Source organism: Falco peregrinus, chromosome 3 (assembly GCF_023634155.1).
Source record: "Falco peregrinus isolate bFalPer1 chromosome 3, bFalPer1.pri, whole genome shotgun sequence".
Lineage (NCBI taxonomy): Eukaryota > Metazoa > Chordata > Aves > Falconiformes > Falconidae > Falco > Falco peregrinus.
In genome coordinates this window covers 1,995,506-2,283,863 of record NC_073723.1, presented here as the reverse complement: position 1 = coordinate 2,283,863, position 288,358 = coordinate 1,995,506, and the positions used below count along the sequence as shown (strand labels likewise).

The following is a 288,358-nucleotide window of genomic DNA, read 5'->3' as shown; positions in this document are numbered from 1 at the left end:
TAAATCCATCCTGGACTGCAAAATGCTCAGATTCTGTCTAAGCACTTTTGATAAGTAATTACTCTGGTTGCGCGTGTGTGTGTGTGTGCGTGCGTGTCTTTCTGTGTCTCTGTGTGTGTGTGTGTCTGTGTGATTGTAGCGCATATGAAGGGAATAGGTTCTCACAAAGTTTTAAGTATAGGTGAGTAAACATGATACTGAAACACACAATGGTAACTTGTTAAAGATAAATTTCATCAAAAGAGATGCTATTCAACTTTAAATTATTTCCTTCCTCCTGGCACACCCATTCAGCCTCATCCCCTAGACAGCTAGAAATAAGTAAATGAATACAAGATAAACAGAAAGTTGATTAATTTGGATGAATTAAAACAAAAAAACTACGTACACACCCTCCATCCTGTTTCAGCCGGAATAGAGTTAATTTTCTTCTCAGTAGCTGGTGCAGTGCTGTGTTTCGGATTTAGTATGGGAACAGTGTTGATAACACACTGATGTTTTGGTTGTTGCTGAGCAATGTTTACACCAAGTCAGGAGCTTTTCAGCTTTTCACACTGCCCTGCCAGTGAGCAGGCTGGGGGTGCACAAGAAGCTGGGAGGGGACACAGCCCGGACAGCTGACCCCAGCTGACCACAGGGACATTCCAGACCATATGCTGCCACACTGAACAATGAAACTGTGGGGAGCTGGCTGGGGGGTGGCAGCCTGCTGCTCAGGGACTGGCTGGGCATTGGTCAGTGGGTGGTGAGCAATTGCACTGTATGTTACAATTTGTATATTCTGTCGTCATTATTATTATTTTCCCCTCCTTTTCTGTCCTATTACACTGTCTTTGTCTCAACCCTCGAGTTCTACCTTTTTTCCAATTCTCTCTGCCATCCCACTGCAGAGGAGTGAGTGGATGGCTGTGTGGTGTTCAGGTGCTTGCCAGGTTAAACCACAACACCCTTAAACTCACAAAAAACCAATACCCCCCCTAAAAAAAAAGACACAAAATCCCTGGTAAGCAAGTCTGGTGTTCCAGGTCTGCCTTAGAAATAGCTGGCTTCTGTTTACTGATGTTCACCTCTGGGGAGGAGGAGAACCAATCCTAGAGAAGAAGGAATGAGGGGAATGAGGAACATTAAGTTGATATAGACTTTCATGCTCTGGCTGGTCCCAGCAACACAAATGAGTGATAAGAAATTCTGCTGAGAACGTCTAAAGTAGCTCCTGGCTTTCATTAATTCTCTCCATTGATTCCTAGCTTAGAAAACCCAGCATCTACCAAACTTCACTGTATTCCCAAGAGGACACTTGTTTCTGAATGACCTGCGTTGCTAGAAAGTCAGCTGCCATGAAATAAGATGGGCATACTTCCATGTAATCCAGCTCCTGTTGTGAGAGAAGCCAGGGTCTTTCGAGTACCGAGCCATAGCAGCAGTAAAAGTCAGCCTAGTTCAACACATGATTTTCTAATAAGCAGCACAGCACTTGATAGGCAAAAAGAGGGATTTCTTCAGAGATGTCTCTCCCCCAGTAGTTTATAGGTGCATGAGGATTCAGTGTGTTGTGGTTTAACCCCAGCTGGCGATTGAACCTCACACAGCCACTCACTCACCCCCCTGGCATCGGGATGGGAGGGAGAATTGGAAAAGTAAAAATGATAAAACTCATGGGTTGAGATGAAGACAGTTTAATAGGTAAAGCAAAAGCTGTGCACACAAGCAAAGCAAAGCAAGGAATTATTTCACTACTTCCCACGGGCAGGCAGGTGTTCAGCCACCCCCAGGAAAGCAGGGCTCCGTCATGCATAATGGTTACTTGGGAAGACAAATGCCACCACTCCAAATGTTCCCCACCTTCCTTCTTCTCCCCCCAGCTTTATATGCTGAGCATGATGCCATATGGTATGGGATACTCCTTGGGTCAGTTGGGGTCAGCTGTCCCAGCTGTGTCCCCTCCCAGCTCCTTGTGCCCCCCCAGCCTGCTCGCTGGTGGGGTGGGGTGAGGAGCAGAAAAACCTTGGCTCTGTGCCAGCGCTGCTCAGCAATAGCTAAAACACCCCTGCGTTATCAACACTATTGTCAGCACAAACCCAAAGCACAGCCCCATACAATCTACTATGAAGAAATTTAACTCCATCCCAGCCAAAACCAGAACATTCTCCACCACAGCCACAGTCCCTTCACCTTTAATTTGCAGTAAGGCAAACAAGTCCCACGGCAAGCACATGGCAAGCACAGGAGCCTGTCCAGTACAGCAGTACAACCAACAGCTAAAGCAAAAAGCAGCCACTAACAAGCACAATGAGCTTTCAGAAAAGCTATGATAAAGTGATTCTCTTTTAGACCTTAGAGAGAGGAAGAGGGAGAACTGGAAAAACAAACAAACCAACCAACCACAAACCAAATTAGGAAATAAACCCCATTTGCCCATTTTATTTCTACTTGGTGTTTGGGTAGTCTTACCCCAGGAGACTTCCCTCAGAGTATCTGGGGCTTTCCTATAGATAATTGTAATGCTAGTTTTAGGTTGACCTGTTTTTGCCATTTTTAGGAGCCTTAGGCATTTTTTTTTTCCTTTTGGGAAGACAAGTAAAGTAGAGAAATCTATCTTTTTGTTGGTGTAACTTGATTGCTCGTTAAAACATCTTTAAAATCTTGTTTCTCTGAAAATGATAGAAACAGACCTGATGCAATTTCCTCCCTGAAAAATGCTGTGGACAGACAGAGCAGTGAGGCAGGCAAGGAGTCTGCACCCTGCATGATCACAGGGAGAGATGCTGTCATTGTGCCTGCACTGAGGATAGGGGGAAAGAAAACTGGCAAACTTAAGAAGGATGGAAAGAAAAGACCCAGAAATTATTCAAAAGTAGAGAAGACATATGCATATTCTGGTTTTGTGGGTAGCACCTGGGTGAGAGTCCCAGTCCCAAATGGTGCAAGCTAGCTCATGTGCACGCTGCATAGCACTCAGTCAGCATCTTCTCTAGGTCCTGTGTGACTGCTTCTCTCCTGAGGCATAGTTATGATTCATCTTTGTGCTTTTTTCCACTTTGAAGTTCATGGAATAATGAATTGATGCCTTACATGAGTTCACAGGCTGCACTGAGGCCATATGTTAGAGCCAATAATCCTGCTATTTGGAGCATCCTCCAGAAAAAAATGTCCTGTCAGCCATGCCTGGTTAAATGGAGCCAACTGGATCACTCCTGCTAGGAGCCTGGAGCTGGAGCAGCCTTCGTGGAGTTTGGATGGTCTAGGGGGTGATGGCCTGCAGTTAAATGGGGAGCAAACTAAGCTGATGTGCTATCAGAGACTTAAACAGGAGAAGCTGTTTAATCTGATGACAGAGCACATAAACGTGCTGTAGGGAAGTCTGAAAGGGAGTGATACGCAAGAGTTGCTGATATGGGATAACATATATCTAAGATGGCAAATATACGTGGCTCTTTTCAATATGCAATAGCTCACCTTGGAGCTAAGTGCAGGGCTAATTGTGGTTGTGACTCTAAATGTGGTATGCCAGTGGAAACATGAGCACTTAGGATGTCCTGTTTCAGGCTTCACTGGGGGCTTTAAAAAAGTTGTGCCTGAGATTCACCAGAGCAACACCATTATGTGTGTGTAAGCTGGACTTCACTTTTGGAAGCATTGTGCAAATTTTATAGGGAACATTTCCTAGATTTCATTAACAGCCCAGAGACCAAGCTGAACTTGGGAAAATCAAATTAATGAAGGCTATTCTGTCATTGTTAAATACAGCTAATTTACAACAGACTCTAAGAGGGTGATGTGTTAAATAACCTGTCAAAGGAGAAAGACTTAAAACATCTTTCCTCCATGCTCTTCTTCCCTATATGAAAAAAACTCTTCAGGTATATGGAGATCAAACTCATTCTCCTTCAGAACTTTTGTACTGCTTTGTTTCCTTGATGGCTGTGTAAACCATGATGTGCTTAGACTCCTGGGAGTGCAGATATGGTTACAACAATTGCTCATAATTTTGATGAGCCATTAAAGGTAATGTAATGTTTTGTAATCTGTAAGTGGGAAATTAATGATACCCAAAAGCTGGTGCAACAACAGATGTTCAGATGCAGTAATAATGGCCTTTGTGTATTCACATGCCTTGAGTTACATTTACTATTAGTTAAGAGAACCATTAAAGAGTGGTACTGTTGTTCAGAGATAACATTATTTATTTAAACATTTAAAGAAGGCAGTGTTTTTTTAAATTCTAAATTTTACAAATTAATACTTGTATATGTAGATACACAATTCATAAATTTACATCTACAAACAAACATATTTTTATATTTATCTGTCTACAACTCTCTCTCCTTCTGATTTTCCACACTGAAATTCCATAGATGCAGGGTTGGATGCAGCGATGAGCTATAGCATCGATGGGGTTAGGTTTGAGCTTGTGAATATCATAAATTATTAATAATAAATCATTACACTAACGATTAGAGGAAAATGTTCTAAAGAGAAGGAAGGATGTATGTTTCAGTTGTCTTGCTACGATGTTAACTAACTACAACTAGTCTGTTCTCAGATGTTCCAGAGGTGCAATACAGGCCTCCGAGATTAATTATCATGAAGTGGTTGAGGAGAGATCTCTGCAGCTTCATGGCCATTCTTGTTTAAATGGTATTGTGAGTTGATTGCATTGAGTGATGTTAAAGCAAGGGAAGAACTTTGCTTACTCCAGTAAACCCAACCCTGAGGTACGCTATGAAGGGGCATAAGGAAAGATCACCTAACCAATTAAAATTTTATAGTAAAAAAAAGGTTTTAGCATTTGAAGTTACATTTTGATTGAAATAAATTAGTGGTTCAAGGGAATTACAGAAGTCTGTCGAATTCCTGCATAGTACAATTGAGGCAAAATGGATGCTAGTGACCACCCAGACATGTACTGAAGAAGTGTGTTCCCTCTGGTAATAAACATTTTACCCTTTTTGCATAGAGTTCTTACTGAAAAAAACCAAACCTGTCTTTATTGCATGGTGTCATCTTTGGTGAGGAAACAGGTGAAGACATAACTCACTAGGACAAGATTAAAAAAATGTGCCCAGCTAAGCATTGCTTTAGTGATATTTTGAAATAGATTTTTCTTTCATAAAAAGTATATGAATTTATATGACTGCTGTGAAGATCATAAATTTTGCTCCAGGAAAAATTCACTAAGGAATTGCTCCACTGAAAGTTGTACTTGTTTACCAACCCTTAGTTAACCTGTACTTGCTGGTGGGTGGGAGAGTTGGGAAACTTCTTAGACAGTATTTTTAAGTGGGTTCTACGTGGAGGCATCATCAATCACCAAGATTAGATGTCAGGTCAAAATTAGTTCTCTAAATTACCTTCCTAGTCAATGAGTATCAAAAGGCACCTTCGTGTTGTGAGTCAACAGCCTGTGAGAAAGTCTAAACCTTTACTTTACTAAAATGAACTGGGTCTAGGCTTCAGCTGGAAGAAGCTCAAGTCCTGATTTACAGGATAATTCAATGTTTTCTGATGTTTTTTGCATCAATTTGAACAAAACCAAATTAAAGAAAAGGAATATGCATTTTAGAAATATCCTTCTTGCATACGCTGATAAGAACTAGGCTTTCTCCAAGACCCCCAGCACAATGTGAAAATGACCAGCTGATAGTTTTAATTATCAGAAGCTTTTGTCAGCATGCGGACATGGTCCTATGGTGTGGGCTTCCCTAGTGTAGGATATGAAGGGCTATAGAGTTACTGCCCACGGCTTTATTCCCCAAGGACAATACCCTTGAAAACTGTTCTCTCTCTATATATATATTAAAGATTTTCTGAAATTTTGTTTACAATTTGAGTAAAAGTTATTTTCTTTATACTTAGGGTATGTTTGTAATAATATAAAAGTCCAACATATTCTTAATGGGTAATCCTTTGGGAAAAAAAAATCAGTGGGGTTTTTTGTTTGTTTGTTTTTCTCCCCTGAGACATGTTGTTTTAATTGATATTTAAGTGATTTTTTTTTTTTTCCCCAATTACTATATTCAAATACACTATTTAAGATTAAGGGAAGTCACTTTATCCTTCTGTGGAAGAAAGCTGGCATACATTTGCATCTTTGTGGTAGAAAAAACATCATAGTCCTTACTTGTTTTCTTGGCAAATAGTGTAAAACATAATAATTTTTTATTATTCTATAAAATAAAAACAATACGTAATTTAATTATCTGTATTTGTCTGTTTATTTCAATCAGCACAAATATGATGGCATGTAATTCTCATCCTCAACAAAGACATCTTCATGAGGTCCTTTGTCAACTTGGTAATAAACTCTAAATAGATGGTCATTTTCTATAACCAGCCTTTTTGTAGCTTTTTTTTTTTTTTTTTTTTTTTAAAGTATAAGCCTAATTGCATTTTTCAGGGTTGACAAATATGATACATGGTATTCAGTTGAATTTGTTGTTTTCCTCATAGATGAAGCACCTCAGTACATACAACAAACAGCAGAACAGGGTAGCAAGAATAGCAAAAAACATACTATTTTGCTTAGCTAAAAGCATCATTTTTGGACAAGTTTTTGATGCTTTCTTAAATAGTTGTGCCCAACAGTATAAACTAAATAGTCCTCTCCCACTTGCAGGCAATGCAAAATATTTCCTAACATTTAGTGGTTTTATTACAGTTACAAAATTCTGGGCTCCCCAAGGGAACCTGGGTTTAAGCGCTGGGGTTAAAACACACACCCTTGCTGGCGGTGCTCTAGACTCAGCCAGGTATTCCTGCAAAAAATGTCTCCCTTCCTTCTGAAACACGACAGAGCCTCTCTACCTTTTCAGAAACGTATCCTACTGACATTATATAGACAATTACTTCTAAAGCTAAGCCCACCTTTCCTGGACAAGTTTATGGGGATGTTTACCAAAGGCCATCTACAAGTGCAGCTAACTGAAGTCAGTTCTAGATTCAGTGGGGTCTGGCTTCAGACCAGGGCATGTTACTGGGCGATAAAATTGCCCTCTGGGTGGGTACAGATAAATATTGATCCTAGATTTCTTTGTTCATTCTTAACCACAAATTGCTGCTCCTTCTTTCAGAAAAGTATGTCAGTATATGCAGAATAATGCATCCAAATGGTTACAACTTTAAGGAATGCACATGCCTTACCCTTTCTCTCCCGTTTTTCTGTATTTCAGGGATCCTTGAAGGCCCCTTTCGTTCCTTAAGTCCCTTCCAACATTTCTTTTCAGCCAGTCATGGAGAAATGACTCACATACTAGGCAAAGAAGTGCATATTAGTACTACACAGGTGATAGATAATCCTCCCCTCATTATCATCACAAAATAACCCAGTGCTTGGAAGAGATTAGCTCCTAGGTGAAGAATGCCTGATTTAAACCACACCTAGACTAGAGCATCAGTTTTGAAAAAAGGTGTTAAATATTTTTAGGTCAGCATGCAAAGGTGCTGGGTAAGGAATACTGATTAGGGACACCCCATGACAGCATGAAAATCTTTGATGCACAACAGAACTATCAACTGGCAGACATTCACTTCCCAATATATTTGTTTGCAAATGTAATTAAAATAATTCAGCAATACTACACTGCAAGGAGTACTTGTACTCCGTTCTACTGATGCATATTTATTAGTCACAGTGCATGCATAAGGCTTCCAAGTGGTAATCAGGATATTCCTCAAGTAGGCATGACTTTTTAACAGACCTGTGAGACTGGGTTCATCTCATCTAATGTTGGTACATGAATGGTCTCAATAGCGGTCTAGGCTCCTCTGCTAGGACTGATCTGACAGAAATTAACATGCAGGTAAGGATTCCAGCTGCAGTCACCTTGAAGCTAGCCCAAAGGTAATTATTTCTGTTTTGATCCCTATTCTGTAATATTTCCAGAGCAAGAATCTATCACAACAGGCGGAATTAATTTCCTTCTGCTTTAGCCTTCTGAAAGCTAGAGAGCACCAAGTGATGGGACTCAGCTCTGAATTAAGATATTTAAATCTAAAGGGCAGATTAATTTGTTTAAATGTAACCATCTACTGCCATACAGGTACATGTGGAACCCACTCAGACCTGAGCTGGTTATTTTAGATGCCTAAGTAGGTCTCCAGGTACAGACTCATAAGGCAGGCCAATGGGACATAGGAGCGGTGGGAGAGCTATGCCTTTCTGTAGTGACAGGTGAATAGGAAAAGCATTCCCGTCTCCTAAGACATGACAAGAAAGCAACAATTAACCAGCTGAATCCTATCACTTGTGATCCAGACACAGCCCCTCTTGCAATCAGTGCAGTAATTTTCTTAAAGGTAAAAGTCAGGGACCGTTTTAGGATATTTAGGGCATTCCACCTAACCTGCACCTAACCATTTCAAATGCTTTGAGATCTCTGAGAGGTATTCATGGGGTTGACAGTATATGTGATCTGCTTGAATTGGTAGGACATGTGTGCCAGAAGGAGATGCCTCTGTCCCAGCAGATTCGAAGTGAGACCTCTATTAGCTATAATAGGAACTCAGGAATCTGTTTCTCAAGTAGCTGTTTGTGTGCGAACAACTATGTTTAGAAATTCTATCATCTCAGACAGACATTGACCCCAGTCTAATCAGAAGTCTGGGCAGGGGGGGGGGAGATCTAAACCCTTCACATTCTGTGGAAAAGATCAAAATCTCCAAAAAGAAGATTCATCCCACATTCTAGTTCTAGAGAAAGTTCTCTAGAGTTACCAGTTGTAATAAGGTTACCTGTTTTTTAAAATTTCTTTTTTGGCATCCAGTGCAATGGACAATTTGTAAGATCTTAAAATAAGGTATTTATCCTCTGAATGTGCCATAGCTAAGTGAAAAAGAACAGCAAGAAGAGATGCTGATGAATGCATTTTATCACAGTTGATAAAATACTTATGTATCACATCAATACAATACATACCATCATTTCTGATTGTCAGTTTCATATAAGTCTTAGAAAAAAATGCAAAGTACCATCTTCATTATTTTTTTGCTCAGTCTCTTCAGATAGATGAGCTTTCAAGAATATTTTAAGGACTTAATTCAATCGCTGCTGAACTTTCCAACAACATAGTGGGTTCTGGATCATACCCCAAAGGGAGGAGTAAGGATAGCAGCCTTCCAAAGGGCATTTAAAAAAAAAAAGAAAAAGAAAAAGAATTAAAATGTATTTGGAAGCAATTTTTAAAGGCACAGTAAAGGACCGTGTTAGAAAATTGGTCGGTTAGAAAAGACAGGATACTAATTTGTAAGCTTATTTTCTGTAAAAATGTTTAAGTATTTGGCTATGTTAATATCTGAAGTAGATACCTCAGTCAGAGCAGGAGGTAAGTGATGTCTGAGATACTCTGGTTGTAGAAGGAGGCTCACTAGAGATACAAGGAAAGCAAATTAAATGGAATTTAGTATGACTGATTCAGTGCTTTACAGTCTGGCCTTTTCTGGGGAAGTCTTTGTGGATGAGATTTCTCCTTTTCAGGGATTGAACACTATCAAATTTGAAATCAGTAAAGTGAGAGACAACTCTGCATATTGAATTGATGGCCCAGGAAGGCTGGTAGTGCTGGGTCATACAAAGCAGACCTAGAAAATACATCTCGTGAATGCACGACTGCAAAATGCAGAACTGAACTCCCAGATACTGGAGCACAGGCTGTCACCAAAGGATTTCTTCAGGGTTCAAGGTGTTTCTTTCAAAACTGAGTTGTAAAAACAGGGTTGCTATCTTTAGGACACTGGCTGCATTGATTTCACCTGGCCATCCTGCATGCTTAGCCACAGAAATAGCGCCCAGCCTGCCTGACCCGTTCCTCACACAACAGAAAGCACTGTGTGTCGTCACTGCAGAACTGACATAGGTAGGACTGGGGGAATCTCAGACAGGACAAAAGTCTCCTTTGTGAGAGTACAAATACAAGCACTTTCTGCATCTGCAATAGGAGGAATGCGGATTGGGTCCTATTTCAGTAGCTTTTCATCACCTCTCCTCTAATCCCTCCCATTACTTTCCTTTTTCCTCTTTAATACAGAATCAACAGCGAGAGGCAGGTACCAGCCTCAAGAGCATTTCAAGAGAATCAGTTTTCTTGCAAAGGGGTCAGCCCTGATGTGGCACATAAGGGTCCTTGTGCTCATTGCTTACGTACCTGTAATTTTGTCTGCGCAGACAGGGTGTTCAGTGAGCGATCTGCTCCACAGGGAGGGAAAGGACGGAGCTGGCACGAAGCAGAGTGCAGATCCTGCCCTGTGAGTACCTTATGCTGCCTGCTAGTGCGCGACAATGGACTTCCATAATGAACTGGATGAGGTGATTCACAAGTGCTGCTTCCAATTAAAAATAACACTTTTGCAAGGGCAAATGAGTGAGGTAACGACTGTAATTCTAATCAAGCTGGAGCAGCTGCCTCATTAGTACACACTCCTGGAAGAAAGCGCCTTTATGACCTGTGCTAATACACCTTAACTACTTCCTTCTGGACCAAATCAAACCTCATCCCCACAAGAAGCACTGCTGGTTCTTCAGGGATAAAAGTTTAACTCATAGTGAGACTAAGTAGATGTTTTCCCTGTGAGACACATAGTAGTACAACAAAATGGAGTGCCATCATTTTAAAGGAAGATTTGATAAAGTGCATTAAGTCCAACATTTTTAGAAAATTCACTTTTTCTGTCAGATTTTCTGATTTGGGATGAAAGATGTTAATCCATTTTTTTCTTGTGTTCCAGAAAGCAAGGAAGTTTCTTTCTTAAAAGAAAAGATCGGAAATTTCTAATCAGTTCCAAACTTTCTGCATAGAATGGTGTTTTAATAATAAGCAATCCTTCAGGGGCTGCATCTGTAACAATGCTAATGTTTCTTTCTTTCTCAATGCCAGATAAAACCCAGTGGTTGAACTTACATTCAGGTGTGACTTTCATGACAGAATCAGAGAAGTTCAATCATGGTTTCGTTCACATTTCTTCCTGGGCTTGCAGTTGAGAGGGACTCTCACCTCCAAGTGACAAGTGAAGGTCTGCTCCACTGAAAGCAGGGTAAGGGTTTGTCTTGGCTTGGTAGAAGGTCAGGTTCTTCCAGTCCTTATGAGAGTATTTCAATGGTCAGAAATCATGGCAAATCAGGGGTGGCATTAACGAGGGGGAAAAAAAGGTAACTTGGCAAGTGAGGAATGGACTGGCATTTCTTTAACAGATGTTTAAAATGACAGGCATTTTCTTAAGCCACAAAGCTCCTTAAACGTTACGTAGCAAATGAAACACAAACTGGTGGTATCTGAACATTTAGCAAACCCCTAAGGTCCTGGTTTGGGCTCAAGCTGAAAAAATGACTGTTTGTTTTCTTTTAAAAAAAAGCTCTGATGGATATATTTGCATTAAACCCCAAATTTCCTTCCCTCCGTCCCCCATACCATCAGCAGCTGGTTTCCTATATACCTAAATGCCCATGGGATCAATGTGGCACATGCTGTCAATCAGACTTGCCTTTGCTTTTTTGTAACAATAACATTGAAGTCAAAATGAAAGTTGATCCTCTTGGTGAACTTTGAGCCCTTTATTTCTGTGAATTAGTTTTCTAACAAAAGATTCCTTCAAACTGGCAGGTCTACTCATCTTGAACTCTTTTATCTAAATTATCTGAGAACTGAGTTTTGTGAATTTTTAAAAATAACTTTAAAAACCCACAACTTTCAAATCTTTTTTAAAACTCTTAAACAGCACTTTATGCACATTTGCAAGCAGAAACTCATGGCTTCAGTTCAAATGATTTTTAGAGCCGAGCTGGTGAAGGTGGACAGAAGCAGTGTCAATGATTACAACTACAGCTGGAGTCCTAATCCCATGCTATCTGCATCCTTGGCTGTGACTGCCGGGGAAACACCACCTTGAACCCGAGTGGGGACTGAGCCAAAACCACAAGTTTTTCTTTATCCAACATCAAACACTCAGGTGCCAGCTTCTTCAGTGATCTGGCTATGCCGTGCAACCAGCAGGCTACCCGCCAGACCACTTCTTCCATCAAGCTTCCCAATTTCGCTCACTTTTCTTCAGCAGCTCTTCCCTGCCACAGTACGTGTGTATAACTCAGTGGAAGCCAACTTATCATATCCAGTTTTGAAACAAACAGCGAGTCAGAATGAGCTACTTCCTCTTGTGCTTCCATCCGCCACAGATTCAGCTCTTCTGTGTCACATGCGAGATACTGCGCCGTGTCACCCCACAGACCCAGCCAAGCGATGTCACATTTCATGAGAAAGCCCACTGCCTGTAGTTCCAGAGCGGCAGCTTGCGCACTGCAAAATCTCAGACTGCCTCGAGGTAGCTTCCCTGAGTGCCCATGTATTTTGTGGGTGATACACTTTTGCCATGACTCCTTAACATTTAAACAGCTGAACACAAGCGTCACACCAAGCAAAGAACGACTGCTTGTCCATGATGGACAAACAACCATAAAGAGCCAGATTAGACTAATGATCTCCCAGTTCTTAGCAGAACACTAACTGTACCTAGCATCTTTTAGCGTACTGGTCAAGAGATTAAAAATTTTAGCTTAACCTTCTCTGAAGGTTTACAATTTTTTTTTTTTTTTTATTAACTGCTGGTTGTTAGTTTTCTATCAAGACATGAATCTCTGGGCAGATCAGTGAATCAGTATGTGTAAAGGGATTTTAAACAATTGTGGGTTTTATTTCAAAAGGGATGGGCTGAATATCAGTTACCTCAGCCCTGCTGATACACAGGGACTTGTCAGGTTGTGATGGGATTACTTGCTCGTATCATTTATACCACTCTACCTTCTGCCACTGCCATAAAGGAGGAGGTTTTTCAGGCATTTGAACACTGTGACATTGATTCATTAAGGCTTCTCCATTCCATCCATGAATCTTATTTCCCAGTGAAAATGGAGCAACATTAATTACAAAAAGTGAGATTTCTACACTGAGATATATAATTGCCAGCACTGAAGTGCACATTATATTTTAAGATCATGCACGACACAGTCTGCTGACATAATATGTAAAATGGATTCTTGATCTCTTTTGTTATTATCATTTCATCCCTGGGAAATTTGAGCTACATCTATTCTAAGAAATTAAATATGTCTGGATTGTTCTCTGGCACTGGAGCATGGAAAAACAGACATTCGTGTTATTAAACTCTGTTAACATTCAACTCAGGGTAGTGACATCCAAAGTGCCTGTTGTGAACGGGCCTGAGCTACCTCCTGGGCTGTGTCTCCAACCCCAACTGCAGCCACGCTGGGCTCCATTCTAGCAATTCAGCAGTAGAGACAATGACTTTGACTACCCACAAATGCTCCCTGCCACTGTTGAATTTAATAGTAGAGACATACCTCAGGTTTCAAACAAAGGCAGGAAGAAAAGAGACTTGACTTTCCGGTGGTTATAGATGTTCTCCATAGGTGGAGTCTATATTGGAAGCATGTAGCTATTGATACTGTTAACCACCTGCGGCCCTAGACCTCAGAGTAGTCACTCCTGCAACTCAATTAACATTTCATTTGCCTATTTTCATCCAAGAGGGAGTACACAGAGATTTCAGATGGATTGTGCTGCCTAGGAAAGATTTTGATGAGTACCAGTGAGAAGTTTCTGGGGCTCAGTATAGGTCTCAACACAATTTTTGGCGGTGTTAGTTGTACACCCACATGCAGAAACAGGAATGATACCACAGTGGTATCCACATTGGTGTGGATGAGCACTCTTCCTCCATTGCAGGTTCATTTCCAGAGCTGCCAGCCTAGAAACTCTCATAAAGTTTCATCGTATGGAGACAGCCTGCCACCCTCACAGAGCTACCAGCAACTGGGCACATCCCTGCATATCAGAGCCCTGTGGGGCCACAGGCACAACTGGAATCTTTGCTCCACTTGGGACCTCTGATCTGCTGTAATTTTCAGTGGTTTGTCACCTTCATTGAATATAACTGCAGCAAAGTGCTTTTTAATAGTAAAACTGGCTGCAGGGAGAGAGATGGTAGAAGTCAGCACTTCATATCAGTTCCCGAGGGCTCATTTTACTAAAAGCAAGAGCAGGGAAATGCGACTGTATGCTTTGCTCCCAATCCTGGCTCTGTCAACATGCTACACCCTATTTATGTTGTTGTTTCGAACTGCTGGCTGTCTCCAGGTATTCTTCAGAAGGGCCAGAGGAGCTCAGTCTGTTGAATGACTCTCCCAGCTCCAGGCAATTGCTTCCTTCCTTTGACGAGGGGAGGGGGAATGCTGGCGGCGACCAGTCTCTAATGGGGGAGGGTTTGAATCCTTTTGTCTGATGCCTGTGAACGGCTGCTTGATCTCTCTCCTATCAACAGAGAGCAACTGGTCAAACTGATGTCCAGGATATTAAAATTTCTAATTTTTTACAGAGTAGTGACACTTTAAAGCTGAGAGATTCTAGAAGTTCCTGAACTTGAGGAGATGTATTCAAGAAAGAGAGAAAAAAAGAAAAAGAGCAAAAAGAAAGAAAGAAAGAAATTAAAGCTAAATGTAGACAGTTTTCATATGGTGCTTTCAACTTATCCATACCTGAAGTGAGCCAACCAGCAGGACGTTTGAAATAGACATGTCCGATAGAGGTGACACAGGCATTTCTTTTTCTTCTGTCATAGCTTTCAGGAAAAATATGTTGAAAAAAAATAAAGAGAATAAATGAAAGACCACTTTGGCTAATGACTTGTAGCACAAATTCTTGACAGAAGGATGTAAATGGAGGTGCTCTAGAGTTTATGACCATGGGCAAAAATTATCTGGGATCTTGCCTTTTCAACATGATGCATCATTGTCTTCCATTGTTTAATTTTTTTTTTTAATCTATGCTTCTAGCATCACCGTCTTCTACTACAGTGTCTCAGAGTTTGTCTTCAATGCAAAAAGAGGTACTTACTAATCAAGATCATTAAATCTGAGCTAATAAGTGACAAAACACTTGTAATTTCAGATTCATTTATCTAATTGCAATAAACCTCATCTATGGGGACCTACACTGAAGTAGCACTACAAATCTTTTGTCTTCACTAAGATTTTGCAACTAGGCAACTCAGGACACATTTCTTACAAAAAGCAAAGATTTAAGGTGGTGTTTTTAAGACAGGAGATGTTTGAGAGATTGGCTCTGGATGTGAGTAAACCCAACAGTGCAGTTCTCCAGCATGTAAAGAACAGAGTCACAGGCTGTGGCCTTTTTGCAGAAGTTTCAGTGATCTTGTCCCATGTTGGCCTCTGAAAAAAAAACCCTGAGGAGAGTATTTGGCAAAGCTCTGTATGCATACGTATGTATGTACCAGCTTTTCACTGACTCAGGAATTTGCTGATAATACTTTTCTCTGTGAAACTGTACATAAAAATAAAGCTTCATTTATGACAGGAGTTGGAGCCAAGAGACATAATTACTCTTATAAGCCTGAAAATTTGTAGCTGATGCAGATATATAGGTCTATATCAGTGCAAGGGAAAATTTCCCCTATATTCTTGTATGTACATAAATTTCTTTGTTTTGTCCTCTTACATTCATTTTCAGAAAGACGTGGAAATAATTAATAGGCAATTGCATTACCTAGGAAAGATATTCTACTGTTGGATACATTTATGGAAATGAGGGACAATTAATTTATCATCAGCTTTATGCTAGCAATAAAAAATATTTATTTGTCTGGAAAGATTTGCATAAACTTTGATAGCTGATTAATAATAAGAGCTGTTTGCATAAGCTTTGATATCTGATTAATAAGTTGTTAATACAAAAAAAGAGAGCAAATGTTCTGATTAGTTTTTACCACTGCAAACCTACCAGAGTTCTGCTGTTATGAATGTATGCATACTGGAATTATGCCAGAAAAAGAGATACCAGAGTGTGGCCCAAAAGATGACTTTAGGAAAGGAAAGGTCACTGTCAACTCTAATTTTATGCCCAGTGTGATGAATTACTGGCATGAACAACAACCATTTAACCTTCTAGCTTTCATTTCAAGGCACAAACATTAATGGATTTCTCTTAACCCCTGTGTGAGGAAGGTCAGCATTATCCCAGTTTTAAAGATGAGGAATTATGCAGAGAAAAGCAAATGCAAGGATTTTTATGCCTCTGAACCTTACTCTGGCTGCTAAATTAGAGTGAATTTGGTTCCCATGCCTCAGACCTGTGTTATATGGTTGTGATCTACAACTTACCCCCCTTTGCAGGAGGTCACAGAGAACTGGGGCATGGGCTCTATGGAGATCACAGAATCATAGGACAGTTTGGGTTGGAAGGGACCTTAAAAACCATCTAGTTCCAACCCCCTGCCATGGGCAGGGACACCTCCCACCAGACCAGGTTGCTCCCAGCCCCGTCCAGCCTGGCCTTGAGCACTGCCAGGGATGGGGCACCCACAGCTGCTCTGGGCAACTAAGCTGGAGATGCTGGCTCCATTGTGTTGTGAAGTTGAAGCTAATTTCCTACAGGGGTGAGGATACTGAGAGGCCTTAATCCTTCCTCAGCTTCCTCATTGCTGCCATCCCAGCTGGGTGCCATCCCATTTGTTTGTGGGAACTGCTGTCTCTGTCCTGCAGCCTGTGCTCACTTGTCCCTCTGAATCAGCAGCACTGTTGCGTGGGTCGGAGAGCAGCAACAGGTCTGAGTCACAGAAACCTGGGGAAGGATGGATGGCCTTGTACACGAGATCCGTGTTCGGTTCTGCTTATCCAGATGTTGGGCAAGTTGCTTAATTATCTTTGATCACCTGTGTAAAATGAAGTAGTAAATCTTTCTATTGCCCTTGGTCTTGTACGCATAATTAGGAGTTTCTCTGACAACAGGGCTTTATCTAACACTTCTCAACAACATCTTAATAATAGTAGAGCTTTGAGACTGCTTTTCATTCCAGTTTTCCATTCAGCCCGTAAGAAATGTACATAGACATGAGATATTTAAATCCTGGTTTGCAGTCTGAAGGCACCCCTTTGCCTTTGGATGCTGGAGTGCTTTAAGCTCTGCCTTTGTTTGGGGATCAGCTCACCTGCAATAGAGCAGCCACATCACATTTCTTTAGGTATAGAAACTGCATAAGAAGGAAGTAGAAAAGCAGCCTGGAAGAAAAGATCTTGTGTGCACTAGACAATTTCTTACCTCTAAAAGTTTTATAGTTATGAAATCAACACTCTTAAGTCTATGAAAGACTGACCATGTGTCATCACAGAAGTTTTCTTGTATCTTGATTATTCTTATTTGAGGGTTACCATTATATGGTGGAGAACCTCTGTCTCTGTCCTGAAGACTGTGACAAGACAATTACTGTATTGATATCATCAACAAAGGCAGACCATCCAGGTTGCATGAAGGAAAATGCAGCTTTGACGTTTCCTAGACAGAAAAGGCCTTTCCAGATTAACAGGATCTCACAAAATCCCCATTACAGATCTAGACAACTGGCTCTGGCATTCACAGTCTTGCAGTCAGTAAAGATCACCTTTGAGCTCTTCTGGATTGAAAATCTGCTTGTCTTTGGTGAAGGATTTGGGCATTTCTGCCTGCCTTCTTTCTTACCCGTAGTCCGTGTGAGCATGAAGGTTACAAATCCTGTTTTGGTGACTGGCTCACTGTTCTGCAGCTGAGTGAGCCCACCCCCAAAGCGGGACCTTTAGTCCTACTCCTGGTACCAGGGTCTGGACATCGACTTGAACATTTTATCACACATTACCTTTATTTACTTAAGTTAACTCGGAGGAAGGTGATCCTGAACTAGTTTATCAGGAAAATTTCCTTTGTAGGAGGATGTCAGTGCCAACTCCTAGTGTAGGTCACCCTCTGGATAGCTCCATGGATAGCCAGGATCTCTCACAGAGGTAGGAGCTCACTCAGCTATGCCCATAATCCAAGACCTTCCAGACTTGGTTTCCTTGCAACTGCAACTGCACTTCCCACCCCCAAGCAGAGCAGCCAGCACAGAAATAATCATGCTTCAGTGTCAGTGAATTTGAACATAGTTACCTAGCTCAGGCAGAACGTCTCTTAAAAAGGCCAGAAGAATTGAGCCAGAGAATTAAAGACCAGTCAGGCTAGCTTGAATTTCTACAAAAAATATTGAAACAGATAATCAAGCTACTGGCAAGTACTTGGAATTTAAAGCAATGCTGTGACTATACAGAAAAGGTTTGCATTTAGAGTAGTATTTTAAATAAACTGCAGTCACACACAGGTCAGCGTTAGCACTAAATATCTCTGGAGACTGCTTTGCCATCCAAAACTAAACCCAGACTAAAGCCCCAAATTCTCAGAGCAATTACCTTCATTTTAGCTTTTTCCAAGTATAAAACTCCTAACACATTGAATTCATTCTAGAAATACTTAGATGAAACATGTAAAGCTCAGAGGAAAACAGCTCTTTCAAATACTGAAGTAGAAATCAAGTGGAAGTTGCCAACTCGTTTCAAGAGAGCAAATATCTACTTAATGAATCCCAACAACAGAGCTGTACCTCTTGCTCCCACCCGTAACACATATGGTTTTGTTGTTTATGAGATCGTACAGTATGTAGAATTACTGGTAGTACACAGTTTAAGCTTCAGTGTCTGAATGCACATTTCAGTGTAACCCAGGACCTGCTTATCATCTGCTCCTGCCATTTTATCAGTGTTGAAACACATTTGTTTGAAGACTTCAGAATGTGCGTGGAAGTGGGCTAGTAAAAACGTCAGTCTGACTTCACCCAAATAAGGCAACACATGGCGTTTCGTCTAGGAAGAAAATACTGTATTGTTTCTGGTAAGAAAGTTTTTAGGTTTAAAGTTACTTACGTGGCTTGGCAGAAAGACCCATCTGACAGGTAATGCTGTGATGAAGGTCTGACATGTCCTAAATCCTGCTGTCTGCTGCATCAGCGAAATGGGGGAATGTGTATTAAACCACAGCTTTGCAATTTATGTGATGACAAAGAAAGCCAATGATTCATTGTCCTATGATTGTCTATCAGAATTAAGAGTATTGAAAGCCTTGGAAATGAAAAGAATGTCTCCAGACTTGTCAGAAGGCAAGGGCAGCTCCCTGAATACTCAAAGACATTTATACAACAGTAAATAAACAGGACCAGGTCTCAGGTTCAAGAACTAATCCATGATTATTTGTGCTTTTTACTTGCTAACATGCTCTCTAGGCTATATTTGCTCTGGGTCAACCAACAATGACTGGAATGGTATGAAAAACAGTATGTACCACGGACCATTCCCAGCAGGCAGACTGGTTACAGCCACCCTGTTTTTGTGGGGAAGGTTATTCATAGCAGAAGGTTCTAGCTTGTTTTATTTAGTAGTACAAGTGCCTCAACAGCCAAGAGATTGGGTAAAACCTGGGACTGCCTTGCAAACACTTTTCAGCATCACAGCGCATCTCTATATAGCAGGGAAAGTGTGGTTTTTTGCCATATTATTTTATCTGTCTCCCATTTCATAATGAAGATGCTTTCAGGATGGCTTGAATCAGTAATTTAGATTACTTCATTCATTTGCAACAGCTAAGGTTTCATAACGAAAAATAATTACATGAGTTCAATTCCTTTGTTAGTTGATTCATCTGAGCCTAGTTCTGCAGATAACAGGGAAAGATACTGACCCTTTGTACCAGTTCTTTCTTCGTTTCACAGTTCACCGATTTTCATAAATATCAGAAAGAACAAAAATATTAAGGAGTGCTCAGTAATTTCTGAAGTATCCATGCTGAAAATCCATAGGTGATTATTACCATCAGCAACGTCTCCTATAGAAGCTGACATGGATAGTCTTTAAAATGCCTTGATGGAAGAAACCTTTTCAACAGAAGCCTGAAACTCACTGATACTTATTCAGACCTATTTGTCAGTGGAAAATGTCTGTTTTTTTCCAATCTATCGCTGTACTGTTTTATTACCCTGAAAATATGAACATTATTAACTAAGATCATGCCTGTTCCATAAATGAAAATAAAGTCTATCTTACAGTGAGACTGAATGTAAATAATATTGAAAGACCAAGTACACAACAATAAGAGGTAGAGGAGGTGGAGCCAGACCCTTTCGTAGAGGTGCTAAGGGAAAGATGAGGCAGTGGTTGCAGTTTGCCCCTAGAGAAATTCTGAGTTGACATGAGGAAAAAAAAAATTCCAAATGAGCATGGTTGAACACCGGAATGTTACCCTGAGAAACACTGGTTACAGCATATGTCTCCTTGGAGATATTTAAAACTTGACTGGGGAAGGTCCAGTGAAACCTAATGTACTTTTGGAGTTAGCACCAGTCTGCATAGAGTAGTAGGTCAGATGAGCTCCCAAAATTCTCTCCAACAAAATTTTTTCAATGATTTTCGATCCAGATATCCAACAATGCATTCATTTCAAGCTGTGATTAGAACAAACTATATAAAAAGTCAGTGTGGCAATTCTCCATAAAGGAAACCAGTACATATTACAGCAGTCTGAGAGCTCTACTTGTATCGCTGATGTGCTAGGGACTGTCCAGGTGTACCAAAGGATAGCCTGTGCTCCAAACAGCTTGTAAGGTTTTGCTCATTCTGTTTTGCTAATATAGTCACTTAAACACTGATTTTTAATTGGATGTGGGGACATACCATGTAAATGTCTTCATCTCAGTGAGTAACTATAGACTTTACTTACAGTGTGGGCAGAGCTGATGGCTGGAGCTAAAAAAGTTGAATGGGGACTGATCTCATTCTGTGGTGGAAACATTATTTCCAGGTGAATCACATTCTAAACTTCACTAGCTGCAGTGACTAGAGTGCTGCTGACTATACTGGGAGGGTTCATGTGGACAAATACATTCTAAACACATAATGTTGAGATGTATCTTGTCCAAAGCACTTGATAAAGGAGTTTAACATCACTGTGACCAACTTGTACCCTACAAGTAGGGAACACAGAGCTCAAGATGGTGGTGCGGCTCTCTCAGATCACACACAAACCATGTGAGAGCAGAACTGGGGACTTTCAACATTCAGTCACACCCTCCCATAGATTGCACAGCTGAGTAATACCAGAACTACAAGAGAAACAAGCCAAGTTGTTTAGTCTGGAGAGGAGGATGTTCAGGGGGGACGTTATTGCTTTCCCCACCTACCTGAAAAGAGGTTGCAGGCAGGTGGGGTCTGACTCTTCTCCCGCATAACAAGGGATAGGACAAGAGGAAACAGCCTCAGGTTGCACCAGGGGAGGTTTAGGTTGGATATTAGGAAAAATTTCTTTGCTGAAGGGGTGGTCATGAATTGGAACAGGCTGCCCAGAGAGGTATTTAAAAACCACATAGATGTGATGCCTAGAGACACGATTTAGTGGTGGACTTGGCAGTTAACAGTTGGGCTTGATGATTTAAAGGTCTTTTACAACCTAAATAATTCTATGATATATTACTTGCCAGAGTAACTTAGAGACACTACCATTTCTATTTTAAAATGAGTTATATAAACCCAAAAATTTCTGTTTAGTGTTAAAATTGTATTTTAGTATTACAATTGTAGAAGTAAGGAAAAAACTCAGTAAAACTCAAAGTGCAAGAAAAACCCATTCCTGAGATCTTTGATACCCAGCATCTCTACTTACTCTATTGAAAAGTCCATTTTAAAATTTTATGCTAATGAGGTTCATACTGGCCATCGCAACATTTGTGTGCAATGTATATGTCAAAACACCATGGACTAGAATAGGCTGGAAATACGCAGAATAGCCCACTGCCACACTGCCAGCTTTGACAAAAAACATCTTTCAAGTCATAGCTGCTTCTAGATTCAACAACATTGACCTGAGCGTTACCCAAACCCTGGCCTGTCAGGCCCAGCTATAATGAGGTTAGCATCCACTTTGTTCCCAAGCTCCTCAGTAAATGATGTTAAAAATGGATGGCTTGTTCTGCTTTCCTTTGCTGCTCTGTAGGTGTCAAAGTCTTTGATCAGCTCCACTGGCATGAGTAGGATTTACTTGTATCATAAAACTAATGAGCTTTTATTTACACGGAGGCAACACAGCAGCAATACTAAAAAATTCATAGTTTCAACATATGTTAACTCAGTATTGAGATTGCAAGGCTTCTTGGAGAGCAGATCTAACCCTCAGGACCCAAGCTTCCACAACCTGCTTAAATCAAACTCTAACTTTGGCAAAAAGCTTCCTTTTTGGTCTACTCTGCAGAGGAGAGTAGTTATTTTTTCATCTGAATAACACAAGCTGGGTTTGGGTCTTAAATCAATGCAAATTCCTTGGCAGGTTGTATCTGGGTCTACATTTCTCATCAAAACTTCTGTCTAGAAATACAAGGAAGGAAAATGAAAGCTACATGAATCCAGGCAAAACCAAATGAAACTGGAAGGAAACTACTGCCTATTAAGCTTCAGGTCCATCTGATCATCACTGCAAGCACTTTTTTCTGCTTGTCTCTGTGGTGGGCTAATTTTGGCTGGATGCCAGATGCCCACCAAGCCGCTTTATCACTCCCCCTCCTGAACTGGTCAGGGGAGAGAAAATATAATGAAAGGCTCATGGGTCAAGATAAGGACAAGGAAATCACTCAGCAATTACAATCATGGGCAAAACAGATTCCACTTGGGGAAACTGGAGACCTGAGAGACCATCTTTCTCTGGGGACAGAAGAAACATTAAACATTTGTTCTACAGATTGGTACCTAAGACCACAGAAGGTTATTTTACTTCCTTCAAGTTATTAACAACACAAATCACTTCTCTCTATCATGGGTTCCTTTGCATGTAGAGGCATTAATTGACTTGAGATCTGCCTACAGACCAGAGCAAGAGTTACGATAGTGACAAGTTGAAGACGTAAGTAAGAGAAATATGAGCACCAGAGTATATCAAATCCTTGTGTCCCGCAGGGCATGAAGCACTGACTTTGTTATGAAAAGAAACTCTTACAACCCTGGGTAGTGTTATGAGACTCCAAGGTGGCAGGGCCTGAATATCCAGGTCTTAAAGATGTCCACCAAAACCGGGGTTAAGTGTGTATTTATTTGCTTTGTTGAATAATTCTGTAAGGCAGTGATGCTGTTATTAATGATCAAGGAAATGATGTATCTAGGGATATAACCACAGAACTCTAAATCCTGCTTGGGTATATAACAGAGGTAATGGAGAGATAATTCACAAAGATTAGAAACAGATGAAAATGAAGCTTAGAACTGATTGGAGAATGTTGTCTCCCCCTCATGTCTGCTAATCCCTCTACCTAAAACAATTAAAATTTTCACTTTTTAAATTTTATTTATATATATCCCCAAAATCTTTAGGATTTGGATGCTTGCCCAAAAGTGAATATTCTACAAAACCCAGATGTTTTCCATGCACGTTAATCATTAATATTTAGTTTTATTTTTTTTCAATGTTGGTAAAATAGTCAAAAGCATGAAATGCTCTATTTTTCTGTAAGCGAAGAGTAATACTTGGAATGGCAAAACAAATGCAAAGGTCAGTCGGCAACTAAGGGTATATTACTTGAATTGATGTGCCTGTTCTGCTCTTTGCTGAAAGAAAGCTGTACAGGGTTCCATTGCACTGTCCAAACTTTCCCAAACTACCAAAACAGAGGTAAACAAGAGTATTTAGCTTGATGATTTTTGTCCATAAACTGCAGCACAGGTACTGAAGTTCCCATTGAACAAAACAAAACAAAACAACAACTAAAAAATCAGTGAGAACTACAAATGGATGGGAAAGCCCATTTAGAAGGAATTAGGAGCTCAATTTTGTGTGTGATCCTGGAGGGAATGAATAATGAGGAACATGACTAGCAATAAGTATGTGATTGTAGTGAGGAAAGAGGAATTATACACAGTGAGGCAAGAAAGGCATACATAGGATCAATGGGAATCCATTAGAAAAGTTTATGCTGGTTTCAAGGGAATCTTCCTGACAGCCAGACCTATTAATCTATTATGGAGCTCCCAAATAAAGCTCTGGTTCTCAAGTCTTTCCCAACTCTGATAGATGTTTCCTGGGAATGCTCTTCTCTTGTATGGGAGTGAAGGACACCTTAAATTTCTTTCCCTGGTTAGTTGCTGCACACTGGCCAAAATTGTCATGATATTTAAGCCTAAGTCATGAGGGCAGCATTTTACACCCCTTTTATCATTCCAGAAGGGCTACTTAACCAGAAATTATTTCAACTCAAGATCTCATAACCAACTTCAGATGTAAAATAGGTGCTTTCTGTATTATATGGGACAGTTACATTTAGCTTGAGTTAAGACTGTACTCTTGTTGGGGAACTCTAATTTAAAAAGAACCACAATTTAAAAGAGAGAAAGAGGGAAAAAAAATCTTTGCAGTGCTTTGATTTCACTTGCTGTCTGCCCCATGACAGTAACAAATTAAGCAGTTAAAACCCTACAGCTAATGTATTTAAATCAACTGAAATGGCAAAGAATAATCTCAGAGGCTTCAGCTCAGCCCTGCAAGAGTCCCGTTGTCTCACAAGAGGTCCCAGCCCACGCTCAGCTTGAAGGTTGCCTTCGGTGCTCCTCCTGCCCCAGAACTGTCTCGGGCAGCTCTGTTCCTTTTGTGACCAAATGCCTAATGGTTCTTTTCCCTATACGTGAAATGAGGATAATTTATCATTATCTCACTAAAGGCTTTCAAAGACTTTATGCCCAATATTGGCTTTGACTGAAAGCTTATGAGTTCGTAAGATTCGTATTGGCACAATCATGTATCTTCCCTCTTAAAGTCAAATATTTTCCCATAAATATTTTGAAGCCTGTCAAGTCTAACTAGATTTTAGAAATTAAACTAAAGGGTGAAGCATTTAGAAAATGTCTATTTTAACAATTTTGATTGCCATATTTTAATTCTGACATTTTAAAGTTTCTGAAATGAAACTTGTTAAATTTTGCTCTATACTTTTGGTTTAAGATTAAAAAGGAATATTGAATAGCTTGCAAAGAAGTGTTCCATAATTAGGGGTGGGGGAGGCTCAGGCAGTAAAACCAAAAAACCAACAACTGAACTTCTATTTCAGGTAAAAAGACACATAGGAATCATTGGAGATCCCAGCTTCTTCCCAGCTCTTGGGTTTAAGACATGATATTTTCACAGAAAGGCTTCAGTATGTAAACTCTAGGAAAGACACAAAAGAGGCTATGTCTGAGACTCGTCCGTTTGACATATTTGCCTGCTCCAGTTTACTTTGTGTTAATTACTGTCAGAGGATGTCACACTGATTTTCGCAGGTGCAAGTAGTTACCCGTTTTGTACAAAATCCCAAAGTATCATTATTGCTTTTCCAACTTTTCAGATAATGGCTTTTACCTTGGTAGAAGCAGAAGCTAGATATGAATAATCAAGCATTGCTTGCCTTTCCCAACTCCAACCCACTGCCACGCAGCCTTGCTCACAGTGCTTGGATTTGCTTGGTTTTCTGGGACTAGGGAAGGTAGAAAGTAAATGAAGAAGGATTACATATTGGTAGTGATCAAATCACTAGTGCACCTTGAGAAGTACAGCCCATGAGTCTGGAGAATTCTGGGAGAAATCTGGCCAAAAGTTCTTCAGAAATAAGCAGAGGGAGGAAAAAGTGCTTCAAAGTCCAGAACCTAGCCTGCTGGACCACACAGCTCTTCCTCAACCTCGTTCCCTTCCCACCATGCACCATCCTGAAATGGTTTTGAGCAAAGAGTGCATAAAATAAACTGGGTTCTTTTTAGGGGCACCTATGGAGACAGAGGAGCTACCACTGCCTTATTCTCCTGTGTTGGTACTACATGCTGACCATGACCAATTGCAGCACAGGACTTCATAAACCCTTAAACAAGTTGCAACTGTCTGCACCTCTCCAGTCCTGAGATCGGAACCTGTTGTGGACAGGAACCACCTAATCCTTGTCCACCCTTGTTTTTGGCAAGAACAGAGAAATCCCCAGGGAACAGTAACAGTTAGATAACACCATGGGCTACACAAGCCACCATCACATCTCCACCTCTTACAGAGGGCATTGCTGCAGAAGGGATGGTAAGTGGATCTGAGACATGTCTGCCCCTAACATATTGGAAGATTGAGATGAGTTGGCAGAGATACAGGGTGTCCTTTAGTCAGAACATGCAGTGCATTTTCTTTCTCGTCAGCAAAATCTCATTATCTTCACCCAAGAAAAACTCCCAATGAACTGCTTAAGGAAGGACTGCATGAAAAGTTAGTTAAGGATTGCACAATAAGTCCCTGAATAATGTTCTGCACAAAGAGAAAATGGAGATTACTCTTTTCCCCTGGTGAGCAGAGGAGGAAGACTTCTTAGCTAGGTGAGGATTTTCTAGTTTTTTCATTTAAAGAAATAGCTTAAGTTAAAGATGGGGTTATTGCACTGCCAATTACATTAAATTTAGAAGCGGTCTGTAAATTGCTTTTGTGGTGTTTTCAGACCAGTCGGTGGCTGTGTTGGCTGACTAAGTTGTTAGTGAATGATCTGGCACACTGTTAATCACCATGCACTTGCATTGCCAGCTTTGGCAAGATATTTTGCTTCCTTAAGGAATTTCCCATTCTGCAAACCAGAGTTTAATACCAACCAAACACCATCCATCAAGACTAAAGTCTGCCTTACACAGCATGAATTACATTATTACATTCATTTCCAGTGATAAGTCTCCTGCATGTCTTGGCTGTTTTTACCATACACTCGGTTTAGGAAAGCAAAGCCAATTCTTCAGAATGAGTTTTCAATTTATATGCTCAAATAGTTTAGATTCCATTCCAGCAATACATAACCCATTGGTACCATGCTCTGTATCTTGCTTGGGCTGCTTGGATGTTAAGACAATAACCACTTGTGTATTGTCATCAGTACTTAGCAGATTGAGGACAATTTTAGAATTAAAATGACTCTCCAGAGGTTTTGCATTTGGTGAAGTTGAGGATGGCATCAAGACAAACCCTGGAGCAACAGAAAATAAAATACTGTACACTTTTTCTTAGTATGTTCTAGAGAAAATGAAAGCTTTTGTAGTCTTTTCAGTCTGACCCGAGTCAATGCAGCACACTGCTTATTAGAAATGCCAACTGTAGTGCAGTTACTACCATCACCTAAGGTCTCATTAGAGCCTAACTCAGAATTTGAAGGAACAGCTGAATTTATGTGCAACTCGAATATATTTTAGCAATGATGACTCCTGATACAAAATTGAATGACAGGCTTCCAGCACTACAGCGTGCAGCACAGCGGCAATGTAAAAATATTTCGAACACAATAGTGCCCTGCAGAGCGGGGACTGAAGAGGTCTGTAACATGCACACATTCACGACCCAGAGTCATGGGTCTACTAAAAGTATCATCTTTCAGAGATCTGAAAATGAGATTTTTTGCCACTTGCAGTCATTTCAAAGTTGTCAACAGACAAGTTATTGATCCTTGTACTGAGAAAAAACTCAATACAAGTTGCTCTGATACTTAAATTCATATTGATGTATCAATTCTATGCACCGTTCATACTCACTTTTTGTCATAATATACCTATACAGCTGGTAAAATAGAGTCTAGGGATAGCTCCTTGAGACAAAGGAAACCTGGACGTTCTTTCAAATGCAAAACGCAGTGTTCTGAAATGGATTTAATTTAAATTGGAATGAAAATAAAGGCAAGCAAAAAAGTCAGATTTCCTATGCGGCAAAGAAAAAAAGTACATGCCGACAATTTCTTCTGGAATCCAGTACTCTAGTTAACAGTGAACTATGTGTTCAATTTCAAACTAACAGTCTGAACGTTTTCAGTACAAGTCAGATATCCTTCTGGGTTTTTTGTTTCAAACCCAAAAATCACCCCCACCACCCCCGCATTATCACACTCATTGTTACGGTCATTCAATCTGGATGTATTTCAGAACACAGAAATGGCAAAGCCATTCCCTCTTTGGGTTGTAAAAGGTGGAAGCAGCAAACAATTCTTCCTTCTCCTTGGAGATCTTTGGTTTTGATACCAACATTTTACAGTGACGGCAGGACACAGCTCTGGACCTCCCTATGACACCCCCAGCTCTTAGACCCTTCTGTTCAAAGCCTGTTACTCAGGGAGCAGCGGAGGTAGATGTAGTGGAGTAGTGGATATAGGCCCCTTTTTAGTGGAACCCCCTACTAGTGGGGTAGTAGTGGAAGCAGATGGTTAGTCCTCTTTCCTGGTAATTTTTGGAGAGTACCTCTATATGCATGTGCAAGGTTTTTTTAAAACCTGTCTTCAGAGATAAATATATGGCCTTTGGTACTCAGATCAGAATTTGAGACCTTTCAGGGATGCCAGGCAAATGTTTAAGCTTTTAAATTGTTATTAAATAGTGATGTATCATAGGGTACAGTGAAAGAAGAACAGTGTTTAAGAAATAGATCTGGGTATCCAGATACTACTGTTTTGCTTCTGCCAGAGACCTCACACATGAACTTTACCCAACATTACTCTTCCTGTCCCTCTGAAAGTCTGACAAAGATCTGGGGAGACTTCATCAGGAGATACTTGTACAATTCAAGATAGCTGTAGAAATTTCTGACGGGTCAGTTTCATACTGGGAACAGTTTGATTTGAAAGCCCCACTGTATACTTTGGCATTGTGTTGACTTTTCGTGTTGCCCATTTTTCTGCCAGCTGGCTGATCGGGAACTCCAGTGTCCTCTCACCTGCCATTCCAGCAGTGAGCTGCCAAGCTCCCCAGAACACCCTACAGATCAAGGCCAAGAAGTCAGGAATGGAGGGAGAGGAGCACTATCTTCCAGTTGCCCATAAATGGGGTGATTACAGAAGTTCCATGCTGCAGACAAATTCTCTAATTTTTCCTGCCCATTCTGAAGCAATTTAATGCCTTTCAAACCAGCTAATACAGAGAGAACACACAAACAAACAAAAATCAAACACCAAAACCAGACCTGTTGAAGGGCATGCATGTTGGCTAATAAAAGCTACTCCCTCTCCTACTAAACTTTTCTCATTCACATTCATAAACCTTCCCAACTGGAGACTCACCACTCCTATTTCCATGTTCTGACAAGTGGAAACACAGCTAAATAAGAATGTACAGTAGTGCATGGTACAAAATCAGGTTCATAAGCAGCACCCATCAGCAGCATGGGTTTGATTTTTCTGGAGGGGAAAAAAAAGAAGTCTTCTTCTTCCTCCTCTAAAAATAAATGGTTTCCTAATGCTAACAAAGAATCTTGCAAACCGACAACTCCAGCAACACAGAAGTGTCACCAGGTGACTGAGAACTCAGCTCAATAATCTGCAAAAGCAGTAATTTTTTATATGTACCAACTATTGCTACTTGCAAACTGAAGTTTCAAGCTGAAATGGAATTTCTTTTGTGATGTAGCCACAAATTTCATTTTCAAAAACCAGCTAAGATAACTACACAGGGCCTTGCTAGTATACTACATCACAGTGATAATTATTAGCTATTACTTGGAGATAGTTTTAGTGGAAAATAAATTAAATCAAGTATACACCAAATTTCTTCAAGGAATGTATATTCAAGTGTCTTTTTACCACCATTAAACTTGACTCCTCTGTTTGTTCATCTTCAACCTTGTCTTTTAATGAAGACTATAAAACAGAAATATAATTGAGCCGATGGCAGGAGGAAAACTGCCCTTTAACAATTTTAATAGCTTCTAAGCAAAACCACATAGTGATAACCAGCCACCTGGACACCCCAGGGCTTAATGTATAGCTGTGGTAATGGTATTCCATCAGCAGCACATTGTGACACACTCCTGAATCCCATGATAACTGCTGCGTAGACATGAGCTTTTAAAGCTCCAGCTTAGCAGAGTGCTTAAATTCCTTATTCTTAAGCACTATATTTAATAAAACTGCTTAGATGCTTAAAATTGCACAGATAATTCCCATGCGAAGTCATGAACTTATGTACTGTAGTTAAACGTGGCTCTGAGCCCTAGGCCTTCAGGAAACATGCTCAGAACACAAGATGGGTTGTTTCTTTTCATCCATCTGTATACCAGGCGACTCCTGAAACCAGAGTGCCCAGGCTGTCCTTAGGAAAGTCACCTTCTGGTGGACTGAGCTTAGCTTCATCCAGCAAAACCAGGCATGAAGGCTTGACCTGTCCCTGGGCTGCTGAATGCCCTTGGAGTGTGGTTACTCTTTTCTGGCTCATATAGAAAACACAAATGAGGTGGTGGAGGTTAGGACTGGCTGTGGTTGAAAGCAAGCTTGAGCTTCCTATGACCAGTATTTCCTCACTCTTTAATTGACCTAATATTTGAAGTGCCCTACCAGCACTCACATTTGAAAAAGTTAACCTGCATTTCTTTGGTATATTTAGACAACATAAAGCATCCAGACCTTGTTTCTAATGAGTGCAATCACAGGAAAGTTCAGAATGGCAGGGATATCTAGAGGCCATCTGTTCTAGTCCCCTGCTCAAAACAGGTCCGGTTACATGGGATGCTCAGGGCTCCATCTATCTGTGCCTTGCTTGTCTCCAAGGCTGAAGATACTACAGCCTCTCCAGATCTCCGCTTCAATATTTGACCAGCCTTACGATGAAAAACTTTTTCCTTATATCTAATCAAAGTTTTCCATATACCAACTTGTATCTTTTGCCTCTTGACTTATTTCCACGAACCTTCAAGAAAAGTCTTGATTTGTCTTTTCTATAAACCCTATCAAGTAATGGAGGACAGAAGTTCCTCTACACATCCTTAGGTTTCATGCCAACCTAAATAAGTTAATTACCATCTTCTTGTACATCATATGCTCTGGCTCCTCAGCTAGACTTTTTAGAGTTTGTTGATATATGTATGTATAAACTGGAAGTCTAAAACCAAACATAGTTTTCCAGAAGTGTCCCAGAAACCAAATAATCACTTCCCTGGACATCTTTGTTCTTGCTAAAACAGCCCAGCATGTTATTTGCCCTCCATTGTCACAGCACTTCCAAAACCAGCCGGCTGCAACAAGACTTTTACCATCACACCACTGGTTAACTTCAGTAAGCAGTTTCCACGCCTTGCCCCAGCACAGGTTTCTAAGGCTCATCTGCTGTTGGTGGTGTTTCCTTCAGCCTCTTCAGGCCAGTCCCTCTGCTTCTTGCCTCTGCTGCATCCTTCTCCTGGTCTCTCCTACCTGTGGGAGGCGCGCGCGCACGCACTCACTCACTCACTCACTCACTCACTCACTCACTCACTCCTCCCTCTGCTTCCTCCAGGTCTCTCTTCAACAGCTGCTCCTCTTCCATCCCCCTTAGAGCTATTTAACTACTTAGCAGGAGCCAGCCACAGCTGCACCTTGTCCACATCAGCCAACCCCCAAACCCTGAAGCCAGCCCACAGCTGGATATTGTTAATTAACCCAGCTTCATTCCTCTACAATTTCCCTACACCCCATGACCCAAGGACACATTATTCACTTCTGTTCAACTTATCATCTGCTAGGACATCAAGGTCCTTTTCTGTTGCTTAGTCATTTGTCCCTTAGCCTGTACTTGTTCACAGGGTTATTCTATCCCCTGTGCAGGACCTTGTATTTGACTTTGTTACATTTCTTGGGTTCCTGTCAGCCATTTCTTCAGCTTGTCAAGATCCACATGAGTGACAGCCCTACCCTCCACCATGTCAAACATTCTCCTTAGTTTGGTTTCATCTACACACATGTGAAGGGTATATTCTGTCCTGTCATCCAGCTCACTGATGAAAATGCTAATTGTTATTGGTTCCAGCACTGAACCCTGATCATATGCCAGTGCTAAAGTTCTCAATTGGGAGAATATCTGGAATGTTTAAAAATGTGTATTACAGTGAAAATGTTAAAATAGAGTAGACCAGGCCAGACTAGACTAGACTACAATACAATAGAATATTTCAGTTGGAAGGGACCTACGATGATCATCTAGTCCAACTGTCTGACCACTTCAGGGCTGACCAAAACACAAAGCATGTTATTAAGGGCTTTGTCCAAATGCCTTTTCAACACTGACAGGCTTGTTAGTTCTCCTTTGAGAGAACAGAGATATGTAACTGTTAGCACCAGGCAATTTACAACATTATTTTATTCTGTACTGGCAAATCCAGCCTTAAAAAGACTCTAAATACCATATTCCTGCTCTAAAACTCTGCTCCTTGTTATTTCAACATCAGATTTACTTATTTAAATTAGAAAGATACATTTTTTCTAGTTAGTCAAGCATAGCCACTACAGCTAAAACTGAAGCTGTGTTTGAGCCTTGTTTGTATCGCGCCACCAAAAAATTTACAAAGCCTAAAAAACTTGAGTTTGAACTCTCCCTAGGCCTGAAGACTAAGCTCTTTTCCAGCCATGAGGAAGTCAGTTATGGCTGTCAAAGTCTGAGAGAAAGAGAATCTGGATGAGTTGACAAGATGGTTTGCTCATAAACAGCATGTGGCCTGACCTCTAGAAGCCCTGATTTCATTTCCCACTATTCCAGAGGAAAATTTGAAGAATATGTCATCAAGCATAAAATAATTGATTATACTGAAGGGCACTTCACTGACATAGTGTTGTGTTCATGTAGCTACACAGATTTTAAAGACCTAGACCTTTATGGGCCACGGGCCTTACTGGATGCACCACAGGTTTGTGCTCTCTGTTCCTTTGTACAGCAGCATCTCTGCCCTACAGCGGGTGGATGTAGTGAGGCTTTGTTCAGTGGAGCTTGAAGGGTTCTCACGTACTACATCCTGGGAGCTGTGTGCCTATCGAAGACAAATACATCAACTCATCTGCTATACTAAGATACATGCCCAGACGTGTAACTTCACATGGTTAAAAGCAGAGTTGTAATTGCCATCATACCTAAATTCAGCAGCAGAGGCTTATGCTGGAGAAGCCTGAATTAGCAGTCTAGAACCCCACTGGTGTCGAAGGGAGCTAGTCTATATAGCTGGTGGAGCTCAGGCTGCTAGTCATGAGATTGGATGTATCCAAAGATAAACTGAATGCCTGGATAAAGCCTGGAAAAATGCAAGGATAAAATAAATAAATAAACAACTCTGTTCACTGGGCCTTCTCCATTGCTGAAGAGAAGACCACGACAGCACGCCTGGGTGCTACCATCAAGCCATAAGCAGCCAGACCACCTCCAGCCCCAGAAGCTAGCCCAGAGTGGCTATGAACACTCCCTCTATACTCATTCAAGAGACACAGGCACCTCTACAGGACAGTGCAGCTCAGCTGCTCTAAGTGCCCGTGTTACATATGCCTGTATATCATCCCCTCCCTGCGCTGACTATACTCTTATCCTTTCGGATGTTTAGTTACAAGAGATGAATCCTGCCCAGACTTTGCCAGTGTGATAAATGGGCAAAGACAGTCCTGCTTCTCTGTCAGGTCTTTGCCACAGTAACAGAGGGGATTTATTTCTGGAAACAGGTGCCTAGCGTTAATTTTCACATATATGTCTGCATTTCTGAGGTGCTAATAACTTGCTGGCATCATAACTTAGCAAAGCTTGGCACATGAAGATGTCTCACTCTGTTTATTCAGGGCTCTTTACCTGTAATGATATTCTGTGCTGATTATTTAAAAGGTGCTGGTTAATAAACAGAGCCACGTTTATGCTTAGGAGACTGAAGAAGAAGCTTTCTCTTTCACAATGTTAAGCATAATTTGCCCAATTTTACCTCCTTGATAAGGAAGCCCATCAATTTCAGCTAGAAAAGACCTAAGAGTGAAATCTATTTTGTGCTAGAGATAACAGCATTACAAACAACTATAGTGTTTCAGAATTCTCCATTCCCTGTTGTTTTTGCACTCCTTTGCAATCCTTACGATATCTGCAAGGGTTGCTCTGATATTTTATTTATTTATTTATTTTTGGTAACTAGGCATTATACAAACATCGTCTGTTAAGTAGAGAGAAACTGCACACAGGAACAGTTGGCCATTTCTTACTATCTGCATGAGCTAGGTGAAAATACACATAAGCAGACTCCCTCACAATGTGTCAGGCACCGGGTTTTGTTTGAGTGTAATTGCTCCCCTGATTGCCATGCACACAGCCTCGGCAGCAATTGCAGGTTTGCAAAACCATCATCTTCTCCTGCCGTTCACAGAAGTTAAATAAGGATGTGAAACTACCTCTGTCGCTCCAGTTCCCAGACCTTTTTCTGTCCCTCTAGCCAACAATAATCCAACCTTACCTCGATCTCAGGTGAGTGATACTTTATTATCCCTCTTAAAAGCAAGACGACTCAATTGGTTAATTTTTATTGTCTATTACACCTTGCCTTTCAGTTCTGCCACCATTTTATTCAGAAAATGAACATAGATTTAATATATTTCTAGAAAGATAAAGATGGAATGTAAATTATTTAACATTGATCTGTGATGCAGCAAATATGCATATTTTAAAGATCTTGTCACAAGTTACATTTCCAGTTAGTTTGGTCAAATTTACCTAAGCTCAATTCCACAAATTTATTTTACCTTCAAAATTAATTGAATACGTTGCTAAGTATCTATCCTGGACTACTCATATCTTTTCTACCCATTAAGCTGCCAACAGAAAAGTAATTGCAAACCCCAAACAACGCTTTATATCTCCCATCTCACCCTACTTTTACTCTGAGTCAGCAAAAAGAATTTGAAAATAAATCAAAGGCTTCCCACTTCCTTGTGGCAAGACACATCACATTACATTAGAGCCATCTTTCAAACTCTCCTACTAACTGGGACAAGAACATTAAAATAAACCCAATTCAAAATTCCAGTCTTGGCAAGGCAATAAAAGGGCATACCTTGGTATTTTAACTTTATATTTTGTCATGGCTTTCAAATGCACTTTAGTGGATAACTTATTTGTGACAAAAAACCAGTTTCTTAGGTATGGAAAAATGTTTCCACATCATATTAAATTATCTGGACAACAACTAGTAGTTTGACCTTTGTAAAATACCATCACTGCAGAACTGAAACAATACCTCCTCAACTGCTGCCATTTTTTGATGCTCCACCATTTTTTGTTGCTCCACAATTCCTGCGCTGTCATGGCTGAGTGAACATATAACAGAACACCAGGGAGGGAGAAAAAAGCTTTAGACCTTGTCTCCAAATTATGTGATGAAGAGATGCTCTGCTAATACACAGCCCTCCTCTTTATCTTCCCCCTGAAATGGGGAGTTGCAATCTAATGTCATACTTGCTTTTTCTTTCCTCCAAGGCAGGGGTATCAAAATCTCATTGACAGAAGTCACCTGTATGAACTGACATGAAAAAGCAATGAAAATGTCATATATTTTTGCATTGAAATGTGTCCACAATTTTTGCCCAGCTCTGATACGAAACCAGTACTCGAATGTACGTTGCTTTGCATCCTAACTACAAAGCTGCAACCTGCACAAGTCTGATAACAGCTCATAGCTAATGCTGAAACGTTTTTCCAGGTTGCAAGCAATTCCCTTAAAGAAGGAAATTGAAGAGCAGCCATTAGCACCAATAACATTGCCTTCCATCCAGTCCATGGCTTGGCACACACTGGGGCTGCTTGAAGAGGGATCCCACGTTTCTGTGTGGAAAGTAAGACTGATTGTGTGAAATCAACAGCATTCCACTGGGATACAAGTCAAACCCTTTGCAACAGCAGTAATCAGCCACGTTGATTGTTTTTCTCTTAAACCAAAGTTCACCCTCTTTTATTCATTCCCTTTACTCTTACAGAAAAAGGCTTTAAGCTCACGAGAGCCAAGGCCTTCCCTTCTGGAACACTCTTTCTTGTCCAAATAGTAAGCTGTCAGACTGAGCCTCTATGAGCTTTCCTCCCACTTCTGTCTCTCCAGAGACTTGCTAAGACTTTCTTTGCAGCTGAAATTAAACTAGCTACCCTGTAATTTTATATGTATCTTGTCACCAGCAGCCTAAGTAATGAAGACACCTGCTGGTTGCTCACCACCCAGGTATCAGAGAGATCTCTCCTGGCATCGATTTTAATTAGCTCGTTGCAATGCCTTTTGCCTTCTCATCCTCCTTTCATCAGGAAACCTTCACCCATATTCCTTTCAGAATCACACTTTGCAGATCTGGAATTGTGCTGAGCTGCAGCTGACTCAAAATTGGACCTCTTGTGTTCAGAAACTCCACTACTGAAGGCAGAGCAATAGAGCAATTGCCCTCTCTAATGCCCTACTTATTTTCATGGAGTATAAGTGGTTCACATACTTTGTGAATCATCTAAACTCTGTAGAATCTACATTAAAAATATCTGACCTCATTAAACATAAAATATTTCAGCCTCTGACACTGAACAGTCAAAATGCATTACTGGATGAGCAGAAGCGTGAACTGCAGCTATCCATCAAAACCATTTTCATCATGCACCGTGTATTTATAACAGCCTTTTTCCTAACAGTAGACAAGATGTGGTGCATTTGATCACATGTAGGCCAGTTCCATTCTTTCTGGAAGGAAAGAACATTAGTGGGAAAAGAAACTTTAAGAATATACAAAAAAGCTATTATCACCATGAGCCGACAGGTACAGCAAAAGGAACACGTGCACCGCAGTGAGAGAGTACCTGCAAGAGGGTACGTGATGTGCAGCACCACCACCAGTAGCCAAATGCCTGTGAAGCCTTCATGGCTTGTTAACAACAGGGATTTGAACTGTGTGGGGCTGTGCTTTAGAAAGGATTGGGAAGAGGGAAGACCCATCTGCTGCCTCTTACTTTGGTGCTCAAGGCTCATATTCTGAGGCACTAGACAGAGCAGGGACGCCTGTACTGCCAATCAAAAAAGGGGACAAGGAAAGATTTCAAGCACTGAGCCCTGGCTACCCACACTTAACATAATGGTTTGGGACTATTACAGCTAGCTCTGCTATGATAAATATATTTTTTTTTTTTTCCAAAGGATGCTATTTCTAGCTTGCAGCAGCCTGTGCTGTTTAGCAATTGCTCACCTCCAGGATTAGGCTCATACCCTCTTCAGAGACCTGCCCTGAATGTGCTCCCCCAAAGGTCTCTTGGCCCTGCTTGGAACAAGCAAGGAATACGTCCTGAAAGAGCAGCTCCAGGAAGGCTCTCTGGAGGTGGTTATTTCTTGGCTTTAATTGAATAACACAGGCTGTCAAATAAAAAATACGTTATCAAGAAGAATAAGGTAGTTAAAATCTATTCCAGAGGCTGAGGACTGGGGATGCAAAAAACATGAACAGGGAAAATTTGAACACTTCACTGTGTATCTGCAAGCAACGGGTGCCGAAGCAAGGAAAGAAAAGCACTTAGAAGCTGCTTTATGTAGCTGCTCTGGGCATTTAATAGTTTCCAGTTACCTCAGTTAGAGATGGAGAAATATGAACATGCATTACATTTTTGAGGAGTACAGCACTCCCTATAAAAATGAGATTTATGAGTACAGTGTTTTCTGCAGAGTGGGAAAAGGGGAGGGAGCAGAGCAGGCTCTGTGAGTGATCCCACGCTGAGGAGCCAGTCCCGGTGTTTCTGTTGGCTAACTGAGAGGAGAGCAGGTCTTTCTCTGGCTCTGGTGCAAAATCTTCAGGCCACAGCTGCACATTACGGGGATCTCTTGGCCACACTGGTAATAAGATTTATTTCCTGTCAGCAGAAACAATTGCATTGGCTCAGTGGCTGGGGCAAAACCTGTGGTAAGTTCAGCTGGAGACAGGGATGTGGGGAGCTCCTTACCTGGCTTGTGGCTGTAGTTCCACCCTGAGAAAGGGAGAGAGCTGGAGAGACGGGCTGCATCAGTCCCTGGGGGAGCTGATGAAAAGCATTTCGGATTTGCCGCATGAAGGAACTCGCTCATTCCCATCTTCCATTTCTGAAGCTGTAATAGAGATGGGAATTGGAGCCTGTTTTCCTCCAGCCTCGTGCCAGTGACCTGCTTAGAAGAGGAACAGCTTTGTCACTGAGGGGACGAGCAGAGAAGCCTGCTTCAACTGCAGCCAGTGAAGTAGAAAAGTCAGCCTCCCCTCAACCTTCAGCCTTGTAGAATTTGATGCATACTCTTTTCCAATTTTTTTTTTTTCCCAGAGGGTCTAAAAAGCAAAAATAAGTACTTAAACTAAAAAGGAGAAACCAGAATAAAATAACAAACAGAAATCACTATTTTTGTCTCTTAAAAGTAAAACAAAAAACCCTCTCTGTTTAGGAAAAACTCTAGAAGAGAAAAGGTTTTGCAAATTATACCAGTGAAGGATTTTTGCTAGGAAGCTGTTTCAGTGAAAGATGGGCTTCAGCAATTCTCTCAGAGAACTGAGAGGTGGATTGAGACCTCCCAGAACAAATGCAATTGATTGAATGGGTAGAAGCACATGAAACAAAGCTGTTAAGCAGAAATGCCATCCATTTGCTTACAGAAATTCAGACATGTCCAGGTATGATGGTCTGGCAGCTGTCAATTTAGAACTGAGGTCACCTTTTTCCAGATACTCACCTCCTCCACCCTTGCACTGGAGATGGATGTCTCCTCATGGGGTATGACTGTACCTGTAGCCACTCCATTGCCCATTTCTGTCAGAAATCATCAGGGTTAACAAAAATCTGAACAAACCCAATCCAAACCAAACAAGATACATTAGTTTTAGATGTTTGCTAAGCCTCTTCCTTTTGGCAGGATTGTCCGAGGAAAGGTGAGGTGTTCATTCACACCTGTGATGAGATTGCGACTTATATGGTGGGTCAAGAAGGAGCAGCAGAAGGTGGCAACACTTCAGCTTGACCAACCTCCAGTAGCAAGTGGTCCTTCTTCAAGATGGTGCTGAGCCTAAGGGGAAGTTTCTTTTTTTTTTTTTTTTTTAACCTGGATATTAATATAACATGTAGCAGACAGCTTGCTCCCTCCTTTGGTCTGTGCTAGAAACAATTCACCCCCCTGTGCTCAATCTGATCCTTTCAGCAGACTTACACATTAACCCACCTCCCTCCCCTAAGGACAGTTTAATCCTATAAAGCATCATGGTATATCACCACAACAATAACTCCATCCTCCTTGTCACCTGTGAGCAAGTGAATCTTTACCCATCCTTTACCACCCAGTTATCTCCAGCTCCTCTAAGGCCTTTTAATTTGGGAAAAGAACTTCTAGGACAGCAGTAACAATTCAACTCTTACTCTAGGCCATTAAACCCTCTCAATAGCTATGCTGCTTTTTGAGGAGTATCGTGTTATCTACCTTGATCGAATAGCTAGGAGGCCAAGCCATGCATTAGGTGCTGTACAGAGATAGAAGCAAATTCCACTCTGCATCAGCTAACCCAGTGTAAAACAAGAGGTATTGGATGGATGCAGATGGACCACAGGGGATGCAGAAATAACAAGATGGTACTGGTCAGCACGACAGTGAGTGGCAGGCCTCTAGTAACCAAAATACCAGATTCATTGGAAGAAGAGAGTGTATTTCTGCCCTTCAGTCTGTCAGCCATACAAGTCATTCATCATATTCCAGATCATGATCTTAACTTACGAGACTTATTAATTCCAAGCTGCAATGTGCTGTTCCATATTAGTAACTGCTCCCAGAATTTCTTACCTTACTAATTAAGCCCTGAGATTCTTAAATTCTGTAAGCCATGCACTGCGTTTATATTACAGGACATAGGATTTTAATTGAGCAGCCAGTTCATTATTGCTCATGCTCAGACTGTGGGATAATGAGTTATTACTGCTTGTCTCAGGTGATTTCTGAGCTAGGAGGCAGCAGGAAGAGAGCTGTCGTGCATAGCTGATGGCATTGCCTCACCATGGCAGCATTTAGGAGAGGTTGTCATAAGGAGAATCCCAAGCCTTTAGGATAGAAAGCAAAAGGAAAATCCAAGGAGAGAGCACAAGCAGCCTGAAGTTATTATTTTGTCTTAGTAGTAGAAATAATTAAGTTCACACTTTTGTTGGCAGAGCACTAGACAATAGATCAGTCATCATTTCTCCCAAGCAATTGTATTTTACCCATGAAACAGAAGAAACATCATCATCTCATGGACAAAAATCAGATACATCTTTTCAGTTTTGGATGTACTTGCTGAGCTGTTACATTCTTCTATTTTCCTCTACAGCCTAGAAATGGGCAAATCCCATTGACCAACAACTGATTCTACCCCTTCTGGTGTTTTTTTGTGCTTCAGAAATTCAGTCTGAGGTCATAGGACAGATACCCCTAAGACATATCTTGTTCTTAAGTATGTTTGCAATTCAGTCCTTTTCTGTAATCATTGCTAGGAAATGCTAATTCCAATCCCCCATGAACTGTTTTGTGACTTACGTGAATATGAGTCATTAGACAAAAACGTATGTAGGTATTGACCATTATAGTATCAGAACGCCTTGTGGATACTTCTCACACTTTATTCTGCTTCTCAGAAGGTTTTGAAGTGTTATACCTTATTTTAAAGGGAGACAGGGATAGGGGTTGGGATGGGACTCTGTGTTATAGGCTACACAACATTAGGAAATGAGCTCTTACTTCCTTGTCTCCTGGAGCAGGGCCTTCCTCTCTAAAGTATTATTTTCTCAACTTTGAACCCCTTATTCAGGTTTAAAAGACAACCAACTGCAGCTCTCCCCCCCATCACATTCCATATCTTTTAATACAATGTTATATATCGATAGTAACAAAGATAACGATGCAGTATCTGTGTGTGTTCTGACTGACATTACTTGAAGGAGGGCTGGAGGATGGGAGAAAAACAATTTCGTTGCTCTAGACTATAGTAGGATTTTCAGTGCCCTGCCACAGTCCCTTCACGCTGTCTTTCACAAAACCCACCGGAGACAGTGCAACGTCATCTATCAAAACGTATCTGAGACCATCCCTCTCTACCTTAAAATGTTGATTCTTCTAGGGTGTCCTTTCCTAAAGTCAGCTACCCCAAGGCTGGTCCCTTCACCCCAAGGCTGGTCCCTTCACCCCGAGGCTGGTCCCTTCACCCGCTCATAGTCCGTATCCACACTGCCAGGATTTAACTTTAGCCAGTGTTCACTGAGCCTCATGCGGGGGTGTTTAGGTTATAAGGGTGTTTTGTGGCTTTTCAGTTCAAAGGGCCCAAAGTAACATGAGAGTCGTGGCACTGAGGGTCAGAAGTGCTGTATTGTCCCAGAGCAAGGCTGAGAGGATATGAGAGGCCTCAGGGCATGATGAAACACAAGTGCAGAGGGAGGAAAACTGTGCACACTTGTCAAGAGTAGTCATCCTGGGAGTGAACTACCCCATACCTGCCTTTCTCCTCAGGCAAAGCTAGTCGGTTCTCTGCAGAGGACAGTCTATAAGCCAGCTAGGAAAGTCCATAAAACAGCTAACACATTGTCATGGTCAAGAAACTGAGGCATGAGAAAAAACATATAACTAACACATTTGGCACTACTGATGTCCTTAGATCCTTAGATGCTTTGCTCCACTCGAGCTGTACAAAAATAAATTCCACCACAAAGCTAAGACATGGTACCCTGGGGATTAACGCAGAACAAAGCCACGGGTTTACTCATGCCTGATCTTGATATAATAAGCTTGAATTGTGGTCTGTAATCCTGGCTTCTAAACTAGTTCCCACTTTAAAAACCAAGGTAAAATATATTCACTTTTAAACAATATTTTAATCTCTGTTGCTAAGGAGAGCATTGCTTTTCATGTAGTAAGAAGTAGCATTAAATACACTTGTGAAACTCTAAAAGAAGAGTCTGTGAGGAGCTTCTGTATTTATTTTGAAATAGTTTGTGTTCAGTAGGTCATAGGGCTGATAGCCCTGCCTGACCTATCTTCTATTTGATTAAATAAGACAGCACCTTCCACTGAAGGTAATAGAACACATCTAGCCCTTCTTTTTTAGCTAAATCATAATCTCTTGTGAGGTGTGAAGCCCTCCAATATTGCCACCACACAGAGACAGTTTGGGAATAAAGCTATTATAAGATTTCAACAACTCCAGTACTTGTTGAGAGACCCTTCTCAGAGCTACAAGTAGTATCTCTAAGAGATTCTTAATTACTCTCAGATCTTGGATCAACAAAAAGTGTCCAGTGTGCACGAGGTAAAACTGACCTAAGAAAATTAGTATAAAAGCTGAACTTCCATTTAACCTAGCGACTATAATTTATCACTTCTAGCAAAATTAGACCTACTATACCCAAACAAACAAAGGCTGTAGATTATAGTCTAAAATAAACAGCTAATTTTATAAAATAGCACAGGCTGTAAACAGTGGGCAAAGTAGATGGACAGTGGAAAATAAGACAGAGAGTAAGGAAATGATCATAAAAATGTCGATATCCCAGATATAGGCACTGCTCAAAGCCAATCAGCAGCAGTAATCATGGCTGACAGAAAATAATTACTCTGGAATCACTGAAATAGAGAGGGGTGATTGACTGCTGTTATGGGCTTTGTCCCTGATTGCTCTGCCTACTACTAGCAAGGAAACAATTATTAAAAAATAACCATTTCTACAAGTGATAGACAATTGGCAACACTAAAACCCCTCACCAAATTCCCATATCCTCAATCCTTTCAAAATTCTGACAAAACAGATGTTATCTACAGCATTACCCAAAAAGCCAGCAATTTCTGCCTATTTCAAACAAATACGTGTTATACAATTTACTGAAATTAATCTGCATGTGCAGATTAATTTGGGGCTGTAGATCTGTGAGTATGACTTTTTCCTCAGTAAGAAAAAAAAAAAAAAAAGAAATCATGTCAGGAAGATAGACCCACTGTAAGAAAAGAACTAGTGATAGCTGCATAAAGGGCCCTGCAGGGTTATCACGTTTACCAAATTTAAAAGGCTGGCACTCACAAAAATGCGAAATCTCCTTTTATGAAAACCCAATCTAGATATGTCTATGGAGTTCGAAAACAGAAGATAGCATTTGTTAAGCCTGATTTCTTACTTCTTTGGAAAACATCCTGAGGCTTCCTAGGCTGGTGTTTGAAATGGCAGCTTTCAAAATACTAAACATTTATAACATAGCAACAAACAAGGAATTTGACATCAACTAACCACACAGCTCCCTGAATTTTGGTCTGCCATTTCACTCACTTTTTATAAAATCAGCACAGTAGACCATTTTCCTGCTTTTCTAGGGTAAGTTAATTTCCTTTACCAAAGGCTCCTTGTTCTCTGCTACCACACACAAAGACGTACATCCTGGTGACTCTCCTTGCTCCCCTGTTCTGGGAATACCTTTCTTTGCCTCCGTTCTCTGCCTGCCAGCAGTGCTGTGTGTTTCCTTCATTCTTTCCATACTGGAGGCTCTGTGGAGAATGATCTATCCCGTTAAAGTGTCTTTAAGCAGGCTGAATGTAATTACCTGAACTGGAATGTATCCAGGACTCTGGATTTAACAGCCATTAAAAATCTTGTTAAACATTTGTCATACCTTCTTAAATTGCCACACGCAGTGACAGCTTGGCACCTGAAAGATGGTAGTGCAGAACAGCACGGCCTTTACACTGCTGTATTTGCTCCTCGCAGTGAAGAAGTAAATGTCCCAGTCATGGGGACAATGTGATGGATGGTCCATCGAGAGGCTTTGCAATTCTCATATACTTTGCACCCAAACAACTAAAGAATGGCTAAATTAAGCCTTGGCAAGCCTTTAAGTTTGGTAACTAGTTGTTAATTTCAGCACAGGAAGACCAGGAATGTGACTTGTCAAAAGTCATAGAGCACATTTAAAGCAGAGCAGGGAATGGAAATGTCCTGAAGAGAAATGTCTCCTGCACAGGGATCTCTCATCACCAGGGTTCCCATGCCCAAGGCTCTACAAACACTTTAAACACAGAAATAAGCTGGTAAGGGGTCCCATGGCCCGGACATACACTACGGTGTGAATGCAAAATTTGTGCTTGCATGACACCACTCCTGAATCAATTAATTATGGTAAAGACACTCACAGCAAGGAAAACTCATTGTCAAAATCTCCTACTTCTCACACCCTCTTCTCACCTCCTGCCATATTTGGGGGTTCTTTTTGAAAAATCTCTGGTATTTCCAGGGCGCTTTTCATGAGTGAGGAATGCAGAATGGCTGCTCACGGATAAATGGCCCATGTATGGCCGGGCATTGCGGGCCGATCGCTACGGCGTGAGCTCTGACTCCTTGATAGATTGTGGCAGTGGAGAGAGTTCAAGCTGACCTTTCAATGCAGTGTTGTGTGGGGATATCTGAAGAAGAGGAACTGTTGGGGAAAAAGCTGTTCGTTGTGGAAATGTTGATATATGACTGGTTTTGTTTGCAAATTAACTTGCAGATGACCCCACCATCTCTTCCTGCACAGCTGGTGCAACACATGCTGCAAAGGGAATCGACCTGCTATTCTTAGAGTGTAAGCTATTCAATTAAAGTACTTACAAATGGTTTCATGACTGTAGCTTATTACCAGCAGACAGTTTCTGCTTTATAGACTCATTTTTAATATGCATTTATATTAAAATGAGGTGTTGTAGCATGATCCAGTTTTCATTACAAGTTCAGATCTTAAAAAGAAGTGGATAATAAATTCCATGTTAAACCTCATAGCTACTTATGCCATGCACCAAGTGCTAATGGGGAAAACAATGCACTGTGACAAATAAAAGAAAGTGACTTCATTCTAAGAAAGCAACTTACCTCTAGACTTGCATTCTTTATGTTCTGAGCCTATGATAAGCATTAGTGAACGTAGCATTCATACTGATTCTTCAAATACTTGATGCCAGTGGTATTTGCTTGCACAGCTGTATTTGTTAATCCACTGAAGTCCTGTGTAATGGAATTCTTGATTACTCTTAGCCACAAGAAGCTTCTCATGTGACCTTCTTCAAGACTGGCTGCCTTTACCATCTGGCTGAAAGAAATTAGGTTGAGAGTCATACTCCCTTCCTAGTTAGTCTGCTACAAACTTAACCTTGAAAAAGCCCATCTTTCCTCCAGGAATGAAAGAAACACAAACCGAGCTTTGTCGCTTAAAGCATGTTGGACCCTTGATTTACTTCTGAGCCTATTAAAGGTCAAGTGCATGTGCTCATCCTGGTCCATATTCTCTAAAAGGAGCTTTTGTAAGAAAGGTACAACAATCTTTACCTTCTCAAAAAAAAACAACCAAACCCAAACACCTAAAAAACACCAAAACCGAACTTGACAGCTTTTCAAACAAAAACAATCAATCAAACAAGCAAACCCAAATCCCTTCACCTGAAGAATGGAGTATGGCATAGAGGTGAAAGAGAAAGATCTGTTTTAGGAAAGTACTAGGAAGACGTGTCCAGCTTAGATAAACAGAAGAATGAGATCTGCAACATGTGGAAGAAGTATGAAGAGACCACCCTAGGATGATATAAAGCAGCCTCAAATACCATCTTCTCTCTATATAAGCTATAAGGAAAGCTTTAAAAGTCAGTATTTTCTGTACTTTTTTCATTCACTTCACTTCATCATCCCAAACTAGTTTAAGCTAATTGTACTCCCCTTATAGTCAGTTGAAAGGCAGGATCATTTATCCCAAGCTAAAAGAGGAAAGTAAAATATATCACCTTCTGTAAATCAGTCTCCGTTACCTACTGAGGGACCCCTGACAAGTATGTCAGATAGAGCGTCTGCACTGGAGACCACCAAAGTGAGCCAAAACCTGCTCCACCTTAATTAACAGAATGGCCTGATAGCTAGTGGGTACCTTTCAAAAAAGGTGCTATTACCAAGGGACCAACCTCATCCTGATGCTCTGGGAGAGCAAGAACTAATGTAGAGACTGGACTGTCCAAGACCTGGGTTCAACTAGTTGGTTCTCAGTGATCCCACAGAAAAGCTCCACATTAACCATGACTTGTAGTTAGATATATGAAATGCAGTTATTTATAGTCTATCACAGTCATTTTGCATCAGAGAGAATTAGCCTGGTGAACTCTTAAGCCATGACGGGTGCAATTTCTGGTTTCACCTTGTTTCAGTTCCATCAGAGTCTGTATTAAACATATTTTGATAAACTACCTGATTACAGTGGGAACAGATGAACACAAACTATTTCTGGATATCTTGCATACCCCTATAGGATTGTTTGCAAAAGTCGTGGATAATTTTAAAATCAGATGTCCATCTCTACTTCCTCACCCCACCCCTGCATTTAGTCACAATAAAAATGATTGGGTTCAAACCTGATGAAGTGTTGCACTTCACCTCTGTAAAACTTTTGCTCCAAATTCATTACTGTTGTAAGAAAGGTGTATATATAAGCAAAATTGGTGAGGATGGTAGTGAAAGCAAAGCCTGGAGGCATGACATTTCCTACCATGAAGCCTCCAACCACCTACAGTTTCAATAATAATTTTGTTCATGCAGTGATTGAATCAAGATATCCCATTAACTTAATCATCTAAGCCCAAGATAAATTAGTGCAGATAGAATTAGAATAATAGATACAGTAGAAACAAACAAACAAACAAAAAAAAACCAAATTAAAAGAACTGAAATATTCTAGTTTAATGCTGCCACCTAGTAATGCCCAGAGCTCATCCCAAATGGGCTCAAGTGATACAATGGAGTGGGAAACATGACATGATGGACTGCAGACCTAGGGTCAGTCTGGCATCTGGTTTAATACAGATAGCTGTATTTAAGGCCATCTTGGTATATCCACGCTGCACAGGTGAAGGGGTTTCACTCGGACTCAAAAAGTGAAAAAGAAATATGGCAATGGGTTTGGTTTAGTATTGTATGTATTGACATATATGTGTGTGACAGGGGAAAACCAAAAGAGGATGACTGAGAGGAACAGTGAAACTGCTGTTAGAGACGTCCTTGTAGGACTACAGCAAGAAAAAAAATGAGATAGAAATTTTAGTTAAAGGGCTCACTAGCAAGTGGTATGTGAGTGTTAAGACAGCTATGGTGGGATTGGTCTGAAGTTAGGGAGAGGGCTTTGGTGTGAGACCTTTGTAAATAATTAAGAGTTCATTAGCACTAATTTCCATTATCAGTTGTTCTTCCAGTAGGATATAACTTACTGTCTTCTACATTTTGACTAATTTCCTGTCTTGAAAAAGATAACTGTTCACCAGCTCTGTAAACCAATTGAGATCAGGTGGGTACCAAGACAGGAGAAAACAACACTTGTGATGCTTTTCTATTCACTGTAAATCAGCAAGATAGTTTCTTCTTATCTGGCCTGTTTCTGTCTCCTCAAAAACGTAGACTTACTTTGATTTTCTTTTCCATTGTGCTCATTGATCAATTTTCTCCACTGCCCATTTCATACATTAATCACCTTGAGAGCTGGAACATTGTTCTCCTTTAGACCCCCAACAGCTCCAATGCCTTTCTTTCCCATTCCCCTGTACTAACTAATCCCAGGTTTACTTTCACCTGACTGCTAAGATGCAGCTGATATGTTTCAGACCAAATCTCTTGCAAGCTCTGCAAGGCCCCCTCATAATTTTTTTTTTTTTTTTCCTAAAGATGTTACATACCTTTTTGCTTTGGTAAGCAAGTCAGAGAAGGATTTACTTCTTTGGCTTGCCTTGCATTTCTCTATCATCTAGGAAACATAATTTCCCTTTTTGTTCTTTTTCACAGCTGTAGTGAATTTATTGGTGGTCAGCACCTCGGGACAAGCTCTGCCACAGAGTAGAGCACCTCAGTGTTGATGGCCACTGTTGTTGTTATGACACAATCAACTAACTGAGATCCCTGACGTGCCTTCACATCAATAAGAACAGGATCCAGACTGTTCCTGTGACTGGCTCATGCGATGTCTCACTTATTTCAAAGCTGGTGCAAGCTGTCAGCTGGAGGAACTTTCTCTGTCTACACTATCAGTAGGTCCTTGTACGCCTAGTCTTGGAAGACCCATCTTAGCCGACCTGAGTCAGCTGAAGGGTAAAATACCCATACGGAATCTATCACAGCTCTGTACTTAACACAGGGCATGCACAGACTGGCTTTGAAATGCATTGCTTGCCTTTGCAGATTTGTGGGTGCTGGTGTAAAATGTTAAACAAGATTAGCTGGCATATATTGAATTTCCTAAAGAAACCCAGACAGCTTTCTCTTATGTGATGTTTCTCCTAACTGGAGTAATCACTGGCATTGGGCTCGAGCAGGCAAGCACTGAGTTGGGATGGGCTGCTCAGACCTGTGTGTTTTTATAACCCACCTCTGTATTTTTGAGACTAATTCCACCCCAGTTAGGATGGTGGAAGAATGTCCTTCTGTCCTCACCTTCACTGCGAGTTCTCCTGCTGCAGATGTGGGTGAGCCTCCTGTTGCTTTCCAGGAATTCTTATCCAAGAGTCTGTTCTTTTAAATACTCAGATACAAATTGCTCCAAGCTGTTGATTTATAAAAGTGTCTGCCTTTAGTACCTCATCTTTTTTCTCCTCCACAACTACTGCTGGAACAGAAGTAAACACTAGTTAAAAACATCAATTGATTTTCATGTCAAGGTGTAAGTCTCTTGGCAGCAGTAGTCTGAGAGAGAAAAGAAATAACAAGATTCATACATTTGTGCTACGTGAAAAACCACAAACTGTTTCTCTCCATAAAATGATGGCTTGAATTTGTTAATGTATTTTCTGCCAAAAAAATAAATGTATGGTTAATAAGGTGTGAGTCTTACACCCCTGGCTACCAGACTGGGTGAAGATGCTGCATGCTCAAATATATTGCTGTGTGTCAAAGTATTATCTTAAAAGATCTAGCAGAAATGGGTGCTCTGTAGTGCTACAAGCACAACAAAAATATAGTAAAAAAACATGGGTCATAGGAGTGTAACAAGAGAAGGGTTAGAAAGAGATAAAACATACAGAAACATGAAGTGTCTTGCTTCGTGTGAACCTGGGATCCTACATCTCTCCATGTCCCTTGGAAGACCCTACTTACCAGAGAACACAGCCCTCTGCAACAGCAGTCAAGTATAAAGGTCTCATTCTAAACTTCTGAGCCTGTCATTTCCTCCCCAAAATTCCCAAGCTGAAAGCATTTCTAATGATATAAAGTTCCTAACAGAGAGCTCTGTTCCAGACTGTCTGCCTGATGAGCCATTGCAAAGCCCTTTGTCTGCTGTTCGTAAGAAGTCTGAAACCTTCATTTCTGTTCACACCAATTAGCACTTGTTTCCTGGAGTCACAGAGCTGAGACCAAGTCCCAAGTGAATAATGACAGCCCGTGTCACGAAAGCAGGCACTGAGCATGTCAGCTGAGCCTCAGACAGTCTGAAGAAGAAACACACCTCAGCAGCCAAGTGTGTTAGTTTGGGGTTCATCTTTTTTACACTCTGCTCTTACATATGGCATGTGTCTTCACAAATGAGTGAAGCTGATGGAGTTCCTGGGTGCTGACATACATTACTTCTAAGCCTACTTGAAAGAAATTAAGGGCCCTTCACTTCCAGCATGGTTGTCACATTCGGCTCACGCTACACACTGAAGCACAAGGAGAACCCAACCTTGGGAGATTTGTACCCCAGGCCTTGTACTGGTCTGTGTTTTAGCATCCTTACAGCCCATTTCAATTTTACCTGTGCCAGATGCAGACCAGTGCTATCTGAGACAGTTCTGGGAGTTGTCTTTTGGACTCCACAGGACAGAAGCAAGCAGTGGCTGCTTTGGAGAGGGCTTGAACTCTGTCTTTGTTGGCGTCCTCTGTCTTATTAAGCAGCTCCATGTGGAGAACAAGGCTAGGTGTTCTTGTTTTGCTGTGCCCTCCAACAATGCAAACTTTCTTCACCATAAGCCTGGTGGATCCAAAGAGTCATCGCAGAATCTAGGATGGGAATTAGTCTCTATTGCCACCATATGAACTTCAGGCTGAGCTGAAGAAATTTCCATTGGCTTCAGTTGCTCTTGCACTGCTGAAGCCATGGCTGTGTTCAAGTGCCGATGCCTTTGCTTCTGACTACAGTGTTTTGACTGTGGTTCCTACTTACATTTGCTGCCCATGGCTGTATTATTTTAAATTGGAGTGAGTCCATCATTCCCCACCACTCTTGCTGCGGCTTTTTAAAGAAGAAGCAGAGGCAGGAAGAAGGCTCACATGCTGTTGAGCCGAACTCAGCTGAACTGGCCTGAAATCAATTTGCTTGCAACACAGTTTGACATTTCCACAAAACAGTGGCAAATAACTATAATTTCTTTTTTATTGTGCTAAGAATGGGAATACAGAGACCAGAAAATGGCATCTTCATTGCACCTGGAGAGCTGGGACAGTGGGAAGGAGGGAATTCATAAGTTGATTTTGATTTCACATTTAAATGCCACTTTTTTTCCCACTAGGGTTGCTGAATGTCTTTAATTAAAGAACTGTGTTTTTAATTTACATCTTGGCTTTCTGAAAAATAACTAGTTTGACAAGTGAAAGAAGCATGGTCTAGTCACGGGTCTCAGCAGGCTGTGTGTCAGTAACTATCTCCAGGATAACATTTTTGTTTCTGTAAGATAGACCTCTTCTTTTGTTACACAACTTTCTTCTTAGTTATACATAATGACTGCAGTTTTATGTAATGACAACACTTATACATAATGACTGCATGGGCCATGAGAGCTTAACTTCTACTGTATTGGTCTTTTAGCTTTCAATTGTGTAATATTTAAGGAAAGAGAAGACAATATATGCACCAGCAAAGACCTAGCATTAAGGTATGACTTTACTCTTAAATAAAAAATATAGTGTGAATCTGTTGGAAGAATGGGAATGAAATTGTCTCCAGATTACTTTACAACGCCAGACTTCAAGCAGTGGGAGACGCTTGCCAAGCACATAAATTGTCCTTGCTGTGTGAGAGACGCTAGATCCTGGGTACAGAGTGGAGACCCCCAGCTCCAGGGGTTGCCCAGCTTGCATCCACTTGCGTGAGTCAGCTCTCTTAGGAAAAACACCTTTAGCTTTATAGTTGAAGCAGAGTGGACAGCTTAGAAAAACAAGTGTTGTGCTAAAAGCTGTAAGGGTGAAATTCTTGCCTGTCAGGAAAGCTGATGGTCCAGACACATGCAGGTCAGGAAGTCTCTTCTGCCCAGGAGCTGCTGACACGTGCTCCTAGACTGAATGGACATTCATTTTTATGTGAATGTCTTTTTTTTTTTCATGAACAAAATTTCTTTTTTGTTCATGAAAAAAATTTTCATGAACAAAAATGTTCAATTTTAGAGGTCAGTGGGTGACATTCCTCTCCTTAGATGGGGTTAACAGCTCTTCAAGGGCCAAGGGGACATAAAGGAAGTAGTTAGGTAGCTCACTGCTTCTGCAGTACTGTGTCTGTGGTCCTTTTTATGTGTGTTGCCCATAGATTTTTATTTTATTGGAATGATTTTGCAGTTCCCCAGAAAGTTCAGAGAAGACAGTGCACATTCAGGGAAGCAGGAGAGGATGAGAAAATGGATGGCACTACTAGCATCAAGGAAAGTGGATCCCAGCTTTTGAAGTTCCGAAAAGCCCTGCAAGAGGTGGGAAGGGTTGTCTATCAAGCCCTTAAAAATTACAGGAAAATATAGTGTGTTGCCAAGGATAGACCAATTTCTCAAGTATGTTCTTTCTGGAGGTGTATACAGCCATTGGTTAATGAGAGAAGACACAACATGCTACCTGTCTGGCCTCATTAGAGGGGCGTGTCTGGCTTAGATCCCAACAAAAGCTATTATGACCATCTGTGAGGAATGTGTCTTACAGCTCTGAAGAGCAGATAACTCTGAAAATGTGATAGTTCAGTTCCATGGTTTCTCACCCTTTGGGCAGCTGAGGCCCTGGAGCAGGAAGATAAGCTTATAAACCAGGGTCCCAGAAGCATGAGGATATGTGGGGAAGGAAAATGTGCCTTTTATTCTACATGGTGTTCCCCTCAAAAACACTTCCTTATTTCTTGAGTACAGCTAAGTCTGTTCTGCTTATTTTGATCTGCTTTGACCAGTACTTCCACTGAGACATACAGTCTGAGCAGCTTTCTGGAGAGGCCTTACCCACCCCAGCAACAAGCTGGATGAACAAATGCTTGGCTGATTTTTTCCTCAGTCCCACTGTGAGGACATACTGCATTTATTTAATAAGAAGATGTACTTTTTCTCCCTCCGTTTTGCCTTCCGATTTACCAGCACGGCCATTTCCTGACCCTGGCACCAAATGGTAATCTCTCCTTTGGAATGCAGTGCACCTGGTGTTCGAAGGTCCAGGACGTGGGTCAGGATTCCCCCAAGGACCGTCTGACTCCATCAGGCAGGTCTGTGCTCTCTCTGTGGGTACAGCTGCTTTGGATCAGGGCTGGTGAAGATCCTGCTGGTACAGAACAGTGTGAAGAAAGCTCCTCACGACTTCTTTTGAGCCTTCACGGTGTTATCTAAAGACCTTCAGGAACTCCACTAAGGTGATGTAAATTGAGTTAATTATGCATATTAATCACGCTTATTAATGTACTGACTAATGAGGGTATACAATCCTCCTTTTTACCAAGCATTAGCCAAAACACACAAGAGCTTGCTGACTAAATAGACGGAGTATGTGGGAGGGAGGGCACAAAAGTTTGGGGTACTGAAAAGATCTACCTGCAAAAATTGTTTATTTGTTGGCACAGATTTCCACCACTCTTCATTCACATCTGATTCCTACCAGCAAAATCCAGACTTCTGTTGTCGAAACAAAACTGCCTCTGAGGACAGAGAAGTCCTTTGCCATTAGCTTATCACCTGTGCGCCAGTGTGCGTGTTGCACGATTCGTACTGCAATTACTGTACCGTTTCAGTGCTCCTCTTCCCGTGGCTAGGGCTATTCCAAGCAGGCACACAGAGATCTCTCCCGTACAGGCACTGACGGGAAGCCAGACTCTCCTTCCCGGCTGCCCGCTGCCCACTATCCTTAAAACTGACAACAAGGTTTGAAATTCCTCATTCTACTGTGCTCCTTTGCAAAAAAAGGCAGCAGCCTACAAGAAATACAGTGAAAATTCTCCCTAGATCAGCAGTGTAAACTCATTCTCTGACCAGTTCCTTCTGAAACCAACTTCAGTGTAGTTCTGGAACTAATTGACTCCAGATCCCTTGTGAGTCCAGATCACATTTGGGTCCCTGTGCTCTACATCCAACATTATTTCAACAAGTTTTGCTTTTTTTAGACAACCCCATGTGTTCTTATACCACACCTTAGGGCTCACGACACCTGTCATGACTTTTTCATCACAAAAATAGTATCCTGATGGGCTTCATAACAGAAGTTTGAACTCCAGAAGTCTTCAAATTGAGTCTCAGTAATGCCAGAGGGTCAGAGGAGCACCATACAGGGCTCAAAGGCGAGGCAGGGCCAACTGTTGTGTGGTGCCACCATAGCCAAACCACCTCAGCACTCCTAGCCCTGGCCAGTGCGGACTATTAAGCACCATTTGGGGCCAAGCTTTGGGACCAAGGATAAGACTAGGAGAGACTAAGAGATATGAAACTCGGATATAGTCACAACCTTTGAAGAGAGGCCCATTAAACTGAATGGAGGTTTTTCAGCGACTGAGACCTCTTCAATATTTAGAAGAACCAGATGAAGAGCAAAACAATGAAGAAAGGGACTTCATTAAGGAGAAGCTTAGGTACATATGTTAATGCTTGACATTTTCCTTTATGAGGTTTAGAGCCTTTATGTTTGTCCTTATCACCATTTTCTAAGGCAAGTGTTTGCATATGGTTAAAGCACAGAGAAAAAACCCAAGCCAAACAAAACAAAAAACTACCCAAGAAGTTTCCAACAACCTTTCAGAAGGAATTTTAATTTGAAAATATTTCCTGCTTAAACGAGAAAAAACAGGAATTAATCTAGGAGCCATCTTCTTTTGGCAGCAGGCTAAATCATTGGCTCCCAGAATGCTAATATCCTCAAAAAAAAATTTTATATATATATATATAAAAAAATAAATATATAAAAAGGAAGAGTTCATTGCTACAGTTAAAAAGAATATAAGGAAGTGGATACTTAAGTATGAAAATTAAGGGAACAGGAAATGTTAAATAACCTTTGTGAGTAGTCTACTGACTGGCTGATTTTGCAGTGAAAAGTTGGAAACCAGGAGTGTAGCGAGCACATGGCGAAGTGCAGGCAACAGAGGTTTGTTTCTCAGTCGTGCCCTTCCATGTGATTGACGGGAGACCCATTGGGACTGACAATTTTGTGCTTTGGTTGAGATTCACCATATGGAGGGAAAGGCTCTTTCCCCTTTACTAATATCAGCTAGTAGGATATGAACTCCTGTACCATATGAATCAGTCCTCATTTCCATCACTTTCAGACTGGAAATATGTCTGCCACTGAGTGAGAACAATGGGAAAAAGCAAGTGCTGTAGGATGAAAAAGGAGGAGGCTGGAGGAGGGAAGGAGAAATGGTGCTTTGCTTTGGCCTGTGAAGTCCCAGGGACATTCCTGTTAGGTCTGCCAGAATCTTTTGTTGCTCCATCGATGAACGTCCTTTGCTCCTCTGAGAGGGTCTGGTTAGCATTAGCTACAGTACACTTCTGGATGCCTTCCCAGATATTTCTATGAAGACAAGGCTTTTTTCTGTCTTGCACTTCCCTTCTGCTCTGATAAACCTTTCCATGCCACTCCAGGATTAACTCTGCTGGCTCACTGCTGTGAACAGTCAGATGACATACAGGCTGGGGTGATCCCAGACTTTTTTGGGAGTATGCTTTGTTTGTTGCCCTCAGCAGTGATGCAGAATCAACACCACCTGGTTCAAGTGTAGCAATATTTGCGCTATTCTGGCTGTCAAACCCCAGGTTACCAAGTATTTCGCTCTCATTATGCAGTATGTGGTATGCAGAGCTATTACCTCTTGATCTCTGTCAGCTTATACAGCACCAGTGCTCCACCATATCTTCATTACGCCATTCTGCCACCAATCCACCCGCTTTTTGAGTAGTGCTGTAGTCCCCCTGGTTCAGGTTCATAACTGGCATGCAAAACCACATCGGCAGAAACTTTTCCTCTGCATCAAAGATGAGACTAATTTCACTGGTAAGGTTACAAAATAGTTAAGTGACAGTAGACTATGATAAATTGGAAATGGCAGAAGGTGGAATGGGGAATTTTTCTTCCCAGGTCTTTCTTTCTCAATGGACTGTGCTGTCCAGTGGGCACTATCAACATCCCAGGAAAAGGCATCTTTCCAGGTGTCTCAGAGACCCTGGACATCTTTTGACTCCTCTCTCCCAGCTCTTCCAGGTGCAGTTACCCACACAATGGTTTCAGGAGGGTCCCACCTCCTCTACAGTCAGACTGTCTCTACCTTGCCCACCCACAAAGCTCCATTTGATACAGAATTGACCATTGGATTAACGTCAGTTGCGGCAGACAGCCCAGCACATCTCAGGAAGCTCCTGAGGCCTGAACCAAAAGGTTATAATCCCCCACTCCTCACTACCTGCGCTAAGCAGTACTTAGTCCCTTGTACCGTGTGCATCACACCATCTTCTTGCCGATACCGTTTTCTACTGTGTGCCTGTCAAGAGCTTTCCAACTGATCAGTTACTACGTAGGGACATTAAGTGTGGTGGAAAATTCAGATAGTTATCAGGAACATGTGTTTGGTTCATGCTATGTAATCCAAAAGACTATGTTGAAATATTTCCTGTTCTCCTCTTTGTATTGCAACAGGAGTTACGTACAGCTCTTATTTAGTCCTTTGATGGCACAGAGAAACCCTGCTGGCTAGTCTAGTATTTACCTGCATTTCTGTCATTGCAGGATGCCTATCTTCTTCTCTTCCATGATAATTTGTTCAGATACAGAAAATTCCTTGCTTTGGTTTCCTGCAAAAGCCCCTGCTGGTCACCTGCTTCACACCCACCAGCATGTTGAAGGATCCTCCTTCCTGCCTCTGACCTCACGCCACTTGTTTCACTGTGTGCCACTGTTTCCATCATGGAGCCTGCTATGAGTGTACATTGCCGATACATCTGAGCTTGGATACCCCACACTGTACTGGATTTATCAGCACTTGTTTCAAGCCTATACCTCTTGGGCAGTCCCAGAATCAGCAGGCCATGAGATGCCAACATTTGTGCATCAACCTAACAAATCGTTATATCCAAACTTCATGTGATACAGAGCCAACAGTGGTCTATCACACTAGGTTATGTGGATTTTATTCTTGCTAACTGACACTTATACTTGACTAATGGTGGGGGATTCTGATCAGAATTGAGAAACTGACTTGAAGTCTACAGGGAAGGAGACAGAGCATCCTCCCAGTCGCTTGCAGCACCCTAGCAGAAGCTGCCCCGTAGATTCACTGTGCAGTGGTTAATCATGTGAGTAACTGTGAGCAGGAGCAGGGATCTGACCTGACCACATTTTTTTTCTGGTTGATTCCAGTGTAAGAGTCTGGCTGTGCAAAATTCAGTATAGAATTAAGACTAATAACCCACCTCCATTGACTCCTGATGATTTTGTACTGAACTTCCTTTTTTCTTTCTCCTATTCCCTGTTCCATGTATGCCACCTTCTTACTCTTCAGATGAATGTATATGCAAAAGAAAGAAGTCCTGACACAGACCTGAAAAGACCAGCCGTGACCATGCCAAGCAATCCACAGACAAAAATTTAGATTTGGAGAGTTTTCTACATCCAGTTGGAAGAGAAAACTTTGGGTCTCTGTTGGGACGATGCGGAGGACTTTACTGCTTGGAATGCAAATTGGCACACAAAACACAGAGACCTGGTTCCTATGTTTTGTTTAGCTTCAGTTGTCTGAAACCTTTGCTTTACCAGTTTGGTCTTCACCCATCACAGGATATTCCTACAATGGGAAAGAGCATGTCTGAGGCCTTTTCCATCTGCGAGAAGGCTCTGAAGTAACTGGTTACAGCAGTTGCACTTTAACTGTATAAAACAGCTAACTTTTATGACATTTACAATAATGTGAGTTTATTCATCTCCATGTTTCAGGCTGCCTAGACTATGATTTTATTTCCTAAAGGATTCTGTTAAATAACTTGCGAAACATTTCCCAGAGGCAACAGAGAAAGGAATAAAATAGCAACAGCTAGCCTTCAAATAGCCCAGCAAACCGCCAATAGTACAGCATCTGGTCTACAGACGATAATCAGCAATGACACGGAAAACTTTTATGTGTAGCCACCTTTTTATTTAAGTTATAGCTGAGTTTCTACAGTTTACCTCAACTTATACAATGATTTAATCATTCTTTTGATCTCTGGGAACTCTGGTAAAAGTTTCTTACATTTAATTTCTAGTTCTAACTTTTGAATTTTTAAATCAATAATGCTTTGTTCAATGAGAAACTTCTAAATGCAGGCATAACTGTAAACTTGGGAATAGCCTAATTGACTTCAAAGGAACTAAAAGGTGCTTAAGCACCTTGCTGAATTAATAACTAATTGCATTTTAACTTCAGGAATAAACTTAGTTTCATTTGCAAGTTCAGTATAATTTATTCAAACTTCCAATTATAGATGGAATGTTCAGAGCTGTATGAATAAACACAGTGGCATATCTGAAACTCCAAATTAAAGCTTGCATGAGGAAAAGAAAACTAGCTTCAGATATACAGGAAGAAGCTAGTCTAATACAATTTCAAAAGCTCATCTACAAAATTGATGTTCCTGCCTTTATTCTTGCAAGCTGAAAGATTATAAGGATTGACAGTATAAAATTACAAAGACAGGAGGAATGAATGAACTACTGGAAAGGAATGAAGGGTCTATTCAAAAGACAGATCCTTTTGCTTTTCCTGCTGACAAGGTTTCTGTTACTTCTCATATACAGAAAATGCTGTAAAAAAATTTCTTATGCAATATTATGTACAGAAGAAACAACAAAAAAGTTTTGATGGTACTTGAACAGGTTTAAAGAAGTCTTGCAGTGTGCTATGAACAGAAAATACATTTGTTAACTGAGGGAGAGAACAAGACTTTTTTTCTTTACCAGACCCAGATAAAATGTAACCGGTTTGCTGGACTGGTTAGATGATATCCTCTCCTCCCTCCTTGCTCCCAAGGACAATGGAAACTTTCTTCCAGTGCAAAAGTTTTTTGCCTGATATCTTTGTGAAATGTTTGTTATCTTGAAAATACATTGGAAAAGGAAAGTTTAATAGAAAAATTTAAAGTACGATGTTGTAATAGGATTGTGCTGTTAATTCAGACATGTGAATGCTTAAGGAATTGACCTGGAATTGTCTCTTTAAATAAGCATTTGCTGAACCACGTCTTTTGTTTGCAAAAGAAATCCTCATCACAAATCATCCTTGCGTACTTATTTTGCAAAAGAAGCATTAAAACATGGAAGATAATTCAGCTAATTTCAACTGGTGCATGATCACAGGGCAGTAAGGGCTGGGCTAATTCAATCATTTTAATGAGTTTATATCCAAGATCAGTATGGTTTATAAGAAAGCGTAAAGCTGAGTTTCTAACCACTAAAATCCAACACATTATTTATCGTTGTTGCAAATATACCACATCCTTCCTGTGCTGTTGCAGTCACCTGCTGTCTGAATGCAGTTATCTAAATCATGTGTTATTATGATATATGGTGCACTAAACTGGAAGAAGATTTTCCACATAAATCAAAATAGCTGGAGGTTTGCAAGTTAGCCTAATTTACATCAGGGTCCTGACCTGCAAGAAATAAAATGATAAAACCGTCTCTTCAGCTTTTTCAATTATTTCAAATGTTGCTGTAAGCAACTGGAGAAAATTACTTTTCCATTACTGAAGACAAAGCATGCGGGCTGCTGAGTGGGGGTGGCAGGAGGCATTTGGAGAAGGGGCAAAAGTCATTTACAGCATCACTGTGTCCTATCTTGGTATCCTGCAAAGGGCAGATAAGAAAGGCCTATGGGGCATCTCCTGTCTCTGAGGGATCTCCTTGCGAAGTCTCTTCTCTTGTGCAGTAACTAACTCACCTTCTGCAGACAACATCATTACAGATGTTACTTTTCTGCAGAATAGGAACCCAGCATTTGTTTTTGTCAGATAAGATAGGCTGCTGCCAGCTGAATAAAAGGAAGGTCTGTTATCGGGTTGCATTGACAGAGCTGACGTTCTGTGTGCTGTAGCAACTTCTCTTTCCTGCTCAGGGGCCGGTGCATTACAGTATGAGACTTAACAAACAAGTGATCTAGTTATAGTATTTATAGGGCTGCCAATAATTCAGGTTTCTAATGCAGGAACTTGAATCACTGATTTGTAAGGAAGGAAAATCCCTAAGGTGCTGTGGACGGGACACTGAGGCTCAGAGAATGAATCAGCCTGCATGTCTGCAGCACTGCCTTCAGCTCTCTGAGTCACACTGAAGCATCTACATGTTAGGAGGCACGGAGCATGCTGGGCTGCGGGAAAGTTTCATGTTTTAACATGCCCTGCCATGTCTTGCATTCCTGCTGTCCTGGCTGGACCTGGCTGGAGGGCTCCATGGCTCCTGTCTGCCCTGTTTCCTTCTTGGTACAAGCAGGACATGAATTTAAACAAATCCCGGGTTCACCCCAAGATGGAGCAACAGGGCTGCAGGGACATGTCCCAGAATGACTAAACTGGGTTCCTGGGCGGGAAGCAGATAGTGATGGAAGTCTGAATCAGCAGCAAGTGCTTAACACATAGCAATCCGGGAGCCCAGATATTGCCTGAGGACCTGGGCCTGACTGGTGGGCACACAGGAAAAGTCTCAGGAAAGCAAGGACTGGCAGACCAGCCTTCTGAATTGGACACCAGCACCCGTCCTGAGCAAACACCCTTTTCCCTTTCCAACAGGGCTCCCAGCTCTCCCATGTAATTCCTGTGAGATCCCAGCGGACCTGGGCAAATGGCGAAAGAGCTACATTAAGGATGAAACCCCATGCATGATAATAAAGGATTTGCAAAAAGTGGCATGGGGATAAACCCAGGCAGTGTTACCCGAGTCCTTCTGTCTGAGGATGTACTTTTGCAAGGCTTCTTAGGAGCTCTGGGCTTGAACGCTACCCTGTTTCCCCTAATCATCTTTAATCTCTTAAATATTAGCCTGCACTACCCAGACTGGGTCCTTCCTGAGCCCCTAGAAATGGTATGTCAAACGGCTACATTTCAGGCTTGTTGCATGAACAGCATTGGTGATTTTTCTATCATAAAATGAGCTGTTAAAACCTGATACTGAGGCCTGAACATAGAAGTTACAGGCTGCTTTGAGGTATTGGGGACTTTGGCCTCTCTTAAAAGCTCCAGAGAGAACCGAATAAGCACCAGACATCTTCAGTACACTGAAGAATAGAAAGATGCTCAGCAATGAGACCAAATGTCAAATAACCCACGCAACTCCACAACTCATCAATTTGGGAGCCCACTGGAAAACAGTATCTCCTTGGGGGAGTTAATTTAAAAAAAAAAAAAAAAAAACAACCAACAAAACAAAACAATTTTGCTTTTTTGTTTTTATCCACAACTAGCTTTCATTAAATATCTAAAAAATAGGTTTGGGACAAGTTTTATTTTCTGAAAATGTCTTTCCATGAATCAACAGAGATATTTAGAGGGGAACAAAAGTGTTCTGCAAACATCCTTTGGAAACAAAGCTGTGCAGTGTGTTTTATCTGTTTCTTTTAAAAGAATGGAATGAAAAGTGTGGACAGATTTTTAACCCAGTTCAGGACTGTGACACCCTGATGAAGCAGTATTCAATAGCGTGTTACGGATAAGTGGAAGAATTCAGTTTCTGAGGCTTCTTATTCTTAACACTAAATTCCATTTCACAAGGCATATGCACATGCATCTCTAAAGTATTACCCGAAAAATCCTCTTAACACTTAAAACAGCTTTCATCTCTGCTTTCTGCAAGGGCTAATCCATACCTACAGAAACAAGGGACCTTTTGTTCAGCTCCAGTCTAGCACATTTTTTATTAAATTTTTCCTCTGTAGAAGCATAACAGAGTAAGGGATAATGTGGACCCAGAGAAGCAAATACAAAGGCAGGCTTAACCTGAATGTGTGAATCTCAATTCTAAGGAGGAATGGATTGGCATGAGGATATTTTCCACCTGTAGTTGATATAGATCTTTATATGATAATTTGTTTGTGGCTCTTAATTACTTTCTTTGGCTGGCCCTAGAACAACAATGACAGAATAAATTGAATCCAGAGTAATAGTGCTAAGTCACATCTGTATTAGTAAATTGAATATTTCCAGGCCCGGTCTCTGGTGCCAAGGTGAGCTAGCATTGATTGGCGCCACCCTGGGCTCTTGGTCTCCTCACACCTTTAGAGCAAGGTGTCTGCACTCACAGCATCTCCTGGGAGCAGTTTCCAGCCCCACTAACCACCACCTGCACCACAATTTGTGTCAATGTCACTTAACACCTGTGCCTGAGAAAGGTGCTGAGAACAAAGTCCTCTTTGTGCGTGCATGACACAGGCTTATTGTGCAAAGTGGGGCACATCGCTTGTGGACTGCTTCTTTCCTTCCCACTGCTGTTTCTTGGTGGAATGTGTCTTTGAATGATTCCTTGCAGGAATCATGGCTCCTGTACTGTTAGGGATAAAGACAGTCACGTAAGCTTGAGGAAAGAGTGTGGGGGCCATTGGTATTCAGATTGAAATACTTCAAGGCCATATGCCCACCAAGGATTTTTGGTGCATGTTTCCTCTTCATTTCAATGCCCTTCCAGGCAAAAGGGGATTTTCAACAGCTCATTTAACAGTATGTATAATCACTGGTGAGTTGCACACTGCCCCATCTGTGCCAGCCCACAGAGCATAAGGGCTGGGATAGCCCCGAGCTACAGAGCCCAGCTCACAGTACCACCTCATTCATCTCATTCCTAAGCTTCTGGTTCATACACCTGTCCTGCCAGCCAACTCAGTGGCTTGCACACATGTGCCTACTAAAACCAGAATAAACTGGTCACCTCAAGCTCATTATAACATTGCTTCATATATTTGGCTTTTTCTTATTATGGCTGATTTCTGGTTTAGATCCAGAATTTGCTTGGTGTGGGGTCAGCGGTCAATGTTGACAGACCAGATAGCATCTTCCCCAGAAGAGGTATGTGTGGAAGTTGGTGACTGCTGCTTTTTTATTCAGCTTCAAAAACTTCATGGAATACTTCATCCACCTCATTCCTGGGTGTCCTTTTCCTTCTCTGAAATAACAGCTTGAATGTTACCTGCTTGGGCATTGCTCTTCATTCCTTTTATACATGCTACCTCGCATAGTGATGTCTTGAGTCCAATCGTGTTTCTTGCTGCAGCTGCAAGATAAATAATACTTATATTTTACTCTTTCAAGCTTTATCTTTTGGTATTTGTGACAGACTTTATATTCAGCCCTGGTTTTAACATGTCAACATTTTAAAATTAATAAAACTTTGGCGATGGAATGGCTTTGTGTGTATCCTGTGTGTCACAGTCACCCAGATAAAAATAAATAATTTGTATTAAAACTTAACTGTGACTTAAATATGTCTGGGACAAAGGCTGCCTCAGGAGTAAAGTATGTATTCATTCCATACAGTGACAGCAGGAGAGAGAAGGTGCTAGTTATTTTACCAGAAACAAGTCAAATAATGCTCTAAGACTCTGCCCCCTTCCACAGGGGCACTGGTCATTCTTTCCATTCAAGCCATTCCCTGATGGCTTTGACCTTCTGAAGTGTCTCCTTTTACAGCTCTTTTTCCCTTTTGCCTGCTGGAGAAATATTGGAGTAAAGTCTGACCTCAGTGATTCATCAAAAGGCCACAAAATGATTAGGTCTCTTTATGAAGAACTGAAGATGAGGACACTGACTCATGTCTCTGTCCCAGTCAGTTGGTTGTGGTTCTTCTCCTGCTTGCTCTGTGGCTAAGTTCAGCGGCAAACTTTGGTCCAGCACTTACTCACATGCATGTCTCCAAAATCCCACATGCATGTGAGTGTGCTCACGTACATATACACAATTATTCCCCTGCTTGCTGGTTCACTGTTCCCTTCTTCAGGCTAATGTTGCTGTAAAAGTAAAAATTGCAAACTAGAGCATCAGAAAACTTTCCTATTGTTTAGACCCTGGCAAATGGTGGATGAGCTCATATTGCAGTTGCAAAGGTGAGGGGCAAGGTAAGGCTTGCTAAACTTGTTGAATGCAGTTTCAACAGCCACTCTTACCTCCTTTGTTGTAAGATGAATGAATCAAGAAGAAGGAAAGCCAGGCCGTTAGTCTCCTCTTTCTTACAGAGTTATTTTCCAAATTTCTGACTGTTTAAACCATCTTTAGTTTTAGTGCTATATACATTATATTTGTCCAAATATGAAAAGAGGAATGAGCTGAATTATCAGAAATACAGTGGAGTGCTAACACAGAGAATATAGGAATGGAGGACACAGATTAAAAAAACCACACAACTTCAGCAAAGGCTGATACCCATGCCAGACTGCAGCCCACTTCAAGGTTCTGCCCAAGTTAATATTGCAGAAATTACAGTGCCCCGAGGCCTTAAGCAATAAGCACATCCTGGCTTCAAAAGGAGACTTGAAACACTCCAAAAAGAGAGTGGTTCACTTAAAAAATGTGGTTTGAAAAACCTAATTCTCCATACGTTAGGGACAACACTTAGAAGGCCCTAAGCTTTTGGCCAGACATCTAATAAGCTACAGGTCTGGAGGAAGGGGGAGGGTAAAGTGTGGGTGCAGCACCATAGAGGGTGGCTGGTTATGTCTGTGAATTTACAGCCCTTGCGTTTTGGATGTCTTTCCCTTCAACCACCGTAGTATAATGTGATTCATCACTGGGAAGCTGCATGACAGTTCAGTGATAGAAATTTTGAAAAGGGAGATCTGAAAAGCTTCATTAAAGAAATGACAGGGATGGGGGGTAGGGAGGTTCCTAAGAAAACTTTGCAAGAGATTTTGCTTTCTAATGTAAGTCTCTATTAAATTAAATGAGCATGAACTTTGCACAGAAATGAGGCATTATGTCCCATGAGATTTCATCTACCTGTCATTACAGTCAATGAAAAACTTCCATTAATCAAAAAAGAGAAATATTTTCACCTAATCACTGAAGGAACTGAGAACCCATCATCCTTTTCAAGTTTGGCTTAATTCATATGCTTTTCTTTTCATCAGTCTTTCCATTACCTGTATGCCTCATCGATGCAAGGGAAACTGTTTCTGTAGAAGCACTGGCAAAAATTAAAGGTTTCCAGCTTGCTGGAAATATTAGGTTTCAAGATTAAATTTCAATGCAATTCTCACTATTGTGTTTTTCCCATTCTCTGCATAACTAACTCAGGCACTGAGGATCTACTTTGCAGAAATGCCCAGTATGTCTGGTCGTACTTTAAGTCAATAGCAAGCTGTGCTTCAAGCACGGGAGTTATATGACTGGTGGTGTTCAGAAAAGCAAGGATGCAGTACTTCATAAGGGATGTCCAGAATGAATGTATATGCCAGATTTTAATCTGAGTTCTCTACCTTTGAATAGAGGTGTTGAGAAAACAGATACTTTTTTGTTTGTATGTGTGGGTGTGTGGGTGAGCAAGTGTAGTGGTGAATGCCACAGAAGAGCAAAAAGTATATTTGGACATATGATCACTAACCAAAAATGTGGGGGGAAGAATTTTTTGTTAATTCATTCAATGCTTTACAAAGACACTGAAGACCTTTGCTCCAAATTACAAATAGTATGGTAATTTGTCATTGAGGACTGTGTTCACATGTGTACAAATGAGGAGGATGAATGAAAAGTGAAGAGGAAAATTAAACCTGAACAGTCCCTAAATTGAGTGCTGTACTTGCAGTCTTAATGTTTATTTAGTGTGCATTTTGGCATGTAGAAGTTCTTGAGTGCTAAACCAATGGCATCAAAATGTAGCTTTGTATCTAGACTACAAGGCATTTGTCAGTATTTCCCTCCCTCCCAAAACTTAATAGAAAAGGTGAGTCACACGAAATTGCATAAGAAAAGCTGTATAGAAAATATATTGCTCATGTAAAATTTCATTTTCTCCGATATTGGGCAAGTCACTGAGTTCTGCATCTATCTTTGTGTTGGTCTGTATTGAGCTGTGTATATGTGTCATGAACAACATGCTGGCACTGCTCAGGAAACCTCCAGAAGGCAAAAGCTGTTACAAAATGAATTAAAACATTTTAGACAGTGTAGGAACAGACCGCCATCTCAAATACTGCTATAACATGCAAAATTACAGTACTGTTTGTATGGCAGCTTGAACAATGAAGCCTCAGTCTTGCAATCATAATAGAAAGGATGAATGGTTCGTTTCCAACAGGAAAGCTTTGCAATTGCACTCACTTTCTGAGGAAAAGGTGGGGGAGCAGACAGACATGTTCCTACAAGGCACTCATAAGCCTCACAATCCACAATCCATTGCTGAAGGTGCTTGGACTCTCCCAGAACCAGGCCTGGGTTCACAGCTCCCCCAAGGGAAATTGCATCACTCCTTGGCTGTCACTCTTGTATCTACAGGCTTTTCAATGTGAATATTGTAAAGTTTGGTGCTTTTTTCCCCCCTCCTTTTCTGAGGCTATTCCAAACCTGTCCTGTGCAGTTATTCTGTGCTATTCTGAATCAGAAATACTCAGCTCAGCAGTTGGGAGCATGTTTGGCACTTGTATAGAATTATGTCATGTATTCCTTTCAAGTAAAACCACAGGAATGTAGGCGTGAAGATGATAGCAGAAAAAAAGCTGACCAGGAGCTGTTATTAGGCTATAACTTGCCAGGCTGCCGTAGAAGAAACACATCACATTGACTCTTTGGGGGTATCACCTTTCAACCTCCCACCCTCTCCTGAAGCACTTGTACTAATAGACATTAGCTTGTGGAGATGAGTGAAACAGCTAACGTCCCCCTGTGCCTTGCCCGAGCTTCCCAACGCACTCCAAAGTCAAGGTCTGTAGCTATTGGCAAAAATATTTTAAATTTCCTTCCTGCACTAGGTTTTAAAATGGAATTTAAATTTGAGGAGATGTAAAGGCACCTACTGCTAAAGGGTATGATGAATACAGAGATTTTTCTGTGACTGATAATGGTCTTTTTCTAGCTCTCACACTCTTGTCTTCGGAGGATGAGGAATTTGCAGCTGAAGCCCTAGCCAGCATATATTTGGGATGACCAATGGAGTAAAAGCTGGTTCAGAACTACTTTGCACTAGTGAAATGTGGGCAGGAAGGTCCTTTGAAAGGCTGCAAGGAGTGACTTCGCTCAAGGAAAGCCAAACAACATATTTTTTTAAGTTATTTACTTCATTAATACTAATGCTATGGTAATGTATTAGAAAGATCTCAAAACAAGAAGATGCTTATGTCTTTGAGTCCTCTCTCCTATTCCAGCAGGAATTTCCAGGTGAAGGTCCAGGCAGGAAACCAAACTGGAAGACCTTAGTTTTGTCTCCAAAATTATAGGTTGTCAAAAATTGGTCTTTAAATATTTCCAGTTAGACTAGCTTGCAGTCATACTTATAGCACCGTGGAGTAACAGCTATCCTCGTAAGAGCATATGCATAGTCATTCCTCCGAAGGGTCAGCCTAATCCCATACCTACTGACACCTGTGGCAAACAGTGCAAAAACAGATGCCCAGGGAAAAAAGAAAACAGAGCAAGCATGTATAAGTTCTCCCAAATGCTCTCCCAGCCTTTGACTATTTCAGGGAGTCTAAGCCTGATGTGCTTTGTCTACTCATAGTCTTGAAAGGATCTCATCCTTGTCCTGCCTCCCCTTAAACCTATCTAAACTCTTTGAATTTGCACAGTACTTTAACTATGAATTGCACAGGTCTATCACCCATTGTCAATAAAATGTACCTGCTTGTTTTGAACAGCTCTAAATGTCATTTAATGATCCTTAATTCTTCAAATGGAAATCTATATGAACTTGCCTTATCAACAAGGTGCATTTTCATCAGATTCCCAACTGTCACCATAAGCTGAAACTACTTATTAGCGCCGTAATGTGACTGTGTCCTGATGTCATGCTCTGTCAGTCTATGTTATGAGCCATTTTCCTCACTGTGCTGATTTATCACACTTACCTTAGAGCAGGAGAAGGAGGAGAGAAATCGTGTCCTCTTGTCACAGGATCACGTGTTTCACTGAGTAATGTGTGTGGAGGACAGGGAGAATTGATCTCCCCCTCTTTTTTTACTGTTCTGTTTAAAAGCAGCCTACTTTAGTCAGTAGGGGAAATCTGAGAGTTTCTTACCATGAAAGTGACTCCAAAGCAGTCTGGGTTGTGGTTGAACAGCCTCCCACACACTAATAAGCAGCAAATCAAAGCCAACAAGCAAAACTTTTCCCTAAAAATGTAGTATCACAACAAAGAAGCTATGATGCTTCCAGACACAGGGCTCTGGAGCTGGACCAGACCAGAGGTGCCCTTAGCCCAGCATATGGAGAGTCTAACGTTACTGGGAGAAAACTAGCAGATAGATGTGAGATTATCTGTTCTCCTCCACTAGTTGCAGTTTTGATTCCAATCTCAGTTTGTTAAAGAGTTAACTCCATCCCTGCCACATGCACTGTGATATCCCATTGGAAAACATTATTTGCCTGAACTGCTCTGCCTTTGAATGTCCTGGGTATCTGTAAAAGTCTAATCCCCTTTTACTCCTTGCTGAGTTACCACTCCGGGAACCTACTTCTGCCACTCTGAATAAAAAACTACAAGTTTTGGGGGTTTGGTATGTGTATGCTTTGTTCAATGTTCCCCTGCTCTTGTGCTTTACAACAGGCAAACCCCAGAAGCTATTCATTTACTTTGTCCAGGCCTTCTGCTGGCTTCGATTCCCACCCAGCACACTACGCATGCATCAACAGGAGCATCCCCAGCTGTGTGGCTGCCTCAGCTCCCTCACTGCCCTGCCCTGCCCAAGCACAAGAAAACCAGAAAGCAGGGGACCACTAGGAAGGGAAATGCGAAGAAATCTCTTTTCCTTGCTCTGAAATGCTCCATGCCATTGGGTGGGGGAGCTGAAAAGAAGAGAGACCTTTCTGCTTGCCACCTTCCTCCTGAGTGCCACCTCAGCCACCAGGAGACAGACCAGCAATGTGGCCGTTAGGCAGCTGGAGCGACTTGACAGGCTGGAGAGGAGCAGTTCCAAATCTGACTGCTTCTGAAGGTGCAACGTGTTGAAGGAAATGAAGCAGGGTGGGAAGGAGATGAAAGGCCATCCCAGGCTCTCCAAGCTGTCTGACAGCACCATGCCCCTCCCATCAGCGGGGCTGGCTGCAGTCTCCATCACTGTTTGGCTTTATTGCAGGAGAAATGGCGGCTTCCAGCTCACCTGGAAGCATGTGTTTGGTGTGGGCATGCCCAGAAGCACTCTTACACTGGCAACCTACAGAAGGTCCAATCAGACCCCTAAGAGCTGCAATCTTCAGTGGCTGTGTTTGTACACGGTCCTGCAGCGAGCCTGTGCCCAGGCAGCGGGGCTGGGGGCGGCCTCTGCGGGGGTCCCAGCCGGCCCCAGCGCCCCCCCGCAGGGCACAGCTGAGCCCCTCAGCCAAGCCGGGGGCGCCGGGGAGGGGGGCAACAGGTTTCCGCAAGGGCCACAGGCGGCCCAGGCAGAGGAGGAGGCAGCCGAGGGGGGAGCAGCAGCAGAGGCAGCCCCAGGCCGCAGCAGGAGGAGGGCAGGAGGTGCCGCAGGCCCGGAGCAGGGCTCCCCTGCAGCCCTGGCGAGCCCCCGCCGGGGCAGAGCCCCAGCCCGCAGCCCGGGGAGGGCCCCAGGCCGCAGCTGGGGGCTCTTTCCTGCAGGAGCTGCGGCCCTGGAGAGCCCCGGCGGGAGCAGGGGGTCCCTGAAGGGCTGCAGCCCGGGGCAGGGCCCGCGCTGGAGCAGGGAGACGGGGCAGGAGGCAGGAGCGGGGCTGAGGGGCTCACACGGGCCGGCACACGGCCCAGACCCGCCCCAGCCCCGGCCCGGGGGACAGGGGCCGGGAGCCCGGGGGGCAGCTGCGAGCAGGGAACAAGGTGTGGGAGAAGGTGTGGCTTGTTGGTGTGTTTTTTCCCTCTCACTGTCAGGATCTATTTTAATTGGCAATTAATTTAATCTCCCCAAGTCAAATCTGGTTTCTGTGTCATGGTAATTGGTGAGTGATCTCCCCATCTTTATCTTGACCCATGTAATTTCTCATCCTATTTTCTCCCCCTGTCCTATGTAGGCAGAGTTAATAAGCAGCTGAGTGGGAGTCTGGCCCTTCCCCAGCACAAGTCTGTAGGTTTTAGTGTGCTTTTCCAAAGGCTGTGGAAGATAATGCCACACAAAAGGACCCCTCCATCGGAGGGCTTTGCACAGTTTAGGAAAGTCATAGTTGTGCTGCTGATGCCTGTAGAGTTACATTTGATTGACACCAATATGAACTGAAAACCATTCCTCTCATTTTGTCTTGTGTCAGGCAGCACACAAATACAAAATGAAAATAAAATGACCCGATTGCTAACAGACTGAGGCTGTGGCAGCAACGGCTTAGAACAGATTTACTGAAGAGTGTTTTCAGTCTGAAGATAATTGGGTGATGGGCCAGATCAGTAATTTCTAAAGAACTGGCAAATGACAGGCTGTGAAAAAGGAGTATTTTGGGGTATAATTGCTAAAAGTAAACAAGGAGAAGCTAGTTTTCCCTAGGTAGGTATTTCCTTCTAATTTGTTTCTCTTTTCTTTACGTATCCATGTGGTGTGATCAAATATTTTCAGCACAGGCATCCTGCAATGCCGGATCATTTCCTGTCACCCTTTTTGATACAGTTAGCTAAAACAGTATGGTGTCCCATGTTTTTTCGGTTAGGAAAAACTGCTGACAGAGACAAATACCTTTTTAATGGAACCTCTTTTATTTACAGAAACATGGCACAATTTCAGTGACTGATGTTTTTCCCGAAGTTCTCCCCAACGCTCCCCACCTTCCCAACGTTGTCTCTGAGTCCCATAGTTTATTCTTTCTAAACCTGATATTTTTCTTCTGGCTGTTCCCCCCACTTGTATCATCTTTTGGCTTCTCAAAGACCCCAAAACTGTGCTGCAAAATAGAGAATTGATCCTCATTGTTCATGCATGCTTTACAAGTATCTTTGCTTGGGCCAAGGCTTTATGCCTGTGCTTGAAGTAAAACTGCTGTCACTGCTGCTAACTAGCTCCATAAAGAAGCCTTATGAAATCTTAAAAGTCCTTGAAAGAGCAGCAGTGGTTATACCTAATCTGCAGCATTATTCTTTTTTGCCCTTTTTTTTTTTTAACATAGTCTTAAGGTGCACACATGATGCATCAGAACATAATTAACTTACTATTCCTCTTAGCACTTAGAATATGTTGCAAGTGGCTGGCCTAGATCCAAGTGCTTCAGTGATACTATTTGTCTACCCAGGAGCATCTTGAAAGTTTGATTGCAATCAATGGTTTCATAGAAATGGTTCTTACCTTGTTAATGGTTGTCTTGTTCAGCATTCACACAGGTCCCAGGGGCCTGCCCATGGTCCTCGTCACTCAGTACCTGACTGCTGTCTGCTGTGTTCAGGACAGATAGGTTTTCTTAACTACCGCCCTACAGAAAAGAAAAAAAAAAGAAAAAAAATAACAATTTATCAACAGTAACAAGAAGTGTCAAATGCATTCAAAGTCAGTAGCTTAGTAATTGTACAAGTTCATGGATAGACTGTGCATCCTGTGGATGCTGAAGCTGACTGAGGTTCTAAAGGAAATTAGACAAAGGCTATAGGACACAAAGACATGCCTCCAGAAGTCTCTTCCCTGCAGTTCACTAGAAGATTGGAGAATACCTCATATATTTGCTCTTTTCTTTACTCTGCACTTAGCATCTACTACCAGCCATTGCCATGGGAGACTATTGGGATAGATGGACCTTTATTTGGAAGTAGTATGGTGATTTTTGATATTTAGGTAATGTGAACTAACATGCCTGACCCTATAGCTACAGCAGTCACTAAAAAGGGCTGCTGCAAAACTCAAGAATTGTTGTGCAGTCAACTGTTTGATGGACAGTAAAATGTCATCCTGAAAGCAACAGACAGGTAAAGAAAGACGCGCACACACAGAGTGTGACTTGCCATGGAGCCATCACTGGAATGAAAAAGCTAAGGATGCTGGCATTAGAGAGTGTCTGTAATCCAAACTTCTCCCAGGATTGCAGTTTGCAAATGACACATCTGTAGCTGGGGGAAAAAACCTCAAACATCCCCCAAACTATGGCTGTATTTGTAAGGAGTTGTTTTCCAGCCTGCTTTTGGTAATGGCAAAAAAAATTTGGTTTCTGGTCAGTTTTAACCAAAGCTTCTATCTTGGAAATAAATGAAACTTTTTTTCATCCTTCTTCATTCCAGCTGTATTGACATTCATTTTGTTGGCACTCCCAGCACATGACTGAGATGTTGTAAGGACACCCTACCCTGCCAATACCTCCTGAGAGGCGTCCCTGGATGAGTTTAGCTTTGTGCCGACTGTCTAGGGATCTCCAAATGAGAGCCTCAGATTAACTTTATCATGTTCTCACATCCCAGAAGGATTTGTACTCAATGTTTTTCAGAAACCTCTGCAGAGTAGCACTTTCATACTAGTAGTTCACCTCCTAACGTTCCTATGAAATTTTATCTCTTTAAAACTTCCCTTTAATCTCTGTGCCCATCCTTCCTCAGGGGAGCTAGTGTATTAGTCAGGGTTTCATGTTTGCTGTGATTGACCTGTAACTTTGTCATGCTAATTACAATCCCAGGTGAGTCACATCTGACATGAAGAACTTGCAGTAGCCACCATTGTTCTGGGGTTCTCCTCATCTCCTCAGAGGCTTTGCTGTCTACTGTTTTTCCACAGCTCGAAATTTCCCTCAGAAAATCTCAGAACCTGTTTTAAGTGCCATGAACATGTTATATTTTCCTGTGAAACACATTAGGTGCATAGCACAGTCCAACTCAAAATGTCTCCCAAAAGGTCTACATAGTGTTCACAAATGTATGCTCTGTTTTTCTTATGGAACCTGCCAGAACTCTCTGCTGCATCAAATGTAGAAAAATATTTTCCAGCCTTGTGCCCTGGAATTTCTCCCCGCTTAGCAGGCAGAAAGTGATTCCTTGTTATAAATGTGTATAGTTCTTCGGGGTCTGTACTGATGGGATGTTTTGCACTTGTTTGCCTGGAGAGGCTTTCAAATGACCACTGAGCTACCAGCCTTGCTGATTTTATTTTTTTCAGCTGTTGTGAGCTCTGCAGCAATAAACCAACTAAGCTCCTTTGCCAGTCCCTGCTTTAGGACAAGAACTGTGACAGTTTAACAGGTGGAATGGTTGTGATCTTTCAGTTCAGTCCTGTACTCTGTCAACAGCTTTCTTATCCCAAGGATGTTTCTTCTGTGCCGTTGGTTCCTTGCCCTTCCAGAGGATGTAACAAAGAACTTCAAATGTTTCTTGCCTATGTGATTTCTATAGACTCCCTTAATGGGAAATGAGTTTTCTATTGTATAACCTAAGCTTAACCCATTTACTTGCTACAGGGGTTTTTTGTCCTGTTTGTCCTAATAACATTACTGTTGCCTGACCTCACTTTAGGTTGTGTATTCAAGTTATAATTACTGTCACTTACTTTCTGATGTGAAACACCTCCACTTTCCCCACTCCTCTATAGTTTCATGCTGAGTTACATCCAAGTTCAACTATCAAAATCGGCAGTCTGCTCCAATTGTCGACTGTGAGAAACAAGCCTAACCTTGTAAACTCTATAGAGAAGGGAAATCACAGAAGGTTCATGCATATGAGGACAGAGAAGGGAAATCCCAGCAGATTTGTCGCCTCTTTTCCTGTATCTTTATCAAAGCAATAAATAAATAGATTATATTCATGTCAGTTATGTGTCAGCTTTTGGTGCCATACTGAATGGATGATGGGACCATATCAGAAGTACCTAGGGAGAGGTGAATCTGACCTCAGCAACAGTAGTAACTAACGGGGTAAGAAAAGTGGATACGACAAAGGAAACAAAAGACTCTATCATGACTGTGCTCCTGTACAGAGACTGTTGATACCCTGTGTACCATAAGTCCTCCTTCAAACAATAATACCAAGAAATGGCTTTGAAGGGACAAGCACATGGCAAGTAGAGCTAAGAGGGAGCAAAGATAACATCCAAGTGATGAGAAAAGTTGAGATGTTGTGCAGAGATGGTTTTAAGGCATCAACCCATGGAGTCAGATTTGAAGCAGCAAGCAAAGCTGAAACACGTGTAGATTGTTTTGAAGTAGTGTGCAGAGGTGAGAAAGTGAACAGGCAAGTTTAGGTGTTGAGCAGAGCCGGAAAAGCTTAGGCTGGCGGTACGGAAAGCAGTAGTTTTGTTGAATGGTTCCTGTGAAGGCATATCGCTATCCAACATCAGAGCAGTGTCCATTCCTCTGGGATAGCCAGAGGGTACCAGGGAATCCTGGGATCAGTATATTCTCTATACCAGAAGATGGACCTCCTGCAGAATTTGAGCTCATATGACCGTGGGTAAACAAGTATGAGTGAAGGATAACAAGGAAAACACCAGCATCTATTTAAATATTACACTTAAATATTGCACCTCTATTTAATTTTTTATTAATTTATTTATTTATTATTATATATATATATTTAAATATGCACTTCCTCCTGAGCCCTGGCAGTCTGAGGGAAGGGCTGGGATCAGACCCTTGCCGAGACATCCTGCAGGTGGCTTCTTACATATGCTGCACATGCTGACATAGCCTTCCCAAGCTTATTTTATTCTGTCCCCTAAAACAAAGTTGTTTCAAGTGTCTGGGCTCCCTATTTCTCCCTCCAGGTCCTGAAGACATGCATGTGTTACTGTTTACTTTTCCTCTTTTTCCTCTGAAGGAACTCAACAGTTTTGTGATCAAGAGCACCTGACAGCTGGGTCACATTCAGATCATGTCCTGTTTGACAGGACCATACTGCTCGTGCAGGCAGAACGACTATCTGCTCACATTTTCTCCAGTTGTACTCTACATTTTCAGTGAGTTTTATGTTTCAGGAGGCATTTGATTGCCCCATTCTTTCCACTCTAGATATTTTCCTACTTGTACCAACCATGTGTTCTCTCTTAAATCACTCAGAGCCAAATAGGTCTGCTGTTCCCAAGGTCTGCTTCATGCCTTCTCTAACTGATCATCTGTCTCGGTGCAATAACTGATCTCAGCTAACTGATCCCAGAGTACCTATGATACCAGTTGCCCAGCATGTGGGCAGCTTAATGTATTTTAGGCTGAAGAATCTTCCTAACAAATACTTCTTGGAGTCTCATTCTGTGGGACTGCACAGCTTTTCCAGCTGGTGCCCAATTTCCTCTGCAGTCAGGCCAAGAGGAAGGTAGTTTTCAGATGCATTAAGAGCTTTCAGTTGTACCTGCATCTGTCTTCCTGCAGAATGTCCTGCTAATGCTTCTTTTTATTCCTACGCCTGCTTGGGTTTCTTCAAAGGAAGTGAAGTCAGTTAATAAGCCTGAGTGTTTATTTGGTCTGTTTTCAATCATGATGAAATTTACAGATGCACACAGGAATGCTGAAGGCTAGCAGAAGTGCACAAAGAAAATTCACTGCTAAGTTTATGTGGTAACATAGCAGGGTAAGCTGCACCCATCCTGTTCCATCATTTTTCCCCTCTGTATTATTTTAGGAAACTAAGTAATGCAGCTGCTATGAAAAGGCTTTGGGATTGGAACTGGAAAACAGGACAGCAGTCATTGATAATTTGTTTATTCTGGGATGTGAAACAACCTGAAAGGCACTGCCTGATAGTTACCTACTGCCTTTTTATCTGTGGTTAATGCCTGTGTGAGACAAGGATCAAGTTTTTCTCACAGAACTTTCTTCTGCCTCTAATTTATGAAAAGCAGTGGCTTTTAATGCTATTCGTGTTAATGGGCTGAACACCTCCATTGCAAGGACGAATGAAAGTACTGTACCCCAAAGCTGAGCCAAACACTGTAAACTTTTGAGTCATATCTGGTTATGCATGGCTAAAAGAACATCGGAGACAATGTCACCTCCCAAAGAAGAGGAAGACATGAGAACTGTGTGAAAATGCCTGTAGGACATAACTTTGCAGTCCAACTGCAGGAAGACTTATTTGATAGACAGAGGGTAGTGTCAGTGTCAAAATGTCCAGAGTTGCTGACTTCACTTATTAACGGGGGAATAGGGTGTCAAAGTATCTACTGATTACCAAGTAGCCAGTACCAACTGAATAAAGGCATCCAAAGAGAAAAAGATTGTTAGGAAGATTGCCTGCTAGCAAAATATTAGCACAAAGGTGGCAAAGGTTGAACTACACAACTTTTCCAGTAAGGTATTGAAACTGGTTTGCTTGGGTTCAAAAGGCTAAGGACTAAACAATCACTAAATGGTAAGCATTTGCTAAAGGTGTCTCTTAACCATTTGCAAAGGCCAGATAGGTGGTGTTTGAAACTAGTGAATGCAAAGTGTCACCTTGTGTTGAGTACCATGCGATGCAACAAACAGCTCTGCAGGCGTTGCCTCAATGTTTTTCAAGCGTCTCAAAAAACACTTGTTAAATTCCAGACATGTTACCCCATTTTAGAGCTAAGTAGAAGAACTCATGTTTCTGGCCAGCCATGGGTGTGACTTTTGTTGCTCACCAGTCCCATACTGATTCTTGTTTCTTCTCCTTACACAAACTTCCTTCCCTTACTTTCTCTCCTGACCGGTCTGCCCATCCATACTTCAACTTACGTAGTGGGATCAGCCCTCCTCAAGAACCAGTGAGCCTCTGTGCAATGGCTGCTGGTGTTTGAGCCTCCCTGAGTCTTTCTGTCTGGAGGTGAGGAGGCAGAGCAGACCTTTTGTCCAAATGCCACTCTGCTGGCCGGGAGTGAGGTCATCACATGGGTGGAAATGTGTCTGGGATGTGGGCAGCTGAAAATCTGTTATTTAAGGTGTTCTGCACATGAGCAATGGGAGAGTTAGGCAGAGGTCGAACAAACATTTACAAGATCTTTAACTTTCCAGTGATTCCAGTGTGCAGTTAGGAACGTAGAGAGGTCCCATAGCCAGGCTGCTGAGCCAGGTCACAACTTTAACTAGTCACCATCACACAATAAATATTCACAGTCCCTGCATAACTCCTTGTGCTTCTTATGGAGGGAAGTGTCTCCAGTGCCATGTGGGACAAAAATCTTCTTTTCAAGTTGTTGAAATTATAAAATACATAATGTAATTCTAGTTTTCACATTTGAAGGCAGAATAACAGCCACATCTAGGTACCTGTGGAAACTTCAGCCATACTTATACTATTAAACTACATAGGATGCACCGCTGAAAATCTGGTTTGGGCTAGGTAATTGCTAGGTTGCTCTCTGGCACAGCTTCCACTCCTCTCCTAGGCAAAGCCTGGACACAGCTTGGGAGACAGCAGGAGCTGGGACTGTTCCCAAAAAGCAGGTTGAATGCAGCCATCCTCTTCTGGAAAGTAAGAGCTACTGTTCTGACAGGAGATTTACCATGTCTCTTGCTTCAATCTCTTTTGCACTGTTTACTAGCAAAAAATGAAATCTCAGGGGGGCATTGAGAAGCTGGAGAGAAGACCAAACTTCTAACACATGCAATTTGATTTTGCTTTCAGTGCTTCTGCTCATGAGAGGAAGAATCCTGGAAAACAGATGTTTCCATCTGCTTGAGATCAGTCTCAGAAAGCTGTTATAAGTAGGTCATTATTATTACTACTCTTTCGGGAAGGTCTCTGTTTATTCAGGGTGACTTCCTCCTTCATTGTGGTATTTATGTTACTGGATATTTAGGGTATTTATGTTATGCCTTGCTTTTAAACCAAAGTGAGAAGGAAGAATAAGCTTTTTCAGTATCTGTGTAAATGTCCTGAACAAAGTGCTTAAACATGAAAATGCACTTTGTCAATGAATGTGATGTGAAAACACTGCTTGAATTAAGTCCAGAAATCCTCTCACAGCTGTGTAACCTTTTTTCTTTAATGGGAATAAAGGAAGTAAAAGGGGTACATAGGGGAGAGAAGATAGTACTAGGGAAATAGTAAATAATACACGAGGAATTTTTCTTTAGCCTTAAAGAAGAGGAAATATTGCTGAAAAACTGAGTCATCTGTGAGAATAAGGGTGGGGCTGTACTGCAGAAGGGAAAGAAAAAACGGTTAGTGTATTCTTGAAAGCTTTTGAGACCAAATGGTGCTGCCTGACACAATTGTTTTCCCTGAGACCTGCAGTAGTTGCCACGGCTGGAAAAAGACCCAGATTCCTAGAGTTCCACATTCTTGGCATCAGCAGTATCATTTATGAGCGCTTTTGTCAAAACCATGTCTACATCATATCTTCTCTTTTTCTGCTGTATTGCTGTTGCCACTCTAGTTCAAAGAGTATTGGCATGTGCTGTTGCAGGACTTTTCAGTGAATGTATGAGAGCAACTAATTTTATCCTCTCAAAGACAACGGCACCTTTCCTGATACTAGGACAGAAACTATAAATACCTGCTGAATAAGCTGTCTGATATCTTAGTGCTCCAAAATCTGCTTTGTTCATTGCCAAGATTATCTGAGGTCCTGTAAGAAGCAGGTCATCATAAAATTGGTCCTAATAACAATGCAGAGACCTTGATCCAAGTTAGTGTCTGGAGTTCTGACTCCTCAGTATCCTGCAAAGTAAATTTCTGAGATGTTCTGAAATCAGGTTACTTCAACTTCACATCCCTCGCCCTAGGTAATTAGATTCTGATAACTGTAAGAAGAGTTGCAGTCCATATGCTGCCTCTACAATATTCTTGGGTGCGGTTTTATTATTCCTTATTAAACAAGAAACATTTTACTTTAAAACAGTACTGTAGTTAGACTACAAAATTACTGAAACTACAACAAGGAAAGTTCATCGAGTCATGGCATTCAGATACAGATCTAGCAAACAATGCCTACAGCTATGTGCACAAGGTATTGGCAGTAACAGCTAATGTTTTTTGCAGTTGCACCAATAGCAAGGACTATTATTTTCCTCTTGCAGATCAGGTAAAGAGGGTTTTGATGTTTTACTCAAAACCATAGTCATGGGAGGGACAAGATGAAGCATTGAGCCTAACTTTGCTGGTCAAGGCGGTCAAGGTAAACCCGATCTCAAGAAAGGTATTCTCAGATTTTCTGTTTTATAGCAAGATGAAAATGCAGATCTAGCTAAACGGCACCTCCTCTTCCACTGTGTTGGTGAATATGTCTCCTTTTCTCAAGTACATGGAAAAAAGATTCCAAGTAACAGTTTTGTAAGTCCCTGTTCTGTTGTTTCAGATCCATAACTGTGTCTGGAAATTGGCATGACTGGGAACTTTTTTCCCTCCTTGTTTGTGCTCATTTAAGCAATTTTTAAAAATACCATCTTGAAAGATAAGTTGCAAATTTTAGTTACGCTTGCCTGTTTGATTAGCCCTCTTAAATGCAGAAATGTCTTATTTAAATAGAATGTAATTCTGCCTTCTGCCCATTTACTGAGTTCACTGTTCTCAGTTCTTCCTAAAGAATTCTTTGTACTCTTCTGAGAAGAGGTTTTTGCCAGCTCGCTTCTAAATCTTTAATAAAGTTGTACTAAATATATTCAAATGGCCTTTCCACCTAAACCCATTAGCTTGTCTACTGTAACACATTTTTGAATACAGAAATGAGGATAGGACTGAAGCTGATCAGTCAGTGCTTAGAAAATAGACATTACAGCCTGCTGGCTTTTTCATCATTTTACAGTCTAAAGGTGAAGACCTACTAAAAAGCAACAAGAGGCAAAAACAGCAACATTTTTTTTTATTTGTAGCCATCTGCCTATCTCCCTGATTGTACCTTCATATAACATTCCTTATCTAAACATGGAAGGAAGGCAAAGCTCCCCTCTGGGGAGAAGGGAAAATGATGGGCAGAGACCAAGGACTGTCTTTGAAAAATGCCTCCAGGCATTTCATTCTAAATAGTCTTTTCCTGCCTAATGGCTTGTAGTGAGCCGTGTTTGTTGGTGCAGTTCACCTTGAACACCTAGTGGTGATTCAGGCATAGTAAAGATGAAATCTTCCCTGCTGTGCGACAGCATGGCTCTCTGCTGGCTTCAGACGTGGCAGAACAGCCTATGCAGACGAGATCTTATTGCAAGACCTCCTGTTGCTACTTGACACAGAAGAGAATTTTGTGATTTCTTTCCCTGAGCAGTTCCTTGATGTTTATACAGTAAGTCTGAAAGACACAGGAAAGCTTGGCTGAGTGGGCATGGGATGTACGTGCTACCAAAGATCACTTGATTACTGATAGAACAGGATAAAAATGTGTTAATACGCCATTATTTTTACTCATGATTTAACTCTGTAGTCCTAATGATGCAATTACTTGCAATTTTATGTGTTTAGACATCTGTATCAAAATATGGTATCATCTGCTTACCTCATACAAGCAGTTCTAACGATAACTTAGACCAAACAAAACAGCTGTGAAGGAAGTTTGCTTTTCATCTACTTTTCTGATTTCTGCTGTCATTCTGTGCCAGGAGGTGGTGCCACAGCGCAGGAACCACTTTAGGTATGGTCTGACATGCACACCTTGCAAGAGTAAGAGGTTAGGACATGGTTTTGCCTTCTTCCAAAGTGTATTCAGGATCTTAGCAGAAACCTGACACAATTCAAATATTCCAGAAGAGAAAGCAAATACTTGTTTACCCTTTCATTTTTATTCCCTTCACACTAATGTTTCATTTTTAGTCGGAGATTTTATCAGAGGATCACCATCTTTCTTCTATACAAGGAAATCTCCCCCATCTCTCCATCATAAACTGACTTTGTATGGACATGAGAGATCTGTGACACAATCCATCTCCCTTGCTTTTTCTCCCTCCTTTGCTACTTCCCTACTTACAGCTCTTTCTTTTTTCCTAAAACAGATAGAAAAGGCTTAAGTAATCTGAAGCAAGTTATGAACCAGCATGATCCCTGCTTTACAACCGATCTCCTAAACAATTTCTATTGTTCTTTCCTTATTTGCCTGGGTCAACACTACTTACAGGAGAAGCATGGAGCTCCACAAAGCACAAAGAAGTGTGCAAGTCAAAGACTAAAAGACATTTCGCATTCTCAGTGCTTGATAACACCATGAGATGTTTGCAACACAAAATGGTCGTTTTTCTGCAGAGATCCTGCAGCTGCACGTAGCTGTGAGCAGAGAGCATGACTCCTCAGTAAAACTCCAAAGAATTCCTTCCTGAAAGATATGCTGCTCTTTCTAAGTCACACAAGAATGGTTATGCCACTATTTCGAACAACTGTAGCTTGAGTGTGCTTTACAGGATCATTTGCCACTAAGGCAAGTGGATATTAGTGTATTCCTGGATCTAGAGATGTGGCTTTAACCACCATCTCTTTTTAATGTTTTGAAGTCATACTTTCAAATGAGTCAGTTTTCAAACCAATTCCCTTTTTTCTTCAGTATCTTAATTATGAACATGATTTACCCTTGTTGCTATCATCATTCTGTGGCATGGCAACTTGTTGGCTCTGGGTTTCTTCCAAATATGTGTTTCCTCTGTCCCATTTCCCTCGTGTCAGGCTCACTCATGGACATTCACGCTCTTCCCAGGTCTTCCTAGCATCTAGACTGTGCATTGCATTTCACAACATGCTTTCTGTTTGCTGCCACTCTTAAGTAGTACTTCATCCATTGCCTTGAGTCTGTAGCTCGCACATTTAGCTAGCCTAACTGTTGCATTTTCCCATCAGGTTTTGAGGTCTTTGCTGCTAGACTCAGACCTGCTCAGCTCTGCACATGACCCTTTCACACATTTGTTTTCTATAAACTATCTTAAAACTAAGCCTTACTGGTATAAAAAGTCTAGTCAGAGAAATTCCATTACTCCTCGGGATGAGGACTGCCTCCATCTCAGGCTGCCTCTGAGGTCTGATGGAAAGATTGCTTATTCCCTATCAACAGGTTACAGTCTTGCATGCACTGGACATCCCTCCCTTGTCAGTGGGGTACAGCCTCCTTTTTTCTGGAAAGGAGGACAGCTGTGGACTGGTTTTACTGTCTGTAACACACTATCTTTGCTGGTTTGCCTGGAGAGTCTCAAAGTTCTATCTATGGCAGTATAACACGTCCAGAAAGAGTTCCTGGCATGGAGACCAGCAAACATAGAACAACCCATGCTTGTACCACCGAACTCTTGTAGCCTTGCGCTAGGGTGGCCATATCCAAACTGCCTACTGGGGTAGTCCTGGCAAGTGCTAACTTCCAAACTGCGCCTGGAAGTTATTCAGTAGAGTACCAGGCTGCTTGGGCCAAAGCCACACCAGACAACAGTCTGTCAATTTAACAACGTAGACAAACATGTCCCAGTGTTCAAGAACATTCCCTGATACTGCTGAATTTAGTAATAGAGCCTGAAAAGTCCAGTAGGACCTTGCAGTTTTAAAACCTCTTATCTTAATCCTGCCTTAAAGTGTTTGTGGAGTCTTTTCAGGATCTCTTGCTTGGCAGTTTTATAGGCCAATATTCTCATCTGGAATTTACTTGCCTCGATAATACAAAGGTCATCGGTTACAATCTTTGTTTTGGGAAGTCCAGGAGGCAGCTGTTGGTTTGATCACGTAGCAACACAGGGCCCTATCCTCCTTATCATACACCTCCAGTAGCACCTGCCTCTTTGGGCATACACCAGTGAAACGCTGACGTTCAGCAGAGCGTGCTGACAAAACTGGGTTTGTTCTTAGAACCTGGTAAAGTCTACTAACTGTATTTGTGCTGCTGTCTACAACCAGCTTTAAGCCGATTCAGTTTTCCTTACCCGCTGTTTTCTTATGCCACGGTGCTACCTTTTGCCTTTGTGATCATGACAGCTCCTTTTTCATGGACACCAGCAGATCAAATGGATCCAGCCATTTTGCCAGGCTCAGATAGCACTTATTCTAACTCAAACTTGTCCTGTAGATGCCCATTGCTTTGAAAAATGTGTTTATAGACAGACTGAGCCTGCCATTCTGCCACTGAGAATATTTCTGTTGTCATGCTCCCTGGCGTCCCACAGTAGTTAACAATTCTGCATGTCAACTAGCATAAGTGACAAGCTACAACATGTCTTGTTTCCTGGGCTTTTTTTTTTTTTTTTTTACAATCTGCATTTTCCCTTTGGCTTTTGGCTGTGATCCTCAGGCTTTGGCCATGGGTTTGCAATAGAATTTTGTTCTTTATTATGACTGATCCACAGGGATCAGGTTGGTTTGGATACTCATGTGCCAGGAGAAGGGCTGGCATCCTTCAGCAGCGTCTGTGTGCTCAGAATGGGCTATAATCACGACACTGATCTTTTCCTGTTCTCTAGAAGTCTCCTTATCTTTACAACCAGTCTATAAGATCCTCTGGTTTTCCTTCCTGGGCTACTTGGGTGCTGGGATATAAAAGACATTTATATGATGATGCATTGTTCCATGTGGTGAGGCTTCATTCCACTCTGAATAGATAAGACTGGGTGTCAAAACCAGTTAAACTATGTTAGTGCAGTACTCTACTAAGGACAACTAGTCCTGCTGAGAACAATACTGCACCCAGCGTTCCCACAGCCTCTATCACCCTGCATGGATGCCTGGAATCTCTCTTCTGCCTTTCACCGTGCCATTGTTAATGTACTCACTAGACCATCCTCAGTCAATTTGCTTGTAATGTATGTCCCACTGCTTTAGTTTGGTACTTGAATTCTTATTTTGCACAATGTCTGTCCTGGTGTTGATGCCTTTCTCACAGATGCCTATTGTACTTACTATTTGCTGGCATGTTTCTAGGAGTTAGATCTGCTCTGATCTGCTAGAATTAGAAGTTTCACTAGCAGACCCGTATCTACGTCAGTATCTTTGCTCTTTAACACAAGCATCTATTCCTTTTGCTAATTGGTTTCTTTCCAAACACACACACGCACACACACACACACCAGCCCCAGTATCTCCCAATAGCTCTGCTCCACCTGCATCCACAGTATTTATCATGCCAGTATCTTGGACATTATTCCTGTCTCACTTATGTCTCTCCATTTTTTTCTTTGGTAGAGATAAAAAAGCATTAGATCTATTTTCTTTCCTTTGTTCTCCACGATCATGATTGTAGACTCTCCATCTTTATTACCACATGTGTGAGGAGTTTCAGTATGGAAATGGATGAATCCTGGTGATCGGGATCCTTTCATGGTATCTCTTTGCTGCATTTTTAGGTGGTGCTGTGCTACCTTGTTAACTGTAATTGCTTTATGACATGCATGACCTTTCACATTACAGATGGTATACTAGAAGACAATGCCTCCCTTAATCTGCCAGTGGTTGTGCATGATGTAGTGCCAGGCATTCATGGTATCTGGCATCTCAATCGTTAGGGAAAAGACAAGGAGCTCAATACGTAGCTGCTTCAATTTCAGCATAAGTGAATTAACAAGAGTAAGGTGTAAACCCCTAGCACATGATAGATGTATGGCGTTGTTTAGTAGAATCCCATTCTTTACAAGAGGAACATATATACGTCCATGTACATCAGACCTCTGATTCTGGATGGTTGAAAATGGTTACAAATGCTGACTGTACCAAATCCTCCTCTCAAATGCCCTGTGCACCCAGTACTTCCCCTTGCATCTATGAAAGCTACTCATGAGCCAACTGTTTCTGAAAATCAGACTTTATTTTGGTGCCCGTCAGTGGATTTTATAAGCTTGCTTCTTAGCATCATTTCTTCTGCTCAGTGATGTATGCAGAAGTCCTATGGGGCAGCTGGGCTGTCAGGTTCCGTTTCTGCCATGGCAGTTTATAATTAAGTGCATTTTCATGCAGATCATTTTTCTTTGGGCACAATCTGTTTCAGGCATAATAGCTCCTCAGAAATCAAATGCTCCCAAATCCATGTAGCAATTAGAGTGACTGGTCATCTGGCACTTCATGGAGTTCATAAAGACACAGGGCAGCTGTATCTGAATTCCCCACAAGCAAATTGGATATGCAGGGTTTTCATCTATGGTATTTGTTAAACTCTGAGATGCAAAATGTAGTGAAAGCAGCAACTGGTTGTCAGCAATTTGAAAACCAAATCGTGTGTTTCAATGTGCAAAACACAAATAATAAAGAAGGCAGTTTTAACTTGAACTTCATATTTCTTTGAGAAGTGCAAGACACAGTGCGAATTGACTGGTCAGGCCATGGTTGTGGCACAGGTGGAAGCAGTAAGTGGGTAGGAGTGTGTGAATAAGGATTATGAAGGATTAATGACAGGTTAAGGAAACAAGTGTGTGTGGGAAGGTTCAGGGGTGGGAACATGAAAAACAAGTAAACGTGGTGGAAAACTGCCATTTTGTGCTGAGTAAAGCGAGTAATGGTGGAGTACAAGATGGATCTTGAATCTGACTGCATCACAGACTAAGTTTTGCAAGGTGATGAAAGCAAGAATGCAGAAGACAAACTTGCCCAGCAAATAAGGGAGGAGTTGTAGTAATACACTCTGAGATGCGTAGTGGTGTATAGCAATTCCCTCCACTCCTCTTGACTCCTTTCTGCTATGTGAAGAGAAGTTTATTCCCCCAGTGCAGATTCTAGAGAACTTGAAAAAGGCAGTTTCACGACAACACCTTCTCCTTGTGAGTTCTGGTAGAGGGCACGTATTCTGGTAGTTTAAGAGGCAGAATGTAAATAGTAAATGCATATTATGGAAATTGCCCAAGCTTGTAACTGGACATACAGAGGCAAGTTGCCAGAGGTAACTCTATGTATTTCTTCTGTCCCTTGAACACCCTAGAGCCTTGCAGGAGCATAAAGAGATGGAGATATCTTGCAGAACAAAAGGGAGTGACACATGTGACAAGGTGTTTCCTGGAAAGGTTTCTTCAGTGGCATCTTGACTTGACATCTCACTGTGATGTGGACAATTCAGGAGGAAGCTCCTTTTGAAAACTGTTTCATTTTTAGTGGAGAGGAAGGCAGCAAAGATCCAGTGTTTCAGATGAGAGTTAAGTAGGACACAAGTGCGTTGAAGCACTTCATCCTCTGCCTGCTCTGTGCACATTCAATTAGAGTGACAGAGCTCTAATTACAGCCCCTCTTTCCAGCTGCCGCAGCTGCAGTGAGGCAGGTGCTGGTTATGCAAAGGCTCCCCAGGGGTCAGAAAAGTAGGTTTGGTGTAGCTGAAACCCAACAAAGCAGGTAGTGGACAGCACTGAGCATCTAGAAGTTAGGCAGGTTGTTTATATTCATAATATGGGTTCCCTCCACCATCAACACAGAGAAAAAGAACCACAGGGGACAAGTCTGCTGAATTGCTTCTCTTGCTAATTACAGAAGAAAATGAGGCAATTGGTTTACATAAGGTGCCTGCTTTACAGGTGGCTGAAGACAGGTGAGATAAAGCCCCAGGTCTTGTCAAGATCCTGAATATTTACCTTCAGAGACCAAAATTGCATGGGAGCATTTAGACAAGGATCAGGCACTGACCTTTCAAGGTAGCAATGAAATGAGTTTGACCCTTTTGGTGCTCTGTGCTCCATAGAATAAAAATGCCCAATACTTCCCCTGCTTGTCTGAGTAAACAACAGTCCCAGTAGTGCCTGGTCTTTTCGTTATTTCGATCTATAGCATGGGTGCCTTTGCATTAAGACTCTGATTGATAAGGCACACATGAACAACACTCAGCTGCTATTTCAAACAGGACAGAGTTTGCTCCTGAGCTTTCTGCAAATGCATCTGACTAGAGTGAGTTACAGAAACAGACAGATTTACAGCCACCAGCTGACCACTTGTCTTCCTTCAGTCTGGTGATGAATTGCTTGAACATGAACGTATGGAGAGACTCATAAGATATATCACACTAGGATATCTTTTACCCTGGCTACACTTTGCCCTCATTGAACATTCTTTTTACTTCTGGAAATAATGATACAGGTGTCTTGAAGAAAAAGCAACAACTCCTTCCCCCATACTAAAGTATTAAAAATTCTCCAGTTACTTTGCAATGCTCTACAAGAAAAAAAAGGATGAATTCCTGTTTGTGGAGTGACTAGATGTTTGGAAAAAGTACCTCATGTATCAAACAGTCAATATTACAGTTTGTGAAAGTAAGGACTGTGCATCTGTCAGATCTCAAACCCTGTCACCCCCAGATTACAAGGTAGATTTGTCCTTAGAATCATGATCCATTTAGTGAAATTTAGAGTAGACCTGCTGGGATTTCTTTTTGGCAGAATCCTGGTCCTTATCCCCATCTGTACTTCCAAAATTTCTTTCAAAATTGTTCCAGTTTAAGTGGATTCAACGAGGTGTTGCCCATGGAAAATCAGTAAAGCCATTCCCTAATCCAATGCAAGGATTGTCTCTACCTCAGGAGATGTGGCTGTAGGAGGGATGCACAGCCAGACTAGGACACATCTGGCTGGACCAGGTTGCAATACTCACTAACATTCAAGGTGCCTCCAGGTATCCAGCCACACTAAGATTTTTCACACTCCCACCTTGGTTGGGTGCAGATTCAGTGGATCATGAGGTTGTTAACAGCTGGTCTTGCAGGAACTTCTGACAAAGTTGTAGTTATACTGACCTTTTAGATCACAGAAGTATTTGCTCCCATCTGCTAGGCTTGCATCACTGCAGTGCGAGCTTCCATTTTAACGTGGATTAAGCCCCATGTGGTACCCAGCTACACAGGGGCACCAGTTAAAACAAAATAGATTGCTGCGGGGTCACTGTTCTTTCCTTTTAATCTCAATAAACTAACTGTTAATCCAGGGCTACAATACTGGAATTGCCTCAAGATAAAGGACTAAACTCTAAAGGAAATTATTCACAGGCAACGCCCTCAACCACAACTCTCTTTACTGAGCAGAGAGAGTTTTCATGCCGTATAATATTTTCTAGATTATGAAAAATTTAATTCACTTCAGTCACATTATGTATGAAAGAATCAGGGTTTTTTTTTCCAATGAAATGTCCTCCAACAGTTAGTGTTCTAGATGACTTAATCTAAATTGAAATAATAATATTTACAAGAGGCTTTCTTTTGGTTTAAATTCACACTTCCACTAAATGATTATAGTTTCAGTTTCTGAGTCCTCGTTTTATTTTTCGGAGTGTTGGGGAGGTTATTTTACTTTTTTTCAGTGCAGTGAAGCTAAATTTTAAAAAAAAGTGCTATAGTAATTTAAAGGTCTCTATTCAGAGACTTTTCGCTCTACCTGAAAAACCCTGAAAGTCTCCAGCTAACATTGACTAACTGGATCCAAGCTGCTGCCATGAATTCTGCAATGGATGTGGCCATACAGGGATTTTCAGCAAGTGTCTGCAACCCCTTGAATTCAAATTTTTTTTTATTTTTACTGCAATTCAGCACCAGGGAAGCACAAGGCAGATGAGACACTGGGGAAAAGGTGTGGGGAGAAGGCTCTTCTTGAGTTTTGCCAAGGCCCTTCAGCAACAGCTTCCCTTCCTCTCTCCCTGTTATCTAATCCCTTTGGAATGTAGCAATTCTCAGAGCTCCTATCTGGTAAATTAATGGGATTTTCAGAAAGGAGGAAAAAGGAAGGGAAAAAAAACCCAAAACCTGTCTGATCCAGTATGAGAAAAGAAATTCCACTTTCTATATAGTATTGCAGCATATCTGCTTAGTAGTTAGTCTGGTTATGATGTAGCAGCTCTTTTCCTCTAACTATTTATTTCAACCAGATTAACTATACCCATGTATGGGTACAGCTCTTCTGGAATGAAAGCCTTGATTTTGTTCAGCCTAAGCCTCCCTGGTATTGACAAATTAACTAGTAACTGGTGTAAACTATATCTCCAGTGGAACATGTGCTTCACTGACCACAACAAAAAAAGCACCAACAATGGTTTTCTGGTGTAGGCAGAAGGTTTTAGATTTCTCTTCTGCTACAGCAAAGAACTTGAAGCTTTTTCCGTAAGACATTTTATCCTCCCTATTTTGAAGTTTTTAGTCAAATCTTGATCTGATTTTTAGCTGAGCCCTGATAACTGTTCACAAACCAACAGCAGCCTTTCCTAAGAACTACCTGAGCAATCATTTACCCTGCTCTGTTTCTACGACAGAGTATCCCTGATGCATCCCCTTTTTCTCCCACCAGGTCCCCCATTGCCAAGAGGGCTTTGACTTCAGATCCTGCCCTCCAGCATGTGTCCCCAGCTCTCATTTCCCCCTGAGAAAATCCACTTCCCACGTGTGAGCAAACCCACTGAGACCCGTCCCTTAGCCCTAGAGTGAAGCTCTCAGCCTTTTCAGAGGCAACATAAGTTTTCCTTAGCCTCAACTCTGGCTGCATGCCTGACATTCCCTACATCCTAATGTAGTGCTGATAGCTGGGTATGTAGGGAAAGAGAGGGAACTGGAATGAATAGGCATTTTCTCCCCCAGAATACAAGGAACACTAAGGAAGAGCACTTGAGAGTGCTTCATTGAATGGACTGATCTGGCAGCAAGAGATAAAATGGGAATGGAGTCAGGCAAACAGTCCCAACATCTGCAAAGAGCCTTGTGGTTCCGCCTCTGTCTCTGACAGGGACCTGCAGACTCTTTTGTATGCTGGCAATGCTTTTGCAGTATGTCATGACAGTTAAACGTTCTTGAACTGAGAGCACAAATTACACACACACACATGCTTCACCTTCGCTGATCTCCCTGCAACAGCACCACCGAGAAAAGTAGATAGGAAGCTCCATTTTGTTGCCACAGGACATGAATAAATGTCATTGATTTCAATGGGAGTTATTTGTATCCTGCAGCGAGAGACTACCACCCTGGTATCACTGCCACTCTGGCTCTTGGTAGCTGGATCTCTGCAGTAATAGCAGGGCTAATCTTGCTGCCAGTTTTCTTTCTGTTTTTGTTGTTTCGTGCTCTGCTTTTATTGAACCAGCCACTGGTTATTAGGAAGAAACTTTCCCTCTGGCCTGTTATTCCATTATTGTTTATTATGAGGTTTTTTGCACTTCATCTGACACATTTGGTGCCAGTATCTGTCAGAAATGAGGCCCTGGACCAGAGGGACTTCAGGGGTTCAGGATGCTCTGAGAGCTCAGAGCTGCAGAATGGGGAATGCTGCAGACGCAAAAGCAAGAGCAGTACAATATGCACGTTCAGCAGCATGCGGTACCATTCCTGCATTCTGCACATCCTCATTGCTGCAGCTGACAGAGGGGATCTACATTTCCCTCTGTGATCCCGCAGCCATAGAGTTTTCCAGCCATTTCCACTTCAGAGGGCTGCCTTCCCAGCTCTCTTTTCATTGATGTCCCAGCATGCAGGCATGTGCTAATCAGTTTTAGCAGGCTCATCATTTGATTGACTTCAAAGCTGGGAACCCAGTTGCTGCCTCTCTTAAAAGATAAGAAAGACCAGCAGGACAAGGGTTGTTTTGCCTGCCTGTAGTTTGTACTTGTCCTTTGTGGGTAGGTCAGAGATGAAAGTTGATCTGTTTCGTGTAACATTTGTCTGATTTCTTTCAGTCACTGTTGGATTAGCTTCTCACATCTTTGTCCAGAAAATGTTTTTTCATCACCTTGTAACAAAACCTCCTTCCCTGGTATCACACATTTGTATTGAAGAAGTGTTGCCTTTCCTTTTTGAGTGTCTAAGTCTGAACAATAACACTGATCTGCCATGGAATTTACTCTTTCCAAAGGGAAGCAGAATAAGAAGGTCCTGTACAAAAAGTACAGTCGTCAGAACAGTCTCCACAGCCAAAACCTCCTGTGCAACAGGCTCTTTCCATGGCAACATCTTGCAGATGGTTGAATTTCAGCAGTTATCTGTGCTGACACTTTCATTATTCTGCACTGGAAGAACAGAATTCTTAGACATTAAATGATCTTAAATATGAACACAAGTAATATCCTGAACAACTCAGAAATGGAAAATTTAAACAACTTTCTTTTTACCTATCATGAACTCAGAGGTGTGAGTTTTCCAAGGTGCAGTGAATTTTTTATAGCAAGTAATTTATTCTAGGACTATTTTCCTCCCTTCCTCTTCATGAACCAATGACAATTATCTCTTATTTATTTATTTATTCTTCATGTGCTAGATACATACCTTCACCCCTTTGGTTTTGGTGTACAAGCCATTTTGCACATAACTTTTTGCAAGTCTTTTGCAGAAGTCCGAGATTTCTGTGTTTCAGGGAATCCTCTGACACGGGGGACACTCTCTTTGATGACTTTTGATGGAATGACTACTGTTACTAACTCAGCCAGCTGGAACTGTGGTCAGAAAACTGGTTCCTATCTTCTTCTAACCAAGGCATTCTGTCCACACCAACATGACTTCCAGCAGCTGAGCTAGGACTAGTCTTGGCATGGGTTCAAACATCATAGTTTTGCTTCCTGACTTTCTTGTCATGCACTTGAGGCCTCCAAGTGATAGATGCTGTTCCTGTTCTTGTATCTCTTTCACTTTTGGGATTTTCAAAGGGAAACAACCAACTTAAACTATTTTTTTTCCCAAACAGCAGGCAGAAGAAATGGAAAATTATAAAAATGTCCTTTGAAAAACAGATTTGCCTAGCATGGAGTAACGCTGTATGCACACACTGCCCATGTCTGTGCTGGAAAGGGAAAGGTGACTAAAGATTAAGCAAAAGAGTGGAAAACAAATTCAAATGAATCTCAGAGTTGCATAGGCATGAAGAAATGCATAAGCCTTTTTGGGGTTGGTGACTCACATGGGTGAAGCTTAATTTCTGGGTGGGGATACAGAGGAATTACACTACTTTTTTCCTCCCAGTATGGTGCTAGTATTCATAGTCCCAAGTGATCCTGAAAAATAAAGAGCTGAGAGAGAAAGAGACCCCACTTTTTCTCTAGAATGAGGGGGAAAAAAAGGTTTTCCTGCTATATATTTTCTTCTCTCCACCCCCCCCCTCACTTCATGCTATCAGCATCACCATTCATGCCTATATCCCCTCTTTTGAGGAACTTGCTTTGTGTCAGACTGCTATGATTAAAGGTTTCTTTAGCTTAACAGCCTGGCTCATTAACAATTTTTAAGATTTGAGTCATACGGTTTGCTCAGTGACATCTCTCTTCCCCTTGGCTCCCCTTCTCCCACGCTTCGTTTAAAGGTTTCTCGATGTCGGTCCGCCGGATGTTTCCAATCCAGAGCACAGGACAGACATTGTGTGAATTACATACATTGAACACTGAAGTTCAAGAGAGCTATGACATACGCTGAATGGCTGGTGTTCAGGGGTTATTTGACAGGAAACATCTTGATGAAGGACCTCTCCTTTCCGCCAGCCTGCTATTTTGTGTCTGCTCTTGGGGATGAAGAGCAACCCCAGCCCAGACAGGGCCCCTCTGTCCGACCACTGAACCAAACTCCTCACTTGTTTCCAGTTGCTTTGACTAGACAAGAAACAGCAGAGCTAATGGGCAGAAGGGGATATTAATTTGCATTTGAATACAGCCCAACACAGTTACTCAATGTTACTGCTGGGTAATGGGAAAATTAAGCTAAAAGGGAGTTAGCATATGGAAAAGAAATGTAGCTGATGCTGAGAAGACAGACTGCAGTTGCAGTGAATTAGCAGCCACAGCTGTTATGTGGGATGCCTTACCGCTCTCAGGGCAAGTAGAGTTGAAAAAGTAAATATTCCCTTTTACACACGTTGTTATGCAGTGTGGAATAGCTGGCAAATGAAATCAACCAATCTGAAAAAAAAAAAAAAAAGGTGGGGGTGGGGGGACGTGATGTAGCTGCGATAGTAAAAGTCTAGTGATGAAAAAGCCATGCAAGGGGAGGTATCCTGCCCTCCTTAGAGAAGCAATAAAACCCATAGAAATGTTTCCTTCCATTTGCAGTGGGCCACCACTGTTTTCCGGGAGTGAGTGTGGCTAATCACAGCAGCTCTCCCTGAGTCAGACAGAGCCGGGAGCCAGACCTTTATACATGTTGCAGTTGTGTTATTGTAGCTGAGAGCAATACGTGGTTACTTGTCTCTGAGCTATTGCTTTCCTTTATTCCCCCTTTTCTCAAAGTCTTAGTTTCCTTTCCTGGCCAAGGATGTGACCGGAGTGACCCCATGAGCTACTTCTTGTCCCAGGAAAATCAGGGGGTGGGTTGACATGGGAAGGGTTCACACAAGCAGCTTGCTTGCTACTCTAACATTTCATTTAGCCCTGCTTTGGTCTGTAGCATTCACTGCCATGCTCTCGCTGGGGCATGGACACGCTACAGAGTAATGTGGAAAGGCACAATGTTCTCCCCCTATTTTCTTTCAATTCTTTTTGTGCTTTTTTAGTCAGTGAAGAGATACCCTCTTGAATAAACTCTAATCTTACACAATCCCACACAGACATGCTCACCCTTTTTCTTACAGTACAAACTCTAGTCAGTGTTGCTTTTTCAAACTGGCTAAAATTTGCATTAATAAGCCAAACTTTTTTAATGGTACTAAGACCCCAAAGTGTTCAATGTAGTGCTCAACTAAAACTTTAGAGTACTTGTTGAATTTTGTCACATGTTCCAGAGAAATTAACAGTTATGGAGATGTTTGAATATTATTTTTTTTCCAAAGCAATGCCTAGGATTTAGGTACATATCTATCAGCAGTACTGTGTGTGGTTAAATACGTTGCATGGCTTTGAACCTCTCAGGTGTGACTTTAAAGGGATATTGTCTGTGCTTCTTACTGGTTATATCAGATGAACCCTACTTCAGTCCTTTGTTAGCTTTGCTGATCTCAATTAGAAATAATTAAAGTTTTTATCTGGTTCACATTTAGTAGCTTTGTTTAGCTCAGTTTTTACATTTGTTTTGTTTTTGTGTTTGGTTGATGGGGTTTTGTTTGTTTGGTTTTTGGTTGGGTTTTTTTGTGTTGGTTTTTTTTTTGTTTGTTTGGGTTTTTTTGGTTTTTTTGTTTTTTAACAGAATATTTGCTTCTGAAGCTTGTTCCATGCTGCTGTTCACCCAGCATTATTATTACCAATTTTTTTCTGGGGGTTCACTACCTCCCTCATAAATCATTACATTCCTATTTAGCAAATTTAATAACAGGATCTGGTTTCAATCCTCCCTACGCAGAAAAGCCACTTCAGCTTTTCATTCGGACGAGGAACTTGATGGAATGTGCCTGGTGCTTGGAGCAGCTCCCAGCCCTCAAAGCAGCTCCTTGCTGGGGCCAGCCATGCTGCCCGGGGCTGTACACTGCAAGGATGTGGGCCTTCCTCACCTCTGCTGTTGGAGAAAGAAAGGGAAAGAAGGAAGAAAAAAGGCAAAACCCCCCCAACTACTTTCACTATGCTAAAGAAAGGAAGAAAGCATTCAGGTACCAAGGTGAAAAATCCTGAAAATTCTGAAACTATCAAAAGTTGCTAAAGGGATGGATTTTGAATAATTACAGTATGTGCATTAAAACATGTTTATGTACAAAGCCAGCACAGTCACATTATCTGGACTTTTGAGCCTGCCTATATACTTCCAGAGAGGAAGATATTCCAATATGTCCATATCATCTTATGGACACAGAGCAGCAAAAAGACTGGGAGCAGTTCACATCTCCATCATGAACTGCAGGTAGGTATGAGGACATGTTACACTGAAGTGAGGAAGAGGAAAAATTCAGCAATGAAGCTAGTCCTCAGTGAACACCTCTCCCATTTCAGGTACCCAGCCATCATTCATTGCAGTGCATCACCATTCATGCATTAGGGCAAGTGCAGGCTTACAGGCATTTATTAAGGCATAGCTGAAATACATCCAATAATTTTCTTACCCCATAATAATAATATTTTCAGGTAGGCATTCCTCTAAAGCTAGTTGATATCTAGATCTAGAAGTATGTACATAGGCTTTGGGCTTACTGTAACACACCTTGATCTGACCCATTCAGTGCTTGGCCTTGACTTCCACTGACACTAGCACAGAAGCTCCTTGGTAGCTCATGAGGTCCCTAGTGCCATGCCAGCTGAACATCTCACCTTCTTGGACCTGTTTTTCCCCCCGGGAGTTAGGGAAGAGGTATCCTCCCAGTTTCTCCCAGAACCCTGTCTTTCCCCTCTCTTATCAAGCCTTACCTGGGCTAGAAAAGGTACGGTATGAGACCACTCATTTTCCCAGTCCCATTTTCAGCTATGTGTGACCACCTTCACAACACCCCGCAACACAGCTCACCAGTGCTGACAGTCTCCCTCTGGCACTCTCAGTTTGGGCAGAGGTTTGATTCAAAATCCATTACAGCCCATTAAAGATCCTCTTTGATTTCAAAGCACTTTGCGTTTAGGCTTCTTTCCCATCTAACAGGAATCCCTTCCAAATCAGCTCCAAGGCACATCGGTTGAATGCTGTGCAAAGGGTTTTCTAGTGCCAGTTTGAGCTCTGTGGGTATTAAAGAGCACAACATAATACTTGACTTTCAGTCAGTCACATTCTGCCAGCACTTGCATTTTGAAGTAGAAGAGAGGGGAAAGGGGAGATAATCTCTCATGTAAATGTATGAAGCGTGCACCATTAGAACATAAGGACACCATAATACTATCTTATTAAAATTATCATTGTAATGAAAATGGATTATTTACTTTGTAACCCATAATGCTTTCCCAGAAAGTAGTTTCTGGATATAATTTTCAGTTTTCTTTGAACCAGATGCATCCCTGACCGCAGTTGTTCTTATAGCTCACAGATGTTGCCACTTCCAGGCCTCCACAGCAGAAGGGAATATCAGGAAGAGCAAGAGGGATAAAAACAGGCTTCTGAGCTGGTCAGAATCACAGGTCTGGTGTCCATAGGCAGGACAAGAGCTCACCTGCATGTGCAGATGTTTGGCTTGCCAGGAACTTACTGACTTCTCCATCCTGTGCCACTGCAGATGACATAGAGGAGCAGAAAGTAGGAAGCCCCTGACCTGGCAGGTTTTCCCATTGTGCATCAACATCATACAGCTGCCCTTCAAGGTCCAGTTATATCCAGCAATTAAGAGAGTTGTTGGGGTTAACAAGGAAGAATGGCTTTATATATCACACTTAAAACTCTTTCTTGTGGCTTTGGTCTTTCTTAGAGTCTGGATACAAACAACTAGGAAGCCCACCTGGCTTGGGTGCATTAGGAACTGATGAATAACCTTCTGAAAGCTCAGCTTGTATGTGGACAACACAAAGACCAAATCGCAAGCAAAGTCTTCTCATCCCCTGACATACAGGCAGCTCTGTAATCACAGCCTGGGTGACACTACTGTGCCAGGCAAATCAGAATCACAGAATCATTTAGGTTGGAAAAGAACTTTGAGATCATCAAGTCCAACCATTAACCCAGGACTTCCAAGTCCACCACTAAACCAAGTCCCTAAGCATTGCATCTACACATCTTTTAAATACCTTCAGGGATTATGATTCAACTACTTCCCCCGGGCAGCCTGTTCCAATGTTTGACCACCCTTTCAGTGAAGAATCTTTTTTTAATATCCAGTCTAAACCTCCCATGGTACAACTTGAGGCCTTTTCCTTGCTATTTCCTCTTGTCCTATTGCTTGTTATCTGGGAGAAGAGACTTACCCCCAGCTGCCTACAACCTCCTTTCAGGTAGCTGCAGAGAGCAATAAAATCCCCTCTGAGTCCTCTCCGGACTGAACAGCCCCAGTTCCCTCAGCCTCTCCTCATAAGACTTGTTCTCTAGACCCTTCACCGGATTCGATGCTCTGCTCTGGACATATTCCAACACCTTTACATCCCTCTTGAAGTGGGAGGCCCAAAACCGAACACAGTATTCGAGCTGCAGCCTCACCAGCACTGAGTACAGGACAATCACTGCCCCTGTCCTGCTGGCCACACAATTTCACATGCAAGCCATGACACTGTCAGCCTCCTTGGCCACCTGGGCACACTGCTGGCTCATGTTCAGCCGGCTGTCAACCAGCACACCCAGGTTCTTTTCCTCAAGGCAGATTTCCAGCTGCTCTGCCCACTACATGCCTCTACTGTTGCATGGGGTTGTTGTGACCCAAGTGCAGGACCTGGCACTGAGCCTTGTTGAACCTCATACAGTTGGCCTTGGCCCACCAATACAGCCTGTCCAGGTCCCCCTGCGGAGCCTTCCTATGCTCAAGCACATAAACACTCCTGCCCAACTTGGTATCTACAAATGCTCTGAGAGTGCACTTGATCTCCTTATTCAGATAATCAATAAAGATATTAACCAGGACTGGCCCCAGTACTGAGCCCTGGGGCACACCACTTGTGACCGGCCACCAGCTGGTTGTAACTCCATCCACCACCCCTCTTTGGGCTCGGCCAGCCAGCCAGGTTTTAACCCAGCACAGAGCACACCCATCCGAGCCATGAGCTGCCAGTGTCTCCAGGAGATGCTGTGGGAGATGGTGTCAAAGGCTTTACTGAGGTCCAGGTCGACAACATCCACAGCCTTTCCCTCATCCACTAGGCAGGTCATCTTGCTGTAGAAGGAGATCAAGTTCATCAAGCAGGACCTGCCTTTCATAAACCCATACTGGATGGGCCTGATGCCCATGTTGTCTGCATGTGCCATGTGATGGAGCTCAGGATGATCTGCTCCATAACCTCCCCAGCACCAAGGTCAGGCTGACAGGCCTGTAGTTCCCCGGATCCTCCTTCCTGCCCTTCTTGCAGATGGGCATCACATTGCCTGACCTCCAGTCTTCTGGGACCTCTCCAGTTAGCCGGGACTGCTGATAAATGATGGAGAGCAGCTTGGCAAGCTCCTCCACCAGCTCCCTCAGTACCCTCGGGTGCACCCCATCTGCTCCATAGACTTGAGCACATCTAAGTGGAGCACCAGGTCACTGTTTCCTCCTGGGCTGTGGGAACTTCATTCTGCTCTTCCACATCCCTGTATTCCAGCTCAGGGGGCTGAGTACCCTGAAGATAACTGGTCTTGCTGTTAAAGGCTGAGGCAAGGAAAGCATTGAGTACCTCGGCCTTTTCCTCATCCTTCGTGGCAGCGTTCCCCACCACATCCAATAAAGCATGCAGACTGTCCTTGGCCCTCCTTTTGTTTCTAATGCATTTGTAAAAAACATTTTTTGTTATCTTTCATGGCAGTGGCCACCCTGAGTTCTGTCTGGGCTTTCGCCTGTCTCATCTTCACCCCGCCCAACCTTGTGACATCCTTATAGTCCTCCAGAGTTGCCTGCCCCTTCTTCCAAAGGTGGTAAACTCTCCTTTTTCCCTGAGTTCCACCCAAAGCTCTGTTCAGACAGGCGTCTTCTTCCCAGCTGGCTCATCTTTCATCACATGGGGATGGCCTGCTGTTCTGGTTTAACCCCAGCCAGTAACTAAGTACTTAACTCTATCCCAGCTGAAACCGGGACACCTGCTCCTGCACCATTAGCTACCTTCCTGAGGAATTTCCAGCCTTCCTGGATCCCTTGGCCCTTCAGAACTATCTCCTGAGGGAATCTGTCAACCAGGCACTTAAAGGGGCCAAAGTCTGCCCTCTGGAAGTCCAAGGTAGCTGTTCTGCTGACCCCCCTCCTTACTTCTCTGAGAATCAAAAACTCTATCATCTCATGGTTGCCATGCCCAAGAGGGCCTCCAACCACCACATCACCCACCAGCCCTTCCCTGTTTGTAAGCAGCGGGTCCAGCGGGGCACCTCCCCTGGCTGGTCACTGGCCAGCTGTGTCGGGAAGGTCCCTTCCACACACTCCAGGAACCTGCCAGCCTGTTTCCTCTCTGCTGTGTTGTATTTCCAGCGGACATTCAGTAGGTCCAACTGCCCCATGAGAACAAGGCTAGTGATCTTGAGACTTCTCCCAGCTGCTTGTAAAATGCTTCATCTGCCTCTTCATCCTGGCTGGGTGGTCTAGAACAGACTCCCACCAGGATATCTGCCTTGCTGGCCTTCCCCTGATTCTTGCCCATAAACACTCAACCCAGCTGTCACCATCATTCAGCTCCAGGCGGTCAAAGCACTCCCTGACACACAGGGCTACCCCACTGCTTCTCCTTCCTCGCCTGTCCCTCCTGAAGTTTGTAGCCATCGATTGCAGCACTCCAGCCATGAGTTATCCCAGTATGTTTTCCATGATGGCAACAATGTCACAGCCTTCCTGCTCCATGATGGCTTCCAGCTCCTCCTGTTTGTTGCCTGTGCTTCAGGCATTGGCACAGATACATTTCAATGGTGCTATTGATCTCGCCTCCACCCCTGGCGTGCTGCCCCCAGGCTCATCTTTAATAAGCTTTGGTTTATTTCCTTCCCCCTCCCAATCTAGTTTAAAGCTCTGTCAATGAGCCCTGCTAACTCCTGACCTAGGATCCTTTTTCCACTTTCGGGCAGGTGAACCCCACCAGATGCCAGCAGGCCTGCTGCCACGTAAACTGACCCATGATAAAATCCCTGAAATTTAACCAGCGACAGCAGGCCCGGAGCCAGATATTGATCTGTATGACCTTCCAATTACATGCCCCATCATTCCCTGAAACTGGCAGGATGGAAGAAAACACTACTTGTGCTCCTGATCCCTCAGCCAGTCACCCCAAGGCCCAAGGCCCTGTGGTCTCTATTTATTCCTTTCAGACTTCTTGTCATCTGGACTTCGTCATTGCCCACTTGGAAGACCAGTAATGGGCAGCAATCAGAGGGCCATACCAGGCAAGGGAATTTTCTAGTAACATCCCTTACGCGGTCCCCAGGGAGGCAGCAGACTTCCCTAGAACCTCAGAGATTTTTTTCCTAAGTGCCCTAGAAAAGAACAAGATAAAGGAGAGAGTGACAGGAGTTCAGGAAGGAAATTCATCTTTCAAGACCCTCCTAAACCCAAGGGAGCTGCATCTACGTCTTTCCATGACTGCAGGCTGAAGCAACACAAGGGAAGACAACTGTGCAAATCTGCTTCTTGTATTTCAAAGCACACACGTGGACATATTTCACATGTGGTCCCCAACGGGGCTGACGCTGCGGCACGGGTACCGTTAGCAGAAGAGCTGTCGTCCATCAGTAGCAGATTCCTGCCAGCTGGCAGCAGCTTTCTTTACCACCAGGAGGGCCAGGGAGGGCACTGCTATTATTGCCAGCTCTGGACTGGGTATCAACTGCCTGTCTTACTCTTCCCAGTGCAGCTTACACAGCATTACTCAGACACTGTCAAGCCTGCACAGAGCCCAACAGCCAGATGAAGCACTGCATGAACTCGTTAGGTGGCAGAGCACAGAGCTGCAACCTCGTACTCCCTCAAAGGCTGGAAGTGAGCACCCACTGCCTAGCTTTGTGTGCAAAGCCTGATTTGCCTATGAATATTTCAGCGATCTGAACAGCTGTGTTCAATCATATCTGACTGTGAAGTGAACTCCTGAGTACACAGCAATGATCTGTGCAATTTCATCATCCAGTAATTGGCAGCCATACTGTCTAAGGGGCTCTGAGCTCCTGACCAGTACTGGCACTTTCCTGAGCTCAGTTCCCTGGACCACAGAAAACTCCCTGAAGTGTTGTGGTTTAACCCCAGTAGGCAGCTCAGCCCCCACAGCAGATCACTCTCTCCCCTTTGCCCCTGATGGGATGGGAGAGAGAATCAGAAGACTAAAGGTGAGAAAACTCATGGGTTGAAATAAAGTTTAATAGGAAAAGCAAAAGCTGCACACATAAGCAAAGAAAAATAAAGAATTATTTCACTACTTCCCACGGGCAGGCATGTGCTCAGCCATCCCCAGGAAAGCAGGGCTCCATCATGCATAATGGTTACTTGGGAAGACGAATGCCACCACTGTGAACATCACTCCCTTTCTCCTTCACCCCCACAACTTTTATATGCTGAGCAGAATGTGATACGGTATGGAATATCCCTTGGGTCGGTTGGGGTCAGCTGTCCCAGCTGCGTCCCCTCCAAACTTCTTGTGCCCCTCCCCCCCCCCCCCGCCCCCCCCGCCTCCCCCGCCTGCTCACTGGTGGGGGGCAGGGGTGAGAAGCAGAAAAGATCTTGATGATGTGCAAGCGCTGTTCAGCTGTGGTGGTTTGACCCTGGCTGATTGCCAGATGCCCATGAAAACTGCTCTGTCACTCCCCTCCTCAGCCAGACAGGGGAGAGAAAACATAACAACAGGCTCGTGGGTCATGATAAGGGCAAGGAGATCACTCAGCACTTCCTGTCACGGGCAAAACAGACTCGACTTGGGGAAAATTAGTTTAATTGATTACTATTCAAATCAGAAAAACACTTTCCCCCCACCCCTCCCTTATTCTTGGGCTTAATTCCTAATTTCTCCACATCATCATCCCCCCGCCCCTGCCCCGAGCGGCCAGGGGGATGGGAATGGGGCTGCGGTCAGGTCATCACATGTTGTCTCTGCCATTCCTTCCTCCTCACACTCTTCCCCTGCTCCATCGTGGGGTCCCTGCCACAGGAGACAGCTCCCCATGAACTTCTCTAGTACGAGTCCTTCCCGCAGGCTGCAGTTCTTCAGGCGCAGCCCGCTCCAGTGTGGGTCCCCCGCGGGGCCACAGGCCCTGCCCGGAGCTGCCCCAGCGCCGCTGCCCGCGGGTCACAGCCCCCTGCGGGCACCCCCTGCCCCGGGGGGGGCCCTGCCCGGGCTGCGGGGGGGGAGCTGCTCCCCCGGGGGCTCCGCGGGCCGGGGGCGCCGCGGGCTGGGGGGGAATCTCTGCTCCGGGCCGGGAGCGGCTCCGGCCCCTCCGGCGCTGCCCGGGGGCTGCAGGGCCGCGGCCCCCACGCAGCTCGCTCCTCTCTCTCTGGCACAGGTTTTTTTTCTTTTTCTTTTTAACATGCTATGCCAGAGGCACTACCAATGTCACCGATGGCCTCGGCCTTGGACAGCAGGCAGGCCCACCTTGGAGCCAGCTGGCATTGGCTCCATTGGACATGAGGGAAGCTTCTGGTGTCTGCCCACAGAAACCACCCCGGTAGACCATCCACTACCAAAACCTCTCCATGCAAACCCACTACACCAGCAATAACTGAAACATCCCTATGTTGTCACCACTGGTTTGATCACAGATCTAAACCAGCACCATACAAGCTATTATGAAGGTAATCAACTTGATCCCGGACAAACCCAGTACACTCATGTACAAGAACTGGGCATCAAAAACAGGCCAAGGCTGAGGCAACAGAGGGAGAGTCAGTTTCACCAGGTTATTCCAGCTACAAAGATTATAAAAGACCATTGGAAAGATTACACTATATTTTGGCCCAGGCAAGGTCAGCCCTCCACTGGTCGTTTGTCACCAGCTGTGCTGGGGCACTAAGTCCCCCCTGTCCTGCCTCGCAAAGCCCCAGCCATTCTGTGAGTATGGCAATAAAAGGGGACGTCAACCAACAGCCACATTCTGACTTTTCCAGTAAATTGAGCATGAATCTTAAGTCACAAGAAAGCTTTTAGATTAGGCTGACAATATAATAAAAACTTTAATGGAATTGTGTTATTTAAAGGTGAAAGCAATTTATGAGACAAAAGAAGAATTGGAGGAAAATTTTCTTCCCATGAAGATGACCCCAGCTGCTGCCTACTCATGGCCACATATCCCTTCCACCTTCTCTTTACGCTGCGGCTGTATCCAGGCTTGCACTAGCTCAGCAAAGCCTTTGGCACAGCTGCTGCCCTTGCTGCTCTGACAGGTGATCCAGCATTTAGTTTTTCTGCAGTTAAGATGACGCCAGAAATTGCCTATTGTCCTTTCATAGCTTTGTGAAGCCCTTGCAGGATGCTTGTAGCCATATGAATCTCAGCTTGGTGGCATGCTTACAACCTCACTTGAGATTGCAAGCCTGCCCCAGCTCCTACTGCACATGTCTGTGTGTGAGTCCTGACAGGACATAGAGGCAGGCTGGTGATAAAATGTGCCTTTGTACTGACATGCCTTTTCTCTTCTTCCAGGGGGTAAAACTAATTGCATTTGGGCCTCTCCTCTGCACGCCTCCGTGCAATCTGTTGCACAGAGACAGGATGGATGGGGAGCTTTCAAAGGGGTGCTCTTCCTCACTTCTTTTCACTTGCAGTGAAGAGGTCTACAAATCCTGCCACGAGCACAGCTCTTGCACTTCAGCTCTTCCTGTGCTGCCTACTGGAAGGCAGTAGGAGCAAGCACTTAAACAAGGTACATGCTGCTACCAGGGTTTGAGGCTTGTTTTCCTTAAAAATTTGAGCCCATGTTAAAAATAGAGGTTCTTTTAGACTATGTGGTGCCCATGTATTTGATGTGTGGAACATGTCCTGATATGAACCCAGTGGCTATTCAAACCTGAAAAGGTTTTGTTCGTTGTGTTTATTTGAGAGAGCTACAAGAGCCTCTCCCCGTATCCTGCCTGCATGGCTTGCTGCCCTTCCTGAGAGCTCATTAGACAATTGAATTGCACATAGGACCTGACCAGAAGCCCACTGGAGCTGGCGAATGATTTTCCATTGATCCAAGCCCTTGAACTGCAGTGATACAGGTGAAGAAAACTGTGGAGAGTTTCTACTTTCAACCTATTATGGCAATATTTGAATTTCCCTGCTTTGCCTCCTTTTTTTTCTTTTATCTTTTTTGGACATTGAATGATCTGGTTCAGACAGATTTCCCCTCTATAACTCTGCTTGCATTTATAAATGCAGTTGCTAGTAGGGGGAAGATCAGCAACAGGCAGAAATCAAGGCAAACCAGCAGTAAATGGAGCTTTCTTTAACACACCAGCAGCTAGGATAGAGGGAGTGAACCACAAACTATTACAAGAATAATCACAGTATTAAAACAATAACAACAAGAATTCATAATGTATTATGGCTTTGCAATTAAATAGCATCCTTTATCTGGCTAGCTCCCTGTGCTTTATGAACTTCAGTCAATTAAATCTTCCTCACACACATGATGTGTAGAAGGCAGTAATCTTCAGCAAGAGTTTCAAATGACTGCATTAGCTGGGAGTGTAAACCACAGTGGCCTTCCCCAGGAAATCAGCACTTTTCTTTGGAAAATTCGTGTTTGCTACATCTGCTCTGGAGAAGCGCATTTGAACAGAAGAGTAGCTGAGTAAATGAAAGCTTAATCTACCTGAGTTTAGACAGGACAGTTTAGGGCAAAAGAACTTGAATTTCTTAAAAAGCAGCTGTTAAAGCCTGAAAAAAATCATAGCTGGAAAAGAAGGAAAAGCAAGGGTTACATGGATGCTGCATTAACTGCAACATCATCTTTCTTTTCTGCCTTCTGCTCTTCCCCTTGCCTGAACCAGTGACAAGTGAGTTCTCAGTCTGGAAACAAACTTTCTTTAAAAGAGGAATAAAAAGTGTGGGTGTCTCCTATGCACAACTTACAACAGCAATACCAGCAATAGACTGGGAAATGAATGCTCCTTTAGGTGTATGCCAGCTGTCGAGCTTACACTAAACAATGTTCTTAATTAGTGGTAATGAGTTGGCAAACTCCTGAAAATTTGTAAACAATTATTTTTGATAATTATGATCACTTAAAGACAATAACATAATACAAATGATGACTAACAAGGACAATGCAAATGTCAGTTAGAAAATGTGGCTCTAATCATCCCAACTTGCCTTAAAGCACAAATCACAGCAAGTGCATTTTTTGTTCAAAGGGAAAAAAAGCTAGGCAGACAGCTCTATGCTGGGAAAATAAAGAGCAGAGCTATTCTGCTTCCTTTGCTGGATACTGAAAGGGCGACACAGAAATTAATGAGGAAATGCCGTGAAATATCACACAAAGGCACCGTCCCCATGGTGTTGCACTTGGTGACCAGAAATCACCTGCTTATTCAGAGAAGCCCTGTGCTGGGGGAGGCAGGTGAGTGGTCTGTGCATCCGTGTCACCACTTGCAGTGACATCCAGTTACCTTGATGAGGGTGGCTAGTGCCATTTTATACACCTCAGGTTATTCCACTTAATTTTCAGCTGTCTTTTTTACACTTGCTCAACTATCCTAGATAGTTAGGCAGGACTGGCAGATATGACATAGGACCCGTGGAAAGGCTGTGCCCTCCTGGAGGGCCAGCTGGAAGGCAGGTGGGTTATGTGAGGGAGCAAAAGTACATCCAGATGACTGTGTTTAGACATCTGAACCAGGAGAATTTCAGCTGCTATGAGCTTTGTGCTGGTTTTACAACGTGACACTTTGACTGGCTCAGTATGGACCTTTCCCACCAAACAGTCTCTGAAAGTCACCAAACAGGGAGGTATAAAGCAAGAACAGAGTTCTGAGCTCAAAAGTGGGTTGTATATTCAGGCAGTAGTGTGTCACAGCTGCCTGGTGATCATCTTCTTAGGAAAGGGAAGAATTGTACTGGCATTTGGAATAAAATGGTTTTCTCTGTGGAGGGTGTACACTCCAGATCAGGAAACAAGTGAGCAAGTTCAGGGGAGCTTGTGGCACAGAGCAGGGCCCTCAAAAAGTAGCATCTCTGGGCCTGTAAAACTTGAGTTTCTGTGTGGGTGATGACAGTGAAGGCAGGAGAGATCTCAAGGTTCAAGACTAAAATCAGTGATAAAAGTCCTTTTGAGGTCTCTCTTCAACTTTTCTTGCATTGTTGGCACCATTGAAGATTAGAATTTTTTAGATCATTTTGATAGCTTTTATTTTGGGATATATATGTATTTTGCCCCTGCCTTGAAGGACGCTGTAGAAAACTGTTCCCCTGGAGCACAAAGTAAGCATTATACAAACACTGTTAAATGGAAGAGATGAACCTGCAAAGTGAAGGAAGGAGATGTTTCCCATCCATCATAGTGACACTGCTGAAGGCCAGAGATGAAGGTTTGATTTTGTCTACTCTGACAGCACTCATTCAGCCAGTGGATCTCTGCCACATTGCAGCAAGCTCTGAAAGCTATCTGGCAGCATATGTATGACTTACAGATACACAGACACAAGCAAACATGACTAAAAGAATATCAGCATAATCTAGAAAGCAAGGGGCAAAGAGGGATGTGAATTATTCTCCCCTTAGAATATGGGTGCTTGAAACTGTCACTTGTGCAGCACCAAACAACTCAGAAAGCAGGGTCTGTGCGCAGCATACAAATCTTGTTTTGCATATCATATCTTGGTAGGTTCAAGGTGGATTTTACCAGGGACTAAGGATGTCATACCTCTCCCAGTGTGTGTGTCTGTAGGGTTATAGGGCTGGACCCGGGTCATGTGGCAGACACTATCCTCTCTCCTGGCCCCAGGTTAAGTGGTTTCCCTGCTTCCATCCATACCTAAGCATCAGTTTGTTTACAACTACTAAGGATTAAAATCAGTATTCTGCACCCCCAAAAACATTTGAGTTTTCAAAAAATATCACAAGATAAAAAGAAAGTCACTTTCTTGGTACCCTACCTTTTATACTTTTTAATCCTTTTTACCATGATATGACTGAGTACTTCTATCATTGACCACAGCATAATGTAGTTTTAAATACATTAGCTTAGGTACTAATGGCAGTCTGGCTGCAACAGCTTGGATTTTGCACTGGCAGAAAATCCTGTTTGAAGAGCCTGGCAAATTAGGTCAGGCTCTGACCTCTGTGCTGGCAAACGCAGACTGCTTCCACACCAGCCTGGACAGCTGAAGGACAGCTCTAACTTCAGCTGACCTCAAGTCACCACCAGGCTGACAGGGTAGGTGTACAGCTTCAGGCTGAAAAGTCATTTTTTAACTTATATGAAAATATTTTTACATGGTGGGTAACCCCTCTCCAGATGTCCCACAGAAAACAGCAGGTATATTACTGTGTTTAATGACAACAAGACCTCTGGGAATGGCAGACAATTTATATTACACAGAGGCTGAGACGGTTGGAGGTTCAGTACTTCCCACGTAGCTGTCTGCTTCGGTTGCAGATCAGTGCTCAAATTCCACTCACTGGCAGCTCATGCAGATTCTGCAACGAGAGCGGGGGACAAATCAGTCATGAGCTCCTTCTCTGGGGCATCTTTGCATCCTGTCCTCATATGCCTGTATACGTTATCCCTGTTTACAGGCCACGTTTACATCGCTGAGCTACGTGCAGAGATATCCAAGCTCACCACACTGAAGCTATTACTGGAGCAGGACACTTAAAATAATCACTTCAGCAGATCTCTACCCAAACAAATTATGAGCTCCAGAATGCTTGGTGGTTATACCGCTTCCCACATCACAGCTAGACTCTGCATGGTGCTGCATGGCACTGTGTAGATCTCCCAGACCTGTGGATGCTGTCTCAGGGCTCTTCTCATTGGACTTTTTTGTGCATCTTCATGCAAAGTGTAGGATATGATCCCCTGGGAGCCTAAGAGAATCACAGAATTGTTTAGGTTGGAAAAGACCTTTAAGACCATCGAGTCAACCATAAAATAACTTGCAAGAAACTACTAAGTCAGGAGGGAACATGTTGATCCAGAAAGAGCTTTGCACAATGGCTGCTCACACCCAGACCAGGCTGGAGGCGCTCAGGGATCACTACACTTCTCTCATGCTGACAGTGAGATTTTTCTTGTGCATTCATTTAGGTTGGTAACTGGCACATGTGTATTCAAATTACTGTTTCAGCTCGTCACAGAAAACTACCAGGTTCTAGTGTGTTATGACATACCTGTGCTTTCCAAAACCTACAGGACAATATCTAAAATATCCCTAAAGCAAGGAGATATCGTCAAGAAGTTGTCCCCTTTTCACACTAGCCAGTGGCTAGCCAGTGTAGCTAGCTGTGTAGCTAATACCTTTCATATGGGAATGTAAAGATAAATAGGTTGAATGCCTTTTAAGGCATTTGGCTAGCTGGAAAATCTCCCCAGCTTGCACAGTACCCAAAGCAGGGCAGGGACTGAAGCACACATTTTGGCTCTACGCATTTGCTACAGGCTGAGAGTGAAGGAATTATTAAACAGCTAGTAATATTCTGGCTGCAAAGATTTATCTGAGGCCCATTCCTGCCCCTAGAATGTCCCTGCAGCTCTGTTGCAGTTTTTGTCATTGCCTAAGTGTAACTGAGTGTGGGAGTAGGACCTCCAAGCCCTTTTTTCAGTTTTTCAAATTTTTGTTTAAGCTTCTGCTGCCGCAAACCATCATGCACTGATGAAAGACAAAATGAGCAACTCTGAAATGCAATTTAAATGGGTTTGGAACCAAAAAGACAAGGAAAAGTAGAGTGAAAAAACTTGAATATGCCTGGTAGAAATGCCTATCTTTTTCAGAACTGCACTTAGTAATTTTAGCATTATTATAACAGAATGCAATGTCATAATATGGGCATTGTTGTGAATCGTATATGGGTTCATTAAAAGTGACAGAAAGTATGGCTTGTGCTGCCTCTTAAACAAATAAGAAATTTAACTGCCTCAATAACATTTTGAAATTCGATATAAGACCAAAGTCCCATATCTTGTATTAATAAATTACTAGCTCCTAAAGCAGGCCTGCATCTCCTGTTGTGCAATTAGTGACACATACAGTGCCTGTGACGTATTTGGTGCATAGAAAAGAGAACTGGTTTGTATGATATATGATGTATGATGACTGGGTAATGATTCTGAGTAATGGTCTGTTTGTACATCTGAACAAAGCAAAGAAAGCAATTAGCCCTTCCCATGAGCCCTCCATCAGCGATGGGCTATGATGCTTCTTTAGCTTGCTTAAGATAGAGAAGTGGAGATGAGGAAAGGAGTTCCTGGAAAAAAAAGACAGAATGGTGGAAAGGAAGGAGAGCAGAGCAAGTTGTTCCTGACACCCAGGCTGGGTGAGTTGGGTGCAATGTCCTGTCCACTGCCTTTTCTGTTTCAGTGGAACCTCTTTCCCATCCAGGTTAATCACTTGACATCTTGCCTGTCCCCTAGTGCCTTCCCTGGCTCCTTGGCAATCAGCATGTCTGATCCATGTGTCTCACCCTAGGCAATCTCATTCCTGCATTTCTTTCTCCCTACTGGCCCTTGCTCATGCCCTGGGTCATAGATATTTTGTGGAAAAAAGCAGCTCAATGTTGAGGAGCTACCACTTTCTTCCCCTCCTTCCCCCCCACAAAATACTCAAAAGAAAAGAAAAGAACAAGAAAAAGAAAAGAAGAAGTTGAATCATTAAAGAAAAAATAGGTAAACAAGATCAAAGAACATTGTTATGGTAAAACACAGATCCACCATGCATGTCTGAGCAGACTGCAAAACTTTGCTAGGAAGTGAAAAATGTTCAAGGGGAAGGAAAATGTGATTTGAGGAAATGGACATCAGCTAAGGAGATTAGTGCTAATCGAGCTGCAAGTAAAGAAGAAACAGTTAAGAGGGAACTATGACAGATCTATGCAATCACAAGTCCCAGTGAGTCGGTGATGAGAGAAAAATTATTACCAGTCCCTGCCAGTCAACAACTAGAGGCTTTCAAATAAACCAGCTGGCAGATCCAGACCAAAGCAAATCAAAGTAGGATGCTTCTTCAGACAACATACTGATCTGTGGTACTCTCTATTCCTGCCATCTCCGTGCCTAACTTTACTTTTTAATTCTCCCTTACAGTCCACACAATATTATTTGCTCTTTCAACTTCATCTCCCTGCAGAGCTCAGAAATCCTCTCTAAAATATTTTCCTCATGCGCATACATTTGGGGTCCCAGTATCACCACTGTAGCTAGCTGGGATTGATATTTGCTTTTAATTTTCTACAAACTGGCATTAGTGTATAAGGTAGTATCCGAGAAATATCTCCTTTTCATCCTGAGAGCCATGTACACTTTTTATGACAGCTAGAGTCCACAAGTTGTTTCTTTCCCTATACATTGCAAATGCAGAAGGTACTGACCTGCAGAGAGCAGCTGACACAAGATTCATGCCAGATTTTCCCTTCTGCTCAGCTTGGGATGGAAGTTGTAGACCAGTCAACTCTAAGTTTACTTCTGAATTGAGCATCTCTGTCAGAAGGTGCCCGACTAGCATTCAAGAAATTCAAGTATGTTATCTGTCCTCTTGCCCCGTTGTCTCTGAGTATATCTGTAACTTTTTCGGGGTCACCGGGACATCATCACAGCCCATAAATTCTGCAAAAGTGCTTATGTCCCTTGATGTACAAAGGACCGACACCGCAGAAACTCCAGAGGCAGTTTCTTCTCCTGGAAGCAAAGAGGAGAGGGTGCAGATAGTGAGACTGGCATGAGAATGTACTAGAGGCATTTGCAGATTTTCACACTCTTCTTACTCAAAACAGCATGAAAAACAACCTTCTTTAATCTTTAGTAAAGAGCAAGCGGGCTGAGGACTTCACAGGGAAATGCAAAATGCTGAAGGATATCATGGAAATAAATGATACATTTGACCTCAGGTCAAACAGAAGAGAGAGAGAGAGAGAATGAGCTTCAGATAAGAAAGCTGGTAGGGGGGAGTGTAAAATATGAGAGGAAAACGCAGGGACAGGGTAGAAACAAACAATAAAAATACATTCTTTGCTCTTCAGCTTTAATTTCTGAATGGCTGCTTGAACTTGTCTATGAAGGAAGTTGTGTGTGGTTTAGGTTTGGAGGGGTTTTGTTGTGTTTTTGTCTGTTTCAAGGGGTAAAGCAACTCCTGTAAAGTGATAGGCAAGCAGCGATTTTTTGAGCATATGTGATACTTATTGGAAGAAGAGGGGGAATTCCTTGGGTTTACATACAATAAACAATATGTTACGTAAAGCTGCTGTAGATTACAAAAATTCATCGTAATCTCACTGGAAAAATGGCCAGGCGGCTCCTTCAGATGCTTTAACATCTGTGCATACAGTGTTTTAAAGTTTTACCTTTTGTCAGTCAAAACATCATTTCTGCAACTCAATTCTGAGATCATCCCAATTAATTTTCCTGCCTTTTTGGCAGCATGATATCTATTAACTTTTATTCAAAGGAATAGGAAGACTGAAAAAAAATATTCGTAAGAAATCATGAATCATCAGGTTGACTCTTTGATTTCCCTACCTCTTACAGTAAAAGAATTAGTTACTACAAAATCTGCCTGCAAGAACCGTACATCTTTTGCCAGATCTTGACATCTCGTTGGGTTGCTGTAGGGTAAACAGCTGGACATGGCATGCATGCAGGTCCTGGATGACGCAGTTGGGTCAGGCCAGGGGTGGACCTGGCAGTCGCTATGGTTAGGAATGAGCTTGTTAAGAGATGATGAATCTGTTCCTGCTGAGGGCTGGGCAGGAACTGGGAGTTCCCCTCTCACACAGACACCAGGTTCTGCTGACAGGAGCGCTGTCTACATATTGCTTCTGAGAAAGCTTCTATGGCCTTCCACAAAGCTTATGTGAGCATCTTTAACCTCTAATTTGAGAAAGAAAACATGATCCACCCAGTGCCCTTGCCGGCCGTGCCTGCCACAAGTGTGTCCTTCACGACCCTCACCTTGCTCAAAGAACTAGCTACTTCAGTGCGAAATTACTGGGCAAAAATGCCTGATAATCAGTTTTGCAACGCTTCAGTGAGATGACTCTAATGGTCCCTCCTGGCCTTTGTGTTTGTGATCCTTTAAACATTTACCCCTGCAGTCATGGGCAAACAGGTGTGGTAGAGACAGAGTTAGAAACCAGGAGATCCTGCATTCCATTCGATTCACAGACCATTAGGTCCTTTTCTCACTGTCTGTTTACATAACAGAAGAACCATATTTAATCCAGTTTTCAGATTGGAAAGAGAAGGTCACTCTGGAGTCTTTCAGCAGTTTGTTTATCCTTTTAGCTTTGTCCAGCTTTTTATGCTCAAGCCTATTAGGTGATTCTAGTGAACCAAAGGCCAAGATCCTTATCTCAGAAAACTGAGTATTTCTCTTGCTCCTTTTTTCATTTTCAACAACAATTAAAGGGAAAGATGCCCCCTTATTTCAGCCCGTCACCTGTTGAACCATCAGCCGATATCCCGCCTGTGTGTGGGAGGCTTTTTAAAAATACTAGACTGATCTAGTGATTTATATTGTGATCCTTTGCAGGAAGAAAATGCACTAAGGTCACAAAGTGAGGAACTGAAATCAAAAGTGCGTGATAATAGATTGAGCAAATGGCACCCTAGATGATGGAAAACTGCAGGCAGGAGGAAGAGAAATATCAGGACTGTGTGAAGTGTGCCAATTTAAGTTCTCATCATTTTGATAGATCAAAACCCGTGAGATGTTATTTGAGGTAGGTTTGCTTTCTCAGAGGTTTCACTGAAGCCATAGCATCAGGCAGAGCCTAGCACCTCATGCACAGCTGAAAAGAGAAGACAAATGATTGGTGGACTTGCCAGCTGCATCTAAGTACTGGTGAGACTTACCAAGCATTTTTGGCTAATCCTAGGATGCCTCCTTACTTGCACTTAGCTATTTCCTGGAGCTCAGTAGCTTCCAGTGGTTCTTTCTTCCAAAGGCTTCAGATGACAAGCAGCAGCTTCACTCACCCACCTGAAGGCACCTGCTTCAGATTGACCATTCCTTCAGGCACAGCATTTCTATCTACTACACTTCAGTAACACAGAGTTTGGCAATGCTCCTCCAGGCTCTGCCCATGGGTGGGTACCACAAGGCCAGAGAAGGGCCACCTTTGAGGAAAATAAACAAATAGTGCAGCTTTAACCTCAGGGTTTCTGCTTGACTTAATATGAAGTCTTTGAAAATTAACTTCTTTTCTTTAAAATTCTTCTTCAAGATGTTCAGAGGGTGTGGACCTGGCATATACCTTGCAAACTGGGAAATCTTCAACATTCTTGCGGTGTATAGGTAAGTACCCAAAATGCCGGGATGTACTCTACACACTCCATCTGCCAGAAGGGTCCTTGCAGAAGCAATTTCACTCTTCAGAGCAGCAAACTGGGTTCAGTCACGGGCAGCACTGGAAAAGCAGAGTTATTCTGAGGAGGGAAACACATTTACTGAGTGCCTGCCAATGCCAGCCTCTACTGGGTTTTGCACAAACCAGGGCTGATGTGACTTCAAAGACCAAAAAATGCCCTGAGGTGTAATGCATTTATCAGGTGTTTCAGTGGGTAAGTTTCTTCTCTCTCAACTCTTTGGAGTTTTCCTGGCATAAGATGATAATAGAACAAACCCCACCTTGCCTGTGCATGCTCAGTTAAGATCAGCTGAATTAATTTCTCTTAATTAAGACAGTTATTACTTTGCCAGTTGCCTCTGTATTTTTACATCCTGCAAACCTCAACTGCAACACGTAGTGCGTTTCTGAGCATACAAAGAAATATCAGCTGAAGTTTGCTGTTAAAAATAGGTATAAAATCTCTGTGGAAATAGGTCTTTTAATTTTCCACACCAGTTTCTCCAACCTTATTGTTGGTAAATCTTGAGGGAATTACTTGTCTTCATTATCAGCTTCTTCAAAAGGGAAGTTTTAGTCATTTCCACTGTCATTCATCGTTGGTTAATCTTATGGTAAGAAAATCAACAAAGTTCAAGCTCAGCCTGAGGCCAATCCAGAGTAGCACTTAACAGTGTGATGTGTCCTACTGACTCCTAGAAAGGCCGCTTGCTGCTGGGGAGTTTCTGATCTTTTGATCTGAAAATGTGACCTCAGGAATGTATCCCAGATGGGTGCCAATTTGGTTCCTGGGCAGGCAGGAGAAAGGAAAGAGGTGCATCATCTCAAGGTGGTTGTTGGCAGTCAGCTACAGAGGTCCAGACACCTCTGAGAGGTGATTGCTGTGAAATGCATCAGTGACATCAGGAGATGGGACTGCCCCAGCTCTATACCCTGCCTCCCTGCCGGCCACTGCAGCAGAGATGGCAGAGACTTAGGTGCCCCACTGCAAAGTCCCAAATAGCTTTACAAAGCTGGTGTCACCAGAACAGTAAGATGATGTAAAGCTAAGGAGGTACAGACACACAGCCTCTTTCCATGATCCTCCTATGCGGAAGGGCAGAGAGCACCACATCCGGGCAGAGCTTTGTAGCTGTTTGCAAAGGTGCAAGGGTGCCAGAGTCCTTCAGCAGACGCTGTTGTCAGCATGAGTTGTGAAGGGGCGCTCAGGGGCTGCTGCACAGACCCGCCTGGCATCTCTGTGACTTGGGGGCATCCGTGCATTTCTGTTACATAACCAAAGTTTTTTTTATGCAACTGCTCCTCCAGCACTGCCCTGCTATATCCGATTATTATGGAGGATGAACAACATTGTTACTTTTAACAGCTGGATCAAGGCTCGATGGGCTTAAAAGGATATTCAGAAGCAGCTGCTTCTGTATGGCTTTCAAGTCAGCGGTGACCAATGCAGAAGTTGTTTGCCTCTGTTTTGGAGACTGCTTTTCCATGGTATTTGTGTTACCTTGCAGTTTTAAATGGGAGGCTGAGTCCTTTTTCCATAAATGTTGTAAATGACTTGTTGCCATTCATCCAGACAACGCAGCAACAGCTTTCATGAGGTTCCTTTCCATCCCATCAGGAAACATAAATATCAATGGTTCTGGAAGGAAATATCTCAATCTGCAGCATATTTTTCACATAGGACATCTATCCCTAAGCACCTGTTGGCAATAACAGTTCATACATTGTGCAATATTAACACTTATTTGCCCAGTTTTACTTCATTTATTTAACACCCAATTTACTCTTGATTTCCAAGGGCTGACAGCACTGTTACGTTAAGAGAAGTAAGGGAATGAGACTATTCCAACAGTGTCATTCCTGATGTTCTGTGCTTCAACAATGCTAAGCATACTGTAAGCCATTACAGTACATAGCTTGAACAGAAAAGGTCTGGGCATCTGAGGAAAGATAAAAGGGGGGGAAATAGTAGTGGTTTGTTCCCCTCCTCCCCAGACATAAGCAGGATTGTCATCATAGGTTCATTAATCAACTTCCTGTGTTCCCTCCACAAAACGAGTCAGCTGAACCTTCTTTTTTGATCTGATCCAGATGCACAAAACTCAGACCCAGACCCTGATCTTCCTAAAGGTTTAAGCGCTGGGATAGTGGTTTGTTTCACTCCTAAGGCAGGTGTAGGTTCTGGCTGAGTGTCCCATTCCTTGGAGGTACACAGTGTTGAGGAAGAGTAGGCTGTCTCTCTTCTCTGAGATCCTGCTACATCGGCAGGAACAAGGCAGGAAGGATCTTATTTTTGTAGATCAGTATTTTCAAGCATTCTAAGTCTGAAACTATTTGAATTTATTCAACAGCTTATTTATAGCCTTACATGCCTGAATTCCCTTGATTTTCTGTACCTTCTCAGACCAGCAGTGGCTATCTGACAAGTACTGGACAGTAAGAGCATCCTATGGGTCTTTACGGTTCACCGAGCACCTCGAAGCATTTCCCATTGTGTTTCTGTTAAAGGTGGGATTCCTCTTACACAACTTGAATCAACCAAAAGTCAACTGAGTGGAGTAAGCCAAGTCTAACTTTCCTTATTGTCGGTGACAAGGAAACATACTTTTAATCAGAGGGTGATTTCTTCTGCCTCAAATATCTATTTTAGTATGGGGCAGCTGATCAAATACGTGGTTCATTGTAGTCATCATATCCAGCTGACAAAGACTAGATAAAAATTTAATTCTTAATAGCTGACGACAACTAAAATCAACTTTACGTGGACAATTAAAACAGATTCAATGGCTTTAAACAAATAGAAAAATGCATAAAAGTCAAATTTTCTTCTGGGTTGCATGTTGGATTGGATTGAAATGCAGTACACCAGGAGAGCTGAAAGATCATCAGGAAGCAAAGCATGATTCTTTGATAGTCAGTGTAACCTGACAGTGCAATTTAATCACACAGTTCCATGTTAGTCAGGGTGTACAGCACTGTAGTAGGAAGACTACTACTGATGTGGATGGAGAACGCACAGGGGCGAGTAGGTGTGGAGGCACCGGCAGGAGCATGGCTCTCAGAATGGGCAGTGTTAAGGGCACACAGATTAGCAGGTCATCAAGACACCAGCACATCTACCTCTGGCTTCACAAGACACCCAGACCTGGAGATGAAGAATGGTGGTGGCCTGGTGATTCACAGAGGTGAGACAGGATGAAGACACTGATCACTACCAGACCCAAAAAGGTACAAAAATGAACACTGGAAACCTACGTATTGTGAATAAAACTCAGGAGACCCAAGAAAGGCTTGACAGTTGGTGTTACTTGTCCTTCATGGCATTGCAAAAGGACCTGGATCTAATATTTCAACACAAATGATGTGATGCGTGGCTGCTGGACTGATGTCGGATCACCACAAACATGCAGCTGCTCATGAGTATGAGACTTGAAAGCATGAATCAGGAAAAAACATTTTTTCCCCTCGAGTTTGTATTTTAAGAAAAATCACCTTTCCCTGCTGTAAGGTCATGGATATTGCCATGCCTGTATGTGGCATGGATATCACCCCCACTTGTCGAGAAAATGATGTAATAGTGTTCATGTGTATGTAGACAGCATGCAAGCTGTCAGTTTAGAGCAAGAGATATTTTTTAGCCGAAGCAACAAGTACTCCCTGTTCCTGTGAACTGTAAGATATTAGTGGAAGACAACTGTTTAGACAATTATTTCTTTCTCCTCTCTCTTGATTTCTTTAAGTGTGTGTGTGTGTGTGTGTGTGTGTGTGTGTGTGTGTGTTGGAAAGGTTTTAGAGGACTGTTTGTCCTATCTCAGAAATAAAGATACAATGTCTGGAAATGAATGATACAAGCTATTATTAAGGGAGATATATTCATACATTTCAGCAGAGTTAGATGATGAAGTTAATTCAATCTTGTAATCACAGATAGCTATTGTTTCGGGAACAGTAACATCTAAAAGATCTGCTCCGTACCATCTTGATGTTTACAAATAAACATTGAAGTGGGATTTAAGTTCTGGCTAAAATGACATTAGGAGAGTCACCTCCTGTGGTGCAGTGAATACACTGGAGTGATCATCAGCAAATTGTTTCTCTTTTGGCAGTTTTGCACAAATAAGTAGTTGCAAAGTAATACTGAACCCTGTTAGTATATTTCAGAGTCTTTCATTGTACGATATTATCTTCCTCAAATGGCAAAAACTTTGGAATCACATGTCTAAAATACTAAAATTATCTTTAAAATAATGACATATCATTCAGGACTTGCCAAAATATGTTTTTAATCCAAACATTACACCCTGTCATACTTTGTTTGCCTTTGTGGAATATAGAGATGATACTATGAAAAGTGCCAGTATTCAGAATAACTGTTTTTATTCAGCTGGCATCCTCTGCCCTTTCCTCTAGCCTGCATATATATTTGCTTGGAAAAACCCCCACAAAGCTAGATCCTGATGCATAGTATTTTCATGGCTTCAAATATGGACACCAGTTAATACTAGCTGAAGAGCCATCCTTGGATAGGGTCTCTTTGATGCATGAGACATGCGTTGATGCATTGATGATGCATCGAGACATGGAGAGGTAAAGCAGTTAGCCCAACAGCTTGGGGGCTGATCTGCCAATGAACTGACTGTGGAGTATGACGTGGAGATTTATAAGCTTGTTTAATTTATATGTTTGCTTAGCAATGACGTGCTTGATGTTGTTGTCTGAAACTTTATGGAGTGCCAAGTATTTCAGATTAGTACAATAAAAACTAAATTAAAAATAAACAGATTTTGCCTGCTGTGGCTGCTTACCCCAATGCTGCATCCTGGAAAAGCTGCAAAGAAGCACTGCAAGAACAGTCACTCCTAGTATGCATTTTAAATAAGAAACCTCCTATATACCTATTTTTCATTTCATGTTACACCTAGCTATGAAATACAATGCACGAGGGAGTCACAGAACAGCCTGCAAAACATCTGTGATTTGGTGACATAAACATAATTTATTTTTATTCTGCTAGATAGTGAAGCCTAAGGACATGACTAGTCATAAAATACGATTTCCTAAGAGAAGAAACCTAAGTGTACAACTGCTTGAATTTGGTGTGTAAAGTGCTTGCAGAATGCAATGCTTCCATAATATTACAATGTAAAGAAGGTCAAGGTCAATGCCAGCAGATGTTAATGTTTTCTTCTAGAGAAACAGACATCCCAGATGGCAAAGACCCTAAAAGGAACTGAAAGAGCAAGCGGTTGTCAGTGAGTGTTATTTCACTAAAGATAGAAATACTAACGAGTTGGGCAAGTGGTTGGCCCTTTTTTGTGGAGCTGTACTCTATATTCTAAGAACCCTGGTATTATTTTCAAGATTTATTTTGGGTGGGTTTTTTGTGAGGGCTGGAAACTTGCTGGTACTGCTTAGACTTGCAATCATGAGCAATTGACAGAAAGATGATGCTTGGGAAAACTGGAAGGCATGTGGATCAATAGCAACATAAGCTTCCTCTTAGTCCTGACAGCAAATTGTCTAGTCTCCATTCATTCCAGCATCCTGCAATGACACAGATTACATCTGTCCCAAAGGGATTTAGCTGTATAGGTGCTATTGGTTTCAAGGAATTACATACTCAAATGGCTTTGAGGATCTGGACTGTTCTGAACATTTAGCAATTTCTAAATGAGACCTTGTATTCATGACATTTAAATTTCATTAGTATTCACACAAGTAACCTCTTGTCTATAGCATTATGCAGGAAGATTTTAAAGACTGCCATCAAACATTTTCAGCATAGATCAGCTGCACTCCTGGTTAAAATCAAGTGGCATAAGTGACGCCTTTTGTTTGAGCTAAATCAGAAGAGTAAATATAGTCACTGTTTGCATGGAATGAACTAGAGCATTGGGGTGCCAGCCCACGGCACCGGCAAGCCTCTCTGAACAGCAAAATCCAAGATGAGGATGCCAGAAGTTCCTCGAGGGGCTGACCTTGGCACCTGCTGGCTTTGGCTGTCTGAACACGTGGGAGAGGGAGGAAAGAACCACCACAAGCCTCGCAGGTAATGAAATACGAAGTGGAGATGCTCTTCTGGGGCAGGGGAGAGTGACCTGAGAGCCAGAACTGCTCCTGGGCATCGGGTTCCCTGGGAAGGTAGGCTTTGGCTTCTGAAAAAAGAAAACTGACTCTCTCTGCTGACTTCTACTGTGTTCAGGATACCAGCAAGATGCTGATCTATTCACGTTGTCTCGCTAGGTTCTATGCTTAACCAGCATATAGCGGAAATTTCCTCCAGGACAAATTTCGGAGTGGGAACTTAACAGAGCTGCGCTGGTGACTTCCCTCAGTCTTTAACCTGAGAAAACCTCAGGCTACTCTTTTCAGGCTTCCACTGACTCCAGCTTAACATCGCTCTGTTTCCTGCATCACAAAAGCTGAAGTGGTGATATTTCTCTGTCTCAGAGCTGTGACTACTTTATTAATGTTTTGGAGACACAGGTACTATGGTAACGAGCGCTACAGTCAGCGCCTAAAGAGGAATTTACATCGCCAGAGATGCTGTCTTTGAACAGCTTGACACATCTGTTCACGCACAGCAATCTGATTCTCCATCAGCTCACAGGAAAACTCAGCTGAGTTGCAGCCGGATCAAACAATGCAGCTGTGTCAGGATTTCGGAGGTAATGTAAGACAGAGCCATCTAAAATGCAAGTGAGAACGAGAAAACAGCCAGAGGTTCCATGAGGGAGCAAGATTTATCAGGAGTCTGAAGCTATGTATTCTGAGCAAATCACTAGGAAAAGCAAAACTTGCGTATAGCACACAAGCAGAAATAAAGGCTCACTCCAAACCAAGAAGAGTAACGCCCTCCTCATCCCGGCACTCTTTAAGGTATTTCGAAATATCGTTGACTTCTGGTGATTCTATTTTCCCAATTAAAAAAAAAAAACACCAAAGCAAACAAAAAACCAAAACACACACTTGCCTACTTTCAGACATCATTAAGTATGCCAGGAAGAAATCATAAAATCAAATTAAATTTTGAATAAGCTGTCTGAAGCTAGCAACACTGCCTCGAGTTGAATGTAACTGCTGAAATCTCTTTGCTTCACATAGCCATAAAACTACATTGTTTTCTTTTTTAGTAAGTTCCACTGACTTTAACTCATATATTTTCTAGATGAAAATAAAAGATTTCAAGACTATGACAGAATATTCTTTGATTCAACTCCAGCAATGACAGCAAAAAACAGAGATAAAAAAATAAAGTGAACAAAGCCATAGTAGCTGAAAAAGAGATAAAGAGCAAAGATATTAAAAGAATAAAACAGACCAAGAAAAAAAAAAGAAAGAAGAGAAAAAAGAGGAAAACAGAGGGAGGAGACAGAAGATCTTTTAAAGATTAAAAGAACCAGAAAGGCAATTAACGAAATGCTTTTAGGCAAGAAGCAAAATCCATGACTTATCATTAGGCAAAAAGAACAAGTACTCTAAGCTACTGTTTTGCTGTTAGGAAAAAACACTAGGAAATTATGAATGTAATGAGATCTGACAGTTGATTTTTAAATTAAAAACCTGATATAAAAATATGGAGGGAAAGGTTCTTATTTCAAATATTTACACTAAAGAAATCTATTTCACAGAAAAGCAACTGTTCACGTATGGAGAATTAGAAATATAGAGACAACGTGTTAACAAAAATCAGAACCAGAAAATTAAACTGAGATGGAAAAGGAAGCAGAACCACATGATTAACTTGACCTTCCAGATTTTTGCAGTGGTAGTGTGTGGACAACATGGTAATGTGGCTTTCATTACGTGTAGTCCCAGTGGATAATAGCTTTGTGGGGTGAGGATGCATGTTGTGGTATGCTCAGCTGGTGCTCTTCCTGTGCAGCCTCTTAGGTTTAATAGCTAGTAACGATGGGAAATTTTCATTTTGAATAATCAAAGAGGACCCTAGGAAAACCTCTGATGAAGTCTTAATATGTAATCAGGAGTCACTGACAGTAAAGGTAATTTCATAAATACACTTAAAATTTATCAAATACCAGTATTTTTAAATCCTGTAATTGTTTTACTGACATCCTCAGTAAAATCAAAATGTATCAGTCTGGTGAGCAGTAAAATTTAAATGTTTAGAATGTAAAGTGGTCTAACGGGCTTTCCTTCTCCCACCAGCTGGATTTAGCAACAGAAAGGATATAAATTTATATAAAACATTATTTAAGATATATGGAATATCTTGGCACCACTTTAGTATACACAGGACACATCATCTGAGGTTTCTGGCTGCTTTTGAGTTTGTTGACTATCCTAGAAAAGCATGTATGGATAGTCTCATATTCACCTGGACTGAAGAAATGTGTTCAACAAAGGAATCTAAACTGGGCATGGAGCTGCCCTGTGTTCCTTCTCTAGACAATGGAAAGAAGGTGGCATTGCCTAAAGGCAATTCAGCAGTCTGAAGATCTCAATTGTCCTTTGGAGATGTTTGTCCCTTTTTGTTCACCAGAGTGGTAGCTTGGAACAACAGTACCAGAAAAAGGATGGATAAATCTGAGCTTTGAGCAAGAAGAGGCAAGCTCCTTCTCTGTGATTCCTGCAAAGCCCGTGTGGTCTCTGAACATTGGATCACATCAAACAGGAAGCCTGACGTATCTTGAATGAGTTGGCAATCAACCTTTGTGTGCATAACTTTCTAGCAGACATGTAACAGTAGTAGTGCTCAAGATAAATAATGACATATCTGTGGGTGCAGTGCCCTGAGGGGGGCTATAAACTGACCTAAGGGCAACTTCTAATTGGGATGAACCTATTCGTCCCTTGTCTTGAAACAAGGACTCTGTTTTTCTTTGATGAGGGGCCCTCATGCTCTTAACATTCTTTAATTAAACAATAGCCCTTACTGTTGAGGGGTTTACTATGTCATAATTTGGCCATGGTATAAACTGGAATACTTAATCCAGCACAGTCAATTGTTTCATTCTACAGCCCCAAAACAAAGGCTAGATTGTGGTCAGGATAAAAAGAATCAGACATATCTGTATTTGAACTACTCCGTGCCCCATGTAAGCCAACAGAAGATATGTACTCAACATTTTTGAAATCTGGGACAGAGTAGGACAGAAAGTTGACATTTTGTGTTCCCCTTGCTCTCTGTTTCTTCGTTTCATTTGCTGCTCCTTATGTTTTGGCATAAGAAAATATGGTGAATCAGCACCCCTGCCTAGGCCCTCAAAAAGGAGCTTGTTCCCCCTGACAAAGAAAATAAATTCTGTCTGGACATATTCCAGGAATTTCAAATTAATGTTGGAATTCCAATTAACATTTCCAGATGTAGATATGGGATCTGAATAAGCATATGTACACGTTGCTTTTCATTGTACATGACGGGAAATGTCACTAACAGCCTGGATCATAGGAAGGTGGACAAAATCTGGGTTTCAGCCCACTGCAGCATATTAGATCTGACAACAAGTTAGATTTATCCTCAGAGCAATCCTGTGAGTTACAGGAATGCTGTCATCCCTGGTTTACAGTTGAAGATGAGAGAGTACAGCATAGGCTAAGTGAAGGATCGGGAAGTTAATTTGAAGACTAATTATCAATGGTTTAGTGTCAAACTGAAAGGAGGTGTTGGATTGGGTGCTGCAAGAAGCCATCTGGTCCTGTTAAATGCTCTCTTTAATGACTCGGATGAAGAAATATAGAATGTCCTCATTGAATTAACAGGTCATGTAAAACTGGAAAATGTTTGCAAACATTTTGGAGACTAGGATGAGGATTCAGAAAGATCTGAGAAAATGGATAGGATGTGCTGTAAAAGAATAAAGCATAATTCTGTAAAGTTGAGAGCCAAGTCCCATATTTAGACAGGTGTAATCATTCCACAAGATGCAAGCTGGTTAGGCAGCAGCCCTTCATAAGCACTCCCACTTGAGATCAGTAACTGTACTTTTTGAGCACAACAGCCCTTAGCCTAAATGGAAATTCCTCTCGTGGGAATTAAAAATCACTGTGAAACCCATTGGTCCTTATCCTACATTCAATGATGATTTCTTCAGAACTATCTGTTCTGAAATCCTCCATGCAAAGTAGACCTCATTTTGCCAGTCATTTCTCATTTTTTCATAGCCATTCCTGCCTTTCACCCCTCATTTCTTCCCCCGGCTTCTAACGAAAAATTACAGCAATAAAGTAAAACCAATATATATGATTTTTCTTTGATGTTTTCAAAGGTGAAACAAGAGTATGTATTTTCAAGTGACACTCCACTGTGACTAAAAGATTTGTCATCTGGTGGGAGTGCCAATTAGAGGCAATTATCATTAAGATTTACCTGCCAATGTATTCCATCTCCCAAAAAAAGATTACATTTGTTTACTTCGGGAATCTCATGGTTTATGGATTTACAGATACTGGAAATAAGTGTAAGATGTGGCAGCTGACTGCTCAGGATGGCACTAGCAGTAACACTCGCTTGCCTTTGTCACTGATACCTTTGTACAGGACTGTACAGACTACAAAGCCTTCCAGCAGCTCTCAAAAATGAAAATGGGAGGAAAGCAGTACTGAGAAAAGCAAACTATCTGAATATCTGAGACGAGAGAGTAGATTCCCATGGAGATTCCATGCCCAAGTTCCATCAGTATTAATCAGAAGTAGTATCTGAGAAGCAACAAAGACCAACCACAAAAAGTTCAGTAGGTTCAACTGAAGGGAAGAAAATAGGTGGTCACAAAGCGTGGCTCACATTCATCAATATTTATGCATGGATGTCTCCATATGTTAAAAGGAGGACTACAGCATTACCGCCAACTCCTACCTTTTTCGTGTTGTGCTGGATGGTTTCCGTCCCATGTTGCTGTGGAAATGAGGCTAACCAAGCACACAGAGATAAAAAGTTCCCTGCAAGGAGATTGCAAGGCTTTGCTGCTACTTACAGAGGTAAATAAGCAAGGGTAAGAACACAGAGGCTGTGTATTTTGCTTAACTTGCCATGATGGCACTTCATTTTTAGGTGTCTTCGACCTCATGGGCGTGACTCCATTAGACACACGGGCTGTCATTGTAGGTCAGAAAAAGTCAAACATCTTAGAGTGGAATCCACAAAATCTAGCTAGAAGGCTGCCAGAGCTATCCAGGAGGGTATGATCGTATGTGTCACAGCTCTCCAAATCCACGTGTTTAACCTGGGGCTTCAGGGACGGATTCTTAGGGACCAACATTGCCAAGAAATGTCCGCAGCCACTCTGCACATTTTTCCTAAAATAGGACAAATTACAGATCATATTCTTTTACCCAATAGCTCTCTGATTATAAAACTCATCCATGAGACTGAAAACCTAGGTTCAATACCAACAGGCTAATTGGACATTCATTGGTCTGCAGAAGGTGGAGGGATAAGAAATGGAATCGATAGTGTTCTGTTCTAGAAGGTAGTCTGGACCCAGTCTCTCCTTTGCATCCCTGTTATGTTGATTGATCTACTAATCATTAGACTGTGGATGTCTTGGTAACATTTGCATGCATTAGATATGAGATTCATCTAAGTGTGGATGTTTAAAATAACAGTAGGAACCTAGATACCCCAAGCACCCATTAGAGTTAAAAGAAAACACAACAGTAGATCTTAGGTGCCACCTCATCTTGGTGGATGCATAAACCAGATTCATTAAATCACATCCTGAAAATTCTTATTTCTCCCCATTAACTGATGATGAGCCTAATGAGCTTTGATGGATGTATTTATATGGGTACCCACAATCTCTCTAAGGTATCACAGTTTTTATTATAGACCCATAGTTTCAAAAGATAAATATTCTAGAGAAGTGATGTCAGATTCATAGAGATCACAACTTTCTCAAGTCCTTTTTTTTGTTCTCCCACACAAGAAGGTATTTTTATAAGAAATTGATTATATGAATTTGACTGTTTCTGAAGAAATAATTCACAGTTTTATGCTTGGAGACAGTCTCATCAAGCTCCTTTATTGCTTATTCACAATAACACAGTAGGAGACTTTTCCCATGCAAAGACCTCAGTGCAATCTACACCATTAAAATATGTAAGTGTCCTATGGAAGAAGAAAATAGTAATACGTTAATATTAAAGGCATGTGAAACAACAAACAATTGTAAGATTTAAACAGGCTCATTAAATCAGCTATGAATGAGGAGGCAGGCGTAGGCAGGAACTAGGAATCTCTGCCTCTTATGACCTGAAAACTTGCTCCTGTTGCTCAGGTGGTGAATAAAATGGGGGCTTATTTATAATAACTGGGTTCTTTTAGAAGTTCTGTGAATCAGGAACACCAAGGCTATTCCTCAGCCAACATTACCATATTTCTTTTTGTTACGAAAATTCTACCCACATTCTTCAGAAGCAGGGCAACTTGTTCGGAAGTGTTTGCATCACCATGGAGTGCTTGGCAGCTGTCAGCGCTTTGGAAGCACCTCAGCAATGTGTATTTGGGAGCACTTTCAACCACAAATTTTCTCTTTCATGTACACTCCTGCCATTTGATGCATACTGGAACATCAAAAGATATGAAAGAACTCACCCAAAGATGCTGCTGTTCACTTCAATTTTTCCTTTTCATTGAATCCCAGGAGGGCAACTTGAAGAGAATATATGGAGGTGGCAGGTTATTAAATCTTATCATCTTTTAAACCGTTTTTCCTCTCTTTTGCAATTTGAAAATCCTGTCATAAAGCCAGCATTAAAACCAATCAATCTGATTTCCTGAAGGGTGCTACATTAATTATTCAGACACAGCTCCTTGCAGAACTGGCGAGGTCAGACAGCAACAAGTGCAAGAGGAAAAGGAACTAAATATGTCCAGGTAATCTGCAGAAAGAGAGATCTGCTGTGTTTCTTGAGGCAAAGAAAACATGATGTCTCCAATAAGAAAGATGGGACATTAAGCCTACAAATGCCTTCTCTGCCCTAGGTACAGGTTTTCTGATGGGCTTTGTTGCTTGAAACCTTACTGTCCTTTGGGAGGCGACACATGTAATACAAGTCAGATTCCTCAATGCTCCAGCTTTCTGTACAAGGCCTATTCAAAGTAATTTGATACATACCATCAGCTCTAATAGCCAGAGAAGTCTAGGTCTCATTATCCTATAAGTGCTCTTTGCCTTTTCTACCTCTTTTTATGATGCTTCTTTCTAAAGCACCTCAAATAGTCTATGAATTAAACAAACTCATCTTATTAGAAGAGTCTCCAGGGTGCCCTCAGTACTTGAGCTTCTAACTTCAGACCCTGGACACAATCAATGAATGAATCAATAATAATCGATGTACAGAGCATTTCAGCAGAATTAATGGCTGGCTGGGAGGCGCTGATGGGCAGAAATTAAGTCAAGGACCATTAATCCCAGCTGGTCATTTGTCTCTAGGCAGTGCTTTGTGCCAAGGTCATTACTGCTATTCTAAGAAAAAAATAAAAGAAAGCTGACGTCGGCACATGGATATTTTTAACCTGGCTGGTGCGGTCAGTTGTTTTGTATGACTCTTTCTATGAAATGTGAGCCACCTTCCATCAGGCACTTCCGTTCCACAAAGTGTCATGGCACCGTTTTCTCCATCTAATGAATCAATAGGTGTTTTCAACCGCCTACAGGTTACTTGGGGTTGTTCTAGGATTCATGGAGCCTGGCAGACCATGGTCTTCTGCAGTGAGGATTTACTTACACCCTCTCCCCACAGACACTCAGTTGTGGCTGGGATGATGAAGGGGAAATGTGCATTTCTACCAAGGTGCAATGAATTGTGGCAGCCACATCTTGTGTCTACTGGGTCCTCAGAAAATCCTAGCAGTTAAGGCGGAAAGGGATCACAGAAGTGAAAGGACTTATAAAAATCTTCTTGGATAAGGTCCAGCATGTTCATCTAACCACACACCTACACACACACAGAGCTGGGTTCACATTAGAATTATAAACTTTCTCAAAGCATCCTACAAATTACTAACCCATAAGCTATGGCAACTGTTCTGCATCTTCAAAGTATTTTAAGAGCCAACACTGAGGTGGAGCCAGGTCCATATTGGTTGATCAGCTGTGTTAGCTACTAGAAAGCTCTCAGAGCCAGCTTGGTAAACCCAACTGCTGCACCCCAGAACACATTGTTCTTCCAAGCACAGAGTATTCCTGTGTACCTGATGTATCCTGATATTCTGAGCCTGCTCCTTCTCCCTCTGTGCTTGCAGATTGTGTCAACGGTGATAAAACATCACCAACAATGAACGGACATTCCAAGTAAGGTTCCTTCACATCAGGATCCAGCTGATTCTTTTTTTGCAAGACACATATAATATGGATGGTAATACACTGCTCTTGGTAGTCTGCTATGAAGAAGGAGCTAGACAGTCCTAATAGTGCTGGAGAAAATATAATGTAGCAGAGGCCTGGAGGGTGCCTTGTGTTACTATAAATGCACTTAAGTGCAACTCACAACTCGGCTTGAAATTTCTCCCCATTTTCAGTGATTTTGGGGATTTTATATAATTCAAACAGGAAACATCAAATTGGAGTGCCTCTTCATTCTATGCAAAAAACATTCAGCTAATAATGATGAAGTCTGAGACTCCTCATGTGCAGCATAATGCCCTAATTGGACTAATTTTCCTGTCTAAATGCAAACATGAAAGCTCTAAAAATGTTTTGAGTGGAGATGGAGTTTTGAAGAGGAAGATACCAGAAGAAAATAGTGAGATTCTTCTGAGACAGCAGGTGAAAAGAGCTTCAGTTCTGCTTTCTGAAAATTGGGTAAAAGTTTACCAGATGTGTTACTGGTTTTCTGGAGATTTTGGAAAACTTGTATCCCAGGGGACACAGTCCAGGCTTGTAACAAAAGGAAGAGCAGATGGCATTTGGATCAAGAGACAATATGAACATTCCCATAAGGGGGAGGAATTTCCCTTGGTCTCATTTGGCCAGAAGAAGAAAAAAGCACATGAAGCTTGCATTCAGCGCAAACATAATGTCAATAACAAGACAGATTCTTTTGAGTGCAAACACTACAACAATAATTGCCTGGGTTGTGTCAGTCACAAAATTCATCTACAGAATGGAGCTCCTCAGCATAGATGTATGCTGTGTGAAGTAGTGGTCACTTTTTTGCATGCTTTTACTCTGCCTCTCTATGGTGTTATCGGATGTAATCCAGTTTTTGCTTAAAAAAAAACCCAACAACACAAACAACACCATCTGAACAAACCAGTTCCTGTTCCCTTTCTGCAGGTCTTTTATGATTTATAGATATTGCCTATATCCCTCTTCGGGACTGTCGTAGGACAGGTGGGAGACTATATACATGGATATTTTTGCACGTATCATCTCAAACAATTTTTTTGTTGAAACATTAACAAGGCAAGTTAACTGTGTGTTGCAAGAGAAACTGATCAGGTGCTATTTTAATGCTTGAAAGAATTAATGGTTAGCAAATGAAGCGGTTTTCTGTGCACAGTTTGTGTCATATTGTTTAATGAAACTAAGGGAAAAAATGAATGACTTAATGACTCAAAATCCTGAAGAAATCATGCAGAAGTAGTTGGAAATCTCCTGGAGACTATGGGCTGGAAAATGTAGCCTCCACCTTGTGCTACAGAAAAGAAGCAAAACTCAAGAAGAGCAATGACAAGCTTGTGCTGTCCTAATTATCTTCACTAATAACGGAATCGTTCTAGCCTACAGCTACAGCCTTGCTATAAGATGCTCCTGGTGTGATTTCAGAGTTGGTGTTGACACCACTGAATGAGCAGATTGCTACCTCACCCAGTACAGGCGCATATTAAAGTACAAAAGCGTGTCTCTGCAATGTTCCCCTGGGTTTTCTCACAGCTTCACTTCTAGTGTTTAAGCCCAAGGTCTATGTATAGACAGGCATATTCAATTAGATGTGGTCTTTTCTGGGGGCTTTCTGGAGTGCAAGCTGCACTGCAGGTCCCTTTCTTGTTAGTCCCATCAGCTCGCACAAACCCAGCAGATATTGCAAGCGGTGTGCTGTTTCAGAGGAAAATCAGCGTGTTTTCCAGAGATACGTATCTGAAGTCAAAGCCGGAGAGTGCGGAGAAGCTAAATGAGAAAGGAGTACCCAAGAAAGAGGCAGGAGGGTGACTCTGCGGCTGCCATTCGAGTCTCAATGGAGAAGACTGTGACAGTGCAGTTATTAACCCCAGGCTGTACCTGCATGGCTGGGCTGTGTGCTGCGATGCAGACTGACTTTTCTTTCATACCAATTAAAATGGCAGGCTGCTCCGCTGCCGTCTCTTGTCACTGTACTTTTACCCAGTGCTCAGATAAGCCTGTGGCCCGTGACGGGAGCAACGCCCATGCCCCAGCCTCCCCCTCACCACTGCGCTGGCTCCTGGGAGCGGGGTGGTCCTCACCAGGCGGTGGAGGGTGGGAGAAGCAGTGGCAAAGGTTCAAGCTAGAGCAGATGAGATGGGAGCAGGGCTTGCTAGCGAGGAACGGAAAGCTGAAACCGCCAGTCCAGCGGTCCAAAACTCATTGAAAACATTACCCCACAACAATCTCTTACCTCACAAATATTTGAGATTGCTTCCCATGCAGGCAGGTCAGAGACCTTTCATGTTCTTTCTGATGAGAGAGGAACTCTGTACCTGGTTGAATAAACTGTGTTTGCACAGAGAGAAAAAAAAGAGACTTTAAAATCCAAAGCAGTAATTAAATATGCAGCTATTCTGAGAATATTCATACTGATAAATTTTATTGACATTTCCTTTCTGCTTTTTCCAGCAGCAACAAATTATTAATATCCTATTGTTTCAATAATGAGCTCTTGACAGACACAGCATATCTCTTTTTCCTGTGCTGGTTTAGCCCTGAATCAGTTTTCACCAGTAACAAACAGATCATTTTGCTTTAGCATCACTGACGATGACAGAAAGAGCAGCACAACACGAGAAGATCATTAAATGCATGGCAAGGCTCTTCTGAAATCAAGAAATAGAAGGCATCAGTGCCGGTTTGCCACCTACAGCCTCAGTCACTGGAAAGTGCTGATCTGGGTAAACTGCAGAAGCAGTAACTGAAATCCTGACCAAAACCACAAATGAGATAAAAAGCAGCTTCCTAAATCCTTCCACTGCTGCTCCAGGTACTTGGGAACATGCAAACAAGAACTTCCTGGGTCTACTGCCTGCACAGAACTTTGGTACTTGAGCTGTTCTGCAAATACCTATTTACCTTGTCTCACGAATAATTACAGGCTTGCTTACTCCTTTGCTTTAGTGGCTTTTGTTGTTTGTTTGTTTGTTTAATTTTTCTAGAAACAGATCCTGTTGAACATTTAGTAAAGGACTCTAGAAATCTGGACAACTACTATATCACATTGCTCAGCCTCCCTCCAGTTTACCACTGATTCAATGTCCTTAGGATGCACTAGGTCAATTGATGGGGTTTTAGGAAAAACAGAGTAAAAAATACTTTTGTTCTGGAAAATGCCTCATTGCTGAGCTAGAAAATGAAAGGAAATGATTTCATAATGTTTTTTAATACAAAAAGATAGAAAATAAAAACGTTCCAAAGAAAAATACAAAATTCAGTTGTTTGGTTTTACAAAAAAGCATAAAAGGGTTGAAATGGCTTTTTTGTTTGTTTGTTTTGAAACATTTCATTTTATAGTGAAGCATGATTTGCAGGGAGAAGTAATATCTTTTATTAGATAGGATGATGGAAAAAATAGAGTGTCATAGGCATGAAGTCCTCCCTTTTCTTTAGAAATGATAATATAAAGTGAAAGAAACATTATGCCAAAATCTGAACACATTGTTTCTGTTTTTTGTAAACAAGACGTTCAAATCAACTGAATACTCCTTTTTAACCCCAAATTGTACCTTGCTGGGTCTTTTGGAATGGAAAATAGTTTTACCTGGAAAAAGCGTTTCCAATTCAGCCATCCAAGCCCATTAAGGGTGAAAAAATTTCTTTTCTGACAGACACCAGATCTGGATCTCAATGGAGCCCTCTGCCCAACCACCAACCTGTCTGCCAGCAGAGCAGCCTCTTTGTGCTTCATTAAGATGTTGGTCTTATCACACTCAAATGATCCAACTGTAACAGAAAAGTGCAGCCCAATGAGAGTATTAACAGAGTGGCTGTGCCCTTCTGGAGGTGAGTGGCCGGTGTGATATACATATCTTGGCACAACCTGCACAGCAACACCTGATGAGGTTGGCCACATTACTGCTTCCTCCACTCTGCCCTGGGGCAGTGCTCCCCTCAGCTGCTTGGGGATGTTTACACTGTCCTTCAACCAGTCCCTAAATAATTACCTACACAAGCGAAAAAGAAGACAAGCAAATAAAATAGGAGGCTGTGAAGGTTTCCATCTGCCTCTGCCCCAGGCCACCGGGCATGCTGCACACAGGGCAGCTGAGACCTGCTCCTCCTGTTGCTGTCTGCTGGGAACAGCTCGTCTTGCAAGGGCTTGGAGCTATCTGGGAGGTGGCACCCATACCACACAGAAATACAACGTCCTTTGTGCTTAATCCATCATTGTGCCTGGCCTTGAAGAGAAGTGGGATGTTGAGCTGGTTTGCACAAGGCAATACAGTGTTTTCTTGGACAAATGTCTGTATTGTGTGCATTGTTTTGGGGTTTTTTTTTGGACATAAAAATCCCAAGGAGGAACTTATTGCTCATTTGCACTATATCTAAATGACAACCTCCTTCGAGAAAAAAGCAAATAAAGGAAGGCTATCTCTCTGTGTACTGGAGATTTGCAACTAGACATCAGTACTCAGCTACTTCAAAGCTGCGTTCATTGATGCTTATTTCCTCTCTAGTCCAGGTTTTTTAGGGCACCCTGGGAACAGCTGAGGCACTAGAATGTCAGGAGCTACGCTAGTGCTAAGTGGCTTGCTGGCCATGCTGTCCTCCATGCCCACTCTCCAGAGGGGAGACATTTTTGCTCTTCTCTGTATCTTTACTTTGTCCCATGCTCTTCTGGTGCCACGGGAGCCAAAAAGTGTAACAGCACAAACTTGTCCTGACATGAGACCCTGTGGTCTGGAGGCAAATCGAAACTGTCTTTGCTCCATAACTAATTGGGTCCTGTGAATGGTCCATCTCCTACTTACTGTGTTTCTTCCATGTACTTCAAAAGTTTCCCCAGTGTAGGCCAGCATCAAAAGTATGGCAGAAGTAACTACTAGCTTTAAAGTGATGTACATTTTGGATATCAACAATGCAACATTCAAACTATGTGCAGGCTTTGGATGACACCTGCCTGCCCATACCTTTCCTCCCAGAAGCAGATGACAAAATATTGTATGCAAAATGCACAACGAGGGCACTGCCAAGGATCCTGCTCCCATGGGTGTTGTGGGCCTTCTTATTAGCCAAGAAAGAAAATTGCTGAGAACAAGACTTCAGTAGCTAAGCCTGTTGTAGTGCTAATGGATATATCTGTAAACACAACGGTACAGTATACCCTGTCATGCAAAGATGCCATTATGTTTTTATGTAGTCTGTAATGTTACTTCCATGTAAAAACTTGACTGAAAACGATTTCTGGCTGCCCTTTCTGCTCAGAGGAAGCCATGAATACCCTACCTTGCCCCACAGTATGTAACCATAGCCAGAGAGCAGGCAGCTACAAATGTGTTTGCCCTCATTTTGAGGTCTCTGTGGTTCATGCCATGTAAAGCAACATGACAAACCCACCAGCCATGGAGATAAGCAGCATGTGTTGTTTGACCAACCTAGGGGTTTAGGGAAGGAAAGAATCGTTGAATCACAGAATCATTTAGGTTGGAAAAGACCTTGGAGATCATCAAATCCAACCATTAACCCAGGACAGCCCAGTCCATCACTAAACCATGTCCCTAAACACCACACCTACACATTTTTTAAATACCTCCAGGGATGGGAGTAGCAGTGATGAGGACATGGGAAGAGAAGAGACACAGATGAAGCAAAGACTGTTTCTATGGAGAAGAGATAACAAGTGTGCTTGAAAAAGAAGCAGGCACATAGGAGGAAAGGAAATTGTAGCACAGCTTTGATTAATTGAAGCCTTAATAGTCCATTCATTGATTTACACTTGAGACCCTACTCTGGGCTTTGCCATATGGCAATAATATGAAGGAAGACAGATGCTACAACTTTGGGTGCTAATATTCCTACTGCTGCGTGGAGATCTGTAGCTTCTTGTTCTCTGAGACAACTGGTGAGGGTAAGAGTCAGCAGTTTCTTCTGGACCAGACCCAGCCCACTAAAGGGCACAGCCATAAAATGTCTCTATTCCCCTTCCAAGCTCCAAATCAGGAGACACTAGGGACAACACAGGTGCAAGATACCCTCTCATCCATAACACATCAGTCAATAAGTAACCTAAGGTAGCTGTTACATGATGGAGAGCAAAATATTGTAGAATATGCTTTACTGGAGAAGACCACACTTTTAATATGTTGGTTCTGTTTCTGTTTACTTAAAAGAATAAAACCTCAGGATAATGGGGGCTGCTTGCCTGTAGAGAGTATTTTGTGCCTAATTAATTTTATGTACAGACACGAGCTGCTTTATCCAGTAGATTAAGTATCAGTTCCAATGTAACATTTCTTGCTTGTAGTTCGGGGCACAGGGCACTATTTTATTAGCCATTTTAGATTGCTTGTTGGATTTTTTATACTTCAATAGAACTGGCATATTTGCTGTTTTCCTCTTCTCTCATAGCTGAACTTACAACAAAGTTTTCAAACAAAAACCCTGGAAGTGTCACTGTGCTCCCAAAGACATACAAAAGAGATGAACACAGTCAGACCTGCCAGCAGCAGTTGTTGGGTTTTTTTTCAATGGTCAGTCCCCCAGCTAGAATTCTTGCTGCGTGACAAACTCACAAGCGACATCTCTCAGGACCAAGGCGCAGCCCAGAGAAACATTGCTAAGCCACTGATGTAGGTGTCATTTGACTGGTACCCAGAGACTGGCTCATGTCTCCTCCAAGAAGTACCATAGGAGAGGTGGAACAAGAAATGAATGGTTTGCACCTTGCCCTTGAAGGGGGACTGATGGTTACCTGGGTGGGACCGTACAAGACAGCATCAGACAAAAATGTTTTCCTCCTGTGACCATCCTACCGATTCTGTGCCAATACCTTTGTGATAGACCAAACCCTGCCACACGCTAAAAGGAATGAATAGCTTGATGACAGCTTTTTCTTAAACTCCAATCTATAGAGAAAAAATCTGTATAAGGAAAACCTTATGTCCGACATCACACAGAGCAGGAGCAGAAGAGTCCAAAAGGGCTGAGACCCGTAGGAGACCTTGTATTCAAGCTCAGTAACAACCCCCTCAAAGCCACACTCAAACTGCTCTACAAGCTGATCAAGGAAAGAGCTTTGACATGTAGAGCTTAAGGGCTTGGGCTGAAACTGAGCTTCAACCGCTCATCTCTCAATTGTGGGTGACAGGATAGTTTAAGGAGCAATGTAAGCCTGAATATGCAGATACTTTATGATATAGACATAACCTAAGAAAACCAGAAGAGCAGCAGAACTCCCACTGTGAACAAATTGTCGGCTCTGTATATGCCAGAATATGACTTCCAGCTTGGATATAATAACCAGTTTTCATGAGTAGCACTCATTATATTGTGTCCATTACAGAAATGCAGCTACGTGACAGTGTCATAGGCTATAACATTCTCACTCAGAAGAGTTTCCATTTTCTTCTAAGACACATCTCCCTTTTGCAAGCTTATTTTGTGCATTTACTGCTCATTTTTATTTGATGGGGTGGGATGTGGGGTTTTTTTGTTGTTTTGCTCCTAAAGCAAGAAAGGAAATGTGCACAAAAAAATCTGTACTGGTTTGGGAGGCACAGCAGGGCAGGTACTCAGCTAGTGTAAATCAGTATGATAAAAAACAGCTGAGGACTTTTAACCGGAGTTATAAATTTTCTGGGTCAAAGTTTTGTCAATGACCAAAACTATCTCCCAGAAATGGCCTGGCTGACCCTCTGTTGACACAACGTAAGATATTGTGAGGTCAGCAAGACCATTTGGTTTGTTGTGTGATGACTTAAGTAAGGTTTTCTCAGTTATTCACTCAACTCTTCTTCCTCAATACTAAGTGAGAGATAACTCAAGGAGCACAAGTATCTGACTAAGGAGTAGGAGAAACACCGGTGGTTTTGTGTAGTAATTCCTGAACAGCATAGGCAGATCCAGGCAGAGTCTGGCAGTTTATCAGCTGCGATGGCATTTTATCTGGTCCAACATGTCCAGGAAGCCATAAAGCTACCTACACATGTTGCTAGGCCTGTCCTAAGACAACCTACAGATCTCTATCATATAGAAAGCTACTTCTGAAGAAGTCATCCTCAGCACCCTATATTCAATGGGGGGATGTGTAGTTAGTAGAGACAAGGGGAACAGGATGCAACTCATCTAATCTTGCAGCACCCAAAAACCACTGAGAGGAACAGCCTCCCCCCAGTGCCTAGTTCCTTCATATTAGCCATAAAGGAAGTGGAGAGCAACAGACTCCAATAGTTTTGGTGTCCCCACAAAGATCTGAGACCTGACAGACACTTTTCCTAGGGAGATGCTAGCCTGGGTGAGCTCACAGCCTGCGTTTGTTCACAGAGGTGTGGGGAAAGGCACCAAAGCCACACAAGAATCTGCTCCCAGAGAAACAAGAAGAACAGGTTTCCACTCCAGGTGCAGTAGCTGTTGTCTTTCGGATCCTGCAGATCAAAGTATTTTATCAGACAAGGGGAAAAGGACACAAAAGGTGCCAGGAGAAGTTCCTTCTGAGTATGAGGAAGAACTTTTTTATCTTGAGGGTGGCAGAGCCCTGGCACAGGCTGCCCAGAGAGGCTGTGGGGTCTCCTGCTCTGGAGACATTCAAACCCACCTGGATGTGGCTCTGTGCAGCCTGCTCTGGGAGAGCCTGCTCGAGCAGGGGTTGGGCTAGGTGATCTCCAGAGGTCCCTTCCAACCCTGACCATTCTGTGATTCTGTGCTTTTGTGATACATCATACACTGAGCACGAAGTGCACTTTTGAGGACTCTGTTTAGAATATCAATGTTTTCCACGCAGCCAGGAAAGTTTGTCTGAGGTCGTCTTGAGCACGCACTTGTGAAATTTAAGGCAGAGTTTACACCAAGCCGTGTCTTGAACGTCACTGGAGGGAACTGGTGTTTCTCGCAGCCTTCATAGGGACAGAAACTGGTTTAAATCAGAAAAAGGCTGATTTCCCCAGGCCAGTTCAGTGTGATGTCACCTGCATTCCCTGCTCTACCTATCTTCTCTGTGTGGCTGTACTGGGTCCGGCTGGGGTGGAGTTAAATTTCCCCATAGCTTTCCCCTTCTTTTGTGCTATGCTTTCCATTTGTACGTAGCATGGTGTTGGTAACACACCGGTGTTTTGGCTGGTGCTAAGCAGTGCTCACACAGCATCCAGGCTTTCTTTCAAATCCCCCCCAAAAGGCCAGTAGGTTGGGCAAGAGATTGAGCAGGGACACAGCCAGAACAGCTGACCCAAGCTGACCAAAAGGATATTGCATATGATACGATGTCATGCTCAGCAATAAAGGCTGGTGGAGGGGGGTACACACACATATGTTATTAAGGCATTTGTCTTTTGAAGTAACCACTACACACATTAAGGTCTACTTCCCCGAAAGTGGCTAGACTTTGCCTGGTGATGGGAAGTAGAGAATAATTATTTTTTATTTCTCTTGACCTGTGAGGTTTTCATCTTATTTTCTCTCCTGCTGGAGAAGGGGGAGTGAGAGAGCCGTTGGGTGGCCACCTGGCAGCCAGCCAAGGTCAACCCACCACAGTGGCTAACACAGGAGATGGTGTCAATTACATGTGAACTCTACACAAAAAAAAAGCGTGTAAAACCCAGAGTGAGGTGGCCAGTGGCAAATAAACCCAGCAAAGAATCCAAAAATCACTACAAAGGAAGAAGGGAAGACGAGGGAAAGCAGGATCACTTCTAACTCATTGGAGGTAAAGCCGTTAATGGAGACTTCATGGTCAGGCGTAATTGGGGTGCTGCAAACAGGCACGCTAACAGATGCATCACATTGCTGTCTTCTCTTTGCCAGGAGGAGAGCCCTTCTCTGCCTGCTGGGTGGTCTCAGTGGCCTCCCTCTGCCTGGCTTGAAGGAGTTAGTCCCAGATCAGATTTGTCTGCTCTGCCTCTTGCTAATGACCCTTGCCAAAGGATCCCTGCAACAACTGTACAAAATCTGAGGGGTGAGGCAAAGACAATAGAAACTATCTTACACTGCCAGTTCTCTCTTTCAGTCCCAGTTTCCAGATAAACACTTCTTTGCCTGTCTCTCCCTTCATTTAAAGCCTACTTTCACCAATGCAATTGGGTTTGCCTGGTCAAGCTCTGTGTGTGTCTGTGTGATCCATATCAATAATCTCTGAACCTGCTGGCCCAAGGTACTGGCAGATGTCAGAGCTTCGAATTTCTACCACTTTATGAAAACAAATTAACCCTGTCAATCCTTCCAGTGAGAAACAATTGGCATGACGCTAACCTCTAGTGTGCAAATGTTTCACAGTGCTTTGCTAGGGTTTTTATTCCCCTGAAGCCATCTCTCTCTGTTTGCAGCTTGATCAGGTAGGTTGGTTGTTTTGTTGGGGGTTTTTTGCTCAACGAGCTAAGGACTTGCTTGTGCAAATAACCCTGTGAAAACATTGAAAAACTTCCACGATGGCAACTTCCTGGAGGAAGGATACACCAAAGATACCCCATGCTCCTTAAAGGTGATGCCAGGGTGGCAGAGGTTCATATTATCATTTTTGGCTGGTCTAGCCATCTTCCTTCAAACAGAAGCATTTTATTTACAGATTAGGTGAGATCACAGACCTTTAGCGTATGCCATTAGATTCATAGTTAGTTGATACAGGACGAAGCTAAAAAACATTGTCAAATTTCCTAGGCTGTATTTACCCTGCCTTTCCCACCATGGTTGCTGCAGCAGTACCTGCCCTAGTAAAAGAGCATCAGTAGGAGATTTGCTAATAAGTTCTAGTGCCCAGGAGAGGTGTGGGAGGATGTGCTTGCTGTAGATATCTCCTGTCTCCAGGGGGAAACATACCAAATATATTTCAGAAAAGGTCTTTCCACGCATTAATTAGAGCAACACTGAGTCACCCATCTCACTACACTGGTGACAGAGATCAGCAAACACTTCCTCCACAAGATTTTACATCTTCCAGGGGCTGCAGGTAACAGCACAAAGAGATCTACGTATCACCTCTTTTAACTGAGAGCTTGTGTGGACTGTTTTCTGATGTCTCTAAATGTTTGCCAGCAGCTTGTGCAGGGTTTAACTGGGAGTCTGGATCCTCTTCCCTACACCAAGAACAGAGCTTTGGGAGGTGGAAGCTTGATATCCTCCCCATCTGGCTTGATGGCACAAGGGTCCCAGTGTGGTGGGTTGGCTGACTGGTGATGCCCAGTACCTGCAGATTATTTCAAGCCAGTGACACAGGCAAGGACTCCTGCTCTGCTCCCTGGCCATCCTCATCTAGCACCTTTCTTTGTGTTCCATATAGCATAAAGTAGCAGATGAAGGCTGAATACAGCATTTCTGTGCAGTAGAAACTGTTCTGGACAGAAGGAAAAAATGACAAACAAAGCCCACCAACAATAACAGCAACAACAAGCCATCAGCACTGTTTATGGGACAGTGTTTTTCTAGAACCAAATTCTAGGAGAGGTCAAATGGTAGTTCTGTGGGTCTCAGACCTTCCTTGTGAAAATTGAACCCACCAAATCCTCCACGTTGGGCAGAGGGTGAGAGTACTGCTTCCTCATACCTCCTCTTGCTCCTGGAAAGAGAGCAAAGTAAGTAGATTCACCATCCCTTCTTTAATCCTAGTCTGTGTGCAGTTCCCTTAGCTGAAATGTTCATGACAGTTTTGCTGTCCTCTTGTGACAGCTGTGAGACTGTAAAACAGCTTTTCCTGGTGAAACATCAAAATGGCTTGGAAAAACTGATGTTTTTAAATGGAAAAAAAATCATTTGACCATTTGCATCAGAAGTTTCTTGAATAGCTCTAGCAAATAAGAAGCTAGAGTCAGTGATTTCAATTGCAACAAAACCTGTATTTTTTTAAAACAAGATTTCAAGCCTCTTAACTTACAGAATATGTAATGTCCTACTATGCAGAAACTGAGGACCATGTCATAGTTCATTTGAGATTTGGCTTAAGATTTTAGGAATCATGAAGTGGGGCAGTGTAACAAGAGAGTATTTGCATAATGGGCAATACTGTGCACTAGACTCACAGAGAAATGGCTGCACGTGCGTGTCCCTCCTTTTTTTTTTTTTATATCTTTTTATAAGTCAAAGCACAAGCTAGAGAGCCTAACATACATTTCAGAGCATCACAAAACTCCCTTTGGCAGACAACTTCTTCACACTGAAGAAAAAGCACTTTGCCAGGTTCAAAAATTAATTAAAAATGCCTCATGCGACTCTAGAAATCACACACTGAACCCCTGTGATACATTTATAATGAAAAAAACCCTTCTGAAATTCATTAAAATTTACAGATTTATACCTTCCAAATAATTCAAAGCAACAGCTCCAGAACCAGAAATGATCTAATCTCCCAATCTGATAATTATGTGGAACGACATAAATAAGGCATTTGACATTAAGTAAATACTATTATTTTACACCCCACCACCACCCCCCAAAAAAAAAAAAAAAAAGCACTAGTAATTAGGAAGATTGAAAGGGAATATGTCATTTGCTATAAATCAAAAATGACAGTTCACAAATAATTCAGTGTTTCCATTATTATACTTCATGGGTTTTGTAGGGCACACAGTATTGCTTGCTACCAAACAGTTCCACCAAAAAGGCAGTTGTTTGGGAGAGCAGGTATGGAGTTTCTGTATCTATATGGTACAGCATGACAGCAGCTATTTAAAAACAATGTGATCCAAATTGACTGTATTTTTTGATGGATGTCTTCAGAGACCTTGGAGGGACCTGGTTGTTAAGGATTCACCATGCTCGGCGCTCTCTCAAGTGCTTCTGATACAAGAAGTTTTATACGCAGAATTACTAATGATGCTTTGAAGATGTGGGATAGAAAAGTGCATATTAATGCTTAAAAGGGCTCTGGTTTTGTCTGCCATTGTTGGTTCCTTCTAGAGAAATATCCATTTCTTACCCAGAAAATCATGTCGTGTTTTTGTCATCATTCATGTTCTTTGAAAAAGTTAAGCACTTGGATCTTAACGTCCTTGAGGGTTAGGGCATCCTTTAAAAATTTAGATCCCGGATTAGTCTGTTCAACCATGGGAGTAATGAACATCAACAGGCATGAAAAGCCCCATTGAGCTGCAGAGGGATTCATTCCATGAAACCCTGCTGCCCAGCACAAGGAAAAGATACACAAACTAGACCACAGGGGAAGACAAATATTTTTAAAACCTGGCCAAGATGTCAAGATTTGAGAGTTACATACTGGCTGTGAGTGACTTACTGGTATCACAGTCAATACAGTAACGGTCTGGCTTGTCAAACAGAGTTTTGCAGCATCTGTCAAGGTTGAACCTACACATTCCTGGGTGAAGCAGGGGAAAAAAATGGGGTTAAATATTTTATTTCCTCTGTCTGGCTGTTCTGCAACAGGCTGTCTCATTCTTGCTGCCCATGCAGTTTTATCCAGCAATCTTACACTTTAGTTAAATACTGGCAATCCAAGTGGAGAATCACGAATTCTTGGGAATACTTGTCTACATGTGTGGGTTTTCTCTTCCTTTCATGTGTATTCTTCTTTTAAAAAATGTTAATAATATCCAGTCAAAGCCATATCTTAAATATAACTTCATACCTGTCATTGTTATTGCTAAGGAAGTCGAGGTTTTGTAGCAATTTTAGATGTCCTGTGTAGAAGGTGACCCATTTGGCATTTAATCTAAAATAAAAATTATTATGAGTTGTGGGGGTGAGATAGTGGGAAACAGATACATATACACACTGTCTTGTAGCATGTCTATGGGTTGCAGTGGAGGAACATCCTGACCTCACTGATGTCATTGGGGCCAGAGAATTGAAAATGTAAGGGAGAAAAAAAAAAAAAGAAAAAGAAAAAAAGAAAGAAAAAAGAAGAATAAAAAGAAGCACTTCCCTTCTCAGAGGTAGGGGAAATGAAGCTTTTAGGTGAAATTCCACCTTTCCCTGTAGCAGATGCAGCCTCACTGAAGATCGTGCGACTGTGCACAGCATGCATTAGGAGCAAAATGTGCCATTGAGTTGGTGCAGTGGAAACCAAGGCAGCAAGGAGAGGTAACAGCAGAGGTGAGAGAAGGAAACACAGAATCCTCTCCTTAAGTAACAACTTCTAAAGATTCTTTAAAATGGTAACGCCACAAAAAACCACCCTAACCGTTCCAAAACAGGGCAAAAAAGCAAGAGTCAGCTTGTTCCGCAAGGAGGCTGCAGAACCGTTTCCGAGAAGGCAAAGCTGTTGGCTTTGGCTGGTCCACGAGTGTGAAGCAGCTGCCCAGCACGGGCAGGGCTGCCAGCCCCCGGGCACAAGCAAAGCCCACGCACCCTACCCAGCCTGCGCAGCTGCCCCCACTCCCACCCAGGGTGCTGGCATTAGGAGGGGGGCTGCAGCCTTCCCTCCAGCCTCACAGTAAGCCCCAAGCAGTGTCCAGCCTTCCCCCACGGCAAGCAGCAGGTATATACATTTCAGAGATCTCAGCTGGATCTGCTTTGTATTTATGCCAGCTGGAGATCATTTCTCCATATCTCATAAAGAAGCTTCCTGATCCAGAAATATCCAAGTATATAACTGCTTGAAATCCAACTCCCCCAGTTGAAATATAGCATTTTAAAAAACATTTCCTTTATCTGGAGACCTCTGTGGGCTTTGAAAACACACCATGGTTTTAAAATATTTCTTTCGATGGTTAGTATTTTTTACTGAAACAAAAGTCGATTTTCACAAAACCACAAGTGTCTGTGGTCGCTCAAGCTTGCTAATACTTTCCACAAACATCTCAGATAGTAGTTAAAGGAAAGGAATTTGTTTTAAATCCTGGAACCTGGAGGAGCTGCTGGGATTTTTTTTACATTTTTCCATTAATCGCTTGGAAAAAGAAAAAGCTCACGCTCTTTTAGTGTATTTCTGAAAGACTGCATCTGCCTACAAAGTGATAACAGAGTCATAGTTGTGGAAAATTCAGGGCAAACTGACACTTAGACAAAATCTAATCCGCTCAAAAGGTCACATCCTGGAGTCAGATAATAGCCAAATATATTGTTTAGTGTCACCTGATCAAGACAATGGATGAATGCTTGTTGCTTTGCTGATAAACAAATGTTATTTCTGGTATGTAATCATGCTATGATAAAGCCAAAATCTCCACGTAGGATGGGGTGGCCAGTGCAACAAGGGATGCTGACACAGCCCAGCCCTGCTGAGCAGGGGCTGAGAAGCTGGCAGGAGAGTGAGCACCTGGCACTGATGGAGTGGTGTCAGAGGAGACTCCCATGGTGGTTTCACCCAAGAGCTTCTCCTTTGCCCTAAGGTGGGAGCTGGGAAACGCACTTCCCCAAGTAGAAGGGCTCACCACAGGTGATTGACTCCGCACTGCAAATCCTGGGAATCCTGTGATGCTCTGTCACTTCAGCTGGAGCATTAGCCTAGAAATTCAAGCAAATTATGGAAGTTTTCTGCACAAGGCAGGGACCAGAGGTCTGAGAGACATTTCCCTGAAAGAAGCTAGGCTATATGCAAAAGCTGCTGGGGCATGCTGGCTTGCTCAGAGCAGATGTTCATAATGCTCACAGCATTACCAGTCTGCAAGCTTTTCTTGAAGCATCATGTGGGCTTTATGACATTTTTACTTTCTGTTCTTCCTTCCTGGAAAACTGAGCTTTAAAAGCCTCTTTTGTTGAAACCAGCTGCCCTGCCTTGTCACTGCAGGCATTTTTGAGATAGACCAGCATGTGATCTTCGGGCAGATGTGAAGGTCCCACATTGATGCTCATTATTACCACGGCTGAGCTGCATCTGCCTGCACCAAAATCCTGCACTCTGTTGTCTCCAGCACACCAAAAGGCCCACCATAGGTGGGGCAGAGAAGGGCCTGATTATACCTTGTAGCAGCATCTCTGGGCTGGTCGAGAGGTTGTTTTACCTCACAGGCATTTGTGATTCCTGTTGTAGAAAGTTGCTACTGTCTTCACTGTGCATGCCATCAATTTTCGTCTTGTTTCTAGCAGGGAGCTTCACACTGTCAGCCCAGCGCTGCTGAGCAGACTGAGCTGGGCACACTGCAGTGACTGCTGCAAACTGGGTGAATCAGCAAAGAAGCCAAGGTCTGAGTGGTCATGGAAACAGAATTGCTCCATCGTCCCTGAAGCACGGAGGTGTCCCTCAAAGGCATGGACATGAGGAAGACAGTCTCTGTCTCTGGGAATCTCAGGCTGTTACCTTTTTAGAAAGGCACTTTTTTTTTAATTTTATTTTATTTTCCTTTAGTAAAAGAAAAACTACAGAGCAGCACATGCATCTCTACAGTCTGAATCACAGAAGCGCAGAATGGTTGAGGTTGCACAGGACTTCAGGGGTTCATCCTTTTCAACCCCCCAGCTCAGAGAGGGCCACCTAGAGCCAGTTGCCCAGGACCATGTCCAGACGGTTTTGGAATATCTCCAAGGAGGGAAACTCCATTACCTCCCTGGGCAACCTGTGCCAGCACTCAGTCAGCCTCACAGTAAAAAAGTGTTTTCTGATGTTCAGAGGGAACCTCCTGTGTTTCAGTTTGTGCCCATCACCTCTGGTCCTGTCACTGGGCACCACTGAGAAGAGCCTGGCTCCATCCTCACTGCACCCTCCCTTCAGGTATTTATATACATTGATAAGATCTCCCTAAGCCTTCCTTTCTCCAGGATGAACAGTCCCAATGCTCTCACCCTTTCCCCATGTGAGAAATACTCCATTGCCTTAATGATCTTCTCCCCAATACCTCCACATCTCTCTTGCACTTGGAGAACACAGCACTGAACACAGCACTCCAGATGTGTCTCAGCAGTGCTGAGTAGAAAAGAAGGATCAACTCCTTCGACCTGCTGGCAGTGCTCTGCTTAATGCAGCCCAGGATACTGTTAACCCTCTGCTGTAAGCGCACATCTGGCTCATGCCAGACTTGGTGCCGACCAGGACCGCCATGTACTGCAAAAGTGTTTTCCAGCTGTGATTTCCATGGTGATTTCCACCATGCACTGGTGCATGGCATTGTTCTTCACCAGATGCAAGAATCTGTGCTTCCTTTTGTAGAACTGGGGCTGTTCAGTCAGGAAAGGAGGATTATCTGGGAGGACCTTATCGCTCTCTACAGCTACCTGACAGGAGGCTGTAGGCAGGTGTGGGTCAGTCTCTTCTCCCAGATAACAAGCAATAGGACAGGAGGAAACAACCTCAAGTTGCGCCAGGGAAGGTTTAATTTGGATAACTACAAAAAATTTCTTCACTGAAATGGTGGTCAAGCATTGGAATAGGCTGCCCAGGGATGTGGTGATATCACCATCCCTGGAGGTGTTTAAAAAAAGTGTAGATGTGATGCATGGGGACATGGTTTAGTGGTGGACTTGGCAGTCCTGGGTTAACAGTTGGATTGCTGATCTCAATGTCTTTTCCAACCTAAACGATTCTATGATTCTAATAAGTAATCCCATCTTTTAGCACTAAGCACATTTAAATGCTTTTCAAATAGAGAAGAAACTCAACAGGAAACAAAGTGAATTGCCAAAATACAGGGGCAAGTGGGGCATCCATCACGGGGGACATCCCTACTGCAGAACTGCTTAATGGGAAAGCAAGGAGCTAGAGGAAGAGTGAGGACTATATCCCTGACCCTATGCTGCCTGGGTCCTATCCTGTCTGCTGGGTCATGGCTGCAGCCAGACCACATGCTCATGATAAATGACATGGGGCTTGCCCAGTGCCCAAAGACTCAAACATAATGCAAGCTGTTGAACAGCCTTCCGCTGTGTGCTGGGGTTTGTAGAGGGGCAGCTGCAGCCAGGCACGCAGCCAGAACCGCAGGGGTGCAGAGCATGTGTGCCTCTGTGTGCGGGAGGTGTGAGCAGTTGGAATAAAACAGGGAGAGCCATGACTTCTGTCATGGCTATTTCTGCTCGGGACAGTCCCCCTTGTAGCTGATCCTGGGTGAGTTGCAATAGTACCGCTTTCCTAACAGAAAATGCATTGCTTTTCCAATTAAAAAATTCCAAAAGCGGTCATCAGTTGAATAAATTCCCAATTTTGAAAGCATTTTTAATAGGAGAAAAATTAAAACATATTTCAGTTTTCTAGCCCTTATTAATTTTGTGTTGATGGATTAGATGAATTTGTATATTATTGTGCTGTGTACACGTTACAGCAATATTACAGTAATCTGGGCTACCAGCCCTTTGCTTTATGTTCTTTAAAGTCCTGCATCTTCTGGGAGTAGAGCTGTCATTTTAGTCCAGTCCAGAACATTTCCAGTTTGTCTCCGTACATCCTCTGGGAATGTTAAGTGGGGTCTAGGGAGAGGGAGGAGAAAGAGCACAGCCAGGTCTAAATATAAGACGTTCGGTTTTCTTTAACTGTGAACTTTTACACAGTAAATGATGTCTCCTGAGTCTGGTTTGGTTTATATTGGGCACATACATTGTCAGTAAGAGTAACTCTGAGAGAGTTTTCCACAGGGAATTCCTCTGGCTTTATTAAGACTAAAAGAAATTATTTTATATCTATGCTTAATTGGCTGCAGTCTTGGCATAACCTTTTGAGAAGAGCGGGGGTTGCTCCTGCTTTCCAATAGCAGGGCATCCCCAGCGACGCTGCTGCCACATGTCCCCTACCTGTAGATGTGCATTGGAAAATGAGGAAAAGAGTTTTTCAGTGTCAAGTTAGGCTATGAAACAGTTGAAAGCTGAAGACTGAGGAGGCTTTTGGAGAACATCCTATGTCTTGGTCCATAGGTCTGAAGGGCTAAAAAGGTCTAAAACTCTTGCTGAATAGGCAGATGTGGCTCAGCTGGGAAGGCAGAGGGCCCAGGGATGGTCTGAGAGACACGACACAACTGTAATTTCATCAGTTACTCCCCCAGTCGAATAAATGCATCTCCTCATTGACTTTCCATCTTGGTCTCCTTCAAAGACTTTTCCCCAGAGCCCCTTGCTTCTGCATGCCCACCCAGAAAAGGCCTCACTAAGAAAACACCTATTTCCTAGGACACCCACTGCTCAGGAAGGCTCTTTGCTACACCCATGGCCCAAGACTTCTACTGCAATGTGCCCCTTTAAGCTAAGTGTCTTCCCTGAGAGACGGGTGGACTGAAACTCTCTTCAGATGTCCCCTTTTACTCCTGATGATGGAGGGGTGAAAGGAAGTAGGTTGCTCCCACCCACAATTTACAGGGCAATGGTCCAAGAGCCAACAGGCTAAGGAACTCTGAAGCCATAGATCAGGCAAGGAGAACTGCAGTAGTTAAATAGATACCTCTGCTGACAGCTTAAATGACCCAGAGAGTCAAGTCTCTAGAGGCAATTGAAGCGTCTGCTGTCACAAGTGAAAGCATCTAAGTCTTAAGATGTCTCTTACATCAAACTCTGATCTCTGGTCCTGCATGGAGAGGTCAGCCGTGCTTCAAGCCACTAGAGAAGCCACATCAGCAGAAAGTGCTCTGCGCCAGGGGAGTCTGGGAACATTAAACAAGAAAAGAAGCAGCGATGGGGATTGTGCAGGAGACAAAGTTGATAAAGAGTGATGGAAAATCAAAGAATAAGTAAGGCGAGGGAGGGAGTAGGACAGCAAACCAGGGCGAGAGACAAAAGGCAGACTGAGAGAAAATGAGAGGAGACTGAGAGAAAAGAGAAACTGGGGCAGGAGAGAGGGGTAAGGAAATGAAATGGGAAAAGAGTTTGAAGAAAGCAGCATGAAACAGTGCTGCGTAAAGAAGAGATGGAGAAAAGAGCAGAACACGGTGGACCAGAGAGGAAAACAAAAAGGACTTTCAGAACAGCAAATGTATCCATAGAAATAAGATGTAAGTAGAAGGGGGCATGGACCCTCCCAGCTGACCAAGCTGAATTTGTGTAAAGATATGCCCTTCCCAGGAACAGTCCATCAGCAAGTAGATAGCTGGGACCAAATCATCAAGTGTGCTTCTCTTGTGCTACAGGAGAGACACTGCCTGTCCCAGGAACAAAGAATCACTGCCTGAGAGCACATTGCCCCTCATATTTCTAACGAAAAACAAGGATGTGAGAGGGAAGGAGAGAAAGAAATTAAAGACCCCTTCTCCCTCAGCAGGAACTTACAGACAGCTTTTCCTCGCAGGCTTGGTTTCCTAGAAGGTCTTATACCCAGCTGGGGTTGTAGTGGCAGCAGAATGAACAAAGCTGGTTGACACCCATTGTTATTCTGTGTCAGGAATGGTTTAAGGTCTTGCAATCATCTTAATCAACACAGCTGGGAGGTGAATTACTTCAGGGTGAACTTCCTTGCTACCTTCAGTAGTTTGAGTGTTAGGAAGACCCTGCCTTCCCTATGACTGATGCTATTCCTGTTCCTTCTTCCTGTGCACACACGTTTGTCATCTTCTTGCCCTTCCCCTTTCTTTGCAGTCCAAGTCAGAAAGCTGAAGTAGAGACCTCTCTGCTTTTGGTGGCACTTCTCCCCATCCTGCGATGCCCATGTAAAAATGTCTTCCCCAAGCCTGTTTCACTCTGCACGGACAAATCTCACACGTCAGCCAAGCATGCCACCCATCCATCTCCACTTCCTGGTGGCTTTATGCCTTTATGGTCCTTCTCCCTTTAAATTTTGCGACCAGGTACAGGAACCAAGTCATGACTGGTACCCTTCAGCTTGGAGTCCAAAGCTTGGCAGATTTCTCTGTCCTCTTCCCTGTGCTGCTCAGCACTGTCGCTTGAGGCAGAGCAGATCGCTGAGGCTGAAGTCAAGAAACATCCTCCACTGTTAATTATTTGGTTAGTACCGTCCAATACCAAGACATAAAGCAGTGATGGCTACTCACTGCTTCACTCAGGAAGAGTCTCCATATCAATTCTTTTTGAGGCAATCTAAAAAAACCTAGTCTTTTCCATCCTGAGTTCATTTCCTTCACTCCAAGGCTGCAGTAGCAGCAAGAGACACACGAGCTAAGCACACAACCAGTACTGCATCTTTTTCCCAGCAAAAGTAATCCCTCAGCTCTATTATCCTCTTTCATACTGCATCACTGTAGCCTAGAAATCCACCTGGCTGACTGTCCATCCACAGATACCACCCAACAGAGTATATTCTATAGAAAATATGTCAGCCTGTCATTTTGGTCTAGTTGAGGAAGCAATTAAAAGTTGGATGACAGCTGTAACGAAGAGCACTGCCCGAACCTCTGCCTTCAAACAAGGCTGAGAAGGAACATGCCCTAGGAGGAACAGGGTTTCTCCCAGGCCTGGTACAGTAAATGTAGGATGCATAAACATTGCAGAGCAATATAGCCTTTGTTCCCAAATGCTTTTATCTAGAAAGACGCCAAAGTAATGCTGCTGTGAAGAAGGAGGTAATTAAAGGAAGAAGAGTGGGACAATAGTGAGCTGCTGCTTTCCAAGTCACTGCCCCAGTCAGTTAAAACAGGAAAGCAGAACTTCCTACCTGCACAAACACCTTGCCCGTTAAGTTTCAGCTCTTTGACCCTCCTCTCTTATTTGCTGAATCTAGTTGCAGACATTGACAATTTCTCAGCCTTTTTTTTTTTTTTTTGTCACCATCTGTAATAATTATCCAGGGTACCAGGTCCATCTGGAAAAAACGTATCTAGTGTAATACTTACTATAATAGTTAAACGCAATTATCTTCACTATTGCTATCTTTCTTTCTTTGAAGGGATTGATGTGTAAAACTTTTCGAGATTTAAGTTTACAATCAGCTTAGATTCAGGTGCTTCAATCTAAAAAGTCTTAAAGAACTGGAAAGGTATGTCTGAATTACACTGCAGATGCTGTCCTGCCATCTCTCTGCAAATACAATTATGAGGAAAGTTTACACATGGAGCGGAATCCGTAGCATCCTTGATGTACAATGGCACTAGAAATTAAATTAAATTAAATCTCGAAAGAAGTAACTCAGGAACTAGCCATTATTTTCTTTGGGAAACAAACAAACAGAACAAACAAAACCAAAAACATCCACACCAAAAATTGACACGCACCCCTGCCCCTCCCCTGTTTTATTGAAAAGACTACAGACCCTAAATAGAATTCTTTGTCAAGCTGCAGGTTCAGACTCATTGGGTAGCAGAAACCAGTGAGTCCAGCTTGCTGCAGCCCACACCACTAGACTCATTTTCTAGGTGAGGACACGGGAGTACATGTCAGTTTTGTAGTGCTTTGGGAATGCACACAGGAGACTTTTCATTACCCAAGCCCCAAAAGGAGATATAATTGGTTTCAGAAGTTACATGCAATAAATCCTTCTGCTTGGTTATTAGTTAACCAGCAGTTTTGTTTCTAATACTTTGCAGTGCCTCCAGTGCCACCTCTGTGTGTTTTTGCAATGGAAGTCCAAGTTCTGTGTGTTGGACTGTTGGGGAACTGGTAGCCCTGCAAATACAGGTATAAAAAGTGTAATGTCTCATCCTGAGGCCAGAAGACAGTGGTCAGGGGAGGTCAGAAAAAGCCCTGCACCTTGCTTCTATACTGTGAACTGTATAGATGGCAAGGCAAAGGTGTTTCTTATTTTGGGAAGGCATGTGAGTAGGCAGTGTTAGAAACATCCAGGTATAGGAGGAATGGCTGGTTGTTCTGTTTTGTTAGCATTTCTATTGATTATCAAAATAGATCTGTAAAACAATTCACATTTGCGTCTCCCATTTTTTTCCTCTGCCATTCGTTTTTAATCATTTCCATACAGAAAATGTCCATGCATTACTGTAGACTGCAAAGGGTCTCAGTCGTGGGACTTTTAATGGCTTAGGCTGTGAACAGGGGGCTTGCCCGTGGATAGCACATTCAGGAGAGCAATCCGTCCCTCATCATATATTGTACAGACACAGTCTTCTAATCAGCTTCAAACTTTAGTTGCATAACTGTTAGGACATTTAACGTGGGCAGCAGATGGTGGTGCTGGGCACCGCAGTTCAGATGAGCTTCTCAGAGACGTTTTGTTAACATGCTGTGAGGATGGTCCATCTCAATAGGAAAATTGTCGTCCTTGTATACATTTTCAGGACCTGAATAAAAGCACCTGGTTTAATCATGTCTCACACTTGACGTCTTCATCTGCATCCCTGCAACTGCCATCCATTGATCCAACAATGCATTAGTTTCAACCTCATCACAGGGTTAATAGATCACATTGTCTTCGTCTGGATAGAGAGTGAAAACCCATGGAGCTGTGTCAAGTTCCATTCCCTTGAATCTGTCCCAAAGGACATGCCTGTCATATGCATGTCAGCACCAGCTGTTGGAGAGCGGCTGGGCAATGGAAGGAAAGAAGGGAGAAAGAGAGGAGAGAAAGAACAAAAGAAATAAATGGAAGGAGGGAGGGAGGGAGGGAGGGGAGGGGAGGGGAGGGGAGGGGAGGGGAGGGGAGGGGAGGGGAGGGGAGGGGAGGGGAGGGGAGGGGAGGGGAGGGGAGGGGAGGGGAGGGGAGGGGAGGGGAGGGGAGAGGAGGGGAGAGGAGAGGAGAGGAGAGGAGAGGAGAGGAGAGGAGAGGAGAGGAGAGGAGAGGAGAGGAGAGGAGAGGAGAGGAGAGGAGAGGAGAGGAGAGGAGAGGAGAGGAGAGGAGAGGAGAGGAGAGGAGAGGAGAGGAGAGGAGAGGAGAGGAGAGGAGAGGAGAGGAGAGGAGAGGAGAGGAGAGGAGAGGAAGGACAGACCTGTCAGATTTCTGTCAGATTTGTGATTTACGCCATGGAGTCCTAGGGCACCCACAGAGCACTGTGCACCACCTTGGACCATAAATACTATAGTGCCTCACAGACACTGGTTGCATCTCCAAGCCCCAGGTTCATATTATCTTGGCAAGGTTGTACTGTAAAGCCTGAAAGCACACCCAGATCCCTCCTGAGGACATGCTGAACCCCAGATGAGCGAACAACAACATTATAGAATATCAGGTTTCCCAAATGGGGTGAGTGAAGAACACACCAGTCATGCTTTCCTGCTCTTTTGGTAAGGGGTAGGCAGAGCCACTCCCACAGAACAAAACCATAGACAGCAATCATGGGCAATCTTCAGGTGAAGAAAGCACGGCTTTTCATGGGCTAAGCATAAGCATTTCCCTGTGATGAACAGTTCTCACCATCATCATTACACCAGTAGGGAATCCCCTTGGGGATCAGCTGTGAGCAGCACACAATTAGTCAACAACGAAATCCTTCACCCCAACAGTGGTTTAGTGAAAGGTTGTTTGTTTTTTTTTTTTTTTTAAATGCAATGAAACATGAAGGTTACATTCAAGAATGTTTTCCCAAAAGCTGATTCCACAAAGGTTTTGAGTATTCTGTGTAACTAAATCACTTCTTATTTGTAACCTTCTGCTATGCTTATAGCACACACTTGCCAGATTTCAACTAAAAGGTGGCTTATATTTTATTAGAAGTTATGACAGGGCAGGCAAAAATTGGATTTTGAAACTTACAGTGAGTTACAGCCTTGGATGGTTTAAAAAACACCGGAAGACAAATGGATGATACGTGCCTACCACTGCACACCAATCACGGCAACCCAGCTTTGGGAAAGGGTCTCGCTGCCCTCACTTCCTTCCCTGCAGCCCCCCTTCCCCGAGTGCTGCACAGCCCCTGTGTGTGGTAAGAGCCACCCCCAGGGGTAAGGCAGCAAGAATTTTACTTCCCAGAAATCTAATTTATGGCTGCCAGTGGTGCTTTTTCACTAGCGAATCTTCTGCCTAACTTATGTTGGAAAGGAAAGAAACTGGCAGCTTCCTGTGCTGCTAGACACATCTTTGAAAGAGGGAAGGGCAGGGAAGGGCAGGGAAGGGCAGGGAAGGGCAGGGAAGGGCAGGGAAGGGAAGGGAAGGGCAGGGAAGGGCAGGGAAGGGAAGGGAAGGGAAGGGAAGGGAAGGGAAGGGAAGGGAAGGGAAGGGAAGGGAAGGGAAGGGAAGGGAAGGGAAGGGAAGGGAAGGGCAGGGCAGGGAAGGGAAGGGAAGGGAAGGGAAGGGAAGGGAAGGGAAGGGAAGGGAAGGGAAGGGAAGGGAAGGGCAGGGAAGGGAAGGGCAGGGAAGGGCAGGGAAGGGCAGGGAAGGGCAGGGAAGGGCAGGGAAGGGCAGGGAAGGGAAGGGAAGGGAAGGGAAGGGCAGGGAAGGGCAGGGAAGGGAAGGGAAGGGAAGGGAAGGGAAGGGAAGGGAAGGGAAGGGAAGGGAAGGGAAGGGAAGGGAAGGGCAGGGAAGGGAAGGGAAGGGCAGGGAAGGGAAGGGAAGGGCAGGGAAGGGCAGGGAAGGGCAGGGAAGGGAAGGGAAGGGAAGGGAAGGGAAGGGAAGGGAAGGGAAGGGAAGGGAAGGGAAGGGAAGGGAAGGGAAGGGAAGGGAAGGGAAGGGCAGGGAAGGGAAGGGAAGGGAAGGGAAGGGAAGGGAAGGGAAGGGAAGGGAAGGGAAGGGAAGGGAAGGGAAGGGAAGGGAAGGGAAGGGAAGGGAAGGGCAGGGAAGGGAAGGGAAGGGCAGGGAAGGGAAGGGAAGGGCAGGGAAGGGAAGGGAAGGGAAGGGAAGGGAAGGGAAGGGAAGGGAAGGGAAGGGAAGGGAAGGGAAGGGAAGGGAAGGGAAGGGAAGGGAAGGGAAGGGCAGGGAAGGGAAGGGAAGGGCAGGGAAGGGAAGGGAAGGGCAGGGAAGGGAAGGGAAGGGAAGGGAAGGGAAGGGAAGGGAAGGGCAGGGAAGGGAAGGGAAGGGAAGGGAAGGGAAGGGAAGGGAAGGGAAGGGAAGGGAAGGGAAGGGAAGGGAAGGGAAGGGAAGGGAAGGGAAGGGAAGGGAAGGGCAGGGAAGGGAAGGGAAGGGAAGGGAAGGGAAGGGAAGGGAAGGGAAGGGAAGGGAAGGGAAGGGAAGGGAAGGGAAGGGCAGGGAAGGGAAGGGAAGGGAAGGGAAGGGAAGGGAAGGGAAGGGAAGGGAAGGGAAGGGAAGGGAAGGGAAGGGAAGGGAAGGGAAGGGAAGGGAAGGGAAGGGAAGGGAAGGGAAGGGAAGGGAAGGGAAGGGAAGGGAAGGGAAGGGAAGGGAAGGGAAGGGAAGGGAAGGGCAGGGAAGGGAAGGGAAGGGCAGGGAAGGGAAGGGCAGGGAAGGGCAGGGAAGGGCAGGGAAGGGCAGGGAAGGGAAGGGCAGGGAAGGGAAGGGCAGGGAAGGGAAGGGAAGGGAAGGGAAGGGAAGGGAAGGGAAGGGAAGGGAAGGGAAGGGAAGGGAAGGGAAGGGAAGGGAAGGGAAGGGAAGGGAAGGGAAGGGAAGGGAAGGGAAGGGAAGGGAAGGGAAGGGAAGGGAAGGGAAGGGAAGAAAACTCTGAGGAAATTTTGTCTTCAAGGAAGGTATGTTAGGGAAATAGTCTCTCCAAATAAGAAACGAGAGACCTTATTTGCATAAGGTGAGGGACATGTCTTCTTTCATTGCTCATCTGTGTGTGGTCTCAGTCTCATTTGCTGCCCATTGAGCATTGTGTTCAATTTTAGAAGAGCCATACAGCAGCAGTCACATATCAAATGCTGCTTTTCCTTTGGTCCTTGATGCATATAGTTTGGATTTGCTTGCCGTATGTGACTGAAATCACCTAAATGTCATCTGCTGCTTCACAGTGAAGGGGGGTGGAAAGACAGCCTTCAGGCACACTTATGTCAACGAACAGGCGAAGGCAGAAGAACACGCGGCTTCCATGCAGGGTTCTCACACCACTCCTGGTAGTGCAGCTTTACAATACATTTGGAAGCGAGCTGGAGATGAGACAGAATGATCCTGACAGGATCCACCTTCAGCCCAAAGAGGAGACTCCTGCGGAAGGTCTGATAACCTAGTCTCTGAGCTAGTAACGAGACTTGCTCCAGCCTTGCCTGCAGCATACCGAATGCGCGTTAACAACGGCAAAGGCTCACAACGGCCCAAATGAGACCCAGTGGCTATCTTGTTCAGCTATATCAACTGACTTGTTCAGACCAAACTTAAGACACCTCAAACATCCGGTGGAAAGAGGGGAGGGGAAGAGGCTAAAATGGATCTTCTTTTGGTAATGGAGTTAAAAAACCAGACCCTAAGGGTTGAGTCAAGCCCCAGGCAGAGGAGTTTTCTATGGACAGCTGTCAAATCCCAGTCCTTTTTTCACATCCACAGCAGTGAAGTGCTACCATCCGCACCCTGCACCACACCGGCAGGCATTGCTGGCAGCATATGCCCCCAGCACCTGAACCAAGCAGATCTGCAGGAAGGCGACTTTTAAGCTTCTGTCTAATGAACCGTAACAGCAGAATGCTCCATTTTCTTCAGCCATAATCCAATTTCCACATAGAGAATAATCCACTCTGCCTTCAGACAGGAACTTTATCCATCAAGGAGGAGAGAGAGAAGCAGATTATCGCCTTATTGAATGAAGCAACCTATTGCTCCCTAAAGAAGCCCTCATCCATGTATTTCTCTAGCTGTTGGCTGCAAGCAGAGAATGGCTCTTTGTCACTGCTGCTGTCCTTTAATGCATGTTTATATTCCCCCTCCACTGTGATGCCATGGTCACTTCTTTCCCAGCCACCTTTCTATCTAATCTTACTGTGAGGAAAGGAGCTTGATCAAAAACCCCTGAAATGGATTCTGGCTCCTCACTCAAGAGAATTCAGGAAGTTACTTCAACTAGTTTTGCTCAAGACAATTAGCAGAATTTTGTTTATGTATTGGCTAAGATCCTCTGAAACTCCCTGGCCACCTGAGGTTCAAGATTAAATGAGTCAGAGCTCACAATTTACAAGTTTATTTTATTTTCTAGGATTGTGTTGAGCACCTGCTGTTCTCGTGGTGCAGACAGTGAGAACCCCAGATTGCTGTGTGTCCTGGAGGTTATCTACTGATGTTGTATTGAATTTGTACTGGGCAACAATCCATTACCTGTATTATTACACATGCACTCCTATTTATATACCCTTCCTCCGCATAGCAGGATACATCACTAGGATGTGGAGCTTGATCCAGGATTTTCTCCTTCAAGGAATGACAATGGTTTACATCTGCCAAATCGTCTCCAAGAGGCTTTGCTACAACTGCTATAACAATTAAGACAAGGGGCTGCACTGCAGAAAATTGTCTTCTTGGAAACAAATGCAGACACATTTCTAGGGTCTATTTTAAGGTGTCCAGGGAGAACTATACCCAGGCTAGTTCAGGCGTTGTTTCTAGTGACCTGGATTTATACCATGGGTTTAAAACCTATTATGTTCCTTCCCTTTGTATATAGTGTGAATGCAAGAAACAGGTCGCTGAACTTTGATTCAAACAGATCATAAAACAGCTTAAACTCGGTTTGGGGAGCTTCGGTATAAAAGTCTGTCGCACATTTTTTCAGGTTCTTGCACTAATACTCAACTACATCCCTGGGAACAGAAGTCCACTGTATTATTTTCAGCTAATCTATGTCTTTTGAAAAAAGGGAAGTACTCATAGACTTGGTTTGGGTTCTCTTGGTGCCTAGTATGAAATCTACTAATACTGAAATAAGACAAAACTTATAGACAAGACAGCTGGAGACACACTGAATTATGAAAAGATAGAAAGACATGAGCTATGTGTATATATGCATAAATTTATATATATATATACATATTTCTTTTCCACAATAATAATTATTTTAGTATCAAAACATTAATTTGATTAGCATCAATTCCCTTGTATTATAGGGCAGGCTGAGACAAAGATCTGGGGAAGGAAATGGCGAAGGCAATGCACATGGAAAATAAGGAGGTCATTGGTGAATCCAGCACAGTTTCACTAAAGGCAAATTGCACCTGACAAATTTGGTGGCCTTGTATAACAGGATTACAGCATTGACAGATGAGGAAAGAGTGACTGATGTCATCTGCCTGGACCTGTGCAAAGCTTTTAACACTGTTCTGCATGACTTCCTTGTCTCTAAACTGGAGAGATGTGAATTTGACAGATGGACCACTCAGTGGATAAAGAATTGGCTGGATGGTCACACTCAAAGAGTTGTGGTAAACAGCCTGATGTCCACGTGGAGACCAGTGATGCGTTATATTCCTCAGGGGCCCATATGGGAACCAGTGCTGTTCAACATCTTTGCTGGTGACATGGACACTGGGATCAAGTGCAACCTCAACAAGTCTGCAGAGGACACCAAGTTGAGTTGTACGATCAATACCCTGGAGGGAAGGGATGCCATCCAGAGGGATCTTGACAAGTCTGAGAGGTGGAACCCGCTTGAACATCATGAAGCTCAACAAGGCCAAGTGCAAGGTTCTGCATGCTGGTCAGGTCAACCCCCAGTACCAATACAGACTGGGTGGAGAATGGATTGAGAGCAGCTCTGGGAAGAAGAACTTGGGGGTTTTGGCGGACAAAAAGCTCAATATGGCCTGACAACGTCCACTTGCAGCCCAGAAAGCCAACCACATCCTGGGCTGCATCAAAAGTGTGGCCAGGAGGTCAAAGGTGGTCATTCTCCCCCTCTACTCTGCTTTCATGACACCCCACCTAGAGCACTGCATTTAGCTCTGGACTCTCCATCATAATAAGGAGATGAATATGTGGGAATGAGTCCAGAGAAAGACCATGAAGTTGATCAGTGGGCTGGAGCACCTCTCCTGTGAGGACAGGCTGAGAGAGCTGGGGTTGTTCAGCCTGGAGAAGGGAAGGCTCCGGGGAGACCTTAGAGCAGCTCCCAGTACCTGAAGGGGGCACATAAGAAAGATGGTGACAGACTTTTCAGTAAGGCCTGCAGCAATAGGAAAAGGGGTAATGATTTTAAACTAAAAAAGGATAGACTGAGACTAGATACTGGGAAGAAATTCTTAACTATGAGGATGGACACTGGACCAGGTTGCCTGGAGAAGCTGTGGATGCCCCATCCCTGGCAGTGTTCAAGGCCAGGCTGGACAGGGCTTGGAGCAACCTGGTCTGGTGGAAGGTGTCCCTGCCCACAACAGGGGGGGTGGAATTAGGTGATCTTTAAGGTCCCTTCCAACCCATTCTGTGATTCTATGATTCAAAGAGTAGAGATTTAAGTTACGTGCTGGTGGACATGGAAAGAGTCAGTAGCAATCACCTATTTCATCATGCCAACAGAAAGATCATCTTGACCATGAAGCTAATCTAGTGTGCAGTTTATCTTAGTAAAATTACACTATGGTTGTGGTAACCTAACCCTGTCCTGGTCCAGTGCTGCTAAGTACGAGCAGTGTAGCACACCAGCCTAAATAATAAGTAAGAAAGCTCCTCCTCAGTCCATATGCTTTTTTTCACATAGGAACCTGGTCCATGAAGAGTCAGCTGGGCCCAAAGCGGCAGTGGAAGCAACCCTCCAAGAGGTGCAAGCAAAAGATTAGATTTAATTGAACATTTTGCTTTGTAAAGATCACACAGATGGAGAGGCCTGATTTTAAAGATAGCTAAAGGTCATGCACTGCTTAGGAAGAAGTGAAATTTGTCCATTCTGCTAACTCTAAAAATAAACTCTTAAGAATGTAATAAAATTGGACTTAGGACTGGAGGCATTTTGATTATTTTGAAATGCTTAAGCATGATCCATGTGGGACACATGTACATAACCAAGGAAACAGAGATTTTATATAGTGATTAAAATATGGGCAATAAGACTGTAAGTCTGCAAGACAGAAACCACATTACTGTCCCAAGTCCCCCTATAAATGAGGACAATGATTTCATTGCCCCTGATGTAAGAGCTCTCAGCACAGAGCAACAGCAGTGGGTGCATATGATCAAATCACTGAAACTGGTAAGGATTAGGGCCTGGTCTATTGACTTCAGAGGTCTTAAGAAAAACACTCATTAACTTATATATGATATTGTTTTTTCTAATTAAAAACCCTGGTAGATAAGACTTTGGGCAGTGAAAGAACTCAGTCTTCCACCTGTAAAGGAATATACCTCCCCATATGTACATCAGTTTCAATCAGTCTTAACTGGGAACGTGAGCCCTTCTAAAAAACTGACTCAGGAGCACTGGTTTCTCTGAAATGGGTAATGACCATGAAAGAATTCAGAGCTCACAAAATTAAAGTAGCTCTTTTTCTGAAAAAAAAAAAAAAAAAAAAGTACTTACAGAGATGCTGCAACTTGCAAGCATCATTTTAGCCATGTGTGCATGGAGTGACCATATGGATTTCTCCATTTCTCATGCCTACTCATCGTGTTTGCTTCTTTCTGAGCCTGAGGACATTTGCCCGAGGCACCAATGACACAGGACTTGGTGGAAGAGTTGCCTGAGCCACCAGCGCAGGTGTCACATGAATGCCACCTACCTCTTGTAGGTGATGGAAGAATGCCACCTACTTCTTGTAGGTGATGGAAGAGTAGATCTTAAAACAACTCTTCTGTCATGATAAAATACCAAGCAGTCATCATGTGAGGTACAATGCTCCCTTGAAGGTTATGAATTTAATGTGATATTTTGAGAAGACCACCTGCTACAGAGAAGTGTTAGATATATCATCAGAACAAACTTACACCCTAAGGGAGACTCATCGATGCCAGTTGTTTGATGAAAGAATAGCTTAATGCAACAATAAATACTTCAAGGCCTTTTAATACACCAGCATGAAATGATGCCTCACCCTGCAATACTCCAAGCAAATGCCAAACCATTCTGATCCCCTGTGGACTCCAGAGCAAGCTGAGGGTCTCAATTGCCTTGAGGAAGTTAATGCACATGAGAAAAGTCATCAGTGTGAGGATGGACATGTGCTCATTGCGGGGGCTTTGGTCATCAAATAACCAAATTTTATTTCTCAGATGCAAAAGAACTTTTCCTACATACACAGGATTTATCCTCATCATGATTTGAAACCCAGGAAGCAAATGCCAGTGAGATAAACTGGGAAGTCATGTCTTTCAGTAGGGCTTGCACACATCACTGTAGGGAGAAGGGTGATATTTGGAGTGTTATATAACTGCCTACAGACCTCAAATATACTTCTTTTTCACCGTATTTTATTTTTACTTGAACTATACAATCCAAGGAGTCACTTCACCATGCATGGAAGTAGAGTGGTATAAATCAGCCTGTTTCAGGAGCAAGCCTGATGTGAAACGATGTTTGAGACTTGGGCAATAGAAAAGTTGGCATCCCAAAGCAATTGCAAATACTTACAAACTATCCAAGGAAGAAATTATACATGGGTAAGTCAAACCATCCCCACAGCTTGCCGTATAGCAGCAAAACTTAATTGGAAGTCTTTCTGTGCAGAGATTCAGTCCAGAGAGCCCAGGCTGCTTCACTGGAAACATCTGGCATTTGAAAAGAAACCTGCAGTAACCCAAGGCAGGGCTCTGAGCCCAGCGGGTCTTCTCTGTGTCCGTGTGATCCTGAACAAACAAAGCTCCCTTTCACTGCAGTTGATCTGTGTTGTGAACCTGACAAGAACTTCAGTCTGGTGGAAAACAAAAGATTGGATGGCTTCCAGGTTTAGAAACCATGGTTTTAATCCAGGATGGAGCCAAGCACACTGAAAGAAAACCCTAAAAAATTATAACCAACAGGAAATTCTGATCATCAGTTGGCTGTATGTATCAGCTCCTCAGGATCATAAGCCAGACCCTTGCATGTAATGTAACAATGCTAGTCATCATCTGCGAAATAATTAGCACAGACAGGATTTATGTGTTTTGCTTGTTTATGGGGACTTGTATTTTGTGACAAGGATTAGGTTCTTTTAAGAGCTCTCAGACTTCTAAAGTAGCAAATTCAGAACTGAATGTGATTTTATTCAAGGCTGGAAGTTCTTTACATGATGGAATTGTTTTAGGGTCTGTGTCTGTCTGGTTTAATACAAATGATTCCCTTTGTTTTGTTCCTTTCAATGCAGTTTTTAAGCCCAGAAGTGCAATTGGTTCCAAGGAAATCAGGGGAACTCCTCAGTTTGTTTGTCAGTTGCCAGAACCCCGGCAAACACACAAAAGAAACCTAGAACAGAGAAGTGAGATGCGTTGCCATCTTCACCACTCATTAGTGCTGCTTTGGGGTGGGAATAACATCTCACTTGTTCTGCTGTTCTCGAGCAAAGTGTGAGCTGGAGCAATTAATTACCTGAAGAAAGATCTTCTTGTAAAGTAGGACCACCTCCTTGCTAACAGTTTCCCACAAATATCTTCTCCTGGGCCCATTGTTCTGGAGTGTAAGTTGCATACCAGCACAATGACTGGCAACCTATTTGCACAGGACTGCTTACTTTTCCCTCTATTTTCCCACATGTGTTCCTTCCTAAACTAGTTAGATCCCTCCCTTTCCCTGACTTTGGTTCCTTCCCTAACCTATCCCATATTAGGTCTTCTGCAATCCCCAGATGCTCTTCCCCTGCATCTCTCAATGTGTCCCATACCAGGCAGTGATTCCCCTCTGACCCCTGAGGTGAGCTGGGGAGATGTTCCTCTTTCCCCTGTTTCCCCTGGGGAAGATGCCACCTCCAGCCCATGAGGCTGAGGGTCTCCTGGGATAGTCCCAACCCAGTGCAGGGGCTTGTGTCTCTGACTGGGATAGTGTGGCTCCCCTGCTTGCACTTGTGCCTCTCAGTTCCCTGTGTGTGTGGAGATGAGCCTTTAATCACACAGCCTCGTACAGTTCTTCTGAAATATTTCACATCAGATGAAGGAAGATTCCAAGAACAAGTCCCTGGAGCTGTCCTACTGCTTGTTGGGGTCTGCATTTTGTGTTGTAACCTTGCTGTACAGCTTTGAGTAAGACACTTACTGGGTGTACACCATCATACACTGGGTGAGTAGAGAAGCGTGGTGACGTTGTGCACTTTTCTTATGGTTGTGAGATATTGCCAAAGACTTGGTTGAGAAAAGGCTTAAAGAAGGGAACAGAGAGTTCTGTGTTCTTCCAGGCTGTGTTAGAAATTAAAAGGAAAGAGAGAGACAGGACTGTCCTGGGAGGATACTGTCTGGGGGCTTGAGTTCAGTTAGAGAGTACTCGGAAATCTTGGTCATATGGAAATGATCTGTGGTGTCTGCATCATGGAATAAGTCTCCAGGGGGGCATGGAACAGAAGACCAGAATCTTGGACTAGCTACCATGTGCTACCACACACCCTTTATCCCATACTGCACAACTTTCAATACGAGCCCTGGTGCCCTGGAGTACTGTAGTGTGTCTGTCTTCCTCATTTGGGGTGTTAAACACAAATATTGATGTTTCTTTCATCTTCTCCCTTGAGGCCAAGGCACTACTACACTTGCTGAATTCATCACTGTGTACAAACTATATTTGTATGACAGCAAATCTATATAATTTTCCTGTGCCCGTTTACTCTGTTGTTCAGCTAGCAAGAAAAGGAAGCCTGTCAGGTTCTTGCCAAAAGGCACAGTAGTTGCCTCTTTCTCACGGTTCAGCACGGATCCTTTGCCCTATATGAAGCCAGACACCAGAGCAAGAGCTTCCTCAGGATTCTTTTCTCCCCCCCAGCCCCGCACCCCCCCCTCCCCCCTCCCCCCCCCCCAAAGATGCAAAAAAAGATCTGGATTCTAACAAGATGTTGGGTTTTTTTTCTCCTCAAGTACTTCATCTCTAATCTCCAATAATCAACCTGGTCCCCCTCTATATTCCATCTTTTCATAATCCATAAGTATATATAAGCCAGGCAAGTTAAAAGAAAGGAAAAGAAAGATAAAGCCCAAGCACAGCTAGTAACTTATACATAGGGGAGGGAGGATCTTGCTCTATCTGTGCCTTGCAGCTATGAGATGATGGTAGAACAGCGCTGTGAAGGCAGACTTTCAGCAGCCTAATGGAGTGTTTGTAGGGGGCCAGAAATAAAGTAGTGACAGAATAGCAATGTGAGATTGATAGCTCTAGATTGAAAACAGGACTAGGGGATCTCAGATTAGAGACTGAACACACTTCTGTTCCTAGGAAATTCATTAATTCCTAGAAGACTTCCTAATTTTCTTAGGTTTTGGTCACATTGGTCTTTGCATACCATGATTGTAGTCATTGGAGGGATAGGTCTTGGTCTTGTAAATTGAGTACAACCAGGAAGGAATAAAGATAATGCAGTCTATAGAACTGAGTTTGCTAGAAAATGGAATATCCATGGAAATGTATTTGTTGCAGCAATCTTTCATGAAACTGTTAACTTGCACAGTACCTTTGAGTTTGGAAACCACAGGAGGTCCCAGGGCTCTCTACTGTACTGGTAGGTACTAAGATCTTTAATCAAGCATCAGTTCCCAAGCAGTCACAAAACTTTGTCTTGAATTTTAGGATCACTATCAAGTCTGTTGTAAAAGTTTGGGAAACTTGAGAGTTCCAAGCTGACATGGGATTTTCATACCTTCTGTGCTCTCTGGGGTGGATGGAGGAATCTGGAGGTTAAGAGACAAGATTCCAATACTAGGAGCTCTGGGAAAAAAACTTACCCAGTAGGTGTCCTTGTATAAGAGACATTACTTCTTCCCGTGTTGCCTGACATCTTGCTGAGCCCTCCAGAAGCTCAGAAGCCCAATGTCCCCAGGCAACCTGGGAGGATGGACTTCCTAAGGGTCACAAACAAACCTGACTGAAACTCATATGCCGATCAGATCTGACCGGCTGACCACTGAAGAGCCTGTCCCCTGCCAGAGCTTTTGAATGTAAAATTTGGTAATTCAGTTTCAGCCGGCAGTATTTTTGACTGTCCTTACATCCATTTTACTTTTGTTGAGTCATTCCTGATATCGTGATTGGGGAATAATCAACAGCAAAATCTCATTAGGCTGGAGTTGATTAAACTGAGCATTAGCCTGGTAGTATTTATTATGCAGCATAACATTGCTGAACCCTTATACTGGTTTGCTAAAGCCATCCTGTGCATAGATTGGAGATATCTGAAACAGTTTATTTTCATTAAAATTTAGTATTCATACCTTTACTATTTTTCTAGTACCACTTTGTGGTATGCTGGCAGGACAATAAATGTCTGTTTGTGGAGAGAAAAGCAACAGATGTGACCCAGCAGGCTGCTGATCCCTTTTTCTGCTCCTTGTTATCTTCCCTGTGTTCCACAGCTCAGCAAAGGAGTCCCACACAGACAAGATGGAGCAGAATTTTACTGATGGCCAAATCTCTTCTTACACAAAGATGACGAGTCAGAGAGAGCTTTTAAAAGCCATTTTTTTCAGTGTGAGTTTAGTATCTAAGCATCCTGAAAAATTTTGCCCCAAGTATTATTCAAGCTGGTGTGAAAAATGAGTCTCAGTGAACTCAAGCATTAACTTTGGTTTGTTGCAGCATGTAAGGTGATAGTGTAGTCTTTAAATGCCAAAATAATTTTGAAAGAAACAATACCCCAGTCCCCATGCCTCATCTCTGCTCACAGTGTCCTTATTACTCCTGGGTTTCTGATTCTGCTCATTGTCATGACTTATTTTGTCATGACTTTTTTCTCCATTCACCTCACAGCAGCAACACTTGTAAGAAGGATGGCAGGAAGCATGTTTGCAAGAGAAGCAACGTAATTCTGTAAAGCTGCGCTTGAACGCTGTTGTCAGATAAGACCAAATGAAAGTGTGGAGGCTGAATGGATTATCAGGCTCCTCCCTAAAACTGTAATGATTTGTGTAAAAATTAAAAAACTGTGCAAGTATGTTTTTGGTTTGTTCCCCCCCCCCCCCCCCCCCAGTTCAGGATAAAGTACTTCAGCTTGGTTTTACCATTACAGTGACCAAGCTATGCAGAACCACCATGGAAGGTCACCCCATCCACTCCCTCTTCTACCCTCTCCTTATAACTGTTACATGACAAAAAGCTCATCTCCACACACACAAAGCAGCCCAGAGGCAGGTGGGAAGTGGAGGAGCCCCAACACCCCAGCCAGAGACGTGAGCCCCTGCCCCGGCACCTGCCAGGACTGTCCAAGAGGAGTTTTGGGTCCGTGGGCAATTGCCCTGTGGGGCAATGCCAGCAGCTCTCTGGGTCTCCTCAGTGACCAAGGAGGGTCCCTGACTGGAGTACTGGACACTGGGGTATAGGGGAAAAGCAACTTTGAATTGCCCAAGGCTTATTAAGGGATAGTTAGGGGAGTAACCAAAGTCAGGGAAATGAAAGCATTAGCCAGGACTGAGGAGGAACAAGCATGGGAAAACAGAGAGATGAGGGGATAAAGTGGCTGGTCAAGTGTAAATGAGTTGCTGGACAGTACGCTTGCCTGGCCGTGTCTAGTGCCTCATGGATTCTATCTGTTCTGTTTTTTCATCGAACCCCATTTTAAACCTTATTTAAATGCTCTTTTCCTGGATGAGAGGCTCTCTGTGTGCATGAGGGAGCAGGGGGGCTCGGGGTGCGGCAGCTGCGGTGGGACCAGCAGCTGTTGGGTCCATGTGTCTGTGGTGCAGCAGCCAGAGGGGGTGTGGGTGTAGGAGTGAGCCGGTGGTCACTTCTGAAGATTGAGCTGGACCAGCCAGCAAGTAGGTGACGTGGCCTGGGGGAAGGGGGTGAGTGAGTCTCTGGGGATAAGACCAAAGGAGACTTGGAGAGACCAGGGGAGTCCTAGACAGCTTTCTGTGTGGGTGAGATGGTCTGTAATAGCAATCGAACTGGGGTGGTGACCTCAGGCACTTGTATGTCCAAGTGCCAGTAACTGGGGAGACTGGGAGCCAGGGCAGCTACTGGGCAGATGGAGTGCCTGAGCCCAGCTGCTGGGAGGATCCATCTATATATGTGTGTGTATATACATATTCCCACTAATCGATTGTTGTCCTGCTCAGAGAGGAGCAGGATGAAGCCATCAGTGCTTTCTGTGTCTGAGTTCTCTGTGTAACCCGGGTGGCCAGCCGTTTATGTACGTGTACAGGTGGTGTAGGCGTGCTGTGTGTGTGTGCCTGCCGGGAATACACACTCAGCCTGGCTACTGGTGGGACCTGGGGCATGGAGCTGCCCCAGCCTCACGTCTCTTGGGCTGCTGGATCCAGCCTCCCCTAAAGCAACTGTCACCACCGGCATGACACCACCTCTAGGTACAGGTGGGAGCCGCTTGCCATCTCTAGCAGCCCAGCCCCACTGCCCCAGCAGAAAAGGCCAAGGAAATAAGGGAAGGGAAAACACAGCTGTAAAACCCAGGCTGCAGTAGCAGCTGCATCTCTCAGTCATGACTCTGTCTGATCTGTGGGTTTCATAGCCCAGATCTTCCCTTCCTTCCTCCTCCGTCTGCATCCTAGAAAGTTCCTGTCTTCATAAATGGAAACGTGTAATTACTCTTCAAATCTAGCCAAAGCTTTACTCCCTCCCTCCCTCCTGCCTCCTGAAACCTAATCTGTGATCAAATCCACCCACCAAAGTCAGATGTCTTTCCAGGGATGAACTTTCACACAATATTGGAAGCAATTTTCTAGTTCTGTGGTTGGTGAGAATAAAAAATTAATGTGGCTTGTTCCATGTAGAAGCATCAGTCACACATTGTGTGTGCACTAGATTCACAGGGTCATAGAAATTAGAGATGGGAAAGCCCAGGGGAGAGAACTGCTCCGGCTAAGGAGCCGTGCAAAATTGTTCTCTGCATTGCATTAAAGTGAGGAAGAGCTTTGGGCATTCCTGAACTGTCATGTCATCCTTGTTTTCTTGTCACCTTCTTCCTGAAACATAGGTGCAGGCATTGTCTTTCCCAGAGGAAGCAGCTTATTAATTTTAATGAGCAAGCAAGATGTGTGCTGTTGAGGAACAAGCTCAAATCAAAAAATTGTTAATACATAATCGAACACGGGCCTTCCACAGTGACATCTAAAGAGCCATGTCCTTATTTTTGGTTAAAACCTGCACTGAGCTGTCTTAAGATCCATCAGCATTCCTGTCTGAGGATCTGACCCAGGTTAGATATATTTGATTCAATTCTTAAGCTATTATATACTCTTTCATTACAGATCTAGTCTTAATGCCAATCAAATGATATTGGAAAAGCTCCAAATGGCTTCAGCTGAGAAGGACTGGGCCCCATTCAGACCATGTTCGTAAGGTCAGTGTCCGTTCTTAGGTATAAATCTAGCAAAGTGTCACTGAAATCAATTGAGGTATAGCTGATTTATAATGATGACATTAGGAGCAGCAATCAACTCACTGCAATAATCTGCCTGTGGCCTCAAGTCAGCCCAGAGGTCCTGAGATGCTCACACAGGTGTTGAAATCAATGCACAACAAGACCTGTTGTCTAGTTACCTTCTGACTCATTTGAGTTCTTTTTGATTTAATTTTCAAACAAAACAGCATTGGCTGTACTGATCCTGAGGTGGAACAAGATGATGTGATTGAAGTGTCACGTTTGCTGTAAAATAACTGCCGTATGCTTGCCTAGCCCCATACAAATGGCCAGCAGCAGGAAGAAAGTGTCTTCCTTCACTTTGCCTTCCCACCTGAGGGTCAGCCAAAACACCCCCTACTTCTGCACGAAAATGAAGAGTTTCCCTGTGGCATGGCTGTGCTGTTCCCACCGTCCCACACTTGTATTTGGTCCCTGCAGAGGTGCTGGCAGCACTCTCAGATGTTCCCTCAGATGATGCCTCTTCCAGGCTTCCCAGCACAAGGTGTGACTTTGCTGCTCACCTTGTTCCTGTCCTGGATTTACCCCCCTCTTTCGTGGAATTAAAAGTTCAGCAAAGGGGCAGCCCCACGTAAGGATTTAGAGGGTTCCTAAGCTGCTGCTGCAACAAATCTTTCACTCCCACTCCAAGTAGTGGAGTGCTGGACATAAGAATAAGTCCATGAGCAGCCAGAAAAAAAAACATATTCATTAGCAGTGACTTGCTGATGATGCGGTTTCTCTGTCAAAACCTGTGACCTGAATTATCACTGCCTGTGCTGCTGGAGGGCTTGTTGGAAAATGTATAGCTTGGCAGGGAAAAGAAATCAGACTGATGGGCAGAGCATTTATTATAATAAAAGAAAAAAAAACAACCTCCCCACTTCCTTGTATTGCACATAAGCAAAGAGGACATGATCCTTAATGACGGATCGGGCTGCAGAGTGCAGCTGCTCCATGGGTACCACAGGCCAGGGATGCTGCAAACTGCCTTCATGCCCTCTTCACCTAAAGCCCCCCAAAATGCATTTCCTGACTTGCTGTTATTCGGATCCAGCTCTAGTTTCCAATCAGCTGGAAAAAAACCCAACCAAACAACCGAAGAAGTGTCATGACTGAGAGTTGTCCTCAGATCATCTCCCATTTTTTGCGATCAGCTTCCAATGAAGTTCTGCAGAGGTTTAAGGCTGCCTGGAGTCCTCACCCAGATGATGTTCCTCAGTCACTGCCAAAATATCAGGGGTTGAGGAACTTCTAGAGCAGCTGTGAGCATGACAGCCTGTGTCCTGCCCCACATCTGCAAGTATGCCTTGCCAGGAGGACAGTTAACAGTCTCAGCCACACAATCCCTTGGGTTGTCTGGAGGACAGACTTGGGTGATCTATCAGTCCCATGGTATAAAAGCCATTAAAATCTGAACCAGAGAGCGTCTTCACAATCAACAGCATGTTTATCACTGATGCCAATTCTTCCATTTATCACCTTCTTCTTTCTTGTTAATGCTTTTCTTCCTTCTGACACCAAACTTCCTAGATTAGTCAGACTCTGCTTTTCATAACACTTCTGCAAACCCCTGACTAAAGGGGAAGTCAACATGCTGCCAGACACCGTTGCATTTTGGCTGTTAGAGTGGACAAGCAGCCACATGCTTGCCTGCTCCCCTCCGAGCAGGGCTACCTTAAAGAGTTCTTGGATGAATCAGAATTTTGTACCTGTGTTTGCCCCTGGTGAGGATGTTAATTTATTTTTTTTTTAGAAAGGAGTGTCTTTGGCTTTTGGCAACAGCAACAAAATGAGGATCCCAGCCCATCTTAGTTAGCTTCTTGTTTTCCCCATAATGAACAACTCATCTTCTCCTTTTAACTATGTAAGAGCTGCTAAGCAAACCCCACCAATGAGAAGAGGAATACCAAAACCTGCTAAATTCTTCTAGCACAACCACAGTTTCTGAAAATCTCTCCAGTACTGTAGAAGCTTTTTCATGCGTCTGATGGGTCCTATGCACCTCAATGCAGTGCTGTGCAGGTATACCCAGGCCATATCTGAACGTGCCAGCTCATATAGTCAAAGCAGACTAACCATGCTGATGAAGTCTTCCAACCAGGCAATTAGCCCTCCTGAAAAGAAGGATAAACCAGACAGGAAAGCCTGCCTGTCTCATTCAGAACCATTACAGTTTCTTTATGTGCTATTGCACTGCTCTGTGTAGATACCCTTTGATTTACAAGCTTCATTTATTTCACTGAAATTAATGCAACAGCATGCAGTTACTATGGTGATGTGGGCTTCCTAACTGTCTTAAGCAATATCCATACTCGTGTGTGAGCTGGTTCTTGCTGTGCCTGAAGTTTCCTGGCTCCTGCCTACAACCAGACTGCAAGCCAACACGTAAGCATGGCTGGATGATCAGGGAATGTGAACGGAGCTTGAACAGAGACATTTGCTCTCCCGTAGCTACGGAATCCTTTGGGTGTCTACAGACCTGTATGCTCCGTGTACATACAGGGGACAAGCACAAATGACCTGTGACCTTCATGAAGAAAGCAGCGACGCAACCCGTGTCTCCCAGCCTCACTGCTTGTGCACCAGTGTACGCTGCTTTTATTTTGCCAGGCTCCTCTCTTAAACACAGGAGACAAGGGTACTTCTGAGGTATTCTCTTGACTGCAAAAGTCAGGGCTTCCAAGTAGGTGGAATTCACTCAGTGACAAGATCCTCAAAGTTTCTGAAATACCTTGGATGCTGGAACATACTATCTCCAGGGCTTCAGGGGATTTAACAAGCACACAATACTCGCATCGGTCTTCTGTATAAAGGGCTCAACTTGTAATTACCATAAGCAAGTAGAGAACTTCCAAGAGCTTTAACGATTTGTCTGTGGCTAGGAAAAGGGTGAAGTTAATCAAAACCATGATTTGCTGTGCGTTACCCACTCAGCTGTTGATGGTGTCTGGCTTTACCTTGCTGCTTGTGCATAATCTCTCAAGCCTCAGATACCTGAACATTGCCATGGCGATTTTATCTCGCTTAGCCTTTTCCTCAGAAATAAATCTTTGTGTTCACTGATGGCTCAGTCAGCAGATTTGCTTGTGTGGTGCAGCTCACTGTGGCATACAAAGTGGTACTGTAGCATATTATGAAAAAGAATAAAGTTGCCTTGATATACTATACCAAGGACAGTGTCCCTGCCAGGGTAGCACAGAAATGTTGACTCTGTTCAGAGATTAGAGACTATCTGTAGAGCTTTCTGCGGACAGGAATGTGTTTCTTCACATCAGGCTGCCTGTAGAAGCACCCTGTCATTACCCAAACGGCTCTGTCTGCAGCAGCATGGTGCCCAGAGAAGAGAGGTGGGGGCTATCACATGGTTGCTGATAAGCGTAGCTCTGGGTAATGGCAGTGGTGATGGGGAGATGTTGAGTCTTCCCAGCAGATCTGCTTCTGACTTACCTGCTGCTTGGAGCACTGATCATTGTCAGACCAATAGAGAAAACTTTCAAAAAGTGTTTGTAGATGCAGAAATTTTGCTAAAATTGAGGGAAAGAAAAGAAAAAAAGAGAAAAAAAAAAAGGGAGACTAGAGGCATAATGGAAGATGGATGTCTAAGCAGTTGGGGATCTTAAAAAACCTACTCTCCTTCTGCATTTGTGGGTATTAAGTAACTTTGAAAACCACAGCTGAGATTTATGGATGTATTTGAGGACTTTATCTATGAAGGGTTATATCTTTGAATGTTCTTCCAATTCCCGATGAGTCTGAAGCTTTTCAGGTGCTCCGTGAAACCTGGCACAGAGAGTGGAGGAGGTTGTGAGCTGCAGAGGGAGTTCTTCATGGAGAACCATGAGGGTGACAAAGAGCTCATCCATGGTTATGGGAAGGAAGAGGAATGAGTGGCTCAAGCTGTTTCAAAGGTGTTTGCAGGAGATGGGACAGGAGTAAGAAAGTGGAAAGCCTCTGAAGAGGGGAGGCTTCAGCACATCAAGTTCTCTAGCAACACCAAGCCAACAACTGTTAGACAAATTCACAGAGTGTTTTAACCACTCTAAAGAAGTGCAGTGATCATGCAACAAGAAGCCTGCTGGGACGTGCTCTGATGTTTCTGAGCTTTCAGGTCTGTCACACCTCTGCATTTTGAAGTGAACTGTCTTCCATGGAACCTCCTCTTGCACAGGACAGAACAGACCCAGCTAGCTAACATGCTGTGCTCCCTCACACAGGCTTTCATCTTACTCGTCTTTTTTTTGTTTTTCCTCCAATGAAAGAATTTATTTTAATACTATTTAAGATGACGGAATCTGGTGGCTGTTACTGTGCACTGTAAACCTGCTGCCCTCCCGGCACAGCACAGCCCTCCCAAACTCGTGGCAGTAAAAGAAACTCAGAAGAAGATGGAAATGAGATCTGAGCTACACTAAGAGGCAGTCATTTTAAAAAAGCTCGTTGGGCAGTACAGGTGTCACCTACCATTAAAACAGGAAAGGCATTTGCTCTTTTCTTTAGCACACAGAAGGGATTTTTGTGTCACTGAAATGTAATACAGGTACCTGCCCAGTACAGGACGTACTTACCTGCTCCCAGCACTGCAGATCAGGAGTTACAGCTGTATTTAACTGCTTAGGCAAAGAAAAAGGAAAAAAAAACGTTCCCCAAAATAAATAAGAAGCAGAAGACCGGACCTCCAGGCAAAAAAAAACCCACCCTGTGTAACCACACAATGCCTGTATGTCCACATAGTCTCTGTGAGGTGCACAGTCGGCAGTTCACGTCAGTAATACAGCAAACCAGGTACCTGTGACTCTTCACGTACACTGGCCAATCCAAGCCACCCACATCACAGAAGAAACAAAGTGAGGGCTTGGTTATTCAAAACACTTCATAGTCAAGAAAGCCTGAACTTAAATGGACATGCTCATTTTTGAGGTGCAGGAACTAGGCTACAGCTAGAAGGCAAAGTATTTAAAACCCAGTTCCAAGCAGTCCTGAAGCTTTCTCAAGGCTGATAGGACTGTGACACTTGAGAAACCAAGGAAGTCTGAGGAGCCCTGAGTCATCAAAAGCTTAGGTGGTAGCAACAAGCTTTATGTAAGGCAAAAAGAAGAGCAATAGTGGTAGTAAGGCCAGCAGGAGCCATCACGGTCATCTCTGCTGAAGTCCTGCATAATGCACACCAGTGTTTCACCTGTGTTCCCCACATCAAGCCATGAGTCTTTAGGATGTCGCAGAACCAGCCTAAACTTTAAGCCATGCGTAAAGATGTCAAGTGGTGGATAACACCCCACTGCCCTTAAGAAGGAGATATAAGACGGTGGACTTGGCTTTGGACTGGAAAACCTCTCAACCCACTGATGTCATGTCCTAACTAGGACTAACCACCTCTTGGCACAAAAACTGGCCTGGTTCCTGTCTCAAAGGGGAGATGGTAGACCTTGTTCAGAATTATGCTGTTAGTTGATGTCTCTTAACCAAGAGAAAAGACTTCTAGTATGCAATGCACCCCAGCCCCATGAAGTTAGTCCTCCTTGAGGAGGATGTTCTATAGCAGAGGAGGGAGCAGTCTCCAATCATCAGCCTTGGGAAGAGGTGGCAGCTAATGGCATCCTACCACAGCTACTAGTTGCTGAGTGTTTGTGTGAGTCGCTGTCCGTATGACAGGTGGAAAAAAAATGTTCTTGGTGACTACTTTGACCTTTTGGTGAGCCTTTGTTCTCCTTTTTCTGAAGAATTTCCAAGTCTCACCAGGGCAAGATGGACTGCTATAACCAACGCTGAAAGACGTTCAAGTGCTGAGCATGGGTTAGGGTCCAGCCTCCACCCCAAAGGTAGGTCTAGCTAGCAGCATACCTCCCTGATTTGTCCTACTTCCTCATTAGCCTTGTTGTGATAAACTTTCACCTTATTTATGTTGTAAATATGTTTAGAAACACTTTCCAACAGTGGCCCTCACTGAGTATGGTGGAGCTGGGGTTGTACATAGGAAGTATAAGGCACGCTGTGCCTCCAAAGCCTACACCCATACAGAGCGGTGTGAGAAGGATGGGGGTTAAGGTGAATTCAAGAGCTCTGAGGCAAAATCTGGTTTGGCTGGCAGGACGTGTGAGGCGCTCAGAGCTCTTCACTTTGTCTGATGTGGTTTCTGCTTCTCGAGCATCTGAAGTCTCTCCTTAGACTCTTGACGTGCTGCAGTCCGCAGGCACAGAGCACTGCCTGCACCACACCAGCTCTCTGCAGCACTGCGCAGGGCTACCAGTCAGCCCATATGGTATCAAACCAGTAGCAGGGGCTGGGGATCAGCCTTCACTGGGGCTTTGGGATGGGGAGGAAGCTTTGCTGTGTGTTGGTTTTTCTCTTGGGTTTAATGTAGCGGAATGCACTCAAGAGATTCTTGCTGGTTTTCACAATAATGCCAAATTCAAAATGTGTGAACAAGGTCATTCCAAAATTTCCAAATCAATGTTAAAATAAGTCTGCATTCAGTACTGTAATAAATGTTGGAAAGTTTTGATTTGTCTTCTGCTTTCTGAACCTCCAGGGCACATTCGATACATGTTCTTATCAAAATTAGAAACAGCATATATGAATAAAAATACAATTAATGAACATTTACATTATATATAAATGTTACTATATAAATACAAAAAATGAAATACATAAATATTAATATAAGCCATCAAAGATAGAAATACGGTTTCTCAAAATTATGATATATTCCCCTGTACCGTTTTTTGCTGGGGTAGTGTTGATGTTCTTCATAGTGGCTCATAGGGTGCTGTGTTTTGGATTTATGACCAAACCAGTGCTGATAACACAGGGATGTTTTTGCTATTGCCACGCAGTGTCATAGAGGCAGGACCTTTTCTGCTCCTCACCAGCGACTAGGCTGTGGGTGCACAAGCAGTTGGGAGGGGGCACAGCCAGGGCAGTTGATCCCAGCTGACCAAAGGGATATTCCATACCATACAGTGTCGTGCTCAGTATATAAAGCTGGAGGAAAAAGGAGGAAGGGCAGGACGTTCAGAGTTACGGCCTTTGTCTTGCCAAGTAAAGAGTGATGGAGCCGCGTCTTCCTGGGGATGGCTGAGCACCTGCCTGCTGATGGAAGTAGTGACTGAGCGCCTTATTTTGCTTTGCTTGTGAGCGCATCTTTTGCTTTACCTATTAAACTGTCTTTACCTCAACCCACGAGTTTTCTCACTTTCACCCTTCTGATTCTCTCCCCGATCCCGCTGTGAGGGGCTGAGCTGCCTACTGAGGTTAAACCACAACACCCCCAAATCAGCTATTTCCAGAAATGGAGGATTTCAGTGAAACATAGATGAGAAGCCCAAGACAGACAGCAGTCCTATGCACCGTTTGCTCAAATAGCGGCAGTGATTTTTCTCCCCTTCCGATTTTGTTATAGCTGAAGAGGTAGCACAGAGCAGTTCTAAAATTGCCACACAAATATTGCATGTTACATCAGTAGTTTCTGTGCTGGTTATTCAGAAACAACAGTTCAGCATCTAGAGCTGAGCATTAAAAAGTAAAAGCTATTTCCACAAGTCCAGGCATACCTTGTGTATGCAATGACATCTGCAAATGCAGTGTCAGAGTTAAAATTTGAACTCCATAGTCTTTAATTTGCAGCATCACACTCAGCCTCTGCATATGCTACCTTGGGAGATGAAGATCCATCTGAAAAAGTCTATAAATTTGAAAAATAACTCTCATAAAAACTAATGTGATTTATGTAAGCACATTAAGGGGAAGATACCCTGAACAGTTGGTTTAAGTGCTTAGACTTCCTAAACTTAATATTTCCATATGGTTACATTGTAATTTTAGATTTTTAGTAGCTTTGTATCCTTCTTTCTTAAATTTGAGAAACAAATCAAGGTATGGGCACAAAGAAATTAAGGAACAAAGATGCCTGCAATGAGTGTTTGATTGTTCCCACATGAAGCAATGACTCTTTCTACATATTCCTCTAATCCTCTAGGAAACATTATTTCAATTGTCACAGGGTTGTTTGTGTGATGTTGTGAACAGATGATTATAAAAATCTTCTGATATAAGTAGCAGAAAAATAAGGGCAGAAATGAACACCCTACATGCTTTGTTTAAAATGCAGGATTATATTAGCTAAGTAAAGATTAGTTTCAAAATACCAGACAGGGTTTGAATTCCTACTGAATTATTTCATGCCTCGAACACTTTCACGTTTATCCCACAAGATTTTTACTTTTTCCTAGTCTTTACTACCCCTGTGACGAACCACTACTAAAAATACTTGTTTTATCTGTGGCTCTCAAACTGGCTTATGTGCCAGTTTTTAACTAAAGGTACCAAACGTTTTCAAAATTATTATTTAAACCAGCACAACCCATTGTGTGAACCTTCTCAAATCAATGGAAGCCCACATCATATTGATTTACCACAAACTGATTCCTACCAACTAAAACTAAATGGATACAAATCACTTCCAGAGCAATGCGGAAGGAGCTGCGGGGGGGGGTGGGTGGGTGGGGGGTGGGGGTGGGGGTTGTGGTCTCACCTGTATTCTTGGGTCGCTGACCACAACAACATGCAGCAAAATTTAACAAGAAAAATCAATTCTTTGGAGGAATCTCTTTGCCATGATTCATTCTTGCTATCCCAAAAAGAAAGCTATGGTATGAGCACATGAGAAGGCAACGCCATCAACAGCCAGTACAATCTGCCTTCATTATCTCTGTTGGACCAGTTTATAGTTAAACATGAGGTTGATGTGAGATGATACAGCATGCGTAGGCTGACACTTAGCTCTCTAACATGGCTATACCTCTGTGGGAACACAGCCACAGGTAAGAAAAAAATGGCAACGCTTGTCCAAGTGCTGTCCATTTTCCTTGAAGTGTCTGCAATCAGGGCAAGTAACCGTGGCCGAGTGAAGAAGACAGGGATGGAGAGAGAGTCGGCAAGACAGAGGGCAGAGAGGGACAGCTGAGGACAGGGCACGCCTGAGCTGTTCCTGCAGTTTGTGGTAGAAGATGCCCAAAGGGAACAGCAGGACTCTGATGGGAAAACCCCTCATTTCTCCCAGTCAGAAAGACATGCAAGTTCCTACTCAGCAACGCCTACCGCCCGGGCGAGTAAGCAATATATAAATATATTATAGTGATCATATTTATAATAGAAGAGCATTACAACCATCCATTCTTAAAACAGAGATGAGGTTTTTGGCAAAAGAGAGGATTTTCATTACACCTCTTTCCTTCAGATCTAATAAACCACTCTGGAGTGATGGTTTACACACTTACACTTAAACACGCTTTTGTATAAATTAAAAGGTACCTGCCCAGATACAGGACTCCTTTGTCTTATGTTATAGAGACTGTGTAACTCTTAGCTTCTCTTCTACAAGTGTCAGAGGGGGGAAAAAAAAGAAAAAAAAAAAGCCATCAAGAATGGATTCATTGCTCTCTGCTTTATAACTCAACAGATGTAAGTATTTATTTAAAAATAAAACATCTGGCAGCTGTCCGGCTGGGCTAGTGGCTGAGCCTGGTATGATTAGATACAGCTGAATAGATAAGGCTGGAAACCAAGCTGGGTGGAAGGAGCTGAAGTCTGTGATGCTTCAGGGATTGTTAGTATCAGAAAAATGGAAAACAGATACGTTACAAAAATATCAAGATTAATAGTTACATAGTCTGGTCTTTTTCCAGGGAGATCATAATTATTAAGGTGTTTCTCATCGGTGCCACATGCATCTCATTAAAGTACGTTCAGTAGACATATGGACAACATAAATAACTGAAAGCCAGCTGTATCTCCCTAACCAGTTCTCCAGTGAACTGTCCCACTCTGCACTCCCAGCACTTACCAGTGAGGCCTCCTTGTACGTGGGCACGAATGCCATGCGTCTGCTGGAGATGCTGCAAGGTCCTATCAGTGTGATGCACAGAGGAGAAAGCCAAGAAAATGATTCAAAACTGTGAAAATGACTTAATTGAAGAGTCAGATTCATCTTGCCTAAATACAGAGGTCTATAATGCAGGCAGTGACATGAGAGGTAGTCAGCACAGGCTTCCTTGATTGTTGCTAGAGAGAAATAGGAATGCTGTGAGGGACATTTATCTGGTCTGGTTTAAACATCCACTTTAGAATGAAATGAACTTCACCCTGGAAGGGCTCATTTTTCTGTGCTGACTCCAAAGGGATGGTGACTTGTGCTATATAGCCATCTGTAGGGTAGAAGTTCACATCTGGCCAGATATATCCCACGTGAGAGACTGAAAAAGCTCAATCTAGTTAATTCACCAGAAGCAGACCACAAGGCTAACTTGATTGTAGCATGGAGGACCTTCAAATGAAGACAATTCTGTTTCCAGTGGACATTGTTATCCAGCAGAGAGAAACAAGGATTAGCAGCTGTAGACTGAAGCCAGACACATGCAAAGAAAATACAGAGTGAGGTTTTATGTACAATGAGTGAGACAAATCATTGTCAAACAGTAGCAACAGAAGAGGTGGCTTTTTGGTCTCAAAAAGCCTCTGATGTCTTTCTGAAATACCTGTCCAGACCAACGCTCCTTGTTGCACTTAATAAGGGTTAACAGAATAAACCCCTGTGGACTGTGTTGCTTGAAATCAGATCAGATGACTTGTCCAGAACTTTTGGCTAATCCCTGTCTTAAATTTATTTTAAAGCTTGCATACTTTTCTATACCTAAAATTCCACCGACTCCTCTGTATGTTCTGCAGGGGGAACATTCAGCACGTTATTTTGTTTGCTAAAGAAAAGCTAATTTTTTTTTTTTTTTAAATATTACTATATTCTACACAGTCATGGAAATGATCAGAAGGATTTGATCTGCAAAGGTAGGAAAAATAGGACAAGTCTTCAGAGCTGCTGCCCCTAGAAGCAACAGTTCTTCAGTCTTGTACCTCTTTCAAGTGGCAAACGGAGATTGGAGGGATTGAGACTGTTCCACCCCTTTCAAGTGGTACCAGTGTCCAAAACCTAGTTTCTGAGATAAAAATAAATATTTTCCCTGAGCCCTGCATTTCAGGCTCAATTCAGATCTTAGAGAATTCACTAGAATATGTTCTACTGCCTCATGGGAACTGCTGCCAACCAGCTCTTCTGACTCCTTTGTGGAGCAGAGTTAATGCATCATGGGGGCAGCTGGAGGTGATGCACACACTGTGCCCTGTCCTCATGTTTTCATATGTATAGTTTCCTGCTTTGCTTATTTCCCTTGGTATAAAACAAGAAATAGTTTTGCAGGAAGCTGCATCTCTCTTCTTAGTGTTCAGAGAGAGAAGAGCATCCCATAAGGATGGTATCTCAGCTCCTGATGCAACTGATTTTCAGGGAGGAGTGGCTGGAGTATAGGCCAGCTGCAGTAGGAAATGTGTGTTTGTACTAAATAGGTCCTTGACTTGATGGCGACTGTGCTAGGAATGATGACAGCGTAAATGATACAGATATCATCCAAGGAAGACAACACATAGGCTTCAATATAGTACAAAGAAGGGAAGTAGAACAACAGAGAAACGGTATATTATGTGCATTAGGATGGGTGTATTTCCAAAGTAAAGAGAGGCAACGTATATCACACAGGGTATACCATGGGAAAAAAGGGAATGTAACAGCCCAGTGTTTTATTTCTTAGACAACTGTATATTTTCAGCTCCTATTCTTCAACCTATGTTCCTATGATGTATACTTTGCATAGGGTTAATACTTGGATAGAACTTTTAATGATGTGAGTGGCAGAAGAAAGGAAAGACATAATGAGTGTCTTACAAAATAAAAGGTGAAGGTAGATCCCTGGATGATACAAATCATCATAGATCTATGGAAGGTACCAAAAAGCTGATTTATACTAGCTGAGGATGGAGCCCTCATGTCTGAAGTTATTGATAGATCAAGTTTCAATGCTCAGGCACACCACGTGGGAGACTTCTTAACCAGAGAAAAATGGCCTCTTGAAGAAACAGTAGAAGACTGGGGCAACTGCAAAGGCATCGCAACCTTGTAAGTATTCATGAAACTTACTTTGAAATGCATTCTATTTAATTAACAGTGATGCAACTAGAATGTCAGCCTGTATCACAGCCATTTTTTTCCCCTCCCGTATCTTGATCAAAACTTATTTTGACTTCTCAAACTGCTCAAAGTACAATGTAAGGAAAAAGATAAAAGTATATTTGATGACACAAACTAGCAGTAACAGAGGAAATAGAACACTAGCTTATGTTACACTGTGGAAACACTACTGTGCTGTACCAGCTAGCTTCTTGGTTTGGGTGGGTTTTTTGGTTTTTTTTTGTGTTTTTTTTCCAATGAAAAATCCTTCCCCTGCCCAAAAGTAAACCTTTAGAAACTGCATATTGGAACAATTTATCTGTGGGAAACTTCAACACTGCATAACATGTGACTGTTTGTGTGAACATATTAATAATACCAGATCTCAACAGCACTTCCCATGACAAGCAGGTCCCTATTTTCAGCCTTCTTTGGGCTGATCATAACCTCAGTGCTCTTGCAAGGGCAAACCAGGCATCCCTTTGCCCATCAGAGACGTTAGGAATGGGTCATGGAGGGATGGCCTTTGCTAGAGCCAGCAGAACCTCTGTCAGGCTGTTTAATGTCTTTGTTTCTTACTCCTTTAAGCACAATATGAGCGGTGCCACTTGCCAGTGATGTATAGCTTTGAGCATATGCAACATCAAGATGCATTTCCTTACATAAGGAGGTGTAGGTCTCATTCATTAAGGTAGGTTGTTTTCTCGTACAGGAAGCCATATAAAATGTTCCCCGGGAATATATCAAAGCCCATATGTAAACTTCAGAGAATTTGTTATCCCTTCTCCACTGGAGGTTGGTTTTCTTGCATCTTTTTGGGTTTTTGTATGATAGTTAGCAACATTATTTTAATTTACAGCCTGAATACATCCACCTGCAGCTGATACTCATTCCTCCTTTGGCTGCTATACGTTCCCCTCTTCCCTTACATTCGCTTCCAAATCAATTGGCAGCAATTGGATTCCCCCTCAGTTTCATTTTGCAAAGCTGAGCAAATCTTATTTGCCCATTTCATGGCCTCATCCTGCTGGCAGCTGAGAGTCATCTTGTACACCACAGTTGTTCCACCCTTTCATTGGAAGCAAGTAAAAAGCTCTTATCTCAAGGCAGATGGTTTTATTGATTGCTAAGGGTGAGGTTCACCTCACTTACCTTGGTCTAAAACACACCTTGACAATTTCCTCAAATTTGCTGACTGCTTTTGAGCTCTGAAGCAGGTAACGCTGCAGCCCAGGTAACTCTTCCCCTCCTCATCCTCAGTGGTGGGCTTATCTTTTGGCTTGACTTGGATGACAAGATACCCTTCTGCCTGTGTGATAGCACAGATAAAAGCTATGCAGCATTTTAAAATACACTGGATGTGCACCCTGCTCCATGGCTAGGAGAGAAACTCATTTCTGCACCCTGGCTCACGCAGAGACTTACAGATCCATTGAGCAGCTGCAGTGGTGAGGATGAGTACCTCAACACCAGGCAAAACCAGTACGTCCAACAAGATGGCAGGAGATAGGGAAAAGTGCAAGGTTCCCGTATCTTCTTAAGAAGATATTTTGAATCCACACTTGCATAAAGCACCAAAAGCTCTATCTGTAACTCCTAATAGTTCATGCACAGCTCACATGGACTTTGGACCACCAGACTTGTTCTACCCTTAGTTTGCCAATTGTCTGCGCAGAATCGTTTCACCTGATTCATCAAAGACCAGGTAAATACAATCTACTACATTAATCTTTTCCTGATAATTACTTCTTGTCTCATATAAACTTACAGAATCACAGAATGGTCAGGACTGGAAGGGACCTCTGGAGATCATCTAGTCCAACCCCTGCTAACCCTCTTAGAACAGGTTGCAAAGAATAACCTCCAGGTGGGTTTAAACGTCTCCAGAGCAGGAGACCCCACAGCCTCTCTGGGCAGCCTGTGCCAGGGCTCTGCCACCCTCAAGATAAAGAAGTTCTTCCTCATAGTCAGATGGAACTTCTTATGTTGCAGCTTGTGCTCACTGCCCTTTGTCCTGTCACTGGGCACCACTGGAAGGATCCTGGCCCCGTCCTCTTCACACTCACCCTCAAGATACTTGTAGACATTGATAAGATCCCCCCTCAGTCTCCTCCAGGCTAAACAGACCCATCTCTCTCAGCCTTTCCTCAGAAGGGAGATGCTCCAGCCCCCTCACCATCTTTGCAGCCCACTGCTGGACCCTCTCCGGTAGCTCCCTGTCTCTCTTGAACTGGGGAGCCCAGCACTGGGCACAGCACTCCAGGCGCGGCCTCACCAGGGCAGAGCAGAGGGGCAGAATCACCTCCCTCCACCTGCTGGCCACGATCCTCCTCATGCACCCCAGGGTCCCACTGGCCTTCTTGGCCCCACGGGCACACTGCTGGCCCATGGGCAACCTGCTGCCCACCAGCACTCCCAGGTCCCTCTCTGCAGAGCTGCCCCCCAGCAGGTCACCCCAGGCTGTACTGGTGCGTGGGGCTGTCCCTCCCCAGGGGCAGGACCCTACACTGGCCTGTGTTGAACTGCACTGGGTTCCTCTCTGCCCAACTGTCCAGCCTGGCCAGGTCTCGCAGAATGGCGGCGCAGCCTCCTGGGGTACCGACCGCTCCTCCCAGTTTTGTATCACCAGCAAACCTGCTGAGGGTGCCTCTGTCCCTTCCTCCAGGTCACTGGTGAGTAAGCTGGGCAGGACTGGAGCCAGCACTGACCCCTGGGGAACGCCGCTGGCTACAGGCCTCTAACTAGACCGCACCGCTGATCACAACCCTCTGAGCTCCCTCATTCAGCCAGTTCTCAACCCACCTCACTGTCCCCTCATCTAGTCCATGCTCCCTGAGCTTACCTGTGAGGACGTTATGGGAGACAGTGTCACAAGCCTTGCTGAGGTCAAACAGACGACACCCATCCCTTTCCCCTCGTCCAGCCAGCCAGTCATTCCATCATAAAAGGCTATCAGGTTGGTCAGGCATGGTTTCCCCTTGGTGAATCCATGTTGACTACTCCTGATAATCTTTCCCTGCACATGCTTACAGACGACCTCCAGCTGTTCCACCACCTTTCCAGGGATGCAGGTTGTGGCTGACTGGCCTGTACTTTCCTGGGTCCTCCTTCTTGCCCTTTTGAAGACTGGAGTGACAGTGGCTTTCCTCCAGTCCTCAGGCACCTCTCCTGTCCTCCATGAACTTTCAGAGATGATGGAGAATGGCTTAGAAATAACATCTGCCAGCTCTTTCAGCAACTGGGGGTGCATCCCATTGGGACCTATGGATTTGTGGGTGTCAAGTCTGTTTAAATGATCTCTAATGAGATCCTCCTCAACAAATTAATCTTGTTTGATCTCTTTCTGGTAAACAGAGGTTTGCCTTTTATTCCATTTTGTATTTATCTCCAGATGTTAAATTAATTTTTCTTTCTACATTTACTCTAAGAAATCACACTGTATAAAGCTTAGATCAATTGTTCTCTGGTTTTCTAAATAATTTTTCCCCAATTTCGTAGATGTAGGTTATGTTCTGAATGTCGCACCTATCTGGTTTACAGAAAGACCATTTTCAAGTCTTTGAAATCTTTTCTCTAGCTCTTGTCTCTAATCGTTAAAGAAACTCAACTTTGCTCTTCTGCAACCAGGTAACCGTATTTGTAGTTCTGCTTTTGTTTAACTTACCATGCAACTTCAGTGGAAAAAAATCATGATCAGTTACTCCAAAGCTATCTTTGATGACAAACTCTAACTACTGATTTGCTAATACCACATCTAAAACAGCGTTACAGCTGCCTTAGTGCTGCTCTAGTGAAGAACTCTGCTAGCTTTTGCACACTGAAATAATGTGATCTAAGTATTTTCCAGTCTACATCTGGGACATTTATTTCTAGACTTTTTTTTTTTTTTTTTTTTTTAGTAACATTTCAGATATTCTGTCCTACACAAAGCTCCAAGCTGTGGGCTAACAGCAGATCATCAGCACTACCCCAGCAAACTGCTCAGTGTCCCTCCCTGGAATGGTTTTGCTCACACTATATATCCCTGCCCAGCCCGTCCCACCAGCTTGATGTGACTGCTAAATGTTATTTTAACCTACACGTCCAGCAAGAAAAAAACTTTTCTGCCTTTTCTACCCTGTCTAGCATGTTATGTTATGTTATGTTATGTTATGTTATGTTATGTTATGTTATGTTATGTTATGTTATGTTATGTTATGTTATGTTATGTTATGTTATGTTATGTTATGTTATGTTATGTTATGTTATGGAAATGCCTTTCCGTAGTAAATTAAGCTATGTGACTAACAGCTGCCAGGTGTCGGTCATTGTTGTACTCATAATTTTCCCAGGGGATGACTTCCACATGCAATCAGTGTTTGGTTGTGTTAGTGTGTTTGACTTAATGCAGCATGTACAGCCCTTGGTATGTGTGCCTTGTCCTTTGAGAAAAAACATTTATCTTGAAAACTGCACGGTTGCACAGCTTGTGCGCTTCTGTGACATTCAAGAGAGATGAAACGGTTAGCTGGTGCTGATCAGACAAGCACATAAGCCTGACTTTGAAAAGGTTCTTCTGCGTTACTATATTTATTTTGTTTGAGCCACAGAAAAATGCATACTTGTCAAAATGTTTCTTTAGCAGGCTTTACTTGCCATTCTTCTTGTGGGCTAGAAACTCAAACACAAGCCTAGTAGACATTTCAACCTAATCAATGTTTATTTTCTTAGTCTAAGTCTAATTTCACCTTCCAGTTTATTTCTGCCTATCCTGGGCTATAGCTGAAATGAAATAAAATGAAATGATGCTAAAAAATTAATGTTAATACACATGTTTTCAAGCCTTTGGTCCGGAAAAGCTGAGGATTTTCAGCTGAAGCAGCTGGGGATAAATGGAACCTAAGACACCATGGGATCAAAATGCATGAAGGTAAATCAGATTAATTTTTCCACAGTTGATGCCTAAACTGACAAGAAGGGTCGTTTATGTTGGGGAGATTAAACATGCTACATGTGTATGAAACACCTAAAAAGTGCACCAGACCTGTCTCTCTTTACCATATAGTCACTTACCTTTATCCTTTTTTTTTATGTTTTATGTGTTTATGCCATTCACTTGTTCTGCAGTAATTTATTGATGGCCAATGAATGTTCCTACATGAATTTAACTTCCTGAGAGACAAACTGTGTTTTTTTCTATTTTAATATCCTCACAGTGTTTTATTCTTATTTAACGTTTATTATTTCTCTCAGGCTTTATATTGTCCTTATAGCAAAACCTGCATTTATCTAAGAGCATAAAAGCAAAGAAGTATTTCATAGCTCGGATTATTTTTTATGTGAGTTTGCTTGAGCTCCAGATTTGCTGAATATATCTGCAAATCAAGGTTTTGGTGTTTACTGTGTGGTTTTATGTGCTGCAATACTGAAAGGTTTTTCTGACTTTCTCAGGTATTTATTGAGAGCAGGTTGTGCCATATCACAACCTTCACCCACAGCTGGTGCTCCCATATACAGCACTAATGAGTTCTAGAAGGTAAAAGCATGTCTCTGTGTAATAATTTGGCCTCAGAAGAAATCCTGCTCTGATGTCAAAGCTCTCTCAGATGCAGTCCTGCACTTAGGTGCTGCAAAGCAGGTGCTGAGAGCACCGGCCATATGGCAGTGCCACTGAGATCTTGCAGCTCTTCATCATTTGAACTCCAAGAGCAAGCAGGGAAGGATGTTGGATGCTTTTTTGTTTCTTTTCTCTTTGCTTTTAAAGCATGTCAATGCTGGAGTCTGATTCTGTGAAGTATGGAGGCTAAGGAAATGATCTAAAAGCCCGTTTTAAAACTGAGCTCTTACCAGTTGCCTTTGGTAGACTTTGGACCAGGGGAGACTATCACAGTTCTGCGACACCTGTCAGCAGTGCAGGGTGTTGTTTGCAAAAAAAAAAAAACAAACCAAAAAAACCCAAAAATACAAACAAAAAAAAGCAAGCCAAGACAACCAAACCAGACAAGAACTATCTATTAATTACAGCAAAGTCCATTACCATCAGATAGAATTATAAAGTTTGTTCTCACTCTGTTTAATGTGCTGCTGCAGCAAGTTATAATATAATAATGGCAGCGCCTCTTACATGTTCAAATAGAGACCTTCTCTTACCTCTTCAGTGGAGACAAAATACATGTAGATGAGCTGTCTCTCTTCTTACCAGTGAGAATAAACAGAGTCCATTTGTGGCCAATGTTCTTAATTTCACCTTTATAAAGTTTCCTTGGAAGCGTCTAATCTCACAACTAACCATGCCAATCAATAGGTGTGTCTCTGTATAACACGTAATAAACAAGAATGTCTAGCTGCAGAAAAATAAATAGGTTTACTGGTAGATCACTTTGCCTGATAAAGGGATCCACCTACGTGGAACTTGGTCCTCGACTGGGGACATAGCTGCAAAGGTCAGTAATCACTCCCACTATGTTAATTGGGACAGAAATTATCCAGTGACATTTTGGCTTGTGCAAAAAGCGGTCCCCTTTGACAGAACTAGTGGGGGAAGCTGGGGCTGGGGCATTAGCTGGCCACCCTCCTGGATGCTTTCCTCCTTTCTCCCATTGGGAGCACGGTGCGGTGGTAGCACTTAGCACATCTTTTAGAGCAAGCCAACCATTTCTCAATGACAATTTATTTACACAGGCAAGGAGAAATAGCTTCTTGGCAACCGTGTACACACCAAATGCTGATTTTCTATTTTAACTTGTTCTTCTTGGCCTTGACACAATGGCAATTGGCTTGTTTGAAAGATGACAGATTACCTACTAAAGGGAGAGCAAATGAGGGGAGAGCAAATGCAAGCTGTAATCTGCACTCTCCCAGTGTGGTGCCTAACCTGACATCTTGCTAAAATACTTGAAATTGGTTTTGGGCCCAAAGAGCTTTTAACATAATCAAAACAATGTATTTTTAATTGCAAATCTGGAATAACTATAAAATAGAAATGAAAAGCTGGACAATCTAGAATAGCAAGGAAGAGTGTGGAAACCAGTCTCTAAGGCTGAAACTCAGGCTGATTTTGAGCCCCTGCAGAGAAGGTGCCTCCTCCCTTTGCTGTCACAAGGACTTAGGAAGGGGCAAGAAATTAAATCCCTGTAAGGTGAATCACTGGGTTTTTACCAGCAGTTAGCATCGCCTATTAAAACTGGCAAGAGTAACTGAGCTGGGCGTTTCTAGCACTACATTGTTCAGGAAGTTAAAAGGAAGTTTGCAAAAAACCACTCCAGTCAACCTTCAAAAAGTAGCCCATAGGCAACATGTCTCACACCTCCTCCAGCCTGGGTACAGCTGTTTTGCAGCTTTAGGTTAAACAGATTACAGCCCCTTTCTCTGTACCTTGGGATGAGGCTTTCTGAGATGGCAGAGCCTTAGTTCTGCCCGCATCTGGTTTAGAGGGAGAGGTGGTGAAATTGCTTCATTTCTCCTCTTTTCTGATCAGTTCTGGTGATAATGATTTCCTTGTTATGGCTTGTAGACACCAGCACACCCCTGTGTTGATGCATAAATGGGCTTGAATCTGAGTCTTAAATAAAAAAGTGTTTTGGTTCCAGCACAGCATGTTTGTAATACCTACCGAGAAGATTAAAAAAAAAATAAAAATCACTCTACATGGCCTGTAAAACATATGTTAAAGATTCTGCATCATAGACCAGGTTTAAATTATTAATTTTTAATTCTTTCAGCCTTGAAGGGCCTTTAAACATTGACTACTGAGAAACAATCCTGTCACTGAGGGAACAGCTGTAAAGTAAAACACTGGCTACTTAAAAATATGGAGAAAAATGCTTTATGTAGACATAGTTTCTGAATTGTAAAATACTGATAAAGGGCTGGATCCCCACTTGGTGAAAGCTCATACGGCTCCTTTGATGTCTGCATAGCTAACCGCTATCATCAGTTGAAAGTCCTGGCCCAGAGTTTAGAAAAGATGTCGTTTCTCTACATAAGACAAGTGAGATTTGCATGGTTAGTTCAAACTACTTCATATTTGCTGAGCTGTTGAGGAAATGCCGTCTGTGAAACAAATCCTGGATTCTTTCCCAAAAACAGCTAAAATGACACTTGCTAGGGAAATACTACTGTAGAAAGGGGAGGGGATCCACCCCCCAGGTCGGACCCTGCTGTAACTGCTATGGCATTATTGGAGAGCACTTGCTGCCTGCACACTCACTGGGGGGCACTGGTGAAGCTGGGAGCATCCAAAGTAGTTAGCTGAGTGTAGCACTGATATAAAAAAGAGAAATAGCTTCCACACTTGCTGTTTGAGGAGGATTTGGTCTTGTTCTCTGCTGTTGGCTAGCAGACACCTGAGGAACTTCTCCATGCTCTACCCATACCACTGTGTCCTGCCTCCTCGAGGCACCCCAGGGGCAAGCACCCTCCTTGTCTTGTCCTCCTTGCAACTGGTAACCGAGGCTGGTGTGGCACCGTATTTTACCCCTTGTGTACTCCAGAGAAACGGTGCAGAAATAGGACTGAAAATGCAGATAAAACTTCATATTATCCCCTGCTCCCTTTCTTCATTCATAAAATCATAGATTGATTTGGGTTGGAAGGGATCATCCAGTTCCCACCCCCCTGCCATGGGCAGGGACACCTCCCGCCAGACCAGGTTGCTCCCAGCCCCGTCCAGCCTGGCCTTGAGCCCTGCCAGGGATGGGGCACCCACAGCTGCTCTGGGCAGCCTGGGCCAGTGTCATTCAATTAACTATCCTTAATACGGACATTCTTGACTGCAGGGTGCTTTCCTTGATACAACCTGTAGCCACACCAGTAAAACTTCATCTACCGTATGATGAGAAATCGCCTGTTTTACTGGAATCATTCTTTTTCTCTGTTAAACTCATGGACAGACCAGGTGTGGTACAGCAGGTAGTGAAATGCAGAGTGCTCAGGCTCTTCCTTCCCCAGACCCTGTTGCTTTCATAGGATATTCTTCAGAGCCCTTATCCCCCTCTCTCTCCCTCCATCACCTCAAAAATGCTTGGGAGAGGTCTCCAAATCTGATGCACAGCCTTTTGGCTGGTGAGCTGCGCCCCAGTGATTTTTTCATAAACAGACCCACTCACCTACCCTCATCAGGAAGAAAATAAAGCAGCAAATTCAACTAATTTGCCTGAAGGTATGAGAGTTACCAAGTCAAGAGGGTTACAGAAAGTGTCACAGGTGAAAAGGTTGGAACTCCTCCAGGGCCCTATCCCACCTGTAGCAAAGTAGCAAGCAGCTCTTGGGGGAAAAAGCAGTGAAGAGCTATTTAATACACTGTTTCCCCCACACAGCAATTCCTTCGTTGATACATTCCTGGTAAAAGAACACTACTTTTAGTCTTCTGTCATTCCTTTAGATTAAATCCCTTCCAAGCCCTGTTTATGAGGCAGATCATACTATGTTGCTCTGCAGTAACCAGGGCCAGGATTCAGTGGTGGGGTGAGCCCCTGGAAGGTTTTGTACCGCCTTATGCTCCCAAGCAGAAAGCTCAGCCTGTCACAGGTACTCACACCCGACCGCAAATATCTGCGCAGCGCAGTACACGATGTGACACCGGTCTAAATTCACACTTAAGCTTTTACTAATATAACTCTATGGAAACAAGCTCCGTGATGATTGATGACTTGCAGCTCCTACGTAGCATATTACAGCTTCCAGTGGAAGTTATGTTGTGCTGGATGTAATAAAGCAACAACGTGGGCAGTTTCAGTAAGTAGATTAATAACCTATAAACTCATCCTCTTCACAAAGGGAATTATGCACCGGCTATCCAGCACTAAGGAACACTTTTTCAGAGCTCAGGAATACATCCTCCCTGCTGACATGTGCTGCGGTTGTTCGCTGTGCATTTTATGCTGCCTACAAGGGGTGTGTGGGGGTGGGAGGGTGTGGGGTGGAGGGCGTTGGGGTGGCCGGAGAGGAGACCAGAGAGATCATTAGGTTCTTTGGAGGTGCTGTAACCTCCCCACTTGTCTTGGCTCCAGTCTTTACACAGGGACACTAAAAAAGCCAACATTTTGTTGTTAAATAGTTTTAGCAGCCACTTTTTCAGTTGAATGTCTCTGTCTGGGGGATTCTTTAATGATGCTGTATTCTTTTTAATTCTACAGTGTTTTACAGTCACCTTAAAAACGTCTGGTGCTGAACCGAGAGAAGGCATTATTTACTCTGTGCTATTTTATTTTACTGTTATTAATGATACAGCGTGCGTTTTCTCCTCCGAGAAGCACGGGATTCCTTTCCACCTCCCCTGCTGTGACCACCGTCGGGCTCCACGCAGCCCATTTCAGACAGCGGCGTTTCAGGGAGGGGGGACAACACCGGTTCCCGGGGCGGTGGCCCTCCGGGCCGGCCGCGGTGCCCGCAGGGGTTTCCCCCGGGGCCGCTCGGGGGGCAGCCTGCCCCCTGCACCCCCCCCCGGCCGCGGGCGGCCGCAGCCCCGACGGGCGCAGCCCCGCTCAGTGGCCTAGAGGGGGCGGGGCGGGGGCGCCCCGGTACCGCCCGCCCCGGTACCGCCCGCCCCGGTACCGCCCTGCCCGGCTCCGAGGAGGAGCCGGCGGGAGCCCCCGGCGCCGTCCACGTGGCTGGGGGCGCGCTATATGAGCGGGCAGGAAGCCCTGCCGGGGAGGGAAGGGGAGGGACGGGGCGCCTGGAGAGGCTCCGCGGGCAGCGCCGCCACACAGCGAGGCAGCGGCGGCGGCGGCAGCAGCAGCAGCGATCGCCCTTCCCCGGCCATGGGGCTCGCCGGCCCGCCGGCCCCCCGCGTCCCACCGTGAGTACCGCGCCCCCCCCCCCCGCCGCCCTCCTCCCCGCTTACCTGCGAGCTCTCCCGCTCCCTCCCGCTGCAAAAGGCGCGGCGGGAGCCTCCCCCTCCCTTCCAGCTCCTCGTTCGTCTCTGAAGTTGTTATTTTTCTAATTAGTCTTGTTTAGAAGCTGGGGGCGGCCCCGGCGGACCTGGCAGCATCCTCCGGCGGATGCCCCGACAGTCTGGCCCGGGGCGGCTTCGCCCCACGCAGCCGGGATTTCCCCGGCGGGGGCGGGCGGCGGAGGGGAGGCTGCGGGTGCCGAGGCGGCTCCGGGGCCAGGCGCACCTCCGGGCGCTGCCCCTGCCGCCTCCCGCTCGGGGGGACCCCCTCGGGCTGCCCCCGGCATCCCCCAGACCTGCCGGCAGGGCCGCTCGGCTACAGGGTGGGCAGCAGCCCGGGGGTCCAGCCTGGCGGAGTCCCGCACCCTGGTGGTTTTTCATTTTTATTTTTATTACCCTCCCACCCCCGGGTAGGCTGTGCGGCGAGAGGGGAGAGCCGGTGTCGCTCCGTTAGAAGAGGGGAAAAAAGGCAAACAGCTGCCTTCGGTATCCACGCACACCTATCTGCTTGCACAATTAATTTCCAGTGGAGTATAAATGACTCATCTGAGGTCAGCAGTTTGGTTGTTAGGTGTGTTTTTATTGCACTTGATATATTCGTCTTCATAGGAAACATACATCCGAGGTCCTTCCTGTAATTGTATTTAGTCTGGCGTAAATGAAAACAAACCCTTAAAAACATGCCTTGATGCCTATCTTTTCCTCTGAAACACACGAGATTTTTGAACTCTTTTTTTTGTAATGGTTGGGCTTGTATGTATCCAATACATTGAAATAGCTCGTTCATGTAATTGTAAGCCTGAATTATATATTTGCCTGCTGGGCACACATGTTAAAGGAAAAACCTCCCTAATTATGGATCTTTCAGAGAGATTGGAAGGGTGACAAAGCCCTTGTAATCTTTTGGGTCAATTTTCATAAGCTCCAAAAGCTCCCTTTGAAAAGGAAATTAAATTTCAGTGTGGAAAAGGGACAGGAAATTCAAGGATATAAGAAAAGAAACTTCCTATTGTAGTTTGAGCCTGTCCTCAGGACTTCATTTAAGTTAAAGTGCGGAGTTGCCTTTAACCGGAGTCTTCCTGCCTCTTGGCCGTTGGGAAGACGCTCAATTAGCAGCACACTCCTGTATATTATTTAGGGGCTTTAGCTGGAGGGGCGGCTCTGTGTGAAGCATCTGCTTGGAAATATTTGGATTGCCGTGCCCGTCAGTGTCCCGCGACACCCATGCCAGCCAGTGCCTTCTGCAGCTGCTGTGTTCACCCCTCCTCAATTTTTCCAGTCTGCCCCGGGGCTGGCGGGGCTTTGCCCCCTGGAATGCCTTGGGAGAGCTGCTCCCAGGGTGGAAGCTGCACTTGAGGCCCTTTCTGGGCGTATCTGAGAATTTGACAGTTTTTCATCTGTTTGAACACCTATTCGGGTGGGGATTGGGGTGGGGGTGGGGGTAGGAGGGAAAGGTTGGATGTGAATAAAAAAGCTGGCTTTGTGTATTAGTTAAAGGCACTTGTTTTTCTTTGATTATCTTGGAAATAACAAAACCCCACCGCAGGTCCATGGTGAACTCTGTTTCACTCTGTTCCTCTGCCAGTTTCTCACTTCATTTACTCAATTTTTGTGCTGCTGTAGGGTCATGTTGCAGCAGCAGCAGCAGGTTTAAACCCTGTACCTCAACAAAGTCCTGGTCTATGGTCTTTAAAGCTACCTCTGGATTTTTAAAGTACACTTCTGCCTAAGATAAGTTTATTTTACCTTTCTGCTAGTAGCATGTGAGAGCATAGTCTCTGAATGAGAGAAAGATAACAATCCAATTCGTTATTTTTTGGCTTGCTCACCTGGTGCACAGCCTGATCGTGCAGTGGAGACGGCAAGTTGCCCTGTTTCTACAAATTTTTCACACATCCCAGCCAGAAAGGAACTTGTGGCCTTGTTTGCAGTTTTTCTCCCAAACTTGACAATATTAATAACGGTGATGGCATCTCAGTTGTGGAAGGTAGCTTTTAAAACTAAACATAATTTGATATAAGACTTTGTATCTGCTAATCAATTTGCTTTTCTGTTTATGTAAACGGAGCAATTTGAGGGGAAATTGGGGATGTACAGAAGGCAGTTCCATCTTCTAGGTTATAACAACATCTTTTATGCCAAGTGCATTGCAAATGCTGCTGTTAAATGAAATTCGTAATATGTTTTTATTAGGAGCTTTTTAGAAGTATTTTCAAAAGCATGGTGAAGCAGAAATGTGCTTTTAAAAGCAAAGGAAGTAAGAGCGAGTCCAGCTCCATAGCGTTTCTAGTTCAGTTAATCCCACCACTTGGTGGAGCTTTTCATGGCACTGGCTGAGGGAACTGAACAACGATGTATTTTTTGTCTTGTTTCAATACTGTCAGACGCTACAAGTAGAGTTTCTTTAACTTTTTTCTTATACCAGGCTTAATTAATTTTCTATATCTTCTATGTATTCTATACTTTGCTGAAGTAGGCATAGGGTTATTGGTGCTTTATCTGAAACAGCGCGCCCCTGTAGCTAGATGGACTTGAACTGGTGAAGTAGGAGAAAAAATTTCTTCCTGTCCTTGTCTTTCCCTTGCAGACCACTTTTTTTCTTTTTCTTCCCGCCCCCCCGCCCCCCCCCCCCCCCCCCTCTGCCCCAAAGGCAATGTGATGCTGGCATAGAACATGACTGTAGTCTGGGCACATCCGGAAGCTATTTGATTTCACCTAGGAACGTTTAAGTGGAAGAATTATTTTTAATAGCCAGCCTCTCTTCCAAGATACTCTGATGAAACCTTTCAGTGCTAGCCAGCTTAGCTTTGTACTAATAACTTTGATATAAATATCACTATAGAATATTTGCCAAACAGCCTGTGTACAGTCAGGCTTGCAAGAGGAAGAGAAGCAACTGCATTTTTAACTAATCTGAGATTACTGATATAGGTTAAAACATGACTGTAAATTCCACTGAATAAAGCAAAGTGTGGCAGGGGTTCCTTTTCCCCTCTCAGGTATGTAGTCCTGCCTAACTGCATCAAAGCCTGTCTGTCAAGTTTATGCTATGCCTAAGAATTGCTAAGTGAAAATCCGTGTTATGTCAGAGGTATGCAAGTTAAAAATAACTTAAGGGCTATCTGTCAGCTTACAACTCGTTGTAATTCCACTCCAGCGAGAAAGTTCCTCATCCCATACAGATGTGTTTTCTGAGCACTGCAACTAATGCAAGAGTTGCAGACTGGCAAATTGCTTTTGTAAATGTTGATATTACTCTTAATTGCTGTATTGCCTGTGTCTGCAGACAGACAGAGGCTTTGGCCAGCCTAGGAATGTGGTAGTTCCCATCTGCCTCTTGAGTTCTGGCAGGTATGGTGCACCTGGTCCCACTGGTGAGATGGATAAATGCCTTTGTGGCCCATCCAGAGCATGTCTGCATCCCCCTCTGGGCTAGCATGGTGTTTGAAGGTTCATTCAGCTCATCGCCCAGTAGGTATCTGCTCTGTATCGCCCAACAGGTACCTGCTCCAGGGAGCTGTGAATCACGCACCAGGCTTCAGGCATCTTTGCTTCTTAGCCATAGTCACTTAGTGCCATTTGAATTGCTCTGAACTATCTGTCCTGGCCTTCTGGAGCTGTTCCAGAAAGATGTGACTCTTCGATGGTTTGTCATATTTGAGACCTCAGGAAGGTGGCTTTGATGTCCAGTGCATCTCCAGTAACATCTGAAACCTGTTTGGCAACTGAATTGATCCTGTGGGAGCTGGATTTGGTTTCTGGGCATTAACCTTTAAGTTATGAAATAGATGTTCAATGTAAGTGGCCTCTATTTAGGAATTAAGTTTGCCAGAGAAGAGTTGTCTCCTACCTCACATCACTTCTTGTTCTGGTAAGGGCTCTGGCCCACCCTAGCACTCATTAACAGCAATCACAGAAGAATTACCATCACCCTCCTGGTGGCGTTTCCCACTCTTACCCCAGCCTCCTCTTTCCACTGGTGCCGAGTGTCCCATGCTCTATTTTGTAAGTAGCAAACTCAAGTCACTTTGTGGAAAATGTCCTATAAGGCTTTGAAAAGCCCCTGTAAGTTGGGCTGCGCAACACCCACAGCTGTGAAATGGCTGTGGATTGTGGCAGATGGGGGGGTCTGGGGTGACAGGGAGCTCTTTTAAAAATAAAACTCCCAATAACACTGGTAGAAGCTTGCTCTGAAGCGTGAGTTAAGATTAGGGATGTCATCAGTTGTAAAGGCTGTAGCAATTGTTAAAGTGCAATTCTGGGAGGGGAAGGAGGGTAGGTAGCAATTCGTTCCTGGCTCTGCTGTGCTTTGAAGTGCTCTTGATTAAGTTGCTTCATCTGGACTGCCGTGTGCATCCTTCCTCCGGGAGAAGACGACTTGTGTCCTGCATATGAGACACCAAAGCCTTTGGGCAGAGAAGGGGTGTACAATTTCAGGAAAGCTGTAAACCTCATAAACCCACAGCTGTTTGTCGGACAATGGCGAGGTATCACGGAGTGCAAAAGAGGCACAGCATAAATGGTTGTGCCCTGTGTCTGTGTTGCTTGCTCTGAGGACATCATTTCCATAGAGCCTTTGGGTTTTGTACTAGCTTTTCCATTTCTTTGGAAGTCCTTTCTCCCAGCAGGAGTTTCTGATGCAGGCTCAGCCCTCTGTAGCTTTCTGCCCCCAAGGGTTTCAGTGAAGGAGGACTGAGTGGCTGTGGTCGGAGCCCCAGGGTCCAAACATGACCTTCCCCACCTTGCTGGTGCCTGACACGGGACTGCTGCTGGCATGGAGGTGACCACGCATACTCTGGGAATGCCCAAACTCTGAGCCAGATCAGTCCTTGTTCGACCCTTTGGAAGATCATTCTGCAGAGCAAAAACTGGCACAGTGAAGCTGAGGTACTAAATTGATGCAGTTTTAAAATGTCTCTGGACTAGATAATTGCTGCTGACATTTTCCAAGGATCGGTGGACTTCTTATTTTTTTTTTTTGGCTGTGGTACACCAACACAAAACAAAGGTTGTTCCTTTTAAAGGACACTACAATATTTCTGGAGGCTGGATCTTCAATCAATGACTTAATCTTACTTATCTGAAATGCTGTGTGTGCTGACACATCACAGTGCTGTACCAGCTCGACAAAGAAATCTAATTCTATCAAATCTGCCAGCTCAGTTAATATGACCCTGCCGGGGAAGCATAAGGCATCACTTCCATTTTTTTTTTTGTTAGGTAGGAATTGGGTTCCCTATCTCCAGCTGAAATCCAGTGTACCTACATGTGGACAGATTTGGATATATTTTATTTTTTTTATTAAGGTACCTGCTTACACCCTGGCACGCAAAACCGTAGATTAAATCAGAAGATATCATCTGAATATTTGGGTTGAAACATACCAGTTTGAGTCCTACAAGCAGTCCTTTGGGATTAATCTTGAAGCAGAGACCTGTGTTACTTCCTCCTGAGACTTCTACAAAGTCATATGTAAAGAATATGATATATGGCTACCTGCAATTTGAATCGGAGCTGACCTTACAATATTTGTCTCTTTTATGACATCTTACAGTGCATACGAAGCTTTCAGGGTGTGATAAGGGCATCCATGCATAGATCTTAAATTCCTTCAGTCTGATGGGATATAGCGATGCCTTTTACATGACCTGCCCTTGGGTAGGTATACAGGCTGCAGCCTGCATTAGTGCAAGACTTTAGCGGCTAACACTATTGCTTCATGCATCTAATGCTTTCTCTTACTAGAACTTGATTTAAATCAGTTTGTGCAGATGATCTGACTTAGATTTTCCAGTGACAAAACTCAGAAAAATATTGGTTTACATTGAGTCAAAGCAAGCCTCAAATAAACAAGGCAGGTCAAGATAACTATGGTTTTGATCAAGTGAAACATTCTTGCTTTTTACTTTACTTAATCTTAATTCCAGGTCCATTTCAAATTCTCAGGTAGCCAAAGTTAATCATTTTGAAAGGGCCAAGAAGAAAGATTGCCTTCAGAAATGTCAGAATGATTCCTCTGAATTTGATGTGACCTGCAGCGACACAGTGCTGGCCAATAGCAATACTGATATTACACCTGAATTTGGTTTTTGTTTCTTGCTTCTTTGAAACTATTTTTGCATAAATGCAAAATTACTTAAAAGTCATTATTCTTCAGAAGGTTCACCCAGCTTTTCAAGGGCAATTCTGTGCATTTCAAGTAAAGAAAGGATCTCTCCTGCTTCTTGGTCTAGCGCTTATTGGAAGAACTAGGAATCTTCCTTCTTGATCCCTCTCTTCTCATCCCCCCACTCCCACATCCTCTGCTTTTCCCCTTCAGTTAAAATTCGTTCTTGTTGAGAAGTGATGACTGTACGATCAGGTCTCCTGTGGCTTCACTGCATCTTACAAACAGATCTGCTGCTCTTCTCAAACAGCTGGCTTAATTCTAGCCTAAAAATTCACCCTGAAATGTAAAAATTAACTTTTGCTTGCCCTGTATCCCTTTAACAAAAGTTCAGCATCAAACTTCAAATGCTAATGCTGAGGGCTACCTAATATCTTGAGGCGTTCGAGCAATAGCAGTGGTGGAAACACAAAGCAGGTAGATCCTAAGTTTGCAGACAGGACATGGAGGCACATTACTGTTCGGCAGCTGAGAATGCCATAACCTTTGCAATGAAGTTATGCAAGTTATGATGAAGTTACCTCTCATGATCTGGAGATTGTGCTCTAATGGCAACACAGAAATGCAAGGAAAAATTGCATTGGTCTTTCTAAAAGGTCAGTAGTTAAGCAGACTCTTGCAAAAACTTCTCTTGTCTAGGAAGGCAATATTCAAATGTAAACTGGCTCTTATAAAATATCATATGGAAATCAAAGTCCTCTTTTATGGCACTAAGAGGAGGAAAACAGTTTGGAAGGGTAGAGTGGAGATGCTTTATAAATTTGGCGAAGGGCAGCTCCTTTCTTTTGGGCTGCCAGAAATGCCTAGGGTGTGGCTTACCCACCTAATGGGGACTCTAATGGATCCATGGGGAGGAGGTGCAGCTGTGGGGCCAGAGGATGCAGCTTTGCTTCAGGATCTCACTGCCAGGTGAAAAACTTCCCTCTGCTGACGTTATTCTGATGGCTGCAGCATGGCGACGTGAGGTGCTCATAGAAATACAAACTGTGTGTGAGACACTGAGAGTTTCTTCAGAGCTTCAGGATGAGTTTTCCAAGTTGCATCTTCATTTCTGACCTTCCTGAGTAGACACCAAAATGTCCTTCAGTCCTGCTGTTCTGGTACCCTTCTGTGGGTTTTGTCCCTCCTTTGCATGTGTTTTTCCTCTCATTAGTCTGTTTCCACATCTGCTCCTGGGTACAGAACAGACTATTTCCACAGCTCCCACCACCCCCACTCCTCTGCTGTGCTTCATCATCTGTGTGCCAAGGTTGGAGTGAACCAAGGCATCGGGAGAGCTGGTGAGATGCAAACTTTACATCTGAGGACAAGCACAGTGGTGGTGGGAGGACAGACTTGTGGCTAAGAACCTGTGGTGGTCTTGGAGGGCTAAGCCCCCTCCTATCTCAGCTCCTCTGCTCCAGTCTCACCAGCTGTAAATGGCAGTGTTTCAGTTTCCTGGAGGTGTTCAGCCTGGAAAATGCGTAGAGACTCCAGTAAAGGTATATAAACATTATCCTTTTGATCAACAGCTTGATTTTGAGTTGGGACTCTAACAGGAAATCTTCAACCACATAAACAGAAGAGCTTTAGAGATGGGATGCTGGCTTTAGCAATTTACTGTCTGCCACTCCGAGTAGTGCAGTCATCAGAGATGTGCAAAAGCACTGCCAATGCGACAAAAATCACCTAAACTTCTTCTTTGTCTGCTACAACGAGGTTATCACCATAGTGCTGAAAGATCATGCAGTTTGGTCCTTTTTCCATGTGGCTGTTGGTGTGCTGCTTTTGCTTGCCTGGTTCCTGAGACCTTATAGAGGAACATAAAGTGTCATTGACTCACTGTGGCTGTCAGAGCAGATTTTCTGTGAATATCGCAAAAATAGTTATGCAGAATTAAAAACTGCTTCAGACCAGAAATGATAGAGCAAAAGCCTGTGTCATGGCAGCAGAATGTGTGAAACGGCAGCAGCTACCCAGCTCTGTGATAAAACTGGGAATGATGGAGCATCGCCATCCTGCCATCTCAAATGGCCACTGCATTAGCCTGCTAGGGCAGCAAGATGTATGTGCAGTCTGGGAGACAACCTAATAAAGAAAACGCATTAAAAAGCATACTGATTACAGAAAAGCTTTGCTCTAGACCACCAGGTTGGGTTTGACAGGACCTGTTTAACTATATGCATAGTTGTGCGCAATATTCAGGTGTTTCTTGGCCACTTTTGAGAAACTGGAAATGTTTCATTCACCTGTACAATACGTGCACTGTACAGTACTTGAGGATGTTGGAGAACTGTGATGCATATTCCAGACTAAGGAAAAATAGAGTGACTTAGGTCACTTACAAGTGGGAATTTCACTCAAATTACAGGAAATAACTGAGACACCTACTTCTATTTTTCCCAATGGTCCTTTAAAATCATGGAAATTTTCAGAAAAACCCCACTATATGTATGCATATATATATAGGTCCTTGAACAGTTGCTGTGATTTCACAGAATCATAGAATGGTTTGGGTTGGAAAAGGGACCTTAAAGACCATCTAGTTCCAACCCCCTGCCATGGGCAGGGACACCCCCACCAGCCCAGGCTGCTCCCAGCCCCGTCCAGCCTGGCCTTGAGCACTGCCAGGGATGGGGCACCCACAGCTGCTCTGGGCAGCCTGCTTCAGTGTCTTACCACCTTCACAGTAAATGATTTCTTGCTAATATCTAATCTAAATCTACCTTATTTCAGTTTAAAACAATTTCCCTTGTCCTATCACTACAGGCCTTATTAAAAAGTCTGTCCCCATCTTTCTTATAAGACCTCTTTAAGTACTGAAAGGCAATATGTTCTCCCCAGAGCCTTCTATTCTCCAGGCTGAACAACCCCAACTCTCTCAGCCTAGGAGAGGTGCTCCAGCCCTCTGATCATCTTTGTGGCCCTCCTGTGGACTCATTCCCACAGATTAATTTCCTTTTTATGCTGGGGGCTCCAGAGCTGAACGCAGTGCTCCAGGTGGGGTCTCATGAGAGCAGAAGAGAGGGGGAGTATCGCCTCCCTTCTTCTGATGCAGCCTAGGATACAGTTGGCTTTCTGGGCTGCACATACACATTGCCAGGTCATGTTGAGCTTCTCGTCAACCAACACCTCCAAGTCCTGCTTAGGGCTGCTCTCAATCCCTTCTCTGTGCAGCCTGTTTGGGATTCTGCTTGAGATTGCCCTGACCAAGGTGTGGTACTTTGCACTTGGCCTTGTTGAACTTCAGGAGGTTCACGTGGGTTCCACCTCTCAGACCTGTCAAAGTTCCTCTGGATGGCATCATTTCCTTCCAGGGTGTCAACTGCACCATACAGCTTGGTGTCCTCTGTGAACTTGCAGAGGGTGCACTCAATCCCGTCTTGCCAACACTGACGTTAAACAGCACCAGTCCCAACAGCAGCCCCTGGGGAGTGCCCCTCAGCACCGGTCTCCACTTGGACATCAAGCTGTTGACTGCAACTCCTTGAGTGCGACCATATAGCCAATTCCTTATCCACCGAGTGGTCAGTCTGTCAAATCCATGCCTCTCCAGTTTGGAGCCAAGGCTGTCACTTGAGGCAGTGCCAAATGCGTTGCACAACTCCAGGCAGATGATGTCAGTTGCCCTTCCCTCACCCATCAGCGCCGTAATCCTGTTGTAGAAGGCCATCGGATTTGTTAGGTGTTGTTTGATGTAAGGCTCACAATTCATACAGTTAAATTACACCAAAAAGATTTGGGTGTAAACGCCCAGTTAAGACACTGATTTTGTGTTCTACCTGGGCTTCTCCAAAAGCACTGTAACTCTGCTGCGTAAAACGGCCAATGCTTCAAACAGAAATAAGCCTCAAGCAGCTGCGTAAGTGGTTGTAAGGCCAAAGAGCAAGGAGGCAGGAGATGGATGCTGGCTGTTAAAAAAATACAAGATTGTTGAAAAACACAAGGTGATACAGTAACTGCTGAAGTGGCTACAACGTTTGGGAGTAGTAATGAAACAGAAGAGTTTAGATTAAGTTGCCTCCCTGCAAGGCGGGACTCTCGTGTCAATACTAACTTGAGTGTAAGCATTGGCAGAGGATGTTGCTGTGTAATTGCAATTAATTTGGGGATTTTTTACAGTAGGGGAAAAACTGGAGGTTTGGATGGAGAAGAATTGATAGGTTAGAATGAGCATCCCTGCTTATTCAGAGGGGGATGTCTCTGTTTCACAGAGCATGAGGGAAGGGGCTGTTTGTTTCTCCCTCTGCTGCATTCTGACCCACTGCGGGCATAGGAGAGGGGCTCAGTTGTTGTGCTTCATTTCTGCTGGCTTAAAAGGAGGACACATTTTCTTTACCTGTAAAAGCTCTGGACAAAGAATGCTAGATAAAGCTAAAATTTTACCAGATTAAGCCAGAAGCGCTCAGGTCGGTTGCTGCCTCTATTGTTTCTTGGAGAAGAGCTTTCCCCACCCCAGTTTAGACAGTAGCCCTTTTCCCCTGTGACTTAAACTACCCAAGTCCTGTCTGTGGGGACTGTCACCACAGTAACTGACAAATAATCCTAAGATATCCTCCCCATTTAAAGTTATTCTTTTTGAAAAAGGTCAGTTGTCCTATGGGGACAAGTCTGGCCAAGAGTTAGATGTTAGCGCAGCAGAAAGCGATCCTTAGATCCTCCTCAGGCAAGCTGTCGGGGACCCACACATCCAACTTCTCCTCTTTTGGGCGTGTGTGAATTCTTAAAGAAGCTTTGCTGAAGATGTCATTTCCCTGATTTATTTTACCACATAGGAACTTAGAGGCTCTTTGTATTTTATGGAAAACAAACAAACAAACAACCCAGCACAGCTTCATTTTGGAAAATGGTATTTCGTCAAGGTGTAACACTCCTCTGAGGTTGTTCTCAGAGCTGCTAACCATACTTTTCAGTTTGGAAAATAATGAGTCTGCCTGTTGTCTGCCAGTAAAAATTGTACACTTTCACTGTCTTGCTTGGAAATTTACTGGCTGTGATGCACAGATGCAGAAGATATTGGGGTGCGTCCTCGGTGAGGAGCTTCTCATGGAACAGACTGGAGGTAGAACAAGAAGACCCCAAGGCAACCTGCTGCACTTCCTATGGGACTTTCAGGCTTGCTTGGCAGAGGTGCACACACTGAGGGTGGGATTACTAGGGTGGTGTGTAACCTTTCCCACTCTTGGAAGAAATTGACTGACTTTGCAAGATAGCTTTTCCACAGGGTGAAACTGGGTGCCATTGAAACAGGTGCCGCCTGCTCCTGCACTGCTGGCATCCTCCTCACTTAAATAGTGAAACGTGGCATTCTGCCGTCGTGCCTGAGGGTCAAGCTGAGGGTAAAACCAGGCAATACTTGCTCATTTTGAAGAGTATCTCCTTCACAGATCCCTCACCTCTACAAAGGGAACTGTTTCAAATTTGTTAAAGCCTGGGTGCCTTTTTTACTTTTGTATCTAATCAGGTTTCATTTGATAAGTGTAGCTTGTAGAGATGGAAATTCTGTTATTAGGGCACTGACACTTTTCTGAATATTAAAAGCCTTCTTGCTTTTATAGCTGTCAAAATCAATCTTTCAGCTCTCCCCTTCCAGCTGCCATGCTCTCTTGGGAGCTGATTGCTGCTCCTGAGCAGGTATGTGGCAGCCTCACTTCGGCTGGCACGAACACTGTTGACTTTCAAGCACGTTAAGGTGTTTCCATATCTCAGACCAAGTGCTGTGTTTTCTTTTTAATCCTGTATTCCATCAGCAACAAATGCTGCACGACGGTTTCACCTTTCTCCGAAAGAGAATACAGTTGTGCGCAGTAACCTTGAGTATAGACTTATCATATCTAATGAGCTCATTAGGGCTTCATCTGCTCATTACCTGGGGACTGTTGAAGGCAAGACCAAAATATCTTACAGAGACAGAGTGGGTAGCATGCTTCCTTTTGAGTCAGCACAGGGATGTTGCTCAGCATGTGTGTGTGAATTGATTGCTGAAGGTGTCATCTGCTTAATGAGACTTACAAAGCTTGTGACTTCCCATAATCTTTAAAGCACTTGTACGAACCGGCTTGTCAGTGGTAGTTTCCTTACCCAAAGCCAACAGGACTCTTCACTCTGGATCTCAGAGTACTTAGAGCCATCAGTCATTAGTGCCCAAGGGTGCAGCTGAAGGTAAAGAAAGTTTTCTTTCTTACCAAGTTACCCTCCGCTTCTCAAAGGACATAGGTGTGGCAACCCCATTTATAGCTCCTATTGAATTTCAACGTCCTGTCCAAATTCACTGGGCTGTGAGATTGTCCCAAGACTTGTTTTCTTCCTCAAAGGCCATGAGATAAGGGATCATGGTCAACAGTACATGATAAAACATTTCAAAGCTGATGAGTGTTCTGTAAGGCATGCAGCAGGAACCTGCACAGTGACTTGAGTGCGGGGAGAGTTAAATTTTTAATTTTTTTCAGGAGGTGCGAACAAAGCAACACAACTGGCATCTAGAATTAAAGGTGGCTTTCAGGCTGCTTGGTAGGGTGTTTTGGGAGACATAAATGATACAAACATCATGACAGAGAGACTGAACTACTCCGCATCAATGAGAATAGTATTTATGCAGGCTTATGCTATCCTTCTCAGTGGGTAGCTTCCTGGTTCCCCATCACTTTTGAAATTTGTATCTTAATCTAAATAGGATGGAGACTTACACCTTAGCCTCTTTCACTAGGATTCTCTACATGCACACTCAGTGTGGTATGTGAACAGGGATGTACCACAAGGACGATGAATGGCAGAAGTTATATCTTTTTGATATAGTTGTACAGTGATGCACAGTTTCATCAAGGTGGTGACTTGGCTTTTGATCTTATCTAAAAATAAGCAAGGTACTCACTGCCATGTTTGACTTTTTGCTGCTTGACCTTTCAAAGGAGATGGTGGCAGGGGAAGGACACAAATGACTTTCAGATGATGTTGCATTTGTTCATAACAATGCTGGAATTCTTGTTAAGATGCTTCCTAAGGATGTTACATGCATCTGGCAAAAGCTCTGTTTATGTTTTCCTTTGATATAGACCCAGAACCAGATGCTGCAAATCAAAGTAATGAAATGTGCTAGTTACTTGTAAAAGATGGTTATTGTGGTTCATTTCATGGTTCGGGGGTCAGGAGGGCTCTTTATACACAACTTTGCTCTGCCTGTGTAATTTGAAGTTTTGGGGGTTTTATTGTTTGGTTTTTTAAATTTTTTAATTGCAAGGCCTATTTAATAACTCCGTAGGCAAAACTCTTTGCAATGACAAATGTCTTCTGTTGGGTGTTATCAGCAGCACTTGCTTTGCTCCTCAGCTCAGAGTGCTTTAGATAGAATGGGAGAGGGGCAGACTGAAGGAGAACCGCTTTGTACTTAGCAGAATTAGAATAAGCCCAGCAAGCACATGGTTTGTGCTTAATTCCAAAAGCCTGAATCTGATCTTGCTCCTATAATCTCTAAAGGGATTATTCCTGATTTACATCATGCTGAATGAAATCAGAATCTGGCCCAGAAAGCCTATTTGTACTTCAGACATTGTCTCAAGGCAGCTGACCTGCAAATATGAAAAAGCAGCTTGGCTTCCCGCAAGTTAATTGTTTAAATTTGTCAAGCTAAGTGGACTATAGGTTGTTTAGCAGGGTTTATTTTAAACTAAAGACTCTTTATCCAGGAAACTGTATTGCAAAATCTCAGGCTAGAATCCGTTTACCTCTATTGGACTAATAAGAGATGGTAATCAGAGAACCCTCTTTGGTACAACACAGTACTCTATATTTGCATAGTACCTTTAGTCTGGGGATATTAAATAACTTCTTCATTGCGATTCTGGAAGTTATTCAGCCAGACAAGTCTCTTTAATGACTTACAGTTGCTGTAACTCTGGTTGCTAGCCATGAAGTAAAAATAAGCTACTACACTAGGTCTCTGGTCATGAATGGCATGAAGAGGTCTGCAACCTAGAATGGGGTGAAGCTGTTAACTGAAAAAATTGGGTTTCTGGAATAAAGGCTATGGAATACTTATCTGCTGTGAAGAAAATTGATCTTTATTTTAGTACAAGTTCAGTTGGTGTTTGCTGAGACAAGTACCAAAGAAGGCAAATGTATGGTTTTGGGGTGGGCAAGCAAAGGTTGTCTTTAGATCATCATGGCAAACTCCTTTACAGCCCCAAACTGATACACTTTTTGTTTACATTTTGGTTGTCTACATGCTCATTTTTAAAGCTGTGTTTATTGTTGTTGTCTGTACTGTGATAAAAGAAAAGCTGAATACACCTTTTCATAGGGCTGCTCTAAAGGAAACTGTTACGTTATTATACACCCATGCATATTCTTAAATGAACAAGTCACATTTGTCATTGCTGCAAAACACAGTTCTGGTGTAGTGACACACTTGCACAGTGTTTGAATTACCTGAATGCAGCCGTATGTCAGGGAGCGAGATGGGTGGCCTCACATGATGGCCTGCCTTATTCTCTTTGAAAATTTTATCCTTGAATTCTGTCATCAGCTTTGATTTCCCAGTAACTGCCTCTTTGCCATGACTATTTGAGATGCTCCAAGCTTTAAACTACAGTAGTGCTATATAGCAATCAGGGTTGTTAATATTTATAAATGCTAAAAGCGTGGGGGACGTGAGTGACTGAATCAAATGTTTTAATTGCTTTTTTGGGGAAGAGATGGTAAATGGCTGGCTCAGCAGACTAGCAAGGTGTATTCACAAAGGGAAATGACAAGGCACGTACAACAAATGATGAACATACGAGGGAGGTTATTTAGATGACTGTGGAGGGTCCTGTTTTTCTGGACCATAGGATACCTACAGCCCGTAATTCACCCAGTGTAGTGAAAAATCACTGAATTCTGGGACACTTGTCAAAAAGGAAGATTTTGCTCACACTGGTTCAGTTATCTCATACAAACATCTGCTCCTGCCACCTTTTCCTGGCTGAAAGTATGGCTATGACGTTAAATATATTGAATGAAATTTGAGATGCACAGCTGTTTGAATGGAGAATACCTTTACTTTTCTTTACAATGAGTAAGGAAGTCTGCTGCTTCATCGAAGGCATACTTTAGCTTTATTGCTAGTTGCTCCAAGTTGTTAGCCATGACTAATGTGGACCCTGCCTGTCTATCAGCAGAGACTGGAGGAGCGAATGACTGTATTCCTGGAGAAAAGACTTCATTGATTTAAACTGAAATAGCTGGAGAGTGATGCTCTGAGGAGTCTGCATTAAAAACAAAAAACCCACTTGGCTTGGTGTCTATAGTTTGTATAAAGAAGCCAGAAAACTGTGTAGCGAGCTCTCTGTATTTTTCTGTTTTCCACAAAAATACATCATCATCATCATCTTCGCAGGTCTTCACCTCTCTGCTTTTCCACATTCACCTGACATAAACCAGCAGTAGAGCCACCTAAGTAAATGTGCGATTTAGTGGGGGTATGAAACATCCTGGTTAACCCTGCACCACTCAGCAAAGCTCTCCCCTCCTGCGTCCTCTCCCCTGCAGCAATATGTGCATCAACCTGGGTTCGCTTCAGCAAAAAGGAGTGATGCTGGAGCTTCCTTTGCAGCTTTTGCCGTTTGATTGAATCAAACTGCTCTAAAAATTCTCTCCATCTGTATCCCCAGTGTAGGGTGAGCGTATTTTTTCCCCTATTCATCTCTGTTCTCATCTGGTCCCACTAAGGCGATTGCCACAGCAGATGTAGAGGTAGAGAAATGTCCAAATACACCACATGCCAGATATAAACTATCCTGCCTTACGGAACTGGTTAATGCTGTTTAGCTGACATTTCTGTTATGCAGGAAAAAAGCTGCATGTTATTGGCCAAGCACTTCATAATCTTCTGGTATTTCTAAAATGGATGCCAGCACTTGGAAATATTGAGTAATTTTTAATTGAAGGGATACGATCAGTAGGTGATTAGTTTATGAAGTGCCTTGAATGTATGCTGTGTTGTAGAGACAAGCCATCTGGAGCAAGCCTGTGGTTTAGCTTCTGTAATGAGTACCCACGGACTGCAATGCCAGAATGACCAGCTTTATTACGTCAATGAAGATCTTGAGTAATTCAGTTCATTTTCACAGACCTAAATGAACTAACACGGCAACACAATTTGGCCCAAACTTTTAGTTTAATGCACTTAATTATTATACCAGGATCATCAATGCATTTTCTGGTATCCTTAATATAACCAGCCACTGCAAATCAAACTATTACCTTCCTTCCTATGCAGCTTTTACCAAATTTGCCAGGTTTTTACCCCATTTTACCCCATTTGCCATTTACCCCATGAGCAGTGTTGTTTCCTTACGTGTTTCTTGTATTTGCTGCTCCTCTAATCTGCAAGCATAGTCCTTTGCCTCTGATCGTGGGTAGGCTGGCAGGATCGAAGAATCAGAATCATAGAATGGTCTGCCATAGAAGGGACCTTTAAAGGTCATCTGGTCCAAGCCCCCTGCAGTTAGCAGGGACATCTTCAACTAGATCAGCTTGCTCAAAGCCCCATCCAGCCTGATCCTGGATGTTTTAAGAGGTGGGGAATCTATCACCTCTCTGGGCAATCTGTTGAAGTAATACTGTCTCACTACTGGGGGTTACTGGGCAGAAGAGTCACATCATAAATCTGTCTCGGTTACAAAGCCCATAGCTTGCATTGCTGCAGGGTACCTGGGTGGCACTTTCACTGGGTACCTGCAGCAGTGGTGTCTGTGTTGCCAGTCTTGTAGCTGCTGGAATTAATTACTCTAAAATGAAGATTGATTTGCAGTATCAGACCAAAATTAATCCTCCCTCTTCCTGAAATTATCATTACACAGTCTTTTTGCTGAAGTCCAATCCATCATGGTGATGTACAGTGTTAAAACTTGAATCCAAAGTGCTGCCTTGTATCCGGTGTATCGAGGGGTGTAGGCAGGAGTGAGGAAGTGACTAAAAGTGGCTGAAAGATTAAAAAAAAAATCCTTGAGAATGCTTTGATCTGAAGTTGAATATCTGTGCTTTTAGGAGGGCACAGTCTCTGCATGTTACTAGATGTATTCTATTTGATGTGCTAAGATCAAGGTGTCCCAGCCTTTAACTGCTCATCGGGGCATCTTATCTATATTTTCCCTCTTAATTTTTCCCTTGTGCTTAAGAATTGTTTTTCCCTCTTGTTCTGGGAAACATTCTTATGCAAAGCCAAATCTCCTGCAACTCAAGCAAGCTGTTTGTAGTACAACAAGAGCAAAGAGGTGCAGGAGTTTTGGCTTTGCATAAAAACACATCACCTATTTTCTTTTCCTTCCCCCCCCCCCCCCCCCCCCCCGCCCTCTTCTCCAAACTTGTTATAAAGCGAGTGGTACTTCAACGAAGCATTTCATGGAGGGGAAAAAAAAATGGCAACTGCTATGTCCTGTAGATTGTTCCCAGAGCCCTGTCAGAAAGATTATTTACAGATTAAAACCCTTACTGTTTCCTGTGTCATTGCAAAGCAAATAATGAGCAGGACTTGAAAAACTGGTATCTCCCAGTTTGGAGTACCAGCGCCTCTCAGAACATCAAGCAACTGTGCCAGCACTTTTTCATGGTACCAGATGACCAAATTTCATAGCAGATTCTCCCTCAATTTAATGCTGCTAATGACTTGTATGTGAACAAGGCAAAATGGAAGCAGAAGTTTAAAATCTCAGCTTTCGTATTTGAACTTAAACAAGTCTGTACAGGAAGAGTCTGTTGGGAAGGGAAGCATCAATTTAAAATTGCCAAGTTTTTCAGGTTTTATTGTGATTTCCCCAAAGCCATGCAATCCACGGCAGACCCAGGAATAAATTGCAGGAATCAGGTTCTTGCTGTAAGCACGGACAGACAGCACGCTCTGAACGCTGGCACGTGAAGAGCAAGCTAGCAGTATGTCTCTTGCAGCAATAGGTGAGTCACTTGGGTAATTCTTTTTTAAACAGCAGAATTGGATTCATGCTTTGAGCAGCCTCACACAGTCAGAGAGGAATAAACGTCTGGTTAAAACCTTGTGTTTCATGTCATTACCACCTTCTTCCTTCTTCCCCTGCAGTAACAATGTGTCAGTCGATAACAATGGGAAGGGGAGCTGTGCTACATGGAGGAATAATAAACGCTAGCAAGGTCTACATTGCGAAGTCCCAAACTACAACAAGAAAAATGGGAGTACCTCTCTTGCCTTCTGATATACAAGAAAGAAAAATAGAGGCAGGTTTAGATGAAGCATTCGGGCAAGCTGAGCACAGCTTGTCCCTACACAAGGTACCTCTTGGAGCAGGTGAGGAGAGAGAGAGAGATACACAACTATCTATCAACCCATCCGTGATCAAGGGAAAACACTCCTGGCTGACTGAAATCTGTATTTTTGAAATGTCCAGAACATGTCTGTAACACATCCTTCTGATAGAAGTCTGAATCACCAGCCCCGAACTGCACTTTCCAACAACAGCTGGTAACACTTGTCCCCTCTACCTGCAGCACTGCTATAGCCACTACTTTGAAAAGATGGCTTTCAGTGACAATACTGATCTGAGATTATTCTTAACTAGTGTATAATCACAGGCTGAGCACTGGTCACTTAGAGTTTCAGGGAAACAAGATAAACATTTATCTTTGTTCCATCAAAAGTCCATGATACGGTCTGTGATTCCAGCCTTTGAAAGGGTCCTGTTCATAGAGATTAGGTAAACAGAGAGACTGCTCATTTTTATCATGAGCAAAAGGGGATAGACTTTGTATAGAACAGTGCATTGAAGGCAGGATTTCATTTCCATCTCTGCTGTAGAAGAGCTGGGAACTCTACTTCGGTGTGGTTTTGCCGGCTATAAACCATAGCTGATACTTTGCACCTCCTTCACATCTTGTCTAGTTTTAATTAATATTTCTTCTCTCCTTTTTTAAAATGTGCTGTCACACTAAACATTTTTGGAACGCAGCTGGATGGGTCTGCACAGTATACTGGAGTACTGGCATTCCTTAGGCATCTGCCCTTGGAGAGCTGAAATGCAGATGGCTTATTCCATGGGGATGTCACAGATGCTCTAAGTAATGAAGATTTACATGAAACCTTTGAATGTTTGGTGTAAGGAGACTCTGGTAGGATAAATAACATTATGGGCTCTTTTTTCTCTCTCTTTAAGCATTCTCTGTGTCCCATGTTGTACAAATATGGTTGTTGAGATCTTAAAATGTGCCAAAGTAATATTCCTAGAGTACTGGTTTGGATGGGGAAAGGGTAGTTTGATGCTTACTTGATCCTAAATATACTTATAAAATAAAGGTATCTTCCTTTTGCTGGACAGGTCGTTTATGATGCCTGAGCTCTCAGTATATGAGAATCTTAACTAAACGGTTTTGGTTTTGTAAGCTACAACCTCGTAACCCTTACTATACTAGACGAGAAGATTGACTGTGCCTCATTTTCTGTGAGGCTGCCCATGGAAGCTGTGGGTGCCCCATCCCTGGCAGGGCTCAAGGCCAGGCTGGACAGGGCTGGGAGCAACCTGGTCTGGCGGGAGGTGTCCCTGCCCATGGCAGCGGGGTGGGAACTAGATGATCTTTAAGGTCCCTTCCAACGCAAACCATTCTGTGATTCTGTGATTAATAGCTCTTGATAGGTAGTAGACATGGTTGCAAATGACGGGATGTGGTTGGCAGTGTGTTGAGAGTAGGTGTCCCCCAGCAGGATTTGGTGGCCTTGCTTGTCAAAGAGGTGTAATATCCTTGCAGTAGGTATCCAAGTGGGATTCTGCTGGCTGCCTGCCTGTAAAAGCAGAGGTGAAATCCAGCCATGATGACCCTTGAGTGGTGAAGGGTGCATGGGTACGGGAATGAATCCGTTCAGATGCACATTAGCGCCCCACAGACCACATTTTGGAGGGCTGCCAGGCACAGAGCAGCTGCAAAGGTGTCAGCCTTTCAAACAGAAAACTTTGGTGGGTGGAGGAATTACTGCTGCCCAGGCAACTCTGTAGTCTCAGGTGCTGTACGGACTGCAACTACTCTGGTACCTACTCAGAGATGTTATACTCTCATGCTTCACTTGACATGCAGTGGTGGAGAGTGGAGGGAGACGCTACTACAACAGCTGTATCTTCTTCTCTAGCAAGATGAAATGTGGAACAGTGTTACTTCTGTCTCCTCTTGGTCACAGCACTGGGAAGGCAGATGGAGATGTGGCAATTGTACCCGTGCTGGGGAGGATGGGTTCAGGTTTGCAGGGCTTCCCAGTGGTGGTCGCTCCAGTACCTTTTGTTCCGAGGCACGTCTGTATTCTTCACTTCTGTGGCTTTTCAAGCAAGGAAGCGCTGAGAGTGCTGACCTTCTGGGTGTCCTGGGCTGGCGGTGAGGGCAGAAAGGCTAAGGGAAAGCCATCGGAGTCAGTGCTCAGAGCAGCCAAGAAAACAGGAAAAAAGCCTGGCTTTTGGAGTTCATTTCTTTAGGTGTGAAGCAAAACCATGTGGGATGGCTAAGATATGAAAAAAAAACATGCTGGTGTTTGGCGACAAGCCCTGCCTGTCAGTGCTGGGGGTAGGGCTTGGTTTCTACATCTCTCTCCAGGACTTGCACACATGTGGCTTTCATAGGCAAGACTCCCACTCCCTCTGTCCCCTCTCACTGCTGCTGGCTGCCAGAGCAGAATTGATACTGGGAATAACATGCTGCTGCGACTCCATAATTTAAAAATGACCTTGTAAAGGGGAGTATGTTCTCCAGCATTGCCAAGGGAATTGGAGCTTCATTTTCTTCTAAGAATACTCCAGTTTCTTTTAATTGGAAGAAAACTGTTCCCCTTGTGAAATGAAAGGGAATACATGGAGGACAGGCATGGGGAGGCGGGAGTGTTTTTCTGTGCTGGGAATTTGCTTAGGGTGCAGGAGATCACTGTGGGATGCATCCAGCCGAGTGCAAGCATCTACAAGGCATGCACTGCTGTCAGAGCTGGTTATCTATTCTCCTTGTATAGGCTGGTAAGCGAAATAGGTACTTTAGCATGTGATAAGTCTCATTTTAGAAAAAACAGTAGAAAAAATAGGCTCTGGAGGTCGGACTTCATCCTTGTTGACAATTAAAGAAGCCCTGATGGCTTTCTCAGGTCTTGAGGTGTAATGTTAGATCAGATGGGTCCTGTCCCAGCATGGCTAGGAGTGAGATCCCATTAATCTCCGGGGAGGTTACCTTTACTAGGGATGCAAGTGCCAGAGAGCAGAGGCTGGGACGTCTAAACCAAGGCAGCTAATACTGGCTTTGTGATTTTTCTTCCGCTGTGGAGAGTTGAAACCCTAAGGCTGTGTCCATCAGGTAAAGCTGGTGGGAGGCTTTCAGAGGCCAAACACTACTGAGTTGTCTGCATCCTACTGAATGTAAGTGAGAGCTGTTCCCATGTGCTTCTTTTATACCATTAAAAATAATATTTGTTTCATTTGTTTCTATTGAAAAAACATGCAGCACATAAGTGTTGTCCATTGTAGATGAGTGTGAAAGAAATTAAGAAGCTTATTTATGGTCCAAAATTGACAGGATCTGTTCCTCTTTCTGTAGGAAGGAAAAAAAATATTACTGGTCTGATTGACTCAGAGCTGCCCTGCAGACCCCTGGACCCAGGTTCTTTTTCATAAAAGCTTACTACATATAAACAAAGAGTCAAAACCCAAATAATCAACCATTCTAAGATGCACGGCTTAGCTGAAAACTAACCCAGCTGGTGTCTTCCCTTTGCATATACCCCCTGTACCTTCTCGTAGATGAGAGGTCCAGACTGACCTGATCCCAGGCACCTGCACGTGCAGTAAGTGGATCCCTTTCACAAAGTGTCTGTTTTCCACATGAGAAAACAACTTCCTCAAGTATTCAGTACTTGGCCTTGTCCCCCTTGAAAGGATGCTGTGAGCCCTCTGCCACAGGGCAAATGTTAGATTTTTTTTTTCTGAAATAAAAGAATAGCAACATTTAAGCTCCAGTGAGGCACTGCTGCTTTGTCAAAGTCTAGTTGACCCTGAAACGCCACTGTGCTACAGTTTTGAGTAAGCCAGAAAAGCAGGATTTCTGGTACGCCAGATGTTGTATCTTGTGCTTTGAGCTGTGTGGCTATCTCCAAAAGGCTGAGGAGGAAGTGGCTTTTGCTGTCTTAAAGAGCCTTTCACGACTTTCTGGTGGTCTTTTGAAGCACCAATTGCTGGCGATAACCTGGGGATTGGAGTTTCTCCTGCACAAATCTCCTGCAACTAATCAGTTGTCATTTCTGTGGCAATTTCCCTTTGTCCACACTGTTTAGATGCTTCTGTCAGATGTAGGAAAGGATTCATGAGTTCTTTTTTTCAGTAGGATAGCTGTGCTGTGTATGCAAGACACAGCTGATACTGTAACACATTTGCCTTTAATTTGATAGCCCATTGCTCTTACATGTGTCCACTGTCATTGCAAAAAAAAGTGCTTTTGTTGGTTTTTCCCAGGAAGGCATGAGGGCACACAGAAGTGAAATTTCTTTAGTACAGAAACTTAATTTCTTTCCTCTGCTAATAACTAAATAAGTAAAAGAATAAAGCTAAAAATATTGGTCATTCTCTAGAGAAGTAAAAGGACTACTGCCTTGCAAATGCCACTGTGGGATGTGAAAATATGATTCTCGTTCAGAAGATTTTGGATTGTAATTCTGCATCGCACCTCTGCTGCTCGGTGCACCGCTCTGTGTCTCTGTGTGTTCAACTCATAATGTTTTGGGTGTTTGTGACTAGTTGGACGGCTATAGCCTTAGATGTGATCTAAAATCCTCTGAGACAGTGACATACTTGGAGGCAAGGAAAGATGTTGCTAAAGAGCACATGATGTAACTGGAAAGACTGACCACAGAAAGCCCAATTGTCTGTTAGAGGCACTATTTTCTTAATTACCCAATTTTGGACATTTACGGAACTATGTAAAAAAACCTAAACAAATAACTACTAAGTTGCGGACAGTTCTTTTGAGGTCTAAAATGACTTTCAAAATACAGATGCTTCCAGAAAAGCAAACCAACCAACATTTACTGTATGACATTTTAGCAGGCTGGGTTGTTTTGTTGTTTGGTTTGTTTGTTTGGGTTTTTTAATTTTAATTTTGATAGCTTTTAAATCAAATATTGCCTTTCAGGTTACTGTGAATGCTAAGTCTACTTCACAGTGATGCTTTGCTTATTTGCAAGGTTTGTGCTGAACCACTCATGAATATCTGGTGTCGTACAGTCCCCCAAATTGCTATCTGCCTGCGTGCAGCTTTGCATTGGGGTGCCTCTCTGGTGCTCTGGCTGCTGCTGTTTCTCAATGCCAGACCTCAGGGAGTGACAACCTCTCAGCACAAAGCTGCTGCCCTGTAGTTCTGCTTTTGCATTGTCATATTCCACATTTTCTTAACCTTTTTTTTCCCTTTTGACTGGCTGCTGCTGGCCATGCTGAACCTGTGTTCCTGATACGTATCTTTCACTACCCTGAAATGTCATGCACAGGAAGCATCTGGCTGTTCCCCTGCTGCACGGGGCATTCTTTCAGTGGATTATCTCGGTTACATTCTGCTTCGTTCTGGCACAAAGCCCTGAAAAAGTCATTTGACTAACTCAAGCTCTCTGCAGATACAGATCACCCATCTCTTGCTGCTTTTGAGCCGCAAGTGATTCCTGCTGTGTCCACTTGCTCGGAGCTGTCTGTCTTGGTGACGTGGGCATTTGTCAGGTTTGCTTTTCCCCCTTGTCATAGCTTTATCATTCATATCCCCTAGAAAAGGAACCACAGGTTGCTACGAGAAGGTGAATCAAGAAATGCTCAACTTCAGAAGGTGAAGTATGGGATGGGATTTTTTTTTAATATCTACTGTAAGTATTCATGGGGTGTGTGTGGCTCTGTGTGTGTGGCTCTCAAGGCTCTGCATTTGCAGGTTTTCCACTGAGAGAAAAGGGAAGTTAGCTTTGGGTTTGCAGGTGTGAGATAGAACAAGTGTCTGTGGCTTCCTTCCTATTTTACACTGCCGTTTTGGTTTGGGTTTTTTTTTTCTCCGTTTGATGCAACTGCTCTGCACAGGCTTGGCAGGTGCTCAGCACGCTGCACTTTCTTTTGTTGAGTCAACAATAAATCCAGCCAGAGGACAACAGCTTGATGGTCTATAGTAATCATCTAGCCAAGCTCCTGCTAAAATATCCTAATTCCTCCAACCTGTGTAGCTCCTGGGTTTGCCTCCTTTCATCCCAAATGTGACATTTGTGTGTGTGTGGTGGGCTGTTGGAGGGTCCTTGTTATGTGTTCAGGGCCAGGTTGGACGGCGTTTTGATCAACCTGGTCTAGTGGAAGGTGTCCCTGCCCATGGCAGGTGGGTTGGAACTAGATGATCTGTAAGGTCCCTTCCAACCCAAACTGTTCTGGAATTCTATGATTCTATGCCATGAGTAGGGCAGGTGATGTTGGTGCAGCAAGAAGTGGCTGGGACCCCTGGGATTCCCACATCCCTGGTAAAGTGCCTATCTAACATGGCCCCTTCAGGAAAATCAGGAGAACCTTCAACTGGAATGTAGTACCTTTTCCCAGGCTGAAAAATAATCTAATCAGTTCCAGACAAATGGGTTTCACTTCCACATTTGAGCTGCAGGTTTTACGCTTGTGGATTATTGCTGTGTTGATAAGATTAATGATGTTGTCATGGTTATTGTAATGGTGTTTCACCAAAACACCTCCTTTTCAGGTTGGGTTGAAATGTGGGAATGTCTCACTTCACATTTTGAATTGTTTTCTAATTTTCCTATTAGCAGGAGAGCTTTGAGGTGTGATTCCCAGTGCTAAGACCAGAAGGTCTATTCAAAGAATTCAAATCTTCATGATTTCTGAGGCCCAGCCGGAGTGTATTTAATGGTTGGGACTGCTGATGTGCGCCAAACCCCTCACAGTATGCCTCCAAGGAACAAAAGCCTGAGAGACACACTCATTCTTTACTCTGTACGCTCATACATTATAAAGCTTAATGCTTGCTTGAAGCCTGGGTGATAGGGACTCCATTAATGCTGTGTTTGGCTCTTAATCATTATGATAATTTATTATCTATAATCTCTAAAAGGTAGATTAAGTCCAAGCATGACAAAACCTCCTACTGGGTTGCTGCTGAGATCTTCCCAATAAAACCAGTGTTGGGTTTATTTATTTTTTTTTTTAAGCAAAGCTCTTATTTACCTATTACCAAACCATGCAATTACTTAAGGACATTATTTTTCTGTTCAGTGATTAAATAACCTCGAAGTCGTATCGGTGAGGTCACCTGGATACCCGCAAATGAGGTCTCCTAGCTTAGCAGAGTTTACTAATTACTGCTGATGTGGTGCCCTGTGAGCAGCAATCATTAGCAAGATGCTGTTTGGCTGCTGGCAGGTTCCAGCCCGGATGCACAGCACGCTGGTGGCTGTGCTGTTCTCAGCATCACAGAAATTCTGAAGTGATAACCCTGCCATCAGCACGGGTGAGCATAAGCAGAGCGGACATTCTGACGGAGGCCAGGCAGTGCTGTTTAGTTCACGGCACGGTCTTTTCAAACTGCAAGAATTTTATTTTCCCATTTGGGGCCCCTAGGCTTGACTTTCAAAATGAGAACCATATTCTCCGCTTTTTGGTCCAGCAGAAAACCAGCTTGTTTTTTCCTGCTGAAGCTCTCCTAGTGCTGCAAAGGTGTAAAAAAGAAATCTGGTTCTGGCTCAAGCCTGAAATTTAATGTTTTGCATTTGCCAGATCGGCTCTTTTGGTCACAGGCTGTGGCTCTACCGGGAAGATGCCACTGTATTAGCACGTGCTGCCAAATGCAGATCTGCTCCTCGTGTGCGGCTGTTCTTGCTGCCTACAACTGTTTCAACTCCCTTTGTGTGAGATGTCTGTCTTCCAAGTGAGTAAACCACAGATGTGACTTCCCGCATGATTACCAACTTTTATGGAAAGCTTATGGCTCCCTGCGAGGGCTCCTCCTCCGCTCCCACTGTGCTGCTGCTTTTCTGAAGGCAAATTGAACAGACCTATTCCTATCTGACTGAAGCAACTGAGTTACTTAAACAGATTCACCTGACTTAGGCTTATCAATTTCTTTAACGAGGTATCCTCTGCAACTTCTGCTTGGCTTTCCGCCATCCTTCTCATTAAAAAAGTTATTCTGGAATCTCTTTGTTCCAGATGGAGTCATTGCCAGCTAGTTGGCTGGGTATATGCCTGACCCTTAGCCCCTAATAATGCTTTAATTTTCATTTTTAAATCTAGCAAAAGCACTGAGAAATTACCTTGCTTATAAACGTATCATTTGGAGAGCATTTTAACTCTACCCGAGGAGCAGCAGTGGAGAGGGTGCTTCTTACCTCTGGCTCCATGGAAATAATCTTGCAGAAAAGACTTTCAAGATTAAGATGCTGCTTCTTGCAGCCTGGGTGAGATGCCTTCTCATGATCACCTCTTAAAATGACAACAGTGACAGATTCTGCCCAGGCTGGATTATAACCACCTCCCACTGCAACTTCTTTATGAAGTCAAACTTTCAGGATCAAACAGTGGGTGTCTGTGAAGGGCTTACCCAAAGTGTAGGGAAAAAATCATTACAGATGCATAGAGAAACTGGTGGGTTTCTCTGGGATGAATATGCACCAAAAACGGCTGAATTAATCCAGATTTACTGGGATAGAACTGCACTTTGCCCTGGAGCATCTCTTCATGGCCCTGTCTTTCTTGATGCTGATGTCCATCGCCTAAAGTTACATTGGCTAATGTTAGAGGGTTGGTTTGTTGTTTTTTTTCCTTCAGCCACTAAGTATCATTTATATATCGTACGTCAGTCACAGCCAGGTCCTCCACAGGACTTTCTGTGCATGAAGTCATGTCTTTCTGAAGGCCTTATTTAAGGTCACAAGGAGGCTACCTTTCTTGTGCTCCAGAGCCTTCACCTTGAACTTTCACCCCAAAGTATCTCCCAAGCTCTTGCTCCCCCTGCAATAAAAGAAACCCAACAAGCATACTAGCTATCTTCCTTCAGGGCAGAGATTATTAATCCTGCAGGTGAGATCCTGAGCAGAGCACTCAGCAGGGGGAATGGAGGATGTCCCTCAGTCTCCTTCTCAACAAAACTGATGCTTGTGGGTGACTTTTCTGCAAAAACCTGTCTTGTTCATGTGTCTTAGGCACACTACATACGATGTGGAAATCCCAAGAAAGCGCAGGCCTGATGTTTGGGTGCCTGTTGTGCACAGACAAGAGATGGATGGCAAATACTCCTGCCAAGATGCAAGGTGCAGGGACATCACCCCAGGTGTACCTGTGGGCACATTACTACTACTAATACTACTACTAGGTACCTCTGGCCACATTACTACTACTACTACTGCTATTTTTTAAGACCCTACAGAGTTTAGATGCCAGTGTGGGAAGCGGGCTGCTAACCAGAAGGGGTTAGATGTGCAAGTTTGCACTTCGGCATCCTTTTTAGTCTCTTGTTGTCTTTCTGACCCTTTCCTGGAGCAGAGTCTTATCAGAGCTGACCAGGTTTAGCAGGGACTGATCTCCCCTTTGGCTTTGGGGTGCTTCTCACATACCATTAGTGGGGTAAGGTTCCCAACTCCAGTGAGGTGTTGGTTTGCTCTTTTATCCTGGCTGAAATAAAAACAATTTAATACAAAGTTGCTGCAGAAGAAAAACCTTCTGCTCGGGCAAATAAAGCACCTCTGCTTCTGCCCCTCCTGCTTCACACATCCAGCCCAGGCGCTGACAGTATTTTCATCTCAAATGCATGGTTAGAAGAGCAGGGCAGGGAAACCCAAGGTAAATCTTCCATAATAGATATCTTCTATATAGACACACATCTTAATCCCGGGCAGAGAGAGGAGGAGGAGGAGTGTGTGTGGCTCTGGGCCCGGGGAATAGAGCGGGATGCAGGGAAGCAGAGGCAATCCCGCTGCACTCGTGAGGACTCAGCATTACAGATCCCAGCAGCGTGTTCCAGACTCCTGGCTGCGGAGCAGAGATTGCTTTTGTATGTCACCATATTTATTACTGACCGCTGTTGGATTTTTATAAACCTGATTCAGCAGAGCATTTACATCTGCGTTATTTGAGTGAGTGGGAAACCCACTCTGTCTTTATAAAGTTAGATGTGTGCTTAAGTGTCTTGCTGAGCTGGGATTAATTTAGAGAAAATAAACCACTGCTTCCTGGCTTGGATAGCAAGCAGTCTGGGCCCAGCATTTGCAACCTGATTAGATTTAGGCTGTTTCAGTTCCGACTGTCTAACTTGAGATACCTCAGCACACAAGTTTATCAAAAAATATAAACACCCGTGAGAAAAGTAGATCTTTAAATACACTGAATCACATTCAACAGCCCAAACACTGATGTACAGAGTGTTCTCCAATGTGTGTGGTCCAAACAGCTGGATAATGGATGTAAAGCTGTCCAAAGGGCCGTGTATATTGGATTTGCAGACAGTATTACTGAATTGTGGTCAAACTGACCACAGATAGACCCGTTCTGACTCAAATAATCAGGTAGCAGTCTGTGTGGGAACCACAAGAGTTGGAGAAGGTGTTTCTTGTGTCTTTGTGTGTGCCTGGTGGGCCTAACCCTGCGTTCCTGTGCTAGGCTCTGAGAAATTGCCCATTAAAATCAAAGAGGTTTTTGAGTGAATAAGGAGTTCAGACTGTATCGCTGTGGATTTTAGTTCCTTCCATTCATTCTCCTTTGATTATCAGTACAACGCTTTATTTTTGCACAGTGTAATATTTTATTAAAGGCGCATTTGTAGCTAATAACATTTATGAAGAGGCAGCTTTGACTGAAACTGCATCTGAATGTCACTTAAATAATGAATGGGAATGCCATATATTCATTAAAATTTGAACAATGATAACTGTATGTCTGTTAGAGTCCCCTTTTTGATGGATATGGCCAGCAGCCATTAAAGTACAGTGGGAATTCTTGTTTGCAGGCTCACAATGGCTGATAATAACACTCTTGATAAGTATTTGCAGCCCAAGACACTGAATTTACGAAAGGGATGTATCACAGCTAGCAGAGGCTCTGAAAACTGAAATGTTACAATCATTCAGCTCTACTTTTTTTTCTTTTTTTTTTTTTCCTCATGTATGTAAAGAAAGGATTTTACTTCCCCATTAGTCTGTAGAGTTGGTTGTCTGCTGAGTCCTATGAGAAGCTACTCACTTTTTGAATTTAAAACATTAGCCAGTATCCCCACTGGTTTAAAGAAAAAAAATAAATCTACTTTTCATCCTATTTTTAACCCAGAGGGTTTGTAGAATTTAGAAATGGAAGTGATCTGCTGGGTCATCTAGTCCATTTTCTACACCCCTCCACTCTTTCTTCAAAGCCTTCATGTTTCTGGGCTTTTTAATGTTTACAGATGCATTGCTGCTGCTGCTGTTTCTCCAGCTCAGTGATGTGTGGATGTTATTGAATTCTAACACGGAGACTCACACGGCACTTTGAAGTTGGAGGAAAATATGGAAAAATCCTCTTAATAGCATCTATCCCAGAAAGTGACTCTGCTTAGCTTACAGTAAATATGAGGTACTTAAAAAAATTTATTAACTACAGAGTCATGTAACACTTTGCTTAGACCTACAAAGGTGACTCAACAGAGGCAGTGTAGTGCAATGTCTTAAGATGACTGGCAGATTTATAGTCTTCATTTTGACCTGGAAAAATTCATTTAATAGAGCTTTTCATTTCTACCCTTGTTCATTCTGCAGGGCAAGGTTTATCTGAGCAAAAAATGCTTACTAAACATCAGTAGAAAACCTCCCGTGGCAGGACCCCGAGCTTTATCACTCAAGCCTGGTCAAATAAAAAATAATAACTTGGTCTTCTGAAGAGCTAGATCTTTGAAAGAATCTTGTAGGGTTGGGTTTTTGACTGGCACAAAGTGCTGGAGTTCTTCTGAAGGATTTGGCAAGCTCTTTGAGTTTAGTTTTTCTTCTGTCATCAAGGATATAGTCTGTTGACTTCAGTGATTCTTTTCGCCATTCCTGTGTTCAGTTCCGATCTGGCAGCGGGAGCTGGAAGGCTCACATCCTTGTGCATTAAACAGGATGCAGTGCCTAATTATTATCTTGATTAAATTTTGTGATTAAGTGGTCTGTAATTGTCTGTAGGCTCAGAGTTTCCAAGGTATTACTCAGAGCTGCATTGACTGATCATCTGGTCAGGGTTGAGGTGGCACTGCGTTGATTAAATCTTACTTTAAGGGGAAATGGCACACATGTCTGCATGCGCTTAAGCTCTGTGGAATTTCATTAGATTTCTCGTTGCTGAGCACTATGTGAAGGTCTATCAAGTGCTAGATAGGTAATAAATGTCGAGAAAGTGTCTATAGAGGGATATATGTGTGAAATATATTAATGACTCCTTGTTTAATTTCAGAAGACAGAAAAATACCAGATTCCTGATAAATTTCCAAAGTATGTACAAAAAAGAGAGAAAACTAATATATGATAGCATCATAACTTCCCCTTGATGCCTAAAGCTACGGCATTTTTAAAGCTTGGGAAGAAGCAATTTTAGGGGTGATTAAATGGAAATGTCTGTCTTTGTCCTCTCAGAATGAACCATCCATGCATTTCAAAGTTTACTCCTTTAATATGCTGTGGCATAGTGATAAATAATAACAATACCAAAGCAATGCTCCTTTTAACAAAGAAAAGGCAGTCTGGTAGTCAAATGTTGTTTCTCAGGCTCAGTGCAACTTGGCCTTACAGACTTGCATATCACCCAGCAATAACTGTGGAGATGAAATCCACTTGGATAAAAGGTACAGAGCAATGCAACTTGACAGGCTGAGTCCTAAAGGGCAGCAGTCTTGGATCCAATAGTCTCTCTCATTTTGAATAATTGCTGTGCAACACGGAATCAAACATTTATTGCTGAGTACAGGCGCATTTGTTCTCCCTGGTGACCCTCTATAAGCAAATGTGCAATACAATTTTATTACCAGGAATGCATTTCACGCAAACTGTTTGCTTTACAGAATTAAATAAACCCGGACAAAGGACAGTCAATAGTATTGTTTTGCCTTCTTGCATTTAAATGCTGTCTCCTAGACAGTTCAATAAAAAGCCAGAAGAGAGGACAGTTCTGTCTAAATGATTAACATAGAGAAATTCACCATTGAGGAAAAGCTTACAAGAGCATCAAAATCAAGGCGTTACTTCTCTGCAGACAAAGCATTCAGACAATTGCTTTCATCTGAGTAGACCATTGCGATTGATGGCTAGTGGGAATTAGGTTGGCTGGAGAAATCTTAGCCAAAAAAAATTTTGTTTCCAAACTGGAACAGCTGAGCAGTGGCAAAGCTTTGATTTTGCTGCCAATGCAGCATTTGAAGAGTGAAACCATATTTGTGGCTGTGGCTGAAAGAGCTTCTGAGAGACATTTGAACCCATGCCATGAATTTATGAAATAGAAACATTTTTCAGTGTGCAGGAAAAGGACATCTTGGAGCAGCACTTGCCTGGGGAGGGGCTGTGACCAGTTTTGCCCTTGGGCAGAGCCTGGGATGAGACCTGTATCTTTTCAGTGCAATTAAAAATAAAGGCATCTGGTGCCTGGCTTGTCATGATTGACAGCACTTTGCACTGTTGTGGAGGGACATTAAGAGCCACTTAATTTGCCAACTAGTGCCTTATTTGTTGGGCTAATGTCTTTGTGCAGGACAAAACTAGACTAAGCAGAGTCAGAAAGGTTAATGTGTTTGGTCTTTTTATTTCTATCAATCAGCTTTATGAGCACAAGAGGGCTAAGGTGTCCCAAGGCACAGAGCAGGGGCTTTGTTGTCTTCATAAAAACTTGAGAACTCCACTCAGAGATACAGATACAGCACAACACCTTAAACTCTAAAATCTTGTACTTGTTCGTATTCAGATACACGCTGGTGGTGTTCTTTCCCACTCACCCACACACCCACACACACCCCCCGCCCGATGATACGCTTTGTACAATGACGAGGTTAAGGCGAAGGGAGGCACTATAGAATATATATTGGATGTGATTGATAGCACTGCATGGAAGCCAAAGTAAATTCTGAAATGCTGATTGAACATTCCAAAACCAGCAAATGGGCTCTTCATGAGACTTGAACTAGGGAATATAAACACTGGATGACAGGCACATCGGGACAGGCTATCCAGACTATACCACCAGTCTATCCAGTTACTGAGAGCCAGCACAGAACAGCAGAGAGAACCCATCAAAGCACTGCAGGAAGTCCTCAGCTGTCAATGGTGCAGGGATGAGATGTCCTGGGGCCCAAACCTAGTCAGGGTATTCTGGGGTGTTCATCCTCCGCATAGCCCAGGATCAAGTCTCCAGCTCCACAGAGCAGAGCCTGCACAAAGTGCAGGATGTTGTGGACCATTTTCTGAGAGTCTAGCCCTAGCTTTGGAGCAACAAGTTTTGTCATGAGCAAAGAAAGGTGGGAGGAGATGTGTCATCTCAGCACTCCTGAGAGTGTGATCTGGCAGAGGAGCCCTCTCTACCAAAATTTCCTTTGTAATCATTTGTGACATAAATAAACTGCAAGCATCACACACAGCCAAATTAAATGGAAGCTACGGCAAAGCTGTTCAGGGGTACTATAACAAGGGGACTTTCTCCTTCAAAAAGTTCTGTAATTGTGACCCAGTTGTGATCCAGACTTTTGAGATGAAATTTTTGGCAAGTGAATTTGATCTAAAAAAATCCTCTTATTTGCTCAAAAGCTCCTGCTTCTTGCCAACTCAGTAATGTGCTGTTGGGACAGGTAGAAAGGGCTGCTTTCCAAAAATAACCAGATATTATGCAATAAGCTTAGTTATGTTAATAACTGAAAGATGGATATACTATTTATTATCTGCTTTCTAATCCAAGTAGGCTGTCATATTGATGATTACTGATTTTTTTTATTTTTCCTCTTAAAAAGGAAAATGTGTGGGGAAGGGCAGAGCTAGGTGTTTACTGTTCTACTTTTGATTCTACATTGCGGCTTGGTAATTGATAAAAGATCCTGGCACACATTGCTAGAAGTTTTTCTGTTGGCTTTGTGCTTTGAACCAGGTCTGACAAGTCACATCAGGAGTCTGTCACAGGACCCGTGCTCTAAGATCCTTCTTGCAGGATCTGCTTCTGGAGTTCTTATTGCAGTGACTGGAGAAGATCTGGATAGAAAGCTTTTTGTCCTGATTCTGTTTAATATTGGAGCTGTCCTGCATCTCATGTCCAATGTTTGTAAATAGGAGCAATCTTAATATTACTCCTGGATTTTTGAGAAAGGGACTTTGGATAAAACAGCTGGTGGAGATAATTTCTAAGACTCAGCTGCCTTTGTGTGAACTTAGTGCAGGCTGAAAATACACCGGTAAGTCCAACCATTAAAAAAAAATATCTGTTTGTTGTCAGCCAATGTATCTTTCCCTTGCACTCTGGGTTATTCACACTGCATCTCCTTAGGCACTTAATTTTGATGTCGAAATTAGGAGCCCAGTAAATGAGAAGGCAAGTGTAGTGGGTTTGTGTAGCAAGGTTTTGGGAGCGGGGGGGGCTACACGGGTGGCTTCTGTGAGAAGATGTCCCCATGTCCGATAGAGCCAGTTCCAGCCAGCTCTTAGGTGGACCCACTGGGGACCATGCTCCATCACACCTAATTGACTTACATTATCCTCAGCAGGAGCACCACTGTCTGCATAAGAACTGGTGAGTAATATCACACTAAGCACCAGATTCATGTCTCTGCAACCCCAGTGATCTAAAGGAGGATTGCGCAAATGTGAGTAGGTGCACAGGGCTTCTCTGCCCCAGAGAAAGGCAGTACGTGACATTTGAGCTTGTATGCCTACATAGGGATACATAGTTAGAATACAAAAAAAATAAAAACCTGGAGTTGATAATATGTACCCCTGTCACACTCAGAAATGCTCTTGAATAAGGTGGGTGACAATTGCACAGTGTCTCCTAGATGCAGGTGGAGGTAGCAGATACTGGTGGTGGCTGCTGCCAGGCAAAACGGCTCCTGCTGCCAGGACCCTGCCTGGGAGCCTGCAGCTCCTTTGCAGGCATCGCTGCGGGTCACTGAATCGCAGCCAGCAAGCCAGCTGGTAGCACTCTCTCTGTCTGCAGTTTACTTTATCCCATAAAGAGGTTCAAAAGCTCCACCCCCATACCCCACCCCCCCAGCCCCTTGCTTTTTAACAGATGGCATTGAAGGACTTTTGCCTTTTCTTCCCCAGTCTTTTTTAGGCTCTCCCTGCCTCTCCTCATGTCACGGGTGATGCCCCAGACAGCTGAGTTCTGTACCAGCAAGCTTTTTTCCTTCCCATCTATTACATGGCTTGCTTAATAACCCTTTCCTGCCGCAGGCACGAAGCCCTTACCCCACCTCGAGTGGCTGCTGGAGACATCAGGGGTGGGGTACGTAAAGACCCTGGGAGCAGCAATCCCTGCCTCCCCGCTCGGTTGCTGTGATGCTGCCTTTGCCAAGCAGCACGGCAATTCGGACTAAATTACCGAAGCAAAAACCAGCTGAAGTGGCACAGTGTTACCCTCTTCAGAGACTGCCTGCTCTCACCTGGTATCTCACAGCTAATCATATTGACAGAAGCCATTGTTTATTTTCCTCCATCCTTGTCTCCTTGTTTTATGGTAAATTAGAGCAGGCAGGCAAGCCATCCATCAGCCTATAAATGCTGCCGAGTATTTTGGCTTTGTGCTAAATGATTGTGCATTTTATTGCTATTTACACATTCATTTTCCTAGACAATAAAACACAAGCTGCAGTCCGCAATACTTTTTATATTTCATATCTGTATCATGGCAGCCACACAGGCTTCAGCAGCAGCAAGCAGCCTACTGCTGTAAATTCACTCTCTTATTTCAGTAGGTCTAACATTTATTTATAATTAATGCCAGGGACCTTGCACAGTAATACCAATTATTGATTATTTTTTATTTATTTATTTTTAAGAAAAAGAAATTACTTTTATTCTTATTACTGCCATAGCAACACAATGAAGTTGCAGTGAGTAATCTTGTCCAGAACAGTGGAAGAAAAGGCTCTCAAAAGCTGAGTTGGTGGTAAAGTTATAAAAAGCAGCATGTGACCCCTTAACAGTAGGGTTCATATAGATGGGGATTATCGTGGGGGGGGCAGGGGGCAACAACTCACATTAGCTGCTCGGTTGGTGTGAGTGAAGGCAGGTGGGAATAGGAAAGCTCTGCAGCAGGAGCCATTGTAGCCACTGCAAAATGAGCGCCTTTGGAAGAGGCAATAAGGCTTAATGTCCCAACACAGCTGGAGACAGGGGTGCAGAGGGTGTCCGGTGAATCCCCAAACTCCCATCATCGAAGATGGAGGAGTGACCGCTGTGACTGCAGGTTGTGCGCTGCCAGCAGTGCCAATGGGATGCAGCACTCCCGTACCATGAACGTCAACGCAACTCTGCTTGAGTCGCCACAAACACATGTACAAGGATGTGAATCAGACAAAAGAAGCCTCTAACAATACATTTTTGTACTTTGAATCTCCTGTTACCTGCTTGGTGTTAAGATAGCTAGCCATGCATTTGCAAACTAAATTGCCCTTATCAGTAGCTCTTGTATAGCTTGTGCTTCTTTTTCAGTCTGACTGTGGCCCATTATGCCAGGAAATTTGCAGAAGGCGGCATCAGACTTGGCAAAGAGTGATGGGAACAGCAGCCAACTCAATCTTAAACTAATTTTTACCCCTGCCAGGGACGGCTGCCTAACAAGTGCTCAGAGGACCCAGGCTGAAACACAGCCCTAAAAAAGCTACAGGTCGGAGGCGTGAAGGGGGCTGCAGAGGGTGAAGTAACATTTCTGTTACTGTTCCAGCTTCCTGCTCCTAATGATTTACCTTCAAAATGTTGAGCAGCAGTGGGCAAGAGAAGGAGTGGAGTCAGGAGCAGAGATGAGAGCCAGGGGTGGATATTACATTTCTGCCTCAAGCTCTGGAAGAATGAGAATAAGATGGATGTCTGCAGGCTCATTCACCCCTTGCCCACCTGTAAAGTAGAGCTGGCAGCAGCATGTGTTGTGTATGGTGGTATTTGGAGGGATTACAGAAAAAAGGCTTGTGGTGAAGAGTTGTCACGGGAGTTGAATAAGCAACTTGTTTTGTGCCACCTTCCCCTCCGAGGGTTTGGCCCCAGGTTAATCCTCCCAGAACAAATCAGCCTCAGTGGGTTGGGAAACGAAAACAGAGATAAGAAGCCCTTTTCTGTGACACCTTTCTAATGTGCTGCAAAAGTGGTAGCGAAGCTGCCTCAGCTTCATGCAATGTCTGTGGATGAGTGTGGGAAGAGATGCTGTTGGACCAAAGCTGGATGTTGTTGAAAACAGGGGTGTATTGGGGCCTTCTCAGTTTAGGAAAGACCAATCCTGAGGGATTCTACTTTGGCTTCTTGGGGGTGTTGAGTGGCTAAAATTGTGGAAACCAGTTAGGGGTGGATGATCAGCATATCTGGAAATTCAGCCCCCATACGTCTCAAGTGAGTACCCCAAATGAAAGCAGTGAATGCTTTGGCCATCCATTACTTGTTTGTCATCACGCAGCCACAAACGCCGCCTGGATTTCGTCACTTCAAATCTGGCATTGCCAGGAGGGTTTTTTATTGTTGTTTTTGTCTAGGGCTAGTAGGGGGTTTCTTTTTCTTTCTTTTTCCCCCCTTGCTTATCAGGAAGCAGCTCTGTTTTCATTTCTTAATTACCTCGGTATTTCCACAGTCATTTAAAGATGTATGGCCAACTTGAAGTAAGGTGAAACACCTGTCAAACCAAGGGCTTTATGCATCAAGGCTAGATAGCCTGAAGACAGGAGAGCATGCACATGCCACGTGTGCTCTCATAAAGCCATATTGTCTGGGCTTGGGGCAGGTATCGCCTGCAGGAATCTCACCTGCATGCAGGGGAACATTGTTGATGGGCATCTGGGCAGCAAAGGGGCTTTATTCCTCCCCAATAGCACTGGTGGGACTGCAAAAACTTCATTCCCGCTGTGTGCTGTGATGCCATGAAGCCTGGTCACCAAACATGCAGCTCACCTCCATGGTTTTTGCAAAGCTGTTTTTGAAAGCAAATCCCATTTTTATCCTGCCTGTGTTAAGTTGAGCTGTAAATCATGTTTCATCCCATGGATGCTACGCAGCCCCAGCCCTGCCTTGCAGAAGATGAGTTGGGGAGCATACCGGTAACACCCTAGGGTCTGTAGCAATAGGACAAGGCATAATGGTTTTATTAGGGCTGGACGGGGCTTGGAGCAACCTGGTCTAGTGGAAGATGACCCTGTCCATGGCAGGGGGTTGGACCTAGATGATCTTTAAGTCCTTTCCAACCCAAACCATTCTGTTATTCTAATACAAGCCATGGGGCAGAAGATGGGCAATGCCTCTTTTGTTTCAGTCCTGACTGTAGAGGAGTGTTTTTATCACCCTGGGAGGCTGGTTTGGTTCAGACCAGCAGAAATTTGGACAGCAGATACATCCTTGCCTGCCCCCCACCCGCTTTGCACACAGCAGTGTGACCCATATAAGTGTTAATTCCAGGTGTAAATCCTGTCAGCAGGGCAGTAAACCTGCTCCCAGCTAATCCGGGCAAATCCTCTTTTCTTGTACCTTCTCCTCTTTCCACCACTCACTTGAGGTAAAAAGGTGAGGATGAAGGAAAGTTACAGAGCACACTTTAATCATTTTGGTATGTGTCTGAGAGCAAAACCAGTTTCCCCCAGGTACAGCGTAGTCCTTGCTGTCCCTATAGGCTATGTGCGTATGGCTGTGTGCAGTCTGCTCCTCCCCGCTGGGCCACCTAGCCAGCAGCATCCCAGGACTTTTCCGACCATTCACAGCATAGTGTCACGTCCTGTAAGTGAGGGATGGGGTCACAGGCTGAAGCTGTTTCCCAGGCCTCCTATATCTGGAAGCAGGGGGACATTCTTCCTGGGGTCATTTAGTCTGCAGAAAAGGAGGTTCAGGGGAGACCTTATCACTCTCTACAGCTACCTGACAGGGGGTTGCAGGCAGGTGGGGATTGGTATCTTCTCCCAGATAACAAGCAATAGGACAAGAGGAAACGGCCTTGTGTTGCCCCAGGGGATGTTTAGATTGGATATTAGGAAAAATTTCTTCACTGAAAGGGTGGTCAAGCACTGGAACAGGCCGCCTGGGGAGGTGGTGGAGTCACCATCCCTGGAGGTATTTAAAATTAGACATGTAGACATGGCTCAGGGACATGGTTTACTGGTGAACTTCTCAGTGTTAAGTTTACGTTTGGACTTCATGATATTAAAGGTCTTTTCCAACTTAAATGATTCTGTCATTCCATGAATCTATAATTCTTGCTCCCCTGCATCACTGTGCAAGCCAGGGTGCAGGTGGATGCTTGCAGATGCTACAGGGTGATGCTCTGAGGTGTTCCTAAAGAGTCTGTGTTTGATTCGGGGCTGAAAGGTTGGCAGTGTAGTGCTTCATCTGGAGGCTGGGCTTGTTTCAAATTCTTTCCTTAAGACTGTTAATCAGATGGGAGGCTGGGGAAGGGCATTTTTGCCATTGGCTGAGCCAGGGGTGCTCTTCTACTGCTAAGAAATTGCTCAGAGAGGCAGGAGAATTTTGTCTGTTGGCTGTTTTCAGAAGGAGTTACACAAACCTCTATTAAAATAGCTATGTGTAACTGCTTGGTGCTGCCTTTGCACCGGACGGAACCTCTCAGCACCTCACCCAACTGAGCCGCCCACGAGTCTATGAATGAATGTCCAGAATTAAAGCCAAACTGTTTCAGTTTCAAGTGTCAGCCAGGAGCTGCACTTCACTGAGTGGCTGCAAGGGGTAAGCAGTCCTCTCCTCGGCTGCCGTTCTGGCTGTTAGCTCCGTGAGCAGGAATGACTACGTATATTTGTAAAATTCAGGCAAGATCTTTTTGCCGCCATATGCCATGTGCTGTCACTGTGAGCCCCGTTGCCATCTGTCTCCCACACTTTCCTCACTGATTCTCCTACAAATCAGCAATGCACCAAATCTGCCGTGCACATAAATCAGAGCAGGGTCAATGAAATTCAGAAGTAAGAAATACAGGAGGCTGTATAATGAGAACCGTTTCCATCAGCTGCAGGTTTGGAAACATCTCTGCAGCAGCAATGATGGTCCCAGGAAACATTGTCTTTTAAACAAAGATCTAGGAGCGATCCAGCTATCTGTTGAGGCACAGGATCCCCTGGCAGCCACTGTCTTTTCCTGAGGATGGGAATACCCCAGCAACAACCACCACCACAAACTGGATCCCTTGTATCGGAGTGTGGCAGTTCTTCTGGGGCTGGGGACTCTTGTCCCCTCTTAGAGCAACTTAAAAACAAGGATGCCCTTCCTCTGATGCTGCATCTCCTCCATAGAAGTCATAGGTCAGTTCTTCTCTGGGAACATTTAAGCTCTATTTGTAATGACTTCCCTTTGAATGCAGTCATTATTTTTCAGCATTCACTTTTTTTTTGTTTTGAGCAAGAGACACGTAATAAAACAGATTAAAAACTCATCTTACTCTGTTGAAAACCAAGCCAAGCAGAACAGTGTATTTTCTAGAGTTTCCTGATATACAGTTCCCAGCAAATCCCTGAGAGGTTTTAATTAAAGGTGAAATAACTTTTCTTTTTCTTTTGCTTAATAAAAGCAAACCACATAAAAATCCTGTAGCTCCCACTTGCAAAGCAAGTTTTTTGACACAAATTGGTGGCTCATTTTTAAAAAAAACTCAAAGCCCTAGGGCTCTGCTGCCTGTGGTCCTTGGGGACCGTTAGTTTTTAACACTGTGCCCATTAAAACTTGCCAGGAGCTTTATTGCTAGAACAAGCGATGACATTTTTGTAAGCCCTTTTTGAAAAGTTACTGTGAAACTTTTCATCAGAGTGAGAACGGGATCCCACATTCATTGCAATACTAACAGGCATAAAAGCTTGCAAAAAAATGAAAAAGCTTCCCTGTCCCATCGAAAACGAGGGGACATTTTAGATGGGGAAAGGATATTGCAACGAATGTGGGATCCTGTTCTCAGTGTTTGAACGGGATATGTGATCTTAAACCTGAAGACAGGATTTAGCTTTATATGTTGCTTCTTTGTGGAGTTTGTGCCGAGATAGCGCTGATATAGTTATGGTCACTTAACAAGAGTGACCCCGGGGCTGAAGCTGGGGTTTCTGACCAGCACCAAACCAGCCCATGTAGGACTGATGTTTATCTTTCGTTGATGCAGGTGAAAAAGTTCTTGGTTTTCTAATGTACCACCAGCTGGGCAGATGTTGGAAATTATTGTTGGGGAAAAGTAAGCAGCAGGGGCTTCCCTGTCCTGGTTTGATAATCGGACCCCAAGGACAGAGATATTCCCTCTTTCACTCTTTGTTATAGGTAAAAGAGTAAATCCAGGCTGGTGTTTCCGGTCTTCCAAGCTGGCCTGCTACAGCTTGGTTTCTAGGTAGGATGTGGTTGGAAGCACTGCAGAGGGCAAGACCAAAGCAATATTGAATTGATTACCACTTTCTTGTGTGTTAAAATTTCTGCTTTTACAAAATCAATGGATGATAGTATGATGTTATTTTAGAACAGAAAATTTTAATGCTAAATAAATTAAATCTTCCTTTGCTAATTATTTCTGTGTGGAGAAGTGATACTTTGAATTTCTCTTTGAACGAGAAAGCCCTTAAAAATTCAAGGATGCCTGGCTACCTTAGCAGTCTCCCTTTTTATTTTTTAACCATCTAAGTGAGACAAGTGGAAAAGATGCCATAGTTTTATACACGTCTCTGTGCGTTTCTCCAGTATTCAATTATCAGCATCCACACAATTCAGTATTAACATTTTTAATGCACTTCAGGATGCCCAGTCGAGCAGCTGTATGTGCAGCTCTGATGTATGCAAATCCATTTTGCATGCAGCTCTTGACACTTTTTCATATTCGGGATTATGGGAAGCCTTTTCTGTGCCACTCTGATGTATGCTAATCTTTGTTTCTCTAAAAACACTTCAAAAGTCCAGGCAAAAAGAGAGAATTTCTTCTTCACTGAAATCCTGTGGTTTTTCTGTACTCAGTCTACCACATAGTCCAAAGCAAAGTTTCCACCGATGGAGCACCAAAGATGCTCCGTATTGCCTGCTCTGGGCAGCTACTTCTACCCATCAAGTATTAGAGACAGCCTAAGATGTGGCAGTCCTCTGCATAAAAGGCAGTCTGAATCATTCATTTCTTTCTTGAATGTCATCACTGTTGTAGATGTAGGGCAAAAGCTGTATCAGGAACGTCACCATATGCACAGAGGCTGGATGTTGCCTGAGCTGGGAGCAAGAGCACACAGTGCATTTAACATATAAATGATCAATCAATTAAAGTAGCTGCCTAATGGCTTTGTAATTCTGGCTTGTAATGCAGTGTATTAATTATCAAATGTGTTACTTGTATCTGTGATATATTTTTAACGTATTATTTATTGACTCCTTATAAACTTACTGTGGCTGCCAAACTCTCAGAAGTGTGCACAGTAAATGGCAAACTCAGAGTATTATTTTGTACTTGCCATAGCTTGCACTGACTGCCAGGTCCAAACTATGCACTGATGCTAAAACACCTCTGAATTTAATTGTGGACAGTTTGACATCTTCGTAGCACCATAAAGACTAAACGTAAATCCCAGGTTAATGAAGGAGAAAATCCCTGCAGTGTCATTGAACCTTCTCCAGAGTGAATTCAGTCTGTCTGATGAATAACTGTTTAACGCAAAGCCATATCAGTTGGTGTCATAGATTGTAAGAGCAATGCTGTTGGTTTAACAAGAAGCCCATCCATGTGAACATGAGTTAACAACTCCACAGTGCCAACAACTGCTTGGTGTTGCTTCAGGGCAGGAATCCCAGTGAACATAGTCAGAGATGCTCATATGGGCACAGAAACATGTTTCCTAGATTTTAGGGATTATCGACAATACCATCATTATTCACATTATCATCTCATCTTTCTCTGCATTCAGAATTATATGCCATGAGGGTCCCTGCAGTGTGATAATCACTCTCTTAATATCAGAAATCAGGGTTCCTCACAACTTGAAATTCTTTCAAGTCTGTTACACACAAACAACTGTATTTATAGTCACATTTCCCTACAGTTTTAAGCAAGAAATAGATCGGTGAATATTTTTGAGCTGGATACTTGTGGACAGTCTAGCAAAACACTTGCTGTCAATGTGATCGAGTTCCACCTTGTATTGGGTTTGTGTGGCAACAGTTTGGTAGTGGGGGGCTACAAGGGTGGCTTCTGTGAGAAGCTGCCAGAAGCTTCCCTCATGTCCAATGGAGCCAATGCCAGCTGGCTCCAAGGTGGACCCACCACTGGCCAAGAACTGTGGTTTAACCCAGCAGGCAGCCACTTGCTTACTTCTCCCCAGTGGGATGGTGGCGAGAACTGGAAAAAACATGAAACTTGTGGGCTGAGATAAAGACATTTTAATGGGACAGCAAAGGAAGGGAAAATGATAATAAAGATTAAAGAATATACGAAACAAGTGATGCACAATGTAATTGCTCGCCACCCATTGACCAATGCCCAGACAGTCCCCGAGCAGTGGGCTGCCACCCCCCAGCCCAGAGACGGGCAGGAGCCGAGCTGCGCCCGGGGAGAAGGGAGCGCTGCGGAAGGTGCTTTGAGGGTCGGGTTTATTTCTCACTGGCCCGCTCTGACTTTCCCCGGGGCAGACCTGGGTTGTGCCTGTGACGGTCACTGGGGAGCGATCTCTCCCTGCCCCCACCCCGACCCACGGGCCTGTCGTTACATTCTCTGCCCCCTGCCCGGCTGAGGAGGGCAGGGACAGAGCGGGCAGGGGGGCACCTGCCCTCCGGCGTGGGCCAGCCCGCCACACAACTTTAGTTCAGAGTATCTAATAATCTGAAATAATCCTATATCCTCACCTGTAATCCTATAAATCTGAAACTAACGTGTGTACAGAATTTGATTCTACAATGCTTTTAGCTTGCCCTTGTTTCTACTACTACTGTTGCCATCATTAATTTGTCTTTCTGTATTTGGATTACCTACAAGTAGCTCTCTGTACTGCCTCTGGGGAATTAGCAAGACTTTAAAAAAATACAGTCTAATGTAAAAGTAAAACCAAAAAGAAGAGGTGTTTTTTCTTTGGGGTTTTTTTTTCACTTCTCCTAGCAGGAGGGAAATACATTTATTATTTTTATTATATTTATTATTTTTATTATTTTGAACTTCTAAAGGTTTTGCTTTCCTTTAATTACCATAAGTTACACATTTTCTAGAAGTTATTTTGCAAAAGAGAAACTAGAATTTTTCATTTAAAATGTCAAAGATCCATCTTTTTTGAAAGTCTCTTGAAACAGAAAATCAAGATGGAAAATAATTTTATCCACAGAAAGATTCAATGTTGACAAACTGATAAGAAAAAAAAAAAAGAGAGAGAGAAAAGAAAGGAATATAAACTGCTTGAAGAACTCCTTGCCATCTCCAGCTCTAGGGTTGTCCTATAGTGAACTATTTAAAGATTCTGCCAGGTGCAAACACACGTAGGTGTCCTGGAAATCCCTTTGGTAGCTCCATTTTCCCAAGGAGAGCTTTGATCCCAGCCTACAAATCACCTAATGGCATGGGAAGGATGTGAGCGTACAAGGACACTCCGTCCACCATTGACTCTCTGCCATCAAAGATTGTCAATAGGAATGAAACAGCAATTTTTGTCCGGTTGTGTCTGCTCGGATGTTTTAAAGAACTTTTTGAAGCAGAGCAAATCACAGAGATAGAGTGAATACATTTTAGTGAGTGAGTGAATTTTGGTTTAGGATTTTCACTGTAGAATTATTGTTTCCATTGCCCCAACTTTGAGCACTCGGTGTGCCAGCATATATAAAGACAACACAAGAAGTCCCATCCCAACCCATCAGTGCATATTGGCCCACCACAGAAAAGCTCTCATAGTCCAGCAGGTTAAACCTGTGTGTCTATCCAGCTTTGCAAACCACAGGATGAGGAATGAAAATAATATTTTTTAACAGCTTGTAGCGATATATTTGCTATTTAAAACATCGTTGGGTCTGTGGGGAAGGAAGTAGATATATGAAAGAAAATGAACTACCACCAGGGAAGCAGAGGTGCCATCTCTTGATTAGCATGTATGCAAAGAGGTAGGGATCCTCCAAAAGTACTTTCTAGTAAAAGAGGGGCTGTGGAAGACATTACTACTAGTAGCTTGCTTTTCCACTGTTGGTTTACAGCACATTGCTGGTGAGACCTGGCAGCCTCCAGCTTCCCAGCCCTAGTCACTACTGTTCACAGCTTTTTTCTGGAAATGCTCTCATTCTGGTGCTCCTATTTTGTCCTGAAAATACGTGATCTCGGGGTTGAGCCAAAGGCATGGGCCATAAACAGGTCAGCAGCGGAGCTGCCCATTACGTTTGAATTAATTTCCCTTTTCACTGGCCTCTCCCAGTTTACCCCATGAAGAAGACACTGAGGGGCCACTTTGCAAGGGCTGGTTGCTTCATGGTCTGCAGATGTGACTGAGCAGTCCCTTGGCACTGTATTAACCTGGAAAAGTTAAGTCTAAGCTTAGTTTCGGTATATTATCAGTGCGCTTTTTCAGCAAACCTGTCATGATATTAAGCCTGACCGCAGTAACAAAGGGCTATTATAAAAACAGTGACTTATTTACATTACAGCTCCCTTTGGAAATAAATTGACCATGAGTTTATATACAATCACAATTATCCACGTGTTTCCCAGTGATAAGGGGTACCCAGGTAAATGTCATACCTGCCTAGCTGGTGCCACCAAGGGAGGGAACCGGGCTTCCCACAGCCTTGCCCTTCACCCCAAACCCAATATCACTTCTCCTTCAAGGCTGAAGATCAAGTGCTATGTGAAGAGATGGCAGTAGAGGACACAGCTTTTATAAAAAATATGTCTATTTGATTGGGATCCTGGAATGAATTTGCAGCATCAGCATTTTTTATTCAGAGAATCACAGAATAGTTTGGGTTGGAAGGGACCTTTAAAGGTCATCTAGTCCAACCCCCTTCAATGAGCAAGGGCATCTTCAACTAGATCAGGTTGCTCAGAGCCCCATCCAACCTGACCTTGAATGTTTCCAGGGATGGGACGTCTACCATATCTCCAGGCAACCTATTCCAGTGTTTCACCACCCTTATCATAACAAATTTCTTCCTAGTCTAAATCTACCCTCTTTTGGTCTCAAGCTGTTACCTCTTGTCTTATTGCAATAGGCCCTGCTAAAAAGTTTGTCCTCATCTTTCTTATAAGCCCCCTTTAAGTACTGAAATTCACAATAAAGTCTCCCTGAAGCCTTCTCTTCTCCACGCTGAACAACTCCAACTCTCTCAGCCTGTCCTCATGGTGGGAGTGTTCCATCCCTCTGATCATCTTCATGGCCTCCTCTGGACTCACTCCAACAGGTCCATGTCTTTCCTGTGCTGAGGACCCCAGAGCTGGAAGCAGTACTCAAGGGGGGGTCTCACAAGAGCAATGTAGAGGTGGAAGAATCACCTCCCTTGACCTGCTGCCCATGCTTCTTTTGGTGCAGCCCAGGACACAGCTGGCTTTCTGGGCTGCCAGTGCACATTGTTGGGCCATGTCAAGCTTCTTGTTAACCAGCACCCCCAAGTCCTTCTCAGCAGGGCTGCTCTCAATCCCTTCATCCTCCAGACTGTATTGATACTGGGGGTTGCCCCAACCCAGGTCCAGAATCTTGCACTTGGCCTCGTTGAACCTCATGAGGTTTGCACAGGCCCACTTCTCAAGCTTGTCCAGGTCCCTCTGGAAGGCATCCCATCCCTCAGGCATGTCGATCTCACCACTCAGCTTGGTGCCATCTGAAAATTTGCTGAGGGTACATTCGATCCCATTTGAAGATACTAAACAGTGCTGGTCCCAGTACAGACCCCTGAGGGACACCACTTGTCATTGATCTCCATCTGGATGATTCATCCAGGAGAGCTTTGGGATCAACCAGGAAAGCAAAGACTTAGGCTCAGGTTGTCAGTTTTTCCTGGGCAGTTCTTCATTTAGAGCGTGATGCAAGCTTCACTGGTTAGAGCAAACTTTGTTTCAGACCCATTTCTGGCTGCACTGGCTCCCCAGGAATGGAGAGAAGTCATTCTGTAGACCCAGAGGAGAGGTTGTCCATGCTCAGTTCCTAAGACGGCTTCTGCCATAGACATGGTGGGTAGGCAAAGGCAGAGATTTTGGAGCTAGATCATCTTTCATGGCATTTCCAGCTCCATTCAAAGCAAAATGTCCCACTTGACTTGAAGACATGAGTAGGAACTGTAGCCTGTGGAGGACAGCACAATTAACCCTGGATATTAACACTGCAATTTCTACAGGCAAAACACGCCTCGCAGGAATTCACTCTTGGTATGCAAGGGAGAAGGTGGTGAAGGACAAAATGTCCTCACCCTGGTGGGAGGATGCAGAGATGGCAGCTCTCCACACCCAAAGGTACCGGCAGACTTTCCCTTTCCGAGCCAGAGCCCCCAGCCCTTTCCTCAAGCATTGCAAGAGAGTTTTCATTTCCAGATCGCTCAGCAACATGCCTGATAAAGCCTGCCAAGATAAAGATTTATTTTCAGGCAACAGAATGCAAATTCCCCACCCAAGTTTCCTGTTAGTCTTATACACATCTTGCACAAAAAGCTGTTTGCTTACCCTGGCTGCGCAGACCTGTTATGCACGTAGGCAGGGCAGGCTGTGTTAGAGTACCAAGGAGATCTCCTATCTAACTGTCCAGCCTGAGCCTGCCAGCAAACCTGCTTACTGATAAGACACAAGCAGGTAATGATTTCTTTTCAGATCACTGACACCTAAAATGCCATGCAGTTACACTCCATAAACCACCTCCAATTTTTCTTCTATTTACTGTGATGGATGAAACACTGCCCGGTAGCTGGCTCCAAATTCAACAAGCATGGAGGAGCTGCTACTCTTTCTCATGGCTTAAATGGTCCTGAATGGATTTGTTTTCTAGGCACTGTTGATATGATTAGTTGGAGTTGCTTGGGGTGAACATTTTAATAAATCCAAGAGTTATATACCAACTGGCTCACCCAGCTTCGATGCTGCGACCCTGTTTGACAGTGGCAATCAAACAGATTTATGCCTTCCAGCATGGTCAGGGATGGGGCAGAAGAGTTACAGATCATTTTCTCTCTGACTAAATGGCAGGTGAGACTTGGCTGCTTTTCCATGGCTGTGGGCACATGGGACAGTAGCACCTCTGTCATCCCTGTGAGGGTGTAATGATGGACAGAAAGGAGCCAGTTAGCTGTGAGAAACAAAGCACAGGCTGATTTTAATCATTTATGGATGAAAAGGGAAATTCATACAGCAGCTCATGCTTTTCCAGAATTGCATCCTGTATTGGCTTTTGGTGTCTGAGAAGGACAGGGCTCACCTTGGCCTGCCAGTGCCACGTTGCTAGCGGCATGTGAGAAGTCACACCACGAACGAGCTGAAGTCACAGAGGCTGTGCTGGGGCACAGGCAATGCCCCCCTCATGTCTTCAGCCCTCATCTGGCCTTTGATGTTTGGTGACACAGGTCTCCCAGTCTCTGGTTAAGGGAGATTCACATTTCTGCCCCATGTTTAACTGTTAGGCTGCCAGGCTGCACAGTCTATCTCATCCAGCAAAAGCCTCACGCTAAGGGGTCTCTGGCAAGGGGTCAGACCAATGGAGTGTTTCTTCTAAATGTCAGCCAGCTCCAGGCAATGCAAGGCAGCCAGCGATGAGCCGGGGCGGGGCAGACAAGCCTGTGGTTTGGAGTGAAACAGTCCCCTCCGTTGTTCCTCTCCAGGCCTAAGCACAGACCTGGGGTGGAATTTTATGTGTATTTTTCCAGGGACAGGCTTTTTGCTGCCCCAGGATGACATCTTCCAAGACTGCTCTGGACCTTTGTGGGTACAGTAAAGCAAGATTTAACCTTCTGTCATCTCCCAGGCCAGGGCTTTGAGACCAAGGGCTGCTCGAGTAGTTACTCATGACGAGTGCAGATGGGAAGGAAGTCCCAAAACAGCAGGAAGGATGCTTGAGGACATACTGTTCGTGTTGCCAAAAGATGTTATAACAATATAGCTGTCAGTGGCTTAGCTGGGAAACAAATTCATCTTTGGAGGTTTTACAGAGCGGGGATCTGAGCTGTGCTTCTGAAAATGGGCACTTGCAGTTCTGCTGCCGAGAGCTTTCTAGCACAGCAGTCTCTTGAAGTTGAATTGCAGCAAATCACTACTCCTTGAAATGTAGTTTCCAGCTGGAAAATACTGTGGGTCATAGAAGAGTTGTATGATGGCCACCATCAGTTATAAGAGAGCTGCAGCAGGTCACATTGTCCTTTCCCAGCTTCTGTTGGGGCAGGTATGTAGGTTTTGAGTCTAAAGGACTTTGGGAGCTTTGAACTGTTCAAGCAATGAAGGGGAAGCTGGAAATACCTCTGTACAGGGATGCTGTTCCCTGTTACCTTTGTGCTGTTCTGCCTGACATGCTGTGTCTGGAAAATGCTGGCAACTTCAAACTAGAGAAGTGTGTTTCACACCAGGGTTTTAATGTCAGTTACAGACCAGAAGGCAAAAGCTGGATCCTGAACCATCAGCATCTAACATGAGCTACCAAAGATCTCCTCAATGTGGTGCTGGCACTAAGTACTTCTTCGCTAAGTAAAGTAGGCACCAAAAAGGGGTCAAACACTACCTTAGTGTAGTGGGACATTTACAACTTGGGGATGATGAGAAGTGGTGCAGTAATTTTTTTCTCAATGTTTTTTCGTTATTATTTTCTACATGCTTTTTGTTTAAGATGCATCTTTTAAAGAAAATCAAGAAATGAAGCATTCTGCTAATATTGTGAGGCCAACCACATGGATCTAGTGCAACCCCCAAACACTCTTGCCCTGCACTCCATAACTTGTCTCATGCCTCCAGGCAGCAAGTCCCCTCGGTCCCAAAGTCCCAAAGGTGTTCTGGTGTTGACTCGTCTTGGGTGGGTTTCATGCCTGGGGCTGAGGTTGTCCTGGACCAGCCCTGGGAGGGATGCAGATACAGTGGCCCCTCTTCTGAGTCCTTATTTCAGGTTCCCACCTGCCTTTGTGCCCCTGTGCTCCTCTGGGCTGGTGCTTCTTTCATGGGCTGATGGTTCATGGGATGGGCCTGGCAGCCTTCGGGGGCAGGGTGTTATCTGGGATCTCCTCCTACCTTTGTCTCTCTGTGCTCCTTTGTGGGTGTGCAGATGAGCTTCTATCACATAACCTAACAAGTGCACTGGGAATACATTACATTTGTAGGTGGATTTGTAAAAAAAAAATTTCCTGAAGGTGTTAAGAATTTTATCCATGTCTGTTAATTGCCAAACTGGCAAGGGACCAGGGACATTCTTCAGACAATACAAAAAATATTGTTTACAATACAAAAAAAGATCTACACTGGGGAAAAAAAATTAAAGCAAAGGAAAAATAAACCCCCTCTTTATGTGCCTTCTTTCTAAAACGTGAGAAGACAATGAAGAAAAACAATTGCAATGGATTGATTCCAGTTTATTTTATGATGTAAAACGTAGACAAAGGATTAAGCTTTGCTCTCCTTTATGACCGTTTAATCTCACTAGACTCACCGCTATGCCAAGGAGAGAGCTTGGAGGAGCCTGCCCCTTCTTCTGAACCTGCCCCTCTGTGCTCTTGCCTGGGACACATCATTTCACGTTTTCCCTGCATTGCATGTCACTGCGTGTTGGCAACATAAATGTTATCCCAGGGTGTACAGGGGTGTCTTACATGAGAACAAGGGTATACGTAGGAAGGGGGAGGAGGTGGGAAGGTAGTAGGAGAAATCCAGACTGCAAATAAGACCTTAAGCACCCAATCACTTAAGGTAGCTTAACCTGCAGTTTGCACGAGCTGAGCTGGGATAGCTGCCCACAGGCACAGCCCCGCTGTACTTAAACTCTGTTTAACTCTCAGGGACAAGAGCTGGGCACAGAATTTAAATGCCAGTACCTGAAGTCCCCAGAAATTGTTTCTGTGTCTGAGGCCAAAATAGCCTGTTCACGGATGTACTCATACCAAGGTCACACCAAGGTGTGTTGATAAGGACCGTGGCTGGTACTACGCTACTTACTTGTAATGGCTTAAATTAACTATCACAAATATTGTCAGGAGGTAAAACATTCCCAACAGCTGAGGTTGGCAGCCCTGTGTGGGTTCCCATACCAGCTGCTGCTTCAGCATCACCCCGGCCCTTCCTGCTTCCTGGCACCTTGGCAAATCCTATGGAAACCCTTTTGTGAAGATTTATGAATGTATATGAGCAGAGAGAGACACAGGGACGATCTAAGATGGGGTGCAAGATGCTGGGAAGGGTGAAAGTACTGATGTCTGGGTTGGATCTAATGTGTTATGCTTTAACCGCAGCCAGCAACTATGCCCCATACAGCTGCTTGCTTACTCCCTCAGTATCAGGATGGGTGAGAGAACTGGGGGGAAAGAAAGTAAAATTCATGGCTTGAGATAAAGACAGTTTAGTAGGTAAAGGAAAAGCCATGCACACAAGCAAAGCAAAGCAAGGAATTCATTCACCGCTTCCCAGGTGGCCAGGTGCTCAGCCATCCCGGGGAAAGCAGGGCTCCATCACACGCAATGGTTGCTTGGGAAGGCAAATGCCATTTTACTCTGAACGTCCCCACCTTCCTTCTCCCCCCAGCTTTACGTGCTGAGCATGATGTTATATGGTCTGGGATATCCCTTGGGACAGTTGGGGTCACCTGTCCCAGCTGTGTCCCCTCCCAGCTTCTTGTGCCCCCACACTGGCTTGCTGTCAGGGTGGGGTGAGGAGCAGAGAAGGTCTCGCTGCTGCGTAAGCTACTCAGTGGTAGTGAAAACATCCCTGTGTTATCAACACTGTTTCCAGCATAAATCCAAAACATTGCCCCTTACCAGCTACTATGAAGAAAATTAACTCTATCTCAGCCAAAACCAGCACACAAGTGTTTTAAGAAAGGGAAAAAATGGTCCTGGGCCAAGTCACAGTGAACTCAAAAGCATTTTCCATTCATTTCAGCCTTCCTTTTCCTCAGGCCCTAAATCACATTTATAGTCCCCAGAGCCTTTCTGCCATGGGTTGGTGGGTTGGTTGGTTGGTTGGTTTGTTTGTTTGTTTGTCGTCGCCGCCCCCCCCCCCCCCCCCCCCCCCCCGAGTATCCATAGGAAACATGAGCATTCATAGGAAACTATAAGGAGCGAGAATTAAAATAGGGTAGCCAGTGTTTACTTTCACACTGGAAAAGGGCCTTGGGAGTTCCTCTGCTTTCTTACCTTACCATCACATGCTATAAAAGACAGGATGATTAGGAGTTTGGATACAGTGCAGCCCATAAACACTGGTTTGGTTTTTCTTTTTCAGATTCTAAATATAAGTTTAACCTTAGCTCAGTTACAAAACAACAGCAAAACAAACAAACAAAAAAAAGTAGAGGGAAAAAAACCCTGGTGAAATGGATGTTTGTTTTGGAGTCCAGAACTGTTTCTTTTATGATCAATACTCCATTTTATAGGCTTTTCCAAGAAAGGCTGGATAATCCCCGTCCCTCCTCCACTTAAAAAAAATAACAGAAGAGCAGGATCTGTATATACAAATACTGAATTGGCCCAGCATTAACAGCAGTAGTGGTTCGACCCACCAGCATCACAGCTCTTGAATTATCCGCTCCATAAATGGACAATCAATCTGCCTGTGGGATTTGGCATATTTTGGGGGGCTTAGAGGCTGTGGTTTTGTTTAGACAAACAACTACATCCAGGCTAGTAAAGCAAATGCACTTGGGGCCGCTCTCTGGCACAGAAGCCAGCTGGCGTGGATGGACCGAGCATGGGGGCTGCGCTCTTAAGCTCCATTTCTAAGTCTCCAAGGCACAGCGGCAGCATCCCCACTGCCTTTTGGGTTGTGATTCCTAAATTATACCCAGGAACAGTTTGAAGGATTTCTAGTTAGTCCCAAAAACTTTTCTCTAAAAAATTCAAGGTAGTGAAGGATTGTTCCCTGGTGCTGTTTAATTGACTGGTGCAGGCATGCCTGAGCAGCTAGGGTTAATAAAGCCTTTCGTTATCCAGCCTGACCCACTTGTCAGCCCTTGAGCTCTTGTAAATGCATTTGTAGGGGCCAGACTTAAAATAAATCTCGAGGCATTTGGCAAACAGCAGCTAACTGAAGGGCACACACTGCCTTTCACGTGCTGCAGATGAGAAACCTGAAGCAGAGCAAAAGCTTAAGAGCACGGCCTGAAGCTCCGGCCTGTGGGTTTGGTTTTGTGGGACACGGTAAATATTTATGTGCCGCCTCTAAAAACCAGGCCTGTGCTGTCTCCCAGACACCATGTCAACCCTCTTGGAAAAGCGGCTTGGCCTCGGGCAGCTCCTTGTGGATCCCCCGGAGAAAAGCCAGAAGCAAAGCTGGGGATGCTGTTCCCAGCCCAGAGCTGTGGCCAGCAGATGCGCTTCCCCCATGTCTCAATAAACATTGGGTTGGGGTGATGAAATGAGGGGGATCCTGCATCAGTGTGATGCACAGAATGGGTTAAAATTATGGGGTTTACTTTAAAGTTTTATTTAAAAGTTTATTTATTTAAAAGTTGCAGTTTTGCTCTATGTTTGCTGGCCTGAATCCTGTAGCTGAGTGGTGAATGAGACTTCTCTTCTTGGAAATTTGCTTATTCGTAAATTGCGCATATTCTGACACAGTTCCTTCTCTGACTTTTTTTTTCTTTTTTTATCCCTTTTTTTCAAATCAAAAGAGTGTTTAACCTATGGCACTTTTGGGGCTCTTTGCAAATATCCAAAATTTTAAAACCCACACATGTTTTTCTTCCCACAAAACAACAGCACTGTGGGAGGAAGGGATCAATTTTTTTGACTTTTAAAAACTCGTTTAAATCACTGCTGCCAAGCAGGGGACACCAGGAGGGGAACGGAGAGCAGCTCTGGGTCCCTCTGTATCCCCTGACTCACTGAGGCAAAGCGGCTCCCTGCCTCTGCCTGGCTGGGGGTCTCATGGGAACCCTCGGAGATCACAGGCTGCCCTCACCTACCCTTCCTTGGCAGGAAAAATAGCAATGGTCCACGTGAAACAATGGTCATTTATACTTTGATTTCCCCTGTTTGTCCCAGGACGTGTAAGCTGTTCTTGCTTGGCTTTTTCTGAATCATGAGTCCAGCCCCAATCCTTAAGAAATTAAGCTGGCTGGGGGGAGGAAGAGAAAGGATCTGATTCCTTTTCCTCCCTGTCCTGCTCCTCTCTCCTTTGCCGACTGCTTTTTGTTCAGCTGCTCTGAGTTATGAATACTTCACTGTGTATCTTGTGTCTACCAAGGTCATCCTAAGGGAAGGAGGTGAGTAATTGCCATTCAAATGGCTACAAACTGTAATTCAAATAATGCCAGAGCACAGAGGCTGATTCAAGACAAAGGGTCTCATGTCCACAGGTTGATGCTCTGCCCTTTTGGAAATTTCACCCTGAAACTTCTCAGTATGCAAATACCACAGCAGAAATTGTAGCTGTTGCTGATGTGTCGAGGGTTCTGAGCTGGTCAGAAGTTTCGTGATGGGCAGAGAAAAGTAGAGAAATGAGGCAGGGAGGAATGCAAAAGAAATTTCTGACAATAATTTTTCTTTTTTTGTGTGTGTGTATGTCTCCAGGTTGCAAACTGCTCTCCATGGCTTAAATGGACATCAAAGCATATCTCTTTGCTGGAATGTACACCCCTGGATGATCTGATCCTTCGAGAACTAACTTCCAAGAAAAAAAAAAAACCAGCACTCCCCTCTTCTTTCTACAGTTTGCTTACTTTAATTTACACACAGAAAACCTACATTTCAAAGCTGATATTGCTCCCCTGTAAATCATCTAGTACGTGGAAGGACAAAGGTCTGTCTTCGTTGAACCCCCATTGGGAGAAGTTAGCAGCAGGTCACAAAGAGCTGGAAGAGACTTTGGAAGCACTGTGAGAAGGTGAAATACCCAGCTTTGCTTTTTTTAAGCCCATTTGGGGGAAATGAAGATTATTCCTTTGTGGATGGGGGTAGTGCAGTCGGTATGTTCAGCCTAAGCCCGGGTTGGTAACTGGCAGGCACCTGCAGCACCCTTCGCTTTTTGCCTTACACTGAATCCTACATCATACTTGGTCAGCTGCACCGGCAGACACCGAGTGAGAAAGATGGTTGTTGTACGGAGGAGGAACGTGAAAATGTTTACCTTTGCCTTTTTGCTCATCACACTAACGTCATTTCTGCTGAACTACACAAACCAGGTGACCACAACCACCTGGGATCTCAGACATGTCATCATGCAGTTTTCAGAGCAAGTCCAAAAACTCTTCAAATACCCCAGGAGACCATGCAGCTGTCACACGTGTGTTTCTGAGCTGGGATGCTCCCTCTGGTTTGATCAGAGATTTAATTCAACTATGCAACCTTTCCTGACCTCACAAAATGCCTTGATCCCAGAAGACAGCTACAGGTGGTGGCTGGTAAGTGGGATGTGTGGATACGGCCCAGCATTCGTGCGAGGGTTGCAGTGTCAGGCTTCGAGTCATGCCAAGCAGATAGCGAGAGACAGTTCCTGCCAAAAGCACTTGCCATCTCAGTTGACAGAGCAGGCAGAGGTGGAAGAAAGCGGGTGTTTGTGCTGCTGTTTAGCTTGCAGGCACTTCGGGTGCACGTTCACTTGCTCCAAGCTAGAAAAGTCCCTGGCAGAGTTAGGCAGTGAATCCAGGATTTGGACATGTGAATGTTGCCTTTTTCTCCCTTCTCTTCAAAATATTAGACTTTGTAAACCAGCTTGTTTTGCTTCAGATGGTTAAAAACGGCTTTTGCCATCCATCAAGGCAGCAGAGCAAACTCGCAGCAGAGCAAACTCGTTGGGAAGTGTGTAATTCCCCTGGGGCTCTTCCTATCACAAGACATGTAAATAATTAGCAGGATTCAATGGAAAATGATTAATTCCATGTGTATGAATACAGTCTCTGTAGTGACTGATGTTGTTTAATGGTAAAGTGCATGGGTGGCCGCGGGTCACTGGGGAGGAGCAGTCCCTGCGTATCCTCAAGCAGGGTGGTCCAATGAGCCCTATCCAAGCATCATGAAAGCTAGTAGATACCTTGCTTGGAAAGCATAGGAAGGAAGGTGTATCCTGATGTTTTGTGTAATCAAAGCCCCTTTTATGTTCTGTTGAAACAAGACATTGATTAAATGAGTTGCTCATGGTTTGTCCAGCCGAGCTTTAGGCGCAGCTTCTGGCTGCAGCAACACTAGTCAAATTGCAGTTTCATTGTGGCTTGCTTTTCCCTCTTCAGAAAAAATAGTCTCCCTGTGCCTTTCTTGGAACGCACAACAGCCTGCAACTTGGTGTCCTGCTGTGAGCACAACCTCTGATGTTGAATTTGGGGCTTTCAGCCCTTCCCTGGTGCCCTGGCAGGCCCCTCTGGCAGGCACCCACTTTCACAGTGGGGGCATTTATGTTTTGGAGGAGGTGTCAAGTGCTGTGGAAATGAGACTGTATCTGATTTATCACTTCTGCTGGCTGTTGCATTTACTGGTGAAAAAGAGATGCCACTGAACTCCAGTTCTTTAACTGTTGCATAAATTATATCCTCATCTTACAGCGAAACCTTCCTTTTTGCTATGTGCCCCACAGACTCCAGGCATTGGATCCTTTCACCTGCCCCTTGACCGTGACTCAGATTTCCCATCCATTGCTTGTGGGTTTTTTTGCAGCCCCCAGACACTTTTCCTTCTGGTCCATACATTTCCTAGCTGGGCTTTGCTGGAGCCATGAGAAGGGAAGACAGCAAGCTCAGGTTGTAGTTCCCCTTGCCCTGGGGTGAGGTTTCACCAGGGAGCTGATCAAACAACCAGCAGTTTTCAGAGGGGGGGATACCCCAAACTGAACTCAGTAGTTGAGAGGATGAGGTTGTTCATGGACACCAGGAGCATTAAGGCTGGTTGTAAAGTACCTCCTGAGTGCCTCTGAATACAGAAACCAGGAGCACTCAGCACCTCAAGAAGGTGATGGGGAGAAGGTGGGATGATCAATCCTAAATCCTGCCGTCGGTGCTGGGGCTGTGCTCCTGCAGCACCCAGGCTGAGGAGGAGTCCTGCAAGACACAGCTGGGTGGACTGCGTGCCTCTGCTAAGGGGGCTGTGCCCCCAAGGCCTTGCACATCACCCTGAGCAAAGCTGTACTGCGTTCTGTGCTCTGACCCCAGTCTGATTTCAACATCAGGTTTGAATGCATTCTCCCTTAAAAAAAAAATAAATAAAAAGGAAGCAAAAGCTTGAGACTCTCAGTACAAAAGTTTGAACTTCTGATTCTCCTTGGCCCCCCCCCCTTCCCCAAATAAAAGCTGTCCATTAATTTTCAGGGCTGTCTAACCCTATTGTTAGGTTTTCATTCATTTTTTGGAATTCAGGTCAAGTTCAAAGGGAATACACCACTTCAGAACATATAATGAAAGCAGGTTTTTTTCTGGGATGGTAAAAATAAATCTTCTAAGATTTCAATACTCTTTTTTTCTGCCAGAAGTTATCTTCAACCAGAATATGTGAAATATTTTGGTGTCCTCCAAAACTGCACTGTGTATTGGAAATCAGTTACTTACTGAAAATACTTGCCCTAAGCTATGGTAGATGGAGAAGGTGTCCTGACTCTTCTGAAAGATGCTTTTGGGTAAACCCAAGCGTGACATGGCCTCGGCTCCTCATTGCAACCTATTTCCTATATACATGTTGCTTTCTGAGGCAGTCGGTGTCATTGCTGTGCATCCTGACCACACTGCCTTTTCACTGTTCATTTTTAGGCTCACCTTCAAAGTGGTTCTGAGATTTCAGCCAGTCTTAAAGAAAGCATGGTTCATGGCCATGTTTTACCATAGCTTGCTTTGCCAACTCAACAATTTGTGACTTTTTACTATATTTGTACTTAAAAAGATGAGGTATGAGGAGACATGAGATCACTTGAAATTTGTTTCAGGGGAGAAATGACTGTGCATTTCTCTCAGGAACTGACAGAAGCGTGGTGGTTTCGTTATGCTGTAACTGATACGATGGTGGCTGCACTGGAGCTATTTATTATGAGGCTGATTTTCGTGTCACGGGGAGACCCATGTGATGGGCTTAGACTAAACGCAGGCAGAGCCCTTGCCAGAAAACTGTCTGCCTACCAGGCTGTCTGCCCTCCCTTCCCATGAACTCTGTATATGTGTACATGTATTTGTCATGTACATATGTGTATATGTATTTGCTGTGTATGTGAATAAGTATTATTCATGCAAATAGTCCTTTAGCATTGGTATCCCTCCGCTTCTAGGAAAGCAAGGACTGGTTTCAGAGCCTAATGACCAGTATTTGAGATGCAGTGATCTTTGGGGCCAAAGGCTGGGGTGGTTTCGCTTGCTTACAGCTCTTCACATGGCTACCAGGTCACTTTGTGGTTCATTTGGAGAATATATGGCTTAAGCTCTTCCAGCTTGGTAGGATGTGCTTTTTTGGAAGGAAATATTCCTGGCTGCTGTGAATAAAATCGTGGTGTCTGTACTGGAGTTAGCAGTACTACCTGTACAGGTGGGAAAGAGCAGGGAAGAGCAGGTCAGTGCCACCGTCCCTGCAGCAGCTCATCTTGCTGCACAAGGCAGGGCTGCTTCTGGAGGAGGCACCTGAACATCTACGTGGCTGTTTCTGTGTTCACAGAAACAAGGGGGCTGTTGTCAGGGCTGTTAATTTGCTTTTCATTTGCTTAAATCTACCCAGCTGATAGACTGTCCCTTGGTTACTTTAGTTGGGTAACAAAGAATGGCCTGAATTATGCTCCTGGGTACACCCCTGCAACTGCTTGGTGCATTTTGTGACTGAAAGTTGGAGTCCTCCTCTCTCAGAGGTGATGTGGGCATTGACAATACTCCAGACTGTACTGTAACCAGCTCGTTAGAAATTTCTTCCTTTCCTCCTCCCTCCCTCTCTTCTACTCTCCCTGTCTCTGTCTGTTCATCTGCCTTCCCACATCTTGCACTCAGGGGCTGTGAAGAGTCTTAGTGTTTTGGAACTTGGGACCTTATGTTACATGATGCATTTCCTTCTGTTTATATTTTCTTTCCCACCTCCATCAGCTGGCTCACCTGCAAGTTTTTCATTGTTGTTCCATGACTCAAATGCTGTGGGCATTTCCACTAAATTTAGTAACTTATCTATAAGGAAACAGAGCAAGAATTCTATGCTGTAACACAGCATAGTATTTATTTATAGTTTTCTTGGTTTATTCTCGGGGGGGGGGGGGGCAGGGTGGGGTAGTATTGTTTTTGGTGGTCAGAAAGTATTAAAAATATGAGATCAGAAGCTGCTATTCTAGATCTAAATTAAGGTTGTTGAGGTTGATGGACTAAAGCTGTGATAAGTAACATCAGGCTCAGAGTTCCCAGGCAAACTTATCTGTAGCACATTGTTCATAAACTACCACATTAGAACAATTTTTATCTTGAGTCTTATGATGGTGTTGAGGGGTTTGCTTTCTTTTTCTTTTTTGGAAGAAAGCTCAGCTCTTGGGGCCATGTGATTAGCCTATCTAAACAAAAATGTTAGCTTTTAGCTGTTATGTTTGTAGGAAAAAATGTAATATGTGGCTGAAAGATTTGTTAACCAGACAGCGCACAAAAGGGCATCCCCAACACATGCACTAGGGAAGCTGTGGAAGCTGCACTTATTTTTAAGACAGCAGCAGAGCTACTTGGCACCCGAGTCATGCATTTTGAATGCTCTTTGTAGAAAATATGCCCAAATACTTTGATCATCAGAAATATTTTTTTTATAACTGGGATGCTGCCTGTGATGCTTTGAAAGCAATACGAAGGGCTGAGCTCACTGAAGGTAGCGTGTAGCTACCAGATAGATGCAGAAGTTGGTACTAGACTCAGTCCAGGTCCCAGTCCCCAGTCCCACTGCCTGCTACATGCCCAGTCCCACCTGGTGTTCTACTGCTTGGGTGCAAGCATGACATTTAGATCAGCCTTGGACACACTGGGAGAACTTGACCCTGGGCTGCTTCATCCCCCTGGCAGCCCCTGTCTACGTCCAGCTGGGCTGCAGCTCCAGGGTCTCCAACAGTGAGGACAGATGGATCTGAAGGTGGTCCAAGATCATGGGTCCCTCTAAGCACTGCAATGTGCTCTGCCAAGCTGCAAGCATCCTGCAGCCAGAAGCAAATGCACACAGAGCTGGTGGAGCAGGGTCTTTGCTCCTTAGAGCAGCATGGAGGTGACCCATACCAGCCATGGAAGTCAGAAATCATACAATTTGGCATACACCTATTATTGTGGTTTTTTACATAATATAGGCACACTACATTCATATTTGTGAATGCAAATTTTTTGACAGACACAAATCGCTAAACAAAGCCCAAACTCTTGAAAGCCCCTATATTCTTCCCCTTATTCCCTTTGAAGCGTAGTAATTGCAGGACATTAAATATAACAATAATAATGCCATATTTTCCAGACTGAGGAGGCATTTTTTAAATTGATGATTTCCTTTTAACCTCTCCTTCAGCCTGCAAAATGAAGATTACCTGGATTTGCCCCACCAGACTGTTGCTAGGATTAATCTCTGTACAATGTCTTATAGCTGGGAAGCACTGTGTGAGTATTAATGCCTCCGAACTGCTGCAGCGAGACAATTAGCTGTGCAAAAGAGATTCTCATGGGGCTTTATTCCCTCTTTATCTTTTAAAAACAGTTAAAAAAAAATTAGAAAACCCACAAAACCAGTATGGCTACACCAGCTTCCCCAGGCTGCCTGTCTGTGTGCTCGCAGGGTTGCCCCAGAAATGTTGGCTGCTGCCAGACCCACAGCTATACCTGCCTTTCTACACTATTTCCATCCATGCTCCATCTGCATCCACATCACACCAATGATTACAGGTTAAGCAGAATATTTTCTACCTGCTAATAAGTTGGGATTTTGAAGGTGTATTTAAGACACTGCCATGGATGCAGGATGCACAGGCATCAGGACAGCTTTCCTTTGAGGCTCTCCTGGTTGTAGCTGTGTCCTCACCACTCCAAGCTACTAGCCTTGAGCAGCCTTGGCTGAATTCACATCCTCCGTTTGCATCCCCTTAGCTAAATTTTGGGTATCGCTTCTTGGTCATCGTTGACAATGTGATGGTACCAGAGAGCCCAGGGAAGCCTTCCAAGAAGTGTACAGAAGCAGCAAAGAATGGAGGTATGCACAGAGTGATGAAGGAAGCAGCAACAGACTCCAAGAAAGTCATTCATGGGTAAAGAAAGGGTGTGCATAAACTTTGAGGTTTGGTGGGGTATTTTTCCTTGCCTTTTTTTAAATAAGAGATGCAAAACCAGCTAGCAAGCTTATATATGTGAAGTGGGGCGTTTCTAAGGCTAGAGGAACAGGGTAGTTGGTCTTCCCTGTGAAGATGGTTAGGAAACTTCTCAATCTGGACTCCCAATTACAGGTTTTAACAACCTCCGGTGAAAATATGACTCTCAAGTGCCAGCCAAATATTTTATGGAAAGGAGCTGGAGTGTTAAGCAATCTAGTGATATTTTGGATGTAGACACAAGGTGGGTTAGGATTCTTTTGGGGTTTGGCGAAGAGGTTAAACTGCATCTTTAGAGATAGCTGTTGCTTGCACAGACTTCTGATAAAAGCAGCCACTTCACTCAGGACACAGAGGTCAGGTATTTTAGTGTATTTAAGCCCACTTCTAGCAGCTATTTCCATACAGATATCGCTGGCACACATCTACAGCACATGGAGGGAGGATGCTGTCCCCACAGAGCCACGTGGTACTGCTACGGCTCTGCCTTGCACAGCACGGACAGACTTTCACCCAGAGCTTTTGTTGATTTATAAGAAAGGCCAGACTGCTGGGCTCGTTAAAAAAAAAAACAAAACAAACAACAAAAACAAAAAAACCAAAACCGAACACATTACTCAAAAAAAAGGACAAAAATTTGGTGTGGGAAAGGAACTATAATCGCTTGTAATTGCAACGCTATTAAAACGGTCTTTTTCAAGAAGTCAAGTAAACATTGTGCAATAAGAAACTGGCTGCACATTGAGTCTGAACTTTTAAAAGCTGTATCTGCCTTGGAGTTAACCAGCTTCATTGCCTACTCTCTTTTGCTGAAATGTCAGACTAACCACTGCTGGTTGAAGATTAGGCCTGAAAAGTGTGGCTGGATCAGATAATCACTGAGGAAAATAAAACAAGAGCACTTTTAATGAGTTAAGGATAGATGTCTTAATGTATGGATGTTCAGCACACAGTCCCCCAAGGTCATCATCTTATCTGAGGTCACTGAGGGGTTCTCTAACTGCTGCGGAAGTTTCGTACAGCCGAGGGATCGCAGCGTGATGGTGTCCTGCCTTCAGGCTGGTGCTGGTGCCCATGTTTTGGCCTTGTTGCAGTAGTTACTCTAGAGGAACAGCAGCGTAACAGAAGGAAAAGGCAGATCCCTGCCTGGGTAAACGGAGGTGCCTATCCACAATAATGTTTCTTACCATTTTAATGCATCAAACAGAAGTCGGCACTCCAGGTCCTTTCCTTTCCTGATGCTATCATTCTGGCTGAAAAGGCAATTTAACTCTAAAGGGGGCTAAGGTACTTAGAATTTTTCTGAAAATATCCTTCTTCATCTGAATTTTCTCAGGCAAAATCAGTTCAAGAATTGGGGCTTTGCTTTTTTCCACCAGAATAAATGTTCTTAAATATGTTTTGCTGCATGTTTGGTGGTTTTCCCTTTCATTTCTTAAAGACAGTTAAAGTCAGCTCACCTTTACAGAAAGAGATCACATATATAGGTTGGATTCATAAAGAATACATGAGAATTTAGATATGTGAACATGTGTTTGTAGCATCACATGCAAATTTAGAAGAAAACCTTTTTCACTTAAGTAATTGAGCCATCCACTGAATACTGACATACGTGGTAATAATGACAGTGCTTGTCTGGGCATCCTAATCACCTGGCATCCTGATCACCTTGTGCAGTCCATCTATAAGTGTATAGGCTAGCAACGATTAGCAGGCAGATCAAGTCTATGTATGCAACATTTCTTTGTCTGCTCTGTTTCAAATTCTTGGCCCCAATGTTGTCGCTCTGAGCTCGACAGACCTGTTCAGTTTAGTTCAAATAAGGTTGCTTTACATAGTTCTGCAAAGAGACAGCATGAAATTTAAACAAAAATTACGGTGATACATCTGTTTGTGTATGTGTGTGACAGAGAGAGAGAAGGATTAACAGGTCCTGGTGCAGTCAAGGGGAATGCACCAGAAACTAAAGTCAAATTACCCCAGGGCATTGCTGGGAGTGGTGTGAAACGTGTTTCTCCTCTCTCCCTCCCTGTCTTCCCTTGCCCTGGGCTGGCAGAACAAGGGCAGAGCCTTTTGGCAGATTTTAGGAGACATTCTCCCTTTGTGAGCTTGCAAGCCAGTGGCACCACAAGGGTGGGCAATGGTTTTTGTGAGCCTGCCAACACTCCCAGCCTCTTTAGTAGCCCTCAGAGACAAGAGTTCCAGAAAGGGAGTGTCTGACTGTCACCTGCCCTGCACCTTGCTTGTACCTTCCCAATTCCAGCCATTGTTTCCACCATGCACCACAGAGTTGCTACAAAAGAGTTTCCCTCCATGGCAACAGACACAATGACCGAGGTCCGGGTGGTTTTCTTCATCCTGGAGACTTTTTTAGATGATCCAACCCTCAGGGCTAATTCTACTTTACTGTATTTTCCTATTGCTGTAGAAGCTGATTCTTCCACAGTCCAAAACTGCAGCAATAAGATCTCCCACTTCTGGCATATGCAAAAATTTGTGGAAAGGATGTCAGCCACTTCTGTGCTCCATCAGGTTCCCTGAGACTCTTCTCTCCTTCCTAGGAGGGTTAAAATAAATGTTATGCATGTTCTAACAGTAGATACTTACCATGAGGGTGGTGAGGCACTGGCCCAGGCTGCCCAGAGCAGCTGTGGGTGCCCCATCCCTGGCAGGGCTCAAGGCCAGGCTGGACGGGGCTGGGAGCAGCCTGGGCTGGGGGGAGGGGGCCCTGCCCATGGCAGGGGGGTGGGAACTAGGTGTTCTTTAAGGTCCCTTCCAACCCAAACCATTCTATGAATCTATGATGTCTGGCCCACGGTGGGATTAGGTTTATAGACACCAGAGGAATATTTATTCTGCTAAGGTCAGCCTTGGGGAAAACTCATGATCTGTTCCATCATGGCTAGAGAGAGACTGGAGGGGTGTGGGAATCCAAGGAGAAGGAGAGGAACCAAATTAAGAAAATTAATGGGAAGAGATTTTCCACTTTTTTTTTTAAGTTCACATTTCTGCTCCCAATGTGTAACACATACTGCAGGAGACAGTGTCTGCAGGTAGATGCAAGAATGGTTTTTGAGAAGACATTTGAAGCTACATCTTGCTCATGGAAAATCTAACTATATTGGTAACTTGGCGTGATTACTCTCCCTAACAGAAATTGCAAGGAGAGAAAACTCCGAAGAATATTAATGAAACGCTCAAGGAATTGTTTGAGATCATTCCGGGGGATGGGGATCCACTGCAGGAGCAAGGCACTTACACATGCAGACGATGTGCTGTCGTGGGCAACTCTGGCAACCTTCTGCAATCTCAGTATGGCCAAGATATTGATTCCCATGACTTTGTGCTCAGGTGAGTAGCCATCACCTTGGCTCCAGATGTCTCTGTTGTTTGAGATTCACTGGTATTATTGGGGACAAGTAAGCAAACAAGATGGCAGGGGCTATCTTGTGAAATCTGGTACTTAGTTCAAATCTAAGTGCTAGGGCTGTAAGCTATGTGTGTTGGAGATACGAACTTATGTTTTAGCTTGGAAAAAAGCATTAATAGGTTTTGATACCATAGCTTGTTTTGCACTATCCATACTTGCCTGTGTTAAAAAATATACCTGAAAAAACCTGCGGTTTCGAGTAAAAGTTATTTCTGCAGCTAGTACTACAAGTGTTCTTTTACTTAATTGACTGTATCAGATTTTACGTTATGGCACTGGTTCATTCTTAAGCAATGGTAGGATGGGAAAGCCAAAGTCACTTTGCAATAGACAGGATGCAATTGGTGGGCTACAACTACTTTGTTAAGGGTCCCATTACCTCTTCCTTTCAAGACAATGAAGGCTGGCTCTTTTGTCCCACTGAAACGCAATCAGGAACTAGGTAAGCAGAGCTAATCACCCAGAGGGCAGCCAAGATACCTGGGCTGACTAAATTCATCTCCAATGCATTGTCCAGCTTTCACACCGCAGGTGCCAGTACAGCATAATCTGGGGAGCAACTCAGTGCAGGTCAGGCAGCCTGGAAGGGAGGGTTTGCTTTTGAAAACGCCACGTGTGGGATTATACTCTCAGAATTAACATAACCTTTAGTAGGAAGCTGTGCACTGAAGTCAAGAGTGAATCAGACGATCAACACTATCTGAACTGTTAAGTCACCTTAGGCCACTTGGCTTCCTATGTGGGTTGGACATGCTGTAGAGTCTTCAGATGGCATCTAAATGCTCATGATGAATCACTTCAGGAGTTGCTTCCTTCAGCTGTGTGCCTTGCTTTCTTCCAAAAGTACCTCCCCAAAGGCAGAGGCAGCCAGCTTGGTCTTCAGACCCATGAAGGAAAGGGAAGAGCCCTTGACGTTAGTCCTGCAAGTTGCAAATGTGAGGCAGCTGAGGTGCATTCACGCTTAACTCCGTGCCCCTCACTATGGAGATAGCCCCATTGCCGAGTGGACTTTATTATCTTGCCTGGCTTATGTTTCCAGATTCATGCAGAAAAGGCTTTGCTAGACTCACAAGCTATTTTATGGAGTACTAACTGAAGAGTAATGCACTCAGACGTGTGCTTCTGCTCTGAGACCTTGCCCTTCCCATAGCTGCGCATCCCTGGCAAGGGAAAATCTCTCTCTGACTTGGAACTCCACCTTCCATTCTTGGATTTATATTTTAGCAATATCAAGCCAGATTTGAAGGGGTGGCACAAGGTTTTAGGATTCACTGTGGAAATTTGTGCACAGAAGGTGACCCCTCTGTGCATTAATCCAACAAACAAAATCTCTGGTGACCTAATATTCACTTCCACATGCTCTGGCAATACAGCCATTTCTTCTAAATACCATGTTTCAGCCCACTTTCATTTGTTTAACTGTCTACTTTCATGACAGAAGGAAATTTCTGCTCAGTCCTTCCTGCTGAGACTGGGTGTGAACTCTGCCTTCTGCCATGTCATGCAGCCAGCCCTACCGTGGATTGTGGGGAAGGTACATAGACCTGGCGGCAGGTTGTGAGTAAGATAACTAAGATACCATCCTTGGCTTTATCCTGAAGGAAAGAAAAACCCATAGTTTATACCTTAGACTGACTCATCTCAAAATAAAACATAGCAAGTTTCTAGTATTTCTACTAGCTTTACTAGTATTTCTACACAGTACAGCGTGGGTCACTGGCAGGGAAGAGGATAACTCAGTAACAAGTCCACCAGGCTTGTGAGTAACAACTGTTCTACTGACACTAATAACTCCCTTTGAGGGAGTTAGAAGCAACTTAATTAATTCACCTGGGGGAGCACTGCAATACCACAGCCTGGCATAGACTTGATAAATAGATTTTATCTCACCCCATTATCAGTGACCAGGGCAGCAAGTTGTCTGGCAATGTATGATGCTCCTCGTCACCTTGTCAGCTACATCCTTTCTTGTCCTCCCTTGCGCTGCTGCCAGAAGCTGAGCTAATGTGTCTGCAGAAGACTCCATTGGGCTGCAGAGAAACCTCATTCTGCCTAGAGCCTGCTTGGGGGTTTCTCCATGGTGTTGCACAGCATCATGGATTCATGCAAGGTCAGCCAGAGCCACTTTGTAGATCTCTAACCTGCAATACACTGTACCACAGAAACATGCAAATCTCTCCCAGCAGGGAGCTAATGCACCAGGGAAGGAGCTGCTGATGTGTCCCCAGATCTGCTTTCAGAAGTGAACACAAGTGCAGAGGCATTTCTGCAGTCCTGAGTTCAAAAACCCCCACCCTGCTCCCCGGTATGCCCAACAGAAGGTAGCCCTGTTTGGCCAATATATTTTGACCGAGCCCTGGTGGGCCCTGGGCAGCTCTTCATGCACTGACCCCAGGGTTACCTAAAGCACACTATGCATGCGTGCAGTCACCCTAAGCAGGTGTACCGAAGTTGGAGGACATACTTCAAAGTAAGGTTTGAGTAAGTGTCAGCAGCAGGTCCTGGATTTGTCTCTGTGGCTTTGGTGACTTTTCATGGGAGGACCGTACGAAATATTTGCTGCTTCTCATCACGCATAACATGGTTTGTTACCTTGATCCGCAATGTCCAAATATACTTGTACACACAGGGGAGAATGAAACTGCAAGAAGTCAAGCTGATGGACTTCAGAGCAATGTTTTTCTTACCTACTGGAGGCTGCAGCATTAGGATGAAGGGAGATGTGTCCTCAAGGACCCACCACTCTTTTGACCAGCTCTCCATTGACTATAAAGGGAACACAGGGATGTGCTCAGAGATGCACCTGCTTGGTAGATATTCCCATTCAGTCCAAGGAATCCCACGCTATCTCAGCTTTCATTTAGTGTTAATTTATCCGTATGGGTGATGGTTATTTCAGCCTACTTAAGGACCCCTGCACCCTGTCCAGGCTGTCTGAAGAGCCTGCATAGAGCAATCTCCTCAGACATAGCAGCATTTTCCTGTCACCTTAAGCAAAAGATCTGGGGAAGACTCACATGTGTTTGTGCCTACCTAATTCCTTTCCTGCTTCACTCTCTCTCGTCTTACTTTTGGGCTGCAGAATGAACCGTGCTCCCACCGCTGGCTATGAATCAGATGTCGGGAGCAAGACCACTCACCACTTCGTTTACCCCGAGAGCTACAAAGAGCTGGCAGAAAATGTGAGCATGATCTTGATCCCCTTCAAAACACTGGACCTACGCTGGGTTGTCACCGCTCTCACCACAGGCACCATCAACTTGTGAGTAAGGACCCACTGAAGGGTCGGGAGCTCCTGCATCTCATGTTGCTGTAGGAGATAAAAGCCTTCGCTGGGCAAATTCCTGCTGCTGATAAGGCCTAGGGGAGCTTCATAGACCCTTTCAGGTCAGAGTTCAGCCCTGAACACTTGCTTTCCAGGAAAAGTTTGATGATATAGTGAAGTCTTTGAGGTGAAGATTGAGATCCAGCTCTTCACAGGTCTCAGAGAAATGAAAAAGGGAGGTTTTGCTGCTGAAGGCAGCCAGTTTGAGCAGCAGCTTCCTGGGCTTTGGGGTTCAGTGTGTCATTTTGGGCTTCTGCTCATCCTTCTTCTCTCTAGTCCCTTGGGAGTACAGTGAGTGCAGCCAGCATGTCCATACCTAGATGCACCCCTCAGAAAGCCATCTGCTCAATCAGGCATTTGGTGGGTTATTCATATATCATGGTCCTAGACACATGGATTATTCCACCTGAGACACTTGGGTGGCCGAGTGGTCCTCCAACATACATTACACAGCTTGCAGAAGAGGACAAGGAGGCAGAGAGGGATGTGCAGGTTGCTCATGCAATGCAGTGAGAGCAGAAGCACATCACAGCACTTAGTCCCCCATCCACAGCAACATCCCCTGGACACATTGATCAGGAATTTGGTCTGTCTTCCCTGGTGGAATGTGATCGAGATCTGTGCAGAGGAGATGCTATTGTTTTATGTGTCACCTGTGTGCCTTAGCCTTAAATTCATGTCTTCTACCTGGCAATAATGTGCCATGCTGGTATTTAGTCTCCATTCCTTCTTTATGAGTGTTTCAGAAGTAAATGTTGCCCTGCTTAATGCATCTATAGCAGCACTAGGATTAGAAATGTGGACAAAACGCATGTTCCTGCTTGATGCCTGCTAGCAAATTCTCTCCCTTCCTGTAAGCTGGCTTTTCCTAATCCAGAAGAATGAAATACGTTACATTTGTACTGTGTGTGAGGTTATCTGCTGGATGTAAATCCACAGCCTTGTGGGATTGCTTGGGGACACCCTGCCACACATAGACAGCAAGAGCAGATCACATTACTTTATTCCAGAGAGAACTATTTCAAGACATTCAACTTTTTTCCCAATTTCAGTCTCAAAAAATTAAAATCTTGGAGAAGTATGACCCTGTTGACTGGGTGTAAGACCCACTTTGCATTTTTAGGGAATATTTTTTGACAGGATAACAAATGGAGTTTTATTTCTTTTTTCTTTTCCCTCTTTGCAAATGCATTTTAGAGTCTTTTCATTTCTTATTAAGATTCTCCTAACTTGTAACAAATGTGGTTTAGTCTTTTTTTAACTTTTTTTGCCACCAGCACTTAATATATACAGTTATAAGTTGTCTTTAAAAAAAATCATCTTCAGGACACTCTTGTACCTGGAAAAAATCAGCCCACTTAGAAAACTGGCTAAAAATAATCACCTTTTTCGCAAGGCTTTTTTTTTTTTCTTTTAGAAGTTGTTTTGATAAAAAAGGTTGAGAACCTCTGCCCTTCAGCTTGGATTCAAGTCCTATGAGAAGCAATGGAAAGCTCCCAGCTGCCTTCAATGGACTTTGAATGAAGCCCCTTGCGGCATCTTTGTTATATCTGTGCCTGTGCTCGGAAAAGGAGCCCACAAAGGACCAGTTACTGCCATCATCACCCATCTGTGTTTGTATCGCTGTCACTGCTCTGCATCCAGATTGCAAAGCGGTTCACTATTTTTTGGCGAGTATTTACCTTCAGAAGTGCCAGCAGGTGGGCTGCAGTGGTAAAGTTCATAGAATCATAGAACAGTTTGGATTGGAAGGGACCTTAAAGATCATCTCATTCCAACCCTCCTGCCATGGGCAGGGACACCTTCCACCAGACCAGGTTGCTCCAAGCCCCGTCCAACCTGGCCTTGAACACTTCGAGGGATGGGGCACCCACGGCTGCTCTGGCCAGCCTGGTCCAGTGTCTCACCACCCTCACAGTGAAGAATTTCTTCCTTATATCTAATCTAAATCTATCCTCTTTCCATTTAAAGCCTTTCCCCCTTGTCCTACCACCATGTGCCCTTGTAAAGTCCCCCTGCAGCTTTCTTGTAGCCCCCTTTAGGTACTGGGAGCTGCTCTAAGGTCTCCCCGGAGCCTTCTCTTCTCCAGGCTGAACAACCCCAGCTCTCTCAGCCTGTCTTCACAGGAGAGGGGCTCCAGCCCTCTGATCACCTTCGTGGCCCTTCTCTGGACTCATTCCAACAGGTCCATCTCCTCCTTATGCTGTGGACCCCAGAGCTGAGCACAGTGTTCCAGGTGGGGTCTCATGAGAGCAGAGGGGGAGTTATCCTTCTAACCTGCTGGTCACACTTTTGATGCAGCCCAGGACATGGTTGGCTTTCTGGGCCGCAGGGGCACATTGCCAGGCCATGTTGAGCTTCTTGTCAACCAATACTCCCAAGTCCTTCTCCTCAGGGCTGCTCTCAACCCATTCTCTGCCAGTTGGACATCAAGCCATTGACTGCAATAATTTCAGAGTGACCATCCAGCCAATTTCTTATCCACAAAGTGGTCCACCTGTCAAATCCATGTCTCTCCAATGTAGACACAAGTGTGGGTGAAAAAAAAGCCAAACTATTGCAAATTAGTATTAACTAGTTTTCTTGGGCCCCTCTTCCCTCCAGGGCTTTATCCCATGATACTCTACCAAGTAGATCCCTGAAGAAGCCGAAGTCTGATCTCCCGAAGTCCAGGGTAGCGAGCTTGCTGTGCGCCCTCCTCACTTCCCTAAGGATCTTGAACTCCACCATTTCACAGTGACTGCAGCCAAGGCTGTCCTGGAGTTTCACATTCCCCACCAACCCTTCCTTGTTGGTGAGAACAAGATCCAGCATGGCACCTCTCCTCGTTGGCTCCTCTATTACTTGGAGAAGGAAGTTACCATCAATGCATTCCAGAAACTTCCTGGATTGCTTATGCCCTTCTGTGTTGTCCCTTCAACAAATACCAGGCTGGTTGAAATTTGGGGAAAGTGTCTTCCTCCTGCAGGTCCTTGCCATTGCAAGCTTCCATTCTTCTGCATTACTGCCCCCTCTCCCTTCTGTGCCATGGGGGAGGTTTGGGCTGTTTGGGTCCACTGCACTCGGAACCAGCTATCTAGCTCCTTCTCAGCCTTCCCTGATGTTACTCAGCCTTCTCACCACCTCCTGCAGCTCAGCTACCTGCTGCAGGACATCCTCCATGTAGGCGCACCTTTTTCAGGTAGGTCTGCCCCAGGAGAAAGGTCCAGGCACTTCCTGTGGTCTGAGGTCTGCACTGCAAGTTGGGTGAGCCCTCAGCCTATCAGGAACATGTAACTGGTTGATTACAAGGCAATCACAGCACATGAAAAGAAAAATATCTTCACTTAATAAAGTACAGGATATATTATCTATTTATGATTAGTTTGTATACACGGGCTTGGTAAACATCTGGTATAAATTAGTGTGTAAGTATTTAACCACATGGAAGAAATACCAATATTTTAAGATTTTTGCCATACTGAAAGCAGGGAAATTACATAATTGATAAGCTGGTACCTGCTGGAATAATAAAACTGGAACATCATAAGCACAGAAATCACAACAATATATGTAATATGATAGTGGAATAAACCTATAAGCACACATTAAACACTCACTGTCAGATACAGTGTTTAAGGAAATTGTTGACTGTGTATTTGTAAAGGGGAGAAGACATGAAATAAAAATAAAACCCATCAGAAATATGGTATTTTAGAAGAGAAGAAATACTTACCTGCTTACCCTGACCTGCATGGCCACCATGCCCTGTGCACAGGCTGCACAGTACCAATTGAGGTTAGATTAAGAAGAATCTAAGTGCACTCATAGTTAAAAAGATAAGCAGCCTGTATTGTTTAGATTTTTACACAGGACTCAAAACTTGTGAATTATTCATGTTCTTCTCCCAGAAGTATTATAATTCAAACCATTTTAATGGTTTAAAACAAAAGCCACACTGCAGATGTCCTTAATATTAGATTGAATTGATAAGTGAATGATTGTCTCAAACATCCAGTTTGACTGATGGATGTCCCATTTCAAAGTGGCTCTCTAAGACTGAGCATTATCCCAGAAAAGCCAAGAAAAGCCTTCTGGGATAGAAAACCTTCAGGCCCTTGTCAGTCATATATTTAGCCTAGTTGCCTTAACTTGCCTTCTGCAAGTGTTTTAGGAATCTCCATAATGAAAAAAGCTCTATGTACCTCTGCTTGGTTTGGGAAAAAGCAATTTTTGTTTTTCTTAAAATGTTTCATATCTTCCACCTTGCTCAAGGCTACAGTAAATACACCGTACGAGGTGGCCAGTAATGATGACAGGCTTCACTAGAGCCCTGCAAAGTGGCTCATAGAAGATGTTTTCCAAATTACATGTATTCCACCTGTAGCCACCTTCATCATAGGCTTCACTCTGTCCCGCTCCTGTGTGGTACTTACTGGCTCCCTTGCTGCTATGCAGCCCAGGTTTTACATGACTATAACAGCATAGGTCTCCATTTGGTCTTAATCAGCGTGCCAATACTTTCCATGTGGTTATATGAAATTCTGCAGCCAAGTGGCAGCAGGGCTTGGATATTGCTTCCGAAAAAATGAGATGTCCCATGATTAAAATGACTAACGTGTCATCTGACAAGAACTACAGTAGACTCCTGGTTGGATCAGAGCTGTCTGCAAATACTGTCTTGAACATTGCATACTGTTGTCTTTGGTCTTCTACTGTACCTAGCTATCCTGTCTTGTTTCCTCCACATCACCTTTTTGGAAAATGTTGGCTATTTCTTATATAATAATGAGGAAATTTTACTAGCAAAGAAGCCCTTTTTTGTCTTCATAACCACAAAAAGGACATGGGATCACATGGGATCACAAAGCCTACTTCTGCTGACTTAGCTGATCAAGGTCAGGTGTGGGAAGCAGATCCAAGTGCAGATTTGCTGACAGCAGATTAAGAAGTCTGCATGGGTGCCCTTTTCCCCATTAACACCTTGTCTCACCTCTCAGGAGGTCTGGAGCCCACCAGACACCTCTCCCACTGCATCCAGCCCAGAGCAGGTATCATAGGTCAGGGATGCCCAGAAGTACATACGGAGATGAGGACATTGCCAGGTCATCACTGGTTTGGGAAGACTGAGACTAATGTTTCAAAGTGCTGATGATCCATGGTTCAAAAAGAAACAAAGCCTTAATGACAGGAACCTTATTGTTAACAAAAATCAAGTGAAAACATTTAGATTGAGGTAATGGAAGGCTTTGGCGATTTACCACAACCATCTAAAAGTTTGCAGGGTATATTTTGGGATATGTTCCAATTATGAGGCCAGTTCACCAGAATTTTTTCACTTGAAACAAACCCAGGGAGATATTTTTTTTACAGCACTCATGATGATCTGTGCAATGCCAGCAATCACTATGCATGAGACATGGGGAAGAAAAGATTTTTTTGTTTTCAAGACATGACTCGTGATTTTGACCCAGTCATAAGGTATGACATGGAAGTTTTATGCTGGGAACTGTAGGAAGCCTTCAGCATCCCCCTGGGGAGGAGGGGAATGGCTTGCTGCTGAGGAGCTGTGTATTGGGAATGCCCAAGTTACACACAAGCACAGAACTTATGAACTCTGCTACCACCTACCCTGAAAATCATGCAGTAGCTACGAGTATTAGGAGGGGAAAAGTCTCACCCTGTTGGGAGAAGGTTTTTCTGCCATGAAGTTAAACAGAAAGCCCTTCCTGCCGTCAAAGTGCAAAGACTGCAACAGTCATGATCCAAGGATTAGAAGTCATAGGCTCCACGTAATATTGACTCTACTGTCAATATTGTCAACTACATCTGTTGTGTCCTATTGTCAGTAATTAACTTGTAAAATTTTAGAATCTCACGGCTTCCTATGAACTTGCTTCAATGACAGCTAGGTTTTCATGCTGTATTACTTAATTGCAGCCTCATTTTCCAAAAACTACTTGCATTTATTACTTTCCAATAATTTGAATTTATTACTGTAGATGAAAAATATTATTTCTTTCTTTGGAAATACGTGAAAATGTTAATATCTTGGGCTTTTATTAATTTTCGTGGTTTTTGTTTAGTTGTTGGTTTTGTGGTGTTTTTTTTCCTTTTAACAGCACGTATGTTCCAGTTCCACGGAAAATCAAAGTCAAAAAAGAAAAGGTGAGTAATGCTGGTTTCTGAATTTGTTCTGCTAATCCACTTCTAGGTCTTTTGCGTTCTTTGTGAGACTGCAAGTATCCAAGGAACCCCTTGACATTCATAAAAACTGCAACCAAAATACACATACTGTACAAGGCTCAGCTAAGCTGAAGGTTTAGCTCCTGTGTGCCATTCAGGCCATAGATCAACCACTAGATAACTGAGGTTAGAAAGAGCCTGCTCCTGTGACCATGCCATTGCATTACCGCTGTTCTGAAGGTTGCGTTTCTTCCTCTGGTACTGCTCAGGGAGATTTAAGGGTGCACTGTTGGCCAGGTGCTCTCCCTCCACAGCAATTGCTCTCTTCCCACCCACTGCAGTCATTGGTATGTAATAACACCTTGAGCTGTGGAGAGCCTCTGGAGGTTTTTTTTTTTCAAATCATTTGACTATTTGAACACCAAAGGTGTTTCTCACTCCTGCATCAGTTCCTTGTAATAAGGAGCTAAGTGAACTCTGAACAAATAAAGCTGTGTGTTTTCAAGTCAGTGAAGAATTCACGATGGTGTCAGTGGCTCGTGGGGAAGGCTGTTAGCCCACAGCTGTAATAAATATCTGTACCCAATTAAACATGCTTGGAGACTGGGCTCAGGCCAAGTTCATGCTGGTTTTGTCCCAGGTGTATTAATGCTCTCCTAGGCAATGTTCAAGCAAGGTTTGGGGGATAGCACAGTCCAGGGAACAGACCCTGTGTTGCACAGGGACAGAACTGAGCAATGCGGACAGGATCTGTGCCATGCCACTTGCCTCAAGTCTAACGAGACACGTCTGACACATTTTATTTCATAGTGTGGATGTGTAGAAAGCAATAGTCAGGGGACTTCACTTCTCTGAAAACACTGAGGAAGCATGGACAAACCTGGTGCCCACCCTAGAGTGATCAGAAGAGAGTCCATCCCACGCACACAGACTCATTGCCCAAGCCTGCTGCAGTTTAATAGATTCCCTACTGCTGGAGGCAGGATTTTCCACGGGGCAGAAGGGTCATTCCCGTGTTGGACCTGTAGCCACCATGCAAAAACTTTTGTTGCTGTAGCTGCATGGTTTGAGGACTTAACCAAGGCAGGCTACGTAGGGAGAGGAAAATTATTTCCTCTTCCACAGATCTACCAGCAAAATAAAAGTCTCATTCTCTCAGCCTTTCGAGAGGCTCATTTTCAAAGGAGCTGAGGCTCCTAATGTCTCAAGGGCCGGTAAAAAATGGCCTTAGCCCCAGAGTATTAAAATTACAGATTCAAGCACATGCCTTCATCCCGGAGGCCAGGTTTTGCCTAAGGCTTCAGGTGAGACCTTTAACCAGCGTCGGTTTATATCCCTGTGCTTCAAACCATGGAACTCTAGGGGGCATGAAATAATCACTTGGCTCATCCCTGCCTGTGGTGAGGAACACAATAACCTCTGCAAACCCTTGTGAGAAGCAGTAGGGCAGGTTGTTAAAAAACTTATGTCACAGTTGAGTAGCACCAGCCCAGGGTACGACCGGCGTGATGCAGCAGCTTCCCCAGCAGGTCAATGAGAAGCTTGTATTGCTTCCCACACCATGCAATGCCCAACACCCTGTGAGACGTGATTACACGCCGATACAATAGCAGCAATTAACCTCTGGCTTTGTAAAAAGGAAAATCCCTGCAGCTAACCAGATAGCACTGGAACACTGTCACTCTAATTACAAACGCAGCATGGAGGGAAAAGCCTCTCTTTGCTTCATTCAGGGGAGGGGGCTGAAACCAAGGGCTCCTACCACTCTGGATTTACTGTACACTCAGGCCTGATCTTAAGTGCTCTGACTCCATTAGATTGCCTCTTAATTTCCCCTGGAGATAACCAAGTGAAATTTATGTCTTGTAAAAAAAGCACAGAAAAACAGCATGTTTGAGAAACAGGAGAAATGCAGCTGATGAAACCTGATGGGCTTCCTGACAGCGTACACCTGACCCCTGGTCTCCTTAGACCTGTACCTATAGGCATACCAAACACGGTTGGCGTATTTTGCAGAAGATGCGGTTGCTCCTATGTTCCCATCCAAATTACAGTCGACCTCAATGATCTTAAGGGTCTTTTCCAACCTAAATGATTCTATGATGCTATGAAATCTGGCATGGCATCTTACGCTTGCCTTGCCCAGGCCTCCAGCTCCCCACAGCCTGCTCTCTTAGCAGGACGCCACAGGAAGAGCTGAATGCCTAATTTTCTTCTCACTTGTGCCATTTCATACCCACTGGTTCCAGTAGGAGTCACCTAGGATTTACGTTGGTGTGAGCAGGTAGGGTATCAAGAGCAATGGAGGATTATGCATGTGTAATTACACATGGGTAACATTCCTGAATGCACTTTAGGTATGGGACTTCATTTTTCCCTTTCACCTGCCCTCAGGGAATAGCTGTTATTCCTTTCTCCCCCCTGCCCCATGCCAGTGTTCTTTAGCGATAACACGCTACCATTGTTTTTTTCCAGGGTATTTCACTAATGAGTCTTTCTCTGATTTTGCTTAGATCCTGGTTTATAATCCAGCTTTTATGAAATATGTCTATGAAAACTGGCTCCAGCATCATGGGAGATACCCCTCCACAGGCCTTCTGTCTTTGGTGTTTGCACTCCACGTATGCGACGAGGTAAAGTCTGGCTGTGGTTACATATATGGATAAAAAATCAGGACATTTCACACAGAAGTGCCAGGAATATGCCCTGGCCTCTCACTCGCCCTTTATTTCCCCCTCTCCACTGTCTCTGCCGTTTGCTTTTCAAATAGGTACAGGCTCCTCAGTCATGCAGATATGCTCAGCTGGCAGTGATGGACTTTTTTCATGTCAGCAAGTGGTAGGGTTTAAGATGCATTCCAGAGGAATACAATTAAACATAAATAGTGGCATTCCACTTGATATCAAAAGACATCTGAATATGGATGGTGTCTGTGCCCGTCTTGTTAGTGGAAGTCCCAGTTAGATTTTGTCTCGCTGTTATGGCACCAAGAGCCCCCTGAGCCTGCCCCCTGCCTCCAGCTGCCAGGTCAGAAAAACATGAATCTCTTGGCCTAGTGTGACACCTGCCTGTACTGAGTACTCAAGGACACTGAAAATGACACTTACATTTGGGCAACTGCATTGAGGTCTTATCTGTCTCATCAGTGGAGCCAAGAGGCCGATTCAGACAGCAAACCTCCTGGCAGGACATCAGGGGAGCTGTTTTCCAGTGTCTGTGCTGCCTGAATTGCCACTGACTGTAATGGATGCTCAGGTACCTCCACTTGGATATCTAAATCTTAAACATAATCCCACCTGAAGAACTTTGATCACCAGCTCTTACATAAGCCGAATTGGGAAATGCAGTATTTTCCAACCCAAGATTGTGGGTTTATACAGTAAATTATGGTAAATGTCTCTGCTGCTGTACTTGAGGAAATTCCCTGGCTTGGGTGATATGAGGGGCACCTAGGTGACTGGGGACTTAGCTAGTTAGTGTAAGGCCAAGTCACTCTACAGAATCCTGCAACCGTGGGACTGTCAGCATGGGGGATAAAAATCATTATGCTGACAAAAGCCCTGGCCTGGACACAGATCTGCTGATGAAAGAGAGCTTTTGTCACCTAGGCCTGTGTTGCTTGGAAAGCTGATGGAAATATTCCTAATTATGCTGGCAGAAACTGTTCCATAGTCAAGGCAGATAGGACGGGCAGGTCTGCTAAGCAGGCAATAAGCAAGGCTCTGACATTGCCAAAAATAATTTTAAACAACTCATATTTCGGTGAGTCCAGGTTTGGGTGACTTAGGGTGCTTGTTTTGTGGGCAATGACCCATTCAAACTCAGCCATATTGCCACTCAGTTTAAATAAATCAACTGTGATGTTTGGGCTTCTACCATCAGAGAAGATAGGCATTGGCATCGATGAACGAGCCTTTGGGAGAGGAAAGGCTGTAGGCATGCACACACAAAGAACATGATATCCATCTGCCTCTGAAAGGACTGCAAATGTCATATATGTGGGGATCGATACGGGTTATCATTTGGAAGACTAGGAGCAAAACCAAATTTTTCCCACTCTCTGTGGCCTTGATCAGCTGAAGAGAGATACTCATCCCAAGCCACTGACCTTCTGAGGTCAAACATCATGCTTAGGGGACAGGAATGTGGTTTTCATATTGCTGAACAAGAATTCACGGATAGAAATTTCTTTTTCAGGTCTGGTGGTGCTCTCAGCATAGCTTAGGATGCAATGTTTCTTGAGCAGGCCTTGGGCTGTTATTCTGCGGTTGCATTATCTCGTGCAGAACAGCTTGGCACACCACCGAGGTCCTCAAGTGCCACTGCTTATAGATAAACTGAGAATCAAGAGAGTTTCTTCAGCATTTTAGATTAAGACCAATTGCTTTCTGGGCCGTAACACTAGTTCACTCTCACTTCCTAGGTGAACGTGTACGGGTTTGGAGCAGACAGCAAAGGACACTGGCATCATTACTGGGAAAACAACGCTTCAGCTGGGGCTTTCCGGAAGACAGGTGTCCACGATGGAGATTTTGAATTCAATGTAACGTTGACTCTTGCCTCCATTGAAAAAATAAATTTTTTCAAGGGCAGATGACCCTGGCCACAGCGAGAAGCGGGGGCTGCAATTTCCAACATGCAGCAGAACAAAGCTCAGTGAGGATGATCTGGGCACCAGCCAGGTTTGAATGCGTGGGTTCGGAGTGTCTCACTGCTGCGATGCTCACTGCTGGGAGCTTGGCTGAGGACTGGCTTCCACGCTGCACGTGATTTCCTATCTACCGATAGCTGGGAACTACCAAACAGCTGTGGGAATAAATGAATCTCTTCTTAGGCTCTATGGCTTGATTCTTGAATTACTGATGAAGGACCTGCCTGTTGCAATTAGGGGAAACCTGGGCACAGGAGCTGCTGTTTGTGTCTCCATTCTTTCCTCAAGTAAGGCAGGAGGTCCTTGAAGAAGAGTGAAAACAACTTCTGGTACTTGAGACCCACTAGGGCAGCTGTGAACATCATAGTAAGGATTACCTCAAAGAAATGTATTCACTTCTGCAGTTCTTTTTGAACTGTCTCTTCTGTTTCCTCTATTACTTCTAGTTTCATGCTGTATTAAGGAAAAACAGGATGAAGTTGCCTGGAGTAGTAAATATTTCAAACATCGCCTCATTCTGCATTGATAGTATCTAGAAAATACAGATGAAATCATCTCTGATCATATATTATTTAATATTGCTTCCTATGCAGCCATAATGAGAGAGAAAACAATACTGAAAACTCCAGCAAAAAAATGGCCTTTTCAGCCACTTGTTTGTTTGTCTTGTTTGGTTATATATAATTCTTACGTCTTTCTTTTTTTTTTTTTTTTGAAAATACTCTGGAATGCTCATTTTTATTTAATCTGTTTAAGGATGGAAAGTGGACTTTTTGCTTTCAGTCGTTTATATGTGCCTTTTATAATTGTGCAACACGTGATTTTTTTTTAAGATGACAAACCCTAAATTAAACTTTTTTATAAAAGGGGGGAAAATTAACCAAAGTTTAGCCTCCGTGTGGTATACTTTTATAGTCAAAACCAATAATAACAGCTCCTATATTGCTTTTGAGCAGACACAAATGAGTCTAATTTTTAAAGGTAGCTTTTACCTTTTTTTTTTTTTTTTTTTTTAATGGGAAAATATCCGAAAGATCCAAGGAAACTTTTCTTCTTATTTTTTTACAGATTTAGAAAGTGGTATCTCTTTACAAGGTCCCTATTTGAAATGGAAGAAATATCATGGGTTGGGATATCAGCTAGTAATACAGTAGGAATCTTTTGCCCTGTATCAGCACCTACAAGGAGCCAATCTACGCAAGCTGATCCTACAGTGTAAGCCAGACTTCAAAATTATGTGCCTCTCTGGAGGAATGAGTGAATTAATGTCTGTACTGCTAGGCAGCAAGAGGAGGGAAGTGACAGTGGAAGTTTTATATCCACAGATTTTTTTTCTGGAATCAACATATTTAATCCTCAAGGACAGATAAAGTATGAATCCAAGAAAAAAGTTCAAGTAGTGAAGAATGGAGAACGGTGGTTTTTTCTTCCCGATATCATGAGAACAGGATTAATGGAATATTGACCTGTTTTCAGCTCTGGTAAAGCCAATGGAGTTCTTGCCACAGACTTCAACGGACTTTAGATCAGGCTAGGAAAAAATGGCTCATTTCATTTTTAATTGACCTGAGCTCCCTTTGCTCTGCATGCATGACCCCTCAGTTCAGCTGTATGGACAGGGCAGGATTTTCAAATCATCGTGCTGAGACCTGTTCATGATCCTCATGCCAAGAAGCCCTGCCTGGCGTGGTGGCCAGCAGAACTCACCTGCATGTCACACATTCAATGGGCTTACTGTCTTCAACGTGCCCTTTGTAAAGAATGAAACATTTCTACCTGGACCATATCTGTTTGTTTGTTTGTTTTTTTGTTTGTTTTAAGCATTCCCACCGTTTAAATTGTTGTTAATCGATATGCTTCTGGTGAGATATCACAGTAATACAAGCAAAGCAACTTTAAGAGGAAAAAGACTCCATGGAAGACCCTGATGGTATCTTCGCCCTGTGGCTCGATTTCAGAGATACTTTTTTCATCGTGAGCTTCAAATATTTTAATTTTTTTTTTCTCATAGACAGAAGTCAGTAATTCAGACATACTTCATTGCTGTTCCAGTCATTTTTAGAAAGACTTGGAAGAAAAATCATGGTGGTTTGGTACCCAAATCCCATTGATATTTTTTTTGTAACAACAGGTGGCAGTTTGGGAACACAGAAAGTGGTAAAAAAAAAATCAGCTATCTTCTAGCCTGTGTTGTTCTGAAAGTTTCCTTTAGCTGTCCAAATCTGTCCAAATTAAATTTCCAGTTTTCCCCTGAATATTCTGCCTCTGCCAGCACATATGAAACATCATGGTGCGTACTATTGTGGATAGACTTAGTGTCCTCAGCATGGAAGAAGCTGCAATTCCCATTTAATTTTCTTGCCGACAGCAAGCAGTAACTGTGCCCCACTGACGTCTATTTTTCAGAGTATGAGGAGAGCAGAGAGTGGACATCTCCACCTGCAGAATAAGGGATAGTCTGTACCATCACATTTCTATTCCAGAGGAACTTTTTCTAAAGCCCTTTAGGCAACTGACTGTTGTGTTAGATCTTGGTCTCAGTTTCTCTGCAATTTTGCTGCTCTTTCAAATGCCTTCAGAATAAGGAGAAACCAACAGATGATACTGAGAGAAGAATTAATTCCCACTGCCAATGTTGAAGACTGTGTTCCTGCTAGAAACTTTGTGGGTTTATTTTGTTAAGAAGAACAACAAAGCAAAACATTTAGCAACATGTCAAGGCTTCAAACTCTTGGACTGTATTTGCCACCACTGCAAAGTCTCTGAAGGACTCCTTGGGTGTGTTATGTTTTTTACCAAAGCCAAATCTCCTGAGCACTTTTTTCCTCCTATGACCAGATTTTCTTCCTATTTTGCTTTGACTAAGTGATCAATTATAAATTTAAATTTTTTTCTCTGATGGTGGGGAGTCTCACTCAATCATTCTTTGACATTTTATTTATTAATTTTTCAGTATGATATGAATCAAAATAAATTTTTTATTGCAATCAAATCAAAGGTGTTCCTCTCTGTGCACACTTCTTCTTATCACAATATTTCCATTGTCTCCTAGAACCTCATCTGTCACATAACAGTGTAGTAACACATAATAACACATAAGAGCCTTATTCCAGTTTCCTCCCACCCATCCCTCAGGCTCCAGGCTGCTGGAAAGTTTGTGGGCATCACACTGCTCAGCTTAAGGCAGCTCTAGGCCTCTCTGGAGAAAAGACTTAACCCTTATATGCCTGTGGTCTCCTGACGGATCTATGCTCAATCTAGGTGACACATAAGGGAAATTAAGGCAGACCCAGAAATCAGTGACTTGGGAAGAGATTCAGCTCACCTGTTCTCTGGGACTGTCAGACCTGGCTGCCTTCATAGGAGAGATGCTGAGGATCCACGCCAGGTCCCTATTTTAAGGGCCTAATTCAGCTGCTGTGATCACACAACCACTTCAGCCATGAATTGGCTGAGGCTGTCCCTTAGAAGAACCCCATCTAGGAAATGGACATCTTTGATCAGGTATCACTTCGGCATGCCACAGCATTTCATCTGCATGACCATGGCTTTGCACAGGAAGACTCCTGTGGACCTCATAAGCTGCTCAGTTTCCTTGTGCACCATTTCAGTTCATTGCGTAAGGGAGTGAGTAGGGTAGACGGCCTAGCAGCGATGCAAGCTGCCCGTTGAAATGCAACCACCCTGGCTGCTTAGGGGTAGAAACTCAAGAAGTCATCACTGGGCACCTCAGGAAGCTCCCTCCCATTCAGATATAGGCAATGGTCTGATGGTCATAGTAAGAGCTGCTTACTAGTGGCATCTTCAGAGCACCAAGTTCTTCAGAGCTCTTTCACGCTTTGCTTTTCAACCCAGGCTCTAGACATGCTGCACCAGTAAGATACTAACCACTGTTAATGGATGCAGCCCAGCCAGCAACACGCCTGTTGAAAATGAGTGGGAAGCAGAGGCACAGAACTGTGCAGAGCTATCCTCTCCAGGTCACTTCAGATCCCAAAGCCTGCTTTCTGCCCAGAGTTTCTACAACCAGGCTGCTCACAAGGTTGTTACCAACAGAGAAAGCAGGAGTGCTAACCTGGGATGGCTATCAAACTAGACTGTCACAGTGGCTCTGTACCTTCATACTTGCCACCGTGCACAGAAAATGGGAAGCGTATGCTCCTTTATCATCTTCAGCCATGCAAAATGACACTTGGGAACAGCTTGCTCTTGAAAATAATTTTGCATTTTGTTTCATGTCCACTCAGAAGAAGCACACTGAAATGCAGCTTCCAGATCTGAAATGATCTTGTCAGGAAAGTAATTTGCATAAAATTATAATCTGAAGACCCCCTGAGACCAGTCAGACATGGAGCAGCGACAACATCAACAACCAGACAGATGGACCAACCACAGGAGTTGGACAAAGGACTTTGCTTATAGCATCAAATGAAGAAAGAAAGTACCCACAGGGGAACAATATGGTTTCAGTTCATGGCATGGGTACCTTTGATGGCTCACATTCAGGATAGCAATTAAACTCAACAAATGAAAAGGCAAGAGAGTCCCTTGCCACCTTTAAAAATCTCTGTTTTCACTTGTCTTTCCTACAGACTTTCAGGGAACAGATCTCATTAAAATTTGTTATCTTCAGGCAATGTGAAATAAAATGCAGTTCCCACAGTGAAAAGTTCTCCAAGGTTAGGTACTTTTATGCAGAGGTATATCTCTATGTTTTCAGTTTAATTTTGTCCTATAGGAAATTCACCATGTTGCTTTACTCTTTAGTTTCTAAGGTAACCTTTGGCTGGCAGAATAGAAATATGTCCGTATGGGAATTTGTGTCTGTGACATTAACACTCCTACTAAGACAGGACATTTCCCAGAACAGTTACTTTTTCCACATAATCAGAGACTCCAGAGTCACACAGCAACTACCAACTGCCTCCCCATCCACCCAGACAGTAAATCAGTAACAAAAGCCTCCTGGCCTATGCCACTAATGCTGCATCCTGCAGCACCATGATGTTCCTCCAAGGGTGCCCCAACCAAGCCTCCAAATCAAGTGGTACATCAAGGAGCCCCTTACAGTGGTTTCTCCCCATGTGGATTTTTACGTTCCCCCTCCTTGATTTCCTGGGGCTGGCCCCCAAGAGCTGTCACCACCCAGAGAAGCTGCGCATTGTTCCACCAGCCCAAGCCCATAGTCTGAGGCCAGGTGTTTGGATGGACTGGCCATACTTAAGCTGTGCTTTGAAGCATGCCCAGTTTGCAGCCACGTCATGTGTTCAGCCTGTGCACATGGCTGAGTGGGTTTTGTATAACAGAAAACAGGGGAAAGAGTGATTTCCACTCCTCTTTCTCCTTTGAGTGTTGGAGGATTTTGCGTAAGACATCCTCACGTTCAGATGTCAGAGGGTGGGTATGTGTAAGCAAGTTCCCCAAGACGCTGATGAGGCACCGAGCTTCTGTCTGCAGCAGTGGAGTCACAGGCAGAGTCATGGGAGCAACTTGTGAGCGATGCGTCATCACTGGGGACATCAAAGAATTGGCTGTAGGGAGCTCTGCTGCTAGCTGACAGGTTCTGTCATTTGAGGGTTTGGTTTGAATAGGTGGGTAAAGAAATAGAAATAAACGGAAGTAAAAGTCAAGACAAGCTAAATAAAAATAAAGCTTCTAGAAAACCTGTGGAAAAAAAACTAGCATTTTAACCATTTGTTTGGTCCGCTACAGTTGGTGAGCCAGGAGTGAATTAGGCTGGTGATGGCTTTGGGCAACACATGTTGTGATTGGACCCTGGCCAACAGCCAAGCACCCACCCAGCCACTTGCCCCCTGGGTCCCCTCTGTGGGATGGAGCAAAAGCAAAAGCAAGAAAACTCGTGGGTCAAAATACAGTTTAATTAGTAAAGGAAGAAGAAAAACCAGGCTATGGGAAGGCACCCACCACCTTCCACCAGCAGACCATTGCCCAGCCAGTGTTTGAGCAACTTCCACCTTGGAAGACAATCCCCCATCTCCTTCTCCCTCCATCCCAGTTTACCGCTAAGATTGACACTACATGGGCTGGAATAACCCTCTTGGTGACGGGTCAGATGTCCGGGCTGTGTGCCCTCCCAACCTCCTGCTCACCCCAGCAGAGTCACTAGGGAGGGCAGACCAAGGAACAGAGAAGGCCTTGACACTGTGCAAACACTGTTCACCAACAGCCAGACTCTGGTGTGTTAGCAACCGTGTTTTAGCCACCAAGCCAAAGCAGCACTATACGGGCTGCTTTGAAGAAATTTAACTCCATTCTGGCCAGACTAAAACAGAGACTTAAAGAAGTCTAGGGATTGAAGGGGTGCCAAGACATTTCCTGAAGTCTAAAAGCAGGTAATACCAAAACCACCTGAGATAAATCTTTAGGTCAAATTTACTCTACCTCAGTTACTAGTTGTTTCCAGTTACTCACCCATCCCACAGATAACGCACTGGAATCAGGTGAGGTTACTACTCACCCCTAGCAGAAATGACATGATCCGTACTGAAAAAACAAGGAGCTGTTTCAGAAGTGCAGCCAGGAGCACTGGTGGCAGTTCAATTCTTGTAACTCTAGCAGCTGGAATAATCTTCTAAACCAACAGCAAGGGCGATGAGAAATCCCTGGTTTATGTGGCTATGTCATGGTGTTTGCTTCCCGCCCCGGGTCAGCACAACGCTTCCTTCCCTGAAGGTGTGTGCCATTCCGCCAGCAACGGTCCTCTCTGTGGTGGCTTCTTGGGGGCCAAGGGGACTTTGCTGCCTGTCACCAGTTGCAAGTCTAGCCCACAGCTACATTAGATTTTACAGCTTAGCAAAGAGATCATGCAGACACAAGTAAACGAAGCTGGAACAATGTTTTTATTTCCTATAATAAGCAAAGGAACGGGACACATCAGCATGCACGCAGATTAACGGGTCTCCGAGCAGCGAGATGTGATTAACTCATTTCAGTCAGTGCTGGGGATCTCAGCACCTCATTAGCTTTTTCATTAATGGTTACAACTAATGTCTGATTAGTGTCTTCGGTTTGCCACTAATGAGTTCTCCTTAACGGAGACGGAGTTTTCCACTGGGTGACAGTGAAAGGGAGAGGGAAGGAGCCCTCTAATTACTGTGTTTAGGGGGCACCTCGCCATCACTGTCACTGACCCAGCTGTCCTCCCTGCACCCTTGGAACTGGCCCTGCCGCACTGGCTTAGGCAAACGTGCAATATGCCGAGCGCACGCAGCAAGCCAGATGGGAGAGGCCCCAGTTCTAGTTCCCAAAAAAGCCATCAGCCCAAGCTGCATGACAGCAGGTGGGACAGCCTGGAAGGTACGAGTCCCCTCCCTGAGCTAATGGGTATGAGGGGCAACGAGTGACTGGAGAAGCACAGGGCAGGGACAAGCAACACTGGATAGACACAAAGGAACAGCTGCTTCCGCACGGAGCGCGCAGTGCGTTTGTTTTCTCATACACTTCGGCGGTTTCCCCACTAGGGCGCGCTGTTTCCCCGCGCCCTTGAGTGTCCCGGGGCTGCTGGGGCACACGGCGCTCCGCTGCCAGCAGGTGCCACAGCACCGCTCAGAGCTTGTTCCCTGCTGCCACTGCTGTCTTCACAGCTGTAAGGCTCGGGAGTTATTTGCTACATCCATCTATTTTGGCCTCTGGATGAGAGGTAAATGCAGAAGCCCACCAGCCATGAAAGGGATAGGGCAGCACCAGAAGGCAGAAGTCCTGCGAGGCTTCATTCCCACCCCAAGGGTTTGCATCAGTGCTGTTATCCCTGCAGTTTTCCTGTTTTGAAAGAGGATAACAGTCCTAGTCATGTGTGTGCTGTCTTTTGTACCGACCCTTTAAAACGCTCATTATTGGGGGTGGGGGGTGGGGGGGATGGGATTCAGAGAGAAAGTAAAATTTTTCTTCCTCTAAAACTTCATCCTCTTACCAGAGACAAATATTTGGAACTCCTGGCTTTGTGATAACCCTCAATTTTTTTTTTTTTTTTTATTATTTGGGGATGTAAAAGTCTTTAGTTATAGTAGATCAAAATGTCCTTTCTGGACCACAAAGGCAACTCGGTTGTTCCTAACAGGACTTGCATATTATGCTACCAATATAATCAACTTGTGTAATTTTGGATTTACTTGTTCTCAGCTGTAGTAACCAAATGTTAAATGAGGGGCAGATATATTGTCAAAAGCAATCAATGCTGCAAATTAATTAGCTGCGTTCAATGAAAGCAAAACCCCCATCTGGTTGCTGACTGCCAGCAGTGTGTATACCCGTGCCTCAGCTGTGCCCCAGAGCTGAGGCAGAGGGAAGCGTCCCATGGGGGCCAGTGGGGCCCACCTGGCAGAGCACTGGGCAGGGACCCTGGGCTTTTGGCTCCTGCCTTGGGCTCCAGGATGGCTCTGCTGCGTAACCACACCAAGTCCCATCGCCCGTCCACTGTGGGGGAAAGCACACCCATCCCGGCCACTCCTGGGGACAGCTGTGGCTGGGGCACACCGGCATAACCCATCATCCCCCGACATGGGAGCAGAGCTGCCTCCAACCCACCTCGTGGGAGGAGATGCTTGAGCCGAGCCTGAGTAACTGCATGGTGATGCTGCACCCTCTCCTGGGCCTGTGACACTAAGCTCCACTGTTTAAAATTGTGCTATTTGAACAGCTACTGTCTTCAGTCTTAAATTCCCTATCTGAACACTTCATTAGGCCCCTGGGTTTTCAATACTGTGAAATCACAATGTACAGTGAACACTTGTTCCACCTCACCTCTTCTGCTGAACACTTCCATAGTCCACTTATTTCAAGCTGAAGAGTTTTTATTTGTTATTCTTCTTTGCTCGTCTCTGAGATGGGTGTGAGGTCCTTCACCAAGCCCAGTAACTCCCATGTCATTGGCCAGATCCTCACAACTGACCACAGGTGATGCAGGACTGCAGCCCAGGGCAAAATTAACCACCTGGATTGCAGATGCTCTAGCCACTATTGCTTTGCTCAGCTTTCAGTTGTTTTCAGTGGTGTGGTAGCTCATCCTTACTCATAGTCCATGAGTAGCAAGATTCCAGAGCAGCTAGGAAAAGGATGCGCTAAGGTTTGTAATGGGGCTTTTCCTTACTGAGTGTGTACCTGAGAACACTCCTGCCCTGGGACACTCACACTTATGGGCAGCTAGGATGCACTGTGGTGAGCATGCTGACCTGCGTTTCCAAGAGTAAGGCTGAGCTGTTTGCCCAATGCTTCCTTCATGATAACAGAAAGCACAGTAAGGCTCAACTCACCAATTCTAGACATCTCTCCATGAATAACCCACTATTCATTCCTGTGGCTATATCAGCGCTGCTCATACATCATCTCCTGCAGGTGGTCTCACCCACACCACCGAGGATGAATTCTGTCCAGCTGACTGACCATATTTGTGCTGCTTAGCATCTAACCCTTCATCTCTTGTGTGCCCCAAATACTGGCCCTGTGACCTAAAAAATAATTATTACTAAACCATATATATGTATATATTCTAAGTAAAAGTATGTGAAATAACATAAGAGTACGGCAGCAGCACAATCAAAGTGGGATTCTTATGACACAAAGCTGAATGTTTATGTTGTGTTCCCAGAGGTGGCATGAAGGCAACGCTGGAAAGTGCAAAGTGTGAGCTGGCAGCAGGCACTTGAGAGTAGGCGTGTTTTGGGAGATGTTTATATATGTAGGTATAGACACATAAAAATAGGATATAATAAAATAGGTCAAGTTCCATTCTTGTGACTGAGGGCACAGGTGTACCATGGAGTATACCTGTACAGCTAGGCCTCTGTATCTTAAAAATACTGGATGGCTTCATTTATATTGTCTTTTGGGACCAGCCCTTGGCTCACGCTGTGGCCCAGACTAAGCCTGGGCATTCTCTGAGAGGAGATGAGGAGCCCTGAGCTAAAAGAGTGCCAGGGAACAGATTATGGACTGAACAGTATGGGTGATCCCAGGACACAACTTGGGCCTAGTTAGTCCCTAGCCGGCACGTATACCCTGTGCTTTCTTTGCTGCAATTACAACAAGCAATGTATAAGGATGCTGAGAAGTACTGTCTGGCTTCAATGTTACAGAACCACAGAATGGTCAGGGTTAGAAGGGACCTCTGGAGATCATCTAGTCCTCCCCTTGTTAAAGTACGTTCACCTAGAGCAGGCTGCACAGCTGTGTCCAGGCAGGTTTTGAATGTCTCCAGAGAAGGAGACTCCACAATGCAGCCTGTTCCAGTGCCCTGTCACCTTCAAGATAAAGAAGTTCTTCCTCATAGTCAGATGGAACTTCTTATGTTGCAGCTTGTGCTCACTGCCCTTTGTCCTGTCACTGGGCACCACTGGAAGGATCCTGGCCCCGTCCTCTTCACACTCACCCTCAAGATACTTGTAGACATTGATAAGATCCCCCCTCAGTCTCCTCCAGGCTAAACAGACCCAGCTCTCTCAGCCTTTCCTCAGAAGGGAGATGCTCCAGCCCCCTCATCATCTTTGCAGCCCACTGCTGGACCCTCTCCAGTAGCTCCCTGTCTCTCTTGAACTGGGGAGCCCAGCACTGGGCACAGCACTCCAGGCGCGGCCTCACCAGGGCAGAGCAGAGGGGGAGGACAACCTCCCTCCACCTGCCGGCCACGCTCCTCCTGATGCACCCCAGGGTCCCACTGGCCTTCTTGGCCCCACGGGCACACTGCTGGCCCATGGGCAACCTGCTGCCCACCAGCACTCCCAGGTCCCTCTCTGCAGAGGTGCCCCCCAGCAGGTCACCCCAGGCTGTACTGGTGCGTGGGGCTGTCCCTCCCCAGGGGCAGGACCCTACACTGGCCTGTGTTGAACTTCACTGGGTTCCTCTCTGCCCAACTGTCCAGCCTGGCCAGGTCTCGCAGAATGGCGGCGCAGCCTCCTGGGGTACCGACCGCTCCTCCCAGTTTTGTAGCATCAATACATGTCCTTGCCCTGGTGTTAAGGAGAGGTGAAGATGGCTGAAACAAGCTCATTTCAATAGTATCAAATGACAGTAGAAACAACAACGGCCATGCATTTCAGCTTGGGAGGTTCAGACTGGACATTAGGAAAAATGTCTTTCTCACTAGGAGAGTGAGAAAGTACCGGTCAGTCGAGGGAAGAAATGGGACCTCTGTCCTTGGAGTATGTCAAGACTTGACTGGACAAAGCCATTGCTGATCTGATACAGCACTGGAGATCCCCACTTGGACTAGACACCTTCAAAGAGACCTTTCAGCCAAAGCTTCTAGGCATCGCTGGTGAACTGCGGCTCTGCAGAATTTTTCTGTTATTTTGCAAGTCTGGGGTTATGTCTGGGCAGCGTGCTTCTCTGGGAGTGAAATGGCTTTTTTGAACCAGCTGACATTGCAGAGTTTTGAACAGAAGACAAAGATTTCTTTAAACCTATCAGCAAAGACTCTCTGGCATCCAGCTGTTTTGGGAGAGGCTGTATTTTGCAGGAAGGACAGGAACATTATCGTGCCTACAACAGCAAAGGTTGGCTGGTACAGAACAGCTCTAACTCTTTGTGTTTCAGGTATTTGCTTCCTTTGATAACCATGCTCCTCAGACCCTCCTCTCCTGTGCAATGATACAGAATACCTAAACCAACCCCCTAAACAAACTCATCAGCTCTGCAAACCTGCTTAGTGCAGAGATCAAGGCAGCATATTATTACTTGGCCATGTTCTCAGTCGACGTAGATCAGCTCCTTGTCTCAGAGGTCAAAGTTACATCAATTTACAGCAGTCAGCAGGATTTTCTATTACATCCCAGAAGAAAAAAAAAAAAAAAAGAAAAAAAAATGCCATTTTTATCACCACCTGAGCTCACTCTCTGGGAATTTAACTTTCTGGATCTATGGAAATGCCATATAGTATTTATAAATACACCATATTCTGGCATCCTTTCCATTCAACTCTTTGAGCTCATCTTTTGTCAGACTTCTGTCTAGTGCTTAGCACAGGAGGGTCTGGGCCTTGACCAACAATTTTGATCTGCTCAGTAGCCATGAAAAAATATGCCCAGCCAAACCCGTCTACCAGTCAAATATTTTGCTGTACCTCAACAGGTTCCTAAAAATCATATCATTTAATGGCATGCAGCAGGGTCACAAGCTGTCACTAAAATGATAGTGTCATGGTGACTCCTTGTTGCTGTAGCACAAGTGTACCAGTAATGTACTTCAGGAGCTGCACAAACCTGAAACAAAAAATTACTCCTATCCCCAACATACACAGGCTAGGTAAGTATTTTATATGTTCACTGTTTCATGAAGAACAATCAAAAAATGGCATTTATGAGAAGATAATTTGCAAAATTTTCTTACGCTTTATGTATAGGTTTATAGAGAGTGAATCATAGACATACACATGTATTTACAGATCAAATGTCCACCTATCCTTTGGGCTTGAATTTTAATTTTTTTTTTTTACATGTTGTCCCAGTCTTTTCCCCCTTCCAAATTTTCAGGAGTTGTGGAAGAATTCTGAAAGTTGGAGAAAAATAAAAAGCAGCTCTTTTTACAATGTAGCAAAAAGCACTGGAGCAAAGGGAAACTTTTCCTTGGAGAAATTAATGATTTATGAAGTCTCATTCCCTTTTGAAAGAATCCTCACCTGCGGAGGAAGAGTACAGCAACATTGTTTTAAGCATGGGGTTAACAAATTTCACGCTACAATAATTTATCTTTGCTCTGTAGGTCAGTCATTAACCATTATTCAGGTCACATTTCTAAAATTTCCCTTGACTGGACTGTGTCATGCTCACAGTTATAAATTTGTAGACCTAAGATGTGCAGATGTGGCTTTCAGGAAGGCCTCATCCTGCAACACTAAGCATGCTGTTGAAAATTCATATCAACAGCTCCACTGACATCAGGCTAAAGCTGCTTATGTGAGGTTGGTCTGATCCTGTGTTGGCCTGAGTTCAGTTCGGGATGTGATCTTTCCATTTTCTTCAGAGGGTTTGGATTAAAACTGCAGGCCATGTCCGTGCCAGCGAACAGAAAATCATGGAGCTTTCCCAGGTGTTGGTGCTATACACACTGCTCACGTCCACCCAGCTCGCTGCGTTTAGACCCATGTACCAGGTGTTGCCTCCTGGGAGTGGGCCCCGAAACCAGGCCAGCAAATGTGCAAACAGCTAAGCAGAAGGGACAATTGTGGGACAGGGTTTCAGTCTGTGCTTTGTTTTATTTATCAGTCTGGGCCCAACCTGAGACAGCTCAAACCCGAATCCCACCAATGTACTCCTGAGCAGTGGGAAAGACCACCCTGTCAGGGGCAGGTAGAGCATCCTCCATCTTCTTTGCCATCACTATCACCGTTCCTCCCCACTGCAGAGCAGATAGATGTTGGCCATCTACGGCTACGTTTGGCTCAGAGACCAGGTTTTGCATTTCTCCTTTACCAGAAAGAGAGATGAAAATCAAAGCCTGTGCATGTTTGCTTTTCTACTAGGTGGTTGGACTGGAACAATGGAAAGTGACTTATGCTGGAAAACAGTTGTAGAAAGAAAAAGATACCGCGAAAGCAGTCCCTACCAAAATGGGAATGGGTAAGGGAAGCGAGTTCACAGTACACAGATTAGTCAAATAGCTTGTCTGGGTTAACATGTTAGTTGAGGTGTGTGTCTCAATGCTGTATTAAAGGATAGAAATGTCATTTCGTGGCTTTATTTACTCTTTTCTATGGAAAAGACTTCTCTTGGAAAATTGTCTGTTTATTTCATAGCACGCTTACCTGTGGTAAAAGAACCCTGAACTGGCCTGGGAAAGGGAGACAGAGAAAGGTCGGGTCTCCTATCCTACCCATGACCTCATCCCCAGTTAAGTCCTTGGCCAATATCAGCCTGACATCAGGAGGAGGTGGTAGGTCCACCATCCCCTCCCCATATCTTCTCTTCCCCATTATCTCTAGTGTGGTCATCTCAGCCTGGCAGACCTGTAGGGTTGCTGCCAGGCTCAAAGGGAAGCAGGCAGCATCCCCAGTGGGAGGTCCCTGCGGAGTCAGCCCTTCGCTCCACCTGATTTTGGGTTGTTACTGACCTTGGCTAGATAGGAGGTAGTGAAGTGAAAGCTGAAAAGCCCCCTGTTCATTCCTCATCCCCGTTCCATGCAGTAGCCTCAGGAAAGGCTCTTGCTCATCAGTTTGTTATTGATCCATGCCACTTACAGCAGTTGTAATTGCAGAGATAGGAGTTGCAATCAAAGCAGTGGGAACAGCATGCTGGTTACCAGAAGAGGTACACCTCCCATGCAGGAGTGGTCCAGAGACCAATATACCTGGCCTCTCATTTCTACTTTGCAAACCATGCCTGGACAGAGGCCATTTGATTTTCCCCCACACCTTCTCACATGGGTGTCCTACTTCATTTCTCCTGGCCTGCACAGAACAGAGAGATCCCTGGAACTCCTGAGGACTGACCAAACGCCTGCAAGACACGACTGAGCATCTTTGACAGCCACATAGCATTTGGACAAGAAGACCCTGCTAACACCCAGCAGACCTCACTAGTCCTGAGATAAGCTGGGTAGTCCATGTGTCCTGCTGCTCTGTGCTGGATAAGAAAGATCAGAATCCTAAGGTCCTCCCTTTTAAGAGATAAAGAAGCAGGTTTTAAGTCAGAAGTCTTACTGAACAAAAAAAGAATATTTTTTTCCAGAAGCTGGTTCTACCTGACCACACTGCTGCTTATTTTTTTCCCATTCCCATCCAAGCAGAGCCAGAGCTGGTGCAAGAGAGCGGGACTGCACTGCTGCAGCTATGCAGCAGCAGCCACAGCTCACAAGAAGGTCGAATCTCCTTTCCCTGCCACCCCCTCCCTCCCCCCCCACCCCCCCACCCCCCCCCCGGTAAATCCACGCCAGTCCTAGCACTGCTCTGGCATGGCTGCCCACGCAGCTATAGGGGCCAACAATAGCTAAACTGGAGTATGGTCACAAAGTTAATTAACAGATTATATTGTCCTGCTTTTGGCACAGAAACCTCTCCAGCTTTTTATGGTCTTCTCCCAGAAGGGTGAACAAGGACGCATGACATATGTATAGCTTCATTTATCCTGTCCGTGACCTGCATTTTGGTCCTGATTCTAGTAACAACTAACGAAATCCCAGTGTGTGCTTGTTCTGGTTTTCCCACCCCTCCCCTCGCTCCCATTTCTGATTTCTGAGATGTCCTGAAAATAATTCTGTTAGCAGGAAAATAAACAGGACATTACTCTTGATGGCTTTCAATTGTATTTTCTCTTTCCCTGATGTCAGCCTCTGGCAGAGGGGGGTAAAGAGGAACTCAGGGCCATCAGAGAAGCTTTTCTGGCACAGAGGAGGAACCTGCACACTGCCAAACTCTTTACTATTGTTCAGCGTGCACCCTGCTGTTTGTTTGGGACCTGGAAAATAAAGCCTTACTGTGAAATTGTTAAAGAAAAAAAATAAAGCTAAGCATAGCAAATGCAGGTCAAGCAGCAGAATGAGCTGGTCTCAGCAAATGGGCATTTTTTGCCTTCTGTGACAGCTGGTGGTGACAAAGGAGAGTTGGTATTTTTTAATGACTGTTGCTGCATTTGGATTAGTAATGAGGGGTATTAGAGACTGAGCAGAAGACAGAACACAAACCAGGCTTGCACCCCGTTCAGGCTCCGTTCACAAGGCAATCTTTTTCCCCAGAGAGACAGGTAGACCTCTCCTTGGCCCAGCCCATCATGGTCTGTCACCTACTCCCAGTCTGATGGGCCCCTGGCTCCCACCAGCACTAGATCCTCTGCTCATCCAGTGAGCCTGTGTCCATCTGTGCTGATGGTGCTGAGCACTTCTGCTCATTCTCTCAAATTCACCTCCTGTGAGTGAAGCAAAGATCAGGGTGTTGCAGGATCAGTTCCTTGCCAGAGCAACTTTGTTTAAGCACAAGCTGTATTAGTTAAAACACAGTTATTAAACTTTGAAAGGACTTCCTCTGCACCACAGGGCAAAGCTGTCCCTCTTCAGGTACATCTTCAGGAGATTCCTCACATCTCTGCGAGAGCTCAGGATGCTCTGGTCGGCTATCACAAGGGAGAATCAGCTTCTGAGGAGGCACAGCTGAACCTCAAATTGCAGTGATTATTGCCACCTCACTTCTCAGTGGTTCCTGCAGATGGCAATCCGAATGTTCTCAGTTTAATCAAGTGACAGGCGGCAGTAACAAGTGACAACATAAAGAATGACAGCGAGGGAGAAATATTGCTTGAGGCAACACTCCAGACTGGATGGAGCTGGGTGGGTGCATGAGGGCAAACAAGCCACTCCAGATGGAAGAAGCCAAAGAAGACATCTGAAATCACCATTTTTTTATTCACAGATGAACATCAGCCTGTTTTCCATTCTGCCAAGCACGTTGCATTGCTTTCACTATGACTGCTCCTGAAATGTCTAAGTCCCCCCTTTCCTTTCCAGCCCAGATTTTCCCCTGAGACCGTAAGCCTGGCCATAGACTCTCAGACCAAAGGCTCAGCCCCCCCAGCATCCCACCTGTGATGAATGTCTTGGAGCAGATGCTTGAGGAAGAGCACACAGCAAGTCAATTATCCCTGCTCTTCTCTCGCAGCTTCTGGCAGCTGACACACCAAAGAAGAGGTTATATTTCCATCCACCCTGTCCTACATGGATTTCTCTACCTTCTTTTGACTGAGCCGTACTCCAACGTTGCAGGCACTGCAGGCGATCTGAACCCTTCCCCTCGACAGAGGGCAGCGCTGTCCCGGCTGCCGCAGCCCCGCGCCGCGTTGCAAGGGGAGGTAAAGTGCGATACGTGTTACTGAAGGCTGACGCCTTTTTGGCACGGCTCTGTGTTTTGATCTCCTAGTAAACCAACTTAAGAACCGCTGGGGTTACAAAAGGCAGGAGTTAATCAGTAACTCAGATGTTTATCACCTGCATGTTTAACTATTTATTCCTCCCTTGCAATACCTTTTTTTTTTTTTTTTTTTTTTTTTTTTTCAACCTTCATTTAATGAGTAACTACTGGGAAGGGGATTAAATACAACTGTTCTCTCAACATATTGGGACTTTTTGGTGGTAAAAAAATGGGACTTTTTGACTGTATCAGTAAGCAACTGTATCCCACATTTGCTGACACATAGAAAAGAAAATTCAGGTGTTTCCAGAGAAAAAAAGCCCCTTCAGTATAGACTCCCACCACCTAGTATGGCATGTTCTCAACTTCAGTGCTGTTCTGCAGCCATGCATCTCCATGTACACCCCGGTATAACTTTATCCCTTCTATGCTCTCTCAACATCTCCTGTTGTGCTTTCCTTCCCACCTGTTCACATAGAACCACAGAAACATTTGGAGCAGAGTGATCTCTGGAGGTTTTGTGGTCCGTTTATCTTCCCTCTGCTCAATACCAGTGCTTCCTTTCACTGGGAGAGGAGCAAGGAGGTGAGCCAATTTTGTTGTAGAGTGACTTGTGAATTAGGTACTTTCTGTAGGGGAGGACTTTGTGTCCCAGTTTTGTCATTGCTAAGTGTGTGAATGTGGGCAAGTCAACAACTCCGCCTGTTCACATGTAACCTGAAGCAATGTGGTCTGTGGGCACTGCAATGGTAAATCAGCTGAGTATGGAGTTTTTGGGTATCTATAAAAGTGTGTTATTATGGCAATATAAAGCATGACTATCTTATGCAATTATTCCCGTGCAAGGGATGTGCTGATCTCTCTGTGCCCCTTTCTACCCTATCACTCTCATTCCTTCTTGTGTTTCAATTCCACCCAAGTCCTCACTGCATTTGATTGCTTTTCTCTGTGTGTGTTCAAAATACAGCTCTTAAAGCAACTGTTAAAAAAGTTCATGGTGTCAAAGCTTTGTGTGTATTCACAATCCACTCTTCTCACTACTGATAATGACACGCCTTACCAGATTTAACTCCTCTTTGCCCAGCAGAAATGCTACCGCTGCTCTCTAACTCACTTCCATCCTCCTGGTTAGTACTGTCTTTGCCCCAGAGCCTCTGCTCACTCGCATCACCTCCAGCAGAGAAGTAGCCTGTGAACGTGGGCTTGAGCACACTCAAAATAAAAGCCAGGGGCATAAAAGTAAATGAGGGCAGCAACGCTTCTCCAGTCTTTACTCCTGCTGATATTGGCTGAGCTTGAAAGACACAGCTGGGTGCCAACAGCCCAGGCAGAGTTTAAAGGAGTGGTACTGGGAAAGGAAGGATGGGTTGATGGACATACTCTTCCTGTAAACTGAAAAAGTCTGACTACAAACAGCCAGAAACAAAAAAATCTAGAACTGCGCAGGACAACTTTTGAGGTTGCTTTTGAAAGAAACACTCTTGACCTGGCAACGGCGTTATTAGCTTCCTAGCATTGATTCTGAAATTCCTCTGTCTCTTTCCAGCCTAAATGAAACACTAATTAAAGCCACCTATTGCAAAAACAGCCCTAGGTTCATAGTACTATTTATTAAGCTGTCTGAAAACCCTTAGCTCCCTCGTGAGACAAGAGAGAGCAATATTTTCATGCTACCAATTTTTTACTAACTCTGTCATTATATGGAGTGAGGCGAAGGAGGCAAAAGGAGTAAGCAAGAGGGAGAGATCTTACCAAAAAAAGGGGTTAGTAATTTTCCATTTGCCATTTGCTGGAGGTAGAGTAGTAATTTAGTCACAGAGAACAGAACCACAAAAATAAGCAGAGGTCCATGCTCTGCAGCATGAACAGAAATCAGCTTCCATAGAACATGTCAAGAAAACCTGTGACCGCAGTGAGAGGCTAATGGTGTTGCATAGATTGGTGTTCCTTAGCATGTCTCCTGTTGAGCACCCAAACACCATACAAAGTTGTTGGTCAGGCTGAAGAGCTTTGGTGTTAGAAAAAATAAGCTTCACATGAAAGCCAAAGTAATCCCTGGATTCATCCCTGGGTGCAAAAAGTTTTCTTCAGCATTTTCCATAAGGCTTCAGGCAATCAAGGGAACCAGCCTTCTGCAGGTACAAAGTGCTTGACTATAAGGTACTGTATTCTCTGCCACGGTGTAAAATGTCCAGGTGTAAAATGCTGTACAGGCTCTCCGAAGTGTTAAACCTTCAAAACTTTGTTACCTCTATCTTCACTTATTTACCTACAGATTTGAATTTTTTTGGGGTAGGAGACAACAGTAAGTGCATGCACATTTCTCTGAAGTGCAGGGTTTTGTATGACACTGACAACACCAGAAAGTTTCTTATATAGCTCAAATTGTTTTCTAATTATATACCCAGATGGCATCTCACTGAACTGAGGCATCCAAGATCGAGTTGGCAATTACTTTATTGTTTGCACATGCCAAAAACCACACCAAAAGGCAAATTTAGTGGTGCAAGGGATTGCCTGCTGCTTTGGGGCTGGCCCTGGAAAACGACGCATGACAAATGCAAGACAGGACCTAAGGCCAACAAGCCCTCCTGAGAGTAAGGTGGGAGACAGCGCACTGACCTGTTTGGGTTGGTCACCTCGTTCCTGCAACAACAGAAGCTGGTTGGCAGCAGAAGCTGAGGCTCTCGGGAAGTCACTGGTGCCTGCCTACACCCCAACACAGACTGCTGGCAGCCCACATTCTAAGCCGCTGCTGCTGCTGCTGTGTTTACTGTGGAGGCTCCTAGATCTGTCTTCCTTGTCCAAGCTAGAGCTAGATTTCTGCAAGAAAATCTACAGAGCACCTGAAGAGAGGGTGATGGTGCACAAGCCACCCTCACAGCACTGCAGACTATTTGCTCCTTGGGGGCTTGGATGGAGAAGGGGCCTCTCCACTTCTGTGCAGGGATCGTGGAGAACGGTTCACTCATTCTCCTTTCCTATAGTAAAACCTGCAGGAGGAAATGAGAGGACCAGAAATGAGGGGAGAATCTGGCCCAAGGACACAGACCCTCCAGGTACCCAGATCCTTAGTATGTAGCATCAGCCTTCCTGATGGCAGGGAAAGGCCAGTGATTAAACCACGAACATGTTGCCCTGTTCAGTGATTGTCAGCAAGCTGGTAATGACTTCATACGTTTCTGTCTACATTCAGGCAACGCTTGTGCAACCAATTCATGTTTTCTGCTTAATTGCTGATATGCCATTATTTCTGGTGGGTACCTTCAGTCCAGTGATTGCAGGTGAGATAAGCACATACAGACTGCAGGCTGCCAGTGGAGGCAGAAGAATGCTTGGATGGCTGCAACAGCCAAGGGTCAAAACAGTACATTCCCTGTGTCTTAGTTTCCCACTAATTTTCCACTAAGTTTTCCCAAATAGATGTCCTTACACTGTGACCTGTTCTTAAATCCTCTGATAAACAGCGTTCATGGCAGAGCCAAGTGTTAAGGGCATATATTACCTGAAAACCATGAAAGCTAATTTGCTGTCTTTAGGAAGATTTCCTTCTTAGCTTGCCTTGCCTGAAGACAGGTACTTTTTTATCTGCATTTCAAGAAATGGCATTCTTGAATGGTGGAAATCACATGGAAACAAATCACACCAAGATCTGTAGTTAACAGATATGAGCAGAAGCACCTTTTATGGCCGCAGACCTTAATTCTCAAAAACACTCAAAAAGGGAAGAGGGAGGATAAAAGAGAACAGTTCATCAGAGGCAATGACATGCTCAGAGCTCATGCAGGCTGAAACATGCCAGGCAGCATTGTTCTTTTAGCAGTCAACTCAGAAAGATCACATGACAGGTATGTGTCCCAGGAAAAGGTATCACCCACTCCTGAGATATGATAGACGTGCTTGTAGGGGTGTTTTAGATGGATGTGCTTGCAGGGGTGTGATTTTTGAGAATCAGTTGCTGATTTACCAATGGGATTTTTGTTTGAGTTAAAATTTGACTTCACTAACGCCAGACAGCTCAGCCTGGAACTCACCAAACCTAGCAAGGTTTATCATCTGCTAACCTTCAACTTTGCCTGCTTTTTTCTCCTTGCTTCCTTTCCTGTGCTCCTAATCATTGCTTTATTTCTGGAAAGCTGAAACCAGAGGTGGGGAAAACTGATCAGTCAAGCAAGACATTTCCAGTTCCTGCCAATGCCAGACACAGAACTTCCCAATTGTGCATGTACCCCTACAAGGACTAGGAGTCCAAGAGCAGGGGTCTGGAGATGACTGCTTTTGATAACCACCTGAAGGGAATTTCTAGGTCTAGTTTTCATACTTCCCCCAGATCAGACACTCACCAGATCCAAGACATCCCCGAGCCTCAGTTTGATTTAAGCCAAAGTGGATTCTCAGCAGAAATTCAGCATTACCTTGGCCTTGGACTCCAGGCACACCTGCAAAGGCCTAATATAACACCTCCTGTGCCTGGTGAGGAGCCATCAGATTGCCCTATACCTTCAGTATATTTTTTACCACCATTGCCACTCCAGGAGGTGCACAACGGGAGTATGCAACACACATATGCACATGCACCAACACATAGGACTTCCATGCTAGGTTTCGGAATTCTGTGTTTCTCCTCATGCATCAGTATGATGAAACCCACAAACTAAGATCCAAAGGCAACAAAGAACTGGGGACTTCAGCTCATGTCCTCTGTGACAGTTGTCTGAATTCCCAGGTGCCTTTCACCTTTTTTAATATTAGCCCTTTGTCTTGATGAAACAATGTCCATCTCTTCCCCCTTCTACTAAGTCGTTCCCGTGAATCTCTGTAAGTTCCTTCTCTCTCCTGTTTTAAAACTCCCAGTACCTCCCTGAACTCATATGGGAAATATTTCACTCCCCCATCTGCCTTCCAGCACACCAGGAAAGGAAAAGACGTGACCACTTCACACTGCCTCATGCGTGGGTGGAATGAAGTCATCACATTGAACTCACCTTGCTCCTCTAGGCAAGGCCAGACACTCTTTTGCCATCAAGGGTGGCTACGGAGAAAAATCTTGACACATCAGCTTCATCATACCAGAACCGTGCCTGTAATCTATGTGGTGCACATGTACCGATACTCAACAGCACAGCATGCCACAACTCAGAGCTAAGAGATTAAGAGAGTGAGGTTTATTCAAGACATAAACTCTTCTAAGTGTCTGCTGAAAATCCTGTCCTTGAAGTCTGCAGGCCTGGGGTCAAGAGAGAAAAGAAAATCTGAGCACATAACAAAGGGGAACAGAGGTGATGCCTGCGGTGGGCTGGCCATGCCGGAGGGCAGGTGCCCCCCTGCCCGCTCTGTCCCTGCCCTCCTCAGCCGGGCAGGGGGCAGAGAATGTAACGACAGGCCCGTGGGTCGGGGTGGGGGCAGGGAGAGATCGCTCCCCAGTGACCGTCACAGGCACAACCCAGGTCTGCCCCGGGGAAAGTCAGAGCGGGCCAGTGAGAAATAAACCCGACCCTCAAAGCACCTTCCGCAGCGCTCCCTTCTCCCCGGGCGCAGCTCGGCTCCTGCCCGTCCCTGCCCCCTCCCAGCAGCAGCACAGGGCTATGGGCACTGAGGGCCGCGCTCAGCTTCTCGCTCCTTGTCTCCCCCGCTCCTCGTTCCTCTCTTTCCCGGCCGCAGCGTGTCCCCCCCGCGGGCGC

At 43.7% G+C, this 288,358-nt stretch overlaps 1 protein-coding gene and 1 long non-coding RNA gene across 3 annotated transcripts; one reads left to right on the top strand and one right to left on the bottom strand.

Annotated features, from left to right (window-relative positions):
* Nucleotides 1–120,866: 120,866 nt before the first annotated feature.
* Nucleotides 120,867–189,058, bottom strand: LOC129784008 (uncharacterized). Of its 2 annotated transcripts, none has more exons than XR_008746275.1 (5): nucleotides 187,610–189,058; nucleotides 174,577–175,131; nucleotides 128,047–137,337; nucleotides 124,061–124,117; nucleotides 120,867–122,763 (listed from the first exon to the last, which is right to left on the bottom strand). It is a non-coding gene; the product is annotated as an uncharacterized LOC129784008 (long non-coding RNA). The 2 variants fall into 2 exon arrangements; XR_008746276.1 differs by lacking the exon at nucleotides 120,867–122,763 and adding an exon at nucleotides 123,479–123,574.
* Nucleotides 187,395–268,006, top strand: ST3GAL1 (ST3 beta-galactoside alpha-2,3-sialyltransferase 1). The gene is made up of 7 exons (XM_055798628.1): nucleotides 187,395–187,564; nucleotides 241,579–242,408; nucleotides 251,418–251,614; nucleotides 254,776–254,955; nucleotides 261,120–261,165; nucleotides 263,697–263,816; nucleotides 265,607–268,006. Exons 2-7 carry the CDS (start codon nucleotides 242,097–242,099, stop codon nucleotides 265,778–265,780), a joined length of 1,029 nt encoding a protein of 342 aa, XP_055654603.1. The 5' UTR covers nucleotides 187,395–187,564; nucleotides 241,579–242,096; the 3' UTR covers nucleotides 265,781–268,006.
* The last annotated feature ends 20,352 nt before the right edge of the window (nucleotides 268,007–288,358 follow it).

What these genes read in the sequence shown, in the direction of transcription:
- ST3GAL1 (XM_055798628.1), top strand. Translation starts at nt 242,097, where the DNA reads ATGGTTGTTGTACGGAGGAGGAACGTGAAAATGTTTACCTTTGCCTTT. An exon ending in ACAGCTACAGGTGGTGGCTG is followed by an intron (nt 242,409 to 251,417) that starts GTAAGTGGGATG and finishes TCTCCCTAACAG; the next exon opens with AAATTGCAAGGAGAGAAAAC. An exon ending in TCAAAGTCAAAAAAGAAAAG is followed by an intron (nt 261,166 to 263,696) that starts GTGAGTAATGCT and finishes GATTTTGCTTAG; the next exon opens with ATCCTGGTTTATAATCCAGC.